Source organism: Camelus dromedarius, chromosome 36, assembly GCF_036321535.1.
Source record: "Camelus dromedarius isolate mCamDro1 chromosome 36, mCamDro1.pat, whole genome shotgun sequence".
NCBI classification, from domain to species: domain Eukaryota; kingdom Metazoa; phylum Chordata; class Mammalia; order Artiodactyla; family Camelidae; genus Camelus; species Camelus dromedarius.
This window is the reverse complement of record NC_087471.1, coordinates 4,876,967-5,129,029: the sequence shown is the minus strand read 5'-3', so window position 1 is coordinate 5,129,029 and position 252,063 is coordinate 4,876,967. Positions and strand designations below refer to the sequence as shown.

The following is a 252,063-nucleotide window of genomic DNA, read 5'->3' as shown; positions in this document are numbered from 1 at the left end:
TAAGGTTGTGGGCCAGCTGTCCCTCCAATTTGGGCCCTGTGTCCCAAGGGAGGTGGTGAGGGGAACACAGAGTGAGAGGATTCTGAGCATGAAGGGTCATGGCCTTCAAACTGTGTGCTGGGAAGCCTGGAAGCTCCAGGGAAGGATCTCAGGGCACCCTTTAAGGTGGCATCGAAGGGATGGCGAGGAAATCAGAGGGGGAGGCAGCTTCAACTCGATTGCTTATGGCCCACCTGTGTATAATTTCCTTTGGGGATAAAAGAAAGGGGTTCTGCAGTCCAAAAATGTTTGAAAATTGGTGATCTGCTCCAACACCCTCAGCCTACAAGTAGCCCAGAGGGCCAGCAAGTCACTAGTCACTTAGGACAGCCAGGACCAGGCAAGAGTGAGGCTGGACCAGGGGCTGCTCATCCTCCCCGTGTCTGCTGACACTACTCCAAGTCCATGTCCTTCTAAGTCTGGGCCAAGGCAAGCCATTATTACTGTCTTTATCATTGCTGTCAGCTGGGGCTAGGCGTTTTGACCTGACCCCAAGGCAGCAGGGACCTAAGGGGTTCTTTGGTGTTGGTAATAAAGAAGAGAGACAGTGAGGTGAGTGATGAGGGCTCTGACCCAGTCTGGGCTCCTCTAACAGCAAGTCAGAGAGAGACGGGGCACCCAGCATGTGCCAGGATATAAAGATGAATAAAGGCACAGTCCCCTCTCTTGCAAACCTCAGAGTCTATCAGGGGCACAGTGCAGACAGATGGAATGTAATCAGCATGGGTGATCACTGAGTAAAGTTCCGTGTCCTACAAGCAGTAGGCAGTCAAAATTTTGTTGAATGTGAGTGCTTGCTGTTCCTGGAAGGTTTTAGAGAAGAAGGAACACCTGTGTTGGGCCTTGAGGGATGATTAGAAGTTTGCCAGGTCAGGTGGAGAAAGGAGGGAAGGGCTGTCCAGGCAGAGGGGAGAGTCCTGCAAAGGCACAGAGGCAGGAAAGAGCTGTGGTGGGGTTCCTGCATGGCTGGAGGATGTTACTTGTGGGCATGGTGGGTGGGGGTGGCAGGAGGTGGGGCCAGAAAGACCAGCTCTCCATGGCCCTGCTTTTTGTGCTAGCTCCATCAAAGGGTTTGAAGCTGGGGAGTGGCAGGTTCAGATCTCTCTCCGTGAAGGAGTGGGCTGGATCAGCCCACCTCCAGGGCCCTCCCCGCTCCTGCATTCTGGACTGTTCTATTTGTGACTGTTGGAGGCGGTAGTTGGTGGGAGAGCTGGAAGCTGGGCTGGCTCTCTTCTCGGTCACACACAACAACCAAGTCTCAGTCCAGCTAACCAATGGCGTTTCCCCTTCCCTTTGGCATTTCTCCCCGGGGTGGGCAGAACCCACTGCGGGAACATGCTGCAGCCCTACCTGAAGGACAACAGTGGCAGCCATGGCTCCCCGACCAGCGGCATGCTCCACGGTGTCTTCTTCAGCTGCAACACGGAGTTCAACACGGGCCAGCCCCCGCAGGACTCCCCCTACGGCCGCTGGCGCTTCCAGATCCCTGCCCAGCGCCTTTTCAACCCCAGCACCAACCTCTACTTTGCGGACTTCTACTGTATGTACACGGCCTACCACTACGCCATCCTGGTGCTGGCCCCCAAGGGTTCCCTGGGGGACCGCTTCTGCCGTGACCGCCTGCCTCTCTTGGACATTGCCTGCAACAAGTTCCTGACCTGCAGCGTGGAGGATGGGGAGCTGGTCTTCCGCCACGCCCAGGACCTCATCCTGGAGATCATTTACACTGAGCCCGTCGACCTGTCCCTGGGCACTCTGGGGGAGATCAGCGGGCACCAGCTTATGAGCCTGTCCACTGCTGACGCCAAGAAGGACCCCAGCTGCAAAACCTGCAACATCAGTGTGGGCCGCTAGGGACTCCTAGGGGGCCAGGGGGCTAGGGAGAGATGGCAGACAGGGTGGCGATGGGTGGCACAGGTTCAGGGAGCTGGCTTTCTCTCCCCTGCCCCTCTGCTCCCTCCACGCCATCCAGCTCCCTCTTCCCTTCCTCTCCCCAGGGCATTGGAGGCAACAGAGGGTGGTCCCCTTGGTTGGCATGGCCCACCCATGCCTGGTGGAGTTGGGAAAACTCCTTAGCCTCAGCAGGTTGGTGGGGCGGGGGGCGGGTGGATTTCTGGAGGCTTCCCCTTTCCTCTGGTTTCCCGGCCCTGCTGTTTCTTGCCTATCCCAGGCCTCCATCTCAGGAGACGGGCCCCCTAGAGCTCTCCCCGGGAAGCCTCTCCCTTCCAGGGCCTACGTGTAGCTTATCGGCCTCCAGAGATGAGCTGAGAGCTGTGGGCGTGTTCTTCCTTAGCCCCACCCACCCTGCTCAGGGCCAATCACAGAATGCCCCTCCCCGTGAGCTGGGCCTGGGGGGGGCATCGCACCCTTTCCCTCTATAAATAGTCTCCTGCACCTCTGTGACCCCGCATCCCCACCTCACCCCCTGCTCCTGGCCCCAAGGCATCCTCTTCCAGCATGGGGAGAGCTGTCCCTCCCCCTCTCCACCTGCCCTCTAGAAAAGAGCCCTCTTTTTCCCCGGCTACGGGGATTTCTCCTCCTGTCTGGAGATGGTATTAATCCCGGTGTACTTTCTCCCTTGCTCAGAGTGCTGGGGTCTGCAATGGCAGCCACTGGGGTCGAGGAGGGGGAAAGAGACCCCTGAGACCCGGAGGGACCCCTTCCTCAGCTGGGAGTGGATGCTAAGGGGACGCAGTGTGGGATCGGAACTGAGGGCGTTCCCGCAGAGCCCTGGCACCCCGCCTGGCTGCGCGCTTGCTCGCTCTCTCTGCCGCGGTGCCGCCGCCGCACTGTGCCTGTGTGTGACCTGGACTGTGGCTTCCCTGCCCCTCCCCACCTCGCACCCCGGCCCACTGGCACTCTCCGCTCCCCGTCGCCAAGCGAGCCTGTTGGCGGAGAGCCCCTTCTCTGGGGAGTTCTTGGTGAAGTCTTTCGTTGGCTACTCACCTATTTCCTACTTTTGTACAGGTCTTGGGAGTGGTGAGGGTGGACCCAGAGACTAGCAGGTGATGTGATGGAGAGAGGTGTCAACTAAGGCAGCCAGCTGTTTGGGGGGATGACAGAGGTGATGTCAGGTGGAGGAAAGCACCCCCTACAGTGACAGCCAGCTTTCTGTGATGAAAGACAGAAGAGGGCAGCAGGCCAACAAGGCCATATCTCAGTGAGGGGGCAGGTGGGACAGCCGGTCTCCTCTTCTGTAGCCACAGGGAATGGTGTGGTCAGCTGTCTCCGTGGCATGGATCAGGTCTGGGAGCCGTGGGAGATGCATGGAGGAGAGGACGTGGGCCCCAGGCCCTCTCCCCTCTGCCGAGAGGGTGGTCCTCTGCCCTCCCCTGGCCCCGTGTCTGCCTTGGGCTGGGGGCACACCCGCCTGTGCTGTGCTTGCGACGTGCATCAATAAACCACCTTGACCTGAGAGCCGTGCCTCTCCTTCGGCTCTGGGAGGGGTGGGTTGGGCAAGCTGGATAGTCACAGAGGAGCTTGAATGGGGATGCCCCTGGGGCCAGACACCTGGAATCGTCTCCAGGGGTGTCCCAGAGCTCGCTGTGGGAGGCAGGGCTCCGAAAGCAGAATCACATCTCCAGCTTGGAAGGGGTTTTGGAGGTCATTGGGCGCTATCCTGCACATTGCAGGTGGGGAAACTGAGGCGTCTTAGGGGAGAACCTGTAGCAATCTGGAGGCCTAACTGAGGTCCACAGGCCCCCCTGTTTGGAGCCCTTCTCAGTGCAGCAGCCTGCCACTGCCTCAGACCCAGATGCCACTGAATTCCCCTCCCCCAGATCCCCAGTGTCCCCTCACCAGCTGGGCTCCTTGTTTGCAGATCTGAGTCACCTCTGCATCTATTATTAAGGACTTATTAAAATGATCCTCTGCTGGAGTGGAAAAGCTCCAGAAAAATTAGAGTCACCTCCCTAACACTGCCTGACTCAGGGCCAAATGAACGTGTCATTCAAAGCTTGGGGCACAGCCTCCTTGCACTAGGAAGGAAAACTGAAGGGCAAACACCACTTCCTGAGGGCCTACTATGTGTCAGGCATCTGACCAGATGTTTTCACACACATCCAGTCCTTTAGGTCTTCACAATGGCTCTGTGCTGTGTTATTCCTATTTACCAGATGAAGAAACAGGCACAAAAAAGTTAAAAGGCTTGCCCGTATCTTACAGCTAGTAGGTCATGATTTGATCCAGAAGCTGGAATCTTCCCATTTGACTGCCCTGTCTCCCCTTGTGTATGCCAGGGACCACCTGGGACAGTGAGACATGGGCAAGGTGGGTCTCAGACGCAGTGGCCCTCGCAAGGGTCTTAGTCTCTACAGCACTTCTGGCTGATCATGGCTGTGCCTAGTTCCCAAGTAACACCAGAGGGGGCTGTGGAGTCACAAATGCCAAGGAGGCTTATTTTAAAGGAGTGGTGGGGAATATCAGGAGTCCAGGATTCCAAGGATGGGGAGTGACCTACAGGGTCTTTCCTTCCACCTCTGGTCAAGGCCACCCAACCCCATCACCAGCCGAGGGGTTTTCAGGGTCTTCCAGAGGCACAGGCTTCAATTCTCCTTTTGTAAACCTTTCTGAATTTCTTAGGAGAGATTGCCTCCCAGGGGATAAGGAGCAAGTTGCCGCAGGGGTAATGGTGGGGCTGCATGTAGGTCTCCTCCAGAGAGGCTGCTCCTCTTTCCTCCCTCCAGATGGCTGCTCTCTGGCACTCAGCCCTGGGCTGCTCGAGGTGTCCATCAGGGCATCTGCCAAAGTATCCCCCAGGGTCCTTTCTGGCCTGTGTCCCTCTAATCTGACCAGATGGAAGGAGAGAGGTCTATGTATACATACACACCATAAACACACACACACACACGCACACACGCACACGTCGCCTCTCTGGCTTGGATACAGAAGACAGCCTTGGTGGCCACAGAGGACTTCAAGGTAAGGGACCACCTTGGACCGCAGCTGCTACTGTCCAGCAGAGAGGCCCGAGTTAGCCCTGCTCCAGTGAGATAGGGAGGGAAGATGAAGTGGTGGCCACCAAGGGGCACTTCCGGGTACAGGTGGGGTGTTCTGCTGTGCAGGCACAGACACACCCAACACACACATGTGGCCACACACACACACACACACAGAGTCTCCTCTGTCCAGATGTTCACCCATTCTCCCCTGCCCGTTCCTTTCCTTCTGGGCCAGCATCTTTCTTTTAATCCTGGATGGAAGAGACAGCTCCCTCCCCACAAGGAGGTGGGAGGGGAGGTGCCAGCTCTGAGGACCCTCACAGTTTCATCTGGCTTTGTGTCTTTTCTCCATGTTAGGAAAAGCGGTGGCCAGGGTCCCAAGGAAAGGGATGAGGAGGGACTGTTCCCCGAAATGGAGGGGGGCCTTCAGGAAGCTGAGCTGAGGTGATTGGCCATAAAACAGCTTGGCCACAGCATCTGGAGGAGATTGGAACCAGATGTTCCTGGGATGGGGGTGGGGAGGGAGTGAGGCTGGGAGGGGGCTGGAGCACAAGAAGCAGGCTGGTAAGGAGGAGGCTGCTTTGGGGACCTCATGACTCTTTAGGGAAACATCTGGCTGCCCTCTCCCTATCTCCCCCACCTCCCAAGTCAGGCACTACTATTTTTTTGCAAACTAGGGCAGCAAATCTTTTCACAGATTCTAGCATCAGCGTTGTATGTAGGGACAATCAAGAACAGGGTGTGACTTGGGAGGTGCCCAGAAAGGCTACCAGCGAGCCAGAAATATGTCCCCTGCGTCCTGGCAAGCCACACCCTGCTGTGGGTTAAGCATTGCCCTCTCTGGCAGGCAGAGTGCTGCACTAAACTCCTAACACACGGTTGGAAACTGGTGTGCCCAGAAGTTTCCTTCTAGCACAGCAAGGGCATATAGTCCAGGAACTGGAAAATTGTTCGGCAGAGGACCGGAAAGGAAGACCCATTTACGGAAAGCCTATTTGCCAGCAGATGATGTGACAGGCTCCCTCCAAAATGTATCTCTTCCTTTCTTGAAACCTTGTGCTTTCACCCCATGTATCTAGGTGAAGAAACCGAAGCTCAGAGCAGTTAAGTGACTCACCCAGGAGCACACAGCTACCAAGTGGGACAGCTTATGTTCAAAGCTGGCTATGTTTGCATTCAAGCTTATAACCTTCTCATAATTGAGAAGCCTGTGGGATTAGGAAGAAGGGGAGGCAAACGGAGAAGGGGGGAAAAAGATGCGACGGAACAGTATAGGGCATTCAACTTTCCTTCTATAATTGAGCCAACAGTTGGTCCTGGAAGCACCCAGGTGCCTCAGGAGCCTGGCCCCACCCTCTGGCTCTTGGAGACTAGACCCTGGCAGGAAGAGTTTCTGGGGAACGGTGACAGACTGGGGAGCAGAGCCCCAGGGAGGGGACAGCTGGCCAACATCAGAGGGTGAAGCAAAGGCAGAGCCAGGTCTCCTGACCGCCAGGCCAGGGCTAGTGTCCTGTCCTCCAAGGGCTAGAGAGGTGTGCCCAGAGGGAGGAGCCTGGAGCTCCGGGGTATGTGGTTATCCCAACTGGTTCCCAGGTTGGGACCGCAGTCTGGGGCAGGTCCATCCTAGCTCTTCTGCTGCCGGCCATGCACTCAGGACCCAGGGGATCTCAGGGACTTGGAGACAGTTGGAGCAGCAAGGGTGCCTTCCTCTAACATGGAATCCCCTCAGCCGGTGGGCAGCTGCGCTGGAGTTCATCTAAACTAGAAGCCTGAAGCAACTGGAGGTGAGGGAGGGCTGGGTCCAGAGAACACATTCATTGATTAAGTTCTGGAATGTGTATCAGTGGCCTGCAGCCAGCTCCTGAGCACCCTTCACCACCCAGAGACAGCCTCTGCGCATGGGCCCAGGGAAGACTGGGAGGGCCCACCAGCACAGCCCCTGCGTCGTTAGAGGGCCCGAGTCCATAGTGGTGATGGAGTCTTGGGATGGGCGCCCGGGGCAGCTGCATGGGTTGGGTCGGTCCCGAGTTGCCTCCAGCGGTGCTTTTGCTCTCCACAAAGACCCTGTCCTGGGTGGAGGCCCGGGTGCTCTCTCGGGCTGGAGCTCCGCAGTCTGGACAGGGCTATGATCCTGGCTCCCTTCGCGCATGTGGTTTGTGAACTGGGAGTGTGGTCCTCTGAGCATCAGAGGAATCTGGCGGGCTGGTGAGGAGAGCTGTGACCACTGACTACAAATTTTGTTGTGGAGCTGATGCCAAGCTGGCTGGCAAAGTGTCTGGGTAAAATGCCCAGGCAGCTCCAACGGTTTGGGGGCCTCTCCATTCTGCTCGTGGCCCTTCCGGCCTTTCTGTGCATGTGGGTCAGAGGAGGTAGAGACAGGGAGGGGTGGCCGTGACATCACAGCCTGTGATCTCACTGGCTCTTCTGCCATCACCCACTCCCTCACCTGCGGTCAGGACAGGAAGAGAGGGCTGCAGCCTGACCGGGGGAGCTGGCCCTGCATGCACATTAGATACCAGCCATGCGTTTGGTTTCCACTGCTGCTTTCTGCTTAAAGGACCAAAATGGGGTACACCATGCCATACTGCACCCTGGGGGTGGGTCCCCCCACATAGTTCAGACATCATCTAGCAAAAGGGAGGAGCTTGGGGCCAGTAAAAGACCTCCAGTCCCACTGTAGGGTCTCAGGGAGCCCCGGGGCTTGCAGTATGCCGCCTGGCTCATTCTGGAATCTGGGAGTGGTCAGCCCAGGCAGAGAATCTGGGTCCTCTCTGGCTTTCTTTCCCTGTGAGGTCCACATAAAGAAAGGGGAGAGAGAGGCTGCTTTGAAGGGAAGGAGCAGGGATGTGGTTTCTCTCCTCTTGGCCTCCGGAAGACAGGTCTATGCCTCACTGCTGGCTGCGGAGGGAGGAGAAATGTCAGGAAGGAGGGGGCCAGACAAGACACAGCCACGGGTCACCTTGGGAGAGAGGCCCAGAGCTGGAATGTTTGCTCAGTGGCTGCCGAGCGTCTGGCTCTTGTCTCCCTGGGGAGAGAAGGACCCGTGAGGCCAGCATCCGGGGTCTGCCCTTCTGGAAGGCAGGTACTGGGGGCCAGCTGGTGGATTCATTCCAGCTGAGGCTCGTGTTCTGTGGGCTCCCAGAGCCTGACACCCAGACCTAGAGACAGAAGACCCAGATGGACACTGGATGCACAGACACACACCGTCCCCTTTTACATACCTCCTCCTACCCCACCAAACAGAATGTCCCACCCCTTTGTTGTGTGTGTGGGGGGGCTAGGAGCAGTGTGTGTATGTGCTGCGCCTGCAGGCTGAAGTGTGCAAGGCGCCTGTATTTGTGTGTGCCGGAGTGTGAAATCACACCCTCAGGGGCTCTGGAACTGAAGGAAGGAAGGGCAGCCAGGGAGGCCAGGTGCCCTGGCTGTGAGCCGGCTCCAGACAGTGCAAGCCTGCACATCTGGAATGCGATGCCTCCCCACCCCGGGCCCCCACGTCCCAGAGAGAGCATCTGGCACAGGATACTGGCTGTAACACTTTCGGTTTATTTGCTGGGGTGCCCTGGTGTGGCCGACCAGCCACTGGGCCTGAGAGAAGCCCTGTCTTGTTGCCCCACCCCCTCCCCTGCATCTTCCCACTGTGGCTCCTGTGGGACATGTGCAGAAACTCACACCCCAGGGAACAGGGGGAAGTGGGGGATTAAAATAAAACCAAATCGAGGTTGGAGAAGGGGTGGGAAATGTACATTACAATGAAGCTATGCCACCGGCTGTACACAATATAGTGTGTAGAGATGGGCAGGGAAGGGGGCGGGTCCTGCTGACAGACCCTCACCCACCGGGCCGGGCCCCCAGAGAGGAATGGCCACTTCAAGTGTCTCAGGGAAAGCTCTGGCTCCCTGGCCCTGGTCCCTCACTCCGGTGGGGGCGAGGGAGGAAGGGACCGTGGAGAAGTGGCTTATGTAGGAGTCCAGTCCCCTGCCTCTTGAGGACAGCCTCACCCAGACCATCAGCCCACAGGTCCTGGCACTGGGGACGAGGACGGGGTGTCCGCCTTCTGCCCGCCCCCTGCTGTCCGGCTCAGGTGACCAGGGGCAGCAGGCCTGCCAGCCCCACCCGTGTGGGGGCTGTGGTCACTTTCTGCTGTGCAGAGTGTCCTGGAACTTGGTGCTTGTGTACCGCAGGTGGAAGCCTTTTTTGGTGATGGTGTCATCCGAGTGGAATTTCACCAGGACAGAATCTCCCGCCGAATACACCTCCTCGGGAGGCTGACAGAGGAAAGGGGTGGGCGTGAGGCTGAGGACGAGGGGCTGGGACTGCTGTCTTCCCTCCCCACGTTCCTCTGCTGCAAGGAAGGCGGGCGGCTCCCGACTTCCACCAGATTCCCCCAGCACCTTGAAGCAGGAAGAGGACTGTTTGCTAGCAGGAGTTTAAGGGGGCGCCTGGAGGAGGGGAGATAGCAGTGGGTAGAAGAGCTTGTCTTAAGTCAGAGTCACACTTCCATTCCACACCCAGCGCAACTACTAACTAGTTAGCTGTGAAGTCTTAGGCAAGGCACTGCCCCTCTCTGTGCCTGACTTCCCTCAACAGCAAACAGAAAAAAATGCCATCTGCTCCCCAAGCCTAGAAGGGCTAGTGAGGGGAAACGAAAAAGAGGATGGCTGTGAAAGGCTTTGCAAAGGGAACGATTTCTCCAAGTGGCTGCCGTCTTGCTGTCCTGGCCAACTCTTGGAGAAGACAGGACAGCTGGGTCCCCCAGACCGGGACTTGGCTATTCCCCTCCTGCCCTCTGCTGATGCCGGCCAAGGTCAGCTCTCGGTGATGCCCCTTGCTAGGCTCCTGCAAGCCCCTCCTTACCTCTGTGTGCAGGCCCTCAGAGTGAGAGCCGCCCGCAGAGCATCAGCACACAGAGGCCCTGGCCCTTGAGGCATGGAAAGGATCATTTCCGAGAACCTTGGGGACATTTCCAGCCACCATGCCAGGAAGCCCTGACGGAACTGGGTTCCTTCCCCAGGTCCCCTCCTGCTGGCTCCAGGCTGGTGGAAGTCTCTGGAAGAAGCCACCTGGGGACGCCTGATTTGGTGTGTGACTCATTCGAGTGTGTCGGATCAAGGGAGTTACAAAGGGCAAAGTGGGGAGGGCACGCTAGCTTGGTGGCCAGGGGATTCGGAGCAGCTACGTGTTCCGCTTCCCCATCTCTCCCCCCTGTCCCAGCCCTGCCCAGACCTTGCCAGTTGACAAAGGCTGGAACTCTGCTCCTAAGGGGAGATTCCACCAGCCAACACTGGGTCCAGCAGCTGCTGCAGCTCTTGGAAAGTTTAACCCTTCCTGCTGCCCCTGAGCATGGCCATGAGAAAGGCAGGGGATCAAGGAAGTGATGGGAAGGAGTACATGTCTGAGTGTGCGTATGAATGCAAGTACATGTGCAAAAGTCTGTGTGTGTGTGTGTGTGTGTGTGTGTGTGTGTGGAATGGGGAGGGGAGGATGGCATTGTCTGAAAGTGGAAAGGATTAAAAAAAAAACAAAAGAAAAAAACAAAACAAGCCACAAGCTCTGCCCAGGAGGAAAATAAATCCATCTCTGTGGTTTTCCTGTGGCCTTAGTTAAAATCCCATTAAGCAGACTTTTGCCCACTGCCTCTGAAAGTGCCATTTTATGGACCAAGCAGTGATGCTCCGTGTCTGCTTGGACAGCAGCACCAATATGCTTTGGGACCAGCTGGCCTTTAGCCAAGAAGAGAAGCTGGCAGTGGAAGAGATGAGGGTATTGTTACGGCTCTGCCAGGATGACTGTCTAGCTCAGCCCTGGTGCCTGGATCTTGCCCCAACCTCTGCCCTCATTCCGGGCCCTGGGAGCTGCCTTTGGAACGGAGCAAGGGAAAGAGGCGGCAGAGGGAACGCCATCCTCCTCCCTAGATGCAAACTACCTTGGAGACAGAATCATACTGGTGCTGAGCAGGCTTGGGTCAGGGCAGGGCCTGTGCCCGAGGCTGCAGGAACGTCTGCGTTAGCTGGGTCTCTGGCTCCTGCAAAGCGCCAGGCAGGCAGGTGCTGCCACCCACGCCAGAGCCCCACGCCCTCAGAGGCTCAGCTGCGTCGCCTCGGCGCTGGGTCTGCACTGGGGCGGGGCGGGGCGGGGCGGGGCAGGGGCGGGGGCGGGGCCTCACCCCCGAGCCGCAGTAGCGCCCCAGCCTGGGGGCGGCGCTGTCGTAGCCGTCGAACAGCTCCATGTAGTCGTAGCCGCAGTCGGTCTCCTCCTCCACCTCGAAGGTCTGGAACACCAGCTCGACGCCGTAGCCTTCCTCGGCCACGATGACCCACTCGCAGTCCACCCCTCCGGGGTAGTTGTTGTCACCAAACTGGGCGTGGGAGTAAAGGTCCTTGGTCTTCACCTCTGCCTGCACCTGGCCTCCGCACTCTGTTGGGGGCGGGGGGACACACAAGATCGGCCACCACCCCTCCCCAAGCAGGGCTGCGGCCCAGACACTGTGTCTCACGACGTGCAGTCTTCCTGGCTGGATGGAGGCCCTGGCTCAGGCCACATGGCTAGTGATAGGTGGCTTTGAACCCAGCCCAGGACTCGGCCTGGAACAAGTGCTCTGTTGCTCTCCGCCTGGAGAGATGCCCACAGAGGCCCAGGGACGCGGCAGGGTGGAAGGCCACTCTGAGCGGAGGCGCTGGGGAGAGTGCACTTGTCCAAAGAGGACATTGCTAATTCGCTTCAGCTGATGGCTGTCACAGAAGAACGTGGCCCTTGAGTCACCAGAGCTCCCATTCTTAAGAGAGAAGATGTACATCTGGACTTTAGGCGAAAACTCCTAAGTTTAAAACGCTGGCTCACGTCTTTAAAAAACACAGCGTGGGCCAAACATAGCAGGTCTGAATGCCAAATGGAGTTCCGGGCCTCCAGTTTGTGACCCTGTGCTGGGAGAGGCAAACGAGAACAGGCAGGGCAGGGCCATCCATGTCCACCTCCTCCCGATGCCCTCTGGCCTCCAGGATGCTGGGTGGGGAATGGGTGGGTGGGGCCCGGGTCAGGGACTGAGCTGAAAGGGAGGAGGGGAGGCTGTGGAACCATCAGTTCTGGGCGCTCCCGAACAGGTAGCTTAAGACCCACGAGAAGACTGCAAACCCCCCTCTGACCCTCCTGGCCTGGCGTCCCAGGCCTCGCAGGACTGGGCTCCAGGCTTCCTCCGTGGCCACATATTCCCACTTCACTGCTAGACTCACATAGGAAATGACCTGCAGTCACCTATGTGCACCCAGAGCTGTCCTGGGATCGCGGCTGTGCTGGGCTCCCCCCACTCCCCACCTAGAGTGACCCATCAGCTCTCACCCACAGAGAGGCCCTTATCGTGTTTTGTCTCCTGCTGCAATTATCTCTGTCCATGTCCTGTCTCACTCCCGGGCTGTGGCTTCCCGGGTGGGCCGGGTGAAGGTCTCGTGCGTGATTCATGGCCTGTGCCCCTCTGCGTCTTCTGCACAGGGCTGGGGCTCAGGAAAAGGTCGTTGAGTCAACGACCAAATCAAAGCAGAAGAAATGTCTCAAGGACTGAGAGGTCTGTCTGCTTTGTTCACTTTGTGACCCCCACTTAGAATGCTGCCTTATACATTCCACGTGTTAACAGGTGTCTGTAGAATGAATGATGGAGTGAATTTGGGGGGCTGGAACGTGGGTGGGCTACTGCACAGTCAAGTGTCCTACCACTGGGGACTCCAGGGGACTCCCTCCCCACCCCTGGGTTCCCCACCTCCGGTTGTTACTGCCCTGTTTTCTGACCTTCCCAACTCTAATCAGAACCTCCCCTCCCTCGCCCAGGAGGCTTACTCTCTGCCCCCCTGGCCTTGCCTTCAGGACACACTGTCTCTGCACTGAGTCATGGGCTTGGCCTGCCTGTCTTCACCAGCTCTTTGTAAAACCCTCACCCCAAACCCAGGGCCTGCCTTTGAGATCAGGATTAGCAGAAGCCTCAGGACAAATGACAGCCCAAGGGTACCGGCCGCCCAGCGCCCTGGCCTCTCGGGGGGCTCACCTGTGGAGTGGGACGCCTGGAAGCCCTTCCTCTGCACGGAATTGTCCGAGTAGAAGCGCAGGAACATGCGGCTGCCTGTGGCCAGGACGGGCTCGGGCTTCTTGCTCCCGCAGAAGCGGCCCAGGACGGGGGCCTTGGCGTCACGCCCATCATACACCTCCAGGTGGTCGTAGGCACACTCAGGCTGGGACTCAATGTCCATCTCCGTGAAGGTCTGGAGGGTGTGAGGGACGAAAGCGCATTAGGAAACTGGCTGAAGGGCGGGAGGGGTGGGCAACAAACCTAGGTCTCCGGACCCCAGTTCATGGACACCAGGGAGTGATCGCTGCTGGTGGATGGGAAGGATGGAGGACCTAGGACTGGGGCGATGGCAGGTACACCCACACTGTATTTTGGGAAAGGGCCTTTGTCCAGACCAGACTTGGGGTTCTCACAGGGATGGCAGCCCTATGGGCTCAGCCAGGCCACGGGCCTGCAACCGGCATCGCTCCAGGCAGTGCTCTGGGTGACATGGGGCTTTGGAGCTGACGGGAAATAGGTGGTGGCCAGAAGGCATGGAGGAGCAGGGGTGCCCAGGCAGGCTGGGGAGTGGGCACCTTACCAGCTTGACCCGGTGCCCGGGGGTGCTAGAGATGGCCCAGGTACACTCCTTCTTGCTGGGGTATTTGTCAGGCCAGTTGGGGCTGGTGATGGTGCCGCTGGTGGAAGTCACCTTGTGGTCACAGCCGGCTGTGGGGGGGGGTGGTGAGTGAGGGGAAGGGGATCAGCAGGAACCCTATGTGCCACTGGTCCCTGTGAAGAAAGGAAGGAAGCCCTTCCCTCCTGCCCTCCTCCTCTCTCGCTTCTCTGTCCTCCTCTTAGAAATGGACTGAAGGCTGACATTACTTCTTTTCCATTCAGTCACTCAGCCTAGTGAAAAGCAGCTGCTCGGTTCCAAGCTGGACTCCACCCGGCAGCATCCATGCCAGCAGCCCCCACAGGTGCCCCGAGTGCACGGCTGGGCCTTTAAGGCCATCTGGCCACATCACCTCTGCCCTCAATGCTGGCATCCTCTAAGCTCCTGTCATGCCTCCACACTCACAGAAGACTTTGGCACCTGACTCAGTTCTCTCCACCCGACTCCTGCCACCATCCTAGGTGACGTCAACGAACACACAGATGGCCCATCCACACCCTGACCTTCTCAGCTCTGTGGGTTCTTACTGCCCTGCTCCCGAGGCTTTGCCATCACCCTCCATTTCTTGATGCTACAAACGCATCCCGCTCTCAGTGGCCACCTCCCGTCCTTCCAGGGCTCTCAGGCCCTCCTGTTGCTTTAACGCTTCGCAACTTTAGAGAGACCTCCACAGCCTCAGTCCTTCTGGTGTCTCCCAATACTTCCTCCTGAGCTGACTTAACGTGCTTCTCTATCAGCTGGACCACGTGGCCGATCACCCCAACTGCCTATCAACAGCCATGCTTGGGCTGCACCATCTTGAAAAACCCTAACTGTGATCTCCAGGTTGGCTGGGCCCCATCACTTGGTAATCTTTGGATTTGTCCTTCACTGGCTCCATCTCTCCCCTCCTCAGCCGTGGCTCCAAACCTTCAGCCCTCTCCTCAACACCCAGCCCTGCTCCGAGCAGACCACCTCACCTCCTGCCTCCTTGAGAAAAGCAGGGCCCTCCAATATAAGCGACTTCAACATCCCACTCCCTACCTGCAAACTCACCTTCCCTCCTGCTGCATCTCGGAGAAGGTGCCCTCCTCTCTGGCAGGAATGGACTTTCCTTCTGTGAGCTGGAGCTCGTGCTGCCCACCATCTGGGGACCCTCCTACCACACACACAGCCCCCCTCTCTCTGTCAGATCTGCCAGCCCATGAACCTTCTGACGCTCTGCCCATCCTAAAACAACGCACGCTCCCCTCCAGCTGCTGCCCATCTGGGCTCCTTTCCTTCAAGGAAACTTGCTATCACCACGTTCTCACTACTCATGGCTCCTCGATCCACTGCCACCTGCCCTCTGCCTTGGAGAAGCGTGGCCTCGCAAACTCCAGTTTAAAAGCTGATGCTCCTGATCCATGATCATCCAATCTGAGGAAAAGCCAGTGCACTGCTGGGCTGGGGAGGAGAAAAGGGTGGGTGGGGTGTGGGCCGCACATTGCTCACAGGATGAATGCATATCCGCCAGGGCCCAGAGAGGGGCAGTGCCCTTGCAGGCTGCCCAGCAGCCCGGGTGGAGGCAGGTGGGGCTCCTGGCCTCTATACTGGAGCTATGAGCTGCTTCCATTATCCATCCACAGCCCCCCATCTCCGCACTCACTGGCCCCCCATTTCTACACCGGTCTTCCACGCCCTCTGATGTCTCCTTCCATGCCCACTTCTCTCCCTAGCTGGACTGCAGTCTTCTTGGGACCAGAGGGATCCTCTCTTGAATCCCCTACAGAATTTTGCACAGTGCTACACCCTCCACGGGCGGTCAGGAAATACTGACTGATTTGTAAGTAGCCTATCACTGGAGTGTGGAACCACCGGTGCTTCTAGAATGAATCAGAGCTACAGAGAGGCCCTCCTCCCAAGAAGTGTACACCTTCCGCTGGCTAGCTTGTCGATGCCGAAGCTGAGGGTTCTTTAGCAAAATCCTCTTTTTCAGAGAGAGTGTACAAAGCTACAATGCAGTTCAGACATCAGAAGGTCTCCTCTAGCTAAAGGATGTGGGGGCTCCGTAAGTCAGGAACTCTATTTGGGGAGTGGGAGTGATGGGTTGGAAGCCCCTGAGTGTCTATTGGGTGCTTCAACTCTGTTTATTATAGTCGGCAGTTTATCTGTCAGGATCTGGGTCGTCCACCCAGTAATGGAGAGAAGACGCATTTGCCAGGCACTGTGCTAAGTGCTCAAAGCATGGGCTCTAATGTTTAGGACCATCTCATGGGTGAGGAAGCTGAAGCTCAGAGAGGTGAAGTGACTCACCCAGCGGCACACAGACACTCAGTGTCAGAGGCGAGTCTGCATCGTGCTGCTGGGATAGTAGGCTCCCAGCAAGCATGCAATTAACGCCTTGGAGCAGGCCAGCATTGCATTGTGTCCAAAGAGGTATCTGATGATGTGCACCATGACACAGAGCTGTTTTCAGGGACCTGCAGGGCTTCCATGTCAGGGAGGCAGTGACCCTGGGTCCCAGGGGATCTGAGGTGTGATGGATAATGGTAGCATACGTGACTGCGCTTGCTATGAGCCAGACGCTGCTCGGAGCACGTCGCAGCACCCTGTACCCTTGAGGCGGGGCTGTTATCATCTATGCATCACTCACGGCAAACCCAGGCACGTAGAGAGGAAGTCAGCTGCTCAAGGGCACTCTGCTGGCTAAGTGACATGGCTGGGCCACGTGGTCTGGCTGCAGGATCTGTGCTCTTAGCCACTGTCCCATCTCAACCTCCCTGACAGAGGGAGGTGGGTACAAAAGGAGACTTGGATGTGGATTTTAAGGGGCATAATTACCAGAACAGCCTAAAAGGGGAGCCTGGGGGAAGCCATGAGCCCCTCCTCCCCTGATACACACAAGACCGGAAGTGTGTGTGGCTTGCATATTGCTGGGGGGGGGTCGCAGGGCGGGGGTCCATGTACCAGGCAGGAGGCAAAACAAGGTGACCTCAGAGGTCACTCAGCTTCTTGAATCCAAATAGAGGCCAAAGGAGACGGCATCTCTGACCCCGCTCCCCGTCCCAGCCCTGCAGGCTGCACGCGTGGGCAGGGGCGGTGCTGGAAGGGCTCCGGAGCTGCTTACCTTCCTTGCAATCGTGTTTGTTGTCGTGGAGGACGAAGCCACTGCGGCACTGACACTCGTAGCTGCCGAAGGTGTTGATGCAGTCTTGCTGGCAGCTGCCGTTATCCTTGGAGCACTCGTCTTTGTCTGCAGGGGGAGCAAGCAAGGGCAGACGGGTCTGTGCAGGGCTGAGGGCGGCGTCACCCCAGGGCAAGTGGGAGGCCTGGCCGGGCGTCCTCCCCTGGGGAGGCAGGGTGGGGAGCAGAGGCCGAGGCGATGATGGGGGTCCCGGGCACAAGCAGAGCCAACTGAGGGGGGCCCAGCTGTGGGGAGAGAAATTCCAAGTGGACGGAGGAAGGGCTGGGGTCCAGAGCTGACTGGCATGGGAACCATTACCTGCTTACTGGACAGAAGGACAAGTGGAAAAACAGACACACGGACAAGCAGACTGCAAGAGAAAGGAGCAGGACGCAGGGGTCCCTCTTTTACTTCACAACAGGAAATGTCACAGACACCATCAAAATGGGAGGGGGCGGGGGGCAGGGAGGGCCCCCTGTCCACGTGAGGGGGACGGGGTGAGGAGAGCACCAGTTCTGTCCGGCCAGGGGGAGGCGGCCAGCATGGCAGAGCGGAGGTGGGGGTGGGCGGCAGCAGAGCCCCATCCCATTCTGTCCAAGGTGAGGTTCCTGAGTAACAAAGGGTCCTGAGGCCAGGCAGGCCTCACTGGGGGGTCCGGTTTCTTTTCTGCACTCGGAATTTGAGCTGCTGGGGGCGTCTCCGGGGGGGCTGCAGAGCTGGCCTTTTTTCTGAAATGAGAGAGAGAGAAGGAGAAAAGGGACCAAGGGGTGGGGGTGGAGGGCGGGGGGGCCAGGGAGGGAGAGCAGTGAAAACCAGGCCCGGCTCTGGCTCCGAGGCGGGTCCCCGGGCAGGGCGGGAAGGCAGCGGGACACACATGCAGGATGGCCATGTCCGGCGGTGCAGCCAGGTCACGGAGGGGCAGCAGGTGGGAGGAGGCGCAGCAACAGGGAAGGACGGGGAGGAAGCCTGCAGCGGGGAGAAGGCTGGGGGTGGGAAGAGGCCGCACACTGGGGAGGGAGATGCAGTCTCTGGCAGAGGGGAGCAGTCCGTTGGAACGGGGTGGGGGAACTCATCCAGAGCTCAGCTCCCTCCTGGCGCTGCAGCTACAGAGTGTGTTACACACAGACACACTCACTACACTCACCAACACACCTACAGACACAGTGTCCCTCACCAGGTACTGTCATCCCGACTTGGCAGCACAGAAGCCGACCCACGGTTACACACGCACACACTTGCGCAGGACACATGTCAGCCCCTCACACACAGACACCACCCGTGAGCCATCTGTGTACCCACGTACACAGACAGGCATGGCTTGCTCACTCCCCAGGTGTGTGCAGAAGCGTGCACAGGGACGGACGCACAGGCCCAGCGGCATGTGCGGGCACTCAGGGCCCCGCGCACAGGTGCCAACGGAGACGCGGACGGATGCAGAGGTCGGGGGCTCAGGAGTGCTCACATGTGCAGCTGCTCCCGGTCAGGTGACTCTGCACACGCACTTTCCAGTGAACGCAGAAACAAGTGCACTGACACAGAGGGACACCTGGTCACAGGCGTGGGTACCTCACACACATACTCTCCAGTCTCTCCGTGGTCATTCTGGGGACTGTGTGCCTGGCATGGACACAGGCATTCGGGGAAGGGGAGTGGAAAATGGACACCCAGAATTCCAGAGATGAACCCTGCTGGCCAGGCGGGGACTGTGACAACGGGGGCTCTGTTCCTGGTCTCGCTCAGGAGAGGGGCCTGCGGGCTGGAGCACTGGCTCCCAGAGGGCCCTGCTTCTCTGATCCACTCTCAGGTGAGCCAGACCCCTTGGGGCCCATGGAAACCCAAGGTTAAGATGTGGAGTCCTTACATACTTCCTCGGGGCTCCTTTTTAGTTATAGAGCGTCACAGGGGACCCTGTGGAAGCTGCCTTCGCACGAGCCCTGTGAGAAAGTGGGGCTGAGGAGCACCCTGCGAGTCATCTTGGGGGGTTCACCGAGGGACTCACTGGTGACTATGCTAGCAGCTTCAGCAGTCCCCGCTCATGGACTGAACAAAGATTTCCCTGAAATGCTTTGACCCCACGCCTTCCTCATATTTGGGCTCCAAATACCAAGTACAGTGCCTGGCACAATGTAGGGGTAAAAGAAATACTTGCCCAATGAATGAGTGAGTGGGTGAGTGAGTGGCTGAGTGCAGGAGTGAGAGCAGTAACCCTGAGGAAGTGCCCGGGGCGGGGCTCTGGCCTGGTGGGGTGGGGGCAGCCTCTCCTGGGAGCCAGGGGAGCAGGTTGCAGGAGGGGCAGGAGCAGAGGGTGGACACGGGCCCAGACAAGGAGATGGCACTCACCCTCCAGTGCCAAATGCCCCGGAAGGTGGCTGGGGTCACACTGAAGGTCTTCAGGCTCTCTCTTCTTCTTGCCTTAGGGTCTCCTCGCTGGGTGTCCCAAAAGTCCAAATAGCCCCCCTCCTGGGGGGCCAGAGTCAGATGCCCCGGGCCCTGAGGGCTGAGCCTTGACGCCCACAGGTGAGGGTCCTCTGCAGGTTTCTTGTGCGAAGGGGCAGTGCATGTGTGTGCATGTGCAGATGTGCACGTGTGTGTGTGCGCGTGCGTCTGTGTGGGGCTGAGGGTGGGGTGGGCACAGTGTCAGGGCAGGGCGGTGACCATGGGTGGAGAGCCCTGGGCTCTAGGCCTGACAGACGTAGTCATCCCCTCCGCCCCCCAAGACTGGAGCAACAGAAGGGCAGGAAGAGACAAGAGTAAGCAGGTAATGGTTTCCCCAGGGGGCCAAGCCCACCCCTGAGGTGTTACAGCCCCTCAGCCCTCTGGTGAGCACCTCACAGGAGTTCCAGGTGGGCCCAGGGAAGAGGAGAATTCGCATTGCAAGGGGAGGGTCTCAGCCAGCAGTGGGGCAGGGGCTGTGGGGCACTGTAAGCAGAGCGGGGTGGCTGGCAGTGCCAAGCAGGGAACCAGTGCACAGGTGCAGTGCGTGGCATCCAGTGGGGCAGGCAGGGGTGCAGGGTGGCCACATGGGGGCTTGAGGATGCAGGACCCTGGGCAAAGGAGGGGAGAAGGCCGGCAGCATGGACCCGGCCGTGGGCTTCCGGCCTTCCTGCTGCCCAGGCCTGGCCCGCCGGGCATGCTGGGGATGAGGACCCCTTGGCTGCTCCCCAACAAAGCTGCCTGCTCCAGCCAGCCCACCAGCCTCCTGCTCTCCGCTCTCCCCCACACTCGATTCCTTAGAGCTCCCGCCCTGCACTGCCTGCACCTCGGGGTCCTACTGCCTCCAGAAGACCACCAGCCCCCTCGCAGCCTGGCCCCAGGGTGGAGGACTGCGGAATTACTAAAGCAGCGGCGGTGTCTCCAGGGAGCCCTGCAGGTCTAGCCTGGAGAGGCTGGGCAGGGGGCTCTCCCATTTAGGCTGCCCGAAGATGGGGCCATCAAAGGGACTTGACCCCAAGCCTGACGTGGGGCGGCTCTCAATAGATGTATGCTAGTTGCATCTGAAGCCCCTACCGTGGGCCAGGAGGAGCGGGAAGGCTGTGGGATTGAGGGAAGGGAGGCTCCTCAACTTTCCTGAAGGCCCTGGCATAACCCCATTTGGCGTGTGCTGGGTCTGATTAAAGATCCAGCTCCTGCCAGATAGTCCGCCCCACAGTCCAACGCAAACAGCCTCCTCCCCTGCAAGCGTCCCAGGTCCTGGCCTCGCTGAACCCCCTGCTCCTGGGGCCTGCCCTCTCTCGGGCCTTGGCTTGTGGCTCCTGAGACCTGGAGCGCCCTGTCCCTTCCTTTCTGCAGGCCTGTGTCCTGCCCATCCTCAGGTGGGCTCCCACACAGCCCTAAGGGCTCAGAGAGAGTGGGGTTCAGGCGGGGAGGGGCTGGCCTGGTGGTCGAGGGCTGGTGAGGGGAACCGGGGACAGACCCTGCCGCCTGGCACCAGGGGGGCTGGGAAGTGCAGGGGTGCAGCGGCAGGAAGAAGGGGAGGTGGGTCCCGGAGCTGGGGAGTCCGGGTTACCTGAGAAGAAATGGGCCTTGAAGCCCTTTTTGGAGACCGTGTTGTCGGATTTGAACTCCACACGCATGTTGTTGTACTGGGAGGTGATGACCTCGGGCTTCTCGGAGCCGCAGAACTTGCCGTGCAGCTTGGAGTCGGCCGTGAGTCCGCTGCGCACCTCCACGAAGTCATACTTGCACACCTGCAGGGCAGTGCAGCTCCAGGCCCACCTCCTCCAGGAAGCCTCTCCTGACCACTGCTACCCGGGGAGGCTCCCTGTTCTGTGGGTCCTTTCGCCTTTACTTACCTGCTTTGCCACACCTAACAATTCAGAAGGGTGCCACCCCTGCCCCATTGGGTCCTCTTGTGCTGCCCCCAGCCCTTCCTCCCTCCACAGGCTTCTAGACTCCCCGTCCTTCATTCCCATCTGCCACGTGCTCCCCGGTCTTCAAGGCCCTCCTCTGAGCCTCCCTGGCTTCCCTGAACCCCCCTCCGCCACCTCCCCACTCCTGGAGTATTTCAGAGGGCAGGAAGCAGGCACCGAGCAGAGCACCCACACCTCAGACCTCCCTGCATCTCCTCAGCCCCAGGCGGGTGGGCACTTACATCGTTGCCCTCGGTCTCGAAGAAGTCAAACTGCAGGGAGATGCGGTACTGGGTGGGGGCCACCAGCTGCCAGATGCAGTTTTTGTTCGGAGGGTACTCCTTGGGCCAGCCCGGGCTGGTGATGGAGCCGTTGAGCTTGGTGAGGAAGCCGCCACAGGCCGCTGGAGGGACAAGGGAGGCAGCGTCACCCACCACAAGTCCCCCACCACGAATCTGGAGAAGGGCACGGGACGTGGGCTGTGGTGCGTCAAAGAGGAGGCATGGGTCTGTGGGTTCCCCCAGCCCGGGGGCTTGTGGCTGATCTCTCTGGGGTAGAAGGTAGAAGGGGAGGAGGCAGGGTGGTGGGGGGTGTCATCAGAGTACGAGGAGCTGAGGAGTTGCGTGGCCACTTCTATCTTCTGTGCGAGAGAAAAGGCCAGGCATCTGCTTAGAGGGAAGAAGGGGAGAGAGGGGCTCCAGAAAGGCAGTGCCAGATGGCAGGGAGGACCAGGAGGAGGGTGGGGAGGCAGAGAGGACTGCGAGAAGGGCAGGGAGGAGCAGGAGGAGGGTGGGGAGGACTGAGGGGGAGGCAGAGGGGACTGGGAGGGGGGTAGGGAGGACCAGAAGGAGGGTGGGGAGGACTGAGGGGGAGGCAGAGGGGACTGGGAGGGGGGCAGAGAGGACCAGGAGACACAGAGAAGGAGCTGCTCAGAGGTGAGTGGAGAGAAGCCGGGCACCAGATCAGGCTGAGCTGGAGTCGGTTAGCCAGAGAGTATTTCACTAGCCTCCTGGGAACCTCTGTGGGAGGCTGAGACTCAGTGGCTGTCCGAGAACAGTGGTTTCCAAATTGTAGATCTTGACCTTCTGGTGGGTGATGGAATCAATTAAGGTCAGCATTTTGAAAGAAGAAGAATGAAAACAAAGCCAAACCAAACGAGTACCTCATACCTGGTCACAGCGTGTTCTGAAGGACTGAGACACACCATGTACCCGTTATCCATGGGCAGGGACAAAAGTGCCTGGGAACCCTAGTCTTTCCAGAAAGGGGTCTGTCCACGGGCACAAGAGGTCCGGGCTGCAGGGTGTGTGGGGGGGGCGAGTGGGCGGCCTGGGGGCACTCACCCTCGCAGCGGCGCTTGTCGGGGGCCAGCTCGTAGCCCGGGTCGCAGCTGCACTTGTAGCTGCCCAGGGTGTTCAGGCACCGCTGCTCACAGCCCCCGCGGTTGGGCCGAGAGCACTCGTCCACCTCTGCGGTTGGAAGGAAGGGGTGTCAGGGACTCCCTGTCCAGGGCCTGGTTCCTTCCTCCTGCCCTCTGCTTGAGAGCCAAGTCCAGGGCTCCTCAGGCTCCTGGGACCACCCCAGCCCCACTCCAGTGGGAGGAGGTTAGCTGCGAACCTCCCTTGTTCGCTCACCTCCAGGGCTGTGGGCCTCCCCCCCACCCCCGTCCAGCCCTCCATGGCTGCCCAGAATGCTACTCGGTCCCCAAGGGATCCTGCTTATGACAGCCCCAAAGGGACAGACGGTGCCCTGAAGGAAGGGACAGGAAGACTCCACAGAGCCTTCCTTCTGACCATGCTGGCTAGGCTGGCAGCCACCACCAGCCTCTGGTGCCTCTCATGCGGTCCCCTGGCTGAGTAGGGGACTTTCATCTCTCCTCATGCTTTCATCTCTCCTTAATCCCTACGTGGAACCTGTGATGGAGGGGCTGTTACTGTCCCTATCTTACTGACGAGGAAATGAGGCTGGGGCAGAATACCCTGCCCAGGATCACACTGACAAAAGGTCCACACTGCCTTGCCTCCGCCCTGAGCTCCCATGGCACTTCCTGCCTCTCTGCCTCACCAACACTTCTTCTGTACAAACTTAGACTTTAAGGAAACTCCAGAACTGTTACGTCAATTCATAGTTGAGCATCTACGGTGAGTCAGCTACTTGTACCTAAGTTTGGCATTTACTCAATGAGGTGTGGAGTTTTTCGGTGGGACCATAAATTCAAAGGCAAGGTGCCAAGGTCGACGCATCCCTCAGAGGGTCTGTGTCAAGTGAGTGAATGAGGAAGCGATGAAGCCGTGGCTGCACTATTCATAATGGCCAAGGTGTCCACCAAAGGATGAGGCTAAAGCAAATGCAGGCTATGCACACAGTGGCATGCTATTCAGCCTTAAGAAAGAAGGAAATTCCGCCATACGCAACAACGTGGATGTATCTTAAGAAAATTGTGTTAAGCAAAATAGGCCAATTATGGAAAGTCAAATTCTGCATGATTCCACTTACATGAAGTATCTAAAATAGCCAAATTCATAAAAATATAGTGTGGAATGGTGGGTACCAGGGGCTGAGGGAGGGAGAGATGGGGAGTTACTAATCACTGGGCATAAAGTTGCAGTCAGTCGAGGAGATCTGTACAACCTCGTGCCTGTGGTCGGCAATACTGGATGTACACCTCAGTGTGTTCCGAGGGTAGATCTCAGGCTAAGTGTTCCATCACCATCAAATAAAATTTAAAACATAAAAAGAAGGAATGAAGGGGGTGGTTTGGCCAGGGCGAGGTGGGGGAGCGGGGAAAGAGGCACCTTTGAAAAAGTTGACAGCGAAGCCAGCTTTGTTAATGGACCCGTCAGAGACGAACTTGAGCCAGAGGCGGCTGGACGTGCTCTTGATGTCGTCCGGCTTCTCGTAGCCGCAGTAGCGCCCGATGAGGGTGCTGCTCTCGCTGTGCCCGTCGCGCACCTCCAGGTAGTCGTAGGCACAGCTGTCGTGGCGCTCAATCTGGGGCGGGGGTGGGGGGCTCCGTCAGCGGGAGGAGCTCTGGCAGCCCAGACCCAAGCCCTGGAGCCCGCAGAGAGATGGGCTGTCCCCGGGGGTCTCTGACCCACCTCAAAGGACTGGAAGGTGAGGCCCACATGGAAGCCCTCGGACACCTGGATCCGCCAGATGCAGACTTTGCTGGGCCGGTAGTCGTCTGGGTAATTGGGCGACTGGATGTGGCCATTGTCTTTCTTCACATCTCCCCCGCAGATGGCTTTGGGGACATGGGGTGAGGTGGGAAAAAGAGGACATCAGTCAGAATGCTGTGCCCTGATCAAGAGTCCCTTTCCTCAGCCCTCCCCACTTCCCCCACAGCTGCCCAGTGCCCCTGGCCCCAGCCAATCCCGCTGGAATTTCTGCTTCCTCCCTCTTGGGCCCTTCGGGTGACAGGAGGGAGTGGTCCTAGGGTGTCCAGAGACCCCACCTCTGACGTCCCCCCTCCCCCTGCCTCGGTACCTTCATAGACGGCAAAGAAGCCCTTCCCGACCCAGTTGCTGCTGCTGCGGAATTCAACCCAGAGGCGGCTGTCGGTGGAGACGATGGGCTCGGGGAGTTTGCCCCCGCAGAAGCGGCCTGCACAGGCGGTGCGGACAGAGGGGCAGTGAGGCCCGAGCAAGTCCCTCTCCCTTCCTGCATCAGAGCTGCACCTCCAGGAAGCCCTTCTTTGGGGGACTCGGGGGCTCTGACCCTGGTCTGCACTTGACATACATTCCCAAGGCCACTGACCCCCAGTCCAAGGTCCAGCTTGGCCTTGAAGCGCCAGAGACCAGTCTAGAAGGTTTCATGCACTTGAGAAAAAAGATACGACTGTTTCTGGGAGGAAACGTGACTCCTCGCAATAACCAGCTGTACCTGCACTTCATTTACTTCTTAAAAAGAACATCACCATCGTTACTTATCTTTGCTGATTTGCTCTCCACGCAAGCAAGTAATAACTAAAAGCAAACACAGTGTTCTTTGTACATTACAAAATGTTTTCATTTGCTCAAATGCAGGGGATGCCACGGGACCCCAAATAAATCCCAGAATCCAGGGACAGGGTCAGAAAATGTCCCCTTTGAAACAAAACCCGACAAGAATCCACGTAAGTGGGTAAGGCTGGCCATCGGTAGAATTCTTTGTAATAAAGAATTGACTGGGGATGATTTGTGTGTTCCTAATAAGATGCGTGTTTCCCAACTTTCAGCAACGGACGGAGGGTGCTGCCCTAGGAATGTAAGTTATGAAAAAGAAACTGCAATCTTGGAAACGCTGACACTTCTGCAGCAGGAAGTGTCGTAGACAGCAGCTTTGAGTGACTAATAGGAAAAATTCCAATATCAGAAACTGGCGGGAGAAAAGAGATGGTTAGCAAGGATCTGTAGCCTGCTTCAGGCTCAGACTATGGGACAAAAGTTCTTTGTTTTTTTTTTTTTTTTTTTGGTGGGGGGTAGGTAATTAGGTTTATTTATTTTTTTAATGGAGTTACAGGGGACTGAACCCAGGACCTTGTGCATGCTAGGCACGAACTCTACCACTGAGCTATACCTTAACACCCCACCTCCCTTGACAAAAGTTCTAATGCTAATGAGTGGTCCTGGGCCACTTAGGATCATGTCTAGATTGGAGAAGAATTTAGCCCCTCAGGCCTGATGAACACCTCTCTTTGCTCTAACTCTATGTCCATTACAGCATCTTCTGTCTTGTGGTTCTGACCTCCCCCTCCATCTATCCCCCAACCAGACAAAGCATCCTGTGCAAACAAGTTTGGGCCACTGTGCCAGGTATGTAGCTCCCGGTCAGATCTTGCAGACAGAAAACAGAGCCCCTGAAACTGCCACGATGAGGAAAAGAGCCTGGAACCGTGGGGATGAGCCTGTTCAACTCCCTCTGTATACTCCCCAACCGGTACACTGAGAGCCCCCTTCCAAGGGAGGCCTGGAAGCCCGCACCGAGGACCCTGCAGTCCTGATCGGGAAAAGGACTTGCCCAAAGTCACACACTCAGTGATGGAGCCGGCAGCACTGACTACACCGGGAAGCCTGGTGTTCGTGCCAGGGTGCCGCCCGTGGCCAAGTGCAGGATGAAGGGAGTGTGATGTGAGTAGTTCTAAGAAGGAATCAGCTGTTGGAGGAGGCACAGGTGGGCTAGCCGTTACCTCGGAGGGGCGCTTTCCTCCAGAAGCCGTCTCGGACCTCCACGTAGTCGTACCAGCACAGACGGCTGCGATACAGGTCCATGGATGTGAAGTTCAGAATGATCTGGGGTAATGGGGGAGGAAGAAGGTTATGCTGTTGCCCATACCCCTCCGGCCTTGCCCACCAGCCCTATGACTGCTGCCTGCCTTGCAAGGTGGTTTGCCACGGATAATAAATAGTTAAGGGTTCCAAAAAGGAGCTCCTGGCCCAGATATGGCACCCCCCGCCGCCGCCGCCCCAGCCATCTGCCAGTTCTAGCCAGCATTCTTCCCAGATATCCTGAGCCAGGCCTCACTTAAAATGCACAGCCTCGATGAATGTTTGCGACCCCAGGGTCTCGTTTTACTGATCTCCTTGGTAAAGGGCCGTTGCTTAGGGTTAAACAAACCCAGCTCTCCCCATGGTCAACTTAAATAATATAAATTACAGCATCTGTAGAGGAGAGAGGTCTCCTTGGTGATAGGAAGGGCCCAGGGCAGCATGTGGGTCCTGGGGGGTCTGAATGGGAACGAAGGGTCCAGAGAGGAAAGGCAGAGGGAGGCAGGGCTGAGTCACCCATCATCACATATTTACTGAATGCTGATCCTGGGCAGGGTCGTGCTAACTGCTGAAGGGAGTACCAGGTCTGGATGCCTCCCGTGAATGATTTTAAGATATGTCCCTGTCAAGGGGCTTAGGAACTAGAAGAATAAGACGTAAGTATGAAAAGACTCCAATCACACAGGCCTAGGTTTGACTCTCACCTCTGCATTTCCTGCTGTGAGTCCCTGGGTAAATCACACAACCTCTCTGAACCTCAGCTATCTGGTGCATAAAATAAGGAAAGAGCATGTCACCCTGACACTGCACTCCATACGTACAGGTAGTGCCCTAAGCACTTCCCGTGCATGAACTCATTTTAGCCCCCAAACCCATCAAACGCTCACCCAATCTGGGAGGAACGTTTGACACCTTGCAAAGTACCAGTCTCCCCAGCTGGTGGGCATATTAGCAGGTAGAGGAGCAGACGTGCTAGGAGGGCAGCTGCTTCCTGAGTAGTTTCCAGAGTGAGCCCTGAAGCCCAGCAAGCAGGGACTCCAGACAACGGCCCCCCGCCTGCAAGCGGCGTGCAGCGGACACACGATGGCCCACCTGTTAGGTGCTAGCTGGGTGCCCTGCTGGAGTAGAAAGGGGCAAAGAGGGTCTGTCTCCCCCCTGGCTCACTGCAGAGCTAGAGGCCAACAGAGTGGAGGTCAGAATGAAAAGGACCCCACAGCGGGTGCTGGCGGTTGTGGTCTGCAGCCTGGGTCAATGCTGTGACTGGTCAAGGAAGAGCTTCTGGCTCACGGCCGCTCTCTGACACCGACCCTGTCAGAATGCTTGGTGATTTCAATAACCACCCACACGATCCTTCCCATTTCCTGGCTTCTCCGTTCCCTGACCTCTCCCACCCTCCCCCTGCCCCTTCTTGGCCACCCATCATGCCCTGGACCTTGTTATCATCCATCATCTTAAGTCCAAGGACCACGCTCTCCATCCACATGCCCCAGTCTTTCCCCGCTCACCCTCTCTGTACACAGAGCTCAACAGTCCTTTCCAATTCTCTACAACCTTCAAGCTACCAAGCCCGCGAATTTCCACTGCCTGCCACCACCATGTACTCACATCTCTCCTGACCTAGCTTGGAACTCACGGTCCACTCTTCATCTTTTCTTCTGATTCATACATGAGTTTAAATGTGTTTATAGTTGGGGGGTGGGTGCTTTCATTAACTGTAGCACCCTCAGCTGTAAGCAAGTGAGAGCACGTTTTGAAAAGTATGCTACGTTACTCTTGATGATTATTAATCAGGGAAGGAGGAGGAAGGGCGTTATTATTATCATAAAAATACAAGTCCTGGCATTTTGCAAAACTGAAGTTGAAAATCTATTCTAGCTCTTAAAGCCCGTGTCTTATTACACAATGTTTCATCTTTTTAGAAAATGACCAACTATGATCACAGAGGAAGTTTAATTCACTATGGGATCCTCAGTGTATGTCACGTAATAGTTGCTTACCAAATATCTCCTGAATAGAATTTTGCTTTTAGGAATTCATTCTACAGCTACACTTGCCCAAGTTGTATAAAGATGTAAGTTTCAGGGTATCTATTCTGGTAATCATGAAAGCTTGGAAAAACCGAGCATCCACCAAGAGACCTGCAGGGAATGATTAAATAATTAAATTAAGGGAAATCAAGATGATGGGATAAGTAGCTACAAAAATGACTAAGGGAGATCTATATGTGCTGACATGGAATGATGACCATAATTTATTGCTGTGAAAGGCAAGTTACAGAAGACCACACACATACACACACACGTGCATGCACGCATGCACACGCATACCTAGAAGGGTCTGGAGAGACCTAGCAAGCGTTACCAATGCTCAGGCTCCTCTGAGGAGTGGGATTTGGAAGACAACCAGGGGGAGAGCATTCCCTTTTTACCTTACGCATTTCCATATTGCTCAGAATTTTTACAACATGCATATGCTATCTTTCTATCTAACAAACAACAAAAATATCTTTTAAAGAGTGGCTGGATGGAGGAAGGAAAGCAGAGTGCTGAGAGAGGGCTCCCTTGTTCCTAAACTTGCACCCTTAACCCCCCTTAACTCCATGTAGCCTCCCTAGGCCTGCCAATCAATTCTGCTCAGCAGCTGTGCTCAAAACAGCAGCAACTTTCCCTTCCTCCTGGAAAACAACCCTGGCTCTGTCCAGAGAGGATGAATCCAGGCCCCTTGAAGAAGAAACCACGCCCACAGGGTCCACCCGAGACCTCCCAACGGGCAAGAGGAAGCAGAGGTCGCCTCACGCGGGAGGAAGAGACCTGTGCTGGCGGTCAGGGCATCCTACAGGGAGGCCCAGCCGTGGCTATACTGAGACCGGAGGTGTCTAATTAAGAGTTGTAACAACTTCTGTCGTGTGGAAGCAGCTGTGCTCTGGTGGCAGCGGCACTGCCCTTTGCCAAGGAAAACCCGGCCAGTTACGCCTCTTCCTGGCTGGTGACTCCCGCCCGTGGCTTGACTTTATGCCTGTGTTTTTGTCTGAAAAATGACCTTAACGACACCACTCGGGAAGTCGGGGGTCAATGAGATACGGGGTGTGGGGTCCCCAGGTGCGGCCTGTGTGGGAAGTATTCCATGCTTGTTGGGTGCTCTCAGGGAGGAGGTGGGAGAAGAAGTTGAGCCTCGGGGACCCACTATCTGGCTTCAGTCTGCATGATCTTAGGCTCATCATTTAACTCCTCTGGGCCTCCTCTTCCTTGTTTGTAAGATGGTGTTAGTACCTGCCTGATGGGACTTAGGGGAATTAAATTAATGCATGTAAAGTCGATAACATTGTCTGTCACTGGTGTCACACATACATGTCACTCATCCATACAACGGTGTCCGCCACTCATAAATGTTAATTTCATTCCTGGAGTTGAGTTTGCTCAGATGGTTTGATATTTGGTTCACATGATGGTCCAGACCAGAACCCAGGAGGCAGATGGGGCTGACCCGGGGAAGCTGACCAGCAGTTAACTCATTTACTAGATTGGGACCATAGCATGATAATAGCAGCTAACATTGCTCGAATCCCCACTATGTTCTAGGCAGGGCTCTGAGCGCTTTATGTACATTCACTTGTTTAATCCTCGTATCAACCCCACGAGGGAGGTACTATCACCAGGCCCATTTCACAGGTGGGTAAACAAAGGCACAGACAGAGTAAGCAGCTTCCCCAGGATCATACACCTCGGGAAGAGCACGGCTGGGAGCCACTCAGGCACTCTGGCTCTTAAACTTACGCCCTTAATCTCTGTTCCATGTGGCCCTCCTGGGCCTACCAATAATTTTGCCCAACAGCTGTGCCAAGGAGTGTCAACTTCCTCTCCATCCTCAAAGCCCCACGCCCTACAGAAGAAGGAATCAGGAGAGGGCCAAGCCCAGGCCTTGCAGAGGAGGGCGGGGAGGAGTCACCTCTGCCCAGCCTGGGGATGGGAGGTGGGGGTCAGGGAGGGCATTATAGAGGAAGCAGAATTTGGGTTGGACCTTGAAGAACAGGCAGATTATCAGAAGGCAGGGATGGGAATGAGAGTGGGACACTGCCAAATCCAAAAAACATGTTGAAGTTCTTATCTTCTTGGCTCCCCTGCAACATATGACTATGGTCTCCTAAAACCACTTCCCTGCTCATAAAGGAGTTGCCTTCATTGTTTGGGAAACATTGCAAATCCTCTTCAGGGCAGTTGCTAAGTACATGCGGTGTAAGGGCTTGGGGATCCTCAAAGAGGCCCTCCAAAGTGGCTGTTTCTCCTGTTTGACATCCCTCTGACTTGCATCATTGTGTAAGATAAGAGTGATGCATCACTTGCATTTCTGGCAATAAGCTGAGAACCGGAAGGCAAGTGAAAAACAATCTCTCAGCAGCCAAAAGAGATGTCAAAGTCCATCTGTTAACACGGGTGGATTTAAGGTTTACTGTTGAGAGAGTAGACTTTGGAGTCAGATAGTCCTCGAATTGAAGGCTGGCTCCACCGCTAGTCCCTCCGTAAACCTGGGCAGATCTGCTCACGCCCTTGGAGCATGAATTCCCTCTTCTCTCCAGCAGGGATAACAGTGCCTACGTCACAAAACTGTTATGAGGAATAATGAGATCATGCCTGTAAGATGCCTGATACTTTGGCACAAAATTGTTCAGTAACAAAGAGTGGCCGTTCCAATTTTATGACGCCATCCTCTTCTGACTCCCCAGGCTTTCAATGTTCCCTGTCCCCCAGGGTTCCATCTTTGGTTCAGTTACAGCTCTGTGATTTCATCCAGGACCGTGGGTGGGTTTTACTTTTTGGATTTCAACAACCACGCATTGGTCATACTCCTGCCAACGGAACAGGAAAGAAAGTGATGCTCTACCCTACTCTGTGCTCCTCGGGGCCAGGGACTGTCTCATGCACCTGTCCATCCCCAGGGCCGGGCCAGTGCCTGGGGCTTTAGAATACACAGAGTACTGAAATCGCAGACTTTTGAATCGTAATCCAGGTTCTACGAGATCTTGCGCAAGTCACTTAATTTTTCCAAGTTTGTTTTCTCACATGCAAAACGAGGCTAACAGTATAGCTCCCAGCCTATAATGTTGTGCTAACTAAGAGACATAACACATGAGGAATTTAACACACGCCTGGCCAGTCAAATGCCCGATAATCATTAGTTGTTGTTATTACTATTATTATCTGCAGTGTGATTTCCAAAGGCTGGAAACCCTCAGCAGAGGAGTGAAGGAATCCAGGGCAAGGTCACCACAAGACTGCAGAAAGGACTGCAGTTTTTAACTTAGATTCAGAACAAGAAGAACAAGGAAGGGGTGTGTTCACTTTTGAGGGAAGACGGTAGAAAGATAACCGGGATCACTCCACTCTCAGCAAAAGTCTGTTGTAAATGAGGATGAACTTCAAGGTACAAAAAAATAAAATGAGCGGAGTTGGGAAAGGACGCGGAAGCCCAAGAATATAGGAGAGGCAGTGAGTGCCTCTTTAAACTGGCTTTTGTCTCTAGGCTCAGAGATGACATCAGAGGACATTCAAATAACTTGCAGATGGGATCAGTGTCTGTAATCTTGAGAACTCGGAACAAAATCTTCCCCAGTTTTCAAAAGGGGCGTGTGTGTGCGCGTGCCTGTGCGTGTGTTGGGGGGGGTTTGGAGTGAATTCTGAGAACAGCAAACCACTGAGTTGAATGTCAATCCCCAATTAAACAGATGGTCTGTGACCATTTAGAAAAGAAACATTTGATTACTAGAAGGCAGTTTGGGTTCACTTGCAACAAGGCATGTCAGACGAATCTCACTTCCTGTTTAAAATGAGTTTTACCAACTGATGTAACAGTGGATTTGTATCCGTAAGGAAATCCAGGCACATATTCTGCATTTATTAACCACTTCCTGTGCCAGGGATATAAAGATGACAAAGGCCTGGTCTCCAAGGCAGCTCACATTCTGGTCAATAAGGTGGTGACCTGTGGCTGGCTGGTAATGACATTCAGTGTAGTCATAGCTGGTGGCATATCTCCACCCAAAGCCTGCGGATGACTGGGTCAACGTCAGTTCGGAGGGAGATCTTGGATCCGCTTTGAATCATGTCCTGTTCAATGTTTTGATCAAAGGCCAAGTTCAGAAGACCCAGAAGACATGCTTATCAAATGAGCTCATGACAGAGTGAGGATGGCTACCTGTTGGATGGTGGAATTCTGATTCAAAGTGATCTTGAGAGCTGTTGGAATGAGCAATGTGACCAGTAATAAAATCTAACCCAGCTCAAGGTTGCACTAGGACATTCAGTAACACGTTCCTATCAAGGGAAATAAAGCCTTAAAGCTGACTCTTCCGAGCAATAAAAATACGAAGGACATGGAAGGTCCAGAGGTGGGTGAGAGGTCCAGACTCCGCGTGGAAAGCCTGGGAATTGATCTGGGAAGTGTCTAGAAAATGCCTGGCATGTAGTAATTGCTATCCACGAGTTAGCCTTCATATGTAAAAGCTCCTCATCATCCTATAGGGTGAGTGGGTTTACGTTCCCCAGGTAGGTTCACTCACAGCCACGTGGACTAAGCCCTCCGAGGGGATGCTCAGTTACCTTCTCCCCAGGTGTGACTGAGATGCGCCATACACAGTGCATGTGGGCAGAGTAGCCGTTGGGGTACTCGGGGGAGGAGAAGTTGCCCGTGCTGTCTTGGAGGGTCTCTCCGCAGGCTGTCAAGGAAAGGAAATGACTGGGTTGCTGGCTGCAGGCACCCAACCCCCTTGCCCAAACTTTTGGCTTCCCCGCCCTGAGTCCTGGCATCTTTAGAGGGCAGGAGGATGGCTGAGGAGAGAAGGGAGTCTGTCCCTTTAAGATCCACCCTCTTCTCCTCTCCATTCTACCTGGTGCTGCAGGATGCCCTGTTGTCAAGGCTACATGGGTTCCAGAGTTGAGGTCAAGCTCCTTGAGGGGAGGGAGGATGTGGGGGGGCTCACTCCCTGAGAACTGCTCTGTGCTCCTCGTTTTCTGCTCCTACTGCCCCTCACTCTCACAGACCCTCAGAAGGTCTCGGCGTCTCCCCACCTGATCAGAGCCCCAGTTTGGGTCTGTAACTTGAACAGTGCCCCTCCCAGGGTGCCCCTCCCCTGACATCAGGCAGCCTTGGCCTTTGCTAAGTCTCACAGCTTCAACCTTCTTGGCCCCTGGGCCCTGCCCTCCACCCAGCCCTGGCCCGTCCCTCCCAGCCCTGACCTGGACACTTGTAGAGCTTGCGAGCCTGGGCAATGTCCCCCTTGCTGAGCCGGGTCCTCTGGCCGATGGGAGGCTTCACCCCGTTCACCTCGTACTTGGGAACAATGGTGTCCAGGAAGATGCCCCTGAGGAGAAGAAGCCCAGCCTGGGTGAGAGTCTGATGGGAGGAGGGCGGCTCGCCTGTGTGCGCCCAAGGTCACGACCCACCGGAGCCCAGACATTTCTCAGCAGGGTCAGGGACGGGTGGAGACATCTCACCCTGTCATTACACTGCCCACTGACTAGCAGCCACCCTGCTCCGTGGCAGCCACACCACAGGGCCTGGGGGAGTCCCAGGAACACTTTGGGAGGTCGGGGACATGGACCCAGGTGGCCCTGGGAACCCACTGGTGCTCTGGCTCAGTCTGGCCCAACTCCCAGCCCCAGAGAGCTGTGGACCCCTAGCCATTCACGCCTCCAGCCCCGCCTGGCCCTGCTTCTACGGCCTCCGGTGCTGATTCAGCCCCGACTACGCTTTTCCCAGGACTACCCAGGGCCAAAGCTTTGCCCGGCTGGCACAGGCTGCTCCTGATGGCACCAGGGGCAAGGCCAAAGGGCAGGTTCCACTGTGGCCAGACCAGACCCTGGGGACAGCTCCACCAGCTCCTGATCCATCAGTGTCTCCTGTCCCTCCGAGTTCCCCATGAGGCTACAGCCTGGATGTTTCCATCTGGGAGGAGCAGAATGAAGGGGAAGCAGGCACCTCCCCAGGGCCCCTGACTCACACCCAGCTGGGTGGACCTCAGCAGGGGGTGGGGTGGGATGTGGTGGGAAATGTACAGGGGGTGGTCTGTGGGGGTGGGGTGGGATGACCTCACCACCCTTCCTTGGTCTCGGTTTCCTCAGGTCTGGAGGCAGGAAGAGTGGGTCTAGAAGGAGCAACTGAAGAGAGGGGGAGGGCCAGTGTCTGGGAGAGCAGAGAGAGAGGATGAGGACAGAGCCAGGCATGGGAAAGGCCAGGGGAGCCTGAGGAGGAGGAGGGGCCATTTCCCACACTCTTCTAGGGAGAAGCTGGGATAGGGAAGGCTGGGCCATCACCTCTGGGGGTTCTGGCTGTGATTCTGGGAATCTCAGCCCAGGATAAGAGCAGGTGTATATGAGCTTGTGGGCTGGGGTGGGGGGGCTGGTCCAGGGCAGGAGCCAGACTTTGTGCAGATCAGCCAATTACAAAAGGGCAGACCCATTAGAAGAATGTGGCCCCTCTGGCTGACGTTTGAGGGAAAAGCACAGCTCCTTCAGGCTGACACACTTCTGGACCCACCGCACACCATGTGGCTGCAGAGCAGCTGGATTTCAGCCTCTGGGGCCAGATGTGCACAGTCCTAGGCAAAGGCCCTAGGCTCCCTGAGTCCCAGCCCTGCTATGGAGCCACTGAGGAAGAGGACAGCAGGGCAGACAGCAGCCACGGGTCCTCTGCTTGGGGGCCACAGCCACCCAGAGGCCTGCTCTGGTCCTCGCCGACTAGTCCAGCACAGCAGACTAGTGCAAAGCGGGAGACCTGCAGGGCCCATCTCTCACCTGGAGAACGTGTTCCGGGCATAGTGCATGATACTGTCAAAATCATAGGTCTCCCCCAAGGACTCCACCTCCTGGACCTCCATCTTCAGGAAGTTATACTCCTGCCCTGCAAGACCAGGAAAAGAGTGTGCGGGGTGGTGGGAGGGGGCAGACTGTGCAGGAGCCAGTGCTGCCTTTCCGAGGTGGGGAACAGGGTCCTTCCAGCACTTGAGAGGTGCCCCCCTGCCTGAGGGTCCGGGCAGCAGCGAAGGGAAGCCTGGGGGAGGAGTGGGTCTCTGGAAGTCTGTCCAGCAGAAGGGCAGGTGGGGATGAGGGCCTGCTGGAGGGAAGGCTCAAGGCAGGATGGGAAGGAGGCTCCCATTTCTAGAACCATGGAGAGATGAAAGCAGTGAAGAACGGAGGAGGCCTGGGGAGAGAGGGGGGAAGTAGGAAGGGAGGGAAGAAAGAGCAGAGCAAGGAGAAAGGAGATAGAAAACCCCCTTAGAGAACCGAAAAGGCAAAGAGCGGTGGGTAAAACTGAAGAGAGGCTGAGGTGGCGTGGGGGGTGGGCTGACCCCTCCCCAAGCCCCACCCCACAGGCCAGGGGGGTTCTGGCTGCTCCAGATGCCAGGACCTGGAGCTGTCCCGGTCCCCCAACTGACAACTGATTCGCAGTCCCTGAGCTGCTACTGGCCCGGAGGAGATGCCTCAGGGGTGGGGTCTGGACCCTGGGTAGGGGTGTTACTACCCAGCTGGTTGGGACAAAATGCTGAGTTGACCAAAGGTGACGGCTTGAGGGAGCAGCTCCCACCCTGACCAGGGGCCCTGGAGGGGGAGCTGCACAGCGAGCCCAGGCAGGTGGAGATGTATACCTGGCTGGATGTTCTCACGGACGATGGAGACATGGCGGTCTCGGTCGGGCCGTGTGTGCTCATGCCAGAAGCCGATGACATGACCCAGCTCATGGACCACGATGCCGAACTTGTCACAGTTCTTGCCGATGGAGATGGCCTGGGGGCCCCCACCGCGGCGGCCCACGTAGGAGCAGCACCTGGAGGGCGGGGCCAGCTCAGGGGGGCGGTCCCGAGCTGGGGGAGTGCATCCACTCAGGGGCCGGGCGTGGCTGCCAGGGGGGCCAGGGAGCAAGGGGTGGGAGAGGGACCCGAGCGCTGGATGCTGGGGTCTGAGCCACATCTGGAGCAGCTCCTGGGGAGATGCCCCATGGCAGGAGGGGACAGATGACATAGGGCTGTGCCCAGATGGGACAGCTGCCGTGCCCAGGACGGAACATGGGTTGGGGCGATGGCCGAGGGTGCAGCACCCAGGGGCCCCTGCTCACCCGCAGGGTCGATAGGTGAATACGATATAGCTGTCCTCATCAGTGCGCTCCAGGAAGGTGACACAGGTGTGCTTCTCCCAGTGCCTCATGGCCTGCCGGAAGACTGCCCTCTGGCTGCCTGCCAGGACAAAGGAGGCCAGGCTGTCACAGTGTCCAGGTGGGCCCACCTCCACCCACAGCTAAAGGTCAGCCACTCGGCAGACAGGCAGAAGTTACCACGCATGCATGAGGACAGGCTGCTCCCTGAGGCCCCTGACATTGTGCTCACCAGTGAAGTTTCCCCCAATGACAAAGGGGATGACCCCATCGGGCCACACCCGCTCTGGTCTGGATGTTGCTGCCCGCCGGCTCCGGGACCTGCCTCTCCGTCTCCCGTGGCTTTTCCTCTGAAGCTGCCCACTAGTGCTCTGGCAGCTGAGTGTGGAAGAGTTTCCTGAAATTGAAGGAGGAAGGCACTGGTAAGCGAGGGAACGAAGGGCCGGACAGGGGAAACGAGTTACAACCAATGCGCATGATTTCGGGATTTTGCCCACTCAATAAAACTTGTTTCTAACCCCAAATCAATACCTTCAGCTCTTTCAGGGTCACTTGCTGCCATGCACAGAGCAGTGAAAAATGTGAGTCACCCAACGTGTGTGATCCCAGCTGAGCTTGGACAAGGCGACAGGCTGCCTTCTTGTTTCAGCTCATGCTGTAAATGTGTCTTTTTCACGATCTATTTAGTGCCGCTTTTTTTTTGCATTTTTGTGCTTTTTGTTGGTGATTTCACTGTTGAAAATGATTTTCCCCTCACCCTGCTGCAGTGCTGAAGTGTTGTCTAGTGTTCCTACCTGCAAGAGGGCTGGGATGGACCCTATGGAGACGACACCTGTTAGATAAGCTTCGTTCAGGCACAAGTTACGGTGCTGTTGGCCATAAATTCAATGCTAACAAATCATAATACATTAAATAAGGTGTCTTTAAACAGAAACACACACAGGACAGGGTTACGTATTGATGAGTTGATGAAACGTTGTGACCAGAGGCTTGCAGGAACCTAACCTCGCATTTCTCCTAGGAGCAATGGTTCAGAATTGGCTAATTCAGTGTTGGCAGTGACTTTATGGAATAACTATAAGGTTATTCTGTAACTCTACTCATAGCCACCACAGACAGTGAGAATTGACAGTAAGTGAAAAAGAACTGCGGTGTACTCATTTCCCCAGCTTTGCAGGGGACCCGAGACTAGGAAACATTCCCTTCTCAGCTAATAAAGCTTCATACTTGTGGAGCATACAGAACTTGATGTTTTCCTTATGTATTCCCAAACGCACGTCCTCAGTTAACACAGTAGCTCTCTGGGTGGACTGGGTGAGTGTCACTATGTTTGACAGACGAGGAAACCAAGCCAAAAGATTGGCTCAAAGTCACATGGGGGGTTAGTGGCAGTCACAGATGATCCAACATCTCTATTCTGCTTTCCCCTTGTCCCATGTCTGCTAGTCACCACCAAGGTCAAATAAGCCTTGCTAGTTACCAGGTCACCAGGTCACCCTCTAATGCCAGCTGCTCTCTGGGGTAGTTTGACCTTTACTCCATGGGCTGCCCATGCCAGCATCCTCCCTCATGCTGGACAGGACAACTGTCTGGTCCCATCAGCATGTGTCCCAGGTGAGAATCCCCCCAACTTTGGCAATGGGAGAGCTACCTGTGGGCAGGACCACGTTTCAGAGCAGTGAGAAGGCTGGACAGAACTGGGCCAGCCCAGGCCCTAATTCCTCCCATTCCCTCACCCATTCTCAAGTGCCAGGCCAGGCTGTGAGGTGCTTGGACCCATCGCTGACCTTGAAGAGCTTTGAGTCCAGCTGGGGAGATAGACATAAACAATTGCAATGTGGTTTGACGATGGAGATGCTAATGGCGTAAGCCCAGAGTAAAGACAGAACAGCAAACAGAGGCACCGTCATGACTGGGAGATGACCAGGGAAGATCTCACATGAGAATCTCTTGAGATGGGCCTTGAAGGATGTGTAGAAGCTTGCAAAGTGCGAGCAGAAGGGGAAGCCAGGAGGGATGGTAGTGTTGAGTGAAGAGCCTTGGATTTGGAGTGAGAAGGCTGGATTCCTGTCCCAGGTCTGCCACTGACTAGCTTTATGATTTTGAGCAAGTCGCATTACCTCTGTGCATCTTAGCTTCTGTATAGGCAGTCCCTGACTTCTCATAGTTCGACTGCAGATTTTGGGGGGGGGGGTGGAGGAGGTAATTAGGTAGGTAGGTAGGTTTGTTTGTTTGTTTGTTTGTTTGTTTACCTATCTACGTGTTTATTTATTCAGAAGAGGTACTGGGGAATGAACCCAGGACTTTGTGCATGCTAAGCACACACTCTACCACTGAGCTATACCCTCTCCCCTCAACTGCCAATTTTTCCAACTTTATGATGGTATTAAAGTGATACACACTCAGTAGAAACCGCACGTTGAGTTTTGATCTTTTTGAGCTAGTGAGACGCAGTATGACCCTCTCTCAAGATGCTGGGCTGAGGTAGACAGTGGCAGCTTCCGGTCAGCCAGGCCATCACCGGGGTGAACAACTGGTACACTTACAACCATTGTGTACCCAGATGACTATTCTGTTTTTCACTTTCAGTACAGTATTTAATAAGTTGCATGAGAGATTCATCATTTTATTATAAAATAGGCTTTCTGTTAGGTGATTTTGCCCTAGAGTGGACTAATGTGAGTGCTCTGAGCACCTTTAAGGTAGGTTAGGCTGAGCTATGATGTTCAGTAGGTTAGGTATATCAGATGCATTTTTGACTTAAGATATTTTCAACTTACAATAGGTTTATCAGGTAATCAACCCCATCATAAGCTGAGGAAGAGCTGTATCAGTAAAGCAGGAGTTGTCCTGACCTATCTTTGAAGGTGGCTGGGGACAGTCAAGTTAGATAATGCTTTTGAAAGTACTTTGTAAACTGCATGCAAAAAGAATGTGCAGCTCCCAGGTACTTCTACACTTACTATTGCTCAGGGGAAGGGATAAAGGTATCCCAAGGGAAGACAGGCTCTTATGCTGGGTTCAAGCTCGTGGCCTCTGTCCTGGGAAGGCCTGGCTGGGAACAGGGAGGTTCCTTGTCCCTCCGATTCTGGGACAGAGGAGGGCCGGCCTGTACTGAATGTACCTGCAGCTTTGACGGAAGACCTGGGGGTTGCACACTGTCTGAGATCCGCAGCCTGGCGCACCTGGAAAGCCCTCAAGTCCTCCTCGTCCAGGGCGATGTCCCCAAGGAAGGCAGCTGGAGAGAGACAGTGGGGCGAGTTAGTCCCCCTACCCAGCACTGACAGCGCGACCCCGTGGGCACAGCATCTGGCCCCTACAGCAACTGACAAAGGAGAAGGGCAGTGGCGGACTTTGAGGCTCTCTGGGGAGACTCATGCTCATTTTTCAGGTGGAATCCCAGCAAAGCTGATGCCTAGCCCCCACTAGACTGTTAGGTCCTCAAAGACGCGGTCATGGCCTTTACTCCCACATTCCTTAGCAAACGTTTAGTAAGCATCTTACTGCGGGCCAGGTGCTACTCCAGGAATTAGCAAGAAAGGATAGGTCCTTGCTTCCAGGAAGCTGACCTTCAGCGATACACAGTTAAATGTGGAGGTCTCGAGAATTCCAGGAAGGGATGGGTGCTACCAGGAAAATAAAAGGGGGTGAGAGCATAGGGTGTCTACTTTGTGGGTCCATAGCCTTGGCATGGTGCTGAGCGTGTGACGTGCACTCAACAAATGCCATTTCAATTACATGGAGGAGAGGATCTGAATACAAACGGGAGCAGATTGGAGTGTTAGGGAAGCCAGGACACCTAAAGGGCTTGGAGGAAGATGCTTAACAGTCCTCATAGGATTCCTATTCTGAGTCTCAGGGTCTCCGCTCTAGAGGAAAAAGGGCCTGAGAGAAAACAGGCCGCCTAATAGGCCATTTTGACTTCTGGGGGGAGAAGTTTCTGGAGAGATGGGCTAAATAGTCTATCTGTTTTTTGAGAAATGGAGGAGGCCATAGAGCTGAGCGCTTTGGAAGGAGCTCAGATGCCCGCTTCATGCTGGGCTGCGGTGAGGGAGGTGGGAGGCTGAGCGGGGATTGGAGATGGAGCAGAGATCAGCCTCCCCGCAGCTCCACCCATGGCGACATCTGCTTCTCATCCCGAGTGCTGCACAGGCCTGGAGGGCAGCGTTACACAAATTGTTTTAACCTTGGGGCCTTGCACACAGGTTTCCCCTCCCCAGATGGCCCACCGGGTGGACACACAAACACACACACACACCTACTCATCACACACAGAATCGGACACATGGGTCACTGTTCCTGCAGACACACGGTGACATCCACACCCATGCCATCAAGCACGGAGCTCTGCAAAGTCCCAGCGACACCCCTGCACACACAAGCAGCACCCAAGCCGGAAGCCTCTTAGTAACATTTGTTCAAGTGAAGTTAACACGTCGATATTCTTCGGGCTGACAAACACACACTCCTCGCCAGATGTGACCTGGAGCGGGCTGGGCAGAATGTGGGAGTGACTTTAGCAGTTATCTAGGCCAACTTTCCATTTTACAGATGCGGAAAGTGAGGCCCAGAAGGGCAAGGATTTGACTGAGACCACGCGGCTAGTCACTACAGAGGCTGGATTTATGACTCAGGCCTCCTGATTCCCAGTCCAGTGCTCAACGCACTCGTTCATCAGCTGGTAAAACCCGTATTGAATATACACATACACAAAAATAGATTTGCACTCAGGTACACACATTCACAAAAAAATACACACCCCATCCCAGACAGTCCCCAAAAACACATGTGCAGGAGCTCCAACACACACAAACCCACTGCAGGTTCTAAACCCATTCAGTCGGCAACAGCAGCAGTAATGACACCTTAAGTAAATGTCTGCTGAAATTAACATGGTGCTTTCCAGTTGACAAAGTGCTTTCATATTAATGAATTCATGAACCCTGACCCACCAGGGACATGCCCATTAAGCGACATTCCAACCATGCACTTGCCTAGGAGTGCCCCATTACAAACTCTTTGAGAGACAACCTAGTGACTAGATTCAAGCCCACCTCCCTGACTTGAGAGATCAGAACACTTGGATGTGAGATGGGAAATGACTTGGCCAAGGTAACCAGCTGGTAAGTGGCCCAGAATTTCTTCCTCTACACGGGAAAGATTCTCTTACTGAAAACATCACCCGTGGTGGCCTTGGCTCAGCAGCTGATGGGACAGCAATACAGGGTGCTTCTTAGCTGACACGCAAGGGTGGCCTTAGTAAGGATATGGGATGAGAGGTACCCCCAGCGGGGGTGGTGGTGGGTCCCATGTGCCAATGTCCACACAGGCACTCATGTGCCACCTGAATGTTCCCACATTTCTGTTCACCTTGTACCTTCACACTGACAATGCACTCCAAGTTCACGCAGCCACACCCGCAGGCATCACTGTGTTCATATGTGGCTGGACGTTTATTTAGACTCATCTTTGGACAGAGCAGCAAAGAGCAAGGTCTTTGGAGTCAGGTAGACCTGTCTTTGAATCCCAGCTTACCTACTTCTGGCTGAAAAGGCATATAAACTTCTAAACCTCAATTTTCTCGTCCTTAAAAAAAGAGCTAATAAAAGACTGTCTCCTAGGATTACTGTGGGAAATAAGGCATGTAAATAAAGCATCTAGAACAGAGCCTGGAGCATAGTTAGCACCTACTAAATGGCCACTGTTAATATTATCCCAATAATAACCTGTAATCTCAAGTTCAGCTCTCTACTTCCAAGGGCGTTCTGTTTCACCCACCCTGGCCTCCGGGCCGAGTGAAGCCTCCAAGTGCTCAGATGCAGAGCCTCAGATTCCAAGCACAGAGGCCACAGAACTGTGCTGGCCTGCAGGACCAGGGCAGCGTGGAGGGCAGGGCCAGTGGAAGGCGGGACAGGCCCTGGGCTAGCCACGGAGCTCACTGCGGTGGGGATGTCATGACTGAAGAATGCGTGGGAACGGATTGGGGGTGAGGAGAAACAGGGTGGGCAGGAGAGCCCTCTGGCCAGGAGCTGGGCCTGAAGGTCCTGTCCATTTGGGATTCCCTCCCGGAAAGCTAGGGAATCTGGATGCTGGAGAGTCCAGGATGCCCCTCCTTACCCGGAAGGAAGCCCAGGGTCAGGGTCAGGGTCAGGATAGTAGTTATTTTCAATGCAGGATCAAAAGTGTTTGTTTTGTTTTCTGACTATAAACCAGCCAGAAATACTCATGGCTGCTCCATAGCCAAGCTCCCCAAGCAGGAGAGAAAAAGAATGAGCTGCACCCCATGTACCCATTTTTCAGGTCAGTCTCTTGACTCCAGAGTCTCCTCCCCTTTTGGGAGGAGGGAGAGGAACCTGGATGACGGGATGGAACCCCGACACCATATGTACCAGGGACATGCATTTCCCATCACATAGCTACAAGCCTCTCGCTGCGGGGGGACACACTTAAGCTCCTGGAGGTTTTTGCGTGTAGTCACAGGTACACATGTATGCCCTGGTGCACACTTGCTGGCACTCAGGTGTACCCACACGCACAGCTGAACAGACTCGCCCACAAAGCAGGAGCGTACCCACAAATGTGCAAGAGCACACCCTTGACTGCTTCCCTGCGAAAGCCCTAGTGTTTTCAAACACGAAGAACTGCAAGGGCGCACCCCATTTCACAGGCCACACCCCCGAAGGAGAAGGGCGCCTTTGGAAGCGGAGAGGGGAGAAAAAGAGAGAGGGAGAGAGAAATCAGCTGATGCCCCTGGATAGCCTTAGGATAGTCCTTAGTGGCCTGAGAAGTGATGCATTCCGCTCCCTCCCCCAATACCTCGTCCCCAAATCTCTGGAGAAACTAGAATCTTTGAGAGTTCCTTCTTCCGGGGGAGTCTCATTGGTCCCCCTCCCTCTGGAGCCCAGGAAGATTGGGAGACTTTTCCCCCTCCCTTGGGGCACCTAAAAGAGAAGGTGAGTCAGGGAGCAGGGTAGAGGTGGGTGGGTGACTCATTCAGAGTGTCTGGAGGGGGAGTGTGGTCTGGCAAGAGAAGGAATTACTTCTCAACTTCCAGAGCCTACAACCTACTCCTCTGAGGCCCCCTGAAGCCCAAACCTGGGCTCCAAAGCCCCTGGGATGAGGATGCTGACAAGGGCTGGTGAGCTACGGGCCCACTTCACCTCCTAAAAGCGGGCCTCTGAGCTGCTACCTGAGGCTGAAGTGAGGTCCTCACTGGCTCAGGAACAGTCTCTGTGAGCTTCTCTGCTGATGGGAGCACCTGTGTCCCAATTCCCATCGCCAAGGTCTCTCCCAGAGCCCTGAAGGTCACTATCAAGTCACCTGGGGCAGCCAAATGGAGTGGGGAATCTTGGGGAAGCATCCTCTTGGTGGTCTGGCATCCCCCATGTACAAGAAATCAGGGCTGACTTGCAATCTCCCTCGGGGGGGGGGGCTTGGTGGAACCAGCTCAGAGCCCACACAGGCCAGCTTGGCTTCCTGCCCATTGTTCTGCTCTTGCCCAGAAGATCTGAACCTCTGGGCGTCAAGGGTCTCCATTCTGTCCTTACTGCAACAGTAACCATAACTCTCGACAGTGACACCAAGAGGTGACCTCAAATGAAGAAGCCTGGCTCTCCTGAGAGATCACAGGTGAGCCAGGGTGTAATGGGGCTTTCATCCTTGGTCCTCTAGAGCCTGGGGACCTAAGGCCTGAGGGTGTCAGTGTGGGGTCTTACGGAGTCAGGACAGAGGGAGGCAGGGCTGTACCAGTCACACCCAGCAGAGAGGCCTGGTCTGACCTTGGCCTTGACAGGCTCTTGGGCCCTCTTCGCTACCCCCAGGCCTGGCCCAGCTCCCCACGAGCCTCGCTCACCCTCCTGGAGAACTTTCTCCAGAGTCTGTATTTGAAGTTCCAACTCAGCTAGCCCCACCCTAGCATGAAATCTGAAACTAGGGAATAGAGCCCTCAGCCTCCTGCTGCTCCAAAAATTGAAAATCGCTCCAATTTCCAACTAGCAGTGAAATACATAGATTGGCTTCCGACCTATCCTTTAAGGCCTTGCCCCAGCCTTCCTCCTGCACGAAGTCCTCCCAAGCCTGCTGTGATCGCTGCTTCTCTGCCACCACCACCACTAGGGCTGCAGAGGGCAGACAGGCTCCTTGAGACTTAAGGGAGCCTTCCCTCCAAGGTGGCACATAACATACCTTGGTTTGTGCAGTTGGCTACATCCGCATACGTTTTGTGCCCTTTCTGGACTGAGGGCAGGGAGAAGAACTTACAATTCTCCGTATCTCCCCAAACACCAAGCCCAGGGCCTGGCATCTCTAGGCACTCAGTAAATATAGATCAAGTGAATGAAGGACAGGGTCAGGGAGATACTCCCTTTTCCTGAAAACCTAGCCTATTCCCTCAAAAAAGAAAAAAAAAAATGAAGCGCGTGAGGCACAGAAAACGGGGTAGGCCACCAACATTTATTTAGTGCTTATTGAGTGTTAAGCTCTAATACGCATTTTATTTATGTTCTCACAACTCAATCCCTACCACCAACTCTACAGGGAAACGTATTAGCAGTTCCATTTTACAGGTGAGAAAAGCAATGTTCAGATACAGTAATTAACATTCCCAAGATGCTACGGCTAATGAGTGGTGGGTCCAGGATTGAGAGCTAGGACCGTCTCCCTCCAAAGCCCACGCTCTGTCCACTCAGGCTCATGTCCACCCCAAGCCCATGAGAAAGATGGCAGCTAACGTCCGGTTTCCTCACAACCCAGCAGGGGTGGAGGAGGAAGGGCTGGGGGGATTGGCTTCTCCTCCTCCCACTGGAAAGTCCCCCACTGCTGCAGTTTGCTGTGATCTAGCCACCCAAAGAGGGGTTCCTGGGTCAGGACCAGAGCAACCTGCCCCCAACCCCCTGTGCCCCCAACTCCAGGCACTGTGCCACTGTCCCTGGCTCTGGCTATTTGGAGACAGTCTGAAGTCAGAGGCAAGAACTTGAAGAAAGGTTCTGATATCTTATGCCCTGTGTGTTCTCATGTCCCAGGCAGCCAGTTCAGGGTCATCCAATCAGGCAAACGGCTGGAGTGCATGACCATCTGGTCACTCTAGGGGCAGGACCGCTCTGGGCCCAGTAGGAATGAAGGGGTTACACAGGGTCTTCAAGGACAAAGAACACACACACATATACACCCAGGGCCCTGACCTGGGCTAATTGGCCTCCAGGGTCTGTGGATGGAGAGAGCTGATACAGAGTATCTGAGTGCCCCTAGTTCTCCCTTTCCACCACATCTTGGCCTCGGTAGGGGCCTCTTCTAGCACACAAGGGCAGAAGTAAATCCCCCTCCTAGGCTGGCTTCTCTGACTTTGACAGCTGTCTCCGTGGTCTCAGAAAGCTGCTGCTGCTGGTGAGGAACATGCATCCCCAGGGAGCATGATCTCAGAGGATCCCTTGAAAAACTTTCTTCTTCCACTTGGGCTGGGTGGGGGCCTCAGCAGACCTGCTCTTTGGAGAGGTAGGCCTCCCTGAACCCAGCCAGACAGATGTGCAGACTCAGGGAAGCCCAGACAGAAAGGCTGGAAAACACCAGTGTGCTGGAGCCCAGGATGGGGGAGAAGGGAAAAGTGTGAGCGCACACACGCACACGCGCGCACACACACACACACACACACACACACACACACACACACACACACACGAGTTTGGCCCAAAAAGTTTCCAGTAGGAGGAAAAGCCTCCTTGGCCGCAGGTTTCGACCGGGACCGGGACCGGGACCGAGGAGGAATTCTCTGGGAAAGACCATAGGCAGTCACAGCAGCTCCCACTAACAGCGGCAAAACTTCAGTTCCTATAATTCCTCCAAACTTCCACTCCCTCTCTTCCTCTTTCTTTTGTTCCCCACTGCATTGCCAACCAGGCAGCTCCCGGCTTCCCACACCGGACTGTCCTCCCCCAACCCCGAACTCTCGGCAGCCCGCGCCTCCCTCCCGGCCGGGCCCGCCCGCCCGCGCCGGGCCCTGGCGCCCCGGGGCCGGCCGGCGGGGTAGGGGGCGCCTACCCGCCTTGCAGGGGTCTTTGTAATTGAGGGGCTCCGCGTCGTCCTCCTCCCCCAGGTCATAGGTGTAGTCGGCCAAATCGAGCGGCCGGCCCGGGCGCGCGAGCAGCAGCAGCAGCCAGAGCAGCAGCGGCAGCGGCGGGCGGGCCACGCCGGGCATGCTGGCGGGCGCGGCGGGCGCGGCGGCGGGCGCGGTGGCGGTGGCGGCGGCGGCGGCGGCGGCAGCGGCGGCGGCGGCGGGTCGCGCCCGGACGCGGGAGCGGGCGAGAGGGGAAGCGGAGGACTGGCGGCGAGGGGAGGGCGCTCCCGGCCGCCCGCTCTCCCCCCGCGCTCTCCCTACCTCTCCCCCTTCCCTCTCCGCGCCCTCCCTCCTTCCTGTCTCCCGCCCCCTCTCCGGCCCGGCTTCTCCGCTCTCCCTTCCCTTCTTTCCGTCTCTTTCCTTCTCTCCCTCCCTCCCTCTCCCCCTCGTTAGGGAAATGAGCTCGCTGGAGGGCGGGTTTTCGCCGGGAGCTCGGCCCCCCTCGGGGCCGGGACCGTGCTCGGCCGGGCCGGGACGCGCGCCAGCCGGAGGCGGGGAGGGCGCGGAGCCGGCCGGCCGGGAGGGGGCTCCGGCGGCGCGGGGCGCGCGACGGCGGGGCCGGGGAGGGGGGCGCCGGGCCCCGGGGGTTCCCGCCCGAGCCCCATCCCGGGCCGCGGGGCACGCCGTCGGGTCGATCGCGCCGCCTCCGCCTCGCTCGACCCCTTGGTCTCGGACCGCGTCTCGCAGACCCGCCTGCGTCTCCCTGTCCCCCTTTCTCGGACCCTCGCTCTCTCCCGCCTCTGTCCCTGTCCCTCTAGTTCTGTCCTGTCTCTCGCCGGCTCTGTCTCGCTGCCTCCCTCGGGAGACGCCACTGGAGGGCGCCTAAAGCCCGTGGATTGCTCCCCAGTCCCTCGCCCCCATCACCCTGGGACGGGGGAGAACAGGAAATAACCGCTTTGCGCCCTCAAGGCCCTACCCTACCCCTAGCTGGCCCCCACCAGGAGGACGACTGAGGGGAGGATAAAGGAGGTACACCCCTCGTTTTTCAGTCAGGCTGCTTTATTCTCTAGTGGTAGGAGCCCCCTGCCCCCTAGGCGCTGCTTCTCTGCCCACCTCTCCCCACAGCTCCCATTTCTCCAGGGCCAGTCCCAGTGGTGTCCGCAGGAGCGGCTTCCTGCCTGTCTCCGAAAGACCCATTGCTCTTGGATCTTTGCTGTCCCCTTGGGGCTTCCTGAGGCTCTGTGAAGCAAAGGAACACTGTTTATGTGAGAGAGAAGGACTGGGGGGCTGTCTGTGAACCTTCCCTCCCCTGAGCACTGGAGGTGACCCAGCCTCAGTGGATCCCCCAGTGCCTGGTCAGGTGACACAGCAAGATGGCCCAAACCGTTCTGGGCCAGTGCTGCTCCAGTGCCCTGGAGGTCATGCCTGCTCACCTGATAGGTGCTAGATGTAGTAGAGGGGCACCTCGCCACACAGGGTGCTCACAGTGCTGCCCAGGAAGGCCAGGTCCCTGGAGGATGCCAAGCCAGCATCATGACTCTCCTCCTGGCCCACCTTGGAGGTAGGCACTGAGGGCTTGGCCTGGAAAGAACACCTTATTGGAGCCTGGGAACTGAGTTTGTCTCACCTTGTTGTGGGACCTCAGGTATGCTAGGCAATCTCTCTGAGTAAAGGGGCTACGTTGGAGTCAGAAGCCCCCAGGGGGTGTATGGGCGCAGCTGAAGCCAGTGGCTTGGCTGTGGGGTAGGGTTGGGGAACAGGTGGGGACAGTTTGGTGCAGGGAGTCTAGGGAGGGCATTCACCTGGCAGTCCAGAAGGCGCAGCGCTTTACAGGTAACAAAGAGCCATCATCTCAAATGCTCCTCCCAGCAGCCCTAGAAGGGTGACAGCCCACTCCTTCTTACCCACACACCCACCTGAAAGTTCTGCAATTTTCTGGTGAGAGCCTCCAGACTTGGGATGCTCTGCGGAGCCATCTTCATGATGTAGCAGCAGGTTCCCGGGGCCGGCTTGTAGGCAATCAGGAGCTAGGCACGGGAACCCCAGAGCAGGTTCAGGAAGGTGCAGCCTAGCTCACTCCCAAACCCTGGTCCTTGGCCATCTCCCTCTAGGCTGGGCCCTGGAGAGAGTCATACTGCAATGTGGGGCTCAGGCACCCCCAGGGGAGGCAAAAGCACTGAGGGGTGGGGAGAGATGGATGTGTCTGTGTGGCACAGCTGGGTGAGTCTTGCCATTGGTCCCTCAGCCCTAGGATCACGCGGTCCAGGCATACCCACCCGCTGGTAGTCATACACCACGATGCCAGTGGGGCCAATGGAGAAGGTGGCAGTGGTTCCCGCACGCTCACTCAGGGCCAGACGTTGTTGCGCTTCCGGCCCAGCGATGCTCATCTCTAGGACCTGGGGGAGGGCATAGTGCTACCTGGCATTCCTCTTTCCGCACTCATCCCTTTGGTGCATGCCCACTCTCAGTCCTCTTTATTCAAATGCAATTCTTTCTTCCCTGGGAGCTCAGAGAGGCTGAGTAGAACCAAGTGCTGGAGGGAACGGGCTGTCCCACCATGGGGCTGGGGCCTGCGGCAAAAGCCCGGCCAGGTTTGACACCCTGATCCCCCCTCTGTCGTTCCACGAGGTGCCCCTTGCCTCCTCCCTTCATTCTCCTTGGGCAGTTTGCTATCTGTCCACCCTCTCCCAGGCCCGCTCACCATCTCGGTATGTTTCTGGCTCATGTGAAGACCCATGAGCAGGGCGCCTACAATCACCACGACAACAAGGACCACCACCACGACCACGATGAGAAGGCGTTTGATGTTCACAGGACAGCAGGGGATGCGGAGTCGGCCCCGAGGGACTGCTGAGTAGTCCTGACATGGTGGGGCAGGCAGAGAGACAGATGTGAGGTCATGAAGATGCCCCCTCTTCTCCCTGCATAACTTGGACACCTTCCGACACTCTCCCGGGGCTGAACAACCAATGCTACGGGCATGCAGAGGAGGGCTGAGAAGATCAGAGAAGGCTTCCTGGAGGAGGGGGCCTGGATTCCAACAAACTCATAGATGCATAGAAGTGAGCTCTAGCTTGGATAGACCCCAGAGAGCCTATTTCACTAGTCTCATCTCCTGCTGTTTCCTCCAGACCCCTGGTGCCCCAACCATGCCCAGTTCCTCTCTGCCCCCACACTGGCCCCAAATCCATGCATTCTGACCCTTCTTCCTGCAATGCATTCTTCCTTCTCAACCTGGTGAGCTCCTACTTGTTCTTCTGGAGCCAGCTCAGATGTTTATTTTCTCTGTGAATCTTCCTGTGACCTTCCAGGTAGTGGCTCCCTCCCCAGCGGTCTCTACAGGCCTTTCCTCTGACCTCTGTGGTGGCTCACAGCCTCGAATATGGGAATGATTGGCTGCTGACTCTGTCTCTCCTAGGGTCTCTGTCTTAGTGGTTGGTGTCCCTTTGCTAATGTAACCCAGTCCTAGGTTTGTTGAGTGAATTAATTTGGATAAGGAAACAGACCCAGAGAGATTGGAGAGGGCAGGATCCACCACACACACACACATACACTGCCACACTCAGGCACACTCACCGGCGGGCTCTCCATCAAGACCTCTTTGCTCCCCACATCCATCTTGTAGAAGACACCTTCCCCTCCTCATCTACAAGTGGGACTAGGGTCTTATATGTACCAGGATGGAGAGGGGACAGAGGTGAAAAACCCAGCGCCTGTCTGCCAGCCAAGCCCTTAACTTTGAAGCTTGTTTGTTCCTGACCCTCCAGAGCCAAGGACCCGATAACTTGACACGTGAGAGTCCTCTTGGACCCGTTGAAAGCAAAGCTGGATGAGCTGCGCAAACTGGCCCTTGGGCAATCTGCACCTCTCACCGTGGGTATCTTCCTGGCATGCCCACCTTCCTTGCTGGCACCTGCCCCTGCAGCCCTGTGGCTTTCCCTGTTCTTCTGCCAGGCTTAACCTCAGGCAGTCAAGGATCTGACCCACTCGGAAGTCCACATTTCCAACAGAATTTCCCCCAAGCAGAGAGTTGAGCTCCAGGAAGGCGAGTGAGGAGGCTGTGCCTGTGGAGCAGAGGGGCACTGCTAAAGGCACGGGGTGCTTTGGCATCAGTGTGAGGTTCACAAGGGGTCCGTAAAGTCTCTGGGAGCATCAGATTTTCACTTCAAGTACTTTACCTGCCTCACCTCCTCCCACACATCTCGTACCTAACCTCAGACATGCCCCCAGTCATTCTTTCCCAAATTCTGATAACTGTCCCCTCCGGTTATAAATTCTTCCTAACAGGCAGTTTTTCATTCTTTGCTATAGGTTTGTTTATAAGCTGAAGGCTTTTCTTCCCCCTGCTTTGACTTTTATTTGCATTTATTATACGCTGAATTTATTTCCAGACCATACGTTTTTTGTTTCTTCTGTTTCTTCTGGGACGTCTTTCTCTTCTGTGCAACTTCGGCTTTAGGAACAATCTGCTCGTTTTTCAGTGAGGATCATCTCAATGTGGCAGGGGAAGTCGTGTAGGGGTTAACCCGACCACAAGCTCTGTCAGGTTCTGTGCTGCATCTTGGGGACCTGTTCACCTGCATGTGCTTGATGGTCAGAGAATCTACATCTAAACCCTTCAGTTCAGCATGACTCTGCGTTTTTTAAAGTTGTTTTTTTAATCTTTTTTTTTTTTTTTCAAATGGAAATCCTGGGGATTGAACCCAGGACCTCCTGCCTGTTATGCAGGCGCTCGACCACTGAGATAATACCCGCCCCCATTCTCTGCATTATTAAGCATGTGCAGCAAAAATTCAGCACTCTTTTTGGGCCACCCCACTGTTTGGACTGGGTACACCTACCAGCCCACGATTGTAATGACAGAACAGCACACATTGCTTCTATAAAGTGACATTCTTCAGATACTTGGTGGCTTTTCTGATATGCAGACCCTTGATGGCCTGGGCAGTTTCACAAATGTTCTTAAAGTGAACATGAAGATTTGAGCTTCTTGATTTGGAGTTTTCGGCATCAAGTGACCAGCAAACCATTTCCAGAGATCACGCTGAAGGCTTTTGATGGCAGCTCCATGCCTGACACTTCTTCCTTCCTCCCAACAGCCTTGCACAGGACTGGGTGGCGTGACTGATGGGGTCCCAGTCTCCTCGTCCTTGAATCAGCCCACCTGATCAGTGCTGCCCCTCACCCAACCCCTCTACATTCTTCTTTGTATAGCCTCTGATCCTACATTTGCCCTGAGAATGCTACTCACCCAGATGTGAACCACTTTCTGGACCTTTCTCTTCTCCCCTCTTCCTCCTTCCTGCCTCCTTCCCCAAAGCCATCTCTGTTGCTTTGTTGTAGTAAACCACACCCACTAATGGCTGCATCCTTCCTCCTGAGCTCCCTCCACTGGCTGGGCCAGGTGGTCCCCACAGCACCTCCACCTCTAAACTTGCATGCATGTGTAAGTCAGGGCCCCTCACCAAGCTCCTCTCTTGGCTTCACCCTGTCCTCCCTGTCCTTGAACTCCAACAATTCACCCCAATTCCTGTCCCTTGCTGGGGCTCCCCCACACCTTGGCCCTGCCCTTCAGTCACGAGCTTGCCCCTACCTCTCCAGCTCTGGCAGGTCCCCCTGTCCCCACAAGGACCCCCCTCTCCAGCTGGAGAACCTTCAGCCTCCAGGTTGCACAACAGCATGGCATCTGAGCTGAGAGCCCCTGAGAAGCCCGGGGAAGGAGAGAGGGATGGAAGTGTTTGCTCCCAGCACCCACCCCCAAGTGTTTGCATCCTCACCCCCAACTGCTGCTTTAAATATTTGCCTAAGCCTCTAGCAGCAAGTGTCCTAGGAGGCGTGAAAGAGGGGAAGGGGGATCCAGGAAGAAGAGGGGAAGAAACATCCTCCTCTTAACTGTGTGCAGCTTCAGCTGTGTGCAGGTGCCAGATGCGGAAGGCAGCCCGCCTGCAGTGTCCACCCCTGCCTGTCCCCCGGGGCCCCCACTCCCGCCCCTGGTTGTCCTGGCAACACTGGGATTGATTGGCTGACTCACACATACTGGACCTGAGCCAGGTGGGCAGTGGGCCAGCGGGAGAACCAAGGAGAATGGCAAGCATCTTGGGGGGCCCTGTGGGCATCTGGGAGGGGGTGGTACATAGTCCAGCTGTGGAGCTCGTTCTGAGCAGGCGCTGTGCCTAGGGCTTGCCACCATCACTGGCTGCTAGGAAAGGGGTCTTTTTCTTGGAAAGAGGCCTCTGCTCCCTTGGGTTGTCAGTCTCCCCTGTAGGCTGTCCTTAGGCTGTAGTTCTTACAACTTTGTTTTTTCTTTCTTTCTTTTTTCTTTTTTTAACTCGTTTTTCACCTACTTGGAGGTTGGGGAAGGAAGGGTGCTCTCAAGTTTCCTAAAGGAAGTTCAGGTGCTTGCACTGACCTGGCAGAGGTCTTGGGAGTCTTGCCTTCCTTTTCAGGAAAGGGGAGAGGGACCTTTAGCTGGGCAGGCACCGCTGTCACCTCGCCCTTGGAGCCAATCCCCTGCTGCAGTCTTTTCTCTTTTTGGCCTTCCCTTAGGCCACTTCTCCCTCCTAAAAAGTGCACCCTCAATGCCTCTTCACTGCTCTGAATACCACCCACCCTAAAAGGCCAGGCAAGAGCCAGTGGCACCTCCTCTGTGCTCACGGCCTCAGCCCACAGTGTCCCTTCCTCCTCAGAGACCGCCCAGCTTCTCGGCTGCACTCTCACCTGTCACCTGATGAGAACAAGACTGCTGTTCCCATCAGCTATGTGGCTGTTTTTTGTTGCCTTTCTTCTGAACCAGGCTGCCGGCCCTGAGACCATGCTTTCCCGAGGCTTCACGCAGGGCAAGGTGCACGCATGCAGCCAACATGTGACTCTCTTCAATGATAAGTCTGTGTCCAAACATGAGGGGACTCCTGATGAGGGGTCAGTAGTTCATTCCTTCAGTACATGGAGGCCTCGGTGCTTCACTGGCCAGCTCTGGGGCCCTGAACGAGTCATTCTGCCTTTCTCGGCTTTAGTGTGTTCATCTGTGAAATGGGACTAATACGGCCTTTTCTGTCCCCCTCTCCAAGCTGTTGTGAGGATCCAATGACACCACGATGTGAAAGTCCAATCATCGTCAGTATCATCATCTATTTCGCCCTCCAGGGCACCTCCCCTCACTAGCTAAGACTAGGACCCACGTTCCCCTTTTCTGTCTGTCTCTGGGTTAAACCCCTCCGAGAACCCTGAGTGATGGCGAGCCCCATGGTAGCCACTCCTTCTGTGTGGGCCTCCCCTCTTCCCCCTTCCAGCCCCTCAGCTGCAGGGGATGGGCAAGATTCACTCTGCCCTTTGTGTGCTGGGCAAAGCCGTGCCAGGGACGGGTGGGGATGGTTGCCCAGCTGCCCCCGCCACCCTCCCCACCCCCACTGCTTGTCTTCCCGCAGGCTGGCATGGGGAGGGCAGCATGGGCAGCTGGACTGGCAGTGGCTAGTGAGCATCAAAGGGCAGGGGCATCCCTGGCTGAGAAAACATGGACTTAAGCTCAGACCAGAGAATCCCCTGCTGGCAGAGGCTGGGGACAGCTGGAGAAGCATCTTAAACCCAGTGATCTCAGTTTCCTGGATTGATGGAAAGAACACTACACTGGGAGCCCAGCCACCTGACTGTACCCATGAGCTCTTGCAACAGTCACACACACACACACACACTCACCTGTAAGTAACATAATATAGACGAGCAGTTCTTAAACTTTCCAGTTTCAGGACTCCTTAGCACTCTTAAAAAGTATTGAGGATCCCAAAGAGCTTTTGTTTCTGTGGGTTGTATCAATTAATACTATATTGATATTTACTGAGAATTTTTAAAATAATAAAATAATTTTTAGAATAGCAATAATAAACCCATTACATGTTATAACATACATAACATACGTTTTAAATGAAATTAACTATTTCACAAGGCAAAAAAAAATTCGGGAGGAGAGTGTCATTGTTTTCCATTTATTCAAATTTCTTTAATTTCATTGATTTAATTTATTATAAGATCCATCACGTAGCGAGCGCCTGAAAAATTCCAGGGTACTTCGGGGAGAGCATGAAAATGAAAAGGGCAAATAAGTTTTAACATTATTAGGGAAATTCTTTTGACTTCAGAAACTCCCTGGAAGGTTCTCGAGGACCCCCGGGCTCCCTGGACCAGACGTTGAAAATCTCTGCGTAGGACAGCTGCGAAGTTTGGAGTCAGGCTGAGGGGTTGAAATCCCTACTCTGTCACTTTCTTCTGGTACTTCCGGCCTCACTTTTCTTATCTGTAAAAGGGGGTTAACATGAAAGACCTCAAAAGGTTGAGGCGATTAAGTAGGTAGAGTACACAACACGTAGTAGATATGGTATCAAGCTTGGCTGCTTTCCTCTTGATTTGGGCCTCTGTTTCCTCTTTGATAAAAAAAGGGCTGGACTGGAACGGTCCAAGGCTCTTCCCAGCTCCAGCAGGCTGTGGTGGTGTAGTGAGGAATGTTCCGGAATTCCTCACATTCCCACTCCAACTCCAGGGACAACATTACCCCTTTCCGCTCACACAGACACAAAGGCACATTCTTTTATTAGCTCGTGGAGGCACGTGAACACATACACATGTCACCTCTGACATGCCCATGAACTCTGCCTAGAGGCCGCTGAGGGCCAAGACAAAGGCACAGGTACATAGAGGCTCGTGAACTCAGAGTGCAGAAATGCCTCCTCCAGGGAGTAAGCGCCCGTGCCCGTGCAGGGACAGGTGTGCACGCGTGCAGTCTTGTCGTGATAGGATGCACTTGTAGACCTCGCACGCTCGCAGGCACTCACGCACAGCCGCTCCGGGTGCCCGTCACACAAGCAGATGGCCCCAGAGCCCGCCCGCAGGGCACGCACGGCCAGGGCCAGGGCCGGAACCACTCCTTTCTGGGGCTACTCCCCGCCCGGGACTCCCCGCGCCGCCCTGCGCGCCCCCGCCGCCCGCCGCAGTCCGCGTGCTCCCCGGCCGGTCCGCCCTCGGCTCGCCCCGGGCTCCGCGCATCTCTCCGAGGCGGCTCGCGGGAGCGAGCAGGGGAGGGGACGGCGGCCGGCGCCCGAGGGCGGAGGAGTCCGCCGCTCTCCGCAGCGGCCGGCGGCCAGGCTCCGAGCTGCGGCAGCGGCTGGCGGTGGCCGGTGGCCGGGAGGTGCCAGCCCGCGGGGGTGGCCGAGAGCCGCGGGGCGGGGGCGGCGGCCGGTGACTTGAGAGGTTGCAGGCGGCATGGCGGGGCTGCGGGCCAGGCGGGGCTCGGGGCTCGGGCTGCTGGCGCTGTCCACGCTCGGCTTCTGCCTCATGCTGCAAGTCGGCGCCAAGAGGCCCCCCAAGACGCCCCCCTGCCCGCCCAGCTGCTCCTGCACCAGGGACACCGCCTTCTGCGTGGACTCCAAGGCAGTGCCCAGGAACCTGCCCTCCGAGGTCATCTCTCTGTGAGTGCTGAGCCCTGGTCTGGGGTGGGGGAGCTTTGGATGGGGAGGAAGGCAAAAATGGCTCTGGCAGTGGATGGGGAGAACCTCTGCTCCCCTACTACAAAGTGTGGGGTGCAGGAGGGCTCCAGGGAGTTCTCAGGACGGGAGATGAAAGGCATCCGCGGGGCAGGGAGTTCTGCAGTCATGCAAGCAAGGCAGCCATGGCTGGGGAAGCAGGTGGTACAGCCAAGAATGAATCACCAGCACCGGCAGCATCAACAAGACCTACTGTGTGCAGGGCTCTGGACTTAGGGGGAGGGGTTGTTTACATGAGCGGGGGCCCCTGCCTGTGATGTCACACCAAGGACAGAAGGCTTCTTGTGGGGGGAGGGTGGCAGCAGGGGGAGGGGTGGAAGCGAGATACACTCACACAGCGCCCTGGCACGGGCGGATGGCGGCCACTGGTCTTGCCAGCCACTCTGCACGGGGCCAGCCAGCCTGTCACTTGCAGCAACTGGCCTCGGGGACGAGAATGAGCTCTTTGGTCCTTGAGAGCAAGATGCCAATCTACAACCCCAATCCCAGTGCCCCATCCCTCAACGGAGCCAAGCACTCTGTGGATGTTTGAATGATGGAGAAGGTGTGGGTAATGGAACCTTCTTTTGACTGGGTGGCGGGTGAGCCTGGGGTCTTTGGTGCTCAGGGAGGCAGTAGGGGAGGATGACGAAGGAAGGCAGTGAGTTTCTGAGAAGGGAAAGACAGCCTCAGGTGTGGGAGGGGGGGACCCAAGTGAAATGGAGAATTCCCATGGCCAGTGCATACAGAAGCCATTGCCCTGTGCACCTCTCACGGCCCCAGCACAGTTCCGGCACACTTCCCACCGAACTGACTCAGGTGTCCCCTGCAGGACGCTGGTGAATGCTGCCTTCTCGGAGATCCAGGACGGAGCGTTTTCCCACCTGCCACTGCTGCAGTTCCTGTAAGGACAGGGCCTTGCTGATGGGCAGGGGCGGGCAGGGGAAGGGGGCAGATCCTGGACTGGGGAGGGGGAGAGGAGAGCGGTTGTAGGTAGTGTTTGGAGATTAAGAGGCAGGTGTCACTTACTTTCACTCCCATGGGCTAGCCACAAAGTGTGGGGCCGACTGGAGTCAGGAGGGGTGCAGGGAGCAGCAGCTGGGGAGAAGGAAGGTAGGGATTGCCTGCAAGAGCAAAGACGGGAGTATTTGGAGCCCAGTTAGAAGGGACCTGCCTCTTCTGGAGACCCAAAAGAATTGGGTGCCATAACTTGAGCTGGTGCCATAACTTGAGCTGGTGCCAGAGGGCGGACAATGCAGGGGAGACAGTTCATCTTAGAGACAAATGACCCTAGGTAGGGGTCAGGGTTTAAAGAAAGAGCTGGGGGCTGAAAGAGAGAGAAGATGGGAGGGTCTGGAGTTCTAAAAGGAGCTTTTATGTTTGAAGCCCCAGTCATAGGGGAGAGTATATGTCAGTTTCCTCACCTTGCCATCAGTCCGAGAGGGACTGGAGTGAGCTGGGGTGAGGGTGGGAGACAGAGAGGGGAGATGCAGAGGGGAAGGACCTAGCTCGACAGGGGAGCTCTTCCCCTGACTGTTCTTACCGTAGAACCAAATAGGGACCCTGGGAGCTTCTGGGACCAGAACAGGCTCCTGCCTGGACTTGCCACCCAGGCTGCTCTGGGGCCCTCCACTGGGGTCCTGAGGTTGGGAAGCAGAGCTTGGGGGTAAGGCAGCCAGCTGGGGGCTGGTGTGGCAGGTGTGCCCTTGGGGGCTCTAATCCACCTTTGTCTCTGCAGGTTACTCAACTCCAACAAGTTCACACTGATTGGAGACAATGCGTTCACAGGACTGTCGCACCTGCAGTATCTGTGCGTTGGGAGGAAAGGGGAATTGGGAACTGGAAGGCAGGAGGGAGCCCGGGCCTGCCTGGGCTGCGGGGGGAGGTGGAAGGGCAGGGGGAAAGCCCTTGAATACTCTGACTGGAGGACCTGAGCAGAGGGTCATTTCATCCATCCCTCTGCTTAAACCATCCTGCCTGGATGCCCTGTCACCACTTAATGTCCCCAGATTCAGAATGGAAGCCTGTCTTAGGGTCATGGGCTGGAATCTTGGTGGGACATAGGGAGAGAGCTGGTCAGGGGTCTGGGATCATGAATGGCAGCTAAGACAAGTTCTTGTCTTTCTCCAGCTTCATTGAGAACAATGACATCTGGGCACTATCCAAGTTCACCTTCAGAGGACTCAAGTCTTTGACACACCTGTGAGTACATCACACACATACACCGGACCAAAGCCTCCTATCTCCTTTGGCCTTTGGCCTTGGTCATGATCTTCAGGGGTCTCTCTTGCAGCTCACTGGCCAACAATAACCTGCAGACACTGCCTAGAGACATCTTTCGGCCTCTGGACATCCTGAGTGACTTGTAAGGCCTGAGTCTTACTTCTTTTGACAGTGCCACAGAGGGGTACATCCCTAGAAGGAGGGATGGGGAGCAGAACTGGGAAGATCATAAGGTCTTGACAGGCTGGGAGGGCTTGGGTTTGGGTTTGGGGCGGAAGGCCAAGAAGGCTAGGTTTAATCATAGATAGACTGGTTACCTTTCAAACCTACCAAAGATTCAAGTATTTTAAGGCATCTGTGGCCCTCTTTAAAATGCACACTGCATGTATATGTTTTTTAAATAGGTGCTTTTTTAATGTATGTTTGATTTGAATCTACGTTAAAGTCTGATAGCATAGCCACAGTCATTGATCAGTATTTCTACGAGAAAACAGAAGCCCTGGATTGTGGAAAGTTTGGAGGAACTGGGATGTGACCGATACCTGTGCAAGTTACAAGTACCAAAGACACCAGGTCAAGGAGGCAAGTAGGGGCTGAAACTCAGCCTCCACTCTGCTGGCCAAGCACTTGACTGTGGGGCTGCACCATCCCAAGGGAAACTTTTTTTTAATCGGTGCAAAGATGCCACATGAGCAGCCAGCAGCAGCCTTGATATCTACTTCTGAAAACCTTGAGGGCCTGGGTGGGCAGAGCAGCTGAGAACCTGTCCCTCTCTGTGTCCCCTCCATCACCCTCACCATCTAGGGACCTGCGGGGCAACTCGCTCAACTGTGACTGCAAGGTGAAGTGGCTGGTGGAGTGGCTGGCACACACCAACACCACGGTGGCGCCCATCTACTGCGCCAGCCCGCCCCGCTTCCAAGAGCACAAGGTGCAGGATCTGCCGCTACGGGAGTTCGACTGCATCACCACGGGTAGGAGGTGCCCCACCCCGGGCATCAGGCTGGGCCTCCCCAGGGAAGCTCCCCCAACACCCTGCCTCGCCAGCTGAGTAACCTTACCACCCAGAAAGTTCTTACTCTTCTCCCTCCACTTCCTCCCACCCCTCTCACCCCTGCAGATTTCGTGCTGTACCAGACCCTGTCCTTCCCAGCAGTGTCAGCCGAGCCCTTCCTTTACTCCAGCGACCTCTATGTGGCTCTGGCCCAGCCAGGAGCCAGCGCCTGCTCCATCCTCAAATGGGACTATGTTGAACGGCAGCTTCGAGACTATGATAGAATCCCAGGTACCTGCGCCCCGGCCTGGCTGTGGCGGCCCTGATTGGGTGGGGTGGGATGGGATTGGGCTCCGTTGAGTTCCTGTAGGTAGGAGGAGAGATGAGACCTGGTCTCTGACCATAAGAACGTTCTAGTCTTTGGGGGAAGGTTGATACATATGGATAACATCCATATAATACATTGGTACTAGGAGGGAGATGGAAACATGATGTTCTGGGAGCACAAAGGAGGGGCCTACTCTGAGAAATCAAGGAAGGCTTCCTGGTGGAGAGGATGCCTAAGCTGAGTCTTGAAGGATGAGGGAGAGGAAGGAGTGATGCCCAGGATCCTGGCTTAAGTGAGTGGTGCCAGTGAACTAAGGAAGAGATAGGAGTGGCTAGTGAGTTCAGTTTGGGATCCACTGAGCTTAAGCTGAATCTAGAAGGCTGAGGGAGACTTAGCTAGGAGAAGAAATGTGGGAAGGGTGTTCTGGCAGCGGGAACAGCATGAGCAAAGTCAAGAAGGCGTGAAACAGCTTACCATGTGAGTGCATGCACGTGTGAAGAATTACATGCATGCACATGATGGCAGCATAAGGTTCAAGGTGGAGAGTGGCAGACGAGACCCAAGAGGGATGAAGACCAGGCCACTGACAGGTACCGAACAGAGAGTGTGACCCAATCCAATGTGCATTTTGGAAAAGTTCCTCTGTGAGCAGCAGGAGAGTGCTAGGCCTTACGTAAGACGCCTGGGCACACCAGGAAGGGATCAGCTGGCGCCTGGGCTGGGGCAGCAGCAGTACGGATGGAGAAATAGAGTTAGAAGGGAGGGCTGAACTGACACAAGAGGAAACAAAAAATTTAAATTGCCCTGTATCTATGAAAGAACTTGAAATCATTACCTAAAAACCTCTCCTCCCAAAGAAGACTTCAGGGCCAGATGGTGAATTCCGTCAAACTTCTAAGGAAGAAATTACACCAACCTTACACAAGCTGTGTTAGAAAGCAGGAGGGAGGGCTGACAGGGCTTAGGGACTGGTCAGCAGTGAGAGAGGGAGAGGGGATCCGCTGTTGGGGATGGCTTCTATGTTTCTGGATGGGGCCATGAATTGAAATCAAGAACACAGTTTTAGGGGTAGATGTGGAGCTGGCCAGTGGAGGCTGAGGTGCTTGGGGCAGGTGGGCAAGGAGGGTCCGAGCTGCAGCTCAGAAGCTGGAGGAATTATAAGCATCGGGGCGGGCAGCCCAAGGCTGTGGAAGGGATTCAGGGCTGTGACTGTCAGAGCCTGAGGCTCAGCGTGGGCTTCCCTTGGGGAAGAGGTAGGTCACGGGGAGGAGGAGGGCGGTGAAGCAGTGCTGGCAAGCAGGAGAGGAGAGGCGAAGCCTGGGGACCCAGGACAGGTCAGGAGCGTGGCCCCACATGCTTCTGGTGCCTGCGAAGGGGCCAGAGCGATCTGGGTGCAATGCACATGTTCTCCTATGTAAAAACCTCATCAAAAGTGGAAGCTCTGGGGGAAAATGTGTTTTCACCTACAACGATCCACAAGCCTCTGTCTACCCAGGCTCCATCTGGCTGTGTTCAAAATTCTTCCTCCTTCCCGTGCCTAGCCATTTGCCAGTGGAGTAACTTTGGGCAAGTCACTTAGACTCCAAGCCTCCATTACTTTCTGCGTGAAATTGCAAAATAATAGGGTATCTTTCAGACTTACTCATTGAGGCAATATGTTCATACTTAGTACAGTGACAGCACACAATAAAAATTCAGTAATTGACATGATGGTTAGACCATCGGTCCATATCTAGGGACACCTATTTTATGCTCAGTGTCAGCTTGTATTTGAACCCTGGGGGCAAGGGCGCAGGGAGGGTGATGCTGAGATGGGGTGTTTGCTCTGAAACAGTCAGAAAGCATTGTGCGCCCAGTGGCTATTCAGCGGGGAGAGAATGCTGTAGCCAAAACCCTTAGTCCTGTCCCGGGGCTGGAGGGGACTGCTTCTCTTTTCTGAGGGCGTGGCAGGGGCTTGCGGGCCCCCTGACGCTGCTTCCCTCTGTCCTTGCAGCCCCCTCTGCGGTGCACTGCAAGCCGATGGTGGTGGACAGCCAGCTGTACGTGGTGGTGGCCCAGCTGTTTGGCGGCTCCTATGTTTACCACTGGGACCCCAACACCACGCGCTTCACCAAGCTGCAGGACATCGACCCGCAGCGCGTGCGCAAGCCCAACGACCTCGAGGCCTTCCGCATCGACGGTGACTGGTACTTTGCCGTGGCCGACAGCTCCAAGGCAGGCGCCACCAGCCTCTACCGCTGGCACCAGAACGGCTTCTACTCCCACCAGGCCCTGCACGCCTGGCACCGCGACACTGACCTAGAATTCATAGACGGCGAGGGCAAGCCGCGCCTGATTGTGTCCAGCAGCTCCCAGGCACCTGTCATCTATCAGTGGAGTCGCACCCAGAAGCAGTTTGTGGCCCAGGGCGAGGTGACCCAGGTGCCTGATGCCCAGGCTGTGAAACACTTCCGCGCCGGCCACGACAGCTACCTGTGCCTCAGCCGCTACATTGGGGACTCCAAGATCCTGCGCTGGGAGGGCACCCGCTTCTCCGAGGTGCAGGCTCTGCCCTCCCGGGGCTCGCTGGCCCTGCAGCCCTTCCTCGTGGGTGGCCGCCGCTACCTGGCGCTGGGCAGCGACTTCTCGTTCACGCAGATCTACCAGTGGGATGAGGGGCGGCAGAAGTTCGTGCGGTTCCAGGAGCTGGCCGTGCAGGCCCCTCGGGCCTTCTGCTACATGCCTGCTGGGGACGCCCAGCTGCTCCTGGCCCCCAGCTTCAAGGGACAGACGCTTGTGTACCGACACGTGGTGGTGGATCTCAGTGCCTAGGGGGCCTCTGGGTTCCTTGGGCAGCCACGGGAAGCTGGGTGGGAGTCTCCGGATGAACAGCACAGGTGCCCCCGTGAAGACCCACGTAGCCAACCCGCATACGTGCTCTCACGTGCACACACCCCCGGTGAGCACGGGCCGTGCCATGGACCGCAGCCCAGAGATGCCACTTCTCTTCGTTGTAATCAGCATGAAGACTTGTCTGCACACCAGGCGACCCAGCACCCGGTGCCCTCCCACACATGGACACCTGTTCTCCCCACATTCCATCCGCAGCCTCCCTTGCACTGCCGCCTTCCACAAGCTCTGGCCCCCAGGAGGGGAGCTGGGAGGGCAGAGGCTGAACTGCTCCCTCCTGTTCCTCAGCTTACCCTTCTGATCCTGTGGTCTTTCCTGTTGGTGCTCCAGGTGTCTGTTTACCTGCTCGTGCTCCGCATCGCAGCCCACAGCCACACCCTTCGTGTTGCCAGGTGCACTCACCCACACTACCTTCCTCTGCACGCACATGTGGACCCTGATGGACTCCTTCAGTTACACGCACACACACCTGTCTACACACCCATTTCCACGTGCACTCATGCAGATTCAGCACCGCCTAAAGGGGCTCCCCGCTCCATCACCTTGCCTGTCTTCCTGGAGGGGCACATAGTCCATGTCCTCCTCTGCTCACCCCTGCCATGCCCACCCTGCGGCTGATAAAGATGGGAATGGTGGTGCCAGCCTCTGGGCACCAGCTTGACCTCCTAGGGGCAAAGCCCCTCTGCTGGAAGCAATAAGAACAACAGCCCCAGCAAAGCCTGATTTCTTCCCAGTGCTGTCTCTGTTCTCGCTGGAGTTTCCCTCTCTGATCCTGAATCCGGCTCATTGGTGGACAGTGAGACCACCCAGATGAAAGCATTTCTGCTTTTCTTTCCTGCAGCTGCCCCAGCCTTGGACCAGACCCGGATTTAGCTCCGCTTTTGGGATATGGATCCAGTGCTGTGCTGGCTCCTTTGGGTGCATCCAAGCACTGGACAGGCCAGGGATGCTGCAGGCACCTGAGCCATCTGGACGGGTGCCTGGAGTGGAGCTGGGCTGGAGAGCATCTCGGAGGCCCTGAGACCCCTCCAAACCACAGAGGCACACCCCAGGAGCACGGCCTTGCAGTGCAAGCTGAATGCGGGAGAGGGGAGGGAGTGAGGGTCCTGTGGGAGCCAAGCTTCTGCTGCCCTCTGCTGTACGCTGGGAATAGATGGCTGAGATGCAAGGCTGGTGGGGAAGGCGTGGCGCAGGGAGGCTCTTCCCTGTGCCCAGACTGTATGAGGGCCTCTCGGTAGCAGGATGCTCAAGGGCACTTGGGGGCAATGCTCTGATTCACTTGCTTCAGATAAAAAGTTCCCACCCCACTGATGGGTCTCAGGTGTTCAAGGGTGACGGTCGGTGGCAACTGTTTCATTAAGAAACAGGGGACCAGCTTCAGCTTTCGGAACCCCTTTCTCCCTGCTCCCTTCCCTCTGCAGAGTGAGGGGGCACCCCAAGGTCAGCTGCTGCGGGGGTCAAAGTTCATAGTGGTGACACTCAGGTGCTGGGCAAGTGTGACTGGTCTCCACCAGCTGAGGCTGACTAATGGCCAAGTGTTCCTTCCTGGAGATCACAGTCTTGGGGCCCGCTGAGACTGGAGTCTTTCCCTCGGTCAGGTCAAGTCCAACCAACAGGACCAAGGACAAGCTCTGCAGGCCCTCTCCTCTCCATTCTCCTCTGCTGGGCAAACACGCAGCATCCTGGCCACCCTCCACCCTGGGTGTGAGATCTGAAGCAAGGGGACTGATTTCCTGAGCTGAGCTTCTACTTCTGTCAAGTAAATAATAAAACCTACTCTACCCGAGCCTGATTCTGCTGCTTACTAGCTGGCTGGTCTCAACCATGTTCCTTTGCCCATTTGTATCTCAGCTTCCTTGTCTGGAAAGTGTGGAGAATCATGCTACCTACCCGGCAGAGTTAGTGCGTGATTTGAATGCATTAGATCGGTTATAATGTATTAATGTATGTAGGGCCCTTAGAAGAATATGTCCTGCACAGAACTAAGATTTCTTTGGTGGTAGGACTAGAGACAAAGAGGTGGCTCAGAGAAGGCTGATCCTTGAGGAGACCTACTGCCTGTGGATTAGGGTTCCTTACCCATCTTCAGTCTCAGGGCCCTGGTACCCTGTGTCTTACCTGTAGCCTCAGATGCCCGCTCCTCACAGTGGGGAATCTGCTAGGTGCTGTGTCTCGGTTTCTGCCCCCTCCAAGCACATTCATGTGCTCTTGGCTTAGCAGGCACCTGTTGGGTCCCCCAGCCACACTGTCCTGGCAATGTCTATCCCGCTTTTTTCAAATGGGGAATGGGCCCTCATGCTGTGCCAGGGAGAGGTTGCCAGGGAAAGTGGGGTGAGTCTCCCAGACATGTTGGCAGTCTGTCACCCAGTAGAAAGATAAACATCACTCTGACTGCTGCTCCCCTAGGACGCCTCCCAGGGTCAGGAGACACTTCTCCCCCTGAGTGCCCAGCTTTCTGCACATGGAGAATGGAGCCCACTGTGTGCCTGTCTGGTCACCCGCCCCGGGTGGGTCATCTGTATGTCCAGAGAGCTGCTTAGCAACCCAGTGTAACCAGGTGACTGTGTCAACAGCTCAGGACCAAAGGGCATGAGAGGCAGAGTCCACTTGCTCTTTCAAAGCCGAGGAGGGTGAACCCTCCTCAGCTGCCAGCCTCACACCCTTCCATGCCGAGCCCTGACATCCTGTCCCTTAGATTTTCCAAGCACAGTCATCAGGACCAAGGGTCTCCATCTGAGAGACCGCCCCGGCTGGGTTGGTGTAGAGTGGGGACAGGAGAGCTCTTCTCCAGCGAATGGCCTCGAGAGAGGCGTGTGATGCTAAGGTCAGGTGCATGGCTCTGAAAGGCACCGAGGCGGGGGAGGCAGTTCTGCAGTAGGTTCCAAAGGACCCGAGGCTCGCATGCACACAGTCAGCCCAGGCACCCTTACTTCCAGAGGCATGGATGTCCCTTCCCCTTTCTGCAAGCCCCTGTTCCTCCTGAGCTGTCCCCCACTGGGTCAGTCACATCCTTCTTCTCCAAGGAGACAAGGATACTTTCACGCTCATTACAATGCCTGAGCCTAGAGACTGATGGTAGCTGGGACCTTCCTGGGGCGCTCCTGCCCTTGGTGGTTCTTGTTCCTCCAATCTGGGGTGGGAGCTGGGGCCAGTGTGAGGTGGTTGGGGGAGAGAGGGAGGCATGAGGGCCTCGGCGGAGTTTCCCCTGTGGGCCGGTTTCACTGCTGGCTCTCACATCCAGCAACACCAATAAAATTGATGGTAATAATTAGGAGTATATAATCACTGAGTGTTTATTTATTCCCAAGAAGCCCCCTTTCCCTGGCTCCCATCATTGGCTAGTCCATCCTTTTGCTAGATGGTGGGTGTTAATTGTGGCTCTAATAAAAAGTAATAACTGCCTGAGTTTCCCACCCCCACAGCTCTGAGCAGCTCTGTTATCACCCCCACCTCAGCCCTATGAGGCAGAGGGGAGGCTGCACAGAATGGGGGGATGGAGCGAGGCACCTAGTAGAACAGGTACAAAGAACGCGACCCCACGTGGAGAGTTGTAGAAGCAGCCAAGTTTGCCTTCTTCCAGATACACACCTCCTAAAGGAGCAACTCGGCTTTCCCGTCCCCTCTCGGGGCCACCCTCAGAAGACTGATCCAGCCAAGCGCTTATTTATCATCCAGCCACAAACACCATCAGGTGCCTTCGGGCAAGTTACTTCTCATGGTTGAGCCTACATCCTAAATGGTAAAAAACGATCTTTGTAATGATCAAGGCTCTGCGCTCAAAGATGCACTACAAGATGGCCATCGTTGATACTACTAAACCCTCAGGGATATTTGTGCTGTTGACTCACAGAAATAGGTGGAATTTCAATCCTCTGCGGAAGGAGGCATGGGGGGCTGGGTACTCCACCCAGAATCTCTCAAATCAGCCTGCCCAGGTACGTGGGCTCTGGAGAGGTAGCCCACGGAGACGGCAACTCCTGAGGCCCACTCTTCAAGGTGGGTGGGTGGGGGTGATGAGCCCCTCAGGTTCCCTCTCCTCCACCTCCTCCGGCTTTCCCTCTAGGCCACTTCAGCAGCTCTGAGGCACTTTACCGAGCTCCTGACCTAGTGTGATAAGACTCGGATTTGCTGGCGCTCAGCCAAGCCTCCTGGTTTGTGCCCGAGCCTCTCAGTGGGGGGCCTCCATCCATCTCAGGCTCATTCCCATTTTACAGAGGGGGAAAACAAGGCAAATGAGGGAAGCTAGCAAAGAGCTAGTTGCGAAACTCTGGACTTCAAATTTCCTTCCCCCCGCCCCACCTTTTTGTTTCCGCTTCCCACCTCCACGCGGAGGGCTACTCAACCTACCGGCCTCCTCCTCGAGTCCGAGGCGCATCGCCACTTTAAGGGACAGGCCTCTCGCCATCCTGACCTCGCCCCGCCCCCTCCGGGGCCGCAAGGCGCCTGCGCCGGGCGCCGGAGACCCGGGGTTGGGCAGAGCCCAGTTCCGTGCAACTTTCAAGTGAGTTGCAAACTCCGCCCCGAGGTTGGTGCTGGTGGCCCGGCGCGCTGGGACCGCGGGGACCCTCTCGAGCGCAGGCTGCGACCAGCCACCCCTGGGCCGAGACCCGCAGCGCCCGCGGCGAGGGCCGAACGCCTAGTTCCCTGCGGCAGGAAGTGCAGGTCGGGGCCGTAACGGCCTGAGCAGCGCGGCCGGGCGGAAGAGCGCGCCCGCCGGTGCCGGCTCCCTAGTCGGTTCCTGCCTGTCCGGGCCGCTGGTTTCCCCATTTTCAGGCTGGCTGCACTGCGGAGGTAGTGGACGACGGACACCGCCTTTCCAAGGGGCAGCCCAAGCGTCCCTCGGGTTCCCGCACCTCCACTGATAATCCCATCCCAGCCTGGGCGTGAGCGTCCCTCTGGGCGTCTTCCTGCGGCGGGGGTGGTCTCCCTTCGTTCCCGAGGCTGCAGGATGGTGTCCTGGATGATCTGTCGCCTGGTGGTGTGAGTATGGCCTCTCTCATACCCCTCTATCCCAGAGGGCCAGACTGTCCCTGGGGTGGAAGCTGGGAATGTCTGGTGGGAAAGTGGGCTTTCTGATCTCCGACACACCTTTCCCCTCCCCCAACACTCACCGCAAGGATTAACGGACCTGCGGTCCTGCGCAGGGTACCGGGCACCGCGTGCTTTCCCCCTACCCTCAAGCCTACTTGGCTGATGGCGACCCCTTGCAGTCACACACATTGCAGACAGGTGTGTTGGCCAGAGGACCACAGGCTGGCCAGCAGCCCCTTGGCAAATACAAGCTGTTGTGACACATTGTGGGTGGAGAATCCAGGTGCCTGCTTCTCAGCTGAGCAGTCAGTCACGTGACCCACCACCCCGGCCTCAGCCTCCCCACTCTGTCCTACTCGTCACCTTTCAGTACTCCAGCACCTGGCTTGAATATCCCTGTCTGCAGCCTGGCAGTGCCGGGCCTGGTGGCCCTGAGCCTGACTGCACGCCCATGGGAGGAAACAGCCTGGTGCTCACGGCTCAGAAGCCTGCCTCCTACCCACCTGGTGGAGTGGCTATGGGTGCTCTCGCTGCATCATGCACCCATGGGCCACTGGCGCAGGCCTGGACAGGCTTGGGATGTTTGTAAACAGCAGGGTGGGGAGGCAGCCTCCAGGGCACTGACTCAGGCACAGGTTGTGCAAGCCAAGCGGGAGGAACAGGGCAGGCACTGCCACCTTGAACCCAGGTGGGAGGCGGCCACCTGGCAGGGGCGCGGGGAGTGGTGCCCCTCACACTCCCCCTCTGCTTTGGGGGCTGCTCTTCAGGCTGGTGTTTGGGATGCTGTACCCAGCTTATGCTTCCTACAAGGCTGTGAAGACCAAGAACATTCGTGAATATGTGAGTGTTGGGGTGGGCAGGAGGCCTCCGCTCAGGTGGGGGGACAGCAGCCTTGGGGGGTGAGGTAGGATTTGGCCAGGTGGGGAGGATCTGAGCTGGCCTTCCCCTCCTCCAATGGTATGATCTAGTGGCGAATCCTGGAACAGAGTGGGTGTGGATGGAGGGTGGGCTGTTGGGGTGCCTTGCATGATCTTGTGGGTGAAGCCCGCTGGGGGTGGGTACGGGAATGAGTGGCAGCTGCTCTCTGAGGCCAGCCAGGTGCCAGGGGAATGCAGTGGGACTGGCTCTCTGGAATCTCTGGGCTGGGTCAGCCTGGAACAGAGGGGGTTGGCACTGCAGGCTCAGCTGCTGGCCTCTGACCTCCCTGCGTCCTGATCCCCCAGGTCCGGTGGATGATGTACTGGATCGTCTTTGCACTCTTCATGGCAGTGGAGACCTTCACGGACATCTTTATTTCCTGGTACGGGGGCAGGGCTTCTCTGGGCTGCAGGGAGGTGCTGGCCCTCCCCCGCCCGGCTCCCTGGCAAACCTCACCCCCTCTGTTCTGCCAGGTTCCCTTTCTACTACGAGATCAAGATGGCCTTCGTGCTGTGGCTGCTTTCGCCCTACACCAAGGGGGCCAGCCTGCTTTACCGCAAGTTTGTCCACCCGTCCTTGTCTCGCCATGAGAAGGTACCACGGCAGGTGGCAGAGCGGGAAGCATAGGGGTAGGTGGGAGGAAGCAGCCCTGGACTCAGGGTTCAGGACACTGGGGACACCTGGGCTCTCATCCCAGTCCCACTGCTGTTTAGCGATGGGACCTTGACAGAGCCTAAGCCTCCTCCTCTTCTGGGACAATCAGATGAGGGACACATGTGAATGATGTTTTGATGGTGGGGGAAGGCTGGAGCATGGCTGTTCACTGAGGTGTGAGAGCCGGTGAGGGGGTGGGGAGCCCTGTGCTTGTGTGGTTGCCAGGAAACTGTGCAGTGTTGGGGACAGGAGGCGTGGCACCCAGTGGTTTCTCTGGGTCCTCAGGGGAGTGACTCGGGCTGTCCACCTGAGCTTTCCTCCCCCCGTGTCCACAGGAGATCGACACCTACATCGTGCAGGCCAAGGAGCGCAGCTACGAGACGGTGCTCAGCTTTGGGAAGCGGGGCCTCAACATTGCCGCTTCGGCCGCTGTGCAGGCTGCCACCAAGGTGCCCTGGGCCCAGCCCTCCAGCAGCCCTGCCCCCACCCCCTGGGCCTTTTGGGTCCAGCTCTCTGTCAGGGAGCCTAGAGATAGCAGCTGTCCATGCCGGGGAACAGGAGTGAGAGGTGACAGGTGGGGTGCTGGCAGGAGCACGGAGCTGGAAGTTCAGACTTCCCTGGCTCTGACACTGACCGTGAGCTGCTGCTCCTGCTCTCTGGGCCCTTGTTGGCATGGGGGGGCTAGAAGGTTGCTTTCAGTACTGAGGCCTGTGCCCCAGGGACAGCCTGCAGGTCAGCCTCGATTCCCCGGGCCGCTGCCCTGGCTGAGGCCCCTCCCTCTAGGTGGCACAGCGGCTCCCCCTCCCTTGCAGAGTCAGGGTGCGCTGGCTGGAAGGCTGCGGAGCTTCTCCATGCAGGACCTGCGCTCCATCCCCGACGTCCCCGCCCCTACCTACCAGGATCCCCTCTACCTGGAGGACCAGGTACCCCGTCGCAGGCCACCCATCGGTGAGTCGGCAGAGGGACCCAGAGCTCTCTGGAGAGGGGTGGCTTCCTTCCTGCAAACTGTGACTTCCTCCAGGGCTAGAGGAAAGGCTGGCTCAACCCCAGGCCTTCAGACTATGTCAATGTCCAGCTTTTCCTCCTGGCCTCCTCTCCTCCTACAGGGTACCGGGCAGGGGGCCTGCGGGACAGCGATACCGAGGATGAGTGTTGGTCAGATACAGAAGCAGTCCCCCAGCCGCCAGCCCGGCCCCGAGAGAAGCCTCTGAGCCGCAGCCAGAGCCTGCGTGCGTTCAAGAGGAAGCCGCTGGTGCGGGAGGTCAGTGGCGAGGAAGACACAGGGAGGTGGGCTGCCTCGGCTGTCCCTTCAGCCCGCACCTCTCACAGTGTACCTGCTCTCTCTCCCCACCAGGGCACCTCACGCTCCCTGAAGGTTCGGACAAGGAAAAAGACCGCGCCCTCAGATGTGGACAGCTAGGGTCTGGGAGCCTGGCCCGGTCTTACCTCGTGCCCTGCAGGGTGTTGGGGACTGTTTGGAGGAGACCCCTGGCGGCACGTCTGTCCTGGCTGCACCAGCTGCCCGGGCGTGGCCTTCCTGGCTCTTGGCTGTCGGTGACGGGCCCAGGGGCAGGTGCTGCTGGGGCCCTGTGCGGGCTGCACCCATGATGTACCAAAGAAGGCTGGGCCCAGGGTTCTATTTATTGCCTTCCTCGCCCCTCTCCCTTCCCAGGTGTGGGACCAGAGCCCTCCCCAGACCCCTGAAAAGTGAAACCAAAAGCCCACCCCGCTGTGTTCATTCCTTCCTGTTCTTCAAAGTACTTGACAGCCTTCTCCAAGGCCGTGTGTGTGTCCTGTTGTATGGTTTGTGTTGGTGAATGAGGTCAGGTTTGTGGAAGTTTTGATAAATAATTGCATAAAAGTGTTCTGTTTCTCCTGGCTTGTGGTTCCAGGGCTCACAACACATATTATTAACCAGCCTGCCACAGGCCAGTCTGGGCCTAAGAACAGTGCTAAAAGGACAGACAGACTGCTAGAGGGGCCCAGTGTTCTGGGGAAGATAGCCACTGACAAGTAGTTGTGATGTGGCCAGAACTGTCACGGAAAGCTCTTTGGGGACCAGCCCTGAGAGGGGGCAGAGTCTAAGAAGACTGCAGTCAGGAGGAGGTGGGATTGGGCCTTGATGGGAAGTGGAAGCCAGTGAGAACAGAGGTGTGGAGGGGCCTCAGGCAGCACGATAATCCCATGGGGATTAGCTGGAGCTGGCACAGATTAGGGCTTCCTCCAAGGGCCTGCCGGGTCTCTAGGCAGCTCCGAGGACACCGAGTTCGGTAAACACTCAGGTTAGCAGCAGGAGCTTTGCACTTCTGCGGTGTGGCCGCGAGAGGGCAGCAGCTGCCAGGGCCTGGGCTGCCCCCAGCTTCCAGGTCAAGGAGGGCGGGGCTCAGAGGCTGTGCAGAGCCTTGCCCTGCAGGGGCCTGGCTGCTTGCTGGCTGGCTGGGAGGATGATGCAGAACTCTGGCCCGGCCTCCAATGGCCCTCCCTGCTGTTCGTGGTCATTGGTCCTCAGCCTGCACCATCCACGAATATACCCTGTTCTCCTGAGACCCAGGCTCTTTGCTGGCTCCACTCCATCCCCTACTAGTTCCTGGGGCAGCCAGTGCCCGGCTCTGCCCCATCCTGCCCCTCGATGCTGATCTCACCATAGTGTCCCAGGGCTGCTCCCCTCTCCCATCCCCATACCTGCTTTTCTTTGCCCTTTCGATTAAGCAAAGAGATGGGTGAGAGTGTCAGGTGGGGAGAGGGGAAATGGGGTGGCCACCCGGAGTGACCTGAGGAGTGTGGATTAACTCTTGGTGTGGGGATTATCTGGGTTTATTTGGGGGGAAGTACTTAATCTGCTGGGAGGCTTAGCTTCTCACATTTTGGTGTTCAGTGACTCCCTATCTTGGTGTTCCCTTGCAACATGGTACTACCTTATCTCTTCACTTATTCATTCAAAAAATCTTTACTGAGCATCTCCCAGGCATGTTTCGTGATACTGGGGATGCAAAATCTAGTGACAGCCAGCACTTAGAATGTGCTACTGGGGCTGCTCTGAGGCCCTGACATGTATTAATTTAATCCTCACAACAATGTCATGGGGTACATACTATTATAATCTCCATTTCACAAATGAGAAGACAGGCACGGAGAGGACAAGTAATTTGCCTGAGGTCACATAGCTAGCAAGTGGCAGAGTTGGGCTTGGAACCAGGCAGTCTGGTTCCAGAGTCTGTGTGCTTCACCACTGTGCAGAACTAGAGTAAATGAGGTGTGTCTTGCCGGGGAGGCAAGGAGAAGGAAATTAGCAGATATCAAACATTGATTGTGTGCCTGACCTTGTGTTGGGCATTTTAAAGAGATGATTTCCTTGAATCCTCCCGACAAGCCTGTCAGGTAGGAGTTACACCCATTTTACACATGGGAAAACTGAGACTCAGGTGGGGCAACCTGTTCACGATTGTGCTGCCTGTGGGCCAGGGCCCTGTCTCCTGATGCAAGTCTGCCCAGAAAGTGCCTCGGTAGGAATGGAATGGCAGGATCCACATCCCTAAAAGGAAAGAACAAAACAGGAGCCTATGATCAATGGGCAAAATGAAATAAAAACTCCAATTTGGCGCAGCTGGCGGAGGCCTGAAGGTGTGGGGTAATAAGGAAGCTCTCCTGGGAGCTGGGGCCTCACCTGTGTGCATTCCTCAGCTTGGGACTTACCAGTGAGTGGCAGGGTCACTTGGCCCCTAGGGTTGAATTGGAGATGGTCCCTGATGGCCACCTTAGCCCCAGCCTCCTGCTGGCCCGGCTGCCCCACAGTCCTGCCTTCGCCCTGCTGCTCCTATCTCTGTCTCCAGAACACATGGCTTTCCTTCCAGCATCAGTCCCCAGGCCCTTGCTCCACTGTACGAATCTCCTGTGCTCCCAGTGGTCTTCCTTCTAGGCCAGCATGGCCTTCCTTCGTGACCTGCTTTTTTCCAAGAAGCCTTCTCTGACTCACCAGTGTCTCCTGAGGCTCCTAATCTCTGGCCTGCTCACCCTGTCCTGGGCGCAAGATGCTGTGGGCTGTGTTCATGTGCCCGCTGCCCTCCGCTCCCTGCCCAACCAGCCTCCCCTACACCTCCCCTACCTACACCTGCATCCTTACACCCCAACTGCTCCATCAGTCTGGACTCTTCCGTGGTTCCACACTGTTCTCCTGACATGCTCTCTCCACCTGTCCCCACAATTCTGTCCTATTCCTATTTGCCCTTTGAACCCCTTTGAACTCGACATCACCTCCTCCAGGAAGCCCTCTGTAAGCCCTCCCCCTGCTCTCTTGGGGTTTACTGTTCATCCAGACCCTGCCATCTCTCTTCCTGCACAGACTTCCGTTTTTGCCTTGAACATGTCGTGTTTTTCCCCCTGCTGCATTATGACTTCATAATGAACAAATTTGCTCTTGTTCAATTCTGTATCCTGGACTGGAACAAATGGTGGTTTAGACACAGTGAAACATTGTCATCCATGGTGAAGGGCCACTTATTCTCACTTCTGAGCTCAAGCCTTGGCCCTCCTGTGACGCTCCCTCGCCTTTCCCAGGGTGGGGCTGGAAGCACCTTGTCACTGTTTGTTAACATACCCAATGCCAATCTTCCCCCCAGTTCCCAGCACAGGGCTTCAGTGAATGTTTGCTGGTAAAAGAACACACTCTAAGTGAGTAGAAGCTCCTTGAGGGCAGGCATGACCTTGTACTTTCATCTTTGTGCCCTGCATCCCCTTGTTGCCCATCACAGAGCCTTGAAAACGCCCAGTTTCTGTAACACACATTTGGCAAATGTCTGCTGCAGTTGTACGGGTTCCAAGACCTCCTGGGGCCAGAGGGGAAAGGGGCAAGGAGGACTCCAAGTTCTGAGGCATTTCTGGCCAAGCACACACGTGATCCTGAGACTGGGGCACTGGGTTCAGACTGGGCTTCCCTCAGAGCCTGTCCTGTTCCTCTGAGAATCATTGAGACGTCTGCCCAGCACTGTCTCCTTCTGCGTGGGGTTCCTGGCCCAGCCCTCACCTTCTCTGGCCTGGCCCCCAAGAGGAAGGTTAGGCTGTGCTCTGGCCTGCCCACGGCCCCCCACCTTCTCTCATCCACCAGTGTGCCCACTGCTTCCCCAGGCAGGATCAGGGCTGGGCCTCCGTTCCAACTAGACTGGAACACAGATGGACCAGGCTCCATCCCGGGCACTGGTGAGGAGCTACAGAGCCTAGGCCAGCGTCCTCGGAAGCACACACCTCTGCTTGGCCCGGGTACCAGCCCTGCTCAGTTTGTGCTCACTCTGGCCTCCCCATCCACCTTGCCTGCTTCTGAGGGTCGCCCCCATTGCCTCGAAGTTCCCAGGTGCAGGTGGCCCTTCATTCCTGGCTCTCCCTTCTCCCTCTTCCCCACAGCCCCACTGTCCCTTGGACCTTTCAGGTGGCTCCTCCATCTCCCAGTCTCTTCAGCCTCCCCTTGCCTTGGCCCACCTTCCCTGGGTCTGGCCTCCATGTGCAGCGGCCCCCCTGCCGCATTTGTAGCTGCTGCTCTGGGTGGCAGCAGCATAGATGGCCTTTTGTTTCAACACAGCCCCGTCCCGTGGTTGAGTTGGGGAGTCCTGGCTGGCACTGCCCCACCCTTGAGAGGGTTGAGGAGATGAGCACCCGGGCTCTGGCCCCTTATCCCCCGCCCAGCATCAGGGACTGGGATGCCCAGTAGCAGGGTAGGGGGAAGAAGCCCAGCGGGAGGATGCTGCCCTCCGCTCAGGAAATCCTGGGGGCCAGAGCTGGGTTGCTGGGCGGAAGGTCCTGAGCCTGGGGGCAGAATGAGGTGGCTCTCTCTACCGGGGTGGCTAGATTGCAGGGGAGGGAAGGTTGGGGGGAAGGAGGAGGGGCTCTGGGGAGGTGCGGACTGAGAAGAGGAATTAGGTCAGAGATGTGGGTGGGTGGGTGAGAGGGGAGGGGGCATCTGCCGCAGAGCTTCCTCCTGGCTCCAGAAGCATCTCCACACTTCCCTTCCTCTGCCCCTCCCCACAGGTCCTGGGAGAATTCTCCCTGGTATTCCCCCTCCCCCATGCCCCCGCCCCAGGCGTTGCCACAAGGGTGGGGGGTGGGGTGGGGGGAGGCCAGCCTCAGCTGTCTGAAGGATGGAGGGGCTGGGGAAGTAGGGCTAGGTGCCCAGACGGCCGCGTGTGTGGGAGGGGATGTCCTCAGATGCCCTCCACCCGGCAGTCCCCGCTCTGACGTGGGTGCCCCCCCTCTCCCCGCCCGGATTAGTGGCAGCTTGGCCTGACTCTCCGGGGCTCCTTCCCCCGCCCCCGCCTGCTGCCCTCCCCTGGGCAGGGGGCTGCTCCACCCGAGGGGCACTTGTGCTTGCCCAGGTAAGGGGCTCTGGGGACAGCGTGAGGGCAGCTGGTTCATGAGTGCTGCTGCGCGTGTCAGCGGGAACGTGTGTATCAGTGTGTGTGTGTCAGCGCTCTCGAGGGGTCGGTGCGGGGCCGGAGTGGGCCCACGCGAGCCTGGGGGTGCGGGTCAGCTCGCCTTTGTCCCCGGATCGGGCATTGTGGCCGCACGTTGTGTGGATTTCCCTCTGTGTTTGTGTCTTTGTGTATCTCCTCAGATCTGCTCTGTCCTCAGGCACAGAACAGCCAGCCACAAGGGCTCCGTGGGCCTGGGGCCCCGGCTGTAGAGCGTGATGGGGAGCTGGGTGAGGGTGGACAGGGACTCCCCCACCCCACCTCCCACGACCCCCTGTGCATTTCAGGAGCCTGTCCTGAGGGTCCTGGTTAAGTCCAAAAACTGTGATCTGACAAAGCAGACTTGGCAAATGGGGTGGGGGGAGGTGTCTGTCCCATTCCCCTGGGACAGTCCCTGTTCCCCCTTTGGAGATGACAGTGACAGGCCCTTGAGGCCCTGGACAGCCCAGGCTCCCACCCTGTCCTGCCCAGCCTCTTCTAGGCCTCAAGCCACAGGAATCTCCCCCCGGACTCTGCCACAAGCTTGGTTGCCAGAGGACACAGATGGGGGACCACAGGCACACCCCAGCCCCCATCCGCATCCCCGGAGCCAGCCTGGAGCTGGAGGCTGGGGCTTGGGGCTTCAGGACTGCAGTCCCTGTTAGACCCTCCAGGATCATTTCCCCTGGGAAACTCAGGTCCAGGCCACCCCTCGGGGGAGCTGGGGGAGGAAGGGAGTGTTAATAACTCAGTTGTGTAAACAACCCCTAGCAGCCTGCCCTGCCACAGAGCCAGCCTCTGGGGGAAGGCAAAGGGGCTGGGAGACTTGATGCCAACATGACCCCAGTCCTGCCGGTGCCAGACATTTCAGGCCTCCTCCCTCAGGACCCCTCCTCTTCTCAGCTGATGGAAGGATCCCTGCTTCCATTCAGTCTTTTGGGAGGAAGTTTCCCTCCTGGCCCTTCACGGCTTCCCTCTCCAGGGATGGCGGTGTGACCTGGGACAAGGCTAGAGGCATCTGAGACCTCATCCTTCCATGGAATGGGGCTGGGTGGGGTGGCCCTGCCTCTGTCTCAGACTGGGTGAAGGCAGGCCAAGGATGGCTTCCACAGGGAGGCAGGGGAATCTCAGGGTGGGAGGTGGGTGCCTGAGGGGAAGGGAAGCGCCCGTTGGGCGTGTGGGTTTCTGTGTGTGTCTGAATCTGTCTGTGTGTGTTTGAATCTGTCTGTTTGTGTCTGTGCTCTGGAACCACCCCCGCAGAGGAGCCAGGATGCTTCCTCGGGTGGAGGGTGCCCTGCTTTCCTATTTCCTCTCCTCCTCTCTACTCCCTCCCAGGAGCCACTCCCATGGGCTCCTCTCCAGTGCTGGGCCTGGAAACACCAGGAGCACAGGATGGGGTAGACCCCCAGAACACGGAGCTAGAGCAGGTGGTGGAGTACATCTGGTCCCACTTCCTTTTCGGACACTTGGTGAAACCGAGGCCCTCAGAGCAGGGACATTCTAGAGCCTACACCCTTCTAGAACTGCCAAGGCAGGACACTGCGCCCCAGGAAGGGGCTTAGGTCTGAAATAGTGAAGAGGAGCTTGACTAGATGAGGACCAGGCAGGGCAGACCTGGGCCAGCGGGATGTGCCCATGTGCCAGAGCTGAAGAGGACCAGGAGCTAGTGGTCCAGCAGGCACCGGGTGGCTGGCATGGGTCAGAGCACCCATCACTGACCCGTGAGAACCCGACTGCCCCTGCCAGCTCTGGCACTGCCCCCTCCCAGCCGCCCTGCCCTGGCACCCCAGGGGGCACCCCGCCCCATCGTGGCCTGGTCCGGCCCCTCCCGCCCTTTGCTCCAGTTCCCGGGCTTGGCACCTATAGTGGGGGTGCTGCCCGCCTGCCAGGCTCCGGGGCCGGGCCCACGGGAGGGTGGGGCAGCTGGGAAGCTGGCACGCTGCCCCGGGGGAGCCTCTCTCGGCAGGCGCCCGGGTGCCGCGGGGGGGAGGGGGGAACAAAGGGCTCATTCTCCCCGTGCGCAGCCGGTGGCATCGCCGGGGCGTTGGCGGAAGCCCCCGGGGCCCGGGAGGGGGCAGGCCCAGGCGGGGCCGCCAAATCACGGGCTCCTGTTTCCCGCAGGGTGCTGGAGGAGGAAACCGGCGGAGCAGCTTCCCCACTCTCAGTTGCGCGTCTGGCGATGGCGATCGGAGGTCCTGCTGCGCTCTCCGCCGGGCTCTCCCTCCATTAGCCGCGCTGCGCCGTGCTGCGCCCTCGCTGGTGCCTCTCTCCCGGGTAGCGGGATCGGCCCCCCTTCCAGGCACAACCCCCTCCCCCGGCCCCTCGGCCTTTCCCCCCAACTCGGCCATCTCCGACCCGGGGCGCGCGTTCCCCCCGGCCCGGCTCCCCCTCTCCCTCCGGGGACACCCGCTTCCTAGCCTCGGCCCGGCCCTCCCCGCGGCGCAGCACGGAGTCTCGGCGTCCCATGGCGCAACCCACGGCCTTGGCCCAGAAGCTGGTGCGGCCGATCCGCGCCGTGTGCCGCATCCTGCAGATCCCGGAGTCCGACCCCTCCAACCTGCGATCCTAGAGCGCCCCCGCCGCCTCGGGGGAAAGAGAGCGCGAGCGCGCTGAGCAGAGAGCGGGAGAACGAGTCCTCGCCCGCCGGCCGGGAGGCCCCGGAGCCGGCTCATGGGGAGAGGGCGCCCGGCGTCGGCCACCACGACCGCCGCCGCCCGCGCCGCGCCCGGCCCGTGAAGCCCAGGTAAGTGCCGAGAGGGGCGCCAGGCGTGCGTCTGCTGGGGACACCCGCGGCGGGGCATTTCTGAGCCAAGCCCGCGCCGCATGCAGGGAGCGAGTTCCCCTTGCTCCTCAGGGCAGGGCCACAGCTCTGAAAGTTAGGATGCCCGACGGGGCCGGACCGCGTCGGAGCTGCGGCCCCGAAAACCCCGAGCGCTCTCCGTCACAGCTCCCCGGGCCGCCTCGCCTCCTTCCTGGGGCTCCCCTCAGTGGGCCGAGGTGGCCGCGCCGGGAGTGCGCTGCGGCTCTGGTGCCACCTGTCATCCTGGTCCTCTGCACGCACGTTCAATTTTCCCTCCTTTGCCTCCCTCTGGGGCCCAGCCCGCTTTCCCCGCCTCCTTCGCTCCGCACCAGCCGGGCGTACAGTTACCGACGTCCACCGGCGGCCCCGGCACTGTGGCATCTTGACCCATCCCGGCTGAGGCCTCTTAACCCTGCTCTCCTGTGGTGGCTCACTCCTTCCCTTGGGGGCAGCGGTGGAGATCCCGGCCCTCAGCAGTTGTCCTTCGTTCTGCCTCAGAAGCCAAGGAACCGAAGAGCTCAGGGAAGAGGCAGACTCCTGGCTGCCCAGGAGTAGGGAGCGATTCCTGCCTGCAGCCCTGCCTTGCCGCCCTTCCCAGTGACTCCAGCTTGCTCTCCGTTCGCTTTCCACCCAAACAAGCCTGGCTGGGGCTGAAGGGTCGGGGGTGGGCCGGCAGTCTCCCCTAGAGCCACAGGACTGACTGCAGTGTGGGAACAGGCCTCTGAGACTGCCCATTTCCCAGCCCTATTTTACACAAGGACACACCGAGGCCCAAAGGAGTGACATGCCTTGCCCAAGGTCACACAGCAGGTGACTGGATCAGGGCCAGGATCCAGACGTCTTGTCTCCCAGTGCAGTGCCTTCCATGGAGCTCATCGTTTGGGTTCTTGCCCCCTGTGCTTCCCCGCGGCTCATGACCAGTTCCAGGCTCAGTAAGGCCAGGACATGTCATCTTAGAAATGGCAGAATCTGCTGAGGGGCTCTGGCCCAGGTGGGCTGTCAAATCCCAGGTGGGCTGTCAAGTCCCAGGCATTCTGGGGAAGGGGTGACCGACCCACACTGGAGCATCCCACCCATGCGGGTCCTTGGAGTCACATGTAGGCAGGCAGCATGGAGCCCAGTTGTAGGTTGGCACTTGCCTTACTGGTTTGAGGCGCCTTTGTGCTGCCAGGGCGGTGCCCACTCTGTGCCGGGTGGTAGGGTGCTTCGGGCATGTGCCTAAGAAGCCCATGCTTTGGTGGTTATGCTCCAGGGACCCACTCTGGGAGAGCCCCATGAGGGCAGGAGAGTGATGGAGAGTACGCCCAGCTTCCTGAAGGACGCCCCAGCCTGGGAGAAGACAGTCCCTGAGAACGGCATCGTGGGACAGGAGCCGGATACCCCGCCGCGAGATGGCCTGCACCCTGCGGCAATGTGCCTGGGAGAGCCCGCTCCCTTCTGGAGGGGTGTCCTGAGCACCCCAGGCTCCTGGCTTCCCACTGGCTTCCCCCAGAGCCCCAAGGACATGCTCCCACTGGTGGAGGGTGAAGTCCCCCGGAATGGGGAGAGAAAGGCTGGCTGGCTGGGCAGCAGGGAGGGGCTGCGCTGGAAGGAAGCAATGCTTACCCATCCACTGGCATTCTGCGGGTCTGCGTGCCCACCTCGCTATGACCCCCTGATTCCTGAGCATGGCAGTAGCCATCCCAAGAGTGACCCTGTGGCCTTCCGGCCCTTGCACTGCCCCTTCCTTCTAGAGACCAAGATCCTGGAGCGAGCTCCCTTCTGGGTGCCCACCTGCTTGCCACCCTACCTAGTGTCTAGCCTGCCCCCAGAGCATCCACGTGACTGGCCTCTGGACCCACACCCCTGGGTGTACTCCGGGGGCCAGCCCAAAGTGCCCTCTACCTTCAGCTTAGGCAGCAAGGTGAGTGTTGGAGCAGAGAGGGTACCTAGGGCTCAGGCTGGCTCATTGGTCCCCGAGCGACCCTGCCAGGACCAAAGCACTCTGCTCTTCCATTTTGATGGAAAGATAAGGCGGTACCTGGGCAAAGGAGGAGCCTGTCAGCTCACAGTCAACCCCAAGCAATTCCTCTTCTGAGCAAACCCATCTCATCAGGCCTCCCCTGCCTGTAGGCCCTTTCAGGAATTGACTCACCCATTGTCCACCCAGAACAAGGCCCTGGGAACAGGGGCCTCAGAATGTGTGGTCTGGTCCTGGGGGAGGGGCCGACAAAGCCTTCTATCCAGGAGTGGTGTGTGCAGGGGGCCCCAGGCCTGTACGTTCCCCACAAGTGTCCCTGGCGCCCAGGCATGCGATGTAGAATATTTTCAGTGCAGCATGGTACAGAGCATCGCACAGTCTGAATAGATTCTGCAGGCTCTTTGGCTGTGCCAGGTATCAACCCTTTAGCTGCTGGATGGTGGAGAGGTCTGAGAAACCCTGGGGAGAGATCGGGGGGTAGCCAGGGCTATGAGGGAGGCAGTTAGGGGACCAGTATGTGAGTTCTTCAGTATTTTCACAACCCTTAAGGCCACAAAGTTTCATACCTGCTGGTTGTCAGTTCAGCTCATCCTTTTAAGCTCTGAGAACCAAAGTCATCACTGGCTTAATCCCTTCTCCTCTCTTTAGGGCTTTCACCACAAGGATCCAAGCGTTCTCAGGCTGGCAAAAGAGCCACTGGCAACTGTGGAACCTGGGGTTTTGGGCTTAGCCCCTGGTGGGCATCTCCAAAGAACCGGGGAAGTGGAACACCCTTCAGTCCACCAGAGGGATGGAGAGACAGGAGTCAGCAGGCATCAGAATCTTTGTCCTCTTCTCCTGGGGCATCCAGACACTGTTCCCCGGACCCCCTGGCCCACTTGCTCCCCAGGCCTGGTTCATACTCTTGGCAATGTCTGGTCTGTACCAGGAGGTGGGAGCCTTGGGTACCAGCTGGGGCCGTCAGCCACATCAAAGTGCCCCTCTCCTGGGCCTCCTGCCACCCAGGTGGGCTGTTGCTCATCTCACCCACCCACTAGAGATGGAAGTCTTGGCCCTTGTGGGAAGTGCCAGGAGGGCCTGGAGGGGGACACCAGTGGGCCCAGTGAATCCAGCGAGGAAGCAAACAAGGCCCCTGGTCCCAGGGCCTGCCCACCCAGCCATCACACCAAGCTGAAGAGGACATGGCTCACACGACACTCTGAGCAGTTTGGGTGCCCAGATAGCTTCCCTGGGGAGGAGGAGAGCCCAGCCGCTCAGCTGCGGGCCCTCAAGAGAGCAGGCAGCCCGGAGGTCCAGGGAGCAGTGGGCAGCCCAGCTGCCAAGCGCGCATCCGGCCCTTTCCCAGGGCGGGGGGCCAGAGGTTGGCAGGACGTGCTGGACTCATCATTTGGGAACAAGGCAGAGACAGAACAGCATGATGACCACAGAGGTAAGGGGGCAGGGGAGGGGCCGCAGGGGGCCCTACTTGGGAGGGCACGGCCAGGGCGGGGGCTCTGCGGGGAGGTGAGGTCAGTAGGCCCTTTATGAGTAGATCACACCCAGCTGTCTGATTTCCCACTTGGATAGGATAGCTCTCTGGGAGTTCCTTAGCATCTACAGGCCAGAGCCTTCCAGCAAGTGGCTTCTATTGTCATCTGCCTCCTCCCAAGCCATGGTGTGTTGGTGGCAGTGTAATGACAGTGTTCAGAGCATGGACTCTGGAGTCAGAGTGCCTGAGTCCTGACTTTGCTGACTGGGTCTGTGTGACCCTGGGGCTAGTTACTTCACCTTTCTGGGCCTCGGTTTCTTCATCTATAAAATGGGGATAAGGACAGCCCTACCTCATACTGCTCAAGACATACCTCAAGACTGCCGCAAAGATTAGTGCTATCATTTGCGTAAAGTGCACCCAGTAAGCACTCAATGAACAGTCATCTTTGTGATTATTCGTGCCACGAATCTCTCGTCGGGGAGATTGCCTCTCCTGAAGGTCCCCTTGTCCTGTCTCAGGAGCAAACAACTACTCTCTAAGCAAGCCGGACCATGGAAACTCAGTTTGGACTCTGCTAGGACTTTGGGCACATCCTGGACCCCTCTGTCACACTGTGCCCCTCATGGAGAGTTCTGGCACTGCCAGCCCCAGCCTCAGTGATTCGGGATCACCTCGGTTTCTTGGCCTCCTGGACTGCCCAGCCTGGATCAGGACTCTCGCTGGCCTTGCCCAAGCACCCTGCACCTGGCATGGGTCTGTCCACGCTCTCCCGGGCCTCTGCCTGGGGCTGGGAAGCTGTTGGCCCCTCTGCCTTCTTGGGTTACAGCACCTGTGGCCTGTGTTGAAACTCTCCAGCCTTCTCACCTCCCGGCGCCCTCCATCCACGTCAGGATTGCCTCTTCACACTGCCAGGCAGCCAGCAGTATCACTGATCCCGAGGCAGCGCTATCCAAAGTCTGCACCAACTGGATCCTGCGTCCTAGCTGCCCCAACCTTAGGCCCAGCACGGCAGAGCCCTCCTCTCGGCCCATCAGCCCACATCAGGGAATTCACAGCCTCTTCACTCAGCCTTTTGATGAAGTTTCTGGCTGCCTGTTAGCTAGTTCCGAATCAGGCCTCATAGGCCTGGGCCTAGAGGGCGGGCTGGCTCTGCGTGGAGACGGGCTGGGTGCTAAGGCAGGGCCTGGGGTTCGCAGAAGCCCCCTGACCAGCTGCATTGTCCCCTCAGGACCGGGAGACGGCAGGGCCAGCCTCCAGGACCCAGGGCTTCCCGATACACCTTGCGCGGCTCCCCCAGTGGGCATCACTCAGTGTCAAAGCTGTGCCCAGGCAGCTGGTGAGGCGGGAGGGCTGGCCTGTCACTCCCAGCCTGTACCCAGGTGAGCCTGTTGCCCTGGAGGCCCCCAGCATCCTCCCACTGGGGCTCCCACCTCACCTTCCTCTGCCCTGCCTCCAGGTTGCCTCTGGGAGGGGAGCAGCAGCAGGAGGAAAACTCGGCAGCCAGCTCTGAGGAGGGAAGAGGGTCTGGCCCGGAGGCCGGGCTCAGCGTGGGCCTCGCCAAGCACCTGCTAAGTGCTTTGGGAGAGCGACTGTGCCGCCTGCTGCGGAGGGAGCGGGAGGCCCTGGCCTGGGCCCAGCGGGAAGGTGAGCAGGCCCCACCGGGTATTCAGGATCCCAGGAGGGCCAGGTCCTGTGGTCAGTGCTTTCACAGGGAGCGTGGGGCCTCCCTCCCACAGCACTGCTGGTCCTGCTGCCACCGCCACCTCGGGAGAGCTCCTGCCCTGCTTCGCCCTTTTTCCCAGCTCAGGCTCTGAGTCAACTTGTATTCTGGTTTCTGGCCTGGGCGGGTGATGTTGGGAAGGTGTAAAACCTGGTCTGGCTCGACTCTCTAAGAGCTTTGGGCTTGTTGGGGAAACAAGACTGAGTGCCAAGTGTCTGCAAGATCACCCAGAGGCGAGGGAGCTCCCTGCGGCTTTGCGCGGGAAGGAAGGCTTCCGGGCGGCAGGCTCATGGGCCCTGGGCCCTAGGAGGCTGGTAGGCTTGGGGCTGAGGTTGGAGACTGACAGGGCGAGGGGCGTTCAGATAGTCCCTTAGGCTCTAGGCTGCCCCTCCTGCGCCTCTTCCACGGGATGTTAGAAAACACGCACCTGTGATGCTGTCACTCCCTGAGTGGAGCCCATTGGTGGCTCCCTCTTGCCCCAGGAAGCCCATTCCCCTCCTCTTTCACAGCCAACCCCTGTCCACCCCACCCCTTCCCTCCACCCGGATTCCCAGCACACCGCATCACCTCTGCCCAGGCCTCTCTGCTCACCTGAGCTTGTCCGCCCCCTCAGGCCTTGGCATCCTCTGTTCCTTCTGTCTGGAATGCCCTTCCCCTCCCTTCCTACCTGGTGAATGAACACTTAGTCACCGCTCGGGGCGCATTTGGCCAGCTGTCCCCACCCGTCCCACTTTTGTACTCTGGCACCCACCCCGTGATGCCATGATCATTGCTGTGTTTATGAGTTCATCTCCCCCCTTGCGATGTGAGTGCTGGGAGGGTAAGCGCCGGGTCCTGACCAGTTCCGAATCCCCGGCCCGGAGCCCGGGATGGGACAAGGTGTTTGTCGAATGAGTAAGTGAACGTGTGCTCACTGGCCTCCTCCCTCCTGCCAACAAGGGCTTAGTCTGAGGCTGGGTGAGGGAGAGAGCAGCCTCCTACTAAGGTTTCCTCTTCTGAGACGCAGAGTCCTCCGAGGACACAGCGCCCGCGAGGGAGGGAGGTGGATGATGGGCTGTGTTGGGACTGGTGTGGCCTGGGAAGCCCTGAGGCAGGCACTGGGGAGGTGAGGCCTGCACTGCCCTGGGAGGGTTGGCGGGGTGTCTGTAAGGGGCCTGTCTCCCTTCTGGGGCAGCCTCTTGGTGGAAACTGCTCCTGTATGTCCATCCCTTCCTGGAGGCCTCCCCTATGAGGTCCTCAAAGTGGCCGGTGGCTTGAGGCCCCTCTGACCCGGTTCTCTCTCGTGGTCAGCAGGCCAGGAGCCAACGGGGGCAGAGGACAACCCGGGCATTCCACGCTGCTGCAGCCGCTGCCACCACGAACTCTTCAACACCCACTGGCGGTGCCCCCGCTGCAGCCGCAGGCTGTGTGTGGCCTGCGGCCGCATGGCGAGTGCTGGGAGGGCCAGGGAGAGAGCAGGTAGGAAAGGAACTGGGGGCCTCAGAAGGGCTGCTCCAAGGATTGTGGCCAATTCTTGGCAGCCTCTCCCCAAGGAATCCTCCCTCCCCACCCTCGGCCTCAGCCACCACTGCTCAGTGCCCCTTTGAGCAGGCCTTTCCCTCTTCCCGGATCAGAGGGCTGTGCCCACATCCTTGCTCACCCTTAAAAGAAGTCGAGTGCCTAGTCTCTGCCCCTCACTTTGCTCAGCTGGCACCTTTTTAAACCTTACAACATGGTAAGGTGGGTATTATTGCCTTCATCCTCCAGATGAGAAAAACTCAGAGAGGTTAAGTGACTTGTCCAAGGTCACACAGCTAGTAAGTATTGGGTCCAGGATTTAAGCTCAGGTCTTCGGATTCCAAGTCCTGCTCTTTTCACAGTTCTCAGCTTTCTCTCCCTTGGCTCAACTCAGCCACCTCCACACTTGAAATTTCCCAGTAGACACGGCCAAAAAAAGCTCCAGGGTCAGAAACCTTTGGGAACACCGTATTCTACAAGTTTATCTTGCAGCCTTGCAATGCACATTAAAGCCTCTGTGTTCTGCAAGCAAAAGATCTTATGTCACTACTGAACCCAAGTTTCCCAGAAAGCCCATGTTTTATAGATTGTCAAGGCCCCGGACTTGGATATCATGCCCTTGCCCTTCTTCCCTGACCTTAACCTGGGGTCACCTTGATTTCCTCACCCACAGCTTCCCCCTTCCTACCCTACAGGCTGTCAGGAACAGTCCATGGAGAAGTGTGCCCAGGAGGCTGGGCACAGTGCCTGTTCCCTGATGCTTACCCAGTTTGTCTCCAGCCAGGGTGAGCTCTCACAGAGGGGTGGGGCGTACAGAGGGCGGGCCCTGGGGGAGACCAGCTTCCTGTTTGGATGTCCCTCCACTGCCAGATCCCATGCTCTCCCAGTTGGTGAGGCCAAGCAGCACAGGGGTGGCCTCCTGCCTGCACTCACCAGCAAATTCTACCTCCCCTCTCCCCTTCACAGCTTTGGCAGAATTAAGCACTGCAGTGCACCAGGTCTGGGTCAAGTTTAACATCCGGGGGCACTGCCCCTGCCAAGCTGATGCCCGGGTGTGGACCCCTGGGGATGGGGGCCAGCAGGTAAGAAGCAGGGCCAGGCAGTGTGTCTGCAAATTACTGACCTTAGTAGGATTTGATCCTTTTTTTTTTCTTTGATGGGAATGAAGAGAGACATGGATGCTGGGTGAAATCAGGCTACTTCTCCTCTTCCCTTGGGGATGAGGATACAGGGCGTGAGCTCTAGCATCTGCTCCACCTCCCTGCCCAGCAGAAGTCATCACTCTCTGCCCGCCACCCTTTGTCCCCTCCCAGCTCAGCACTTCCACATCTGGCTCGAGCTGCTGGCTGGCGAGTCTGCCTCTCCCTCCCCAGCCACTGGCTCCTGCAGGCGGAGCATTGACCCACCTTCCCAGTATTCCCTGCACCTAACACAGAGCTAGTGCTCAGTGTGCATTTAGAAAGTGTCTACAAACTTCGTATTTTTATTGTAGAAGTCATTCATTCAAGAAATAGTTTATCAAGAGGGAGGGTACAGCTCAAAATGCTAGAGTGCATGCTTAGCATGCACAAGGTCCTGGGTTCAATCCCCAGTACCTCCTCTAAAAAATAAATAACTAAATGTAATTAACCTCCCTCACCGCCCCCCCCAAGAAATAGTGTATCAAATGACTTTTATGTGCCAGACACGGTGTGCATTCCCATTGCGGAAAATTTGGAAAATACAGACAAGATTAAGGAAGAAAACAGCAACAGCTTAAAATGCCACGGTTATTGTTTTGATGTTCTTCTTCCCAGTCATTTGCTTGTATATTTATTCCAGTCTCTTTTAAGTATACTTTAGATCTCACTGTATGTGTACGTCCATGGGCAACTTTTTTCCACCTAATGTTATATTGTGTGACATTTTGCTCCTTGTAAACACGATCTTAGGACTTAGAAGGGTCCACTGTTAATACCCGTGGGCTGAAGTTGATTGAGTTGCGTTTGCCATGTTTAAATCTCTGGTTTGTCTGGTGGGTGGCGGATGGGTCTAACAGAAGGAGCCGACGGTGGAAACTCCCCCAACTCCTCAGCCTTCCTGCAATGGAGATACCAACAGGACCAAGGACATCAAAGAGGGTGAGCAGCCCCTGCCCCTCGCTGAGGCCGCGCGCAGGGGAGGCTGGGCCAGTTGGAGCCCCCTGAGAGAGACTGGAATTGCTTTAGCCACACCCCGCCTGCCCCACAATCACTGTCACTCTTCTCAAGTCATTCTAGAAAAAATAAATCTAAATAAAATCTAGGGCAAGCCTCCTAACCCCTCTCCAGCCAGACCTCTGTTCTGAGCTCCTCCTATGGAGAGGTCCTGGAGATGCTGGCAGGAAGGCTGGTGGGAGGTGAGCGTACCCCAAGCAGAGCTGAGATGGGCAATGCCAGTGGGACAGAGCCAACTCAGCCAGGAGATGAGGGAAGAGCAGGTGGGCAATGGAGCCTCGAGAGAAAGGTGAAGCCCCTCACTAATCACTTTTCTCCCTGACAGAGACTCCAGACTCCACGGAGACCCCAGCAGAGGACCGTGCTGGCCGAGGGCCCCTGCCTTGTCCCTCTCTCTGTGAACTGCTGGCCTCCACTGCTGTCAAACTCTGCCTGGGGCATGAACGGATACACATGGCCTTCGCCCCTGTCACTCCGGCCCTGCCCAGCGTGAGCGAGGGCACGAAGGGAGGGCTGGGGGCCTGGGACTGAGGCTGGGCTGGCCTGCCCTGCAGGGTCCAGCATGTCCTGAGCACTCCTGCCCCTCCATCTCTCCCTCCCCGCAGGACGACCGCATCACCAACATCCTGGACAGCATCATCGCACAAGTCGTGGAGCGGAAGATCCAGGAGAAAGCCCTGGGGCCCGGGCTGCGGGCCGGGCCAGGCCTGCGCAAGGGCCTGGGCCTGCCCCTCTCACCGGTGCGGCCCCGGCTGCCTCCCCCTGGAGCTTTGCTCTGGCTGCAGGAGCCCAGGCCTCGGCGGGGCTTCCATCTCTTTCAGGAACACTGGAGGCAGGGCCAGGTGAGGCTCCTTGCCTCGGTGCTCCCAGCTCTCACGCCGTCGCCTACCCTCAGGGCCTTGATCCCCAGACCCAGGCAGACGGGGTCCCTCACTCAGAGGGAGCAACAGGGCTGACTCCACGCTGTTCTGGTTCCCCTACAACACGCCCCAGCCTGGCCATATTGGGCGCCCCATCCATTCTCCCCCGTCCCCCTTTTGCCCCCACTACAGCCCGTGTTGGTGTCAGGGATTCAGAGGACACTGCAAGGCCACCTGTGGGGGACGGAAGCTCTCGGGGCCCTTGGAGGCCAGGTGCAGGCACTGACTCCCCTCGGGCCTCCGCAGCCCGCAGGTCTGGGCAGCACGACATTCTGGGAGGGATTCTCCCGGCCTGAGGGTGAGTGTCCCTAACGTGGGGTAGAGGGAGCTGGGAGCCCGAGCTGAGGGGCAGCAGAGTCCCAGAGCGGCCCTGGGGGCGGCGTCCAGTACAGAAACCGGACTCTGCTGCTGCCAGAGAAGCAGGGGCCTCTGGGCCAAGGAGGTTCCTCCCTGGGCCAGTGGCCTTTCTGTCTCCTCCCCTAGTTCGTCCAAAGTCAGATGAGGGCTCCGTCCTCCTGCTGCACAGAGCTCTGGGGGACGAGGACACAAGCAGGTGTGTGGTACCGAGAACTGGCCGGGCCTCTCTTCCTCGCCTCCTTTGCTCCGTGATCCTCAGTGCTCCATGCTTGCCTCAGGGAGTTACCTTAGTTGTGGGGGGCTTTGACGGGGCCTCTGGTGCCTGGGTCGAGCCTGCTGGGCATGACCCCTCCCACACACACAGGGTGGAGAACCTGGCCGCCAGCCTGCCCCTCCCAGAGTACTGTGCCCACCATGGGAAACTCAACCTGGCTTCCTACCTCCCACCGGGCCCTGTCCTGCGTCCACTGGAGCCCCAGCTGTGGGCAGCCTATGGTGAGTGTCCACTCTGTTCCTGCCCAGTCCCTACCCTCTTCCTGTCATCTCCGTGTTCACGTGCATACGTGCCAAGGTCCGGGGGCCTGTTCCCAGCTGTCCTTTCTCTACCTCCATTCAGGTGTGAGCCCACACCGTGGGCACCTGGGGACCAAAAACCTCTGTGTGGAGGTGACTGACCTGGTCAGCGTCCTGGTATGTGCTGAAGCCCCACTGCCTGCCTGGCACCGGGCACAGAAAGGTGCGTCCTCGGCCGGAAGCAGGGGTGGGCACAAGCTGTGAAGGTGAGGTGCTGTCTCTGCAGGCCTTGGGCCCTCCTGAGCTGTCTTTCTCCCCCAGACTTCCTCTCAGGCCTGGATGGGGAGGGGCTCTGGTCTCCGGGCAGCCAGGTCAGCACCGTGTGGCATGTGTTCCGGGCACAGGACGCCCAGCGAATCCGCCGCTTTCTCCAGATGGTGAGGAGGGAGCTGGGAGCCCGCCCCTTCCCCTCCCAGCCCCAGAAGCTCTCCCTTTGTGTGTGCCCCGTGTGCTCGCCCCCCTGCCTCAGGTGAGCTGGACTCAACAGGTGCAGAGAAGGCAGAGTGGGCCCTTATGAGTGGCGTGTGGTAGGGTGAACAGGAAGGGTAGGGGCTGAAGTAGGACCCAATGATGAAATGAAGCAGGAGATGCTGCAGGCTGGGCTCTGTGCCAAGGGCCCTAGGTACACTATCTCTGTTAACTGTCACAACCAACCTATGTGGTAGGTACTGCTGCTTTCCCATTTCACAGATGAGAAAACTGAGGCTGAATGGTAAAGCTAGTCCCTGAGCTTGTGGCTGTTCCCAGCCTGGGTCATTACACTCCATGGGCTCTGGGTCTGCGTTGGCAGGCCAATGGGAAACCTGCCTGAAAATCCATCCTGTTGCTCTCCTCCTCTGCATCTTATGAGGAGGTGTCCTTTGAGATGCTAGCAAGTAAGCGCTGAGGGGGCAGTGTGTTAGGTGGAGGGAAGAAGGGACCAGGAGAGGGGGCAGGGGAGGAGAAGAGGAGGGGGTGAGCAACAGGCTCTGGCCAGCGGAGGGTGTGTCCCAGCGGTTCCAAAGTCCAGATGAGCTCTGACTGTCCTGGAGAAAAGATGCCACGAAGTGTCACTATGCTCAGCCACACGCACGCACGCACACACACACACAAACGTGCAGGTGTCCAAGTGGCTGTCCACCACCACCCTCCTGCCCCAAGGCGTGCACATCTGCAGACACATCGACGGATCACACAGCTCTGCAGACACACACACAGGTGCTGGAGCGCGCAGAGGGGAGCAGACCGAAGCACACCTTCCTACACAGGTGGCCTTGTCTGGTCTGGGTGTGGCCAGCTGTGGGCCGTCCCGTACGGCCAAACCCAGTGATTCACAGGGAGGGTCTGAGGGGCACATTCTCACTGGGTGGCCTGGGAAACACTGCTTCAGTTCCAGAATGTTCTTCCTCAGCACCTGCCTGGAGTTACCCTACCTGACTCACCAGCCTCCCCTCTCCCTGCGGTCCAGTCCTGGAGGCCTGAGCTCTAAGCCCAAGGGTAATTGCTGAGGTCCTAGCTGAAGAGGTGGATGTAGCCGGTGGCCAGCTGGAGGGTGATGCTGGCGTTCACCTCTACAGGTGTTCCCTGGGCCCTGGCCTCCATGAGTCCCCATCTGCCCAGGGAGCTCCTCACTCTGGTTGCTCTGGGGAAGTCCCCCCAAAGCTTGCCTGCTCCAGAGGACAGGCAAGTTCATCCAGCCACAGGGAGTCAGAAATTCCATGTGGCCTTACGTTTCCGGACTGAGGATCTTAGAAGACTGACAAATGCTTCGGATCCTCTCCCCAGGGACATACAGCTGCCTACTTATAATTTAGCACACAGTTCGGGATGTTCACAGGACTCCACAAGTTAAGAGCTCCTGGTGTCGACGCTTTATGAGTTGGGATTATGCAGGATGACTTTCTGGGCTTTGGAGAAAGGGGTACCTCTGAACGAGGGAGCAGAGGGCCCAGGGCCAGGGACAGAGAGGCATCTAGCCCAGGAAAAGCGGGGATTTAGACCCCTAGCTTCAGCCTTAATCCTTGCCTCTAAGCTCCTTCCAGCCAAATAGTTCTGCCAACTTGAGTGGCCCCAGGCCCTCACAACCCTGCCCCTTTCTCTCCAACCCCCATGTCCTCCCCGACCTGCCCTCCAAGGCTTGACTGCTCCAGGTTTTTCCTGTGCCTCTAGCCTCTGGGGAGTCCATGCGCCATCCTGCAGCCCTACCTGCGGCTTTCCCCTTACTCATTCCTCCTTCTTTTCTCTCAGGTGTGCCCTGCTGGGGCAGGAAACCTGGAGCCTGGCACCCCAGGCAGCTGCTACCTGGACGCAGGGCTGCGGCGGCGCCTGCGCGAGGAGTGGGGTGTGAGCTGCTGGACCCTGCTGCAGGCCCCTGGAGAGGCCGTGTTGGTGCCCGCGGGGGCTCCCCACCAGGTGCTTCCCCAGCTCGCAGGCGGGCGAGGACTTCGCAGAGAGCTCATGATATCAGAAGCATTCCCCAGCCTTTTACACACTCGTCCCTCTCAACTGCCTCCAGAGCCAGGCAGGGCAGGAAGTCACGCCTCCATTTAGGGAAAAGGAGAAGCTGAGTGGTCTTGAAATCATCAAGCCAACTGCCCTTTGTGTCCTCACTGGCGACTCTGCTGTCTCTGGCATCCCCTAGGCCTGGGTTTGGCCACACCCCTTGGGTTGTCTGGTGCTGGATCCAGGGCCTCTGCTCTCAGGCCTGAACGGGGGTCATTCTGGAAAGCAGACCTCAGGGATGAGACAGAGGGGCAGGGTATGTACGTCATCCCGAGTCTGCACTGACTCTCCTGCCCCCTCCCCCCTTCCCGGAGCAGGTGCAGGGCCTGGTAAGCACAGTGAGCATCACTCAGCACTTCCTGTCCCCGGAGACCTCTGCCCTCTCTGCTCAGCTCTGCCACCAGGGACCCAGCCTATCCCCTGACCACCGCCTGCTTTACGCCCAGGTGAGTGTGACACTGGCCAGGAGCCTGAGTGTGCTGCTCAAGGTCCCCTACTGCACAACTGGGCCCAGGAAGGTATTCTTGGCTGGGGGGAGCCCCAGGATGTGACTATAAACTCCTTGTCTTCTCTTTTTCTTCTAGATGGACTGGGCTGTGTTCCAAGCAGTGAAGGTGGCTGTGGGAACATTGCAGGAAGCAAAATAGAGGGAGCCCAGGTGTCTGGGTTAGGGGTGAGGGACAGGCGGACCAGTGCTCAGCTTCAGCAGAGACTGGCACTGGGGGACTTGGGGACTTTGGGTCAATTCCGCAAGCACCACTCTGGGCACAAGCAGGGCACCCCGTTCCCTGCCCCTGATCTGGGCCCTAACAAAAACAACCACAGTGCCACCAAATCTCACACCTGCCCTTTGCAGGCCGGCACCTGCTCCACTCCTGCGCCCCTCTCCATGGTACCAGCCCCACACTGGGGGTGACTGTCTCCCTCCAACCCCTGCCCCCACCCCGACCCAGGGGACAAACAGCCCTTCCTTGGGGACCTCGGGAATCATTCTGGCTTAAGTAACACCTGCTGCTGCTGCCTCTTCTGCTCTCTCACCTGTGCCCAAACTCTGCTTACACCACCCACATCCTCGAGCTCCTGGGGGGGGCCTTTGCACTGCAGGCATGCTGGACAAGGGGCTACCAACATCCTGCCCTCTGGCCAGAAAGCTGTGAAGTGTGGGGAGGGGGTGGCATCAGGACACTGCACAGGCTTGGCTGGAGGAGATGGTACAGGCGAGTCCCTGTCCCTGCTCCCTCTCTTGCCTCCCTCCTTTCTCAATTTCCATTAAAGGCTGTTGTTTTGTGAATGCTGCCAGTGTGGTTGGCCCTGCTCCTGCAGGCCACATGGACTGGGGAGGGAGGGGACACGTGGAAATGGAGCAGGGTGGGAAGGGGCTGAGGCTGTTGTAACAGGGACTTCAAATACTCCTGCCTGCTCTTCTTGGTAGAGGAGGGTGTGGGGGGGTGTTCCCTCCATCCCACTGAGGGGCAGATGGAGCCTTCCCCAGGGGGCTGCCCCTGAGGATGGTCCTGACAGCAACAGTGGGCCAGGCAGAGGCCTGGACCATAGCATCAAGGTGGCTTCCCTGTGTGGCACCACAGATCTGGGTGCCCCAACTCTCTCTGCAAACACCTGGCTTCCCCAGCTCTCCTGTGTGACCTGACCTGGAGCTCCGGCATCTGGCCCAGGAGCGCCCCTGCCCAGCCTTCTGCCCTCAGTGTCCTGTGGCCGGCCCCAAGCCGCCGGCCTGGGACTGACCTGCTGCCTGAGACAGCTGACAGCCCCGCCCCACCCCAGGGCCCTCTGGTGTGGCTCCACCCGCTCCCCTGCCCTTGTCCGTCTCAGCCCCAACATGCTCTGACTATTGTTAAACTTAATTGTTCCTGCGGTGGTTCGGGGAATTTTTTTTATGAAATAAAAATTTTTTATTAAAAACTTAATATACTTTCCGAACATTTAGAAAAAAGAAAAAAAAACCCTATAAACCCACCTCCAGTCCAACCACTATTAGTATTTTCATATATTTCCTTCTAGTATTTTCTCCAGGGAATCTGCTTTATACAGGGTTGAATTGGGGTGCTTCATACTGGGGTTCTTTTTTTACCACGGGATTCTGATCACTTCTGTGCTGCTATCTGACTTTTATTTTAAATGACTGCTTATATCCCCTTAAGCGGCTTTGCAGTGATTTACATAATCATCCCTCATTTTTTAAAAAATTAGGTTTTTCCATTGTTTGCAAAGGGAGATTATTTTAATTATTTCCCATGGGCTAGGGGACAAAAAGGAAAAATTAAGGAGCTGCTGCCCTTTAAGTGCCACTGGATTCTTTTAACTGATTTTATTTAACCCCATATCATGACTTAGGGGTAGGTATTATTTATTTCCATTTACAGAGAAGGAAACAGGCAGGCTAGGGATAAGTGAGTCACCCAAGGTCACCCAGCAATCTTTGTGGCAGAATTGGGACTTGAACCAATTTTCCTGACTCACTTACAAGACAGTCTTAGCGCTTAATGGACTTTACAGACGGGTTTGCTGTCCCCTCTGTCCTCCTCCTTCCCGTACAGACACTTCACAGCTGATCACATTCCAAGTGGCACAGAGCGACTCATCCTCACCTACACTTCACCTTGTATAGCCGTGTCCTGATGTCACCCCAGACCACAAATACGGGGTCCTTCCCGTGGGAAGGTGGGGTTGGACCAGGGACTGGGCTTCTTCCGACTCCAGTCTGCCCTGCTGCCTCCCCTTTCATGGCGGGTCCTAGCACCCTCGAGGGCATATTAGGTCTGGCTCCTAGCGAGCAGCAGGTGGACCAAATGTTCCAGGACTAGACCTGCAAATGCAGACAGTCCAGGTGGGGCTGATCCTGAGAGTCGGCTTGGGGCACGGGGTGGCACTCTTCCTCACGGAGGCTCAGACGGCTCACCTAGTCCAGCTCTGCCCCCTGGACCCCTGTTTCTCCCAGCTTCTCACTGTCCACCTTCTGTTCCAGCCCTGCTCACTGGCCGAGACAGCCCAGAGGCACAACCCTCAGGGCTGGCAGTGACCTCAGAGTGTGTCTATCTATCCAATGCCACTTTTTTTTTTCTTATCAAGTACATTTTTAAGACGTCTTATTTTATTAAGAAATGGTTTGAGGTCACAAAGATAGCACAGAATGTCCCCAGTTACCCTTCATCCAGCTTCCTCTCACGTGAACATCTTACACAACTTAAGAAATGGATATTGATATGCTATTAACTAAGCAACAGACTTGACTGGGGTTTCATCAGTTCTCCACTAATGTCCCTCTTCTGTTTCAGGATCTACCTAGCAAGCTTACAGCTGGCCTGGAGTGTAGAGGCGGCTCTCCCAAGGTCGCTCAGCAAGCTAGCGGCAGGGCACAGGCTGAAGCCAGACCTCCTCCTCCCTGTCCCTTGGGCTCCTGCCCTCCTCACCCTTCCTGCTTTGTCCAGGGCCAGGTGCTGCTCCATAAACAACTCCAGCCTCACCGACACCGCTGCCCCACCCTGCCTGCCCGGCCCATTTCTGAGGTTGCCTATACCACCTTCTTGCACACGTGCTCACATGCACATGCCCTGAAATGCCCGGCTCACCCACACCAGCCAGTGCTCTTCCCTCAGTGGGAGTGGAGGACTAGGAGCCAACCTGAAGGAGACCTGCCGTTGCTTCACGTTCTGGAAGTTTCTTTCTCAGCCCCCCTCCCTCAGCTTCTCCAGTTGTCTCAGGGCCTCTCCTGTCTCGGTCTGGCGTGTGCTCTCTGCTTCCCGGCGCCTGGAAGTCTATTTTCTGTTGTACCCCTCAGCCCTCCAAGAAGGCCCCGGTACACCCCCTCGAGGGCCCTCCACCTGTGGGGCCCTTTCACAGTTTACAGCTGGCTTTCAAGTTCCTCACATGCTCCTCATCACAGGGGTGATTAGGGCCACTTAGCAGGAGAGGCGTGCTTTCCCAGCGGTAATGGGGGGAGTGGAGCCGCGGTTTGCTGCAGCCTTTGCTCTTCCAGGCAGTTAGGCTGTCTGGTGTTTATCTTAGGCTGCCTCTGAGGCTCTCAGAGCCCTGCCCAGACATGACCTCACTCTCCCAAATCATCCCTGGGAGGCAGAAAGGAGTCTGGGACCAACGCTGTCCCCACTTCACAGATGGGAAAACCAAGAGCTAAACACACACACACACAGACACACACACACACACACACACACACAGATATACACACAGAGCAAATACGTTGACAAGTTGCTTGGCAGTCCTGCAGGCCTGACTCTCAGTCCTGTGATTTCAGTTGTCTGGAATGTGAGAGGTCTTGGATGGGGTGGGGGCAGCAGTGCTTACCAAGTGCCTCAAAAGACTGTGGGTCCACCGGGGATATCCCCCAGCCTGACATACGGCCCTGCCTCCAGGGAACCTGCAGCCGGGTGAGTGTGTGAGAAGGGCCTAAGGAGGCCCATCCTGTGGCTAGAGTTTGTGAGGGTGAGGTCTTCTAGTCCGTGGCGGCAGTGTAGGCACGCGCCATGAAAGTGGGCCTTTGTCTGGTAACAACAAGGGCTGTGGCCAGGAGGGCCCGACCTGGAGGGTTGGCGGGCTGCCTGGTGATGGTGACCCACGCTGGACAGTCCACAGAGCTCCTCTCATGACGTCTCACCTTCCCGACAGCCCTGGGATGGAAGAGCTGTTAGGAGCTCACTGTACCAGTGAGAAAACAGGCCCACGACTTATTCAGGGCACAGAGCCAGCCAAGGAATGGTGACTGGGCATCCAGCTCCAAGGCTAATGCTTTGGCTGCTCCATCAAGCCACTGTCCCCACCAAAAGGGATGTGCCCAAAGCCAGCAGGAGGAAAAGGGAAGTCTTAACTGAGGAGCTCCGACTTGGCTGCTTTCACAGTTTCTCTCCAGATGGTCCTGCCTTCCTACCCTGAGAGGAAGTTAAAGGAAGCTCTGAAGAGGAAAGGTCAGGCTGGGGGAAAAGAAGGAGTTTGCCAAATCAACCCACACCCCGCTCTCAATGGCCCAGGGCCCTGCTAACTGGGCAGGGGCGTCGGGGAGGACAAGTAAAGACACAGGAGCAGAACCCCGGCCCCTGCAGGGGAGAGAAATGCATGAGAAATGCGAGGGGAAGGTGGCTGGGACACTGCTAAAAGCTAGTCAGGCTGATCCCAGGCCCTCTCTCTGCCCCCAATCCCCATCTCCCATCGCCAGGCACACCTTGACCACCCCAGCTCTGCTCCTTCCCTTCTCTCAGCGCCTGGATCATCTCCTGCCCAAACCAGTCATTTAGCACTTGACTTAGAAGTCAGTTGACTTTCCATTATATGTCTATTCACCTCCCCAAATGGATCCTAATCTCCTCCAAGGCAAGAGCTCACGAGCCACGTGACAGTCAGTACATTCTTAGTAAAAAAAGGCTATTTGGGAAAAATAAAGGCTATTTCGTGCAATGCCGTGGTAAGTTCATGACAAAAGCTGGACAGTGGGTACAAGCCGCAACCCCGGTGACGTCATCGGGCTTGTGACGTCAGTGTCGCTGGCCGCCGTGGCGCTCCGCTGCCTGCGGGCAGGATGACGTCGCCGTCGGAACCCGGGCAGACAAGTGCGCCGAGGGAGGAATTAGCGAAGCTAGCGGCTGAAGACTCCGGGGAGAGGCGAAACCGATGGAGCAGCAGAAGCTGGGCGGGGTCCGCACTGCCGGGGCGGGGCGCCTGGCCCCCTTACGGATTGGTTCCGCCCCGCAGTGACCGACACGCACCAGCCAATCCGGGACAGCCTCGGAGACGCGCAGCCTATCAGCGGCCAGGGCTCGCCGAGCGCTTCCGCGTTCGCGAGCGTGCCCGCTCCAGTCCGCAGGGGGAGGGGGCGAGGCCGATGGGCCCGAGGGTCACCCACGTCCATCCCATCCGGCTCGGCCGGTCTGCGGGGACCGGCCCGCTGCTTCCCAGGGAGCCCGATGGCCTCGGAAGGACTGGCGGGGGCGCTGGCGGCCGTGCTGGGGGGCCGGGGGCTGCGCGTGCAGAGCTGTGACTCGGGGCCGGCGGGGGAGCCGGCGGCGCCCGTGCGGCTGCGGAAGAACGTTTGCTACGTGGTGCTGGCCTTGTTCCTCAACGAGCAGGTGAGCGTCCGCCCGTCGGGCCCACCGCCCGGGCCACCAGAGCACGCAGCCAGCCTCAGTGGGGACAGAGGACCTGCCGGCAATAGCCACCGCTTCTTGGTGTGTGGCTCTTCCCAGTTTTGCAAAGCACTCTCACACTTATATCTGAGCCTTGTGTGGTCCAGCCTGGAGATTGTCCCCATGTACAAAGGAGGAGGCCCAGGAGCCTGTTTGTCTCATTCCACTAGGCCTCGGTTCCTTGAGGGGAGGGCTGTCTTACTCCTTTTCCCCAGAATGTAGCACAGTGCCTGCCACCCCCGAGTCCCATGGGCAGTCACTGTGCAGCCTTTGCTTATACTCAGAACTTCTGACTCTCTGTGTGATGCTGCCCTTTTTCGTGCTGATCCCTGTACAAGTTGCTATAAAAACAGCTGGGGGTGTGGGCAGGGCCATAGGTGAGAGTTGTATGAGCTGAGGGTTGGGCATGTGTCTCAAAGCCTAGACCCCAATGTGAGGACCAGCCACAAGCTGTCAGTAAACCATAAGGAGAGGTGAGAAATACACAGTGACTTACATACACATGAGTCAGTGCAGGACACATGGCGACCCTCTCTGTGGAGCCTGATCCCTGAAGCAGCTCCCAGGAATCTTAGCCTCTTTCTGAAATGGAAGCTCGAATGCAAAGAGAGATGAGTTGCTGAGACAGCTGCAGTGCCCAGATACACAAGGGCCAGCCCCCTGGAGAGCTCAAAAATTTAAGGGTGTCTACCAGGAAGTGGATATTGAGGGACTGTATCTGAGATCTGATCTGGACCGAGGGCCAGTGAAGGCTGCTGTCTGTGCTGATCCTGTGGTGGGTGAGGATCTTCTTTCTCCCCACAGGATGAGGTGCTGCTGGTCCAGGAGGCTAAGAAAGAGTGCCGTGGGTCGTGGTACCTACCTGCAGGGAGGATGGAGCCTGGGGAGACTATCGTGGAGGCGCTGCAGCGGGAGGTGAAGGAGGAGGCTGGGCTGCACTGTGAGCCTCTGACGTTGCTGTCTGTGGAGGAGCGGGGCCCCTCCTGGATCCGCTTTGTGTTCCTTGCCCGTCCCACAGGTACGGCCCATCGGGTGGCATTGTGGGTAGAAGGCCATTGACATTTCCCCAGCTTATCCTTAGGTGAGATGAGCCCCTGATCTGGCTGGCACAAGCCTGGCATCCTGAGATTCCAGCCTGAGGGCTTGACTTGGGGCCTCCTCACTTGGGGTCAGAGCTAGATGCCTGGGTGGCCCTTTACTCTGCCAGGCCCAGCACTTTCTTCAACATAGACCCTTTCCTCCACCCTGTTCCCCACACCTCCCCCAGGTGGAATTCTTAAGACTACCAAGGAGGCAGATGCGGAGTCCCTGCAGGCTGGCTGGTACCCACGAACCTCGCTGCCCACCCCGCTGAGAGCCCATGACATTCTGCACCTGGTAGAGTTAGCCGCCCAGTACTGCCAGCAAGCCAGGCACCCTCTCATTCTGCCCCAAGAGCTTCCCTGCAGTCTGATCTGCCAGCGGCTCGTGGCCACGTTTACCAGTGTCCAGACGGTGTGGGTGTTGGTGGGCACAGGGGGGACGCCTCACTTGCCCATCACTGCTTGTGGCTTCACTCCCATGGAGCAGAGGGGTGGCATCAAGATGGCCGTCCTGCGGCTGCTGCAGGAGTGTCTGACCCTGCACCACCTGGCAGTGGAGACCAAGGGGTTGCTTGGACTGCAGCACATGGGCAAAGACCAAACAGATGGCATCTGCCTGAATGTGCTGGTGACCGTGGCTTTTCGGAATCCAGGTATCCAAAATGAGCCCCCGAAGGTTCGGGGTGAGAACTACTTTTGGTGGAAGGTGATGGAGGAAGACCTACAAAGCCAGCTTTTACACAGGCTTCAGGAATCATCGGTCATCCCAATCAACAGATAGGAGGCTGCCGTCAGCAGGCCAGGAGCTGGGTGTCTGTGCCTCCTCTGAGATGGGCAGGGGGTTGGCAGTCAGAGATCTTGTTGCGTTGGGAGCAGGGCAGTTCTCCTGGCTCCCAGGGGGACTTCCATCTCTCGTCGCCATGGAGCAGGTCTCTTCAGGCTACACCAAAAGGGACAGTGCCTTCAACCAAATAAGGCATCCAGAGCTCAAGGACCGAGTTGCCCTGAGGGCACAAGGAGGGCACGATGACTCCCTAAGGGGATGGGAGGACTTTCTGAACTTGAGGTGGCATCTGCTCTGCATTTTCTGTGCCTGCCTCAGTGAAGGCCTCATCGGGATCTTCAGGCGCTTACAGCGTGGAGGGGGCGCTGGGGGAGGTCATTCCAAGGGAGTGGGTCCCTGGCTGAGTAAATAGGTGTTGCTTACTTTGCCTTCCCACCTAAATGTCTCTGTGGGGAGGACGGGAGCAGGAAGGGGGGCTGCCTCAGTTTGAGAAGCTCCTCTCTTTATCTCACTGACACCACCCAGGCCTTCCCTGACAGCAAGCTGATACTATAGGTGACTGGCGGCTGGCTTCCTTGGTCCACTGCAGCCTCTCCTGCCTCCCAGGTGGGGTGTGACCACATCCCCTCCAAAGTTTGAGCGGTGAGATGGCCAGAAGCTTCGAGGTGGGGAGTGAGGGACCCCACCCCCACCGCCTCCCCGCCTCTCTGCCCAAGGCTTTCCACCTTGAGTGTCTCCATCCCTTCCCTGAGCCACTCTGCTGACCTGGGCTCCTGCCTCTGCCTTGATGCAACTCCAGCCCAAGCCAGACCAACATGTTTCTCCATTTCCCCTCAGCCCAGCTGGATCATGGCAGGAATCTTTTTAAAGAGAACTTTACTAAAATTTAAGGGAAAACCAAAGGAAATGAATGAAGAAAACATAATGTGCCATCACTGCTGGGCACTAGTCATTAACGTAGAGATTCGGTTCTGAGCAGGGAAATACTTGACTGGGCTTCCCTTCTGCGGTAGCTCCACTCTGACGCCGAAGGACCAGGATGTCCTCAAAGGCCCCCTCCCCTGCCTCTCCGGGCTGCCATCCTGGCTTTCTGGCCACTGGGGCTGTGGTAGGAATCCTCTTGTTCCCTCTAAAGACGATCGTCTTCTGAACAACGGAGTCAAAGCCTTTCATTTCGGTTCACTTCTCTCGGTGTCTGGGGGACCCACCGGTCCATATCCACCTTGAAGAACAGTGATCTTTGCTCCCACTACTTGGCCTACAGTGTTTTCAACCCTGGGTGCCCACTAGAATCGCCTGGAGAGCTTTAAAACCAACTCTGGGCCCACCCCCAGAGATACTGATTAACTGGTGGAGGCTGGGCCCAGGCCACTGGTATCTTAAAAAGCCACCAAGTGATTGTGACATTTCCAGGTGAGTGGCACTGATCAGCTCCCTCTCCCCACGCTGTCAGCTTGCCCTGCCCTGGAGTACTCTTGGTGACAACCCCCCCCCCCCGAGGATCTCCACACATGTATATTTAGGGACAAGAGTTTTAAAGTATCAGGCCCACTAACTGTTCACTAAAGCAGCCACACAGCTCACACCATAAACACTGAAGACGAGACATGCACACGGACACTCCAGGCGGCCCATTCCCTCACTGTGTCTCGGGGGCTGCCGGCTCTCGGCTGTAGGCGAGCTGAGCAGAAATAGTGCTGCTTGGCCGAGACAGGCTGGTTCCTGGTTCCTGGCAGGCGCCAGGGAACATCAGATTTGCACTGCCAGAGCCTGTCTCTGTTTACCGCCCCCCCCACACCTCCCCGCTCCACTCCCAAGCTGGGAAAAATGGGCCCGAATTAGCAGTGGAGTCCTGGGGAGAAGGACTCGACGGGTGGAGAAGAGCAGGGCAGCCGTGTCCACGCAACCACACCATTTATTGCCATGCTGACCGGGGCGACGCAGTGTGAGCACCCAAGCACATCGAGGAGGGGAGTGTGTGTGACCCGCGGACGCACGAATGTTTTCTGAATCCAGGAGTCCAGACCCAGCTGGCCCGCTGAGCTCCGCTCCCGTCCCCCACCGACGCCCACGTGTGCGCACACATGCAGGCACATGCCTGGTGTCCTCGGAGCAGCAGTGAAATCCTCCCCAGCTTGGAGGAATGCGGGAGAGGCAGAGGTCACTGAGTTTCCTCTGCTTTCATGTCACCTCTTGGCAACCTGCGGCCTGCTTCTAGAAGCGGCATGGGCAGGAAAAGGAAGCGAAAGGGGCTCTGGCTGCTCCTCCTTGCCCAGGAGCGAAGCCAGCGACTGCAGTTTGCTGAGGTAATGCCTGGCGCCGCCTGTGTTCCTGCAGGTCGAGACAGATTCGGGCCGGGTTGGGTGGCAGCCCTAGCCACAGAGGGCACGCAGGGAGAACGCCACCACGACCAGCTGCCTGCGCCCCAGCCCCTCCTCGCCAGGCCTTGGGGGCCTCTGGCCAGGTGGTCATCCTGGTCTCACCAGAGCTTCCTGCACCCCTGGGAGAGTATTCCATTGAGAACACAGCAGGCAGAAAGCTAAGGGCGAGGCCTGGCCTTTCCCAGTCTCTGAGCCCCTCTGCCCAGGTGTTGTGGACCTGCCGAGACGGGTTCAGAAGGCGCCAGAGAGAAACCAGCTGGAACTGGAGCCTGGCACCCAGCCCCCCAGCTCCCCAGGCCCTCTCCCGCCCTGGCTGCAGTTGCATCAAGCTTCTCATTAGCAGCTGCCCCCGCCTGGGCGCGGAGCATGCTTTGGGCATTTGCCACAAGGCGGCTGGGAATTTTGCAACAGTCTCCACGAGGGTCGAGCGGGAAGAGGGGGCTTCCCCTGCTGTCCTCTGCCCCTTCCCCAAGGGTTAAGCCAAGAAGGCAGGAGAAATGTCAAATCTCAGCAGCGTCTATGGTACCTGGTGTGACAGAGGCAAGGCCATGCCCCCATTCCTCTCGCCTGTGGCCCTGACCAGCTTTGAAGCCATTAGCGCACTGCCCCTCGTGCCCCTGGAATTGAGTCTCAGGCCTTGGCTCTGGCCGCAGATGGCCCATACAGATGGGTGACAAGCATAGAGCACATGAGGGTCAGGGTCTGGGTGCCCACCTGGCCATCACCCAGCTCCCCAGGGAAGACCTGAGGACACCATGCTGCCCAGGAAGCCATCTCTTTTGCTTCTTGGCTTCTGGTACCTCAGAGACCCATGCCTTTAAATCCCATCTGGTGTGGCCAATAGGCCAAGGTCTTCTTGAGTTAACCCAGGAGCAGAAGCCCAGGCCTCCGCATGGGCTGTGGTCCCTGGGATGTAGAGGAGACGGAGCCAAGCCTCCGCCCTGGGAGGAGGGTGGCGGCTCTTGAGCAGAGGTGTGGACAGGAGTGTCCCCTCCCGTCATGCTCCTGGCTCAGACATGCCCTTCCGGGGGTGTGGAGAGGCACAGGTGAGGACCACGTGGGGGGAACTTGACGAACGCGATGGCAGCCAGCTCCTTGCAGAATTCCTCAAGTACTACCACGCCCTGGAGGAGGGTCTGGTGGTCCAGCCTGGGGGAGACAGCACCAGGGTCACAGCATCAGGAATGTGCCCAGCGTGACATCCCATTACCCAGAGGCAGACACTTTCCAAGGAGGACCGGCCTCAGCAACGGGCCCCCCTCTGCCCTCGGCCTGGTGCCTCCCCAACCCGGAAACCCTGCCTTCCCACCCCAGGGCTCCTCCTTGGCCACCCACTTCCCTCGGTTACTTACTGCTCCCCGGGGACCTGGCCCATCAGCTGCCTGCGCACCAGGAGCAGTTTGCCTGGGAACTGGGGCACTCTCTGAATTCTCTGCATCAAGTCCCCAATCACCTAGAGCAGGAACAAGAAGGGACTGAGGGGAAGACCAGCGACACGGCCGCTGGGTCCCTGGCTCTGCCGCACCATGGGACAGGGGCAGAACCTGTGTATCCCCTGGCGCTGGCAAGGGTGCCCACTCCTGCAGCCCCCAGCCCCCCATTCGGTCCCCCTCCCTTCATGCCCCCTGCCCCAACTGGCACGCTTCCTCCAGCCCGGGCATCCTTACCCTGACGAGCACAGAGAACAGGCTCCTGCAGCCAGGGGCCAGGCTGATGTAGGGATCCAGGAGGTACTCGTGGATGAGAGGGTGGGGGAAGAGGGCGAGCCGGGACAGGACTGAGGTCACCTGCAGATTCAGGCTGTAAGGCTGTGGGGAGCAGGGTGGACAAGCTGAGGGCTGGCAGAGGTGGGTGAACATTTTCACACCCCCCCTGCAAGGCGCCTGGCCAGTGTGGATGTGTGGGAGACGTGTGGGAGACGCACGTGATGTGTGTGTCATGGATTCCCTGGGGCTGAGGGCCAGGACATGTTAGGGCGTGTGGGGCAGAGGCGAGACGGGGCTTCCCGCCTGGGGATAAGTAGGGGCTGAGGTGGGTTGTGAAGCTGGAAAACGGACCACTGGACCCCCATGGCTGGGCCCTGCTTTCCCGAAGGACTCCAGAAGCCCTCACCGTGTGGCTGGCATCCAGCCCTGTTGGCTACCTGGTCTAAAATCCGGGACATGCGGTCAAAGAGCATTTGGAGGAAGTGACCCTCGAAGAAAGGCCGTTCGGGCTCATGGGGGTCCAAGGGTGGGGGACCCAGTGGCCAGCCCCAGGGCGCGACTCGGGAGCTGCACTCCTGGAACTGAAACAGGCGGGGAGAGTTGAGGAAGCAGGCCGGGTGGTCAGGAGGCACCAGCAGACAGAGGGAGCTGCGCGGGCAGGCGGGGCTTGGACTCCTGGCCAGAGCTGGGAGCACCCCAGGCAGATCACAGATGCAGAGTGCATTAGCTCCGTGCTCTGAGTGGCGAGGTCTTACACTCACCAGTCCGTAAGCATCGTGGACGTACGTGTCGTATCCGGTCTCCTCCAGGAAAGCCGAGGTCTTGGCTTCCTCAGGAACAAGGCAGAGGAAGCTGAGAAACAGGACCCTAGGTGTGGAGGGGCCTCACCTGGGCCGCCCGGCTCCATCTCCAGCCCCCTGGGAACACCCCCTCCCAGGCTGCCCCCCATCAAGGGTGTGGCCAGAGATGGAACAAAACTCAGGTGGCCCAGACTTCCTGACCTGCCCCTACCTGTTGACGATCTCGGTCACCGCAGTTTTGCCATCGGGGTTGGTGGCAGGGGCAGGGGGAGGCTTTGTGGAGGGTTGAAAGCTGGAGTTGAGAAAGCCGTCTGTGAAGTAGGGGTCCTCCTCCAGATCCCTGTGCCAAGGCAGACAATCATGGCACCAGTAAACGGGGGAACCGGTGTGGGGTGCTGGGGGGCAGAGGAAGTTCCCGAGCAGCCTGAGGACTCCCAGAGACACCGAGTTTCACTCACAGGGTGTCCTCGTAGCTCTCGGGCTCAGGTGAGCCCCGGGCCACGTAAGGGCGGCCCTCCAGGTGACACAGGACCAGGCTGCGGACGATGTGCTCGTGGGGCTTCTGGAGCAGCTCCTCAAACAGCCGCAGTGTGGCGCTGCTGATCTGGGGCAAGAAGGGGTCAGCAGGACACCCCCTTCCCATCCTGGCTTCTTGGGGTGCCAGGGAACTGCTCACCCAGATGAGAAGAGTCCCCTCAGGGTGGGGGGGGTCACCTCCCCCGGCCAGGGGCTAAGGCGGCAGGTTTTGGGGGGAGCAGATGGGTGCTGGCCCAGGAACCGGAAGTCTGGCTGGTCCCGGTTCCGTTACTAATTTGATGTGTGGTATCGGGCAAGCCAGTGGGCTTCTCTGTGCCTTGGTTTCCATGTCTGAAAAATGGAACACCGGCCTCACCTACCCCACAGTGGCTGTCAGCCTCAAACAAGGCAAATGAATACAAAAAGAGTTTGCAAAATAAAAAATGCCATCACATGGGATCACAGAAAATTGCTGTGTGACAAAAGCAGTTTGGCTTCTAATCACCAGGTCACTGCTATTTTTTTTTTTTCTTTCCCCAGTAGGGGCTTGGGTTTGAATGCCTCCAAGGTAGAACCACCTGGAAAGCTAATGAAAAGGGGAAGGAGGGCTCAGGAAGTCCCCTGGGCAGGGCGTGGAGGGGAGCAAGGAGAGAGGAGGGCCCTCCCACCTCACCTCATCAGAGAGGTGGTCGCAGTGCCTGATGAGGTGGGCACACAGGGTGTGGGGGCTGTCCTCAGGGACTGCAGGCTGCTGGTCTGTGCCCAGGAGGAAGGCCACGGCCTCTCCCAGCAGCCCAGGGGAGCGAAGCTGGCGCAGCATAGCTGTGAGCAGGGCGGTGGCGGTCAGGACGCTCTGTTCAGACCTACCGGGAGAGCACACTGAGCCAGGCAGGGGAGAGACACTGGGAGCAGGGAGTGAAGGAGGAGGGTGGTGGCAGGCAGAACCCTTTCCTGGCTTCCTTACATCTTCGGCTGGTATTTCTCTGCTCACTCCCCATCCCTCCTGAGGTCCGGAGGCCAAGGGCAGGAGGCCTTTGTTAGCCCACGTGGCTCTGAGCCACCGATGTGTGTATAGGGGGGCCAGCATGGCAAACATCAATGATGGAGCCCATAGACTCCCGTGACTCTGGCCAAGGCGGTCCCTGGCCTCAGGCACAGGAAGGGGCCTGGTGGAGTGGGCGGTTTGCCCAGACCAGGCCACGCCCGAGGGAACTGGACATCACTTACACATGTAGGAGCTGGGGCTGCAGAATCTCCACGAATAACTTCTCAGCCACAGCCTTTGCCAAGGCATCCGAAACCACCTGGGTGCCAAAGAGCACGTCTTAAACACATACTTCTGTCAACGATTTTCCACTAAGACATAGCTGTGACCTTGCACAGTGCCTAACGCAACAGGCAGAGAGGGTCCCTGCTGATGCCAGGGCCCCGCCCAACTCCTCAGAGACCCCCTGGGTTCTCGAGGGAGCAGCGTGAAGTGGGGGACACCCTCAAGAGCCCTGTCGGTGCCCAACCCTGCTCACCGTGTGCGCCTCTGTGATGAGGTGGTCGCAGTAATCGAACCAGCCCAAAAAGGCAGCCAAGGCCTCCTTGCCAGGGAAGGAAGCCTCATCGGACGGGGCACTGGGTAACCTGAGGGCGAGTGAGGGAGGTCTGTGAGGCCCGCTTCAGGTACATCCTGGAAGCTGGGCCCTCCTGTCCTCTGCCCTGCAACCTCTGATGCTGGGGGTCAGTTCTACTGGGGGCTCTGAAGGCAGAAGCCAAAGTGATGCTTTCCTGGAGTGCAAGACGGTCCTGGGGCATTGGCTGTAACCTCAGGAAGAGGGTGGCCAGCAGGGGTCCCCATCCCCCCAGAAAACAAGAGGAGCCACCACCAGAAAGATGACAGGCAGGGCTTCTGGCCACTGAAGATGGGGCCCAGCCCTCCCTGGCCCAGCGCCTACCTCCAGCTAATGCCCTCTAAAGCAGCGATGTCTGCGGGGTCCAGGAAGGAGGGCAGGGACTGGTACAGCTGGCAAAGGTGCTCGACGACGGCCGGGCAACAAGGGCTGCTCTGCACCAGGTAGGTGGCGGCGGCCTGGGAAGCCACACTCACCAGGAGCAGCAGGTTCTCCTGGGCCTTCAGAGCCACCCGACCTTTCTAGGGGATGAGAATACAACTTCAGGGACAAGCAGCTGAACCCCCAAGCGCCCTCCCAGTCACTCACCCTCCCCGTCCCCACCCACCACGTCTCGGCAGCCAGCACCTTGCTCTTGCACAAGCCAATCAGGGAGGTGATCAGGTTGCTCTCCCCAATCCCCCCATTTGGTTCCTCAGTCTCAGCAGGTGGCTGGGTGCTCAAGACCCGGGCCCCACAGGGACCCCCGTCAGGAGCCTTGCTGTGGGGGTGATCCTTGTCCTTGACGCTGGCTGCCTCTTTGGGCAGGGTGGCGGCCTCTCTGGATGCCTTCTTCTTACTGACAGTCTTTTTACCCTGCAAGGGAGGTTGGCTGAGACCAGGCCATGGTGCAGACCATTCCCCATGATGGCCCTGGGGAGTACAGGACGTGCTGGCTGCCAGGGCCTCAGCGTTGAGCTGGAGGACCTCCCCGGTACCTGCTCCGTCCTACTTTCTCAGAAGGGCCACCGGGCTTGCCCTGGGGTCTGAGCCCTCCTGCTCCTGTTCCCCAGAGGCGCTCACTTCCAGGATGTACGTGAGCAGGGCTGGATCCTGCTGGATCTTGGAGCAGAGGACGGTGGTGAACTGCACCTCCTCCTTCTCTGTGAAGGATCCAGGAACTGTCCCACCAAGTCGGAGAAGTTTCTGGAAGGGGGGCAGGACAGAGACAGAGGGGAATGGAGTGGTAGGGAAGAGAGGGGAGAATGGGGTGGGGGGGAGAAAAAAAAACCATGCACGGCCATGGGTTCAGACTCAAACCTGCTGCACAGTGGGGGCAAAGGTCCTGATGGAGGAGCTGCTTAGTGGGGCTTTCTTAAGAGTCTCAAAGGGTGGAGTGTTTTTGAGAAGAAAGTTTTGGTGCCTTGAGACTGGCCCTAGAGCACCCCCTAGCTTTTCTGGAAAGCATGGCCCTCACCCCGAGACACCCCTTGGCTTCTGGGCCTCTCACCTGCACAGGCCTGTGGACGTTGAGGTAATGCAGGAGTGGGTGCTGCACCTGGGCCAGAACCTTGCTGAAGAACTGGAGCACCTGCTGCCGCATGCCTGGCGGGTACTGCGGGGTCGGGGACAGAGTGTCCAGCAGGCAGGCGGCGAGGCCACGCCCCCGCCTGCGCGCTCCTCCCCTCACTGCGCGGCGCAGCGCGCGGAGGGCGCCTTCTCCACAGGCCGCCTCCCCCACCCCGACCCCTCCCACGAAGCTGGCCTCCGCTGCGCTGCCAATCCCCCTTCCTGCTTTATTTTTCTCCATAACGTTGTCTTTATTGACCTTACTATATGTGGCCTCCTTTGATTATCCTGCCTCTCCCTGCTAGAATTTTTGTGTGTTTTAATCACTACCTGGTCCCCAGCTCCTAGGACACAGTCTGGCATGTGGCTGGGCCTCAGTACATCTTTGATGAATGAGAGCGGACTGAACGAAAGGGAGCAAGTCCTCAACCCGGAAGACAGAACCGCCACCCAAAGCAAATAAGCAAGGGCCAGAAGCCTCAGGGAGGTGGTGGGGCGCTCTGAGACAGCCTCAGTGTCCCTGCCCCCAGCTAGCCCCTGACTCCGCCAGCGTCGGGACTAGGAGGAGCACTGGTAGAAGGGCCTGGAACCCAGGGGCCCCGACTCAGGTGGAAGGTTCCAGAGGCACCCAGGGTCCTGCCCACCTCGGCCTTGCCCAGCGTGCACAGGGTCTCCAGGATCTTGTGCTGCAGCAGGTACTCCAGACAGGGCCCCGCCGCGCCCGCCGCCGCCTGCTGCCTCTCCTCGTACACCAGGATGTCCAGCATCTGCTTCAGCCTCCAGGGAATGTCCGTTTTCTTGGCCGGGGTGTTTTCATCTAACAAGATCCAGGAAACAAGGTGAGTGGGGTGCAGAGGGGCCCTCTGGCTTGATGGGGTCAAGCCCATGGGGCCTAAGTGGTGGGGCAGAGACGGAGGGCAACCTGGAGGAGGCCAGGCTAACCATTTCCTTTAAAGACCAGAGGAAATGGAATTTAACAGTTGATGCCTCTCTGGTTAAAAAGACAATAGAAGCAACAGGGATGGGCCTAGAGATTATCATACTGGGTTCTGTAAGACAGAGAAAGATAAGTATTATATGATATGTTTATATGTGGAATCTAAAAAAATGACACAAATGAACTTATTTACAAAACATAAATAGACTCACAGACATAGCAAACAAACTTATGGTTACCAAAGAGGAAAGGGGTTGGGAGGAATAACTTAGGAGTTTGTGATTAGCAAATACAAACTATTATGTATAAACTAGATAAACAACAAGGTCCTACTATATAGCACAGGGAACTATATTCAATATCTTGTAATAATCTATAATTAAAAATATGAAAAGGAATATATATATATGGATAACTTAATCACTATGCTATACACTAGAAACTAACACAGCATTGTAATTCAACTATACTTCGATACAAAAAAAAAAAAAAAAGTTAAAAAAAAAGACAAAAGACCTTCTAGGTGAGGCCCAGGAGATAGCCCTCTGATGGAGAATGTGTGCAAGCCCTAGCACTTTATCAGAGGAAAGCAGCATCCTTTTTTCTCTGAACTCTGGGGCCTGCAGAAGGGTATTTGCTGGGGCTGCAGGCCAGCTCTGCGCCTGAGTGAGAAGCTGAGGGCTCAGAGGGTCTCTGTCATATAATTTAGAAGCTGCCTTTGAGCATTTTCCTAACAGATAACCTCCTGGGGCCTTTTATGTCCCTTTGACACTCATGGAAGGCAAAGAAAAAAAAAATCCATGCACTACCATGGGATCAGACTCCAACCCACTGCATGGTGCCAAGGTCCTGATGGAGAAGCTGGTTAGTGGGGTTTTCTTAGTCAGAGTCTCAGAGAGTAGAAGAGTATTTTTATAAAGAAAGTTTTGGTACTTTGGGACTGGCCTTGGAGCACCCCCAGCTTTTCCTGAAAGCACAGACACTTGAGCAAGGCAGCTCACCTCACCCACCCCTGTACTTCTGGTCTAGGAGTCAGTCTGGAAATCAATGTGAAGTCCCAGGTGGACCTCAGGCAATTCTAGAACTTTTCCTAGTCTTCTGGTAGATGGGGACTCCCTGTCAAGAGATCTTCAATCTAAAAAGTGCAAACTCCCAGTTATAAAATAAGTCCTGGGGATGTCACATACAGTGTGGTGACTACAGTTAATAATACTGTACTGTGTATTTGAAAATTGCTGTCAGAGAAGATCTTAAAAATTCTCATCACAAAATAAAGATTACAGCTGTGTGTGGTGACAGATATTAACTAGACTTGTGGTGGTGATCATGTCACAATACATCCATATATTGAATCAATATGGTATACACCTGAAACTAAAATAATGTTGTATGCCCTTATATCTCAATTAAAAAAAAAAAGATCTTCAGTCTAAAGCAGTTGTTCTCAACTGGGGGTGATTATGCCAACAGGGATATTTGGCAATGTTTAGAGAGACATTTGTGGTTATCACGATGGGGAGGGGTTGCTACCGACATCCAGTGGGGAGAGGCCAGAACTGATGCTAAACATACAGTGTACCCCTGCAGCTCCCCACAACAAAGAACCATCCAGCCCAAATGTCATCAGCGCCAAGACTGAACAGAACGCTCAGATGGTCCCTCAGAGTGTATGAAGACCACTTTTTAATTTCTTATGTTGGCTCAGGCTGGAAATTAAGCCTTTGGGAAAGGTGTAGGCTGGAATCAAACCCCAGTCTGAACTCCAGAAGGTGGAATGGAAGGCATGCAGGAAAGGTTACCAGGCAACCAGTAGGCCTCCACCAATCCCAGAATACTGACCACAAAGCAACCAATGAGATTCTGTCCCCTCAGTGAGTGATCCTGATGGGCCCAGATGACCCAAGGCTTCGGCTCTCAGTGTCAGTGGGGAGAAGGACCAGGCACATTACATGCCTTGGTTTCTGTTCATTTCCTACCCTCTAAGCTGGCTTAGGGAAAAGAGGAAATTTATTCCATTTCTTTAATCAGTACGCCCTAGGCACAGGCACTTGGGGGCTGAAGGCCTGGACACTCTGTCCAGCTAGGGGCTGGGGGCAAGTGGCGCTCAACCTCTGTCTTGCAGAGTCAGGCCAGTGAGACCCCAGTCTCCATGGCCCACTCCTACCTCACAAGCTCCTCTCCCAGAAGGTCAGGGTGGGGCAGCCTCCACTCTGAACTCCCGGGCAATGGATGTCACCTTCCCCAGGACATCTGCAGCTCTGTGCTGCAGGGTAACCCCACTCACACCTTCCTCCCTGCTCCCTCCAGGGATCCCGGGCCGAGGGAGAGCAGGTCCCACCTGTGCTTTCGATGTAGTAGTTCGTGATGCCCTTCCAGTGCTCCACGAAGGCCTCCAGCAGGTCAATGCTGGGCTCCCGCTGCAGAGAGAGCAGACACAACCTCACTCATCAGAACGGACCCGCCCCCGTCTACTAAGTGTTGGGTGGGAGCTGGGCCTTGGGGAGCCTCCCATGGCGGCTGTGATCCTGGGTTCTCAAAAGGAATAGTAACACATTTTCTCCAGGACACTTGCACGTTGTCTTCGTAGCTGCCAGCAATCTCCTGGCCCCTCTCCCCAGACCCCCCTCCCTCCTGCAAAGGCTGTGCTCCTGCAACATGTCATAACTCTATACTCCGTCCCAGAGCGGCTGAGACTGTTGATGGGGGAAACAGACACAGAAACAGATCGTTTCCATACAACATGGTTATGCTACAACAGAGGCACATAGGGCAGAACACTCCCAGAGCAGTAAAATCAAAATGATGCAGACAGAAAAAGTGACAAAGATTTCAGCTCCCCCTCAGTCTGAGAGTCTGAAAATCTGTGTTGAAGGCCATGACAGCTCAGTTCGGCCAGATGGATAACGTCAGCAGGATATTAAGAAAGCACTTTCCTTACAATGTGCATCTTCTGTCCAAGCCTGCAGTTCGTGCACCCCTAGTGCCTCTTAGCTCTGCTCCTATCCACGTCTCTTCTGGCTCCTTCTATGTCCCAGGCCCCAGGAAATTCTCATCGGCTGTGAATAATTCCCAAACCTCCCCTCTTTCCATTTCCATGCCCTGGCTGGAACCAACCTTGAACTGGTAATCACCACTTTCCCTGAAAACTTCTCCAAAAAAGGCATTTCTTCTCTTTTCTTGCAGAGTGAATGGTTGCAGGAGAAAAACACATAATCCAATAGTCCCTACCCACAGTGCTCATTCCTACCTCTCTCCTCTTTTCACCCAGGGGGTCCCATATCCCCCTACACTCATCTCTGTCCTACCAGTCTTCAGTGAGGTCTGGCTCAGAGCCACCACCTCCATAAGGCCGTCCAGGGTCCCTGGACGCATCTGTCTGTAACTTCGCGTTTTACTGCACCACAGAATGGAGGGTCTCCTCCTTACATAATTCACTCAATAAGCACGTGCTGAGTGCCTACGGTGTACAAAACACCATGCTGGATGCTAGAAGCCACACAAGGATGTCTAAGGCCCAGTGCCCCAGAAACGTGCCGTGAAGGGGAAGAGAATATAAAACTGCGCTGACTAGCTCAACCACAAGAAGCAGTGTGAGAACGCAGGGGAGGTAGAGAGTGACCTCTGGGCTAAGAAGGGTTACTCCTAAGGAGCCGGAACAGAGAGGCTTTACTGAGGTCATGCCGGAACTAAAACCTGATGAGCTGGGTCCGATTTCAACAATTAGAGATGTAGGAGAGACATTTCCTGCAGAAGGACCTTTGCAAAGTATGTCTGGGGCAAGGATGGATTGACGAGTATGTGAGGCCTTGAACGCCAAGCCAAGAAGTCTTTGCTTTTTTGTTGTTTTTTTGCAGACATTCTGACAGGTCAGTGACATCTTCTAAGCCGTGTCAGAAAGAGTCATCATGGGGTTGTATGTAGGAGACAGAACAGAATGAATGACAAGAAGAGGAAGCAATAACACTGAATCAGAGGCCCTCATATACTTGCCCTGCTTTGGCTGCCCAGGCAATTTTGTCTTCTTTCAAAGTTAGCTGTGGGGGCCACGACCCTTCTTGGAGTGGCACCTCCTACCAAACACACTGTCCATACAGAGTGACTGCATCTTATCACGTTCTACATGACACTGTAACTGCTGGGCGAGCAGTCATCTCTCCTAGGAGACCGTGAGCTCCCTGAGGGCCAGGGTTCTGTGTTTATATAATATAAACTCTGCCTGCCCCTAAAGGGCTCAGCACAGACTGCCTACTCATTGATATTTACCAAATATCTCAGCAAACTCCTTAAGTCCTTCCCATAGTTCCTTGTCTCTTGGAAAGCCCTTTCTCTGACCCTTGACCACACTTCAGTCATCTCACAAGTCAGTGATGGGATCTCATCTATCCTCAAAATGCATTGATAGTCTCCTAAAACCTTAAGCTGGGCTTACCCAAAAGAACACTCCAGGAAAAAAAGGAGAAACAGGAGAGTAAAGATTAGCCAAAACAGGCCATTGGAGTGAAGAAAGCAGGGGATAATGTTCACCTGAATCTATTATTAGCTACTATAACACCAGACCAAAGAAATTGTACCAAATGATTTATTTTTAAAGATACTGTTTTCAAGAATAACTGTCAAGACTGTTATTCTGTTTTGTCAGAAGAGGGCAGGAAGGAGCACTTTTCCTCCTTGACAAGGGGTCAAACAACTTGCCAGGGGTTTTAACCTGGTGATTCAGCCCAGGGAAGACTTACACCCAAGAGGTGGGGGTGGAAGGGAAAAGAGGGGTTCCCATCTCTCCTGGCAGTCACATGGGGCCAGCCAAATACGTTGTATACTGATTGGCCTAAGATCACCTGCCGAAAAAGATCTCCCTTGACCACCGAAACCTCCTCCAACCACTGACACAGAAATTCCCACGCTGGAAACATCTGAAATACACTTCTCAGGGCCAGGGTCCTGTCTGCCCTGCCTACCCACCTTGTGTATGGAGCTTTGTCTGGGAGTTGTGACGAAGTGCCAGGTTACTTTCTAAGAGGGCAGCTCTCTCGATGGGGGACAGGGAGGAGGGGACGAGAGATCATTTTGGAACTCCCTCCTGAAGCAGGATGGCCCGAGGCCCCTGACTTCAGCAAGAGCAGGGCTGGGGCAGCTGGAGGAGCGGAAGGAGCTTTTTCACTTTCTTCCCAAGTCTGCTTAAGGCTGAGGCTGTTCTCATTCATAATAAGCTCTGATGGAGGGTGTGTGTTGGGGAGGAAGGGGATGGAAGCCAAGGTTGTTTCTCTTGAGAACATTTGATACACTAAACTGATCAATTAGGAGGAGGGCTTATACTATGAGACAAAAGAATTAACTTTACTGGCAGGTTCTTGGCAGGGTTACTTTAACTGGAGGGCACCCCGCCTACCCTATCAAAACGGCACTTTTATCTTGCCGAATGAAGAGAGGAGCCGTGGGCGCCTCGGACCAGCCTTCAACGCCAACAGAAAATGGCAGAAACGCAAACTCCTCTTCCCCGCAGGCCGCCCCGGGCCCCACCGGGGCTGGCCTCTCCCAACTCAAGGTCAACCGGACTCGGACTGGCGTGGTGTTGAGATAACATTCTGGAAACTGCGCTCGTACCCTGCAGAAGGCTATTTCCTGGGCCAGGCGCTCCACACCCACCCTAGACTGTATCCGTAGCCTTCCTGGGGACTTGGCCAGTCCGGGCCTGCACGTCCCAAGTCCTGAGTAAGGTCCTGGAGTCGCCTCGGGGCTGGGAACCAGGGGAAGGGGCGGCTATTTTTTTAAGCCCAGGTGACCAGGAAGGGAGGAGCGTGGGGGAGCAGGAAGGCAAACAGGATGGGGGAGGGGACTGGGGGGGAATTTTGGGAAGAAACTATTGGGTGACGAGGGCGCACTCAGCCCAGAGGAGTTTGGGAACTGGGAGAGACTCGGGGAACCGGAAAAATAAACAGGAAGCAATCCGGGGAGGAAGGCTAGGGACTGGAGCGACCCGGAGGGGAGCTGGGAACAGGCGCGATCCGGAAAGAAGCAACCGGAAGCCGGGAGCGGGGCGCGGGGGTGGGAGGGACGCCGCGGCCCTGGTGGGGGTCCCTTCCCGAGGCCGCCCGCCCGCCCGCCGGCTCCTCCCCCGGCCCCGCGCCCGCCCTTCCGGCCCAGGCCCGACGCGCCCCGGTTCTCCCCCCCTCGCCCGGCCTCACCGCCCCCACGGCCTCCTGCAGCAGCGCCCCGAGCCGGCTCAGCATGACGGCGGCCCGGCTCCCGGCTCCCGGGCAGCGGCGGCGGCGGCGGCGGCGGAGCTCCCCAGCGCAGGCGGCGACCCGGAGGCGCGGCGAGGGAGGCGGGGCCCCGGCCGCCCCGCCCCGCAGCCCCCGCCCGGCCCTGCCCGGGGTCGGAGAGCGGACGCGGCCCGGCCTGATAGCGAGGGGTGGCCCTCCGGAGTCCCGGGCGTCCGCAGCGCGGGGGCAGGGTCAAGTCCAACGGGGTCCCTTGGGGAGCCAGGTGGCAGCGAGCGAGCGACCCTTAGAGAAGGGCGAGTGGGACCAGGCAGGATTTTCCCATGAGGAATGAGGGTTTATGGGTTTTGGAAGTCTCAATACTTCTCTCGTGGGACCCTCCCATCATATGATGTCAGAAATACATTTTTGAAAATACGACTGCCCTGTGCTCGGGAAGAATCTCTATTCCTGGGGGCGGGGGTTGGAGGTGGGAGATGGGGAATGGGCTTTGAACTGGCAGAGCCGGCTGCTCAAAGGCCCCCTCCCTAAGGCCCCAGCTTTGGACATTCTCAGAAGCCCTGCTCTGGCCGAGGGTTCTGCCCCCGACACCGGAGACCCACCTTCTGTTGTTTCCTTGGTGCGGCTAGAAGGGCAAACCGGGGCCAGTTGTGACTTCCCCCACCTCCCGCCCAGCACAGCAGCTACTGGTCACTTGTGGCTGTCCGGCCATGAAACGTACTAACTCTGAGATGTGCCGAAAACAGTACAAAGGAGAAAATGTAAAATAGTCACTAATGATATTTTACATGTTGAAATATAAGCTATTAGATAAGTTGAGTTAACGAAAGTATAACATAAAAATTTCACTTGTTGCTTGTTACCCTAAGTGGATGCAGTTCTGGTCCAGAGGTCCTGCAGAGGCAGCCACAACTCTTTGCTTTTATAGCTGCAACAGGGAAAGAGACAGAAGGTGGCTCTCCCGTGCTGGGGGGGCACACTGGGAAAATGACACCCAAGAATTACACAGGCAGAACCCTCACCCAGAGCAGGGCTTCTGGGAATGTCCAAAGCTAGGACCTTAGGGAGGGGACTTTCTAGCAGCCAGCTCTGCCGGTTCAAAGCCCATTCCCCATCTCCCACGTCCAGCTCCCAGGAGTGGAAAGAGATTCTTCCAGAGGACAGGGCAGTCATCTGTTCAGAATGTGTTTCTGCTGACCTCCGACACCATATGATGAGAGGGTGAGGCACTAGGGGTCCCACTAGGGAAATGGGGTAGCCCTTGTCCCAGAACTGAGGACCTGGAGCTGTGGGATCTTGGCTCAGCCTTTTGGGCCCCATTCACCAGTGGGACTGTGGCCCAGGAGGCAACGCCTGCCCACAGTAGCCCACGTGCCGTGGAGCGGAGCCTGCAGTCCAGACCCACCGGAAGGCCAAGGTTCGGCCGAGCCCAGGCTGAGCTAGTATTTGGATCTTAGTTCTCTGGCAGCTGCTTAGGAAAATAGATGTTTTTGACTGTTCATCTGCAATCAGACCCTGGTGAAGAGCCTGTGGGAAATGAGAGGAGGCTTTTAAGCCAAAAAGTATAAGAACGAAAGGAAGAAACAAATCTGTTCTGTGTATGGGGAAGCAGTCTAGTCCATCACTGTTTTCTGGGTCTCCTTCCTCATGGGTAAAGGAAGCAGGCTGGATGGACTAAATCTGCTTTTTTTCCCCCTCAATATGTTTCAAGGAACTGTAGGTATCAGGGAAGTGTATAAGGAATTCGTAATCTTTCATTTGGTTTAACTTTTTAAATTTTATTTTAAAAGCTCTAATAAAAGTCAGCGGACACACTTATATATGTGTTAGAGCCCACTGACGTATTTAAACTCCGCTGCCAGGTTAGCTGTTTGGGAGAAGATGTTTGAATAAACCTCTCCTCCTGTCAGCGTAATGAGGGTAGAAGTCTGTTGCAGAATGATCAGTTTGAAAGAGCAAGTCACTAAGTTCAGATTCAAAGAGATAGGACTTCGATGCTGCCGCTCAAGGGGAGGAATGTGAACAAACTTGTGTGTGTTTTTAAACCACCACAATTTTGTAACTACTTATCTGTGTGATTCAGGCTTTTCCCGATACTATGCAATTAAATGTGAGAGTAAATTAGATCCTGCACTGGGTGAAAAGGCAGCTATGATATACTTATATATAACCCCTGAGTTAAAATGTTTATATTCATCAAATAGCTTCTTTGTTCTCATTGATTGATTCCATAATAACTATAAAATTCAACTTATAAAGGCATTTTAATTACTAATAGTAAGCTCTAATTTAAAAAAAAAGGATTTGCTACTAAAAAGGTTTGGAAACCACTGGACTAAGTAATCACCAAGATTTTGTTCTGGGACAGACCTCCACTTTGATCCACTCTAAATTCTAAGGAACTTAAAGTCCTTTAGGACTTGGCTTCCAGTCTGCGCCCACCACAAACACTTCCCAGTGGATTCCTTACACTGGTGCTCAGCAACCTGGGGCTGCTGCACGGGGTGCAGTTCTCGTCCACGCTGTTTCCTTCATCCTGGAATGGGGTTAAGCCCTCCAAACCTTTGCTGAACACCTATCCTGGGTCTGTGTATGGAGACAATTCCTCTGTCTGCTGCCCCTGGAGAGGCAACTGTCTGTCCTGGGAAAGTCCCAGGTTAGCAGTCAAGAAACTGGATTGTGTGTTCCCAGTCTGCGCTCGTCAGTTGCACGTAACTTCAGGCTTCAGATGACGTATCTCTATTCCACGATTTTCTCATTCTCGAAAAGGATTAAACGGACTTGTGCCGTTGACCTCATAGGTCTGTTGAGAGGACCAAACAATGGGTGTAATGGAACTCCCACAGTTTAAAATAATCGTTCCCACTTGAGCGATTCTTATCCACTTTGCTTTTGTTGCAGTGAGAGGGGCTAGAAACTCGTTCCGGGGCAGCAGACTTGACTTCAGGAGGCAGCTCCAGGCTTGGGTTCACATGCAGTGCCCCCTCTGACGTACCTCTTCACGCGCCCAAACCAAGGTTCTGTTCAGGCCAGGTGAGCGGGCCCCACCAGCACCCACATCTAAAGTCCTTCTGATCTTTGCATCCAGTTGTCACCCCCTCCACCCACATCAGCACCATGCGTACTCCCCCTGGGAGGTCCTGCCGAGTCAGCTGAGACTACCTTACTCTGCTCCCTCAGCCCCCACTTGACCCTCGCTCCTGCTAGAGTTCATCCATCATGTCTCCAGCCCTTAGTTTTCCCTGCCTGATCCTGGACAGTTAGCTCACCGCCCACGCGTACACTGTTGACCTTTCCTGAGTGTTTGGCTTCTCCATTGAACCGTGAGTGTCACAAGCCCAGAAGGCTACAATCATGTCCACTGTTGATGACCCTGACTGCCAACGGGAAGCCTTTAGGGCCTCAGGGGAGGACAGAGCCTTTTCCTCCTAGCTGGCTCTTTATCAGGCTCCAGAGTCTGAGTCTCTGGCCCCTCATCCATGCTGCCATCACACAGCCCCTGAAGGAGCGGGAGGAGGCACACAGGACCTGCTAGAGGACCCCCCCACCAGCTTTTCTGTCCCAGGGTCGAGGGAGGGTAAAATGTGGGCCATCTCTCTCCATCCTCTAACTCTGCGGATCTGGTGGCTCATAAAGAACAAATAGATTTGGGGCCCCAATGCAACCTTTTAATTCCAAGCAGAGTCCCCCTCCCCAAGCATGATCACACACACACACACAGTGGAAAGGGATGGCGGGGTCTGGGCAGGAACAAAACCCAGACCCGGGCAAAAAATATATATATAATTATATACACATATGTATTTGGAGAGAAGAAAAGCTGGGAGCGTGATTAAGGTGGGGTGTAGAGTTAGGTGAGGAAAGCAGCTGGGGGTGCCCCAATAAATTACATTCTTTAGAGAGCATGGTGGGGGATGCACGGTGGGGGGCGGGGGTGGGACCTGGTAGCCAGGACTCTCAAGCCTGGCCTCTTGGTCCCATTCAAGGGAGCCCGAAGGCTTGGGTTCTGCCCCAGACCTGGGTGCTAGAAAGTAGCATTCTACCTGACTTTGCCTGGAGGCTGATGGTGGCCTGGGGGTCTGTATAGGCAACATCTCCACTCTAAGCCAAGGCTTCTGGGGAAGCCACAGGGCTGGAGCAAGAGCTTTGAAGCTTGGGGGTCGCAAAGAGCAGACAGGGCGAGCTGGAGGGCCAGGTGGCCTCCCTGCTGGAGGCTGAGCGCTGCTCCTGCTGGAGTCAGAGAGGCAGGAGGCTCAGGTGCAGGGCAACCTGTCCAAGGTGAGCTGCAGAGGAATGCTTGGATGCACACAGGGTCCTGGGGCTCTCTCTGCCTGCCTAGCTGCTTCCCACCCTCACCCGCATCCTCCTAGGTCCAAGGGTTCTCCCCACCCATTGGTCAGGACAGCAGCCAGGCCTGACTACCAAGTGCCATGTTCCTTTCTCATCACTCTCTTTTGGGGACCTTCCTGTGGGGGTAGGGAACAGGGAGAAGGTGCAAACATTAACTCTGTGTGTGCTGGAGTCCAGACTGGGTTTGTCCAGTGCAGTGAGGACCAGGGATGAGAGAGGTGAGAGCCCCCTGCTGGCTTATAATGGGGAAGGAAGTCCATGTCCCACAACCCCAACACTGCACAGGTCCTGCTTCCCCTTGACCTGGGCAGTGGAGCCAACCCCACCTCTGCCCCACTTCCATGCTCCCCGAGAGACGATGCTTTGGGATCCAGTGATCCCAGCTCCAGAGCTCAGAAGCAGGAGGGCCAAGGGTCAGTCATGGAGCAGGTGGGGGCCATCAGAAGAGAGAGGCCTTTTTCTTGAGCTCGTTTCGCTTCCACAGAGCCAGCTTGCCAAACTCTTCGGGAGACATGGAAAATACCCTCGAGAAGTCCTCAGCCGACAGGTGCCTCTGTAAGGGGCACGCAGAGACCCAGCTCAGAGACGAGGCACAGCCCAGGGTGGGGCCGAGGGACGAAGGGGTGGCCCTCCCCACCGATGGGGCAGCCCCTCCCTACCCAGCACATTCCCTCTGCTCACCTCAAGCCTCATCCGATCCACACCTGGAGGCAACTTGGTCCGCCCCCTGTTGGTCACCACCAGCATTTCGTAAGGATAGATCTGGGGTGGGCGGGGAGGGGCCAGCATTAGGTTCATAGAGGTCCTTGTGAACGTAACCCCCTCAACTCCCCGGCCCCCTTATCAGCCCACAGGGGCCATGGGGCTCATGCCATCTTGCCGTCCAACTCCCCCAACTTCCCTGCTGCCCCTCCCATCATCAACCAGGTGGACCCCTGAGTGCATTCACTTCCCTGGCTTCTCCCCAAGCTGGCCCGCCCCCAGGAGAGATGGTTCTATGCCCTGCCCACCCCATCCCCTGCCTCTGCCCCTGCCCCTCACCTTCTGCTCCAGCACACAGGGCAGGGAGTTCCCCCGGTCCATCCTCCCACTCTGGCCCTCTCCGTTCTGGGGAGACCAAAGCCGCAGTGAGCCAGAGTGGGGCAGCGAGACCTCCCCAGCCTTACCCTGGGCTTCTGCCATCCTCACCAGGCAACTCTGAGGCCCCACCCACCCTCCCCCAACACTGCCAGTCTCCCTTCTGTCCGTGGCTCTGGCGCTCCGTGTGTGTTCCCCTCCGGAAGGCACTCACCTGCAGGCCTGCGGGAGAGAAGAGTCATTGTTCAGAGGCAGCTCTGAGGTCAGCAGGCCTCCAGACTGCCAGCTCAGCCTCACTGACCTGCACCAACAGAGCCCTGCGCACAACGCACGTGGGCTGACCCAGAAGCCTGCCTGAGCCCCCCTCCCAGCATCAGGTCAGCCCTGCCTCTCACCTGGGCTTTCTGCCTCACTCCCAGACGGGCTGAAGTCCGTGGACTGTAGCTGGAGAGGACACAAAGGGATCAGAGGAAGCTGGCACATTCCACATCACCCCCCTTTACCGTAAGAGTCTGCCCGCGCCCCCAGGGTGCCCAGGTGGCGCAGTCCCTCACGGGCCCCCACATGCACACTCTCTCCGCACCGTCTACGGTCTCTGTTCCGGGACCTTACCCGGCTCAGGGTGGTCCTGCCGTAGGCTGGGAGGGAAGACGACTTAGACGTTCCTGCCTGCAAGGCTGGAAGAGAGCAGGAGGCCCAGATTCAGTCCCTTTGATCTGACAGTTACTCCTGAGAGTCATTCCCTGGGCTGCCCTGCCTGGGCCAGGGCGATGAAGGGAGGACTTGGGGGAACCCAGTGGGCCCTTCCAGCTCCTGCACGTTACCTTCAGCAGGTGACATTGTGCCGGCGGCTCTGAACTGCCTCTCTCTACTGCCTTCCCTCTCCCTAAACAAAAGTGCCCAAAACACATTTGGGCCAAACACCTGAGTATGCACACTGATAGTCAGCTAATGATAGGCAATGAGGCTCACCATCATAAAATGAACCTCTGGAATACAAAAATAAACCTATAGTTTAGTCAAAATCGGATTATTACAATTTTATTTTGAGCAGTGTTAATCATCAAACTTCAAATGCTGGACATTTTAAAACAGAAGCAACAGCTTTCCCCGCACTGTCAGCGGCTGGACGGCGCCAGCAGTCACCGGACTTCACCCTCTCGTGACCAAATGTCACTTTCCGTTTGACATTTAATAATATCGCTAAGCTTTCAAGCACTGCAGATTATAGTTCAAGAAAACTGGCTTTCAGTAAGAGGCTTTCTTAGAAAGAGTCTTAGTTTGGGCTGCTGTCAAAATTCCTTCATCTCCAGTTATTATAAATTACTGGCATTCAATAGCAGCATTTTTGTTTAAAGGGTTAGCCTGGACAGACTCAATCAGGAAAAACTGTTTTCTTCAAGCATTCTATTTTTTTTTTTTTTTTTTGATGGAGGTACTGGGGATTGAACTCAGGACCCGATGCATGCTAAGCACATGCTCCACCACCGAGCTATACCCTCCCCTCTCCCAAACATTCTCATAAAATATGTTATTTGGAGGTTTGCTGAGAACAAAATGTGTTTGGGACACCCTCTTTTTCTCCCTTAGTGCTTCTTATTTTTGTGTAGAAAACTGTCTGCTTTTATACCGTCATTCATGATGGAAGCACTTCACTTTTGTGGTAAGTATGTATTTCTTCTTTTCAAAAAATCTTTTCAAATCTTTTGTTAACACTTTTTTTTCTTGGTTTTCTTTTGGGGTGGGAGGGAGGTAATTACGTTTGTTTACTTAAATAAAAATTAGGTTTATTTACCCAGGACCTCGTGCATGCTGTGCACACACTACCACTGAGCCACACCCTCCCCACCCAAGTGATAAGTACACATTTCTGATAGAATTTCAACCTATAAAGCATATAAGGAGATTTTTCACTCCTAATTACTTCTAAAATGATTACTTATGTTTGAAAGTGACGATTTATTTCAATGTTAAGTCAAAATGATTTGCCTGTTCATCATTGATCAGGTTCAGATTGATCAGCTATGACCGTAACCTAGGCGATCATGCGGTCGTCGATCCCATAAAAGTTCAGGGGTGCCAACGGTGACGGCGACGCAGACATTTCGCTATGCAACTTTGCAAGGCCAAATGGAAGTTAAAGAGCCAATTCTGCCTGACAAGCAAATCCTAGTAGAACACAGACTGTCTCCAACCTTTTGGGCATCTGTCTGCCTCATTCTTCAGGCCTTCACTGCATACTCCATATTCTCTAAAAAGACCTGTCATAACTCTTCCCACCCACACTGAAATGCCATCCTGGTGAAATATCATTTTGGTGACTCTGTGGATGTCCCAGCCACATATGAACCTTACGGTTCTTTGAGTCCCCCACCCTAGTGGCCCTCACCTCCACTCCACAGCAGGCAACCCCTTCGAACGGCAAGCCTCTGGACCTTGTTGTCCACAACTGCTTCACCTTGACACTTGAAACCTGGGGGTACCCCTTTGTGGCCATAGCACCCTTCTCTGTTTGCAGCTTCCCCCCAGCCTCATTCCCAGCACACCCGCTGGTCAATCTCGTGGGGACCTCCAGCGTCTTGATCCCCCGCTTCCCCCTGACCTTCAATCCGTGGTCAGGTACATAGCACTCAGTATCCACCCAGGGCTCCCTTCTTGCCCACAGGCTATGGAAAGAAGTCCACCCCATGGAGGTTAGCATCACACAGACCCCTCAGCCTTGTACCAGTTCCCTTTGCCTGCAGAAGCTCTTCCAAACCTTCACCCCTTTCACCAAGCCTCCCCCTCCACGTGCTCATCAGACAGTCTCAGCTTCTAATGTGGCCTGCTCCCAGATCCAAGTCTCCAACTCTCTCAAGGCCAGCCTCCCACTTCCTGAGGCTGGGTCTCCTTCCCAACCTCCTCCCAGCCAACCCTCCAGGAGCTCGTAATGTGAGTGTTCGCCAAGGTACAGCCCTCTGCGCCCTGCCCTTCCCTCTCCTCTCTCTGCACAATCAGAATTCTTCTCACGGTCCCACCCCCAAACAGAAGCTGAAGACTCTGCCTGAGCCCTGACTCGTCCCTCAAGCTTCCGACTCAGTCAAACTCGGCTCCTACCCACATGCACTTAAAACCCAACACATCCCAAATCAGTCTCTTCATCTTCCTCCGAAACCTGCCTTTCTCATGATCTTAGCCCCAGGTTTGTTATCACCCAGCACCCGAGACAAAAATCCCAACCTGTCTCTCTCTCACCTCCCACATCCAAGCACCCACTAAATCCACTTGATTCTAGCTCCTACACAGATCTCCCTCGACTTACAATGGGGTCACATCCCGATAAACCCATCGTCAGTCAAAAACGGTTTACTGCACCGAACCTACTGAGCATCAGAGCTCAGCCCAGCCTATCTTCAACATGCTTGGAACACTCTACATGAGCCTACAGCTGGGCAGAATCACCTCTCACACAGCCGATTTTACAACAAAGCACTGAGTATCTCATGTGACGTATTAAACACTGTACTGAAAGTGAAAATAGAGTGGCAGTCTGGGTACAGAATGGTGTAAGCGTATCGGTTGATTCCCATCACGATGGTGTGGCTGATGGGAGCTGCGGCTCACTGCCCAGGCCCAGTAAGCATCCCAAGAGATGACTGTACCGCATATCCCTGGCCCAGGGAAAGGTCAAAATTCAAAACTGGATGCACAGTTTCTACTGAGTGCACATTGCTTTTGCACCATCATAAAATCAAAAAATCATATGTTGAATCATTGTAAGTCAGGGACTATTTCTATACAATGTCTGAATATTTCTCATTCCCTTTTCTCTGGACCTAGGTGTATTTTTAGCCCTTACCAGACTATTGCAAAGTGTGGTAGGCTGTTTCCAAAGATGGCCCACAACATTATCTCCCAGCCTGTGTGCCCTTGTGCAATTCCTCTCATCAAGCAGAATCTTTCCTCTCCCTTGAATCAGGGCGGCCCGGTGAGCTGCTCTGACCAGTAGGAGGCAGTAGAGGGATGCCCTGTGTCTTCCAAGGCCAGGCTGTTAGAGGCCCCGTAGATTCCAGTTTTGGGTTCTCAGATCTGCCTGTCCCCTCTCCAGCTGCCATGCTCTAAGGAAGCCCAGGTGAGCCTTGGTGATTAGTGGCATGGTACCAAAGCCCTGGCCACCGAACGGCACACTCTGTCCTGGGCAGTTCCAGGCTCCTGGAGGCCCTCTCTGCTGGCCAGGATGTTTGCTGCTCCTGGACTTTGCTCCCACACTGTCCCTGGGGTCTGCGGTGCCCTTCCCCCCACTCACTTTGTCTTGTCCTTCAAGACTTGGTTTAGCACCCCCAGCCCTTGAACCCCAGGCCCCATCACCATCCTCTCAAAGCACTCAAAGTGTGTCTCCCCTCTCACAGCATCCATGCTGTACTGAAGCCCCAGTTCCCATATCAGTTTCCCTGTGACCAGAAGCTACTGGAGGGCAAGACTGCAGTGTTTCATTCTTTATATCCCCGGGGCCCCGCACATGGCAGACACCCAATAAATGTTGGATAAATTAAACAAAGTTTGCTGATTCTGCTTTAGCTGGTACTACCCTTTGTCACCTAGTCCTGTTCCATGGCTGGTTCTCTTGCCCTAAGGAGAGGGTGAGCGCCTTGAGCCAGCCGTGGAATCTCCTACGCCTTTTATACCCCCAGTAGCCCAGTGCTGGGCATATGACACACAGACGCAGCAGACTATTCGATTCTGGCCTCAGGGCTTGGCCAGGCAATTCTGAGCCCCCTCGGTGGCACTCACCGGTATGAAAGGGTGTCCGATCAGGCAGAGAGCGGGTTTTCCTCCGGATAGGCAATGACTTTTCCATCTCTTCTTTCAAGATCATCTTTCCCAAGTTGGAAGTAACCTGGGGAGGGAGAACGGAAGATGGAGCCCAGGTTTCGATACTCATTTCTCAACTCCAAGAGGTTCAGGGTTGGGTCTGCCACAGGCAGGAGTGGGGACAGAGCTCCTGGGGGCTGGGTCATCTCTGGAGCCCAGGGAGCCTGTCCTTCTGGTCAGAAGCTCCAGCACATTGGGTCTGGCCACTCTCAAGAGCCAGGAGTCAGAGCTGCTAGGAGTAAGTCTGCCCCCGGGCCTCCCCATCCCAGGTCACTGTGTCCCACAAGCCCATGTCACCATCAGTGGCCGGTCCATGACTCCCTGCACCCTCCCTCCTCCTGGGGAGGCCTCTTCTCCCTTCTCCTCCTCCCATGAACTACTCAGCTGGCTGCAGCCTGGCACCGGCAGGGCCACCTTTTGGCCCTAATGGTAAGTGACATTCCCCCAAAGCAACATGGAGTCCTTGTGTCCCTTCAGGAGCAGCAGCCTGAAATCCTGGTAAAGAAGGGGAATTTGTCATGTGTTCTGACATGTCATGTGCTTTTCAGACCTGAACCCACGTGGATCAGAATGGAATTTTGTCCCCAGGGTGACCCCAGGAAGTGGATGGGGGTAGCTAGACACTACCTTACTGAGCTCCTCTCTCTGGCGCTCCCTGAGAGCCTTCATCTCATCCCCGGAGTCATCCTCCTCCTCCTCTTCCTCCTCCTCTGCCCCCCTCCTTTCGGCCTTCCGCTTCCTCCACTCCGTCTCTGGGAAACACGGGTAAAAGCGGGCATGTTAGCCAGTCAACCACTTGCTCAGCAAGCATCTGTCAGTGGCTACTTTGTGCACGTCCGGGGGCTGCACCTTGAAGGGAATGTTACAAATTATTACAATAAAATAAAAACCACGTGTTCTCGCCTTGCAGCAAAGCTATGTGGGCAACACAAGCTCACAGGACTTAAATTCACTGGCAACCAAGACCTGGTCTTGTTTCTCTTTCTCTTTCCAGAGCTCCCATCACAGAGCCTGGGACACAGTAGAAGTCTGGCCAATGTCTGTTGAAGGGGGGACATGATGAACAGAAAGCAAGGGAAAGACTAACAAGTAGGGCCACTTACACCAAGAGCAATGGGAATGCAGGAGATGGGGGAGCAGGAGGCTGGAGGGTTCGTGCAGGTGGTGGGGGTGGGGCGTGATGGGTTCCCCGGGCTTCAACAGGGCCTATGAGGTGGTGTCTGGGCCTCCCCCTCTCTTCTCCAGCAGCTTCTCCTACCCACAACGGCCAGTGACGGGGGGCATGGCCAGTAGTCCGTCTCGATCTTGGCTGGCTGGTTGGGGTCGGGAGGCTGGGCTGCCGGGAACTTGGATGACTCGATGATGAGGTCCTCGATGAGGTGCTTGCTCTGAGGGCTGCCGCCCGTGGGCTCTATGGGGGAGGTCAGGGTCAGCCTGGGCACACCTCGCCCTGGAGGCCACCACCCACCCCCAGCCCCCAACTCCCTCAGCTCTCCCCCTTTACATGTGTGAGATCGTGGACGTAAAAGCAACACACAAGGCCAAGCACACGTGGCTTTCCTGCTGTTGCAAACATCTCCTCCCCTCCCCCTCCCCGCCCTCAGCACAGCCTCTCAGCACAGCGGTGGGGGGGTGGCTCAGGTCAGTCAGGGGACCCCTCACCTCTCTGCCTGTAGATGGGTGGCTTCTTGTAGATGTTAGAATCTGGGTGGGTGGTCTCTGTGGAGAGGGAGCAAGAGTGGATGAGAAGGAAGATTTGTTGTGGTGGGGAGGCTGGGTCAGTGAAGAGAACGGAGACAAATGGATTGGGAGAAGGTAGGAAATTGATGGGCTCCTTCCAAGAGCCAAGACAGAAACGGAGATCCTGGAACTGTCCTTCAAAGATCGGGATTTTTAGCACTTTTCTGTTTGGGTGGGAGGGAAGATGTAGCGGGGCCCACCATCTCTAGGAACTCTGCTTGGGGTCCTGGTATCAGGGCATCTGGCCTGTTCTGTTGTGAGTGTATACCCCAGAGAGTGGGGGACTAAGAGTAAGGGGCTTGGGCTCCTGAAGGGAAGAAAAGGCCCCAGGGCAATGATGCGGCCTTGCTGGCAGTAAAACCTACCAGGATGGTGGAAATGGGGCAGGCTGGTCCGGGGGGTCCCAGTGGTTCTTGGGGCTGAAGCCTGAGAGATGGTTCCAGGGGACCGGCTGTCTGCCCACACCTGTAGAGCAAAAGTGCCATTCACTGCAGCTCCCAGTCCCCCCCTCCCCCCCTCCCCCATCTCTGTCCTCCCACCCTCAGAGCCCACACACCCCCAAACCCAGGGTACAGGAAGGCTGTCCAAGGACTCGACCTGCTGGTGATGCCTGACCCAGGAGAAAGGATTATATGAGAATCTGGGTCAGACACAGATGGACCAGAGCTAGCCAGTGTCAGGATGAGGCCCACTGATTCCATCACCCTCTGCGCAGTGGACGTGTTGTAGGGGCGGGGGTTGTGCCCTGTCAAGGCAGGGCTGGGCAAATGTCAGGTGCAGGGAGACTCACCTCAGGGGATGGAGGGGGAGATGTGGATTTGGGTGACAGCGAGCGCTGTGAATGGAGAGGAGGCTGGTCAGAGCCACAGGGGTAATGATTAAGCCCTCATCCCTAGGACCCCAGATGGGTCACTTCACCCTCCACCCAACTCTGCACTGCCCAGCCAGTTTCTGGGCACCTGATCTCTCTCAGTCCTTGCCAGCTCCCAGGGCTGGCGCCTCATCCTCTCTCTACCGGGCAGGGTCCTAAGCCTTTCCCTAGGACGCATGAAGAAGCCAAAGAAGCCACAGATCTGGGAGCAGAGTGCACATGCTCCTTAGTCCAGCTGAAGGTGGCTATGGCCCTGACCTCAGAGCCGGGCAGCGAGGGGAAGGCACAAGACCCACAACATCCAGGATGGAGTCGGGCCCCTCACTGGGCTCTGAAGTCTCCCCATGGCCTAGCCCCATCTCACGCTCAGCCACGATACTACCCCTTTCTCCAGAATGGTTTATTACAGAGTACCTGGCCTATGTTATCTCGTGCACTTGACTACCTGGTGAGGCAGACGGGTAGAGGTACCACTTCCATTTTACAGGAGGGGAAACTGAGACCACACTGCCACGCAGGTCACACTCAGCTAGGACTTCTGGCCTCCGAGTTCAGTGCTCCTGAGGGCTTTCCACAAATTTCCTGTCTGCCCCACTCCCATCTCTTTCCTACATGACCCACCTCTCCTGCTGCCGTTCAGACATGGCCTCCCATGCTCTCTACCTGGAGCTAGCCTTGGGCCTCCAGCCAGCTCTCCACGAATACTCAGTTCATCAGCTGACTAATTGATTTCTGTGCATAGTTTTTTTTTGTTTTGGAGTCTGGCCTCCAGGAAAGAAAGCATGAGAGGGATTCTGCATCCCACCCAGGGACAGCTAGGGGAGTCCTTCCCCCACGACCCGTCCAAGAGGACCCTCCCACCCTTACCTCCCGGCTTCTGGGCAGCTCCACGTGTTCCAAGAGAGAATAGGTAAAGTGGGGCTCGTAGATCATGAGGTCAGGCCTCTCGATGTCCAGAATGGCCTTGTCCTTGGGGATGGCAGCCAAGTCTTTGTAGGCCAGCACCTGGTTGTCCATCTTGGCCTGAAGGGAAAGGGTATGAATGGAACCGGGGTGCCAAATCCTCACCTACAATACGGGCCTTACAAGCCAGACTTGAAACTTCTTAGGAAGATAATGGGCATTTGTTTTAGATGTCAGCTCTTACAAGTTAATACTTCTCTTACTTTCATTTTAAGGGTTTAGAGAGTCACCTTAAGATGACAGTCCTTCACCTAGCACTTTAGATACGAGACAGGACAGGACCAGCAGAAGCAGGTGTGCAGAACCTTCTCTGGCTCTGGGGTTCTCTCTGCCTGCCAGCCCTGGCAGGACCATCATCAGGGAGGCTCAGAGTGAAGCTGTCCAGCGGTGAATGCGTCCCCTCCCCTTCCCTCCTCCCAGCCTGAGGGTGCTGGTGGCCGAGAGGTACTCACCGCGATGCTGGAGGGAGAGCCTGGAACACTGGAGCCTCGGGAGGAGCTGACGCTCCCAGGGGAGGTAAGTGGTTGCTGGGGAGAGCGAGAAGGCGGGCGGGTGGGAATGTGCGTGTGTGCCAGGGCCGGGCCAGAGGGAGGGGGCGGGGACAGGGGAGGACTTCCCTAGGCCTCTGGGGCCCCGGGGTGCGGCGCCGCGGGCAACCACCAGGTGGCACCCTCGACTCCCGACGTGACCCTCCGGGGGGAGCCTGGCCCCCACCGCGTGCCCCACCCCGGCACCCTACTGCCCAGGGTGGGTGCAGCCTTGCGCACCTTCTGCAGCCGTTCCATGCAGCAGGGAGCTGGCCGGTCGGATCACTCGCGGAGCCCTGTGCGCGAGGGGAGACGACAGGGCGTCAGGCTCTGCCGGGCTCCTGGGCGCTGTGCGCTCGGGGCCGCGAGAACAGAAAGGGCGCTCCCCCGGCCTGTAGCGTCCTCATCCCTCGGTGACTCTCCACGCTGCTGGCCGAGCGCAGAGCCTGGAAGGGGAGGGAGAACGTGCCAGCCGGGTCTGTCAGGCCCCGCGATCTCAGAGGGCGGGGGTGAGGGCAGCCCCCTATGGCCCCTCGTGGCTCCGGGGAGCGGGGATCAGGCTTTCCATTGACTCAGCCCCGGGGAAAGCGAGCTCGCGTGCAGGCCCACGGGATGGGAAAGTGGAATAGCTGCACTTGTTTTTGAGCCATTGTTCTCTGGCTGGAAAGGAAATGACGGCAGGGGTCAGCCGTTCCCGGGCAGCCTCCACATCCACGCTTCGTCACACCTGCCCTGCTGGGGCTGCGGGTCAGTTTCAGGCCCAGGTTCTCACTCCCCTCGGCCTCTGCCATGGCCTCTCCCTGGCTCTGTGCTGGTGCCCTCGCTCCCTTCCCTCTCCATCTGCTGTCTACGGTGCCACCCCTCTCTCATAGGGCAGGAAGTCTCACAGAGGTAGTAATAACACCAGGTGGCCACACGGGGAGGAGAGGACCGAGAGAAGCCATCTTGGTGGGAAGCGGTCAGGTCTGGGGGCTGCTGCTCTGCCCTGGATGGGTTCCAACCCCAGTGGAGAAGGGAGGGGCGGCAGGAGGGAGCCACATCCCCTCGTGCCTGTAACTGCATGGCAATCTCACTTGCAGGCATTCCGTAAAGCACCTTGGGGCTGAGGCCACATCCCAGCTCCTCACTGTCTTCTCAGAATGCCGTGCAGAGGCTACCCTCTGAAGTGCTACTTTGCTGCAAGTCAGCACCCCCTGGTCCAGCAGGAAGGCCTCCCCGCTGGCACCTGCTCCCTCCTTGTTCCTATAGGGAGTTGGGTCCTGTCTGCTGCAGTAGATTATGAGTTCCCTGGGGCCACAGCCCAGGTCTCCTTCCTCAGTAACTCCTTTAGCAATCCTCCCATCCTCCCTACACACCCCAGGACTGGACACGCAATAACCATTCAATCAATAAATGCCTGGCTGAGTTTCCAGTGTGATAGTGGCAGGGGGACAGTCTTTCCATCTGCTGGCAATAAGCCATAGAGTGAAGAGAGCTGATGGCTACAGAAGATACAAGGAAGAGGCAGCAATAATGTAGTGGTTAAGAGCATGGACTCTGGACTGGAGTGCCTGGGGGAGAACACAGACTCTGCTACTCAGAAGCTGTGTGACCACGGGCAAGTTACTTACCCTCTCTGTGCCCCACGTGTCTCATCTGTAAAATGGAAGATAGTCATAGTACCTGTGTCATAGGGTTGCTCTGATTATTAGGGAAGTTACAACATGTGAAGTGTTTAAAACATTATAAAGTGTATGTAGAGTGTTAAATATTATTATTTCGATCTCCCCAAGGACTGATGAACTAGTAGCCATTCATTGCCAGAGAGGGTCATGAAAGACCGAGGTCACTGGTGCTTCCAATCTCGTTACCTGTTACTTTGTATCCCGCCAGTTTTCTGCTCACTGTTTCTCCACCACCAAACCGCCTACTCGCCCCTCCAAGCAGCCCTCACGCCTGCTCTCCCGCTTTTGCGCATGCCCTTGCACTATGCTCGTCTCCCAGATCCCATCCATCCTTTAAGGGCCATCCTAAACCTTCCTGCTCTGGGGGGGGGGGGGTCTCTCCTATTATTCCAGTCCTCACTGATAAACTCTTCTCTGAATTCCAGTGGGACTTAAAAAGGGAACCCTGTAACTCAGCCCTTCATTATATGTTGCCTGACATGTTTTTTCATTATGATTGCTAACTTCTGGAGGGCAAAACCAATAATAATAGCTATCATTTTTTGAATGCTCATGCTGGGCACTTTGGTAAGCACTTTATGAGGATTGCTTTGTTTTAACTTCACACCCCCCCCAACATCTTTATAAGGTAGACCCATTTTACAGATGAGAAAACTGAGGCTCAGAGGTTAAAAACTTGTCCAGAGTCGTGGAGGTGAAAATGACTGGGTCTTCAGCACTAGTATGGTTCATAGTACCTACCTACTACCGTGTCAGGTTCACTGTGGACATAGACTAGCATTTGCCACATTTCTCAAGTCTTTTTGGAATTCTAGAGCCAAGGCTTCTCCAAGATGAGACTCTGGCCATCAGAGTCACACGAGGTATTTGGTGCCCATGGAAAGGCTCCATTCCAGAGCTTCAATCCTTCTCTTCTTTTCTTAACATTCATTTTTGTAACGCTTTTAACTAGGTGTCTGAGAACCACAATAAACATACTCAAAGAGTTGTTAGCTCTGTTTCATCCTCTTTCGTCTTTACTTTGGTAACACACATTGTCAAACTAGCTATGTACTTGGCTTAGCCCTAGAGGCACATATCCATCCATCCATTCATTCACCCACTCACCCATCTACCCACCCACCTACCCACCCATCCATCCACACACTCATAATACATCCACCCACCCAGTCATGTATTGTTTTACCCATCCATTCACCAAATACTTTCTGAGCACTTATTCTGCAATGACCACAGAGCAACACACTGTGGTTAAGTCTTACGGAGAACAGAAAGAAGAGTCAAAGAAGCTAAGCTGCCCCTCCAGAAATGAGGCCATGTATGTAGATAACACCCATGCAAAGAGGAAAATCACATGTGCCAGATAAGATAGTATAAGGAGCCATGAGAGGTCACGGGAAAGAGGGATCACTCCTGCTGGGGTGTCAAGAGGGGAAAATAAAAAAAGGTCTCTTAGAGGAGGAGATGTTTGAGGTAGACCTTGAAAGATGCCCAGTTTGAGAGCATGAACAAACTCAAAAAGCGATCCTTGAAAGGGACATCAGCATGAGTGAAAGTGGAGACTGGGGGAAGCACTGGGTCAGTCTGCGGACAGCAAATATGGCTGCATCGTGGGGCTCAGCCAGTGAGATAGGTTTGAGGCAGGAAGCTGGGGACCAGACTGGAGAGACCTTGAATTCAGATTAGGGAATTCTGATTGTAATTGGTGGGCAACTAGGGCTATGGAACGCTTAGAAAGTTTTTAAAACAAAGAACTGATGGATCCGAGCAGTGCTTTGGGAAAATGGATCTGGCTGCAGCCTTAGACATGGATGGGACAGATTTGTGAGGGTCTAGACTTGGGCACCGGGCTGAAGATGGAAAGGGTGTGAAGTGGGAGGAATCCTGGAGGCAGAATGTGCAAACCAGGACTTGATCTGGAGACTCTGCAGGGGAGGAGCAGGTTGCAATGACGGGAGAAGGGGAAGCAAAGAGTTCACTTTTTGCCAGGTTGAGGGTTAGGTGGGAGCAGTAGGTGAACAGGGGGCAGGTCAGAAATAGATCTGTGAGGCAGCTGAGCTAGAGGTGGTAGGCAGTCTGCACATGAGGTTGCCAGCGGAGAAAGAAGGTCAAAAACAGCTCCTGGGAAACACATAGGCACTGGAAGAAAAAAAGAGCTGGAGATAGCATGACAGGGGGTGGGGATGAGGAAGACTAGATGGCCAATTCCTTGAGGGGCTGAGAGTGTATCTAGTGACTCTGTATTTTCAGCAAAGGGCCTACTACAAAGTTAGCCTGCGATAAATATTGAGAGAAAGGATGGAGGGGGGAGGAGGGAGGGGCTGAGAAAGAACGTCCCGAAGCCAAGAGTCCATCGCCCAGAGAAGGCGAGACATGTGGAAAGGAGTGACAGTTGGCCAGTTTGGATGTCAAGGCCTGGTGGCCTCTGAGAACATTTGCAGAGCAAGAGTGAGGGCTCCTTGTCAGGGATGGGGGGCTGGGAGGGCTGGCCAGGTCACACAGGCAGGGGAAGGTGCACATCTAAGAAGTGTGACATAGGGCAGGAGGTTGGCTAGGAGAGTAACTCTGGAGGAGGTGAGCTGGGCTGAAGGTTTTTCAGGAAAGTGGAGACTTGAACACATTTGTAGGCAGTGCAGAGGGAAGAGGAGAGAGAAACTGTGGCTGCAGGACATGGGGGAGGGAGCAAGATCCCAGCAGGGGAGAGCGATGGCATCCAGGCCCAAGTGAAGGACTGCCTTTGGGAGGAAAGCACCAGCTTCCCTGAAAAGAGAGGAAAGGGGAAGGTGGGAACTGCAATCCAGGGGATATTAGAGGTGGCTGATGGCAATCGGGGGCTTCAGGTTTCCCAGGTAAAGTGAGAGCTAAGGTCATCTGCAGCCCTCACAGGTGGGTTAGGCCGAGGCAGAAGAGAGCAGAAAGGTTTGGGAGGGTCTCGGTGGGGACTGTGGATGGCTGAGCAGGCCAGAGAGAACTGAGAGCTTCCACGTGTTCTGGAGCCTCGGGCTGAACCTGGGGGTGGCCCAGGCTCCCTCCCCTTGAACACAAGCTACCAGTGGGTTTCGAGTGGGGCAGTGACCGCCTATCAGAGTGGTCACTGCCCAGGGAGAGAGGGGAGGGGTCTACGGTCACGCACTGAGTTCTACACTCACACGAGCACAAACACTGTCCCAAGGGCGCAGCCACACGGTTCAGAAAAATGACGTCTCTGCTCTGTCCCATGTCCCACCCCCACACCCCGCCTTCTTCTCCACAGCCTCCTGCCCATCCCCTGGGCTGGGTCTCCTCGCCTTCTGCCCTGAGCCACATTCCTTCAGGAACCTGCACACCAGCGCTTGATGTGTTACAAAGCAAGCTCAGAAAATTCTTCACGTGTTACCCTTCCAGGGACAATAATTTGCATTTTAATTTGGGGCTAACGTTAAGGAGTGAAGATGTGAAATTTTAAGCCAGCAGGGAAAATGTTTTGGGGTGCAGTAGAGGGTGTGTGTGTGTGTGTGTGTGTGTGTGTGTGTGTGTGTGTGTGTGTGTGTGTGTGTGTCACGCCCGCGACCGTTTACTCCGCCCACGCGTAGCCCCGCCTCCAAAGCGCATTTCCGCGCAGGTCCGCACCGGCTCTCCCCGCCCTCACCGCGCGTGCTCCCGCCCCCACCCCCTCTCCCATTGGAGCACGCCCATGGTCTTTGCACTTGCGCTCCCGGGTCCCGGCCACCTCCCGTGGACAGACCCAGAGGGCAGGCTGCAGCAGGAAGGGAGGGCGCAATGGGAGGAAAGGGAAAGGGCCCAGGTGGCGGAAGGGCCATCTCAGCTGCCTCGCGGTTCCTCGTCCTTCCATCTCCGCCCCACCCTCCCCCAGCTGTGCAGTCGCGCCTTATCTGAGCCCCCAGCCCGGCCCCGCCTCACACCGCCCGCCCCGTCTCTATGGCAACTAGAGCCGCTCAGCCCGGGCCGGGCCGGGTGATAAGGCCCGCCCCCCATCCTCGCGGGCGCCCGCTCCAGGTAGGGGCTGAGCCCGCTGTCGCTCCCTGGACTTGTGGAAATGAAGGCTCCACCAGTAGAACCACAGCCCGGGGTCCTCTAGTCCAGCTTCCCCTCCTGTTCTAAGCCAATCACCACTTGCTCTGACCAGGGACTTTCACCCATCCTCTCTGGCTTCACACAAGCCCACATCTTCTCTATTTAGAACTGGGGCAAATGTAGCTGAGAAATTGACTTGCCAAAGAGGCACCCCCTCAACCAAGTACAAGCCACGCTGGAATTCCTACCCAGGCATGTCTCAGGTCAAAGCCAATGAATGCTTTTTTCAATGGGTCCCCAAAGACCCAACTTCAATCTGAACTTGGGGTCCCGTATGCTAACCTTATGCAGTGGAGCCACCAGAATCCTACTTGCTGGCCTGTGGACAAGGAGCAGAGAGACTGGAGGATTAGGGCTCTGTGCCCCAGGGCAGGGTCAAGCTAGGCTGGAGGCTGACGGTGCAGATGGTAAATGAGTTACGAAATGGGTGAGCTGTCCCCGTGGGCTGGGGTCAGGTGGGCAGGGGTTCTGCCGCTCTCCGTTTTCTCCAGTTTCATTCACCGTGTGCTTGCCGGCCTCAACCCCTCAGGATCTCTCCAAGCTTCCTCCAGATCCCTCCTTGCTCCTTCTGCTTTCCATTCCCTTTTTCTTTCCTTTCTTCATCTTTCTTCCCTTGGCTCTGTTTCCCTTTCACCCTCTCCCCCTCCCAGCCCCACCCCCGCAGTTACTGTGGCAACAACTCAATGCCAGAAATAAAGGCAGGATCCAGCTAGGTCACCAGTTCCCAAAACAGCATCCCAGGGTGGAGAGGGGAAGGGCGGGAGGGAGCAGACCCGCCCAACAGGGGAGGCCCCAGGCGTACTCTGAGGGTGGGGTCTACGTGTGCAAGGGGAGGGGGCACCCACGATTGCCCAAAAAATTGCCCTGCTCCTGGCCAGTGGTTCATCTGAACGTCCCTCACCTCTGCCAAGCCTGCGCCTTTTCTAAAGCTGGTGAAGCACCCACTCCCTCCTCTTCTCTCATTTTTTCCTGCTCCGCTCGCCCCCATTTTTTTTAACGTTTTTTATTGATTTATAATCATTTTACAATGTTGTGTCAAATTCCAGTGTAGAGCACAATTTTCCAGTTATACATGAACATATATATATTCATTGTCACATTTTTTTCTCTGTGAGCTACCATAAGATCTTGTATATATTTCCCTGTGCTATACAGTATAATCTTGTTTATCTATTCTACATTTTGAAATACCAGTCTATCCCTTCCCATCCCCCGCCCCCCACTCGCCCCCGTTTTTAAGCCCTGTTCTATCTGCTAGGTCTAGGGTTGGCATTCCTCTAATGTCAACACTGAACAGCGCCCTCTCACACTCTGGTGAAGCATCAGGCAGGGGCAGGTGGGCCCAGAACCTGGGTCCGGGGTTGGGAACCCACTTACTCAAGGCTCTGCTCCCCCTTTGCTTCTGATGACAGCAGAACCTACCGGGCCAGGCGCCCCCGATCCTCCCTTCCTCCTCCACACAAATATGCATCTAGTCTTCTGGTTTCTCTTAGATCTTGGGTTTTTTACCCTCTCTCTGCACGCCACCCCGCCCCCGCCGCCGCAAGAGGCCCCTCTTTCTGTGTCCTGGCCCCCACCAGCCCCTCAGACTTTCTTGGTCCTTAGCTTGTTCCTGGCCTCTATTTATAGCTGGTCCTTTTGGCAGGTTGTGGTGTCACTTGTACAAGCTGGACTGATAGGGCTCAGCGAGATGCACAGAGACTGCCTCCCAAACTCAGCTTTCTGAGCCTTGGGGGCATCCCTAGTCTGGTCTTTACACACACACATGGGCTCTGAAAGAGGAACTCCTCAGACCTGCACCCCCAGGTGGACAGCCTGGTGCAGGTGTTAGGCACTTGGCCCTGGCAAGGCCGGCAGCACCGAGGCAAGACACACCCGTGGGCACAGGCCCTTCACCCACAGAGGCAGAAGAGCCTCCGCTGAAACACAGTTGCAGAACGCATGCATCCTGCTTGCAAGATCACGCCCGCACTCTCCCAGCCAGGCCCCCACAAGCTGACACACAGTGCCTCTGACACCCACTCACACCACCCACCGATCCTCCCCTTGGCTCCCGTTCTCCACGCTCACAGCCACCCGCACCACGTGCTACACCCCCTCCCCAAGCTGTGCACGTGGACGGCAATGCACCAGAACCCCCGTTTACCCATCCCGTGGGGGCGTCCCGTGCCCCCTCCCTTCCCAAAGTGAGACCGCCTGCCTTCTTGTAGACCAGTCCCCACTCCCCTGACTCTTGCACCCTGGCAATACAGTCCTCTGGGAAGGAAACACCTGGTGCATCTGCCCGGGAAAGGGTTCTTGGCCTGCTAGGCCAAGGGTGGGGGAGAGCCAGCAAGGGGGCCTGCGTGTCTGCTCAGCCCCCAGCCCCTTCAGGCCCTTCAACGGCCTGCACAAGGAGAGCACCGCGGTCAGACCTGCAGCCACGCCCTGCCGCCCAGCCTCATTCTGCATCTGGCCAGCTAGGAGCTAGAAGGGGGCTCTTCACGTCCCTACCCGCAAGAAGCACACCCCACACCAACAGCATTCAGGCTTCTGAGTGAACTGCTCCCCCCTCAAGAGCATCTGTGGCGTGGTGGCAATCCCCCCCCACCGGGTCATTCAGCAAAGAAGGAACAGATCCCCACCTAGTCCGGCACCCCACCCCCACCGCCCCATCAGCGCAGCTAGGTGGAGGGGCACTGAGTGGCAGCATGGAACACCCCAGCCCCTCTTCCCCAAATCAGAAGGGGGTTGGATCAGATCAAACCCAGCTAGGGCCAGCCGCCCAGACCCATTCTCCCACTGAACGAGGGGCCACAGCTGACCCCTCCCCAGGGGGTCCCTGCCACCCGCTAGAGCCTCGCTCCCAGGCAGGTGTTGTGGCCAAAGTGCCCACAGAGGGGAAGAGAGGCGGGAGACCCCGCCACCTACCTCTTCCCAGACAGTGTGGCCCAGATGGTGAGGCCCCGCGGCGGGGACAGGGGCGGACGCAGATCCCGGGGCTGCGGCTTTCCCTCAGAGCCCAGGTAACCGGCGGCTCTTCCAGGAACCCAGCGTGCTTTCCCGGAGCACAAATAACAGGAAAAAAGCCGGCTTGCGGTGGGTGGGCGGGGAGCCGGCGAAGGAGGGGACCTACCCTTCTGGGCGCCCACCCCCTCGCCCCCACGCCGCTTCTCCGCAAGCCTGGCGCTCGATGCCCGGGCCGATCCCCGGGCGGGCGTGTGCGCTGGTGGGCAGTCCCGGCGGGCGGCGGGCGGGCCGCCGGCTCCCCCCGCCCCCCCCACCTCCCGCTGATAGCGTGTGGCCGCCGGCCCGAGGGTGTGTGTTTGTGTCTGCTCTTCCACCTCGCTCGCCGCAGCTCAATCCATTTCAAACAAGAGGAGCATTAACCGGGCATCATGACGAAGCAGAATCGGAAGCGGACTCGGCGGCGAGCCGCTGGCCTTTTCCCCTTTCCCACGCCCACCCCCACCCTTGCAACACTCCCGCTCACACACACTGCCCCTGGAGCCTCCTAGACGAGCAGAGTTTGAGTAAGAGGGGAGGGGTCTCCACTGATAACAGAGGGGTGACGACAGCTGGTTTCTCCAAGCACCTGCATCTCCCACTCATCACCTAACAGCAGGCCCAGAGGCCTCTGGGGTCCCTGCCTCCCCGGGGTGCTAAAGCGCATAGGTGGCCAGGGGCAGGGGTGTGGGCTGGATGCCAGGATTGGTTAGCCAAGGATTAACCCTCTCCAGGGGAGCGATGAAGGAGAGGATTCAAAAAAATCAAGTCCTCAGCCCAACAGACTGGGCTGGCCTTTCAGTAACTCGAACCCCTGGGAACTGCAACAGAGCACAGGCCTGTCGAGTGAGAAGGACCCCATCTCTCTCCCAGGGCAGCGTCTTCAAAAGAGAACTTCTTGCTAGGTGATGCCCAGGTCCCAGCACAGAACCATGGGGATGTGCCTTCCCAGTCTCTAGGAAAACCTCCACCCCTCCAGGTACCTGTCATTGACCTTTTGGTTCCCTCTGGGCTCAGAGCAGAGCCTGATTCACTTGTGCCCCCCGGGGGCAGGGGAGGGAGCCCAGCCAGCTGACCCTGGCCGTGACCCTGGCCTCCTCTCCACCTCCGCCAGACTTGCCTACCTAGGCAGCCCTTGCTGTTGCCCTGGTAACCGCTGCCCACAGCCGGTCAGCTGATGGTATCAGCTGTCGTTGGGAAAATCTAGAATCTGGGGAGGGGGCTCTGGGGTATCTGAATGGAAAAATCACAGGGGGAGGGTCTTGAGGGGACAAGTGAGAGTGTGTCCTGGGACCTCTTTCTCAAAGAGAAAAGGAGAGAAGGGGACAGGGAGGGACAGGAAGGGAGGGATGTGTCTGGGTTAATGGAGAACAGAGAAGAGTGACTCCTGAAGGATGGGCTCCAGAGAGAGAGGAGAAATGAAGAAGGCAGGTGGCTGAGTGGCTGGGGAAGAGGGGAAAGGATCCCGGCTTAGCTGCTGGATGTGTGGTGGAGGCCCTGTGGAAAGGTACTAGAAAGCCTGAAGGTGGAGGAGAAACAGGCTCCACTGATCCATGAGAAAAAGGCCAGGAGGTGATGCAGGAGAGGGTGCGTGTTTGATGTGGCCAGAGGGGCCAGAGTCTTGGTGGAGGGGGCAAGACAACCAGCTGGGCCTCTCAGCTTTCTGTCCCTTCAGCTTCACCCTTGCTGCCCTGGCCCCACCCGAGTCCTGCGCAGCCTCCCTCCCCAACTCTAGGAGACGAAGTGCCAGGTAGCCCTTCAGAATTCCTGATTTTTCCCAAGACTTCAGTTCCTTTCCTGCTTTCACACGCCCCCCCCTTGCCCCTCCACAGACCCTATCGTAGATTTGCCTTCCGGTGCAAGGGTCCCCAGAGGTAGGGCTGGAATGAGTGAGCTGTTGCTGAGGACAGTATTCAGAGGCCTGGAATGAGGTGGCTCAGGAGGAATGGGTGGGAGTTGCTGGGCAGGGAGGAGGGGAGCATTCTCAGGGAAAAGAGCACACAGGATGGAGTGAGGGGGGAAGCCAAGAGGAAAGGGCAGTGGCGGGGAGGGGAAGGTTCTCCCGTACCTTCAAGGACTTGGGGTGTGGGGCAGGAGCACGGCCACTTCCTCAGTGACATACACCTCCATCCCTCGGCGCATCTCCTCTCCGCCTCCCGTTGCCAAGACAACCTGCGGCTCAGCTGAGGAGGCAGCAGCGGCAGGGAGGGGGGAGGAGGCGGCTGTGGCTCCTACTGCCTCTTCTTCAGTGATGGAGGGAGGGGGCCTCAGTGCTGGGGTGGGGGTGGGGGAGATTCGGGAGCCAGGGGCCCCCCACTGAGCCCCACCACCCTCCCCTTTCCTCTCTTTCCATAAGCCTCTGGGATTGTCTCTGAGAGTAGCCTCAGGAGAACCCTAATTCAGGGTGAGATAGCAGGTCGGTCTTGGGGAGTGAGGCAGCACTGGGCCATGGCCCCCATTCCAGAAAGCTCAGTGTGGAGTTGGGAGGAGTGATAGGAACAAGGGAGGGATGGCTTATGTTGGAGGGTCAGAGAGGCGTCTGGCAGGAAGCAGAGGTCTTGGGCATGGCTGGACCCAGAAGTCTCCCTGCCCCCGCCTCTGCTGTCTCTGAGCCCCTCCTCCCAGCCCCAAACCCTCTCATTCCCCTGATCTAGAGGAAGGTCAGAGCCTGGGACCGTGCTCTTTTGATCCCATAAGGCCCATTCCCACTGCCCCTCACTCCGTAGGAATGTTTCTCCACGGGCGGGCGAACACCTTGGGCAGAAGAGTCTCCCTTAGCTGGCTGGCCCCAGAACCAGGGCAACCGCAGAGTTAGGGCTCCCTCTGTCGACCTGAGGCTTGGTGGCTGTCAAGGTCATTCTGTGCTGAGCGATCCTGAGATATATGTATGTGTGTGTGTGTGTGTGTGTGTTGGGGGGGGGGTTGGGAGGGCACAGCCAGGCCAGAATACCCTTCCCTCACCTCCCAGGCTCTGTCCCCATCTGCCTCACCTGATGGGGAGACTTGCTCTGTCTCCAGCCCCAGCCTCCTGGGAAGGCCCCAGACTTTTCAAGGCCAGCTGAACGGCCGAGTCTTCCCCCACTGCTTGCCTGCCTCCCCATCAGGCTGGGAGGAGAGAGTAGGCAGGATCTTCCCCCCAAAAGCAGGCAATGCTGAGCAGCAGGAGTGTGCGAGCCTCAGCCCAAGGGCGGGCGTCCTGGACGCCGCTCAGTCCTGCTCCGCAGCTGCTAGTAGGAAGAGCGTACCTTTAGGCTCAGGAGTGTCTTGAGGCCTTAAGGATAAGCATTTGCATCCACAACAGGGGGCTGAGGCTTCTGCCCCTCTCAGGCCGGTGGTCCCAGGCCCAGGATACCTAGTTCTTGGCTCCTTTCCCCAGCAAGGTCACGGGTGCCAGATGCCCCGACTGGACACCAGCCCTGCCGCCTGCCCCCCTCCCCAAGGCCTGGGCAGTAGGTTTCTCTGTCCTCTCTCTGTCTCACTCCAGTGCCCCTTGCCCCGCCCCGTGCACTGACCTGCCGGAGAGGAGGTCTAAACATTAACTCCTGGAGAGGCTGGCTAGGGCACCTGGGCACCTAAGAAGGGACAGTGACAGAGAACTGGGCCAGCAGAACAAAAGAAGGGACAAGGGCCTTCAAGTGAGCCTTTCTAATCAGAGTTTGGACACCATATCCCCTCACTCTGAGCACTGGACTTTCTGTCTCCCCGATGCCAGAGCCTCAGCCCCCAGCAGCTGCACCAAACCAGCCTCTCCCCCAAACCCTGACCCCACAACTGCACCTGGTCACTCCCCTTCTCCAAACCCCTCACTGTTTCCTCCCTGTCACAGCCTAGAGACCAAACTCTCCAAAATGTGACCCAATCCTTTCCTGCCACTTCTCAACACAAACTTTCAGTTCTAGCCAAACCTATCAACTGCTCACCTTCCCCCAGAACAAACCTCATTATTTTCCTGCCTCAAAGCCCTTCTTCTCATGCTGCTTTCATTCTCAATATTCCCCCCTTTCTGGGTCTTCTCTGCTAACGGAAATCCTGCTCCTTCTTCAAGATCACACAAATCTCAGCTCCCTGACCCAGTACCCTCACCCCAGGTACATCCTGGAACCCACCGTGTCTGGTAGAAGAGTGGAGAACATCCCAGTTGAGGTATTAAAGACAGGCGAGAATCTGGACTGTGATGCTCACTGCTGCCACTATGGGTGAGTTAACATCTCTGAGTCTAAGCTGCCACACATGACAGGGGAATAATCTCAGCCCCTAAATGAGGGGTGCCATGTGAGCACACCTGAGTGCTGCCTGGCACATCCTCGGAGCTTGGTACGCATCACTGTCCTTATTTCCAATAGTTCTTAACTCCCCTTTCATTCTTTGGGGATGTACCAAATGCTGCTTTGCTGTCTTAGGGGTAAAAGATTTCTGAAAGTCCACAAAAGACCTGCCTTTTAATGAGTTTCTCCCTTCAGTTAAATTTCAAGTGTCTTGAGAGCTTGTTAGGGGATGACACACTATCGTGTCCATCTTTTTTATTAACTGAAGTGCTAGCAGAGTGGTCATATGTTGTAAGGAATATATAAATATTTGGACTAACTGTTTAGGTCTCCCCGCTGCCCAAATCCACCTAAGGCTGGACTAGGGCAGGATTCTGGCTTCTCATTCTGCCTCCAACTTAAGGGACTGCATGGTGCTAGGCCAATGGCCAGTGACTTCTTTCTGGGCCTTCAGTTGGTGTATTGCCTCATTATATACTTACTCTGTATAATGTACCATGCCGGGTAGGATGGGAGAGGCAAAGACTGACTAGTTCTACACCTGAGGCACTTGCTGTCCAGCAGAACCATGACAGGAGCATCAACAAGTTCTGGACAAGCCATGATATGTGCCCCAAGGCAAGAGCAGGTCAGTGGCTGGAGGGACTGGGGCAGCGGAGAGGGCCACTGCCCCCGGGAGAGTGAGGAGTGGATGTGGAGCCGATGGCTGCATTCTGGAGAAGGGCATGCTAGGCGGTGGGCATCTCAGTGAGCAAAGACGGGCACAGTGTGCCTGTGGGTGGTAAGGGGTGCAGTTTTGCCAGCGTTTTGAAGGGGAGCCGGAGGGATAGGGCTGGGAGGGGGGCCTGGGCAGGGCTGGGCAGGGTCTTGAAAGCCATGCTAAGGAGTCTGCTAGTGATGGCATGACGTGGGCAGAGCTGTGGTTTATGGTAAGGTGAGCTGAACAAACCGTGATGTCCTGGAGTGTGTGTGTGTGTGTGTGTGTGTGTGTGTGTGTGTGTGTGTGTGTGTGTGATCAGAAGGCAGAGAGACCACTGGAAAGCTACTGCAGTCACTGGGACAGATCCCAGTGAGGTCTGGCCATGGTGCAGGGCTCCAGATTTGGAGGAGAAAGCAGTTGTTTATAAAGGGGATGGTAGTTGAGATGCAGGTTTGCTCAGAGAGACAGGAAGAACAGAGAGAGAAGAGAATGGCAGAAATCTCAGGGCATGTTTCTGTGGAGAGGAGCCAGGAAACAGAAGGAAGAACACTCCTAGGGCAGGTGAGAAGGGTAAGAGTTTCAGGGACAAGTGGTCTTCCAAGGTGCCCAGGGATGTGAGGCTGAGGATGGGTGACTGGGAAGTCACCGCCAGCGGAGCCCGAGGGACAGGGTTGAACAGAGTGACATAAGTAGGAGCCACTCGCTTGGACATGAGTGGGCTTTCCCCGTGCGCGTCCTGCTTCGGCTCCCCTCTGCCTCATCTGGCTGTTTGGAGGACAGGACAAAGCAGGGGTGATCAGTATGCAGGCTGTTCTTAGCTGGAGTTTTTGGGAATGCTGAACAGGCACAGGATTTGAGGCATGCCACCGCCCTCCACCTGTCACACTGTCCCTGAGACGGATGCGTTCATCTTCCCCCACGTCTTCCTGCGCTGTGTCCATCCCCATCTGCACACCTGCTTAGAGCCTTGGGGCACCCAGAAGCAAGCAGGGTTGCTGTAGCCAGCTGCCGGCTGTCTGAGGTCCCCTGGGAAGCCTCCTTCCCACCACAGGCACAGACAGATCCTTTAAATCACCCCTGAGGCCCCATTATTAGAGACCCATCCCTTTGCCTTCTTCCTTTCAGCACCTTGAAACCATCACCAGGTAGGAGGGAATGAGCTGGACAGACTTCCCCAGAGCACAAGAGGCCCCCTGAGTGTGGAGCCTGGACTCGGCAGAGGCACGAAAAGCTGGGGTGAGACAGCTCGGAGGTCCACACCGGGGACTCAAGGCCACAGGCGGGCATCAGACCGGCCAGGCTCAGGCTGGCTCAGGCTAGGACGCTCTCTGAGACAGCACAGGCCTCCAAGGCTGCCTTCCTCCCTCACCCTTCCCCATGCTCTGTCCCTCCCTGCCAGGTCTCACCTCAAAAAGCAAGAAAGGAAACAGTGAGGGCTTTCTGGAGCCGGCCCCCAGAGGCCTGTCTGTGCTGGGGAGGTCAAAGAGAGGGTGGGAGGGGCCGGAGAAAGGCAGAGAAGAAAGCAGAGGCGAGACAAAGGGCCCCGTCCACCTTTGAAGCTGTCTCTAACCCCAGCCAGGGAGGGGTGGGGGTGGGCCTGAGAGCCCGGCTAGGGGGAGGCGGTCTAGAGTTTTAAAGAATGTCTCAAATTCCTGCGGAAATCAGAGGGATTGTAAGAGCACCCCCTCGCCAACTACCTCCTTCCCAGCCCCCTCCCCCGGCCCCCAAGTCCAGTCCTCCACACCTGGGGGCCCCAACCCTTTATCCTCAGGTAATTGCTGGGCGTGGCCTGTGCCTCGAAAATCCCATTGAACTCGCCAGTTATCAGCTGTGGCTCCAGACCACCCTCCCTACACACCCCCCAGAAAACGGCCCCCAGCACGTTTCCCGCAGTCTTCGCCGGGATTAAGACCCTTTGTGACTGGGCCGGGGGGAGACGAAAAAGCAACCTGATGAAAAGCAATTATGACAAGCTGGAGGGAGAATGGCCCGCGGCCCGGAGCCCTCCCTCTTGGCCGTGCAGTCTAAACTGCCCGGAACTGGGGGTGTCAGGCTGGGGTCCAGTCCTCACCCAGGGAGCGGTGAGTGACCCCGCACCTCCATCAGCTTGGACAACGCCTCGCTCACCCCCCTTTTGGACTAGACCAGCCCCCTCTCCCCGTTCTTTTCTTATTTGTGGGCCGCTGTTGGGAGAAGTGGGGAGAAGGGGTGTCTTTCTTCCCCTTTCTTCTCTCTCCAGAATCCCTCTCCCCAACATTTTCTCAGAAAGGCGAGGGAGGGGAAACTGAGGCCGGGCGTCCATCCGCAGAAGGGAGGGCTCAGTGAGGCGTTCACCGCGAAAAGCAGAGGAGGGGGCGCTGCCGGGAAGGGCCTCCCCCTGAACAAGATGAAAAGCCACGGCAAAGGAGGAAAGAGGCGGGTTTTATGGCCTCTTAGTTCCACTCCCTAAATGCACACCTGGAGGCGTCTGGAAAGCCCACCAGAGGCGCTCTGGGCGGGGAAGGGGGGCCGAGGACCGCCCCTCGCCCTGCCCGCCCCCACCGCCACCCCCAGGACGCCGCCTCTAATCGCGACCACCGCACCCCCCCCCACCAAGGTGCGGCCCCCGCCCCGCCCCCCGCGGGGACCTGGGCGCTGGGGACACACTCTCGCCCTCCCTCCGCTTCCGCCCGGCCTCCTCTCCTCCCCCACCCGACCTCCTCACCGGAAAAAAGCAATCTGGCTCCCGGCGAGGAGGCTGCAGCGCCCGCGGCCGCCCGGCCCGGCCGCGGAGGCTCGGGCCGGCCCCGGGACTGGGGCTCCTGCGCCCCCGCAGGTAGCACGGGACGCGCGGTGCCGCCAGGAAACCCGAGCCCGCGGAGGAGGGGCGCGCCCCGGGCCGCCAGCCGCCCGCGGGGAGCGGAGGTGCGGGGCCTGCCCGGCCACCCCTTCCCGGCTTCCCCTGCCCCGTGCCCTCTTTCCCCTGCCCTCCGGAGACGTGCGGGCCCGGCCTGGCCTCCACCTGCCGCGTCACGGCCCGGCCTGCCCGCTGGCCTCCTCTCCAAGGAGCAAGTTTGTCCCCAGTTCAGTTACGCAGTTGGACTGCCCCCCACCTTCAGATAACCTGTTTGCTGGAAAATGGTTTTATTCTGGGGCTGGGAGTTGGGGGTAGGGGTGCAGGCCTGGGTAGTGGGATGGGAAAAATGGCCAGCCCTCTTGTTTTTTTTCTCTCTCTTTTTTTCTGAAACCCAAACAAAAGTCCCTTCCTACATTCTGGCCAGGAGGGATTTGGAGGCTGGGGGCAGACTGAGGGAGGCATGGGGAGGGCATTTGAGGAAGAGCCACCTCCAGACCATGTCTGCAAAGCCTTGAACCTGCTGACTTTCCCACTTGGCTCAGGGGGCCTGATCCCAGGGTCCTCAACGTCCCCTCCCGGAGGGCCTGCCCCGTGATCCAGGGGGCTCCTCCAGTGCAGGCTCCGGGTAGTGGCAGTCCTGCTCCTTTCCAGGGAGGGGGACTCTGATGCTCGGTGGTCCTCAGCATCCTCCTTGGGGGCTCTGGCCTCCCCTGCCTCCACCCCAGCCCAGTCTTTGGATTAGGAAGGGGAGGGGATGGGAAGGCCGCCCCCGGGGTCCCTGACTACGTCAGGGGCTGTGGCCTCCGAGTGCGCTTGGTCCGGCGGGTGGGAGCTGAGCCCACAAACTCGAACTGCTTCTGCCTGTCGGCATGGTTGGGAAAGGGCAGCTGGCCCTGGTAGAGGCGCTTGATGAAGTGGGCCTCTCGCTGGTTCTGGCGGCTGCGGGAGGCCTGGCGGGGCCGGCCCTGCCGCGTGAAGGCCATGAACCAGCCCTCGTGCCGGGCGTTCTGGAAGGCCGTGTAGTTGTTCTCCAGGACGATCTCTGTGAACACGCAGTCTTTGCTCTTCCCACTGGGCTGCGGGGAGAGGAAGGAGAGGAGGGCTATGTCTGCCTACCCTGGCTGGCTTGTCTGCCTCATGGGCCTATGTGGTAGGGCCGAGGAGGGAGCGTCAGGGGCTGTGAGCCCAAGGATTTCTGCCCGGCGAGGTGGGCGCCTTGGTCGGAGACACGAAGGTGGGAGGAAGGAACAAGCTTTGTTGGAGTCAGATCAGAACTGAAATAAACCTTGTCATCGGAAGTTATACACCTTGAGCGAGGTATTTAGCCAGGCTGAGCCTCAGTTTACCCAGATGTGGCAGAACGATCAAGATCACTCTGCAGTTCAGTGCCTACCCAGCGGATGCTCGTGCTCGAGGACGTTCTGAGTGAATGGCGTTGCTGGGTTGGGGGAAAGGAGGCAATAGTCTGATGGAAAGAAGGGGCAAATGTTTGTAGAACATGGCCCATCTGGCTCTATAGATAACTTTGACACTGTGCCCATTTTGCAGATGAGAAGCCTGCGGCTTGACAAAAATAAGCACATGTTCGGTGAGAACAGCCAGAATCAGAAGCCAGGATTGGCCGATGCCAAAGGAAATGGAACTCTCCATGCCCGACAGCTCTGGCCCCGTTGTAGCTAGTGTAACTAGTGGTTACCCTAGGAGGTGGTGACACGAGTAGGGAATTAACAAGCGTCTTGCTGCTTGGAGCTTATGGACCCCACTGACCTTGGGGGAGCTTCTGGCCTTGTATGAAGGCCCAACTCTCAACCCTGACCGGCCCTCAACACAAGGGCTATGACCTGATGTAGGTGCTGAAATTCTTACTCATTTATGTTGGGAAAAATACCCTATCAGAGCCACAGATACTTATGGATTAGCCAGTGTCCTCAGGGGGCTTCTAGCCCCCCAAGGACTCATTTAAATGGAGTGACTGGAGAGAGGCTGAGTGGTGGGGTGAGAGCAGAGGAAACCACGGTTCTGGGTCGGGCCCAGCAGAGGGCAGTGGAAAGCTCTTGGGGCCCTGCGTCCCCCACCCCGGGAAGATGCATTCATTCCTTCCTCCCCGGCCTCCGGCCTCCGGGCCTCACCTTCCCGATGAGCTTGCCCCTCTTGTTCATGCAGATGTATTTCTCACTCTCAGCCCCCTTGATGCGCACCCGGCTTCCGAACGTGTCAGTCTCCACTATGAGCTTGGCTATGGGGGAGGGGGACAAAGACCTCCGTCCATCGGGGCTGCCAGCCCAGGGGTGCGGCAGAGCTCCCCCACCAGCATGACCCCTGAATTCAGCGGAGGGGGGGCATTGGGAGACCCTGGGGGGCCCTTCCCCTAGAGGCTTCTCCCTGATCTCTCACTGCGGTCTCCACCCTGACACATGTGGGGACAACGGGCCAGGCGAGGCCAGGCAGGGGTGCGGGTGGCCTCCGGGGAGGGCTGGGTCTCACCAAACTTGTTGCCGTCTTCAGCGGTGGCGGAGATTCGACGCCCGGTGACCTGCACGTGCTTGCCGCTGGTCCGGCTGTAGAGCTGGTACTCGCGGATCTGCCGCCGGCTCAGCTGGTCGGTCATGGCCCCCTGGTCCCTCACGTACTGGTTAAAATTAGGAGACGGGTGATTCTCCCCCTTTGCGGTTACCAAGGGAAAAATAGTGTCAATTTGCTTTGGGTGACACCACCGCAGGTCCATCCAGGGGAGGGGTGCAGAGGCAAGTGTGGTGGGGGCGGGTCATTTGCCCTGCGAAATAGAGGTGCATCTGGCCATGACCTTCCGAGGCCAGTGGGTGAGCCAGTCATCATGACCTCTTGGACCTCATCTGCCATGGAGCAGAGGACTGGTAGCTTCCCAGGCCCGGAGGACACCTGGTTATACAGCTCAGGCTTGGCATCATGACTCTGGGAGCTGGAAGTACGCTCAGGGTGCTGGTACTCGGTCCCTCTGGTCTATAGAGGAGGTGCACAGGGCCACACAGCTCATTAGTGACCGATTTCCCCCCACCTCCTGTCCTGCCTCTAGGATCAGAGCTTGTCCTCTCTCCAAAACTCCAGGGGCTTGGCTCTGTAAGCCAGGTTGACCAGACGTCTCCATAGTCCTTCACACTGGCCTTGAAGGAGACCATGCTGAACACATGCACACACACGTATGCACACACACACTCAAGTACACGTGCACACACGTATGTGCACATGTAGCCGCTGGTCTGTTAGTCATTTGAAACCATTGTGGGGGCTCTAAGACCCTCCTAATTAGGCTCTTTTACGGCCACTGTAAGCATTTCTTTATAGCACTAACCGAGGATTCCTGAGCACAGGCCCATCTCCCCTACCACTCCTCCTGGGTGCTCAGGGCCCTCAGAGAAGCCAGTCACCCTTTCCAGGGTTCCTCCCTCCTCTAGGCATAAGTTGCCTCCTTAGTGGAGGGAGGTGGAGGCATTACCGGTGGTGGCCCAGTGGCTCTCCTGTGAGGTCATCTGCCTGTGCCACCACCTGATGCTCTCCTGGGAGAGGAGAGGGGCTGTTTCCCTCTGAGCACCGTTCAAAGCCAGAACAGGGACTTCTCTGGGCCTGGTCTCTCCTTCCATCTGCAGCGCTGAGTGGGAGAGAAACAGACAACTTCCTGCCCTCTCTCCCCAGCAAGGTGCAGAGCGGGATGACATTTCCCAGCTGCTGGTGACAGCCTCAGCTCTCGCACTAAAACGTTTCTCTCTCCACCTGGATCCTGCTGGTCTATGCTGGGACAGCCTTCCCCTGCCCCAAATCCCCGAAGTCCACCCTCATCCCGGGCCCGAGCGCAACCATCTGGACAGAGCCAGACCCAGACCAGCATCTGTCAGGGGCCCCTCTCTCCTCGAGGGTGGGGTGGGAAGTATCAGCTTTGAGGAAGGAGGAGGTGAGAGGGCAGCCTCAGGCTGACAGTGTAACCTGCTCGGGGTTAACCCTTCATGTGTGTCACTGTTCGTTTCCCACCCCGGTTCGCCCATGCGCCAGCCCGTGAGAGCAGTGTCTGTGGACTCACTGTCCACCCCACACCCCACCCTGGGAAAACCCGAGGCCGGCATTTGGGGTGGGGGACCTGCCTCCCTGCCAGGGGGTGGGGTCTGGCTGGCCCAGGACCCTGGATGGGGTCCGGCCCGTCCCCAGCCCCGGAGCCTCCTGGCCCAGGTTCAGGCCCTCCGCCCCTCTTGGCGGGCAGCCTTCTTCTGGCTGTCTGTTCCAGGTCAGGAGCCGAGAGGGCCCCCCCAAAGCCTCCTCCTCTCCTTGTCCCCTTCAAGCCCTGCACAAAAGCAGCCCCACGCCCCCCCACAGCCCACAGCCCACAAGTCGCTCTCCCCGCGGGACCTTGCCTGTCCCTTTCATGTCCCCGCTGCGGGGGCACCTCCCCTTCCACTGCCGCAGACAGCTGCTTGTCAGACGGCCCCTCAAGCATGGCTGTGGTCCGGCCTGCCGGCCCCCCCTCCGAGGGGGGGTGAGGGGGCACTTCAAGGGGAAAAGGACAGCTTTGCCACCTTCCCTGAGAGTCCTGAATGGGGCCTCAGCCAGGCCATAAACGCCCCGGCCAGCCGCACCATTGTGCTAATTCCCCTTCCAGAACAGGTTGGGCCCACCCCCAGCCCCCTCCCAGCCGGGCTGGGGGCTTTCTTCTTGCGCTCCCTGGATGTGTGAAGCAAAAGGCCTGGAACGGGGGCTAGAGCAAAAGGGGGAAGGAAAAGGGGGGGCTGTCTCTCTCTCTCTCTCCCACCCCCCCACTGCTTCAAAGGCAGCCCCTTTCCCTCTCGCAGAGAAAAGGCATTTACCTTCAAAAAAAGTCCCCACTGGATATGAAGAGAAGCGGGCCTCTGGCCTGGGAAAGCCAAGCGATCTCTCCCCAGAGCGGTTCTGGACCACTGCATTTTAATAGCTGCACTTTTATGAAGGACCACAAAAAGGGACCGAGCTCGCACAGGGGGCTGAGGCTGGGGGGGAGGTGTGCATGGGGGAGGCTCACTTGGGGTGGGGGGGTGTGGAGAGGCAAACCCTGAATCTTGTCCCATACAAACCTCTCTGGGCTTGACCTCATTGCCCGGAAGGTAAGGAGTCGCCCAGCCTGGCTGGGCCTTCTGACTGCCCACACGACTCCCCAGGACAGTGACCCGCAAGACATCCATGTTGGTGGGAGTGGGGTGGTGGGTGGAACACACAGGTGGCTTTGCCTGGAAACCTGTCCTTTCTGAAACTTGTGAGGACAAGCCTCACCTGAGCCATCACTTCCACCCTCTTCCGACCACTCCTGGGCTCCATCCCTCAGGCCCGGCTGCCCCTGCACTTAACCTTGTGAGGAACCCAGTGTGGAGGGATGGAGGAAGAAGCAGAGACCTCAGGGGAACTCGGGAAGGCGGAAAGAAAAACCTCCATCAGACCCCACATCTGCCATAGTCCCTTCTCCTGCCCCATCCCACCCTCCACAAACCTCAGAGTCTTCTGGACCTGGAGAGAGGCCAGGATCTGCCTCTGTCCACCAAAGGGAGACTGCCCCCCCCCCCACCATTGGTTGGGTGGGAGAGATGGGGAAAAGATAGTGGGGAGCCCCCACCTACCTGAGTTTGACAGCAGAGAATCAGCAGCTGCAGGCACCTGTGTGGGAGACAAGGCAGACCCGGGTGTGGGTGCCAGCAGCCGGCCCAGGGGCCCACCAGGCGCCCACCCCCACCCCGACTCTTGCCCCACCCTGCCTATCCGGATGGGAGTCCCGGGAAGGTGAGGTCTGCCCTGAGGCTGGAAATGGCAATAAGACTGCAGTCCGAGAGGCAGCGCACTTACAGAGTGACGCTGGGCAGCAGGCGGGCGGCTCCCATCGCCGGAGAGATTTCTTGGGGCCGTCGCCCTCCTGCCCCCAAAGTCAGGAGCAGATGTGGGCAGTCCCCGGGGGCAGAGTCCCAGAGAAGCCAAGGTCTCTTCAAGCCACAGGTTTTCAGTGGGGAGAGGAGCAGAGAGAGGGGAGGAGGAGGAGGAGAGAGAAGAGAGGGGAGGAGGATGAGGGGGAGGAGGGCGTAATTGGGAGACTGAGGTGTGAGGGGTCCACCTTCCTGGCCAGTGAGACTGCAAAGCAGCCGCTGGCTGGCGGGGGCTGCCAGCCTCTCGCTGGGCTACCCAAGCGCAGAGGATGGAGCTGCTGGAGCCTTCTGGACCAGGAGGCTGGCCTTGCGTTATTCCTGACCCTCACAGACCCCAACAGCCAGGCCCCTCCTCCCCTCTCAGGGCCAGCTTCTCCTGCCCCACCTCCCCAAGGGTGAGCTGCAGGTGTCAGTCCAGGCCTGGGGTCGCTGGGTCTGGCTCGGGGTTGGAAACTCCCAGAAGCAGCCTTAAAAGGAGGAGCCTCCCTCCAGGGGGCAGGAGGTGGGCTTGGCCAGGAGCGGTTGCTTCCACTGTCTTGGGCACCCCTGCTCCCCCTATCTGCTGTCTGGCCAGCACTGGGAAGGAGGGGTTAAGGTTGTCTTGACTGGCAGCAAATAGTTGGTGCCACAGTTTGCGGGTGGGGAAGGAAGGTGCGGGTGGGGAAGGAAGGTGCGGGTGGGGAAGGAAGTTGCAGCTGGGGCTGTGGATGGACCTCAAGGAGTCTCGAAAACTGGCCAGAGACAGAAACAGGAGAGCGGGTGCCCTGGCACAAGCCGCCTCCCTCTGGGCCTTGGCGGTTTCCTCTGAGAGATGGGCACGGTAATGCCTCGGATGTTGGAGGACCAAGTGAGACAGCTGCTGTTGAGCAGAAGTCAACAGTATATGTCCTGGGCCCCGCTCGCCATCCCGTCAAGGCAGCAGCCATCCTTGAGCCTCTCAGGGCTGGGAGGAGCTCGGGGCCTTCTCCCCGTGTCCCCCAGCAGCTGTCTGGGATGAAGCGCCTGGCAGCCTCTTTGTATGACCTCCGGTGCCACCCTGCTCTGTACCACCAGGTATCACCCCCATCCTGCAGATGAGGACACTGAGGTGCAGTGGTGGGTTGTTTGCTGAGGACCCACCCAGCTCGTGAATGGTGCAGCCGGGTTTCCAAAGTCCACGCTCTTTCTCTCTAGCACGGATTCTTTCTACAGCACAACACCTGCCCGCCCGAGATATCCCAATGTCCCAGGTCCTGGGAGCTGGTGACCAGGGACTCTGCACTGTTCCTTCCCTGCAGAAGGCAGCTGATGGTGCCCGCAGAAGGGGGCTCGTGCTTAGGGGGGCTGAGGGAAGCTCACACCTCAGCTCTGGGCTCCCGGGAGGTCTCCGTGCCCCCAGGATGGGAAGAAAAGGGGAAATGCTGGATGTGGATTTATTTACCTAAAGGGACGAGTGGGAGGGCAAAACTCTCACCTCCAGGCCTCCTTCTCACCTTCCTGAGCTGGATCAATCCACAAAGCTGTCTGCCACCCCTCCCCACATGCAGACAGGCAGGGACACCTCCCGCCCTGTCCAGCTCTGCACTTGGGCCCCAGCTCCGCCCCAGGTGCCCTGCTGGGGGGACTCAGGGGTGCGCTGAGCCAGAGCTGGCCTGGGGAGCCCGGTGGAGGCCCCCGCCCCACGGGTGTCCAGGGTTGGAATCAATCAGAAAGAAGGTCAAAACTGGAAGGGATCTTAGAGATTCTTGATGTGGTCCAGGCTCCTCATTCACCAGTGAGGCCCGAAGAGGGTCTCACAGCTGATTAGCAGCACAGCTGGCTGGGACAAGGTACCGGGTGCCCAGACTCCGAGCCCAGGGCTCATTGTTCTCCAAACAAACCCCAGCCATCCCGCCTCTCTGCTTTTGCCCAGGCCGATCTTCCTGACCATTTCTGTTTTCCACATTGCTACCACCATTTGGGGCCCAATTTAAACTTTGCCTCTTCCGTAGGAGCGTCCCCGAATCTACCTGTCCACCGTGATGGGTGCCAGCTCCATCTCTGTTCTCTGGGAAGCCTCATGCCCACATCCTCACCAGCTCCCAGCTCCCTCGAGAGGGTATTAAAGGCTGTCTCCTCCTGATCTCAGTCCCAAGGAGTCATAGGGAAGAGCAGAGAGGCATGGAGGGACTAGCTCAGGCTTGGGGTTCGGGGTGGAGGGGTTAGCTGGGGGACGGAAGCCAGTGAGGAGAGGCAGGTGGGGGAGTTTCACCTGGACCCAAGGTCTCTGAGCCCGAGAGCCTGGTTCCTATCAGCGGGGGGAGGGCCTGCTGCCACTGGCCAGCCCCCAGCCCAGCCTGGGTCTCCATGGTAACAGATGCCCGCAGTCAAGCTTGGCCTTGGGGCTCAGCCAGGGGCTGGTGCCAGGGGGCTCTGGGGTACAGCTGGGCAGCCTGTTTCATGGGTGCAGCGTCTTCCACTCTTCATCCCTTCCCCTTCTGCACCTGCAGGCCTGGTCTTTGACCTCGTTTGCCCCTTTACCCCCCTGGGAAGGCCCCAGGTGGGGAGTGTTCCAGGTCAGGACTCTGGATTTTGTCCTCATTCCCTGGTCCCGGCCCTTGCCGGCTGTGTGACCTGAAGCAAGTCCCTTTGCCTCTCTGGTCTCACCTTCCTAAGTTATAAAAAGGGAATGGGAGACTGCTGATGCTGTCAAAACTGGCATCACGTCAACTGAGATGAAGGACACTTCCTGAAAAGCGTCAAGCTCCACAAGAAAGAGAGAGGGGCAGGGGCACTCTGATGAGGTCCATCCTCGGTTTTCCTAAATTTTGACTTTCTCCCCTGAGGAGAGGAGCTGGGAGAGGGGAGAAGGGTAGGGTTCATTAACATTTATGGGGGGTGGCAGGAGGTGACAAGGGAAGTGAGAAGTAGCCTGGGCCAAGGTGATTAATCCCACCCCCTAGTGCCAAGTTCAACATCCCCCAACTGGGGCGTCTCACGCCTGCTCCTAACAGCCTGGCTTGTGCAGACACACAGCCCACCTGCGGGGGGACCTGCCACTTGTCACCACCTGCTTTGACCCCAGCCCACCCTTTTCCTGTTGACAAACAGAAGGGCTGGAGAAGGGTGAAGGACACTGTAACAGTGCAGACAGACGCCCCCCATCTTTGCTATTTGAGCCCCACCTCCTGCCGGCACGTGGAAATCAAATGGTCAGCGGTTTAGCTGTTGAGTGCCCTCTGTGCAGGCCCACAGCTGAGCCAGAGAACTGGGTGCTTGCCTGGGGCTGGTGGAGGGGAGAAGCACCTTCGCGGACACTGGCTTTGCTATAACCGCTCCGGAGCTGCCCATGCTGGGCTCCAGTTATACGGTGGACTCTGTTCTAACTCCCACTCTGCTCTCAGTGTCCTAGCGCTCCGGCTGCGGCCCACACCTCCCTCTCCCCGCCAAGAGTGGTTAAAAACAAGTGCTTGGGCTGGACTCCCTGGCTGTGTGACCTTCTTGGCTGTGTGCCCTTGGGGGCACATTGCTTAACCTCTCTGTGCCTCACTTTCCACATCTGAGAAATGGGGCCAATAATATCCACCTCAAGGCACGGTTGTGAGGATGAAAGGAGTGAGTCCATGGGAGGCACTTAGAGCGGTGCCCAGCTCCCAGTGTTATTACTGTGATCGTATCAGCCTTCTTTCCCTCCAAACCTCCAAGCTTGTTCTGCCTCAGGCCCTTTGCACCCTCTTTTCCTGCTCCTAGGAATGTCCTTCTGTCAGCTCCATGTGTAACCACCACCCTCAGGGGATCTTCTCAGATCTAATGAAACAGCACTTCCCCGCCCTGGAAATTAGCCGGTTTTACTTCCTCCAAAGCACTGGACGGTAACTGACAATACGGCGTTGGCTCTTGTGTTTCCACTAGGCTGCAGGCGACACGAAGAGGGGACTTGCCCTGCCTTGCCTACGCTGTATTGCTGTGGCATGAAGCCACAGCTTCATGGTGAATACCAGCTGCCTGCCTGGAGCCAGATCTGAACTGATGTCCCGTGTCACTCTGGGTGACTGAGGCCAGCAGCTTGTTCTCCTTTGTCAGAGGGTGGGACCAAGCCCGCATCTGTCTCAGGGGGTGTAGGGAACAGGAGCAAAAATGCCAGCCCTGCCCTCCCTGCACCCCATTTTGGCATCAAGGAAAGCTGGACTGGGGTGGAGGGTGGGGCAGGGGGGACTCAAGCCTGGCATTTGGCATTCAGGGACCTCCAACCTTCTGGGACCCACTCGCTGGGTCCTGGGGGAGAGGGTAAGGTCAATTCTGCACTGGCCCACTCCAGGCCTGGCCAGTCGGGGTGCTGGGGAGTCTCAGGGGGAAGCCCAGCAGAGGCCCTGCCAGCAAACTCAAGAGGGGGGCCATCTGTGTGTCACCGAGGGCGAACCCAGCCTCAAAATGGCTCTGCAGGCTGGGAGGGGGCAGGAGGCCAGAGCCACACAATGGGTCCTTCACCCTCCTTCCCATCCTCTGTTGGCTTTACCCCAACAATTTATCGAACCCTGTTCTGGTGGCTCTGACTGTTACCCTGGGGGAACGCTAGTCTGGGGCCTGAGCGTGCTCACTGGCTCACCTCCTGGACGAGACCTTTGACAGCCCCCATCAAGCCTGCCTTGTCTCCCCACTGGGGAGGTTTCCTTGAAGGTGCAGGCCTCTGGGCTCCTGCCCAGCCCAGACCTTCACACCAGAGAGGTCCCTGTGGGTAGCTCGCCCTGGAAAACGCGCACCCCTGGGACAGCAGGACTAGGCTGGGGCCTGGAGACGCAGAGCCTCAGGCTGGCCCCTTCCTGGTAGGGGCCGCCCTTCAGTTCTGTATGTGGAAAACCAGGCCCTGCCAGGAGTGTGGGGGCAGGAAGACCCACACCAGCTCTGGCTCCCTCCCTCAGGCCAGAGGGCAGAAGGTTGAAGCTGGTCAGGGGGCTGAGACACTTGGGTCTTTCCCCAAAGCTGGCAGGGGGATGGTGCCAAGAAAAGAGGGAGAGAAAGCAGAACACAGCGGGCTGGGGCACCCGGTCGGGGAGTGCTGGCACACGGCTGTCCTCTGCCGGGCACATGGGCTCACTGCAGCCGGCAAGAACAGGTCCTGGGGAGAGACCGCTGCAGAGGTCCTAGCAAAGCAAACTTTATTGTGGCCCTCAGGTCGGGGCTTTCCCCGCCCCCCCCCCCCCCCGGTCCTGCTGAAACCAAGAGTTGGGGTGAGGTGCTCCTGTGTTTCCTCGAAACACGTCCATCACAGACTCAGCATGGAGGTCTCGCGGGCTCGCTCTCGGTCACTAAGGCCAGGCCACTCCTGGCTCCTCATTTCTTGGATCCTGGCTTTTTAGGTTTGATTGTGGTTTTGGCCTATGAGAGAAGGGTGGGCTCCAGTGTCCCGTCCCCTCCCCATCCTCAGAGTCGACACCCTCCCCCAGGGGGGCCAGCCCCTTCTTGTCAGTACTCACCTTGCCCAGAGGGCTCCTGTCTTTAAGACTGTATCTGGAACAGGGTGGGGTTGGGCGAGGAGTGGCGGTGTGGGAGGGAAAGAGAGCACTCAGCTCCATGCCAGTAGCCCCCCGCCCTCCTGGTGCCCACCCTGGAGAACTGGGCCCGGGAAGCAGGGGGCTGGGACCTGGAGAGGTGGCAGCTGCCAAATTCGCCTGGCCACCTGTCACCTGCCGGGGACCACTCTGACTCTCTTTTTAAACAAGATGTTTTTTCTTCCTCAGCTTCCATCTGCTTTCCTTTATTTGTGTGTGAAACACAAATGTTTCTTTCTCATTATAAAAGTAATGTTAACCACATTGCACAAAATACAGCAAACTAGAAACGAGGATAAATTACCTATAACTTCCTTTACCTCCTACCAGTATTAACATTTTGGTGTGTTTCCTTTCAGGACCTTTTTGTTTGTTTGTTCTAAAAACGTGAAATAAAATGAAAATCACTTATTATCCTGCTCTTTGAATTCTGTAAACACTTCCCAGGCGGCTGTACCCTTCATGGCATATGCCTCATTCCATTGAGAAGCTGTGACATAGTTTAAGGAACTATTATATTGACGGGCATTTAGAACGCTTCCATTTTTCACTATTATTTGAGTCATGCAGTGGTAAGTTTCCTAGTGCATATGATTTCAGATGAGATTCTTTGCAAGGAACTACCAGAAGCAGAATTAAGTCAGAAGATAAGGACTGTGGAATGCTTTTCAAAAAGGCCATGCCAACCAACGGTGGTAGCACACCTGTGCACCTGTGTCCCTGGGTACCACACACCACGGCATCATTCTCTTTGGAGCGCTATATACCTCAGCTAAAAGATTTTGGCTAAGTAAACAGATGGAAAGAGTTACCTCGCTGCCTCCTCTTCTTTTTCCACCTTTTTTTTCTGGAAACCAAACGCAAGCATTATTGGGAGATCGGGTGAGGCCCAGCGTCAGAGTGGACTCCTACCAGGCACCTGGCAGGGCTTGCCCCGGGCCTCAGCGCCCTCAACTCTCAACTCCCCCCAGGTCCCTGAGGAGCCTCTGGGGGGCCCCCTCCCTCACCTTGGCAGCGCTTGTCTGCTTCTGGGGCGCCAGCCTCTTGACTTGTTTGACCCGGGTCTCCTTCTCTAGGGACGAGTCTATATCATCATCATCGTCATCGTCATCATCTTCCTCCTCCTCTTCCTCCTCCTCCTCCTCCTCCTCCAGGCCCTCTTCCTCTTCCTCCTCCTCCCAGGGTAGGTCTGAAGTGTCAGCGATGGCGTGAGAGGAGCGGGGCATCGGAGCCACAGGGTCTCGGCCCTCCTCCCGCAGAGATCTACCTGTCCTGGGGGATCCCAGCTCGGAAGTGGGAAGTGTTCACCTGCCCACCTGGTTTCCTCTCTGGCCTCCCTGAAAGGTCAGGGCCGAGGAGTGGATGGAGGGGCGGGGGTGTGGGGGTGGTGAGCTGCAGCTCTGGCCGGGCAGGAGGGGGACTCACGCCGGGAAGGAGCGGGTGAGGGAGGAGGGAGAGGGTGAACCAGCAGCTAAGGAATCCACACCTGCCCCCGCGGGAAGTGGAGCCTGTCAGGGTTTGGGGCAGGCGAGAATCCCGATGCAAGAGGCATCACCGGACAGAGAAGAGGGCAGTTAAAGGAACATCAAGGGTCAACAGCTCAGCGATTTGCTAGCGTCCCTGTTACCGCTGCCACCAGGCATCATGTTGAGCGCTTTTACCAAATATGCCATTTATCCCCCACAGCTGAAGCTGAAACCAGTGTACCCCAACCCTCGTGGCACAGCTGGGGGGCTGCGGCCCCCAGAGGACGTGGCGAGAGGCACAGGAGATCCGGGGCTAGGCCCCGTACCCGTGGCCTTCCAGTCCAGGCTGCTGGCGATTCTGCCCCCTTGGGGATCTTCCCTAATAATTCAAGAACCCTTCAAGGGTTTGGGAAGCTGTAACGTCCTCGACCCTGTGCTGGGCCCTGTACCCTCAGATGTTTCTCAGGCCCAAGCTCGGACTTACCGTAACATTCCTGGCCACTGAGGAACACGGGTCCAGAGCCAGCCCGGAGGTGGAAGGTGACTGGAGGAGAGAGCTCCAACCCCGCCAGGACGACCTGCAGGGGGAGGGGGGGGGGCCGCTCAGGCCTGGCCCCCGGCGGGGGCTGCCCTCCCGCAGAAATATTCAGTTTATCCCCTGTCCTCAACCACACAGGCTTCCCGGCTTCCCTGGACCTGTCTGCACTCTCAGCCCCTCTGGGCCTTCCTCCCGACGTGGCCTCTGTCAGAGAAAACGGATCTGAGAAGCTCATTCTTGCCAAGACTGCAGACAGGCTTCCAGGCTGAGGGGCGGCTGTTGCACAGAGAGGCCCGACAGCTCTGGACCAAACTGTGTCCCCCCTCCCCCCCCAATTCTTATGGTGAAGTCCCAACTCCCAGTGTGATGGTATCGAGGACGGGGCCTTTGGGAGGCAAGGAGGGTCAGATGAGGTCCGGAGGGTGGGGCACTCGTGATGGGATTAGTGCCCTTGGCAGACCAGACCACACCACGCTCTCTCTCTAGGCCGTGTGTGGACACACGTGGAAGGGAGCCATCTGTAAGCCAGGAGGAGGTCCAGTGGCCCCCTGATCTCAGACTTCCAGCCTCCAGAACTGTGACAAAATAAACACCTGTTGTTTAAATCACTCCCTTCGTGGTGTTTTGTTACGGCAGCCCAAGCCAGCAAAGGCTCTGATCCAAGGAGGAGAGCAGATGCAAAGTTGTATTACAGCCCTACCACTGTCCTACAAGTAATGTGGAAACACACACAGGAATACAGGTTTGAAATACACTGAAGTGCCAGCCATCATTTTCAGTGGGTGGTGCAGTGTTTGTAGTCCTTATACTCTTCCAAACTTCGCAAATTTTCTAGGGTAACAATGATGACACTCCTTTCTTAAGTTCCTACCACGTGCCAGGCCCCATGCAAAGTATCTTACCTGCTTTGTCTCATTTAAATCTTCACAAGAAGCCCACAGAGGAGGGGCTATTCCTTTGCAGAAGAGGAGAGTGAGGCTGGGAAATTAATTTAGAGTTTTGGTTCAGACAGGAAGTAAGTTAGCAAAAATTGGAACTCTGCAGCCACAAGCACCTAGGGACGCTGGATAAATGCAATCCAATGTTTTTGCTGCCTGCCTGACTAGTAAGACAGAAAGGAGAGACCCCAGGGGTCAGAGTGAAGAGCAGCTCGTGCAGGGACTGAGGCTGCAGGAGCGGGAGGGGGGGCGTCCTTGAAAACAGTGAGGGCTGTAACACTCAGGTTGTAACACTTAAGCACAAGGCCTTGGGCTTAAGAGGGGAGCCATGACAGAGCCCACCGTATGGAGGCTGAGGCCCTCAAAGGACTACATGTCAGTACAAAGCCCCAGAGTGCGGGGTGAGGAGAGGGGACTGAAGGACCCCAAACCATCCAAGTAGGAATGACCCACCATCAAAGGAGGGAAAGGAAGACACGTGGATGGGGTCACAGAGTCTCCTGTCTTCCACGGCCGTTCCTCTCACTCACACCAAGTCTGGATTTACTCGGTGGGAACTGCCAAGCCAAGAGCTCTGTATAAAATCCCAGGCGTGGGACATCCCTGGGGCAAGTGGCAGACGCAAACACAAAGCCGCTCTCTTGGGACACCCCAAAGCCTTTCCAAGCGGAATTCTTTCAGAAAACAGAACCAAACCAGAAGACGAGCTCACCACCTAAAATGACAGAACGCACGAGAAACCGCCCTGCTGGCGGCAGCAGAAAGAAGCCGGGGCAGCCCAGTACAGCTGAGAAGCCGAGGTAAGGAAATCACAGCCTGAACAATGTGCCGTGAGTTTGACGAAAACCAAAAATATAAAAAGTAGGAATCAGAACTGTAAGAACAAGATACTACAAAAAATCAAAAGAACCACAGGCAGCTTCTAGATGTCAAAAACATAAGCATTGAAATAAACTGAACAGATGGTTAAAAAGCAGGATGGAACCAGCTGAAGCAAGAAATCAGTAAACTGGGGAAGCGCTGGGAAGAAACCACCCCGCACGCAGCACAGAGAGAGATGAACAAAATATGAGGGAGGAGCTGGACCTGGAGGACAGACCAGAGGGTCCAACATGCGTCCAACCAGAGTTAGGGACTGCGGAGAGTGGAGTCAGCGTTCCAAGTGGTAACAACCAAGAATTCTCCAGAAATGATCCCAAAACACAGATCCTCATATTCAGGAAACGAAGCCCTGGACAGATGAAATCCGCAGCTGAATATGCCATGGTGAGATGGCAGTCAGCTAGCACAAAGCGGATCTAAAACTCAACTGGAGAGGACAGATTTCCAAAAAAAAAAAAGGATCAATAACCAGAGAGACTGAGGATTTCAACAGTGACACTAGGAACCAGAAGAACAGAAATAGTATCACCAATGTTTTGAGGGAAATAACCTCTTACCTTTGCTTAAAAGGATCTTTCTGGCATCTGTATATAGTATAGACCAGAGGCTGGGAAACTTCTTCTGTAAAGGGACAGCCAAGGAGTGAGGGTAAAATAAAGATGTTTCTGAGCAAAGCCCAAGTAAGTTTACTACTCCCAGACCTACTAGAGGATGTTTCCAAAAGATGGCAGTTAAACTGAGAAGGAAGAAGTGGTTGCAAAAAGCAGTGGTGAGAAAACAAATTAGTCAACAAAGGCCTAAATAAGCATTCCTGTAAAAAAAATAGGACTATGTTAAGTGGGTTTAAAACAAGTTGAAGCTAAAATGCTACATGATAACAACATGTAAGTTAAGAAGAAGGTAATTAGAACCCCTTGGTTCAGGAGGAATGAAACGTTAATTTTAGGCTTTGATCATGCATGACTGTTAAAAAAATTAAGGAGAACCGATAAAGATTAGAATGAGATTCTGCAGCTTCCAAACCAGTGCAAGAGAAAAGAGGAGAATATGAAAATGAATATATGTACGTATATGCATGACTGGGACATTGTGCTGTAGACCAGAAACGGACACAACATTGTAAACTGACTATACTTCAATTGAAAAAAAAGTACTAAACAAAACAAAACAAAAAAACCAGCAGAGTAGATAAGCTGCATACTTGTTACTCTGGTCCATTTAAGAAATATTAAAATAATAAAAAACAAAATATGATTATGAAAATGAAAAGGCAAGCCACGCACTAGGAGAAAGGATTTGAAATATTTTTGATAAAGAATGTATATCCAAAAACTATTAAAAAAAACTCCTACAAGTCAATAAGAATAACTCAGTTTAAAAATGGGCAAGGCATCTAAACAGGCATTTTGCAGAAGAAGATACACAAAAGACCAAAACCCAAATAAGAAGATGGTCAACATCACCAGCCATCAAGGAAAAATAGAAACCAAAATGGGATGCCACCCTGCATATATTAGAATGGCTAAAATTAAGACTGACAATGCCAAGTGCTGGTGAGGATGTGGAGCAACTGGAATTCTCCAACATTGCTGTTAGAAATGCAGAATGGTGCAGCAATTTGGAAGACAGTTTAGCGGTTCGGTATGAAGTTTAACGTATACTTATTCCATGATCCAGCAGTACCGCTCCTAGGTATTTACCCAAGAGAAATGAAAACCTGTCTATACAAATACACTTAAACATTCATAGCAGCTTTATTGATAACAGTCCAAAACTGGGAACTACCCAAAATGTCCATATGTCCATAAATAGGTGAATTAACAAATTTTATATTATATATGTGTACATGTATTATATATAAGATAAATGTTATATTATATAATTATGCAATATATTTATATATAATATACACTATATGTATTATATGTATCATAGAGTGGCATATTACCCAGCTATAAGAAAGGAGCATGTTAGTGTTTCACCAACAACATAGATAAATCTCAACAGCATTATGCTAAGTGAAAAAAGCCAGCCCAGGAGAGTATGTATTTTATGATTCCATTTAAATGAATTTACAGCAACGGCTAAACTCTGGTGACAGAAAGTAGGTCAGTGGTTACCAGAGGCAGTGGTGGGTGGAAGGCATTAACTGCAAAGACGCATGAGGAAATTTGGCGGGGGTGGTGGTGGTGATGGAAATCCTCTACCTTGATTTTGGTGGTTTGCCCAGTTATATACAGTTGTCAGATTCCTCAAGTGTACACCTAACACTGGTGAATCTCAACCGTATACAGCTGATAAAAAACTGACCCAAAGAACCAGAAACATCTGAGTACATCTAAAACTATTAGTCACAATAGTTTAGCAATCAAACCAGCCCCACACAGTTCGTCCACTTACTTACTCACTCATTCAGTAGACATTGGGTTCCTACAACATGCAGACACTAGGATACACGCACTATGGATAATGCAGAAAACCAGGCGAAATCCTCGCTCTCTTGGAGTTATATTCTGACTTGGGGGACAGACAATGGGCAGATGAAAACCAATGTCAGTGATGGATCCCATGGGGGGAAAGTGCGATTGGGGGTTGGGCAGAGAGACGGGATGCTGTTTGTAGCCAGGAAAGACCAATGAGATGAGGTCTGAACAAACACCAGATTGAAGGGGGAGGTGGGCAAGGGTGTCCCTGGCACAGGGAACAGTAAGCGTAAAGATCCCACGGAGGGGGAATGTTTGGAACTCGCGGTGTAGAATCAAGGAAGCCAGCGTGGTTCTAGCAGGGTTAGGGTCGGGGGAGCAGCAAAGGTTGAGATCTGGGAAGCTGTTGAGGGCCAGAACACAAAGAATCTTGAATCTCACTTTAAATGAACTAGGAAGCCACTGATCTAAATGTTCTAGCAGAGAATCAACAGGATTTGACCTTTGCTTAAAAGGATCTTTCTGGCAGCTGTATATAGCATAGACCAGAGGTTGGGGAACTTCTTCTGTAAAGGGACAGATGGTAAATATTTCAGGCTTTTAAAACATATGGTTTCTGTGGAGACGACTCAACTGTGCTGTTATGGAGTGAAAGCAGCCATGGGTAATATGTAAATGAAGGAGTGTGGCTGTGTTTCAGTAAAACTTTATTCACAAAAACAGGCAGTGGTCTGGACTTAATCCAGTAGTTTGTCACCCCCTGGAATCGACTAGAGGGGACCAAGGATGAAGGCCGGTAGACCAGTTAGGAGGCCCTGCAATGAGAGTGAGCAAGAGGTGATGGTCACCTGGACCAGGACGCAGCAGGGCGGTGGTGAGATGCGGTCAGACTGGGGTGTGTTGTGGAGGTAGAGTGAAGAGGGGGGTCAGATACAGGGTGTTAGAGAAAGTTTTTTGTCCTGGACTAATTGGAGGGTTAGAGTTATTATACTGGAGATCCTAGCCAGTGTTAACAGGATTAGAAAAAACAAACCACAAAAACTGCCATTATTCACGAAGATTTGCATAGAAAATTCAAGATAAATTATTAGATGTGAGAAATTTCTGGATCCACAAGCAGTATGTAAATCATCAACAGTGTCTGGTCCCCAGCAGTAAACAGGTGAAAATGTGATTGGAAGAGAGGTTATTTAACGTGTCACACAGCTAGTAAAGAGTGGACAAGGCTGGAAACGGGCCTCCCTGCCTCCTGAGTCCAGGCCTTTAGTCATGGCCTCTGCGCCTCTCTAGCACAGCTGCACTTCCGCAGGACGCAGGCACCCCACCTAGGGTCCATCCCCACCCAGAGGGTGAGGCCTGAGCGGGGCCTCCTAGGGCTTGGGCCAGGGTTTCCTAGAGCCGCAGGGAAAGGCTCACCATGGGGAGGACAGAGGCCCGAAGGGAGGCAAGGATGATGGGCTTCCTCTTCCTGTCTTCATGGCTTCCTGGAGGCAGGATCTCCACCAGGTTCATCTCCTCTTTGGCTTTCTCCCCCAGGCAAATCTGAGAGCGGACGAAAGCAGATAGGGTTGAAAACCTCATCACCCCGAGGGCAGAGGAGGGAAACCCTGCTCCACCTGTGGAACGGCGCAGTCCCACCTGCTCCTCTGTACCTGCCTAACTCCCTCCCGGCTCCAACCTTCCTCCCCTCCTGGTGGGGGTGCGGGGTGCGGGGGGACACCCACCGTGCTCAGCAAAAGCTTACAGTCCTGCTTCCCCTCCTTCTGGGCTTTGAAGGTCCACGTGGGTTTCTCCTGGTTTAGCTCACAGCCTGCGAAGGTAGACGGCGTGCGGGAGGGCAGGCTCCAGGGAGGCGTCCCCTCTCTCCCTCCAGCCCTAGCCCTCGGGGTGACGCACCCCCAGGACCCCGGGTGCTCTGAGAACAGCCTGGGGCCTCACTCACCCCAGAGAAAGGCTGGTGCCGCCCTTTCGGAGGTGCTGCTCGTGCGGCTGCGATTCATGATGCGGGGCGGGGGCCGAGCAGCTGCGGAGAGGGGCGCATTACAACCCCCGGCCGGCACAGCCGCCCACACCCGAGCTGGGGGCCCCCACGGGGAGAACTCCGCGGACGGGGATGCTCAGAGCGCCCCAAACAGAAGGGGAGGCCGCGAGGGGCCCGGCTGCCCTGCAGGCCCTCCACGCACCCTGGGCTGCGGCGCTGGGCAGCCGCGCGGAAGGCGGGCGGTGCCGGGTCCCAGGTCCGCTCGGCCCGGAGCCCGGCCGTCTCGCAGCCCCTCCTCCATCTCACCGTCCCTGCTTCGCGGGCGCGGCTCACGCCATCCGCTCCTCCTCGGATCTCTCGGGCTCCCTCACTCCAGCCTCATCCCGGCCTCACCTGAGGACCGGCCGCCCACAAGAGGGCCGTTATGAAGCCTGGGAAGGGGTTAACGGGAGGGGTCTAATGAGCCCCATTCGGTTCTTCTGCTCTCCTCCTCGCTGCGCCTCAGGCGCACCTGGACGGCTTGTCGACCCACACAGCGCTAGGCCCCACCTCCACCGTTTTCTACTGGGGAGGTCTGGCTGAGGCCAGAATTTGCATTTGTAACCGGTTCCCAGGTGAGGTGGATGCTGCCGGTCCACGATCACGCCGTGAGAACCGTGTCCTGACCAATGGGGACCCACTGAGGCCTGCTGCGGGAGCCCGCCAGCTGGAGGTGCTTTGCTACCAGGCAGGAAGCAGCAGCATTATTGCCCCCTCGTGCTCATTGCCTTTCCGCGTGTCTTTCCTCCCCTGCCAAATATTTGATGAAGCCAAATATTTTTCTTTCTTTTATGGCTCACGCTTTTTATATTTTAAGAAATCTTTTCTCAACTCAAGGTTGTGAAACTCCGAAGTTTCCTTCTAGAAGTCTTGCAGTTTTAGCTTTTACTTTTACTTCTGTGATCCATTTGAAGTTAACTTTTGTGCATGATGTTAGATAAAGGTCAAGGTTCATTTTTCCCCCTAAGTGGACATCTAATTCCTCTAGCACCCTTTTTGGGAAAGATTATTCTTTCTCTATCGAATTACCTTGGCACTTCTGTCAAAAATCAATTAACCATATATGTTGGTCTAATTCTGGATTTTATTCTGTCCCATTGGTCTATCTGCCTACCCTCATACCAATGCCACACTGTCCTGAATGCTGTAGCATTATAGTAAATCTTGAAATCAGGTAGTTGAGTTCTCCAACTCTGTACTTCTATTTCAAAACTGTTCTGGGTCTTCCAGATTCTTTGCATTTTCATATAAATTTTAGAATCAGCCTGTCAGTTTCTACAAAAACAAACAAACAAGCAAAAAAACCTGGGAATTTTACTGGGATCTTGTTGAATGCATAGTTCAATTTGGGGAAAATTGCCATCCCAATTTTGAGTCCTCCAATCCATGAACATGTTTTAATTTCTTCATTTATTTGGATCTTTAATTTTCCTCAGTAATGTTTTATAGATTTTTGTTTTCAGATCTGGCACACATCTTGTTAAACTTATTCCTATGTATTTCATGTTTTCGGATGCTACAGCAAATAGTATATATGTTAAAATTTCATCTTGTAATAGTTTACTTTTGGTATACAGACATCCAGCTGGCTTTCGTATATTGACTTTGTATTCTGATTTTGCAAAATTCATTAGTTCCAGTAGCTTTTTTGTACCCCAGATCATGACATCTGTGAATAAAGACAGTTTTATTTCTTCCTTTTTGACCTATGCGCCTTTTATTCATATACTTATTTATTTTCTTGCCTATTTGCTGTAGTTAGGACCTCAGGTACAAAGCGGAATAGAAGTGGTAAGAGTGGGCATTCTTTCTTGTTTTCTATCTTAGGGGAGACATTCAGTCTCTCAGCTTCAGGTATGCTGCTGGTGGTAGGGTGTTCATAGACGTCTTTTTAACAGGTTAACAGTGTTTCTCATTCTAGCTTGCTGACAATTTTTATCATGAATGGGTACTGAATTTTGTCATGTGCCTTTTCTTTATCCATTGAGACAATCAGCTTTTCCACATTCGTTTATATGGTGAATTACTGAGTCTTTGAATGTTTTAAACCAACTTGCATTTCTAGGTCAATCCCATTTGGTCATGAAGTATTATGCTTTTTCATATACTCGTGGACTTGATTTGTTTATATTTTGTTAGGTATTTTTGCGTTCACGTTCATGAGGGAGGTCAGTCTGAAGGTGTTTTCCCATTCTTCTTTAATGCCTTCGTCTGGTTTTGGTTATCAGGGAATGCTTGTTTTATAAAATGATTGGGACGTCTTCCCTCTTTTTCTGTTTTCTTACTTTTTGTGCAATTCCAGGTGCTCTGTTTGCAAGAGCAGGGAAGTCTCCTTGGATAAGAGTTCCATCCAGGCTCACCAAATGCCCCGCCCTCTCCTCCATAGTGTCCCACGATTCCTCCGCCTTGAGTCACTTGGAGCCCTATTCTGGATCCTGGGAATCATATTACAATGCGCTTTCCTTGACCCTCACAAAGTCCGCTGATTGCACCCCTCACCCCCAATATTTCTCAACTCTCTCTTCACAGCCCTTGTCTTGGTTCAAATTCTTATTACTCACTAGTTGGTGAGTTAAAGATTGGTCACTAGCTTGCTTTGAACCTTAATGGCTTTTGGGATCAAATCCCAACCTCTTGTGCCCCACCCTTCATCCAGACACGTTCAGCACTGCCCTCTCCCTCCGGTCACTGCTGTTTTTGCAACTCCTGGAAAGGTACAGGATGTTTCATGCCTCAGTGTTTTTTCATTGCCTTCCTGTGACTTGCTCGTTCCTGGAGGCCCCTCCTCCTTACTCCCAGAGCAAACTCAGAGCGCAGTGACCACCCTTTCCAGCCTGTTCACCCACTCCACTGAGTTCTTCCCGGCCAAGGACCAGGTCTTGGAACAGTGTCCCTGTGACCACCTCCGCGGATACCTCCGCCGGGCACACGGCCCAACTCTGGCCTTCCCCCAGAAGAACGCTCCAGCGACCACGGAGCACTCAGGCTAGACGCAGTACGGAGGCCCGCGGGAGCAGGAAGGCGCCCTGCCCGCGCCTGCGCAGAGCTGGGGGGCGGGGCGAGCGGCGCGGAGAGGGCGTGCCTGCGCCTCGGGGGCGGGCCGCCGTGCGCAGACGCGGCGGGGAGCGAGGAGCGCGCCGGGCCACCTCCGGCGCGTGGAGGCTTCTCGGGCGAGTGGTGCCGGGTTGGGGTTGAATGCTTTCTTCCCGCGGTCTGGGGGCTGTTGTCAGCGGCTTTTGCTCTTTTCCTTTCGGTAGGGGCCTGTGGCATCGAGCTGTTAACCAGCTCAAGCAGGCAGCCGGGGGCGCTCTCTGCGAGGGCTTCCCCCGAATGGGGTCCAGCTGCTCTCCAGCTCCCTCCTTTGCAGCCTCTCCCACGCCCCAGATGCACATTCTTTTCATTCGTTACGACCTTTCTCGTCTGGTCCCGGCTTTGGTTGCTGGGACGGGGAAGGAGTGGGGTTAGGAATACCTCAGATAAGCCGGTGAGTACGCCGTAAGACTTAGGGCCGGGGCTAGTAGGGGGAGACTTCAGAGAGGGAGTGGGGCTCTACTTTGGGCCTTGAAAAGTGGGCATGAAAGTTTAGACTAAGAGAGGGAAAAGGCACGAGGTAGGGTGTGGAGGCAGAATTCGCAGTGGCAGGGATCTAGACGAATGGAAGGGTTCTCCTGCAGCGTTTGTAGTAGCTTGCTTAGTAGTTTATGACTTGGTTTGCTTTGTAACCCGTCCCAGACTGCAAGGTGTTAAAGGTGGGGAATTGGTTTTCCGAAAAATACAAACGATAATGGCCTGTTATATTCTTAAACTGAAAAGTAGTTTTATCCCCACTGATTTCCCAGTTGAACTAATTCAGCCTTGGGAGGATGCTTTAACTTCATTGCAGCGTCATCTGTCTAAGGGCCAAAGAGGGGTGGCTTGGGATATTGAGGGTACTGCTCTCACCTTCGCCCACCCTGTCACTACTGTCGCACGCTGAAGAGCTTTACCTAAGGTCACATCTATTGTCCAGTTAATGTTTTTATTCTGAGTTTGGTTGCCCCAGGTGTGTGTGGACTTGCTCAATTCGTTATCCAATAGCAGGGGTTAGGAGATAACTCATGAGTCACTCTTCATTCCTTTGTAACCCAGTAATGGGATGGATGGTTTGGGACACACAGATGATGCTGTTACACTTATGTTTACTATGAGTTGTCTGTCTTCATGATTATCAAACAGAATTTAAAGTATCACTGTATATGGTGTTTGTATAAGAACTGTTCACCACACTGGAGTCAGTTGGCACTTCCTATACAGAAGAGTGGCAATGAATCTGCCTTGCCAATAATGTTTTTTGGTTTTCTTTTGAGTTTCCTTTTCTGTTGCTGACCCTCCAAAAGGTATCTGGCTTATAGTGGGTTCTGATGAATGAACAGACAGCAGCCAGGCAGTCCTGAGAACCATAAGGGTTTTCTGAGGAAGGGGGTAATATTCCAAGCTTGATTTCATTCCCCATTCCGATCATCTGATGTCCCACTGTCTGGCAGCTGATTTGTTTAGTGACCCACTGATCCTGAAATACACCAAAGCGGCTGACTAGAGAATTCCAGAGTATCAAAGAAACCCAAGATAGATGGAATGGACCCAGGAGACATGCTACAGATGCAAAGATCCTCTCAGACATTATCTAGCACCTAACTGGCTGTTGTGTTATGGCTGGCGAGTACTTTTTAAAAATCAAGTCTACTTTAAAAATATTTAAAGAACTAGGAGTTTTAAATAGTTACAGTCATACACATTTTTTTCAGGCCTTATCAGTTACGGCTTTTGCAGGTTCCCTGTGATTCTCTTTGCTTTTCTTTTCTCCTTTGGCAATTGGGTAGCTTCACATGGCAACTTAGGTTTGTAGATCTAGCCAAAGATCTTGGATGGAGGGAGGGTGGGCTGGTGGTAGACGGGATATAGAGAGGTTGTGGCTTTAGAATCAATTTGTCTTACCCGTAACACGACCATCGATATTTTGAGAAGTCTGTTTCCACACTTGGTTGAAAATTCATAAGGTAGTAGAACACTTTCCGACTTGGGGAGAAGAAAACAAGTTCTTAAATTCATATTTGGAGAATATGAAATTATCATTTCTTAATAGCTTATCACCTGTCATTAGAAAATTGATACTTGGCTGAAAATCCATATTTCTTAAAATCTAAAAACCTAAAATTGGATCGTGGGTCAAATCCCTTCTTCCTTTGTCTGGTTTATACTATAGGGGGATAGATAACCCTATTTGCTGGCAAAGCCAATGAAACAAATACATAATACGGTGGAATAATCTGCAGTGAAGGATCCAGGTGTTTTGTCAGTGTTCAGGTACAGCTGGTGTCAGGGGACACTGCCCAGAGACACTTGACGTGACGCCCAGGATAGCCTAGAGGTAATAAACTCATGCTTCAACTGAATAAAACCTCCACAAGATTTCTTGGGGAAACTCAGAGTTTAAAGATAGCTTTCACATTTATTATGCTGAATCATGTGAAATTGATCAGGAAAAAGGGCTATTTTTGGGGTGTCCTTCTTAAAACTGTCAATTATGAAAGGAGCTGCTTCACTGTTTAAAATGTTTGATGTGGCTGGGGAAGACTAACTCTGGGCACTGTCACGACTGGACTGCTGAGGGCTGCACCGAGACGACACCATCTCTGGTGAGCTCCTTGCCTCTGAAACTGTTTTTGTGGAAGGAAAGGTGGGGGGTGTTGAGAGTTTTGCTCATCAATCAACATCTCAGGATAGTTGAGGTAGAGGGGGTTCTTCTTCAAGTACCTGTGAGAAAGTTATTTGTCTTATTTACCACAGAACTAGAGTTCCAGGTCACTGGAGCATGTGGCTGGAGTGTTTTGCATTATTAATGAAGCCTGACCAGTTTCTGTTTCTACTAGGCTTAGAGACAGACTTGGCGAAGATGAATCAATTCTGTTTGCCTTCTAGCTATTAGAATACACTTTTTTTTTTTTTGCCCTTCAAAATAACTTTGGCCCAGAGATGGAAACAGCAGAGAAAGGTGGCAGTACATCCAGCGGACGAGAGTGGCCCTCCAGAGCCCGTGATGACTAAGTCTGTATTAAGGTGCAGGTAGGTATCTGTACCTTCATACTTAAAAAAATTTTTTTCTTTCTTTTTTTTTTTTTTTAAAGGGGAGGAGGAGGTAATTAGGTTATTTGCTTTTTTAAATGGAGATACTGGGGACTGAACCCAGGCCCTCCCGCACGCTAGGCACGTGCTCTACCACTGAGCTACACCCTCCCCCTTGTACCTTAATACTTTTCAATGTTCTTGGCAACTAAATTGTTTTATACGGAGGTCCTACGTAGCACGGGGACGCGAAATAGTCCCTGTTAACTACTATGTTCTTCACTTGATAATTCTGCGAAGTATTTTAGGGGATAGCATTTATCCTTGGACTTGCCAGGGGTCTAATGAGTGAAGCCCAGCCCACATTAGAGGAGATGTCAGAACAGCAACAAAGCCGGGGTCTCTGCTGTTACTACTTCTCTGCTGGTTGCCGCGCCATTTGTTACCTGGAAGCCTGTGAAGAGGCAGAGTGGCTTCACTTCCGTGCTGGGGACACAGCCTAGTTTTTATATAGATATATACATCACTAAACCAGCTCTCTCTTTAAAAGACCTTGAGTCAGACTTAGCCCAGTGAGATGCGAGCTAATTTCACAAGGTTGAGGGGGTCCCTGTCACCCGCTGGCTCATAGGAACGCACGTTTCACACGTCTCCACGTGCTCAGTGAGGCGCGCCCCTGCGGACACACTGGACTGGACTGCTCGAACCAGGTCAGTAGAAACCACTTAAGTTTATTGGCGGTCACAATGCTTACACTGTATGCAGCAAACACCCTTACAAGTCTATCCGCAACCTGATCACGCAAGAAAGGATTCACCACACAGTCGCCAGAGGAGAAGGGGAAAAAAAAATTAACAGGCTTGTTTCTGGGGGTAGGAGAGAAAATAAAATAAAACCTAATTGATGAGTGTCCCATGGGCGAGAGCTGAACTAGAGATGCGCACAACTAGCAGCAACGATGTGGGAAAAGTACACGGCAGGCAGCTTTCCCCACTACTTTTCCTCTGTAGGTTAATTCTTTTTAATATTCAAAACATTTATTATGGTTTTCATTTTATAAAAATGTATATTTTTAAAGGGGCGGGAGGATGTTAAATACTTCATGCTAGGCAGACCTTGTTATTAAGAACCCCTCCACCGTCGTAACTTCCTCCAGTTCATACATTCACGAGTGCAGGGTACACATATAAATATCCACACGCACACACCCACGCACGCTGCCCCGGGGGCTGGGGAAGACGAAGAGTTCTTGGCCGCACGTGGCGGCCTCTGCTGGACTCATCCCAGCTGCTCGACGGGAGAGCAGCCGGCTCGGTTCCTTCTCTCTGGTCCCCGCCTTTACAGAGACCAAGCACCCTGGGTCACAGGGGTACATCTGACTTTTAAAAGCAAGAGGCATCTGTCTGAGGAGGAGGGGAAGCAAAGTGGGGAAAAGGATGAAGCTGAGATCACCAAACACTTTTGGCTGGAGCCGTCTGCCGCTGCAGGAGGCCAAGGGGCCTCGGGCAGCACCCACGGCTGCCGGGGCCGGGGTGGGCTGGTGCTCGCATGGCTTAGAGTTCCTAATAACAAGGATAATGCAGGACCAGGAAGTGGTAATTCGGGGGCCAAGGAAAGGGCAATAAGAAAAAATATACATTTGGAATTTTTACTTTTTTTTTTTTGCCTCTACACTGTGTCACTAAATATATCTCTGCACGTTCACACATCCTCGTCCAGTAAAGCTTCAGGCCACCAGAATACGCATTTTTTCCTCACTCGCATACACAATCCCTCACGTCAGCACTAGACTCTGTAAAAATTTTTCAGTCACACTTTGTTTTTAAACTTGAGTCAATATAAACCTTGTTCAAAATGTTATGAAAAAATGTACATGTTTATACAAGGCAGGTTGTGGCAGGACACTGGGGGTTCTCTTCTCCTTGGGCGGCCCCAAGGGGAGGGGGCTGGAGTCTCACACGCTTGTGTCTCTATCTCCTCCCACCGCCCTTCCCACCCAAGCCCCCCGGAACCAGCAGCGCCCTGCCCCTGTGAGTGCACGCACACCCCTACTCCCTGGGGAAGAAGCTAGGTGACCTCTGCTGTTTTCCCCACACCCCTGGAGGAGCGAGCCAGGATCAGCCAGGCCCTCTCCTTTGCAATTGTTCGCCCCTCTGGGCCAGACCACAGGGCCGCTGCTCTGTACAGGCAGAGTCCAAGGAGGTGTCAGCTCATCATGTCATTGCTATTCACGCCGTAAGTGGAATTCTTCATCGAGTCGTTGACTTCTCGACGGAATGCTGACAGGTTCTGGGTGAACCTGCAGAGAGGATGCGCGTGGGTTGGGGGAGCAGGGCGGAAGGGAAAGGCCTTTGCCTAAAATGTTTCTAGCTGGCAAGTGGCTCACGAGGCAGAGTGTGCGGACTGATGGGTGGTTTCTAAAGTTGGTTCATCTCAGTCTTAAGACTTTAAGGAAAAGTTGGGCCAGTTTTGTGCCCCCTCTGACCTGACAGCTTCATGGCAGGCCTCGCGATCCAGGGCTCTGAGGGCTGTCCTGGGCTCACAGCAGCACAAAAGGAATCTCACTGACAGAGGTGGGAAGTAGCCCTCACAAGGTGGGGGCTGGAAGGGAGTGTCACTGCCTCATTTCTTAATGCCAGGGGACCCGTGCTGTCTAGTTTGGTGGTGCTACTGAGCACCTGAATGGTGCCCAGTGCAACTGAGGAACTGAATCAGATTAAAAAAAAATTTTAAATTCAAAATTCCCCAGTCACATCTTAATTAACTTTAAATTAAAATGCCATATTTTAAATTAATTAAAATTAAAGAAAATTTAAAAATCCATTTAGCATCCAAATTAAGATGCCCTATTAAGTGTGAAACACACAGGACCTTGAAGACTTACTACAATAAAAAGGATGTTAAAATTCTAAATTAAAAAATACTGATTATAGTTGAGATGATAATACTTTGGATACGTGGCTTAAATAAAACATCGAAATGAATTTTGTTTGTTATTTTTTCCCCTCTTCAGGTGTGGCTACTGGGAAGTTTGCTGTCACCGACGGGGCCTGCTTCTCCGTCGGGCAGCGCTGCTTCAGACGGCCTCTAGAGGGCTTCTCAGGCATCTTCCTTATTTCAGTGATTCGAAAAACAACAACTGCCTAGGATTTTCTGGCAGGGCCCTCCACACTCACCTGTCTCTGTTTTTCGTAAGAAGATTTCGCTCAATGCCTTCCATCAGGTTTTCGAAACACAGGTGCATAGCCTGCTGCTTCTCTGGTGGCTGGCTGTTCACGATACTGTTCCTTAGGTCAGAAAAATACTGCGGGGCAAAGCGAGAGAAGGTGAGGAGAGAATACGGGGAAAGGCGAACCGGCCTCCCATCGGCTGCAGACGGAAGGGGTGTTCTCCCGGAAAAAACGGAGCGCTGAACCGGCACCAACACTGGGTACGTTTTTTCAAGTTCAAGCACCGGTAAGATGATACATTTTTATCTTACTTTAAAGTCAAGAATTTTAAATTTGTAAGCACCGTGAGGGCCATCGGCTCCAGATCCTCCTTCCTTAGCGATCTCTAAGCTAATTTCTGTTTGCTGATGGTAGGGCTGGAGCCAGGACTCAGGTCTCGGGTGCTCTGGTCTCCAGGTGCACCCTCTCCTTGTAACACTTCCTCATCCTTTACTTTTTGTCTGACCTGCCCCACCCAGGGGCTGACTTCTGACCATTAAGTGACTGTGGTGTTCAAAGCACGAATAGGACACGCTCAGAAATGGGCCATTCCCCCGTTTCACCATCGGGGGGTGGGGTGTCTCTGTGACCGCAGGGAGCTGGCTCTCTTACCTTCTCATTAAGTAGAATCAAGCCAAGCAGAGGGCGTGACATAGACCACTGGTTCCTGCAGTCTTCAAAGATGATGATGTTCAGCACCGTTGACAGCATCTGGAAATGGAGAACCTGAGGAGTGACCTCGTGTACGGCCACCCGGGAGGGAATCACAGACTCCAAACAGAGGAGTTTATCAGGCGCAGGGCCTTTTCTGTCCAGGGCGAGCCAAACAGGTATCTCTGGAAGCTTCCTTTTGACCTTGTATTACAAGGTAGGCTTTCTTGCCGAGATAACTCCTTTCCTGTTCTTTAAATTGGTTTGATAATTCTTTTAAAAACAGACCTTCCCAGTTAACCCCGATTTCTGTGGAGAATGGGACGGATCAAGTAAATGATTATAATATGCAAAATCGCCTTGCACTGTAGTTCCCAGGAACGATTCTCAGAAGAAAGAGCTTTATAATGTTTTTGGGACGTTCACTACTTCTTTAGAGAAAAATGTAGACAAAGATGGGATTGGCTGAAATACTATTTGCAAAAAATCTATTTTTCCTTATCTATTTTTACCTGGTGTATTTCTGCAGATCTTATTTTTGAAAAGATGCTGCATAGAAATAAAATGATGGCAAGTGTATGGTTTGAGCTCCCTCTGGCTGGTTATTTCCTTTGTCCTGCATTCTCGCTTCTGTTCTGCAGGTGGCAGTACAAATTTTACCGCTGGCTACCGCTAACTTGGCCTCCATTTACGGCAATGGGTGAACAAGGTCATTGTCATGGAAGGAGGACAGTGCTCAAGGGACAGGCCCAGGTTATGGGCACTGGTGTGACTCTCAGAAGAAAAATTCAGAACCTGATTTTTTTCAGATTTTCTACATCCATATCCAGTGATTACTCAGCAAACTCAAAATCCACGGCAATTTTAAGGCGTAAACTTTGCCTTGGCAGCATTAACCAGGTGAAACACTAGACTCATCACCTTGCTTGGCCTCCGCGCTCTCGTCGCAGAGCGGTTCTCCCATATGGGACACCCCACGCTGCCCCTGCCCCTCAGCTCCCTACCTGCTGGATCATCTCTGGATGCTGCTGCATGATATGCAGGAAGCGGTCACTCTCCTGGTTCAGGGGTGTCGTCCTCTTCTTGGTGCTGCGTGACAGCTGCTTGAAGAGGTATGTCACGATGTGGTCCAGGCAGGAGCAGCAGCCTGTGCACACCATGGTGTCTGGAAGAAAGAGGGGCAGGAGTGGAGCAGAGCAGGGACACTGAGCTGCTAACGGGGACTTGGGCAAACGCAGACTGCCCTTAGCTGAGACCCCACAGAGTCAGGCTGGAAACTGTGGCCGGTGCAGCCAGGGCCGCTGCTTGGGCCGCTGCTTGTTAACCTCTCGCCCTCATCATACAGCAAGGTCCACTTCTAAGTTTGAAAGTGAGCGTGTCATAATAGCTAATAATACAAGTAAGTAACATTGAAACTACTGACTCAGTGTAATGTGGATTTCTGTCTTCTGCTTCACAAAAGGTAACAAACCCCCTACAACACAGCGAGTGCTTTCATTGTGCCAGATACTGTGCTAAGGGCTTCGTTGGCCGCGGTGTCTGCTTTACCTTTCTGAGAGCTCCAGGAAGTGGGTGTTCTGCTCTGCAAACGAGTAAACCGAAGTTTGCGGAGGTTATGTGACTTGCCTCAAGATCACACTACTAGTAACTGGAAGGGCTGTGATCAGAATCCAGGTCTGAGATGTGAGCCTGTACCCCGAGCTACCTGGGCGACGTCACCCACCCAGCTGAATGCAGCCTATCCACATCTGCAGCCTGTGAGAGCGGCACCTCCGGGGAGTGTGCGGCGGGAAGATGCAGGCTCGTCTCTGCACCTTATAAAGGGGACCCCACAGCGCAGCGCGTGGGCAGAGCTGAGGCCAGAGAACCGCGGGATGGGCCCTTAAAAGAGTAAACCGTCCTGGTTCCGTCTATGCAGAGGCCCTTCTATTTTCAAGAAGCTGTAACACAGCCTTCCAAGGCAGGGCCTGATACCCTGGCTGGCCTGCTCTGGATACAGCTAGGCACCCTGCTGGCAGTAAACACGTTATCAGAGAAGTGGCACCGAACTGGGGATAACTCACCAGGGTAGACAGTCCAAGAGTCCTCTGTGCATTTGCACTATATTGCGATTGTTTTGCAGCTAACTTAATCTTCCTATTTATGTTTTGCTCAGCCTAATATAAAATGTATTTTATTCCCTGAACACACACACACCTGCGAGGGCTGCTGCAAGGCAGCTTGGTAACAAAATGGTTGGCAAGAACCAGGTGGAGTAGGATGAACAACCTCCTGGAGCCAGCTGTGTAAACCCTTCCACTGCCCGAAGGACAGAATCCAAACACCTGATCTGGCTTAAGGGCGCCCTTCATGGTCTCCAGATCTGCCCCACCTCTCCCTCCCTCCCCCCATCTTCACTTCACCCCTTTCCTTCTCTCCCGCCCGCCCGCCGGAGCGTGCCAGCTCCCGGACTTCCTGGCGCCTCCCTGCCCCCTGCGCTGCTGCTGGGAGGCGCCGTCCCCCACGCGTCTGGTAACGCCTGTTCAGCTCTTAGGTTTACACTTCACTACCAATTCTTCCGGCCAGCCTGGCAGGACCCCACCTCTTCAAAACCAGGAGTTTAGGTACATTCTTCGCGAGAGCTCCCACAGCACTTCGTCCCCGCCCCTACTGTTGTGTGGGAGCAGGTTAGTGCAGTTACACACTGTCTGTTTCATCTGCCAGATAAAAAGCCCCGAAAGGACAGGGACTCCGTGCTACTAACGGCTGTACCCTTAGCGCCGAGCACAGCGCCTAGTCTGAGGGAGGGCGTCAGGAAGGAGCTGCTGGACGAGAATGTGCCCAGGAGCTATGCACTCTGTTGTCAGGGCCAATTTCCCAGCGCAGGAATCCTTTTGGATTCCGGGGCAAGATTCTCCCTTTCTGTTTACCAACCTACCAGCCCACCCAGGTGCTTACCAAGTGCAGTAAGTCCTTCAGAAATGGAAGAGAGAATGTACATGATGACACGAGGTTCCAGGCTCGCAATAAAGTTCATGTGGTCCTGCGTCAGGACTTCCAGTAGTGAATAGTATGACTGGCTGAGCTTGGGGTAATCCTGTGAGAGAAAGGATGGAAGTCTACTCGGCTCTGTGTACCTCGGCATGCACAGAGCGAGAGCTCTCAAAAAACAAACAAAAGCAAAAAAGCTTAGCTCCCGTCAAACAGGAAGACAAAAGACCCAGGTGGAGCCAGCTTACAGTCCTCCAGGGAAACATTCAGTCACGGTCTCAGCAAAACAAAGCCTGACCTGACAAGGGGCTTGGAGCCTGTCAGCCGAAGCTCAGGGCTTACCAGGAGGTCACTGTGGGGAATAGAGAGGAGCAGCTTGATGAAGGTCTGTAGAGCATTGTCCAGGGCGTCGTCCCCATAGAGACGGAAGACTCCAAAATTGACGTAACTCCCGCTGAGAGCAGCCTTCAGCATGGAGAAGCAGATGGAGATGCCCTTGAGCTTCAGTGCGTAGACCTGATCCTTCGGGACCTCTCCTAGTGTCAGGATGCGATTGCCTGAGTAGACACACGAAGCACGTTTATTCAATCACGTACCAATTCCACCTCCTTGCTCCAAAGGCCCCGGGCCCCAGCTGGCCCTGGGACACAAGTGTGTGAGTGGCCCACGCTGCGTACAGCTGGCGACTGAGCCGGACCCCACTCCCAGGCTCTGCTCCTCTTAAGCACTCACCGTACATCGTTATCATCTTGCTGGTTTCTCTGAAGAGTAAGATGCCATTGGGGGAAGAGACATCAAACTGGAGTCGCTGGGACCTGGGCAGAGAGCACACAGAAGACACAGTCAGGTAGCTGCTGGGAGACTGGGCGCTTCAGGCGCTCGCCTGGTACTGCAGGGGACTCTTTTTGCACTAAGACATGCAGGCCACCTGTCCTAATGTGAAATGCCTGCGTTCACCTAAGATATTTACCCAGCGAAGCAGCTTGTATCTTGAAGACTTAACATACTAGATTTAAATTCTGCTGCATAAATTGAAAACGTTTAAAAGAAACAAAGAAAAATGAGGCGCTAGGTAAAATTACTCTCTTAAAATTCTCAGTCTGAGTAAAGTATAGCTCCTGCCAGTCACATCTTGGTGGTACCGACTCACAGCCCCTCAGACATTGCTCTGCACTTACCTTTACAGCCTCAGTGGCAACTGAGGGAGGGCTGCTGGCATCGCTCCCACTTTGTAAGGAGAGAAGGTGCCACGGGACTGGGAGTAACTATGGAGTCAGGCGGGGAGGGCAGACGAGGTAAAGGACCTGAGAGCTGGGGTCCTGACTGTCCCCTAGGCCAGAGCTCTACCTCCTCGGTTTGCTCTGCTGCTGAGCGGGCTTCACTGATCCCAGTGGCAAGGCCTCAAATCCAGAAGTCCCCCTGATTCTACCCTCCCCACACAGAACCCCCCAGGACCGAGCCCCACCACATGCCCTGAACCCACCCGTCGCCTGTGCGGTCCTTTGGCTCCCACCCCTGGCCGTACAGGCTCGTTCTCCAGTTCTCCACGGGGAGCTAGACTGACATCTTTAAATAATGTCACTGAGATCATTTTAACCCCTTGCTTGAAGTGCTGCAGCTTCCCACGCAGTAAGACGGCACGCCATTCTTTGCTGCCGGTGCACCAGGTCACCCCGATCTGGCCTCTGCCCCCGTCTGACTCATCGCCTACATGGCCCCTCATTCACCACGTGCCGGCCGGCGGCATTCTGCTGACTCAAGTCCCGGCAAGCTGACGCCCTCCGAGGACCTCTGCGCGTGTTCCGTCTGTTCAGGGCGCTCTTTCCTTCGTGTGCAGGGCTGCCGGAATCTGGTTACTTTGATCCCAGCTTAAATATTACCTTCTCTGACTCTTCTCTCCTTCACTTCCCCTGTATTTTATTGCCTTATTTTATTTTTTTTCATAGCACGTACCACTGTCTGAAATGGTCCTCCACGCCTGTTTTACTGTCTTTCATCCCCCCAGAATGTAACATTTAAGCAGGCAGAGGTTTTGTCTGGCACAGTAGCTATGGAAGTGCCAAGGCGGCAGAGTAGAGGTTCTTAAATATCTGTTTTATAAATGAGTAAGTCTTGACTATAAGCCGCATGGAAGGTTATAGCTTCAGTGAGTATCACCCACTTCTTCACTAAGGTAGTTTTAAAAATTATTATTTCTCTCAGGAGTCCCATGAGAGGCAAATGCAGATAAAATCTGTATGTTGGAAATCTTTCTCCTTTCTTATAAAATTAATCTTTACCAATCCAGCTGTAATCTGCCTGATAAATCCCTTTCTGAGGAGTGTTCTAACATGACCGTATCCGTCTCAATTGTCTCTATAAAATGTGAACTGTGGAATGTGATGGATATGGCACCATCACTAAATGTTAAATTTTATACATGTGGGCAGGGAAATCAGAATTTTGGTTGCCAAAGTCACTTCTCTTAAGAGTAGATATCTTGGGGTGCTGGGTATAGCTCAGTGGTAGAGTGTATGCCTAGCATGCACAAGGTCCTGGGTTCAATCCCCAGTACCTCTGTTAAAAAAACAAAAAGTAGATTTTTTAAAATGACTTATTTCCTGTAAGCAGCAGTGGCTTTGTGTAACTGGGGACAACCTGCTTTCAAACAAAAACACACACACATTATCTTTTAGTGGTTTTTAAATTTTGACACCAGTGATTCTTAGCATCTTCCACAATCTGCTGTGAACACTAGATGGAGAAAATTCTCTTAGGGATTTCTCAGGTAAGAGGGCAGCTGTGCCCTGTGAAGACCTTCCTGCTTACCTGTTATGAACCAGTTCAGCCATCAGCTTGAGCACAGGTGTGGTACAGGCTGGATCATGGTACCATAGCTCAATTGCCCGCTGGAGAATTGGCATGTAGGATGGATAGCTGTAAATGAAAAGCTAAGGAAGAATTCTGAATCCAGAAAGGTACAGAATTTAAAGTAATTTCTCAGCACTGGTCAAACAAACTGCCAAATGACAGTTCTCTAGTCTCCTGTCTCTTGCTGCTGATCCTGGAGTCTTTCTAACAGAAGATGCCGGTGACGGTGTCCTTTAACTGTCACTGGCATCTAACAACACACTGCAGTTTACACAACGCCTTTCTTCTGAAGAGCGCAGCGTGCTTCATATTGTTATTTATCCTCTTACCACCTCTGTGACATGATGTCAGAGTACCAGCTATTTCCTTTACATAACAATCTGAGACACAGCGGCACTCAGATTTGTGGTGACTTGTTCAAGATTGTGAAGTTAGTAAGGTTAGACTTTCTAATTCCTAGTAAAGCTGCCTTTTTTTCCCAGTAGATCAAAATGTCTCTCTTTTTTTAAAGTGTAGCAAAATTCACATGCAACAGTTCCACAGGCATTTCTAACTGGGACCACACTCATTCCCCCATCTCAATGACCAGAGCAGGCAGCGTTAGTCATCAGACCACCCCAGAGTGACGGCTTACAAGACATATGGCAGGCCTTTGGGGTCACTCTTCACTTTCTTTGCCTCTCAACTCGCCCCCCACCCTCCTCCCCGGGGACTCCATCACCCATTCACTCTCCAGTTAAGGTTTACTGTGGTCCACTCCTAGTTCAAGTTAGGTAGGATACATCCATTCAAACAGCATCATGAAGCTGGTCTTGGCATTGAAGGCAAAAGCTATCCCTCGCAGGTCTCTTACTAGGCCGACTAGAGTTCGCTGTAGGGGAAGGCAAACATATGTTAGAATAGAAGAAAAACCAACCCCGTAAGCACCTGACGGGGATTCCACGTCTGGAGTCAAACTCTTCTTCCCATTGTTCAACAAATGCCTCCCTCCCAAATACCCTGACTTGGTCTCTTTCATAGTAAAATGGAGTCTCTTCACTGGGAAAATGAGTTTTGGAAGCTTGTTATACCAAGACAAAGGGATGGTTCCTGGCCCATTACAGCCAAAACTGAGGCTGATAAAATCTTAAGACATTAATGTGATAAATCACATGTAAGAAATGGAAAAGGAAAAAAGCTTAATGAAGAAGCAAGGAAAAAAAAAAAAAAAAAAAAAAAAGCGAAACAGGACGCAGAAGCCACGGGAGAAGCGCCATCACATCTCATTACAAAGGCGCCAGCACCACAGGAACACCGTGCGGACCCTGCGAAGAGGAAGACAGGGGTCCACAAGGGACCTGCCCTTCGGCTGGGGTGTCTGGAAGGAGACTGATGTGTTGGATCTTGGAGCCATGAGATACTACACTGTCCTTTTACAGAAAAAGAGCCTGAGGCCCAGTGAGGTCAAGTAACTTGCTCAGAGTCGTGCTGGCAGGTAGCAAGAGGGCCAGGATTAGGACTCATAGGTCCAAGACTCCAAATCCAATGTTCACTTTCCCAACAGAACTTTTACTTGTGGGCCCTGAACAGCAATAAGGCTGCTGTTAAAAGCTAACAGTCATCAGTAGGCTCAAGGAGGGAGCAACCTGGGTGTCCTGACTCATTTGTCAAAAGCATCTGCACTTCCGCTAACAGCCTGCTTTAAGTAAACAGTTCTATTCCTAAACTGATACCGTAAGCTCAGTTCTCAAGTCTAAGACATGGGCAATCTGAAAGACTTGTTCTATGAGGCATGACAAAGATATGATGATGACTGAATTCATGGCCAAGGTGGTTCTTTCCATTAATTTTACTTGCTTTGTTATGGAACTAATGTGATGGGGGAAAGGGCTGACATTCACTAATACCCCTCAATTACCCACGATAGTGGCTGATACTCGGCCTAAGTTATTGGTAAGTTAACTTTAGCTTTGAGTGCTGCTCATCCCAGCCTCCAGCACACTGGAGTAAAGAGGAGAGAGCAGGACACGTGTTGCTTTCTGACTTCCCCGCTAATCTGGAGAGAGAAAACGAAGAGGCTTTCTGTAGGTGAAAGGAGAATTACAGAATCTTAGGTAAAGCCCGGCATTTTAGGGGGTAATCCCCCTGGCTATTTGGTGGCTCTAAAATTCAGTCTCAGTGTCATTATGAACGCTGCTGCAAAGAAGTCTTACAAGTATTAGAAGTCGGGTGTTTTCTGGATTTGGTACAGAGATCTATAGGTAAGGAGAGCAGGTGTGCGTGAAATAGAAAGATGAAGAAAGCAAAAACCAAGAAATGACAATAACCTTTAGTTATTGATTTCTGAGAGCCAGAAATCAGTAACTAAAGGTAATTTTAAAATTCCATATATATGGAAATGGACAAACTCTCCTAAATGACTCACGGGTCAAAGAAGAAATCATAATGGAAATTAGACAATACAAAGAACTGAACTGAATGATAATGAAAACGTTACATGTAAAAACTTGTGGATTCTGGAGACCAGTTTCACAACAATGTGAATATACTTCATGCTACTAAATTGTATAGTTAAAAATGGCTAAGACTGTAAATTTTATGTGTTTTTTACCCCAATTAAAAAAAAGCACTTGTAGAATAATACACCTAGAGGGAGATTTATAGTTTTAAATGATTATATGAGGAAAGAAGGGCCTAAAAGCTAAGAAGTGATATGAAGAGGACAACCCCAAGGAAAATGTGTGAAAATAAAGACTGAATAGAAACACTTGGAGGAAGAGAAGAAACAGAGCTAAAACAAAGCAAAGAGGAAAAAAAGAAAACAAAATTTTTGGAGGAGGCAAAGACTAATAAAATTAACAACTCTCTGGCAGGACTGATCTAGAAAAAAGAGAGAAGGCACTAAGAAGCAGTGTTAAAAATGAAAATGGGGCATAACTACACAACAGAGATTAAAAAAGCAATGAGAAAACATACAAAATTAACTTTATGCTCGCTCATTTGAAAATTTAGACAAAAAATCCTAAAGGCTATTTAAGAACACAGTTTTACATAAAAATAGTTTATAAATCTATACTAGTTCTTCTATTTCAAAATCCCTGAGTCCAAGAGACTAAATAAAAAACTAAGATCAGGGGAAAACCTATGAGTGAGCACTGTTTTCTGCACTGCTCTCCAGCCTCAGGGACTGCCCTCAGCCAGAAGCTGCCCAGTCACACTCACCTTTGCTTCTTGCTCGTTGAAACTATTAGTGCTAAACATCTGGGCCACAGCCTCAAACGCTGCCGTGAGTGGCAGCATGAACTGCTCATACTGATCTTCATCCTCTCCTGTAAGGAAAACAACCCAGGGTGTGACCCCAGTGTTAAAAAATGCAAGGTTGTGTGTGTGTGGAAAATAAGACGGTGTGAAAGGCAAGCAGACCCAAGGGTAATTCAGAGGGTCAAAAAATCATCACTGCGCAAATCATCAAGTCCAGGGATGTCCCAAGGGTTTAAAAATTGAGCTTCAATATTAGAGATTCTTGTGTGTATTTATTTTTCCTTAAGTGAGAAGTACGGTCAGTGGAGAAAGGACTGGGTCTGGGGTATGAGAACCAGGCGACACTCGACCTTAAATCAGGCCTTTCTTCTTTTTTTTTTTTCAGTAATCTTTCATAAACATAGAACATTTTATAACGTAATTTTAGCAGGATTAAATTTAAATAGCTAAAAATCATGATGCCATTGAGCTTCAGTTATAAGTCGACCCCAAAGTGCTCACATCACCCCCACAGCTAGAAAGGCGCGTAAGCCCTCCCGCTTCACAGCTGCTAGTGAAGTGGGGGCGGAAGGGCCATGGGCCAGACCAGATGCACTGAGGAGTCTCACTCTCAATCCCACTATTTTACAGACGAGAATTACGAACAGAATTTTAAAACTACTGCTCATCAGATGAAAACTTAAGATGCGTCCTGTTACTCTCTTCCAGTTACAGGGACCACGACAGCATGATCAGTTCTTGGTGAAATCAGGCTGTTATTTCAGATAGTTTTGTTACTTTTGAAACAACAGAAAAGACTTCCCCCCCTTCTTGTTTTCTATCCTCAAGTAAAAAATTCAGAACAACGCCAGATTCCTTTACAAGCCTCTAGGATTTACTGCAGTACCTAGATCCACCATGAGGAGACGCCCAAGTGCTGTGTAGAAGGTGGTTCGACACCGCATGTCTGTCAGGTTGGACTGATTGTTAATACCCAAAAATGCAAAGTGCTCGCTCTGAAAAAGAGAAAACAAGTTAAAAAGATAAAAACATGGGCCAGAGGCAGAATGCAAGCCACTACGTTTAGAACGACCGAGCCCTTTCAAGCGAATGGCTATATCATCATTCCTTAAGGGTATGAGGGGTATTTAAAATTAAAAAAAAAATTTAGTCATTGTCACCAACAGCTAATTTATCTTAGTACGAGAAACAGCAGGTGACATAACTCAGGTCCGTGGATCCCAGAGATCAGCTGTGACGACAGCAAGTGAAACCCGGCAGTGTGACGGGAGGCCGGGAACAGGCTCTGGAGTGAGGCTGGGCGGCACCAAGGAGCTCAACTTAAACGTCTCCTTTACACGTGGGGACGGCTGCGGAGCAGGGTCAGGAAGAGGGGCTAAAACCACTCACTGTGTGATTGTTCAGCATGAACTGTACCGCGCTCAGCTTCACGAGTTTCCTGACACTACTGTATGTGAAGACAAAGCAAGAGGGTCAAGGAAAGTATGCTGCAAACTAAGACTCTTTAATGCAGAATAAGAACTTTCTAGAATCGAGCAGTTTCTTTCGTTACTATGAAGTCCATACCCAGAGATCTTATTTTTCGTAACCATTTGTGTATGACACTGGAAATGGGGAAAAGAAATGTGTTCTCTTCTAAGCAGCATTTAACTGATCAATGAAAGCATACCCACAGCAAACTCCCATCTGCAAGAAAACAGACAAAACCCAGCAGTTCTCCCCAAGAATCAAGAACATCCTAGAGCAGCTTTTCTCAACGGGGCTTCTAAGAGAAAATTAGGCCCTAAGAGTCTGCCGAAGGCATCCACTGTGTGTGGTAAATTGGCTTCTCTCCTATGCACTTAGAATGGGACTAGCTATGTACAATCTTTGGGAGAAAGATTAAGAAAAAAGTCACCTAATTTTCAGAGTTTGCTTCTCTTGCAGAGCCCTGGTTGTGACAGGCTGTCTTAGAGCAATTCAGCCTCTACAGCAGACCTGGTCCACGGCGACAGGAAGCTCTGCCGCCACTTTCATTGCAAAGCTTGCAATCAGGCTGCTTCTGCGAACAGGATGACAGACAACCCAAATGGACTCTGCTACCACCTGTGTTAAAAGCTTGGCTACAGAGAGAGTGTATCTACCAGACAGACCCGCTGGGTGGTTTTACAGCTTAGAGACAGCCAGGAATAAATCTGCAGTGGGCTATCAGCTAATGAGCTGGCCCGTTTTTAGGGTCTGGAATCATTCCTGGGGTCTACGTGGGCATTGCCTTTGGCTCCTAGGACAATGGAAGATACTTAAGTACACATAAAGCTAAATGGAAGCTTTATGTGGAAACAGCAGGAGGCCATGATTTCTGAGGCCACGGCACTCTACAGGTCCTGTTTTGAAAAGGATATCCGATGGAGAGGTCATTGAGAAGCTGTAGTGTCTTGGACGTGATTGGCTCACAGCGGCCCCAGTACTTCAGGTTGGTGATGCTGGAGGACAAAAAGAAGAAAAAAAGCAAGAGACACTTTTGATATGCCTGGTTTCCTTGAGGGTTGGGAGAAGAAGAAAATCATCCATCAAGAATCACCACACATCTGCATCACCAATTCACAGACATCACAACCACGAAAAATGGGTATAAAATCTCTGTACTTACATTTGGTTGACTAGAAAAATTATCCTTCAGATAATCTTCACTACTTGGTTCCAAAGCTACACTGGCCCATACCCAGGCCCTTGGAATTCTGGGGCACTCCAGGGCTGATTTCTGCAGCAAGGGTAAGAGATTTCTGCGGCAGTGATAACATGCAGACGTATGCAATTCTGCACCTGCACCATCCACTGTCAGCTGCAGAATTCTAGTAGCCCTTGCTTCTGGATTCTTGGCTGGCAGAGTCCTTTAGACCCCCGTTGCTTTTTCATCTTAAATTATTAACCAGCTCATGGATATGAGTGTTTAGGATTGGGATGGTTGGAAGGAGGCAAAATGTCACAGTGCACACAGCCCTGGGTAATTTATTTGGCTCCTTGTGTGTGCTTTGATAAACTGAGCTCCTAAAAAGGGGAAAATGCAAACAAAGGGGCATAACTTTAAAAAAAGGAAAAAAAAAAGAAGAAGAAATAAAAAAGGGCCAATCAGGAGCTCCAACTTTGATGACAATTCAAACAACAGCACTAGATTTTGAAGATTCAAGACGCTCAAAGGGTGTGATGCTTTTCGAGAGGAGTAAGTAAGCCTGTTTTAAAGTAGGGCTCCTCTCCTCGGGGGCACACCTAGCGGAAATTGGCACCAGAAAGTGAATGCCCACTCTGGGCATCCTGAGCAGGGTGATCTGGCGAGAGGCTGAGCGCCAGCCACTGGGGAGGACGGCCTGTTTTTGCTAATGCTGCGACGGGGCTTCACCTGTGATTCCAGAGGCTGCAGGTGAGGTTCCGCGTGAACAAAATTAAATCCTTGCCTGTACAAGCCTGGAATGCTCTGGGGCCGGGCCATATCTCTAAGCACAGCTTGTCACACACTCAAATGCACAATTTTCTGACGCAAACGATCAATGCTGGAATACCAAGGCACTGGCAGCACAATGCCGAGATCACATCTTACAGTTGCAACAGGATTGCAAGGGACTCTTGCTGGTGGCAAGCCAAAACACTTACATTTTTCCTATGAAGACGCTTAGGACCATGGTCTCATCGTTCAAGCCCAGAACTTCGGAGAGTCGGCGGTACAGCTGGTAGGGCGTTTAGGGAAAAGAAAGAATGATTAGAAAAATAGTATCCCAGGAATACTTTTGTCCTCATTCAGGAGGTAAGACTTGAGAAGAAAACGGACAATAATGCTGAGGAGGTCTTATTGTGGCAATGAGCTGGCTTCTAAGTGCTACTGAACATGGGAGAGACGCCGAGCTGTCTCACCAGTCCCTCTTCGACCCTGAAGCTGAAAACAGTGCTGTCAAACCTTCTGCTGTTCCAAACATCAATTTATGTACAGAGGCTGAGAACTGTCAATGTGGAGGAGACCAACGGATGTTTTGATTGGCCATTTATCAAGCACATGAAGTACTAGAAAAATGGACCCAATTCTTTGATGAGTCTCTCAAAATTCTACTAAGAGAAATGATTTGGATCATCTGATAACATAAAATCTGGAGATTGTGCCTAAACTGTTATTAGCCAATTCTCTTAATCAGAAACTCCACAAGCAAAAGTGAGAATTAAATGGAGTCAACTAAGAGTCTGTTACCTTAGAGGACTTCTGCACCTGGTCCCCAATGTAGATCTTACGGAACTGCTCAAAAAAGCTCAGCATGGCCAGTTCCAGCTTCTCGTTCCCTGCCTGGGCCAGGCGGGAGTCCGTCAGGTTCATGAGCTGGAGCACCCTGGAGGAACAAGAGCAACGGTTCTCTCAGCAGCAGGGTATCCTGGGCGCTGCAGATCAGGCCCACCCTGAACAGTCACGTCTCCTCTCGTCACCCATTCCCCTGGAGAGGCATTCTCTGCAGGCTCTAAGCTCCACTGACGAAAACAAAATTCTCTATTTCTGCCCCACAGGAAGCAAAGGCGAGGCATGTGAATGACTAGTTAGATGTTTAAAACTTCCAGTCCCCTGTGACTGTGGACAGAAGCAGAATTCGTAATCACTTAAAAACAGGGGGAAAAACACTAGAACTAATGGTCATCCTTGAAACGTCTGTGAGACCCTGAGTAAAGCAGTTTATTTTCCGAGTCTTGGCTCGTCACCGATAAAATGAGGGAGATTGGACTAAACCAGTGGATCTCAGTCTTTTTTCTCATGGAGCCGTGCAAGGAAAGGAGACACGTGAAGGAGAATGTTCACAGGCAGGTAACACTTCCAGGAACCAAGAGCAGAAATGCCACCTGTGACTTCACCCCTCTTCCCCGAGCCTGTCCCCCCGAAAGAAGGCATACTGGAACGCAAGTGAGTGAATGCTGAATGATGTTATGACCAGTGAATCATCTGACATCTTGATAGTATGAAAACAGGTAACAAACTATTTGTGACATCATGAGCGAATCTGACTCAGTCTTTGTGCTGCAACACACAACTTGAGAACCAGTATACAAAACACTGTGTAAACTCCGTTTACATTACAACACACACAGAGCATCACACCAGGCTGCAGAAACAGAAAAGTGTTAGATTTTACTCCTATTAAATCTTTGCTCAGCTCTTCAAAAAAAAAGCCAGTGTGACGTGCGGTGGAGACCTGTCAGGCTTGAGGCACCTAAGGACAAATGGGCAGCTGACAAGTAGAGCGGGGGCTGAGAGGCAAACGGGGATTTTCAGAATAAGAATAAAAATTATGCACTGAAATGTCTGGGGACCAATAAATTCTAAGGCACGATGTAAAAATGTGTTTCTCTCCAAGGAGAGCATCTGAAAGTTGAGAACGCTTCAGGGTGCTGGTTCTCTGCAAGGTCACAAAACCATTTTCATCAAAATACTAGAACAGTATCTGCCCTTTCACTCACATTCTCACATGAGGGGTGCAGTGGGCTTTTCCAGAGGCCACAAGATGTGTGATTTCACAACAGACTGAATGCAGCAGCAGAGATGAGAGCCCAGCTGACTCCTGCTACGCCCGCCATTAAAACAAGGTCACTTTCTCACTAATTTCTTCTGAAAAAATAGTTTATTAAAAACAATACTGTATGTTGACATGGAATGGGCTTACTGTTATTTTTAAAAGAATTAATAAATATTTCAAAAACTTCTCAGTTTTACTCTCTAATACCTAAGTATTGCTAGATATACTCACGGACACAGGGGCTCTTCAAGGGCCTCAATACTTTTTATTCTGAAGGTAAAGAGTCCTGAAGAAAAGGTCTGCAAACCTCTGCAGTAGGGTATTTAAAAAACCCTGCCTTTTTTATACTTCTATGTTAAGGAAAGCTTCAGAAACCACTAAATGCTCATTTATAGGTTTTCAGTAAGATGAGAATAACACAGATACAAAATCACTTGAAACCCTGTAGGTGGAAAAGTGTACGGTAAGAGATCTGAAAGGCTGTAGAAACTCTGTAATTCCGTCTTTGGGGATATTCTCCTATTAGACGTCCTCGGGGGAGGCAGAAGCAGCCCACATTTCATTCACTTGGAGACAGTGCTCTTGAAAAGAACTAAAAGTTACTCTCCACCCTGCATTCTAATACTCCTAATTCTGTATCCGTCGTTTCCCTGCTGAGTTACTACAGATGGCTTTTCAGTAAGAACTGTAGGCAGAGTTCTTGCTGTACGTGTAAGAGGCTTGAAGCTGGACCTGAACAGTCCTCCACTGTCACGGGCAGTTAGCTTCATGAGGTGACGTTCTAAAAGTGGGGAGGAAAGCACTAACAGAAGCACGTCGAGTTCCGGTGGTCTCAGGACCCAAAGGGTGGGCGGGTCACAGCGGGGCGACAGGAAGCCTCTGTGGGAGCACTTACCGACACACAAGCTCGCCGTCCATAGCATCCTGCTCATCAGTGCTGGCAAAGGAGACTCGGCCACCAATCACTGCGCCGATGATGTAAACCAGCCACGTCAGCCTTCCTGCAGCAGGAAGGGGACCCATTAGTGTCACCTCCAGTGACAATTTCATGAAGAAATTCTTCACTGTGAGGTTCATTTCTTACTCTGAGCTTCCTTAATCTTGAGAACACTGAAAAAGCCATGAAGTCGGACTGTTTTCACAGAGTATAGCTACCACTCTGGTCTGGTAAGGCAGATGCCGGGGGGGAAATCTGTTAGATGAACAAGGTCCCCCTATCAGACAGGGTCACTATTTTCAGAGTGCAGTACTTGCTTACAGTTAAACGCTGCTAGTATGATTTCTGTTGCTCTTCCTGAGCTCCCAGCGGCATTTATTACTAACAAATATTCTTTTGTGTATATGGAGCTAACTGACGAGGGAAGAAGTCTTCTGGGGGGAAGGTGAAAGAGAGGTGGCAATGAGCGAAAGGGCGCTGACGGCACGTCCTTCCAGGCCCCGGCCACGGGCCACTCACCCTCCTGCACTGCAATGTCCATGGGGCTCGCGCTGGCACTCTGGAGCAGCTCCTGATAGGACTGGGCGGACTGGTCAAACAACTGCACGAGAAGCGCACACGTCTTCTCGTACTCACAGCGCCCGATTGTAGACAACTGGTCCAGCTGCTGCTGGACCAGACCTGTATCCTCCAGGGGATCTTCCAGTCCATCTCTGTTCCCAAGGGAAAAAGGGAAGGCGCTCTCTTAAAACATGCCTGCTGACTTCCCCATCGCAGCAGCCCTCCTTCATCTCCGCTTAGCCTCCACGTCCAATCGCACAGGCCCACATCCCAACACTACTTTTTACCAAGGAAGGAAGACGGAAACAGTTGGAGGGCTGACGTCTCACTCTAGCATCAGGCTCCCATAGGAATGTCCTGCTTGTGGGTGTCCAATCTTTCAATTCCTGGTCCCTAACACTTGTCTGCCCTGACCCTCTCAGTCCTACGCTTCTCACCCCTGCAAGCTCTCAGTTCTTAGCCTCTCATTTGTTGTGACTGCAGTAAACTTTGGGACTACAAGTATCCCTTCCCTTGCATGAAGGCATTGTGACCAGGTGTGTTTTGGAATTGAGAAATGCTCAGATTTGGGGGAGGGCCAACACGATGTTTCTACCATGTAACGTGAACCCTCGACGGGCTGTGGCACGTCAGATACACTACTTCTGTAGTGAAATGTATAAATATTGCGACTAGTCGTACTAAGTAGAACTTTCAAGAGCAACTATAAATGGTCTTGTATTAGCACACGTCAAATTCTGCCACCAAATGAGTTCTGTGCCAGACTTAGGAGGAACTTTAATGTTCGCATCTGAGACCTCAGAACCGCAGCTGTGGCACTGTGGATCTGTGCCAGGTCTTGCCCTACCTACTGGTTCCTAGACTTCGCAAATTGTTGTCATCTATAGCTTATAAACGTTTCTCTCATGATGAAAGAAAATTGGTGGCAAGGACAAACATACTGGCGTCCTCTGCATTTAGACACGAAGCACCTATGGTCAGAGAGACAGGCAAGTGAACAGCATGTTAAGGAGAAAGACTCTTCTTTCAGACCTGATGCTCCCATCAGCTGCTCTGCTGACAAGAAGTGTGAGAAAACGACCGTTATGCAGCCTTTGCTCCTGTGGGACTCGGATCAGGTCCGCTCCTGCCACGTGGGGGTCTGAGCCCCGGGAAGGCCGGCGCCGGCCGCCCAGCTCGCTCACCTCAGGATGATGTGCACAGACTCCAGGCGGGACGTGATGTAGGCTTTGGTGACCTCGGGCGTGTACGTCTCCAGCATGTGGGGCTCCGTGGCTTTCACGTAGGGCACAGAGGCCGCCAGCCGCTGCCACAGGCTCAGGAGATAGTGCACGCTGTTCGGGGCGAACTCCCAGTGCTGAGGAAACCAAGACAGGAGGCACAGTTCTCGATTTTGCACACAACACATCAGCCCCCCGACACTCAACACACAAGATAAAGACTTTTCTTAAAAAAAAAAAAAGATAAACTTTTACAGGCTTTCTGGTCTGTGTACAGCAACCAGTCTAACATGTTTATTGGTGTTTCAGGGGTTACGCATCAGATGAGGAGAGCTGTCCTGCGCTGGTCGTGCAGGCGCTCTCAAACGTCAGTGTGCATGGGAGTCTCGTGGAGAGGCTGCTGGAGACGAGGGTGCCAAGGCTCCAGCCTGGACCGAGCGAGCCAGAAATTACGGGGCAGGACCCACGCCCCTGCACTGCTCGTCACGCCCCTCAGACGGTTTTGAGGCAGGCCGTAAACCTGGCAGACCTCTGCCCTCCACGTGACGGAGAGGTCGCTGGCTCCCCTCACTCGTCCACGTGGCGCCCTGTCCCAAGCCTGCCTCTTTCGGGGGGACCGTGAGGGAATTCTCTCTGCTGCGAGTCTAAAAATTACTCCTGCAATTCCCTCACGCTCCTCTAAGCACACCCCGTGAACTTCTGTAACGAAAATGAGCGGGCTGCGACCGTAACTGCTCCGTGGGGCTGTCCTGTACTTCCCCCCACTTCTGCCAAGGGAGAAAACCCTTGCAAGGCTAAGAAACACCGGTGAGCAAGAGGGGAGGGTCCGACGTTTCGGGAGAAGGGACAAGCAACCCAAGACACACCTGCAGGCTGGTCACTGTGAAGTTAGCTATCAGTCGGATGACCTCGGGGTAGTTCTCCACCTTCACCAGCTCTCCCAGCTGATAGTTACTCTTCAGCCGGGCCAGCAGTCTGCAGAACTCGTGGTAATTGTTTGGGTCCGATAGACTCTGGGGACGGCACAGGGGGGAAAATAAAATGTCAAGTGGGACTCACGGTGCTTCCTCCCAAGTGACGCCCAGGACGGCACGAGGAGGGGGGAGCCTGCTTTAGCTTCTGAGCTGCAGGTCATCACTCGGAATGATACGTTTGTATAATGTTTAAAACCAATTTTTTAAAAAGTCACTTTTAAAAGGGATGGGCACATCAGTTATCTCATCTGTTCACAGAAACCACCCTGTGAGACAGGGGGGTTGTTATCCTCAATGGGAAGAGTCTGAAACAGCAGCCCAGAAGGACCACAGTACTGCCCGGAGCTGTAGAGTTGACTGATGGCAGAGAAGGGGCACGATCTAGGGTGTGACTGGGCTGTCTGCTTCCCACTGATCAAGGGAAAAGTAATGAAATTTTCATTTTCACATCTGTCAGGTTTATCATGACGCACAACTACACCATCGTGGCACAGTGATACAAATATTTCATACAATCTATCATCATGGCTACAATAAACTTCTTCCCGTATTAGTATATCGATGTGTTTTATTTCTTTATGTATTTCACTTGTTTATCAAAACGCTTTTGGTTTGTTTGTGTGTTACACCAGCACAGTTGTTTCCTGACATGTCCTGCTCCATTAGAGAAAAAGGGCAGATTTTGTTCTGTTCACCACTGTGTCCCTGCAACATGGTGGATGGCTCCACACATTCGTTGACTGAATAGATTAATTTTTAAAAAGAGGGACAGAACTGAGTATATTTAAAAATGAACTGCTTTGAAAATATTTCCTAGCATGGAGAAGTGACACTTAAAAAAAAGTAGGGACTGAAAAAGACAAAAAGGGCAACTGAGTTATGGACTGAACATGTGAATGAGAACTATCTCCCTCTCCCACCTGAATGCAGTCCTTTATACTTGGGTAAATACTGCATTTTCAAAAAATGGAAATGAAAATAAAAAACAAACTTGAGATTCTTAATTTCTCGGGGAAAAATGATGAGCCCTCACCTTCTTTCCCTTCTGAGTGATCCTGCATTCCTGAAGCGAAAGAACACAAGCTCCTCTTTGAGTGAACATTATAAACACAGACAAACACGCACAGACGCACTTAAATCTTCTGAAGGACAGACCGGACTGCGTTCTAGGATTTCTGCTGCATGTGACCGCTAGACTGACTTCCTTCTGAGTCATGACAGGGAGGCATGTACTCATCTCACACACACACACACACACACACACACACACACACACACACACACACACACACACACACACACACACACACACACACACTCTCTCTCTCTCTCTCTCTCAAAAGTCGTACCTGTGGATTTTCCAGTATTCGCTTAACACCATCCACAAGATGAGAGAGGAACTTGGCCCTCTCCGCGTTGTTGAACAGGGACCTTCTCACCGAGGCGATCTGTACTAGGCAGGAGAGTACCTGAGGAGGGCAGACGCAACACAGTGATCAGAAAGAGGCCCCCGCTGTGCCCGCTGTGCCCGCTGCCTCTTCCCCGGCCGCACACACTCTTTACACGGGCGCCTCTAGCTCTGCTCTTTCAACCCCTGCTACTACTGGAACGATGCAGAAAGATCAAGGAGGGCGCAGCTCAGGATGCCTGAAACAGCGTTATTAAGAGAAAAATAAAAAGACCATTAAATCCCAGTTGATCGCAACAACTAGTTAGATCCACAGTCTGGGAGTCCGTTCAGATATTATTCTTTGACCAGCCTACAGCTTCTTTGATTTGTGTTTAAGATACATAGTTAAAGGTAGAAAACACCAAGCAACTCATAGTTTAAATAATGCTTTAGATAGTTCTTTTTTTCCCATTTCATTAAGGCCTTTGGCTAACCGGTCTTTGTTACGTAGCGCTATCATGAAATGATCAAGTCAGATCTGACAGCGAAAGCACTTCCCCTTTCCCCACTGTGTACATATTCATATTCTCGGTTTGCCCCTCCAGACGGATCTATTTTCTGCCCTTCTCCACCCTACTCTGTTTCTGGAAGGCTGACCTCTGTTGACTAACAACAGCCAAGCTCCCTTGCCTTCTTCCTTCTAGTTGGCTTCAACCACTGGAAGTACCAGCAGGAGACTAAGTGCAGGAAGAAAAAGGTGCCCCCTCACCGCCCCCGGCTGGGCCGTGGCCGGCAGACCTCCTCTACCTTGGCTGGACAGCCCTCCCCTAGCCACAGCTTCAGCTCCAGGCTTCCTTCCCCTGCCCCTGAAGGTCCTCACTATTGCTAGCCCCACTCTGGGGGGTGTACATCACCACCCTTGTTGGAGTCCCTTAATTTTGCCGACCCCTTTACAGTGCTTTCATTACTTACCCCTCTTGAGTGTGCTATCTTTCCCTAAAGTAAACTGAATGATACAAACAACATGAATCCATGTTTCTGCCAGAGTGAAGGCCTATATTTATTTGGAAAAGTACTGCAATGACCAGGAAAACGGTCTACTGCAGAAACACTATGCAAAACACCCATTTACTTCACTGTGTTTTTTTGTATGTTCTGTACAACAGCAATTTACACTAACCATCTGCATACTAGACCAACATCATTTAGGACCGGCATGAATTTTTTGAGATCTGAGGAAGTTAATGATTGCTTTAAAGGAGAAGTGCAGCATTCCCAAGAGCTTTCAAATGTTATTCAGGGTAAGGATGCAGATCTGCCTTCCCAAAGCAGCGTCCATGGATCACTCACGTAACACGCCTGAGGGATTTTCAGACGGTTTCTTAGTCGTGACAGTCTTCAACTAGACAATGTAGGGTGAATTCCCCACACTCTATCCTACTGCAACCTGAGGCATAGTATAAAGTCAGATAAAAGGTGAGACCCAAAGAGCCTGACACCTGCAGCAACTTGTCATTAGACAGGAGCAGTTTAAAAGGAATTAAGACTGTACTGTGAGAACCTTTAGATGACAAAAAGCTTTATCTCCAAAGGCACTAACCCTAGTCCTTCTCTCTGTGCTTCTGTGGTTTTGTACAACAAAACGAACATAAAGCTCATTCAGCACTGCTACTTTCTAGAGACACAAACTACGGTCCTGACTTACCAGAGGTGAAAATGAAGGAGGGATGGAATGATACAGGTCAAAAAACAGCTGCAGAGTTGAAGAATCTAAGAACGCTGAAAGAAAAAGAGCACTTTATTGAGTACACTGCAATGAGCGTAAGCTGGCACTGCGTCTTCATCAGGGAGGTATCTTTCTGCTCTCCTATCTTACACAATGTTTATTGCCTTCGAAAGTGATAAGCTACTAGGGGCTTTTTGTTTTCTTCCTTTCTTTCCTTTCTTTTGCTTTTTTTAAAAACATGTTTATTACAAAGTTTATCTGTAATCAATTTCTTTAAAATTTTTTTTTTCTTTTTTCTTTGCAGGGGGAAGTAATTAGGTTTATTTATTTATTTGATTTTTCAGTGGGGTGCTGGGGTTTGAACACAGTACCTCATGCATGCTAGGCATGTGCTCAACCAGCTGAGCTATACCCGACTCCCCTCTCCTTTTTTTTTTTAAAGCATTAGTTTTTAACTTCTCTAAGAAACAGATTCATTCTTCTGATTCTCAAACAACTTAAGACAATCAGGACTCTGTTCACAGCAAGAATTTTTATTCTTAGGAACACAAAAACAAGCGTAAGCATAAGTTCTTTTATTTGATTTTGTTTTTAAAGCTGGAAATCCCCTCAAATGAGTAAGACATCAGAAATCTCTAGGTGATTAGTGCAAGGTCAAACGCACATCCACCGGGAACCCAGCAGTTAAGAGTTCTCCCAGGCTGGGGGGGTCTGTAAGACTCCTCCAACAGCCCCTCCCTGACCTTACTAAGGCCTGTCCTGACACTCTGAGTTTTCTCCAGAAGCAAGCAAGGGATCTGCCAGGGGTTCCCTAGACCACACCCCAGGCCCCCAGCAGAGTGGAGCAGCACGCCTGCTTCGGGGGGTGACTCTGTTACCTGATCTCCAGCTGGTGGGAATCTGTACCGTGCACAGGTCATCCGAGGACTCGTCAGTAGAGGTGCCGATGAAGTCAAAGTTCAGGCAGTTGTGAGTGAGCTTGAGCAGCTGCATGAGCAAGCCATGCTGGCTCTCATCATTCAAGTTTAGATTCTTTCCCGAAGCCTGTAAAAATGACCACGTAATGAGCCCAAACAATCACTCCTTTCTTCCAAGCTTGCTACCAGAAGGAGGGTAGCATTTCAACAGAGTCAAGTGATGTTCCTCTCCCAAAAGACGCTGTACTTCCATCACTTTAATGTCACTATGAAAATCCTAGCTCCTTATTACTATTAAAGCATATTTACTATAAAGAGACAAAGCTGGTATTTAAAGAAATCCCCCCTGGACGCTTATTCTTTACATGCTGAGGACATCACGGCCACAGGGAAACTGGAAGCAACATGGGCAGTATGGTTACTGTGCATGTGAGATTCCTGCTCTTCCCAGACAGGGCTGGGACTAAGCTCTGGGGGTAGTCCTAGGAAGTGTTACACCCCGCTGCACCTGCTGTATCTTCCTTCCGCTTTTTAACATTACCATTGCCAACATCAACAAAAATCTCTGAAACCAAAGTTAAGACAAATCGCCACTGAGTTTTATTTATTCATCAGCAGCGTACCTGCCAATAGCTCAACACTGGCCCAGAGCCATGGGGACCATCAGATTCTAATTCATACCAGCTGTGACCTCGGTGACTGGCTGGCTAATTGTTTCCGACAGCATCACTATCAGAGGAGGATTCAATCCTCAGTTTTCTCAAAGCTTATTCCTCCCGAGGGTACGACAGCTTTTGCGAGAAGCTTACCCAAACTGAGGACTTTGGGGGGTCCTGAAGTAAAACTAGGTGACTGAGGGAAAAGGCGGACACCGTTAACTGGGACAAAAGACAGAGCCAAACTTGCTTCTAGTACTAAAGCTGAGACACACTGGAAAATGAGAACAAGAAAGAACAAACCAAAAAACTCCTCAAATGAAGAAAAATCCAGAGGCCAACCCCCTTCAGCTTTCTATAGGGACAAAGCAACCAAACATTGTTACAAATATACAGAATTCATAGGTTAACATTTCCTTCTTAGTTCAAGGCTATCAATAAATGAAAAGAAATACCAACTTTCTACTTTAAAACAGGCAATTTCCTTATGTGATATTGTTTACCCCTTCAGGTTATGAAATGTAAATGGATGTTAAAAATTCAAAATCTACTTTTCCTTACAGATGTTGCTTGTTTATCTGCTGCCTGTAACTCAGCAGGGGACGGGGGAGCCAGCCTAGTTTTAGTACGCTAACAATGTAGTTTGAACCTGCTTTCAGAGCACTGAGAATCCAAACACCATAAAGCTAAGATGCTTTTACTCGACATAGGAAGATTTTATGTGGACATAAAAAAAGCAAACAACAAAATCTCACACTTTGTGGTAAACTAGTTCCTTTAAACTAGGAGATAAGTTCCTTTAAGCTAGGAGGTGGGTAAGTGTTCACTTACTGCTCTTTACCTAGGGGAACAGATGTGACACAGGGAAGTCACAATCCTCTCTCCAACGTCAGGTCAGTCTGGCAAGTTTCTCGGTATCTGACACAGGTATTATGTGAGAGATGCTGATGATTAAAGAGATACGTAAACTCTCACGGGGTCAGTGAACAGCTGACATCTAACAAGTTCCCACTTTTTCTCATTCTTTCAAAAGAAACTGTAGGACCCAACCTACAATCTCACCTGTTTTAGTAAATTGCAGGAAAGTGTGAAGATATCAAATAAGGATGAATCGCGGAAAGAAGAGGCTATTTTTCTGTGCTTGGTTAAAGGATGGGTGGTGTCTGCCTGTGCAGAAAAATAAACCAATGCAAGCTTTAGAATTAACTGAAAGGAAAGAAAAGTTCATGTAGACTTCAAATAAACTAGAAGGATTTTCAATAAAACCAACATAAACAACAAAATGCATTTTAAACATTTAAATTCCTACTAAATCATATTCAGTGAGAGGGTGCAAATGACAGTAAGCTGCTGATAGCTAAGCAGGATATCATGTCTCTACAGCACACAGAGGGCAGACAGGAGGGGTGAGTATCTCCACAGTAAAGTTTAATTCCCTCCGCACTTAGGGAGATGAAATGTAACGAATTGTTGGAAGATATTGCTAATAATTACTATGACGCTGTATTGTGGCTTAGTCTCAAAATCAGACAGTAGACAATTGGTAAACAATCCACTCAGGGCTGAAGTTACTACAAAATTCCCCAGTCATTAACCAACAACCATGAACTTGAGATAAATGACAACAGCCTGTAACACTCTCCTTCCCTAACATGTTTCAACATGTGTCTACACCACGGGTGGGAGCACTTCAGCACTTGTACTAGTCTCTCACTTACTCCTCTGTTGTCTTTTCAGTCACATTTTAAAGGTTCTTGTGGTCAAGAATTCAGTTTTTTACTTCTTTAGTATGCCCTCTGTTTCTGACACACAGGAGGCTCTCGATAAGTGCAATAAAGGAACTTCAACGTTGCCAAGAGCACTTTCAGTCCAACCACTTACTGAAAGCTTAAATCTCTTCTACATGCTGATCAGTTCATCCAGGAGGGAGCTCATTTTGCTTTTGGCACATTAAAGAAAAATGCAGCGAGATTTCTGATAGACAACTAAGTTAGGATCCCCCTAGAATTTTATTTCTAAATTCAAATAGGAATGGTAACAGAAATACGCTTTCTGACTTAAAATTTTACAAACAAGCAAAAAGAAAGAAAGAAAGAAAGAAAGAAAGAAAAAAAAGCCTAATAGAAAATTAAGCATGGCTTCCAATTTCAGCTTCAGTGTCATTGTGCTACCATAAATGTCTTGCATAATAAGGTATTGCTAGGTTAAATATCAGATGCCGTAGATACTCTGTTACACTGATCATAACACAGAGAATAATTACATGTTAAGTATATCACACACATTTCTTTTGTTTTCTTAGGAAAGGCAAATAAAAGTTTGAAAAGATTTTTTAAAAATACCAACATTGATGGATTTTGCAGAGACAGACTTCAAAGGGGAGACCGTTAGCCCCACCATCTCCGTGCTTAGTGAACTCGTGCTTTCTTACTACAGGGGTAATAGCGGTTAGATAGTAAGTTAGCTGTTCAGAGCACAGTCTGGAATAAGAATACACGGGTCTGAATTCACGAACTGATGTGTGGTAACTGACGCTGAAGGCAAATTACTGAGCCTCTATGCGCCTGTTTACTTATCTAGAAAACGGGATAACCTCGGTACCTACACGCAGCACTACCGTGAGGGTGAAACTAGTCAGAAGCGCAAGGTACTCTTATTTTGACAATTATCAACCACAATGAAGATCGCAAGTGACAGAACACAACAGAGGCTCTAGGCTTGAAGAGGCTATAAGCCTGTGCATTTAAAACAGTACCAACTTGGTTAAAAATTGTCAAGGTTAATAAAAACGTTTGCATCAGTATAAACAAGAGCAACAGGGATGCCAATGTAATTAGCAGCCGACACCTGAAGGGTGAGGGGTTACAACCAGTAGTGATGCTGGTCTGCTCAGTAACTGTAACATTTCAGCTGGATACAAAAGTGAATGACTAAAAACATCACAGCCAGAGCAAAAGAAAGCCACTGGTGTTTCCTCTGTAGTAACCTGTGCCATCAATGACTATTTAAAAAATTATCTGGTATTTAGCAGTGTTTCATGCATTCTGAAAAGATTATCAGCAAAATCCTTAATAACAGCACCCGGCAGTTGACTTTTGAATGATTATAAACGCATACTAATTTATACAGCAGAAAGGGTACACCAATGACGCTGGCTTCACGTTTGTCATCCCTTTTTGGGCTCATTGTCTTTCATCAGCAATTATTTCATTAAAGTTTTGACTTAGGACTGTTGCTCTCATCTCTAAATGAACATTAATACCACTGAGGGAAGCTGAGATGAGAGGGTAAGGTGTTCTGGAGACAGAAGGGGATCAGGACAGCAAGAGTGAGGTAGACTGCACTTACAGAGGAAAACTCAATGGAACTGTTTTGTTTCAAAAGGGCATTAATCACTTACCGCAAAAGCACACAACTGCCAAAAAAGATCATCCCACACACAGCAGAAAACACCAATACTAAGAAAAAATATGGCACTTACTTCAATGAGGAAGGCTGTAGCACTTACTTGATTAATTTCATTGGTTAGCTGAGACAGAATTGTGACGCCAATGATGCAGTATTCAACACTATCCTGGTTAAAAAAAAAAAAAAGGAAAGCAGAAAGAATTGGCCTGTGTAGCTTGATTTCAGCATTTGAAATGCAGTCATACTTTTGAAATGACAGAATCTTGTGCTGCTATTAAAACTGCCTAGACAAGGTAGCAGGAAATTGTAATTTAAAACTGTTGCTTTGCAGGACGTAAAATCTAACTGCCATAAAAGAAGACTGCTACATCTGACTGCGTCAAAATGGAAGCCTTTTGTATCTAAAAAATACCCATAAGCATTATAGCACACACACCACAGAAGGAGAAGCTGGCAAATCACATTCAAGGTAAGTGACAAATCAAAGTGTAAGGCGATTTACGAAGAGACTGTATACAAGAGAAAGGCAAAGAACCTGATTTAAAAAATACTTAAGACACAAATAGGAAGTTCACAGAAAAACAAAAGTAAGCAGTAAATCAGCATGTGAAAATTCGTTCCATCTCATCCATAACTCAAATGCTGAGATGCCAATTCTTTTTACCTATGAAATTAGAAAAATAAAAAAGCTGAACTCCCAGGGTGGAGGTGCAGGAGAACAGGCACTCTTTTAATTGTTGGAGGGAGCAATTTTTTTTCAGGGTAATTTGGAAATATGCTTATAAGCCAAAAATACACACATCCTTTTGATTGAATAATTCAAAGGCTAGGAATTCACCTTCCAAACACAGTTAACTCAAAGTATGACAAGATATATATATATCTTGTGTATACACACACATACACACGCGCACGCACACACACACACACACTAAGATATTCACTGAGGTATTTATTCAACAGTCAAAATACAGAAACTAACTAAATGCCCACCTGTAAGAAATTAGTTAAATGAATTATAGCATTTTAAATTGCAACAGTGTGCAAGCATCATAAAGAACAAAGTGGGGTTTGTGCTGACATGGAAACGTGTAAAGCCTAGATGGACCAAGAGTGGGAAAGACACAGAAGGGGATGTACCAAGTAATTCCATTTGCAGATCAACACAGAAGTCAGCACGTGCCGCTTCACCCGTTTCTATTACATCATGTACTTATATACAGACATCATACCTGCAAGAACCTTGTGACATCAGTGATTGCATTTCTGAAGACATAGTCATCCTTCTGACAGTCAAACCAGCCCAGCTTGGTGATCCTGGCATATAACTGAATAAGTGCTTGTGTCACGAAAGTAGCCAGCTTTGGCCGAGTGGCAAGGTAGTTGAGCACATAGTTCCCTATAAAACAAAAATCACCTACATCACGGAAGCTCCGCCAGGGAAGGGTGTCCATCTTTAAATGTGCTACATGTCCAGGAAATGGTGAGTTTGCCCTAAACTCCCTTGATTCTTCATACTACAGAGAAAGCGGACTTTGAATTTCAGATCTGTAGGCTTTCCAACTCAGAATTTTATACTTGTCCCAGTGAAGAATCTGAAGTGTGGCAACCCTGAATCAACCCCGAGGTGATTAAGTAACACGGCTGGCACAGGATTCAAAATCCCGAACAATGTTCGCCTGAGTTACTAGTGACAGTAAAGACTGAATGAAAACAACCTCCTGACAACGTAAGGGGTGACTGAGGCTTTACCTAGAAGCACTTACACTGGGTCCTCTTCACTTTTCTAAGCCCAAATTCTGGAAAGAACCTGGATTCTATTCTGTATGCTTAGCAATTTCAGAACATTATGAAACAAACAACATAAATTTAACTATTACTAGCACAACACTAAACAAACATTTCTTTAAGAGAGGAAAGGCAATTCTCTACTTACGAATATCTATTCGTTGTTCCAATGGTAGAGGGTTATTTGTGCGCGATACAAGCTTTGTAAGGCATGTAGCTGCCAGTAACTGGGAGTAAGATGACTGTGAAAAATGGAGAAGGGGAGAGAAAGGACTTAGAATTCAATTTTATCGAGTTAGTCAGTCATAAGGTTTTTAACTTGGAGATCTGTGCTCAGATTCAAGAAAAATGAATCAGTTTTGCTATCTTCGACCCTGGATTTTAAAGAGTCTATCACACTGAGGAAAAGTGAGCCCCACATAGCGTCTGTGCTCATTTAGCTGCTTTCAGTCACGGACAAGGGGCTGGAGAAAGTGAGTGTCTGATCAAACTCAATCTAACACAGGCATCTGTGTCACTCTGTGGGGGCAGAAGTCAGAGGGCACCTTTTCAGAAAGATATTAAGATCTTTAGAAGACAAATCTCTTCTTTCATTTAAATCAAGAAATCTCCCTCCAACAGCCTTGTTATAATGATATTTCAAAAGACTTCACCTCAAAATTTCCTATATTATGCCATTATATGTGACATTAGAAAGAGACAGAGAAAAAAAAAGAAGTATTAGCAGGAACCACCACATTATGCCATGTAGTTAACCCCCGAACTGTATCTCCCCATCAGCACAAATATCAGTCAGCCACAGCTTTGGGGAATGTATATGCTAGTTGTAAAGTAAATTCATAACAATTATTTATGAGAGAGAAAAATTACGCCGTAAGCAATGGAATAGCATTATCATATTCTTAAGTGTGGATTTTAATGAATGTTAACCTTACAGAGAATCAGAGCGTTCTATCTGATCATAATATTTAAGAAGGAGCCGTGTGCAAATTCCTCCATGGGGCTGCATTATATAATGCCATATAATAGGAACGGACTCAGAGCCATCAAAATAATTTAATCAACGGGCCAAAGGTAATTTTCACCCACAAAACTGAAAGCTGTTCAGACAGCAGGCTATCCACATGTATTACATCATACCATCAGTTTTACAAAGGAAGAATCCACTACAATTGTGTGCAGTACTGCACCAACCCTGTTTTATTCCAGCCCGTCGACTGTCAACATGAGGCACTGGAGTTAACAGTGCCATGGATGACACTCCAGTGGGAGTCAAATGAAAGCGAGCTGCGCATCTCCCATCGTACAGATGTAAGTGGATCAACCCTAAAACCAAGTGTTTGAAGAGAAATACAAAATACTACATGTGAAAACAGGACAGAGCACTGCGCAATCTCTGACCCCGACTCTGTAACCTTCTGACACTTGGGAGAAGAGTTACAGCTCCCTCAGCCATGAGGGGTATCATTTAGCCAACCACAATTTGTTCTAGTTATGCATGAATACTGTGCTACCACTAAGGCAAACTAAAAAATGAAGTCATCTAGAATCCTACACCCTCAACAAGCTAACTGCTTTCATCCTTTTCGCATTTCCTTCTCGTCTCCAGCAGCATGCCGGCTGCTAGTCTAGCCGGAAAGCTAACTCCCTCGATGCCCTTTCCTGATACCCTGGCTGGATCCTTACCCCTCCTAAGACCTCCATCTTGCCAAAAATATTAACTTAATCAAATCATGTCTCATTAAAAGCATGACTTTGATCACTGCCTGCCATTTTTAAGCTGGAAGAGGTTCTAATTCCATTTTAAAAACTATTAACTTCCTGTAATTTTCATTATCAAGATCATTTTCCCCCCTGTGCTTCTAAGACAATCAGAAGTAGCTGTGGTACAGGGGAGGGAAAAACAGAGAAGACTGGGGATCTTGAAAGGTGACATGGACTTCGTGGATAAGAAAGGTCATTTATATATAGCCCTGTCTTCTCTGTAAAGGATGTGAAGTGGTACTTCAGTGTGAAAAACAGAAAAGGAGTCCCAGATATTTGATTCAAGATGAAAAATTATGGGACAAAAAGATATGCTCAAGGAGGTTTTCCTGATGAGGGTGTAAGGCCTTTTTGCTTTTGCTAACCTGCAGGTATGGTGAGTTTCAAAACTGAAATGAAGAACGCAGAGGTACTTACAAATCAAGGAACAGGAGTTACCCCAATCCCCCCTCCAAACTTAGACCCAGAATATACTTTGCTAGACCCGCGACCCTCGGGATTTGTCAAACTTTACGTACACTTCCCCTCTCGAGGAGCAGCTGGCACTTGCTCAGGCAGTCGGGGCTGTTGGTGAACTCGACCAAGGCTTTCTCCGCCTGCAGCCGGGTGGTCGTGTCCGTTGTTTCATACAGCTGCTTGCACAGGTTCTCTAGTTGGGCCAGGCTCTGGGAAAGATCAGTCAAAAAAGAAATCAGCCTAGCCTATCATATACACAAGGCACTGTGCACAGAATGACTGAATAAAGAGAAATAGGAATCAATGAAGAGAGACTTGCTTCTCAGCTTGGAGGAGAATCTGGGTGACCTTTATCCAGTAACAACCATTTACAGCGATCTTTACTTGATGCTTTAGAAGACAAAGTGATAGAAAGCCTAAAATATCTATATGCTTTTCAGTCATTCCCTTAAAGATCAATCACAAATGATACATTTTTTCCCTTGCAAATATCCACCCTAAGCTTTTCCAAAAGGCTTTCAAATAAAAATTCAGAATTTACTTGTTCTGCCATCAATTTCAAAATTATGAATATCAGAGTCATCACTGTAAATTTAAGCACATAAACACACAACGTTAGCCGCACACAGGTCTTCATACAAGTTTAAACATTCTCTCTGCCTGGTAGTTATCTGCCTACAATTACGTGTACGCACAGAGACGGCCAACCTCTACAAGAAAGCTTTGGGATGCAAGTACGCACCTTCCTCCCTGGATCCCTCATGCCTGAAGTTCAGCAGACTCTCTTCTGTTGTACTTCAAACGCTCGCTTCGGTTCCAAATTTAAAGTGCAGGGTCAAAATAAATTCAACCCTAGCATGTGCTCACACAGAGATAAGACACAGGGAACGCCCCCAAACAAACCCTTCTCTCCAAATCTTGAACCAGTTCCAGGGAGGCAGGCAGGGGATGGGTGTGTGCTTTGGCCAAAAACACAAAAGGATGCAAATCCACTTCCACTTTTGTGGTGTTTAAAAGCAAAGAGGAAAGGAACTAGCAAGAACTCGTGTAACCATCACCTTTCACTGGCTGGAGAGGGAGGACTGCAAACATCTGTTAGTTTTTAAAGGAATGGTTTGGACTTTGACAAGAAATTCTGACCCCATTTTCTACAACAGCAAGCAAGATCTGGTTTAAACAGTTTGAGGGCTCTTACTATTAGAAACGACACTTCTGACAAGAACAAAAATAATAATAATTAAACAAACCAACCTGTGAAAATCGCCTTAAATATATTACACAGCCAGTCTGCCCAAGGCTTTTCATTATCACTTTATTTCATTATGCTGCGACTTAATAAATCACAGCTTTCCCACTAAGCAGGAAAGCCCTGAGGGCAGGACACCTATTTTACTCAATCTGATTAATACATTTCAAACATTAACCTAAAGGAAATAAGACAGACAAATACCGACACTCTAGGACGACCAGTCTCACTTCAGAGGGCCCTCCAAGAAGAAAAACCACCGCCTCCACCCCAAAACAACACACACAAACCGCCTTTCAAAACACCCTGGGGCTCCGACTAGGCTCCTGTTTAATCTGTTCCCCTCTGACTTCCTGGGGTCCTGCTTAATACCTTCTTCAGTTCAAAAGCAGAGAAAGCTGCCTGCAAAGCCAGATGTGAAGTAACCGAAGTGCTATAAGCAGTATCTGATTTTTTCACATAGCTTAAAAACACAAGGAATAGAAGACAAGGCTAATTAATTACACACACTCCATAAAACACATGTGAAAGTCAGTGTCACGCCTGCCAGTACTGGCCTAACACCCTACGGACAACGAATCAGTTTAATTATAAATCCCTACACTCCTAAGCAAGGGATTAAGTCTCCTTCACAAGGTTCTGTCTGAACCCAGCAGGCTGCTTTTGTTCCCCCTCCTATGAAATGATCAACTGAAAGGGAAACAAATTAAGTCAAAAATAGGAGACACCAATAGGAAGACACCCTAACTAAAACTGAAAGACAGCTGTAAAATCCAGCATGAGGTATCGGGGAGCAGCCTCATAACGCCCACGGCTACCACACGCTATGAGTTCTCCAATATCCTGAACAGACACTCCCTGAACAGTCATGCTACCGAAGGTGTAATGGCTCTCCTTAAAGTCTGATCAGTTCCAGCAGCTGCCCCAGTGCAACGCTTGTTTACGTTTATTACAACAACGCTGTTCACATGACGCTGACTAAACATCTGTCGGGGTAGCTCCTGACTGCTACAGACCGACATGCAGGTTACGGCGGGCTTTGTTGGTTGTTGTTTTGTTTTGATTTGCTTTAATTTCGCAGACAAAAACAACACTGCAGGGTAAGTCTGGTAATGAGTTCTTAGCTCAGGAAACAAGACAGCTTAAAAAACAAAAAAGTAATTTGACCATTTACACAGTCTGAAGAACTGTAGCTCTATTTCTTTGTTTCTAGAAGAACAAATGGGAAACAATTTTGTTTTCCCAAAAGATTAGTGGAAACAGCTAAAAACCACAGGGTTAAAACAGTCATTTTATTTGGGGTGCCCATACTACCCATAAGGAGAGGGGATGAAATATTTACATTTATGTGCTCTTGGATGCTAATGTTTTGAAAGCAAATCTAATAGATTACTTTGAATCACCTTTTTTGGGGGACCCAGAAAAATACAATTCATCCTACGATTACTTGATTAGCTATTAAAACTAGTTATTCCACATTCAGCAGCACTTCCCCCAGGCACCGTCCCGTCTACCACTCAACCAGTTCTTATTAAGGGTATCTATTACGTGAGGCCGGTTCAGCCACAGAGGAGCCTCCAGAGAAGAATGCCTGTTTTCTATTCCTGAGATTGCCAAATCTACAACCCACAGAGAAGCTTCCACCTGGTCCCACTGGAACACAAAAGCACGTTTGGGTGAAATACTTCACAAAACTGGAAGGCGATCTTCAACTAGCCAAGTTCTGCTTTAGTACAAGAAACTCAAGACCATCAAACCCCCAAACTTTGACCACACCGACCACCAACAGTAGTTACAATGAAGGTATTAAAAGGATGTATCTTTTTTAATATTTAGCAACATTACTTTATACAGTCTTTTAAGCCTGGATAGAGAAAATGCAGCTCAATTATTCTCACTGCAATATAAAGTGTAATCAGTTGAGACTACAGACCTGAGAACTTAATGATTTAGCCGAAGAGTTGCCTGTATATTAAAGGAAAATGAAGATCTTGTTCATACATTAGATGTTATACTGCTCCACAAAACAGAATACCTTAGAATTTATTTTAATTTGTAACATAATTGCTTTTTAAAAAAAGCCTAACCCTATATATACTTTTAAATTAGCCTCACTGCTTAAAAAAAAAAAAATCCACTTGGAGATTTCTAATCAGACATCAGGACACTCGCTTTTAGGAAGAATTTGATGACATGCCCAGTAATGCTTAGCAGTGAATCAGCACAACCCTTGGATAACTAGTCTGATCTGCAGGTTCTCTATACAGTAAATCCTTGGTCCGACGGCCACTGAAACCACCTGAAATGATCAGAAGCACCACCTTATTATGAAGTATACAATACAGGCTCAGTCCAGAGAAGTTCTCATGAGGAATACACAGTTAGAATTACCAATTTGGTAGCTGAATTTTCATGATTTGGATGCCTGAAACATAAAAAGAATTGCTGAAAAACCAACTTACTTTCCATCTGTTCATAAACTCCATTAATTTAGATCTTCCTTAGTTGGAATTTTTCTGTGTACTAGGAAAACAGTGTGTTGAGTAAATTAGAAAAGCATACTGAATCTGCCAGAAAATGAAAGATTTTAAAGACGGATAAGTAGGGCTAAATTATCTCTTGTAATTAGTAACATATTACTAATTAATAGTCGATCCTGTTTCCAATCAGAATTCATAAAACAAATTCATAAAACCAAAAAGGCAAAAGGCTACTCCAAAGGCAGAAGTTTCAGAAAGTATGTCTGTGTTTATTACTACTTTTATTTTGTTCTTTCCTACCAATAATGAATATTGATAGTTTAAATGGCCTGAAAAGAACGTTACACGCAAGGCTTCCCCTTGTTTATAAAGTGATGTATGTAGAAGGTATTCTTGTGGACCAAAGCCATTTTGGTTTTATGCATATATCAAAAGATCTCCAAGATGTTAACAACTGCAGTGGAGTCAGTGGGGGGAAAACTAGCTAGTTCTCTGAATGAGAATGTTTATATATGCAAACTTTATTTTTAAAAAGTATAAGAGAATATCTAAAAGGGCCAATAAGCAAGTGAAAGATGCTCAATCTCAATAATCAGGAAATGTAAATTCAACACAATGAGAACCTGGCCTGCTGGGTTCAAACATGGGTACCTATGACCCAGCTACTCCATTTCTATGTATATACCCAACAGAGATACGAGCTAAGTTCACCAAAACACTTGTACAAGGATGTTCATGACAGCACTAAATACAGTTCCCAAATGGAAAGAACAAATGTCCATCAACAGTAGTAAGGATAAATGTTTCATTTCTAAATCCGGGTGATGATTACAGAGGCACGTTCATTTTGAGAAAATCCACTGAGTTGTAAATATAATTTGTGTATTTTTCTAGACATATGTTGTACTTCAACGGGTAGCTTTAAACAAAGATGGATGAATGACACAGTTCTCCTAAATTCTTCAGGAAACAGATGAGAATTCTGATCTATTTCTTCCTGACTAATGGAAAAGAAGTTCATCAATAACCGACAATGACAAGTTAGATTCAGAATGCTTTAGTTTTTACACCAGTTCCTGCTTTTAGAACCGTAACTCCCATTGTTTGCTCAGGGCATCAATAAGGTAAGATTTTTGGATGCGTGTGAGGACATTCTATTTCTCAGAGTGCTCAGAGGGTGAGTAAAGCTTTTTGGCTGCAGATGCTGTGTAATGTCTACTGCCGTCAAACAAGATAAAATATGTACTTCCAGCAGGTGATAACGCCGCGCTGGAGTCTTGCATGCATTAGATAAGGACAGCAAGTCTGCTAACGTATGAGACTGCAAAATTCTACACTTAACTTCAAAATATGAATCAATTCTAACTTGTAATAAACACATATGATGTTTGCATCGTGGGTAATAAGCAGCCAAAGCACACATAAACAAATTACTTCATGAAGTCAGCAGCCAGATTCACTGTGCCGAGCTTACTGACTTGCAAATTTAACTCTTGCGTTTTCACTTAACACATCACTAGAAACTGGTTTTGGTTCCATTTCCTAGTCCCTAACTGTGCCAAGGAATGAAGGCTCCAGTGGAAGCTGAATGTTCTGAGCACACGTGTCAAACTGGCAGTCTCAAACTGGCCTGCGGACATTTTTGCTTTTTGTCTTACAGTGTGGATTTAAGTTTGATGTAGTTGCCAGTAATTCATAATATCTGGTTTTCCAGCTTCCCATGAAAAATTAGAAGATCTGATTACACTGGACCTGCATTTTCAAGTGTTGCTAATCAAATGCCAGGAAGAGCCAGTGCCTCCCAGGGGCAAGTGCCTGGCCCCTGTAGAAGGCTGTTTTCTCACCTGCTGTCATGCAATTTTGTCTCATATCAGTGGTTCACTCCAAGATGTCAAAGTTCAAAAGTAGTGAGCATACAGTATTATAATAGATTCTGATTTAACTTTGGGTACTAACTCTTTGCTAATTTGGTTAAAATAATCTTTTGAGTACAAGGGGGCTACATAAAACTCAGGCAGAGAAAAGAATCAGGTTGAGAGTTAAGCAACTTGGATACTGGTCTTAGTAGCTCTGTGACTCTGGGCAAATTTATTTCCTGGAGCTTCAGTTTTCTCAAGTGTGAAATAAGTGGATTTTATCATATTATTTAACAAAAATACTTCCAGCTTTAAAATTCTGCGCTTTTAATTACATAAGTGAGTAAGATTTAAAAGAAAGCAAATATTAAAATTAAAAAGATCATGAAAACAGGACAAATTTTTAAAAAGAGAATTAAACAAAAAATAAATCAGGTTAATACATCCCTCTAACTCAGTGACTTCGGCGACTTCACAGCAGGAACAAGAATCCTTTCGGAGCGGAGGTTCAGCACCGTGTAACAGTTAAGACCTCAGGTGTCAGGCACATCCTCACTTCCCTATTTGGAAGTGTGAGTAAGGTAACTCAAATCTTTCAAACTAGCTTTTCATTTCTTTTCAACAGAAATACCTATTTCACAAGGCTGGAAAAGTCAGTGAGGGAACACATGTAAACTGGCAGTCACTAAGTTTGTTACCAGCTATTGCAGATTGCGTTGGCTACTAAACATTGGAGAACAACAGCTTCTTAAGCACATGCATAAATGCATATAAAATCTGCACTGTCTTTTCTAAAAGGGTTATTAATGCCTTCCCCTGCTGGGCTAGGGGGTTTGGGGACAGGATGTACAATTCTTGTTCATGAGTCCCATATTTGCAATTTTACTTATTTGCTAAAATTTATTTGTAAACCCCCAAATCGAAATTCACAGCAATTTTTTGGTCATTTGTGGATATGCACAGAACAGTGAAAGTTTTGAGTGGCCTGACACACGTGTTCCAAGCTGAGGCTGAACAAGGCTTTCTTTTCTTGTTTCAGCTCTCACAACGTAAACAAATATAAGTGTCCTTTTCGTTGGTTATTCAATGCCATTTTTTTTGCAGTTCTACATTTTTTGAGGTGCTGATTTTGCTGTTTAAAATGGACCCAAGCATAGTGCTGAAGTGCTATCTGGTGTTTCTAAGATCAGGAAGGCTGTGTGAAAATACACGTTAGATAAGCTTCATTCGCGTGTATTAAAATAGGTGTCTTTAAACAGAAATACAAATAAAACAAGGTTATAGGCTGACTGATTGATGACATGTGACCAGACGTTGGCAGGAACCTAACTCTATGTACCCTGTAGGAGAAACGGTTCAGGATTCGCTAAATCAGTGTTCTAGGAGAATTTACAGAGAATAACTACCATAAATAATGAGGATTAGCCAGCACCACTGGGTGGTATCCAGTACATATTTCCCCACAAAAACAGAACTACATTGCCATTGTTACAGGCGTCTGTTCAAAAGTGAGTTATTTATCAACTTTCATAACTGTACCACTTAAATTCCTGCACAACTGACTCAAATGTCTGAATTGCCATTTATATTAATTATTTATGTACTGTGACTTTAGTAAATGATCAGGAATGGAAACACTATATGGAAAGGACAAGATCAGGCCTCAGTGTCTGACACACAGTAGGAGTTTCATTAAAATGTCTTGCATAAATGGATGTTTAACTCTTAAAAAGCTTCTGAAGGAGTTTGGGTTAAAACGGTAGACTGTCCACACATCTAATCTCGTTCCCTCTCCAAGTCCAAATAAAACAACACTAAAGGGATTGGAAAAAATCATAATCCCACAAGGACCATGACAGGAGGAGAGTGGACAATAGCAGCAAAATTTTGGAATACAGGAAAATCAGTGGTAACTGATTTAACTGACTCAAGAAAGCCAAACCCCTTGCCAGCAGTGAGAAAACCTGAAAACCAAGCTGAGTTCCACTCAGCATGCTCAGGTGTGAAGCTGAAGCGGGGTGAACAAAGCAAGGAAGAATGGGGTACGAGTATTTTTGAGAAGTTAGATTCCCAAACACCTTCCCTTACTCTGAATGACTGCCCCTTTCTCTGGACTGGGAGACACCAAGCCAGTTCAAAGAACATCTGAGGACACGGGCACCAGACAGCTAACAGGCTGACTGATTAAGCGGCCACGTGCACATAAAATGCTGCTGAGCCTCCCCGTGCTGGGTCTGTCCACCTAGAAATGCCAGCATCCGGACTGTACTCCCCAGGCAGGAGTTTGGAGGACCTTCCCTCGAGGATCTCATCAGCCACAAAGTAAACACCTAAAGCTACGCTGACAAGGGGCCACTCAACAAAGGCCACAGCTGGGCTAACCTATTATGAAGCCTCCAGTAGACGAGCCTCACTCCCGCACTGAGAGCTTCCAACCAGCTTCGTCGTCTCTTGATCTTGGTTATAAGGAAATCAAGTATTGCCAGAAATCTGAAGGAAGCGTTCAATGTGGAAGATACTGTTAAAAAACAAAACAAACCTAAAATGGGGTTGTTTATGGTCGGTCAAAAAACTGAGACTTAATTATAGTTTCGGCTCTCCCAGAAATGGAATCTTAAACCAGTCAGTCAGGAATTGTCTGATCAGCACTAGTTAAGTAATCTGCCTGACAGACCCCTGCATCCCCTAAAGGGAAGTGACTGCAATAACTAACTTGCTTTTTCGCTTAGTATGACTTCCTTGTTCCCGCTCCCTTCCCACCTGAAGTCCTTCACTTTGTATGGCTCCTTGGAGCTCCTTTCTATATGCTAGATTGGATGCTGCCTGATTGGAACCAATTTTTGCTCAGATAAACTCTTAAAATGTTTAATCTGCCTCAGTTTATCTTTTAATAGCAATAAAAACAAACACACAGTGGGGAGGGTATAGCTCAGTGGTAGAGTGCAATGTTCAGCACGAACAAGGTCCTGGGTTCAATCCCCGGTACCGCTACTAAAAAAATAATAAAAATAATAAATAAACTGAATTACCCATCCCCAATAAAACACACAAACAAACAAAAACCAACCTGCAAAAAACAAATTGTATAGGGAGAAGGAAACTTGAAAAAAAAAGAAAAGAGATGGGGTCGGGGGAGAAAAAATATTATTAAGCTTACCAAAGAGGTAAGAAAACATACTGCAACTGTGGAATAAGGAACATGATGCTCTGACAAACAAACATTCAACGAACATAAAACAGAGATCTCAGAAATTAAATGTATGACAGCAGAGGTGAAATATTCTATCAGAGGGTTGGAAAATACAGTTAAAGTCTCTCAGAAAGTAGAGCGAAAGGACTGAGATGGAAAATAAGAGAGCAAGGACAAAATCAGAGGCCCGGTTCTGGAGGTCCAACGTCTAATGAACAGGAGCTCATGAGAGAGAGAACTGAGACTAGGGAAGGAGAGGAAGCTATCAACAAAATAACTGAAGAAAACTTCCTGGAGCTGAAGGATATCAGCTGCCAGAAGGAAGGGTCCACCAGAGCGAGCCTGCATAATGCGTGAAAATCAAGCCACACCCAAGCACATCGCTGTGAAACCGAGAAGCCCGAGGACAAAGAGAAGATTCTACCCGCTGCAGGGCAGGTGGGGAAATGGCGGGATTTGGGAACGAAAACAAAAATAAAACCCAAGCCACATGACACACGAACGATCGGGAATCAGGCAGCTCTGGGCATCACGAAAGCAACAGCAGCAACAAGCAAAGAGAACGCCTGCAAGATCCTGAAGGGGGATGATCAATAGAGAGCGCTACAACCAGGTGAACAAGTAACCACGCGTGAGCGCTACATCCAGGTGAACAAGTAACCACGCGCGACTTCAGGCACACAAGGCCACAAGAACGTATCATCCACGCGACTGTGAAAGAACGTGCCTCACACCGACGAGAGTAATCCCACAGAGAGGTAAGCATGGAGCCTGGGAAATGGGAAGTCCAACCCAGGAGAGTGATGCCAAGGGAATCCGAGGAGGATGGTGAAGGGAGATCCTGGGATCACCTGTGCACTAGCCACGGAGAGCAACGAGGCCTTATTCAAGCCAAGTGGCGCAAGGGACAAGTCACGCTGAGGAAGCCATTACCAAGAGCCCTGCTGCCCCCAAGGACAGTATTCTTATGTTAAGAAGATTTCACCTAAATCCATGTTGCAGTTTAGTTCACAGAAAAGCCCTCAGCTGACAAAGAAACCACTCTCCATTAAACTTTGGGAAGTTTTTCTATAGAGCTGTGTAATCATTTTAAACTAACATCCGAAGGAGAAAGGCAGTTGTGCAACATAAAAGACAGCTTTGAAATGAATTCTGCATGGTATGGTCACTTGCAGCATTTAAAAGCTGTTATGGGCTTTACGTGCAACAATTTTGCACCCTATGATTTATAAATGGGGTTCCACTAAGAAAGAAAGGAAAAGAATACACTTGGTTTCTGCCACCTTCACTTCCTTCATAAAAAACGCTGTTTGTCTCTCAAATGCCTTTTATGGAACTTGATTCTGCCATGCTGACAGCACTAAAAGACCAAAACAATGTACTCTGCTATGAAAATGGCTGAGTAAGAGAGCAGATTATGACGGCCAAGCAGATCACCTTAAGAAAGGAAGCTGACACCCAGTTATCTGGGAACCCAAATTTGCAGTTTGAAACAATCACAACCATAAATAAACTTCTCTGCTATATTATCATTTCCTTAAAACCTCATTTTTAAAGTAGGTTTATGCAGGGGGAAAAATCCTATAATAGCTCAATACTCTCGTTAAGAGTGTTAAACCACATCTCTAATAATCTAAATTGGAATGGTACCATCCACTGGGATCATATTTTTTTCTTACAAATTCAATAATTTTTTTTTAACCACATAGCAAATATGGTCAAACAAGTGATTTCTAAAGGTCAGAAAGTGACAGCCTACAGGTTAAGTATTAAGTCAAAATGTGAGAGCGGTATCGCCTTCCACTTCATTTAGTCCTGGTTTCCAAGAGCTATTTGCTTTATTATTTAAGTTATACTATAGACAGATACTGCTAGGCCAGCGTGCATTTATTAATTTAATTTTGTTATTCATATCAATTTGGTATAAGATCCAAACTTTAGAGTATTGGGGGTATTTATGTACAATCACAACAGGATATTAAAAGTGCCATTAAATACATACAGAGCAAAGAAAGTGATCATACAGCTGCCAACTACCCGAGGCCACCGGTCAGCAAGCTTCATTACTATGTACTGCCATGACTAAATAAAAAGAATTTCAGGTTCACAATATACACTTGTTTTATTAATAGGCTAGCCAAATAAATGCAACTGGCCTGGTGAGTATTCAAGGAACTTCAGGAATCTTAGGGTTTCCCCTTCTCTTTTTATGTTACCAGTCATTATCATTTCCATGGCTGATAGGAACTGCAGTCACAAACAGAATCTAGTTTGCTTAAGAGAATGAAAAGACCAGCCACAGACTGGGAGAAAATCTTTGCAAAACATGTATCTGAGAAAATACTGGTACCCAAAATATACAAAGAACTCCCAAAACCCTACAGTAAAAAACCTAATTAAAATTTTGGCAAAATATCTGAGCAGACACCTCACCAAAGAAGACACACAGATGGCAAATAAGCGTATGAAAAGATGCTTAACATGGTATGTTATCAGGGAAATGCAAATTAAAACAACAGGGAGAGTCTATTACATACCTATTAGAATGGCTAAAAAACAACAACACTGAAAACACCAACTGCTGGTGAGGACGCAGAGCAACAGGAACCCTCACTGGTTGCTGATGGGAATGCAAAATGGTACAGCCACTTCGGATGACAGTTTGGCAGTTTCTTATGAAACTAAACATACTCTTACCATACCATCCAGCACTTGCGCTGTTTGGTTATTTACCCAAATGGGCTGAAAACTTACGTCTACACAAAAACCTGCTCATGAGTGTTCACAGCAAGTTTATTCAGAATTGCCAACACATGGAAGCAACCAAGATGTCCTTCAATAGGTGCAGGGAAAAACAGTGTACATCCAGAAAATGGGGTATTCTTCATTGCTTAAAAGAAATAAGCTATCAAGCTTCAAAAAGACATGGAGGAAACTTAAATGCATATTACTAAGTGAAAGAAGCCAATCTGAGAAGGCTACACACTGTATCGATTCTGACTATTCTGGAAAAGGCAAACTACAGACAGTAAAAAGAACAGTGGCTGCCAAGTTTGGGGAGGGGAGCAAGGGATGAAGAACAGGCAGAGTCCAGAGGATGTTTACGGCAGTGAAACTACTCTGTATGCTAGTGTCATAATGGATACATGCCATCATACATTTGTCCAAACCCACAGAACGTACAACACAGAGTATACTTTAGTTAACAATACTGTATCAATACTGGCTCATCAATTATAACATGCCACAGTAATGAAAGATGTTAGTAACAGCGGAAACTGTATGTGAGGATAAGGAGGTATATGGGAACTCTGTATTTTCCACTCAATTTTTCTGTAAACTTAAAACTGATCCAAAAAGTAAAATATATTAAAAAAAATATAGTCTCGTAAAAATAAATCTAATTTGTCAACTTAAAAAAAATCCTACTTTTCTTCCCCAAATTTTATTTTAATATTGTCCACAGTTCACTAACCAATGTTCTATAATAAAACATGCCATTTCACCTCCTACTTTTCACCTTGCTGGTCCACTTGACAGGGGAATAAAATGGTTAAAATCTCTAGTTTAATGCACAGTTATTATAACACTGTCAGTCATATTCAAAGATGGTCAAACTGACGGTGGTTCTCTTCAGGCCTAAATTAGGATCCACACTGTGTCTATCCGGTATAAAATATTATTCTGTTAGAGGATCTATACAGGAAGAATCTTCAAAAGATAGACTTACAAGGTTATTTTGAAGTCATGCTCGTATTTAAATAACTTACTGTTACTCTTCTAAGAAATCATTCCTCAACACCCAAAATATGTCTCTATGGGAAAGGGCAGCAAAATGTAAGCTGGTTTGCCTGTGGGTCTTCTATTTCATGTAGCATCTCTGGTTATCCCCTCCTGTCAAAAATTTTTAATACTATTCTGGCCACTGACAATCGAAAATATCATCTCTGTAAGTTTCTGCAGCTTAACCAGGCATTTTCTCCATTTCTTAAAAAAAGCAGAACACCCACTTCACCTGAAGAGCAGAGTTTACAGTAAATTTTAGCAGATTTGCTGCCACATATGCAACTAACAAAATATGCAACAACAACAAAAAAGTAGTGTGTGCACCGTAGAAATAGACTTCTTTTTGTTTTAGACCCATTCACCCCTCTGGACTCTGAAATATTTTAGGGTACGGCTGCAAATTAAGTTAAAAACAAACCTACCTGCCTAATACATTTGGTTTTTTTTTCCCCCCTAAGCTGATGTTGAGATGTCTCTATCAGCCTGATTTTTATCTGGTGATGTTTTCTTTCTGAGAGTTTGTACCTTTACTACATATGCTTAGGTATGATTTTTTAAAAATTGATCTTTTTTATATGCAAAGCACCTTTAACTTGTTCTAGAAAATTCTCAGCCAACATTCTTCAAATACTTGTCTCTCCTCCATTCTCTCTTTCTAGGTACGCTGAACAGTCTGTCAACGTGTCTCTTGACCTTTCACACTTCATGCTCTTCCTGACCTTGTTTCCCTATGCTGGATTCTGAACAATCTTTGCAGATTTTCCTCTTCCTCACTGTCTAATATGCTAACCTACTCACTGGGTTTAAAATTTCAAAGATTGTACTTTTAGATTATATTCTATTTGATTTTTTTTCAAACGTGCCTCATTATTTTTGATGGCGACTTTTTGCTCTTTTATTCCTTTAAAAATTCATTATTTTTTTAAGCATTTCATACATAGTTCAGTTAATTTTTAATTCTGCATCTGATGATATCCCAGTATCGGGAGTACCTGGGGTGTATATGTGGGGAGGGACAATGGAGTAACCTAAACCTCCTCAATCTCATTTATGGGGGCCTTTCCCATGTTGGGGACAATATAAACTCACAACTGACTGATAGGAAAATTCTGTGGAAATCCTGAATACCTACATTTCCCTGTTTCTACCAGTGGCCAGGGAGTGCTAACAACTCCAGTTGCTTTCCAAGGCCCTGGATTGATACTGAAGCTGCAGCTTTAGATGCCTACTTTTGCAGCAGGCACAAGTGTTCAGCTTTGGCATTTGACCCTAGAATGACTTTTGCTTCACTACTCACTCCCCACTCTCCAGCTAGAGTGGGTTCATTTAAATTAATTAATGGGGGTGGAGGACTTGGAGCTTTCCCTCATTTTTTGCAAGCTTCTCAATGCTTATTCAAATTCAATAGGATCCACTTATGGAACTCTGTCTTCCTACTCAGTTTTGCTACCAAGGGATTTCCCTTACTTTTGGGGGGTTAGATTAAATATGTATTTGAAAGGAATTATTTTAATGCTTTACTAAGCATTTCTCAGTGTTACCGAGAAGAATTTTCAAGTAATGTACTCTGCCATACTGCTAGAAACGTCAGAAGTCCTCTTTTCTTCAACTCTGTTGTTAAACTAGATTTTCCCCATTTTATAGCCACGCAGTTTTTCTATACCTACATGTAGGATCTTGCATTTATCCATATAAACTTATCCTGTCAGATTTGGAGAATTCTTCTAGTCTATTGAGATCTACTATCAAAGAACCCACCCCTTCACCTTGTGTGAGCAGCACATTAAACTTTACTCCAGCAGTTAATTGTTTACATGATCTTTTCTTTTACTACCCTTGAGATTAAAGGATAGGATATATATTAGTTATTTTGATTTTTGAGAGCAGGTTGGAATATATAACTCACAGGAGATATTTGATAAATGCATAAGGAATGCATGTCCTTATCTAAGATGCTGATAAAAATATTGTACGGATAAGCCCAAGGTCACAGCATCAGCACACTTGGGTACGGTCATTCAACTAGTTACTCAATGATTCAACAAATATTTGAGACTGCATTAAATTTTACATCTCAGTTGATCACCTAATGTCTATGAGGACATCCTGAAAGATTTTATCAAATGCTTTGCTGAAATCCAGGTATATTCTGTCTACACAGCATTTCCCTTTCCTCCTACCTAGCCTTACTGACTCACCCTAATCCTTCATGAAACCATTCTGAGTATTTGGATCATACTGATCTCTTTAGCACAACTTTGAACTCAGCAACGCACATTTTTAAACATTAAAATATCATATTATATTATATTCTGCCCATTGACTGTTTAATGAGTTTGTAACTTATCTTCCCATGTTATTTATCACAGTGTTAAACACAGAGCAAACTGTCAATAAATAAGTGTTTCATTATAGCAAAATGCCTTTTAAATGTGTGATATCTGGGGAGAAAATGAGAATTCTCATGTCTAGTCCCACCCTCACTGGAGGTAAAATGGGAGGAAAGAAATAGGATTTTGTATTTAGTTACCCTGAAGGGAAGGAAATAAAGGATGCTGTGTGGTTTAATAAAATTACCCACCCTTTAATGCTACCAAAGTCTGCTTTTATATGCTTACAATCTTATTTCTTCAAACAGTAGAGCAACAAACACTTATGAAGGAAATGTATTCAGTTACAGCAACCAAAGAAAGAAGGGGGCTATACATTTTGCAGATGATTTGAAGTAGAATATTTTGAAACATACTGTCAATCACTGAAGCACACTAACACTCCAGTCCTAAATATTTTATTCAATTGATGCCACCTAAAAGGAACTTCCATACATTATCAAGTACTTGATTCTTGACAAGCCTGGGAAAGCCACATCATGTGCCAATTCTTGAAAACACAAGAAGTTGTTTCATATCTTTCTCAAAAAAATAACAAAGACGAGAGGGGGAGGGTATAGCTCAAGTGGCAGAGTGCATGCTTAGCATGCATGAGGCACTGGGTTCAATCCCCAGTACCTCCTCCAAGAATAAATAAGTAAACCAAATTATCTACCCCCACCAAGACAAAAAGCAAAAAGCAAAAAACCAAACGACAAAACAAAACAAAGACAAGTGCTGAACCTAAACTAACAGCCAGTGAGCATCCACAAAATCTTCTGGGTCAGTGCTTCTCAAACTACGATTCACGGACCTCTGGTGGTCACCGAGAGGTCTGTGAAATCCAAGCTGGTTTCATCATAATACTGAGACATTATCTGCCTTTTGCCACTGTACTGACATTTGCACAATGGTGCACAAAGGCAATGCTGGATGAAACTGCTGGTGTCTTAGTACAAACCAACATAGTGGCATCAAAATGTACTAGCAGTCATTGTATTTTTCACTGCCACACACTTGTTTAAAAAAAAAAAAAAGACAGCTTCACTTAAGAACATCCTTGATGAAGGAAGCAGAAAAATTATTATTTTTATGAAATCTCAACCTTGAGGACTCTTGAAAATATTCCATGTGACAAATGGGAAGTACATAAAACATTTCTGCTGCGTGCCAATGGGTTTTCATGTAGCAGAGTAAGGAAAGCTCAGGTAAGGTTCCACAATGCAACCCATCTTCGTGAACCTACTACTTGTCAGAGAAGTATCCAAGAAGAATATCCATAATTATCTGAAAAAACTATTAAAACAGACCTCCCTTTTCCAACTACTAATCTTTGTGAGGCTGGATTTTTGTTCATACATTTCAACCAGAAAAATGTATGGTAACAGACTGAATGCAGAAGTACATATGAGAATCCAGCTGTATGCTACTAAGCAAGAAATTAAAGAGATATACCAAAAAAAATACAGAACAACACTACTTTACTAAATTTTTGTGTTTTGTCATGGGACATTTTTTCATAAAAGTGTTTATAACTCAAACAATTCAATAGCAAAAAACCCAAACAATCCGATTTAAAAATGGGCAGAGGACTTGAATAGACATTTTTTCCAAAGAAAACATACAGATGGCCAAAAGACACAAGAAAAAAATGCTCAACATCACTAATTACCAGTGAAATGAAAATAAAAACCACAATGAGATATCTATCACCTTACACCTGATAGAATGTCTTTTATCAAAAAGACAAAAAACAGCAATTGAGATTGTAGAGAGGATGAGGAGAAAGGGGAACCCTTGTGTACTGCTGATAAAGAATGTAAACTGGTACAACCACTATGGAAAACAGTAAGGAAGCTCCTTAAAAAATTAAAAACAGAACAACCATATGATCAGCAATTCCACTTCTGGGTGTTTATCTGAAGAAAACAAAAGCACTAACTGCCCCCTCCAAAAAAATGCACCTTCATGTTCACTTCAGCATTATTCACAAAATGTGAGACACACACACACACACACACAAGAATACTACTCAGCCATGAAAAAGAAAGGACTTGCTATTTGAGACAACATGGATGGACTTGGGGGCATTATCCTGGGTAAAATAAGTCAGACAGAGAAAGACAAATACCATATCATCTCACTTATATGTGGACTCTAAAACAGAGAGAGAAAGAAGGAAAAAAATACTAAGCTCATAGATACAGAGAATATACTGGTGAAAATGGGTGAAGGGAGTCAAAAGGCACAAACTTCCAGTCATCAAATAAATAAGTCAGGAGAATGTAACGTATGGCATGACAACTACAGTTAATAATAATGTATTGCCTATTTGGAAGTTGCTAACAGAGATCTTAAAAGTTCTCATCACAAGAAAAAAAAATTCTGTAGCTGGGTATGATGACAGATGTTAACTACACTTACTGTGGAGATCATTTTATGAGATACACAATACATGATTATATTGTACACTTGAAACTAATATATGTCAATTATACCTTAATAAACATTTAAAATGTTTATGAGTTATGATTAGTGTATAAATGAATTAAACACATATTCTAAAATGAAAAAAAATTTTCTAATTGGGTAAATGTTAGAGCTATAAATCACATAAACAGAAGCTCTTTGTAGTTCTCAGTATCAGTGTAAAAGGGTCCTGAGACCAAATGTTTGACAACTGCTCCTGCAGTTGATAAAAAATACCACTTTGAGAAGCCCTGTTCCACTTTACACAAGCGGGGCTTAGGAACTACCTAATTTATCTTATTTATCAAGAAATACTTAGGAGTACTATTCACTACATCTTCTCCAACACTGCAAGGTACAACCTAATTAATTATTCTAAGGTGAACACCAGTCAAGTCCAGAAACAGAAGTCTGCCACCCACCCCAGAAGCCCCACCCCAGTCACAGCACCTTCCTCCTCTTGCTGTGTGTAACCGTCACCCTGCTTTTACACTAACCACTCCCTCGCCATTTTCCTTTTACTGCGTGCTTCCCTAGGTACTCCGTGTGCTTCCCTAGACATGAGAGTTTAGTTTTGCCTGTTTAAAAAAAATTGGTGTCTTTTACTAGGAACAGACTTACCATATGACCCAGGAATCCCACTCCTGGGCATATATCCAGAAGGAATCCTACTTTGAAAAGACACCTGCACCCCAATGTTTACAGCAGCACTATTCACAATAGCTAAGACATGGAAACAGCCTAAATGTCCATCAACAGATGACTGGATAAAGAAGATGTGGTATATTTATACAATGGAATACTACTCAGCCATAAAAACTGACAACATAATGCCATTTGCAGCAACGTAGATGTTCCTGGAGAATGTCATTCTAAGTGAAGTAAGCCAGAAAGAGAAAGAAAAATACCATGTGAGATCACTCATATGTGGAATCTTAAAAACAAAAACCAAAACCATAAATACAAAACAGAAACAGACTCAAAGACATAGAATACAAACTTGTGGTTGCCAAGAGGGGGTGGGTGGGAAGGGAAAGACTAGGAGTTCAAAATTTGTAGATACTGACAGGCATATGTAGAATAGATAAACAAGATTATACTGTATAGCACAGGGAAATATATACAAGATCTTGTGGCAGCTCACAGCGAAAAAAATGCGACAATGAATATATGCATGTTCATGTATAACTGAAAAATTGTGCTCTACGCTGGAATTTGACAGAACATTGTAAAATGACTATAACTCAATAAAAAAATGTTTAAAAAAAATTTGGTGTCTTTTAGGTTCTTTTAATCCTTAGGGTTCTCCAGCATCCCTTTCACTCACGTGTAATGCATCTATTGAAGAACCCAGGCTGTTGCACCTCTGGCGTTCCCCAGGTTTGGGTTTTGCTGACTGCATATTCTTGGTGCAGTTCAGCATCTTCCTGATACTTGGTATTTCCTAAAAACCGACAGATGGATCCAGAGATTGGATTAGATTCAGGTTCTGCCCCGCTCTGGCAAGACTACAGGAGGCACATAAAGCCTGATTGTGTCCCTTGGTGATGTTAGGAGCCACTGTTGCTTACTGCCACTGTCAGAAGGGATTCTAAAACGGTGATACTTTAATTTCTGTAATTTCTTCTTCATGTATTATTTGGAATACATTTATAAAGTGATTCTACCCCTCATCTACTATTTGGTTATCTACTGGCTCAGTTCACTTAGAAAAGGCAGGGGTAATACTGGATTCTTTTCCTTTTACCAGTTTTCAAGATAATGAATTGGGTTTCCTTATCACCCTCTGAAGGTGACCAATGATTACTACTTTTAAAATACCACCAAGAATGAACGGATTTAAACGTATTTGATTAATTTCTCTGCCAAATTATCAGACAGCACATTTTGGCCATCAAAGGCTAGATTTAACTACAGATTGAGCCGTGTAAAGATCAGCTTCACACCTGAAAACGTCCACCTCCATAAGGAGAGACATTTTAGTGATGGGAAAGGCTGATAACTAATTAGTTCTCAAATCTAACACCAAATTCAGGATAGATTTAAAAATATGATTTTCTTAACACATGTGCTGAGTTAATAAGTTCAGGTAAAATTAAAAAGACTTGGAAATGTTTGCTAATTACATTAAAAAAAATTCTTCAATGACTTCTTGGTTTTCAGAGTAAAATTAAATGTCATTATCTTAGCTCATAAGGAATGTCATGACTTGGTCTCTCCAGCCTCATCTTCTGCCACTCTGTCACACTTACCTTCTAATCTTTTTGGACAGTATAAATTAAAAAAAAAAAAGGTCTGTTTTGATGATGCTGTTTTCCTGATACAATGTTAAAAATCATTCATAAATAGAGATAATTCATTTTACAATTATTTTATAAGAATCTGACTCAATTAACTTTGGCGTAAAAATATGACTCAATTGTTGGGAATAATTTCTCTAAAGCAAATTTTAAAATCTGAAAATAAGTTACTTGCTTGAAAATCATGAGCATGCTGTATAGGGAAAAACCTAAGTCTACTAACTTTTAATCCACAAAGAATATATTAGAGACAAAATAAAAATAAAAAGGGCTAAAAATGAAATTACTTCATTTTATTATCGATTTGAAATTTCCAAAAGGAGGAAGTATTTTTCAGGTTCCCAGTGAAAAAAAAATTATGTTTTCACCAAAATGAGATACGAGTAAGACTTTTCCAAAAAGATATTTTCACACTGCAGGGCAATTATCTTAAAAATGGTAAAGTATAGTAAGAAATTTAAAACGTCCATGCTCCTCATTAAGTACACACAAGACCTCAGCAATTTTAACAGTATTCCTCAATCTGGGATCCTCAGATATGGTCGTAGGGTTTCACAAGTTCTCTATGAGAACTTTAATGATGTGTTTTCCTTTCTATGATTGTTTTTAAAAATAATACAAGCATATTTTGGATCATCTGGCTAATTACCTTCGTATCAAGTACTGTGTCATGATGTTGGTGCTCACATACCCGTCTAGGGACACACTCATGACAAGAAGTTATATTTAACAGTTGAGGGCTAATAAAAAAGGAGCAGAGGTGGACTTAACATGTAAATAATGCATTCTACCAACTGAAGGCCAAGTTACAGTATAAATGAATGTCTCCCAGGCCTCTGCAGAAAAATGGAGGGAGAATTGGGTCATCACAGGGCACAAAATACTACTGGCATGCCGAACTCAAACAGAACTTACAGACACTTCTTCATGGGTGTGCGTTTCCTCCTAGGGTGATGAAAATGTCCGGAATTAGACAGTGCTGATGGTTGCACAACACTGTGAATATACTGGAAGCCAATGAATTATATACTTTAAAAACGGTGAATTTTATATTATGTGAATTTTACCTCAAAAGAAAGGAAAAAAAAAAGAACTTACAGCACGGGAGTCAGTATTAGATTATCATCACCAAGCATATTAAAGGTATGCTGCCATTTTAAATGTAATTGGTTTAAGGTTTGTTTTAAATTTGTAAAAATCATTTAGAGTTGCATAAGAGTGACAACCCTGTGAAATTTATGTCTAGTTTTATGTTTATTAATAATCTGTTACATTAAGACCAAAATATTCTAAATCAATACTGGGGAATCTGTGAGACAACATTTGCCCTTTTAAAAAGGACTATAATATTAAGAAAATTTTAGAAAAACTGTTACATAAGACTCACTACCCATACCTCACCTCTCTGAAGTATTAGTAATAAAAGTTTAGTAACAATAGGAACTTTATACAAATTTTCTATCTCCTTTATAAATTACCTTTCAAGCTTCTCATTTATCCATATAAAATCTCTACCTGCAAAAACTGAATATCAATTTGAACATAGAAGCTGCTCAACAAATACACACTGCTTTAAAAAGACGAAAAAAGATCCCAAGAATCAGGCCCTGAGAAGCAGAAATGCAGGTTTCTGAGTTGGTCCAGGGTACTTCCGTTTCTGCATAATCCTCTACAATTAACCAGAGTTACTAGTCAGCAACTTCCAGTGATTTTAGTGAGCCTTCTAGTAATTAAAATCAAACTCAAAAAAGGAATACCTTCCCTGTTCTGACAACCAAGAGGCTGTTTTAGATGGGGACCCTGCCGTGAAAGGAACAGTGACGGGACTAGGAAGGAGAGAGCTGAGAGCTACTTCAGAATGCTAAGGAACTGGACAAGCACAGCTTGAAAAGTGTACGCAGCCCAGCTCCTGTGGAGCCAGGCAGTTACAGGTCTTCCCAATTACATGACTACTAAGAGGTTTAATCCTGGTGGTAGAGAGATCAAAAGCACTTTGGCCCGATGCAACAAATCAAGATGTTTTAAAATGCAAATCAATAGTTTGATGACTCAAGTGTATTCTGGAAATACATTTAATAGGCCCAAATAAGATTCATTCATTCAACCAACACGAATTTGTGCATGTGCATGTTTCATAGTGGTAATTTATCATCTACAAATAATTATATATAGATGTTACTTGAAAATTTCTCTAGCCATATTGAAAATTCCAGAAGATAAGTAAGTTTGAAATTTTTTGAGCTCTTATTGTGCTAGGCATTTAAAAATATAGTACAATTTTGAAACTCAGATTTTTAAATTAAAAAAATACATTTTAATGCTATACTGAGTCCTATTTTACATATTTAAAAAATTGGAGGAAAATACAACAAAATGTTAACAGTGTTTATCTCTAAATTGTGGGACTACAGATGACCTAATTTTTTCTTCTTTATATATTTCTGGTTTTTTGTTTATTACCTTGAAATTGAAAATTTTAATTTTTTTCTCGGAAAATTATTCCTTTGTTTTTAAAGTATGATTTAAAAATTGAAATGTAGTTGATTTACAACACTGTGTTAGTTTCAGGTGTACAGCATAGTGATTCAGTATGTCTGCAGATCATATTCCATCACAAAGGTTATTGCAATATAATGCGTATAATTCCCTGTGCTATACAGTGTATCCCTGTTGCTTATCTATTTTATATACAGTAGTTTGTATCTGTTAGTCTCATATCCTTAATTGTCCCTCCCCGCTTTCCTCTCCCCTTTTGTAACCACAAGCTTGTTTTCTGTACCTGTGAGTCTGTTTCTGTTTTGCATATATATTCATTTGTATTATTTTTTAGATTCCATGTGTAAGTGATGTCACATAGTACTGTCTTTCTGTCTGACTTATTTCACTAAGCCTAGTATTCTCCGGATCCACCCATGTCACTGAAATGGCAGAATATCATTCTTTTTTTCATGGTTGGAAACTCACAGGTTTGATTAGTCACAGCCTGACTCTACCAAGAGAGCGACCCAAAGGTTGGCTACAGAGTAAGTTTTCTATTTTGCTGAGGCTGGAAGCAGTAGCAAGGCACTTCTGTAGGTAGCGAGTAGCCTAGTTAAACACTTGACTTCACCTCTTAACTCTCATTTCATCCTCACAATCACCCAATATGAAGTAGATATTGTCCCCCATTTTCAAATGAAAAAACAGAAACTTCTACCTACAGAGCAATGAGTGTTTCACACTGGCTACTAATAGAGTTACATGAATAAAAGACCTTTCCAGTTTGTGAACTGCCAAGTTTAACAAAGCAAAAAGAATTTTTAAACTTAACTTATAAGAGTCCTTCAATATGCAAATGTACACCATGAATTTCTAAGAGAGAAATACAATATGTAAGTTTCCCAACTTCTAAGACCACATAATCCTCTAATGTGTGTGAAACATGTGACAGGCCAATGAGCCATGAAATATTTAGGAAATGCTGCCATGGAGGACTCACAAAATTTCAAGATTCATGGAGGTTTGGGAATTAATCTTTTGAGATTATCACAGAACACATATAATTCCATCATCACAGTATTTTCGGTCAGGACAAGCTTCACTCATAACCATTCTCTGCAGAGCAGAATCCAGTGACCTGCCTGTTATAAGGACTGCACATTCTGAGACCCAAACCGCCTCTGTGAAACAAAGGTCAGAAATTCTTCTGCTATTTGATCTTGCGGGCATAAAGAGAGGTCTTGGCAGAAGAAATAATTACCAGAGATCCCTAAATGACTGCTAATCAGAGTCACCTGGGGGTGCTATTAAAAAAATCAAATGGCCACAATCAAGATTTTGATCCAGTAGTTGAGGTGGGGTTCTGGTGATTCTAACAAAGGTCAGGTTAGAGACAGATGGAAGGGGCTAGAGAGCTTGGCTTTCAGGAGGATAAAACAGAAGGGCAGATGCCTCCAGCCGTCACCTCAGAGGCAATCAAGCAGCACTAAGCCATGGCCCACGACCACAGGACTTGACAACCTCTGGAGCTTCTGTGTACAGTGCACGCTGCAGGCCTGTGTGACTGTAACAGTTCAGATCCGGGTCCACAACTTACTAAGTGTGTGAAACTGGGCAAGTTATTTAACCTCTCTGTGCCTGTTTCCTCACCTATAAAATGAAAATGACAACATACACCTCATGTGGTTGTGAGGTTTAAACTGATAATACACGCAGCTCCTGGCAAAGCGCCTGGGGCGCCGTGAGAGCTCAGCATACACGGCTGTTACAGTTATTCCTGGTCAGTGCTCGACGGGTGACGAGGAGTAAACCTATTAGGAGAAAAGGCCCTATGACACTATTTCAGGGGGAACTAGTCCATAAAAGTGTTTGGGAAAAGAAAGCCCCAAAAGACAGAAAAACTGGCAGCAACTAATAAACAAGAAAATGAAATAACAAAAATGAAGCAAACTGAGTCCCTGGGGTTTGCAGAAACTGGGGAGAGAAACACATGAGTTCCACTATCTGTATTTTGTGGGAAAATGGGAGCATTGGAAAGAGACCTACACTCGGAGCTTAATATTAGAGTTTTAGTCCTGGTTCACACTGATTGTGACTTTGAGCGAAAAGCTCAATTTGCAATTATTTTGCTCGCCCCAACGAAGCTGGAACCTTGATATAAAAATTAAAAGAGAGAGTGCATTTGAAAATACTTGGTAAGCGAAGTTCCTGCTTCCGGTCCCAGCAATATGGCACAGTAGTTACCGTCAAACCTTCCTGACACAAACATCTAGAGCTGCTATTTAAGTAAGACGAAAATGCTTTTAAATGCATGGCTGCATTAACTAAAGAGTAGGGGGAATCAACCAGGGCCAAAAACTGAGACAGAACTGAAAAGCAGAGAAGCAAGCAGGAAAGATAAGCATGTGACTGTCCTGGTGCAGATGGGGTGGGCTGGTTTCTGGTCTCGGTAATCTAGGGGCTTACATTTTGACATCTTTGGTCCTGCACTGGGTGGGAGCTGGAAATGAGTCCCCAAGGATGCTTGATTTCATACTAGTAAATAAAATATCTCAGAAAGAAGGGAGACTAAAAAAATAATGATACTAAAATGTAAGTTTAAAATCTGCCAACCGTATACGAAGACAATAAAGAAGCATGTCTATCTTAATCTGAACTCTGAGTAAAGGGAAAAAAATCTCCTAAGAATTTGTAACCAAGAACTGATTCAGAAACTAAGATACAAATTGACTTTGGGCCAATGATACTTCTGTGCTAGGTGGAATTAAATGCAAAACCTCTCCAGTAGAGGGCACCTCCAATCCAGACCACACAAGGTTTCCACAGACAAATCTCTTAGTTTATTTCATAATCTAAGACTTAAAACACATGAAGAGAGCAAGAATCAGCAGACCAACAGCAGAATTAAACCTCTAAGAAACTTTTATATGTCAGAGATGAGTACAGATGTTGACATAATCAAGACCTTAAGAGAACAAGACACTATGAAGAAAAGAACAGGCAGACTTGAATAAAGATGAAATAAAACTTAGGAAAATGGAAAATATAAGCCAATTATATCAAAAGCTTCAGCAGATGAGCTGAACAGCTGAATAATCACAGCTGAAGAATGAGTTAGTGAACTAAAAGAGAAATCTGTGGAAATTATACAGACTAGAAAACAAATAAAGACATGAAATATGAGTGGTTAAGACATACAGGAGACAGAACAAGAAGATACAACATATGTCTAAAAAGGTTTCCAGAAGGAAAGACAGAGAATGCAAAAGGCAATATTCAGAGAATTTTCCAGAACTGATGAAAACTCCAAATCCCCAGTTTCAGGAAATATGTATCAAACAGAATCAAAAAAAAAAAAAAAATCAACCCACCCTACTTTGCAGTAAAACAAAGAAGAGAAGACCTTAAATAGAGTGACCACATAATTTATTTTCCAAACTGGGACACTTTTTTCTGAGACAAATGTTAAGCCAGATGTGACCTTAAGGCAATAGGAGTGAAAAATTGGGACTGTTTCAGACTATGTGTCCCAGACGAGACATAGTAATTGTACTAAAGAAATGATAAGGAGACTGACAGCAGAATTCCCGGCAACAAAAGGTGGAAGACAACGGAATAACCTCTTCAATGGGTGAGAGAAAGTGACAATACTGTATTTCTATATCCAGCTACGCTATCTTTCAAAAGTGAGAGCTAAGAAAAAAATCACGGAGTAAATAAATTTAAAAAATTTTATGGAATAAGTATTTTAATAAATCATTTAAATCTCTAAAAATCTGGTTTGAATGCCTGCAAAGCAATCCATCATATGCTAGGGTTTGCTAATCTCTGTAGCCTCATCTCCCTTTGTTCACTAAGCTTCAACCAGGATGGTCTATTCCAGTTCTGTGAGGGGAGGTCTTTCTGACCTCAGGGACTTTAAACATGCCATTTCTTTTTGAATGGTACACTGTCCCCTTCCTTTCCTTAACATCTCCACCCAATAATAAAAATAAGAAATCACATTCTCAAAAGATACCAGTATTCTCTCTTTTCCTCATTATCACTTATCACAAATTGTAAACACATATTTATTGGTACAATTTCTGACCATCTATCTCTGAGCAAGCACCATGGCTATTTTCTTCTCTGCTTCACCTCTGACATTTAGCACAGTGTCTGATCCACAGAAATGAAATACACAATTAAAAAATTTTTTCTTGTCGAAACCTATTCTTGTCTAATGAAGCTTTCTTAAATGTTTTACTTGTAATTTTTCTTTAATTGTGCTAATTATCTAACAAATTTAAGATTTTAATGGTTGGAACAGTTAAAATTCTTACATTATCTCTAAAAAACAATAATATACAGTTAGATCTTCTCTAAAAAGAATATACAAACTTTAAAAAAATTTTATCATCACATTCTAAGATTCTTCTTAGTTTAAAAATTATGTGATTCTAAGCCCATTTCATTAACCTGGTAACAGTATTATTCTGATTACCATGGACATATAAGGTAATTATTGTATTCACAAGTGAAACATTCTAAATATTCAGTTGTGGGTAAACAAAAACAGTACACTTGTTGGGAAAATGTTAACTGGCTTTAAAATGCTTTCTTAATACAGTCACATAAATAAAATGTAGTATTAAATACGAAGCAAGCTTCTGTTGTACATCATTAAAACGGTTGTCTGTTGAAAAACAGGAGTCAGGGCAGTATTCCAATTTCAAACAAACCTTACATGTGACTGGGGAACTCATATACAGGTGTACTCAGATATAGCCCTGAATCCTTTGAATTAGAGGAATTTTCAAACTGTAGCACACCATCTATTAAACAGTAACCATGATAATGTCATAAAATCCAGCCAAAGGAGGAAGACATTTCAATTTGTGTTCTAAAACCTCAGAATGTCATGTACACTTGTAACCCTGGCAGTAAAGCAGTATAGTACATCACATGCCAAGTAATACTTTCTTGCCCTACAGAAATGCATCTTTGGTTCCCTAAAAGAAGTCACTGTGTATATTAAATGCACAGGACAGCCAACTCTCCTTGAATGCCCCCACTTTGTATGTTATTTCTTTATACTTTATATCACAGCTATCAAGAATGAACAGCCTATAATTTCTGAGCTTCCCTAAGATTTAATATTCTGAGATCTTAAGACAGCATCTCCTATGGCCTATTGGCTAGCAGTCCAACTACTGTTAATAAATGTTTAAAAGTTTGTTAGTAAGAATGAAAGAAGATTTAAGGCATAAAAGAGAACAGAGTTTTTTTACTGGTCTAAAAATTCAGAAGAAAGCTTCTCAGCTCTCCTTATCTCTTTTCCCATGAGAAAACCCTGAACACTGCATGTACTCCTTCAGAAGACTCAGTAAAAAAAAGCTCAAGAAACTCAAAACAGAACATTAAAAGAAATAAGATAAAGGTAATCACAAATACTTATTCTTGGAACCCTGAACTCTGATTCAGAGAAGAAGGAATTTAGAGTTCCAATTTATCCTCTGACAAAAAAAGTGAAAAAAGAATTTAAGTAAAAGTCTCTTAAGAAGTTTTGGCATACATGCCCTATACATGTTGGTGTTCTGATTCTCTGGAATTCTAAATCGCTTTTCCCCTTAACAGTTTTGTAAAAATATCAATTTGCCTTTGAAGTTTACACTATTATATGATTTATGAAAAATGTTTTCCAAGAACTGGTCGAGTCAGCAAATAAGGAAGACCAGGCAGATTGCGAAACAGAAGATTTAGAAGAATCCTCCAGTAGAAGAAACAGGAGTTTTAAAATAAGAAGTCTATTCTGGATATACCCCTTAAACACTAGTTACGATGGAGGATAAAGAAAAACTAATCTGGTTTTCCAAAAGTTAAAAATGGGATGGGGAGACAAAACAGACCAAGGGTGTAGATTTAGTTCAAGTTCAAGCAGATGTTAGTTTTCATTGCCTTAACAATAAAGGTATTCAAGAGGTACTGATGGCCAGAGTTGTCAACATTGTAAGGTTTACGCGAACTCCTTCAAACAGGACCTCTTTTTTGCATTACACGCATGCCAATTTCACTGCCGACTGTCAGAAGGGCATCACTCCTGCCGCCGGTAACACGATCTAAGGCTGTTTCAGCAAATAAACCAGAATAAAATATCAGAGATTCACTCAAGTTTTACAGTTGCTGTAAGACTTAAGAAATATGACAGGTGTATATTGTAAGCAGCTAACATTTTACGTACTTACAACATCTGAAGGCGACTGAATTGGACTTTCACTATGAAAAGGTAAGTTCCAACCCAAGTCGGTTAACAGGTAAACAAATGCCTACTGGATATCTCCACTCAAGTGTTTACCAGCACCTCAAAATCTGACTGACCTTGCAATCTTTTCCAACACCCTGTTTATTCAATCACTCTCAACTTAGCTGCCTAGAAATGTGGGGGCCTGCCTTCTCACTTTACACATTCAACTGTCAACGAAGCCCCACAGTACAGCCTCCTTCACATCAGTCTTCCATCCTCCATGCTCACAGCTAAATTACCTTAGTTCAAGTCCCAATTATTCCTTGCACAGACTACCGCCTCGTCTTCCACTTCATCCATGTCCAGTCAATGTTCTATACCATCACCACAGTGATGCGATTCTTCTGTCATTTCTACTTAAAAACCTTCAACTACACATCTACTTTCCAAACTCCTTATTAAGATGTTAACAGGCTCTTTAGGTTCTGGTCCCTTCTACCACTAGCCTCCTTTACCACCTTGCTCTTCTTTATCTCCTACACAGCCGCAGTATTTAATTGCTTTTACTTTCTTGGAATGTTCCATGAACATATATAGCTTTGCTTATGGTATTCTCTGTGCCCGGAATGCACTTATCAACCTGGAGGACACCACGTCTTTTTAGATGTCGCTTAAGCATTCCCACTTTAAGAAGCCTTTCCTGGCTCTCCAAGGGAGGACTGACACTCACGTCTCATTACGCTCTCTGCACACACGTATCACACTGCATGTATCACTCTGTAGTCCTACTGGTATATATTTCTGCCTATCCAAGTCCTTGGGCACTGACGCCACACGTCACCCGTTACATACCTCCTTATTTCCGAATACAAGAACATCACTGCAACACCCAAGTGCCGCTTTCTCAGTGTTGGCTGGGGTACTGGATTTCTTACTTCAGTAAAACGTTTATTTCTAGGGTAGATTATACTGACATGACTAATCAATCACCAAAAACTTACAAAACACATCAATTTATGTTAAAGAACAAAATAATGCATTCACTACAGTAATTACAAATTTTTTCTTTTGCCAAAGAGTAGGATGACTATTTTATATTTGACTGCCACTTCATTATTTAGAATCAGTTATGCCTACTCCCAAGAGTTGAATCACAAAAAAGTTTTTGCTGAGATGAAGGAAAGCCTTTAAATACAATCTTAAAATAGGCCACCTCAACCATTTTAATTTAGAATATTTCTGGGTTATTTTCAAAGCTAATGTTATAATTATGAAGAACTTTAAGGTCAATAATATTTTAAAATTAGTAGCTGAAGGGAAAACAGAATTGTTGGTATATCAAGACTTAGCTCCTGGAATAAGCAATCTTATGGCTTAATAACTTCTTCAATATTCTCCTTCTGTTCTTACCTGTAAAACAGTTACATACACATGGGAATTTTAGAAGGACTGTTTTTGCAAAGTGCTTTGGGGGAGAATACATTTAGGGTACTTTTTTAAAGTCCCTAAAACACTATTTACTATCAGTAAAATTCTAATTTCTTTTAAGAGTTGACTGTCCCCTCTCACTCCCCTGGTTAAGAGAACAAACACATCATAGGCTCATAGAATGGACAGTAAGTAATTTTAAATAAACTACTTAATATATCTACTTGCATTCACACACCCAGGAGAATGAGGATTTAGCTGATTTTTATAGGCACCCAGGAAAGCAATTCTATAAAACCTACGTTCTATTTCTGCACCCAACACCTTTGGTTCTGTGGCGTTTCTCTTATTCTAGAGCAGTGCTGTCCAACAGAAATTTCCATGATAGTGGAAAGATGTTATATCCGTATATGGTGGTCATGATGTGACTATCGGGCACCTGAAATGCGGTCAGCTGACTGAAGAACTTAATTTTTAACTTAATTTAAATCAATTTACTCTAAATTAAAATAGCATGTGGCATGAGGCTAGTGGTTACCATTTCGGACAGTGCAGCAGAAATGCCAGTCAACAAAATGTATCCAGTCTGATCTGGTTTCTGTCCAACTGGGCTTAGCTTAGAACCATACTGGGCTAGCCCTTCCTCCGCCCAGAAGTCAGGCAACAGATCTGAGGGGACATACCCTCAGGAGTCTGCAAACTTTTTCTGTAGAAGGCCGGACAGTAAATATTTTAGGCTCTGTGAGCCAGCAGGCTGTAACTATTCAGCTCTGCCACGGCTTCACAGAACAGTCGCAGACAGTGTGTAAACGGGCTCACGTGGCTGTGTTCCAATAAAACTCTTATTTATCAACACTGAAACTAGAATTTCATGTAATTAACATGTGTCATGGAATATTATTCTTTTAGATTTTTTCAACCATTTAAAAATGTAAAAACTTCTCAGTTTTCAGATCATACAAAAGCAAGCTGTGGGGCCAAACCACTAGCCTGGTTTGCAAACCTCTGAGACACAGGAAAGGTCAGCGAGCACAGAAAGAGGTACTCCACACTGTTAGTTATCAAGGAAACGCCCAATAAAACCACAGTGAGATACCACGAGAGCGGCAATAGTAGAGGCTGGTGAAGATACGGAGCCCTCGGAACTATTACACACTGCTGAGGAGGAAACAAGATGGCACAATCACTGGAAAATTGAGAGTTTCTTCAAAAAGTTAAACATATCATAGGACCCAGCTATTCTGCCATAAGTACTTAACTCAAGAGAAAAGAGTACTTACGCCCACACAAAGATTTCCATGTGAATATTTATAGTCCCTTTACTCACAGTGACTAAAAACTGGAAACAGCCCCAATACCAGTGCCGCCCTCCCCCCCACAAGGGGTGAATGATGAATAAAATGTGGTACACTCATACCATGGAACACTATTCAGCAATAAAAAGTGACCAGCTACTGATACTATGCAACAACCTGAATGAATCTCAAAAACCACTGCTGAGTGAAAGAAGTCAAAGACAAAAGAGTACCCAGTAAGTGCATTATATAAAATTCCAGGAAATACAAACTAACTTACAGTGACAGAAAGCAGATCAGGGGTGTCTGGGGCTGAGGGTTGAGGGAGGGGTAGCCTGCAGTTAGGAGGAAACATTCTGTATTTTGATTGTGGTGAAGGAGTCACTGGTATATACCTGTCAATTTGTATACTTTAAATGGATGCTATTTACTGTACAAAGATGATCTGATTCCACTGGCATCAGATTTACCCATACAATCTCTATGAACTGATATACTCACTTTCATAAGTGCTGTTTAAATCTGAGGAGATGAGTAAGGGGGGATAGCTAAGTTAGTCTCAAGTCTCACATAATCACTGCTGATGGGACCCGTAAAGCACATTAATATAACCCAACTTAAAGAGCTTTGAATGGACAGGTTTTAAGAATTCTGTGAACTGAAAACCTTTCCTGTTCACAACATTCTGATCTTCCTGTTTGGAACATGTATTTTAAGTTAGATTAAAATGCAGGATTCCAAGAATTAGTAAATAATCCTTTATATTAAAACAAGTTTTCATTTGTAACCCCTTTGGGATACTGTCCTTACTAAAACAAAACAAAACAAACAAACAACTCTGTTGTGCAGATTCAATTTGTTTAAAAACATTTTGTTATGGGTCTTATAAAGGCTTGAAGAAACCTGCTCAACTCTGGAACAACATTATCAACTCAAAATATTAAGACTAAAGAAAATAAGGTCCCATTTTCTAGTAAGTTTTATTCATTCTTTTAAAATACTAGACTAGTTTTTTGATAAGATCTTACAGGGACCTGTCAGATGGGTGAATGACAAATTAATGAAAAAAAAATCACCTTCTAACACAAAGTAAATAGCATTTTAAATAATTTGTCACTATATATTGGGCAAAATTGGGAAGGGTTGTTTTTTTCCGACTGAGTACAGATGTGTGAAATACACACATGAGTTCCCAGATTCTTTTCAGAGACTATTACAGGTTCCTAGAGTCAAATTAAGTTTCATGCTTGACTTTAGACAATGTCCTTTCGGAAGAGAGAAATAAAATCCTAAATTCAGGAATCAGTGGAGGTGACTTGGTTAAAAAAAATTGAGCTTTGAAATGATTTGCCAAACACATGCTTTCAAAACTCTGCAAACAATTCTAAACAGAATTGGAAAAACTCATTTTAAAAACTGCTTTTCCTATTTCTGGCCTTAAATACACCCCCTTTTAACCAAATCATAAGGCATATGTCCAGCATGACTCTCAGTTCTTTCTGAGACTATAACCCTTCATATATTGTAATTTCTTATCATCCAAAATAGCAAAGAGATGAGCCTTTGTGTCCAACATACATTCATATACTTAAAAATCAAAAGGCCACCACAGCTACAGGATTGCAACTTCCTGATGTAGTACAAAGGATATTTTATTAATCTAATTGTTTTCAGACATATTTACAGGAGAGCATTTTGAGTTTTTCATCTAATTTTTCTCTAAGAGAGGCTTAAACCTAGGGACTTTTATGTGAGAATTATTTTTCAGTCTACAAGCATCAATATCTGACTAATAATGTAAACTTCTTGTGCCACAGAAAATGTTTTGGGGGGAGGGTAACAGCTCAGTGGTAAAGCGTGCATTTGGCATGCACGAGATCCTGGGTTCAATCCCCAGCACCTCCATTAAAAAGAGAAAAGAAAAGAAGAGAAAAGAAAACATCTTTCACTGCTTGTTGTCTAAGAGAGCTCTTCACTTATTATTGCGGTGATAGCAGAGCTCAATCTGTGAGAAGAGCTACGGGCTATCAGTTCCTAAAAAAACCCCCAAAACTGGGAGTTAAGAAATTGGGAGGTGGGGTAGAGGAAGGTGTATTTAAGAGAGATGAAGTGGAAATATTAGTATGAGCATAAATATTTCAGGAAAATTTACAGTAAGGTCCATATGAATCGAGAACATGGTGTTTATCTGGGAGAGAATGGCAAGGCTGACAATTGGAAATCCCAGCCAGAATGTTAACAGTGTAAGGGATTAACAGATCACCTAATCGAGGTTCAAGGAGACTAAATGAGTTGCCCAATTAAATGACTTAGCATGGTGCCTGGAACATAACAGATGTTCCATAAATGTTGGTACCTCTCTGTCGCTACCCCCAACCAAGGTCCCACACCAGTAAGTTGTACAATAACCACCACACAATCATCACATAAATTTTCTAACAGTTCTCCTGTCCTCCAGAGACACCAGGTCCTTTCCTCTGCCTATTTCAAGGAACAGTGTATTACTATTACCTCTATAATACCGAGCTTTTAGAGTTACTGTGAGCATTAGAGATTGTGTAAAATGGCAAGCAGCTAGAAGTCCAATAAATGCTAGCATGAGGTTTCCATTGTGCCTTCTCTCAAACACGTCCTTCCCATTTATGGTAGCAGCAGTGTTTGTGTGTGTGTGTGTGTGTGTGGGTGTATCTTTGTGTGCATGCACATGAACTTATATGAAGGGAATGAAGAGTCAGGGATGCAAATATTAGACATACTTGAGACTCAATTTTTGATAATTCCCCTCCTTTCCCCAAGATCCTGATATGACCTCATTCCATTGAGAATTCCCTGCCATTGTGAGTCACTACAAATGTCAGGCGTGAGCTCAGATGTATTGGAATGGGGAAAAAAAGGTAATGGGAGCAACAGCACCTTCATTCAGGGACATGTTGACAAAAACAATGTCTCATCACAAATTCACAACTCAACCCAGGCTCGTCATCATCTCTCCAATTAACACGCAAGGCCCCTGAAAATAGGATGTCGCATCTTGTATGTGTCTAAGAACAGGATATTAGATGCTTAATAATCATTAATTGTTTTTAATCATCCTCAAAAATTCAATATTTTAAAATTCAGCCTGCATGTAACTGTCCAAGAACACATACTGTCATAATGAACTAGCTTTTCACGTAAGTCAAAAGAGAAAGACTGGTAAATCAGTTTCTAAAGAAAATGCGGTAAACATTTCATCTAAGAAGGAATATAACTTTAAACTCTAGTTCTGAAGTTCATGAATGGCCTGAAACTGTAGGCAAATTTTTATGTAGGTATATATTTCCTCCCTAGAGAGCACACAGCTTCCGTTACACTTAAAAAAAAAAAATTAAATAAATAAAAAAAAAACACCCCAAAACAAACCAACTCCCGCAAATGCTGAAGAACCACTGCTCTATACTGCTCCTCCCCCCTGGCTTTAAAGTTCAAGCTCTCATGGACGCGCCCTGCTCAGCTGGGTTTCTACAAGGACATTTAAAAATCAAACGGCAGGCTAGTAGTCATCCTTAGGAGGAAGGATGTTATTGACGGGGGGGGGGGGGGGGGGGGGGGGCGCATCAGAAGGGCTTCTGAGGCTCTGAAAGTATTGTGGATTTGGGTGCTGGTTACAAAAGAGTGCTCGCCTTGTGAAAATTCATCAAGCTGAACAGCTATGATTTTTGTATCTAAGGGTATATTTCAATAAGAGGTTTAAAAAAAAAACAGTAACAAGATGGGTCACTTATACTCAGCAGACATCATTACATAATGTAGAAAAGAAGCTCTTAAAAATCATATACCAGGACATCAAATATACTTCAATTAAAAAAAATTATGAACTAGTAAAGGTCCATATAGTGAAGAGCTGAAACCTGCAGACAACAGCCAGTGAGGCACTGCGGCCCCCAGTCCAACAGCCGGCAAGTAACCAACCAAGGCCTCCCAACAGATGAGCCTGGAGACAGGCTCTCCATCCTCAGTCAAGCCTTGAGACTGACTGCAGCCCCAGCTGACAGTTTGCGGGCAAACAGAGACCCTGAACCAGAACCCTCTAGTTAAGCCACTCCCAGATCCCTGACTCTGAGAAAATCTATGAGATAATATATGTTTGGTGTTTAAAATAAAAATGATGCAATGTCTGAATACTATCTTCCTTACATATTTTGAGTGAGCAGAGTAGCCTCGGTTAGCTGTACCTACGGAGACATTAGCTTATCAGTTTAAATTGGCAACTTTCCCTTCTTGGAAGGTTGTGGTACAATATTGCTTTCGAAACCCAACCAAGAAAAAAGAAAATACAGCTGGTGGTTATGAACATCAATTTCTGGACCAAATGGAAGTAAATTTATCTGTAAGACACAGAACAGGGGTCTTCTTATGCTCTTTTCTCCTACCTCCATCTAAAGCAGAGATTCCATTACAGTAATATATTTTGTTTTATTGAATGAGTGTTAATGATACCACATGCATATACACAACCTTAATTTTTCTGAAGGCTTTTCTCACAAGAGGAAGTAAACTAAATCAGAATTATCAAGTACCTATAAATACGTTATTTTAAAATACAGACGTAGTATTTGTAGCAGTCCACAGAAGAGGTAGATGGGGTGAGGGGATGTAGCCATCCCAGTATCATCTGACACAAGTGTAGCATGTTTTGAAATCAGTGTCTTAGTTCTTGTATCTGTTTGTACTTCTGAAGCCTGCCTGAGGAGCACATCAGAATCTGACACTTCAGCAGTCTGGCTCCAGTATCTTTCTCAGCTCCGAGTCCTCTGCAGTGCCCAGCACAGCAGCAAAGGGCCTTGTCCACACTAAGCCTTACTGTATTCGCTTAACAGAAAAAAAGTTACAGAACTGGGTTTTTTTTTCCCATTTAAAATTCTCAAAAGTTGTACAGAATTCTCTTTGCAAAATGAACCACCTATAGGTCTTCTTCTCATGTTTCCTTGCATATTTTTAAAAGTTAAATTTGACAACTATCTTTTGCTATAATCAGGATAAACTTCTGCATTCTGTTAAAATTTAACCTACCAGTTTTAATGATTCTTTGACTCCCTAGAATTACACTGGTGGTCAATATTTAAACAAATATCACTATCTGAAAACAGTATTTTCTGTTATTACATCGTCATAATGCAGAGCCCAGTAAATAGTACTTTAAGAATCTCTGTAAGGCCCAGCATAACATAATAAATCCAACAAAAACCCAGAATTATCCTTCATTTATGTTACTATTTATATTAATAATTTTAACTTAATAGTTACATATACTTATATATTAAGCAATCTACTTAATATATAATGATAGTATATATTTTCCTTTTCCTCTCAAGATCGTGAATACCAGCTAGCACTATTAAAGCTAACATCTGATCCTTCTTAATTTTTTTTCATTACCACTGTACACTAAGAGTCATCTTCATTTCTTTGCAATAACTAGCCAGTAAGTGAAAATACTGAATCCTCATTATCTTCATCTAACTTTAGATTAAAAAAAAAAAAAGAAGGAGGAGCATTCATTTTATGAAGATAAATACAAATGAGTTTTTTTTTTTTCACCGTCAATCACTGCCTCCATGGTGGGCGTTAGATAAGGTCACCTAAGACCAAGAATTAGACACTCATCACAACAAGGAGTTTCTTACAAGCCTCTCTTTGAAAAAGGCTTGTCTATGATACCCACAGAGCTAAAAGACAAGCCAAATATTATAATTTTTCCATTACTACCGATTTGTGACTTCCATTAAACACTTATCAGAAGAGATGCTCAGGACTCCAGCTGGAGAATCATATGACGCTTAGTGTCAATAGAAAAAAAACTGCTCACCCTGGTGGTTCAGAAAAGTATGAGATACATAATGACTCAACTATTTAGTACTACATATGAAACTTTCAAATAACCACTGTCTTGAATCTGTGATAAGACTCCTTTTTTTTAATAGACCCCTTTTTAAACTTCATGTTCCAGAAGTGTTTTCAGAAAAGTATTCCCCCTCAACACACTCAGATTTGTCCTCAATCTATTCATTTATTCACTCATTCCACACAGGGGAGAGTTTATCTTTTCTTGGGGAGATTTTCTACTACAATAAAGTCTCCGAACATCCAATACTAAAAATACTTTAGTCTAACAAAGAAAAGCAATACACTCCATTCTATTTAAACAGAAAAAAAATTCTCTCACAAACTCACCCTGCTGTTATAAAGACCACTCATTTAGAGAGTAACACCCTACAACTCTCAAAAGTCAAACAAAATACTGGACTGGCATAATCCACTTTGCTTTTAAAAGTAAATAAATTCTTACTTTGGTAGATTTTTTTTTTTTTGGGTGGGAGAAATACATCACCTTTCTAAAAATAAGGCAGATCCTCCTCTGAGACAAAAATGCTATGAAGATTGCTTTCACCCACCATGACTTTCCTTTGGTGCGGAATGACAACCTTTTGGTTCAAAATGTGGAAGACATCACATTAAGAGATACTTCTCTGCAGGAGATAAAACAGATGTATATTCATAAAAGTACATGGGGACTTCCTCTGCCTTCCAAAGCATCATTCAGAAAGGCTATCTGTTCAAACTATGTTCTGGAATGCACATGGACACTATTTTTTTTCTCCTTCAGTAGATAAGAGCACGGGACCCAAAGTCAAAAGCCTCTGATCCACTTTACCTTACCCAAAGCAAATTTCATACCAGTTCTGTGCTTTGATTTGCTTCTTCAAAATGACAGAAGTAATTCTTGCCTATCTACTTTTTTAGGATGGAAGAATTGGAAAAAAAAAAAATCACATAAAAATCCTTCACGCTTCTTAGAAATGGCTGCTATAAAACTCAAGGTGCTACACCATTATTATTATTATTACCACCTTGTATCAAGTTTTACTGCTACTTCTGAATTAGGCCATGATACCGGCTTTAAAAAAAACAAATCTTGTGGTCTTCCATCTGTGGTTGCAATTTCTGATATAATTCTGTCCTGATAACTTGAACCTCACATTCCAAAGATTTACTGATTCCTGGCCTGAGAACTTTAGTCCCATCTCTCCCAAAGAAACTGACAGAAGTCACACCACTCCACCTTCCTGTGGACATAGGTAGGCATAAAGTTAGGAATAAGATTATCCTTTTTACTTGAGGAATGATACTATACAGTATGCGAAATTAGGCGACACTTTTTATCCTCTCTACTTCTTTACTTTCCACAACACAGAACCTGTGCTCTTACCTAGAATCATCCGAAGGTTTCTGACAACAGATTTGTGATTTACAATATCTATCATAAAAATATCAGATCTAAGGCACAGGGAGGAAAAACTTTCTCGAGTTTGCAAGGGAGAACCCTGACTCCTCCAGCTACTATGAGGTTTGCTGTGGGTTGTCCCTTCCGAGGGCCTGTGCCATGTCTTTTAAGAAAAGTGGCCTGGGCCCAAAGCACGCCCGGGTCTGCTCTTGGGCCCGATCGGGACCCTCCAGAGCAACGTCTGCACCCAATGATGCATCTTTCAGTTCAGACACACCCCCTCCACCCCGCGTTTCAGAGGAGGTGTGGGCACTCAACTCCTTCACTGTGGATAGGGGGACCGAAGGGAGGGCGGGCCCAGGCCTGAGCACCCATTTTGGAGGTTGGGGAGCTCGGCCCTGCAGGCTGTGTGCTCAGGAGTGCGGGAGTGAAGGGCGCAACCGTGGGAGGGGGAAGGAGGCCCGAGGGGGGTCCCTTGGATTCGGGGGCGCGAAGAGGAAGGCGGCGGGAAGGACTCGGTCGAGCGAGGTTTATCAGTGCGAGGTATTCTTTTTGTTATTCGTTTGGGGCTGGCGGGTGCAAGGGGGCAGCCCCCCCCTCAGGACAGAGTCGGCCAAGGGTCTCCCTCCCTCCTCCGTCTTGGGGGGCACTGAGGACTTGCGGGAGGCCTCCCTCCAGCCAGAGGACAGTCACTGATAAGCGACGTAGGCTGTGCCCGCCGGGGCGCGGATCCCCAAACCTCCAGCCCCGCGCGAGAGGCGTGGGACCGGGTGGGAGGGGATGGAGGAGGCCCCCGGCCCGGGAGGCGGGAAAGGCCCCAGAGCTCCGGGACGGGCGGCGGCTCCGGAGCCCCGAGTGGCGGCGCCGCGGGCCCGGCGAGCCCCGAGCCTGCCCGAGCCCCTTGGGCCGCGTGCGCCCCCGTTCCCCACTCTCCGCGGCCGCCCCCTCCCCCGCGGCTCCTCTCACCTGCACATGATCCGCCATTTTGCTCCATTCATGCTCCTCTCCGGCCCCCCTCCCCCCCAGCGCGCACCTCGGCCGGGCCGCCGCCGCCGCCGCCGTCGCCGCTGCGCCTGCGCGCTGGGGGATCGTCGCGCTGCGCTCGCGGCGTAGCGCCGCCCGGCTGCGCAGGCCCGGGCGGCCCGGGCCGCGGTTGGAGAATGCGCAGCGCCGTCGGGACGGCGTAAAGCCGCGGCAACGTCAGCGGCCCGGGGACGCGGGGGGCGGGTGGAGGAAGGAGCGGGCCGGGGGGCGCGAGGGGAGGGGGCCGGGGGAACAAAGCTTTGTTTACATGGTTTTTAAAGGGGCCGCGCTCGCTCCGATGGGCAGCGGAGATCCTGCAGCGGGAGTTGGCGCTGCCTTCGCTCCTCGCCTTGGTGAGGGCTCCTGGAGGGGCCGGGACCTGTCCCCACCCAGACCTCTGCACCTGGCGGATGCCTCGCTTCCCGAGTGTCTTCAGGACGTTCCCGGGACGCCCCCCGACCCCGCTGCCTCCGCGCCGCTGTAACACTACACTCCGGGGGGGCCTTCCGGTGCGCCACAGCCCCAACCCCCTTAGGACCACCTTAGGACGCCTGCATTATTCTTTCCACTGTCGGCGGCGGCCGAATTTGTGTCTTTCTGGCTTTCTGCTCCAGTGGACAACAGCCATTGCTTTCTGATCCTGGGTTTTACCAGCAACCCAAATAGTGATCCCCTTGTTTTCATTTCTCTCCCTTTCTCCGCAATAAAGGTTCATGCAAATAGCCTCCAGATAGTGGTGATGATGGAAACATGCAGAAGGCACAGTTCAGATCTCCCTCAGCAGCTTGGCTTAACTAGTCGTCTAGGCTGCCTCCTTTAGAGGGGTCAGAAGCTGGGAAAGGTGGTGGTGGGGAGAGAGAAAGGGGTTTTAGGACCCCCGGGCTCTGGGTCAGATCAGGTAAGGCCCTGCCTGCTGAGGCCAGTCCCAGTCCTTCCCACCAGGAATTGTCTGTGTTAGATAATGCTGGTTCCTGTTTTCCACTGGATTCCACTCTGGCTTCCAGTCAAGGCCCCCTGATTAGATTTTAGCTGGATGCTGAGAGTATTGGTTGTTTGAAGTCTGTATTGACTAGGGGCACCACATGCGATGGAAATGATGATAGTAGTGAATAATACACACTTTCTGTTGTGTATGGAGCAAACTGTGCTCAGCATTCATTTCTACCTTCATCCTCGGAGTGTGTCTTCCTGATTTGCTGAGGTGGGGCACCGAAAAACTACATTACCCAGACTTCCTTGCAGCTAGGGTTCTGTATGCAAGTTAGGCTCTGCCAATTAGATTCTCTCAGAGAAGACTTTGGAGTCAGAGCTTTAGACTGTAGCTTCTGGCAAGCCTAGCCCCTGATATGTGGGATTTTTCTGTTTCTGTTTTCCAACAACCTTTCGGTATCCAGATGTTAGCTCCCTGAGGGGAGAGAGCAGGGGTGGTGGGTCAGGTGCTTCCTTGGTATCTTCGTGGAGTGACAATGCAGTGGCAGCCTTCCAATTCCCTGCTTGCCTTTAGGGTAGAAATAACAGACCCCAAGCCACCCCCCACCAACAGCCCTCCCCCATATCTATTTCTCTCCCTCTGTCTCACCCAGCTCAGTAAACAATACCATCATTCACTCAGTTGTGCAAACTAAACACCCAGGAGTTACCTTGATTCCTTGTGTCTTAACAGTCCCCCGTATCCAATCCACCTGCAAGTCCTATTAAATCTCTATCCAGTAGATGCCCAAATCTGGCGCCTCTTCATCACCACTGCTAACCCTGGTCCAGGCCACCATCCCATTTCTCCTGGGCTCTGATAATAGATTCCCAGCGTGTTTCCTTACTTCCTGTCTTGCCCCTTGATAATCCATGTTCCATATAGTGGCAGAACATCCTTTTAAAATCATAGATCAGATTGTTCATGCCCCTGCTTCAGAATCCTCAAGTGGCCTCCCGTTACGTTTAGAATACCTTCCAAATCTTTGCTAAGCCTAAGAGGCTGTGTGATCTGACCTCATCTCTCCTGTGTCCGCTCCAGCTCACAATGCTCTGGCCATTCTGCCCTTCTTGCAGTTTCTCACCGCCAGCTGTTCCTGCCTCGGGGTCTTTGAAGGAACGTCCGCCTGGAATGTTTTCCCCTCAGATCTTTAAGTGGCTGGTTCCCTCTTACCTTCGATGTCTTAGTTCAGTTGTTATCTCCTCAGAGAGGCTTTTCTCATGGCTCTATTGAAAGTTGTCTCCTGACCCCATCACTGTCATACTTGCATCACTGGTCACTGTCAGTCCCAAACTATTTAGTTGCATATTTATTGTTTTCATTGTCTGAGTCTCCAACTAGAAAGGAACCACACTGAAAACAGATTCTATATGTCTTATTTATGCTCCGTTTCTTCTACCTCTGCACAGAGTAGATGCTCAAAAGAATAATTTTTGAGTTAATTAATTTCCTCCTATCTCAGTCTAATTTTCTGGTACATTGGGGCTCGTTTGAGAACATAAAGCATTTGAAGTATTGTGCCAATGTTAAGTAACGTAATTATTATGTTATTATGTTACATTATAAGCCCTTCATCTCAGAGTATTGGGTTCTCTCTTAGTACTGGGAGAAGTGATACACTTAGTGGAGAAAGTGTGAGGTCTAAGAATAAAACCCAAGAGACTGGGGTTGTCTTTCCTCCCCTGCAGTCCGGAACCACTGTAGTGGGAGGAGGCAGGGATGGGATCTTTCATGAATCCCTGCTAACTTATTTCTGTGCTCAGTCCTCCATCCTTCCTAGGCCCACAGCAGCTCCTGGCCCGTTTTATACCTTCTTTCCTATTATGTGCCCAGAGCTACCCCTTGGGTAGCTGCCCCCACCTATCCATCATATGGGAGTTACCTAGTCTCCAGGCCGGCCCAAGGAATCAGTCACTTCTGTTCCTTCCTTTCTTACCTCCAAAGACAAACTCAGAAGCCCTTTTGTGTTAAGGATTTAGTTGCTAATCACTGATGAGAAGACTAACAAAAAGTTGCAAATTTCCTGGAGCTGTGGTCTCCGGATCTGTATGGTTCCTGACTCTGGCTGAGACAGACCATTGTGAAAGAAAGGATCCTGGTGGCTTATACTGAGGTGCAAATGAGATGTGGGGCATCCCTTTCCAATAAAAGCAAAGAGAAGCCCAGGGGCACCCCTACCCCCATTTCTGCCCCAGTGTAAACCACTGGGACCCCTTCCTTTATGATGCTTTCTCTTCCCATCAGTGGTGCCTGGGTGACCCAAGGGCCTCAGGTTCTCTGCCCGTCTGCTGTGTTTTAGAGCTGTGCTTTCTAGGTCCCTGCTCACAGGGTTTGCCTGTGGCCAGACAGAAGGTAGTAGGGTTAGTACTTCCATCGAGGGGTTCCCACAAGTCCTGCCAGGAAAAGTGGGTGTTGCTCTGAGTTCACTCCTGCTGCAGGCGATAGCCATGGGCAAAGAACTTCTCCAGCTACCACAGGCAAAGGATGGCATGGGGGTGTCTGAAGCACTGGGGCTCAGGCCTCCAGGTTTAAATAGTTTCTGAGTAATCTGTCAAGCTCGAGTGCCCCCTTGTGGTTCTGAGTGGAATGTGTCCAGTTTACCTTAAGGAAAAGCATGAGTGGGCGGGTGGGGGGCGGGTGGGGGGCGGGGGGACATCCTCTATTGTCTTGCTACTCAAAGTCAGGTCTGGTCGCCCCAGGGTGACGTCAGCATCTCAGGTCTGGCTGCAGCCCTGCTGCATTAGAATCTGCACTGTTAACAAGATCTGCACACTGAAGTTTGAAAGGCACCCCCCCCCCCCCCAGGATGACCTTACAAGCCCTTCTCTTCCCACTCCATAAGGAGATGAAGCTGTCGGCCACAGACCATGCAGCTCCCAGGTAACGCTGCCTCCCCTACAGGACTAGAGAGATGGAATAGGCCACCCGTTTCCATGCTCCTAACCACTTCCCAAGGAGCCTTTTTCCCCTACACCAGCATCCTTGGTTCCCCCTTGGTCTCTGGATCCACCAGTTCAAATCCAGGTAGCAGGGCTGAGTGGGTGAGCTTTCCGTGCCTCAGCCCTCTCCTCCCAGAGCTGTAGCATTCATCTTTTAGAGCTGTTTTGGTGCATGTCCAGCAGAAGGCCTGAGCGGGGCACTGCTCTGCTCTCCTTTCCAAGGCAACCGAACCCCTGTGGGAGAGGAAACAGCTCCCTCACATAAGCATGCATTACGGGGTTACCCCAAGAGTGCTGATCTAATTCTCTGGTTCCCCCAACATTTCTGTGCCATGCCTCCATCAAATTGCTTCTCTAAACCATCTGGCTCTAGATTAAATATTCTTTGGGGAGTTTAGAGTTCCCCAAAGCAATGTCTCTTCTTGCATGGAGTCCGGATTCCACTTAGAAGGCAGCAATAAAAAGATCATTGAATTAAAGACCAGGCGTCCTGGTACTTCCTCCTCTGCCCCTGTGACCTCAGGAGAGTTGCAAACAGGTGTGTTCATACCTGCCCTTCCTTCTTCCAGGGATGGATAATGTGGCTGGAGATAGTGTATGCCTGGAGTTTTGGTCACTATGAAGCACTTTTGATAACTATTCAAGCCTTTTTCTTTCTTTCTTTTTTTTAAATAGAACAGATTGTTGTTGTAACATAGGAAGATAATCTCCCGATGGAACTCAAGTGCCTTTATAACTCTCACAAAGGCTGGAAAGAAGGTGAACTCTGATGCTTGAGATGAGCTCAGGGAGCATAGTGTGCTTCAGCGTGGGGACGTACATGCCTCTAGAACCTCAAGGAGGTGGTGTAGGTGTGTGTCATGGTGGTGGGCAGGGAGTGGCTCCCGCAGAGCGAAGCAGTAGCAGCGGAGTGTGTGAAAGCAGTGAGGCTCACGTGTCCAGTGGGCTGGGTGTGTGCGCTCAGCTCCTACTGAGTTGAGAGACTTGGGTTCCTGTTTGGTGGCCCTTAGACCTTCATGAGCCTGTCTCCTCATTAAAAATTTTTTTTTCTGTTTAATTGAAGCATAGTCAATTTACAATATTGGTGTACAGCACACTGATTCAGTTATACATATGTATATTCCTTTCCATCTTCTTTTTCGTTATAGGCCATTACAGGGTAGTGAATATAGTTCCCTGTGCTCTACAGTAGGACCTTCTTGTTTATCTATTTTATATGTAGTAGTTAGTGTCTGCAAATCCCCAACTCCCAATTTATCCCTCCCCCCTGGTAACCTTGAGTTTGTTTTCTATGTCTGTGAGTCTGTTTCTGTTAGTCTCCTCGTTTTCATTTGTTTTGGGCTTTTTTGGTGGGGGTGGGGGTGGGGGGGTAATTAGGTTTATTAATTTATTTATTTTGGCGGAGGGACTGGGGATTGAACCCAGGACCCCGTGCATGCTAAGCCAGCGCTCTGCCACTGAGCTACACCCTCCCCCCGACCTCCTCGTTTTTCAAATGATGGAGTTGGACTGCTTGATTTCTAAGTTCTCTGCTTGCTCCGTCATGCTGAGCATCCAGCTTGAGCGTGGGGGCCTCTGGCTACCGGTTTTACTGTCGAGTTTTGTTCCTGGGCCTCTGTTCTTGTGGGTCAGCCACTCTGTGTGGGTGACTCCCCGCGCCGGCCCCTGTCCCTAAGCTGTTGCTCACTGAAGCACTGGCGTTTGGCTTTTTGGAAGTTCTCTCTCACTCACTGAAAATGCAGGAAGCTTGAACGTGAAACTCACTCATCAAAAAGAAACACACACACACACACACACACACACAGAGCGCAAGAAACCACAGGGCCTATCGGCCTGTCGTCATTGAGCAGACTAGAATAGTGCAGAAAACTCTAGGCAGAGAGGAAATGAACTTGAGAGAAGGGGGAACACAGGGCAGAGAGGAGAGAAAGAAGGCGGGAGTGGAAGGAGCGGGCTGAGGCGCAGGGGCACGGGATGGTGGGAAGATGGGGGACGCGGCGGTGAAGCAGGGCTTCCTGTACCTTCAGCAGCAGCAGACTTTTGGAAAGGTAGGGAGAGCTCGGCTGGGTGGGGGCCAGGCCGAGGGGCTGGGGAGCCGCTAGAAACTCCTGGGGAGGAGAGGAGGTCCCAGGATGTTCCACAACCCTCATGGGATGGTGGGGACGTGCTGTCTGCCGCATTAGGCCCAGAGCACAAGCTGGGGAGGGTTCTTTCCTTGACAACCGCTCCCCTCCCAGCCTGGGCGGCAGACTGCCCTGCTGACAGCTGCTCCCCCAGGAGGGACGGGTACAGGAGGGCTCCCCTCTGTTTCTCGCCTTTCTTGCGCTGTGGTGACTCCTCTCAGGGCCACCTGGGAGGGAATGGAACATCGGAAGCAATGATTTGGGATTGAGGTAGAGGTTCCTTCCTCCTTTCCTGCCCCCTCCTCTGCCCCAGGTGCATGTGGCTGGTGTTGAGCTCGAGTTGGGGTCTCTGGGAGCCAGGGCCCCAGCATGTCCAACTTCCTTCTCCTTCCCT

The 252,063-nt window shown here is 52.0% G+C and overlaps 14 protein-coding genes, 1 long non-coding RNA gene and 1 pseudogene across 28 annotated transcripts in view; 8 read left to right on the top strand and 8 right to left on the bottom strand.

Annotated features, from left to right (window-relative positions):
• Positions 1-3,456, top strand: part of PHYHIP (phytanoyl-CoA 2-hydroxylase interacting protein) — an 11,253-nt gene extending 7,797 nt beyond the window's left edge. For both annotated transcript variants that reach the window (XM_010996109.3, XM_010996100.3), the window contains exon 5: positions 1,359-3,456. In XM_010996109.3, coding sequence (XP_010994411.1) covers positions 1,359-1,893 — 535 coding nt within the window. In that variant the 3' untranslated portion in view covers positions 1,894-3,456. The remainder of the gene's footprint in view (positions 1-1,358) is intronic.
• A 5,043-nt stretch (positions 3,457-8,499) lies between these two features.
• BMP1 (bone morphogenetic protein 1) lies at positions 8,500-46,793 on the bottom strand. Of its 3 annotated transcripts, XM_031442056.2 has the most exons (20): positions 46,597-46,793; positions 39,689-39,802; positions 36,797-36,961; positions 36,529-36,646; positions 36,062-36,240; positions 35,211-35,316; positions 33,654-33,778; positions 33,018-33,133; positions 26,346-26,448; positions 24,665-24,781; positions 24,277-24,422; positions 23,974-24,169; positions 22,522-22,647; positions 21,421-21,581; positions 20,836-21,016; positions 16,773-16,898; positions 13,610-13,737; positions 13,009-13,222; positions 11,143-11,393; positions 8,500-9,244 (listed from the first exon to the last, which is right to left on the bottom strand). In XM_031442056.2, the coding sequence occupies exons 1-20, from the start codon at positions 46,751-46,753 to the stop codon at positions 9,110-9,112; spliced, it is 2,964 nt and encodes a 987-aa protein (XP_031297916.2). In that variant the 5' UTR covers positions 46,754-46,793; the 3' UTR covers positions 8,500-9,109. The 3 variants fall into 3 exon arrangements, with proteins under 3 accessions (XP_031297916.2, XP_064338533.1, XP_064338534.1); XM_064482463.1 differs by lacking the exons at positions 39,689-39,802; positions 46,597-46,793 and having other exon boundaries at positions 36,062-36,277; positions 36,797-36,925; XM_064482464.1 differs by lacking the exons at positions 8,500-9,244; positions 11,143-11,393; positions 13,009-13,222; positions 13,610-13,737; positions 16,773-16,898 and adding an exon at positions 17,394-17,557 and having other exon boundaries at positions 46,597-46,766.
• An 860-nt stretch (positions 46,794-47,653) lies between these two features.
• Positions 47,654-50,303, bottom strand: SFTPC (surfactant protein C). The gene is made up of 6 exons (XM_010996116.2): positions 50,192-50,303; positions 49,317-49,475; positions 48,889-49,011; positions 48,529-48,639; positions 48,046-48,193; positions 47,654-47,851 (listed from the first exon to the last, which is right to left on the bottom strand). Exons 1-5 carry the CDS (start codon positions 50,231-50,233, stop codon positions 48,056-48,058), a joined length of 573 nt encoding a protein of 190 aa, XP_010994418.1. The 5' UTR covers positions 50,234-50,303; the 3' UTR covers positions 47,654-47,851; positions 48,046-48,055.
• A 667-nt stretch (positions 50,304-50,970) lies between these two features.
• LOC105103084 (large ribosomal subunit protein uL22-like) lies at positions 50,971-51,710 on the bottom strand (annotated as a pseudogene).
• Positions 51,711-55,672: 3,962 nt separating this feature from the next.
• On the top strand, positions 55,673-64,342 carry LGI3 (leucine rich repeat LGI family member 3). 2 transcript variants are annotated; one of them, XM_031442243.2, is made up of 9 exons: positions 55,983-56,070; positions 56,561-56,691; positions 56,957-57,028; positions 57,863-57,934; positions 58,255-58,326; positions 58,418-58,489; positions 59,152-59,321; positions 59,468-59,632; positions 61,663-64,342. In XM_031442243.2, the coding sequence occupies exons 2-9, from the start codon at positions 56,678-56,680 to the stop codon at positions 62,478-62,480; spliced, it is 1,455 nt and encodes a 484-aa protein (XP_031298103.2). In that variant the 5' UTR covers positions 55,983-56,070; positions 56,561-56,677; the 3' UTR covers positions 62,481-64,342. The 2 variants fall into 2 exon arrangements, with proteins under 2 accessions (XP_010994429.3, XP_031298103.2); XM_010996127.3 differs by lacking the exon at positions 56,561-56,691 and having other exon boundaries at positions 55,673-56,070.
• A 2,671-nt stretch (positions 64,343-67,013) lies between these two features.
• Positions 67,014-71,025, top strand: REEP4 (receptor accessory protein 4). Of its 2 annotated transcripts, XM_064482462.1 has the most exons (9): positions 67,014-67,220; positions 67,332-67,538; positions 68,357-68,429; positions 68,813-68,889; positions 68,981-69,101; positions 69,497-69,610; positions 69,974-70,109; positions 70,268-70,422; positions 70,516-71,025. In XM_064482462.1, the coding sequence occupies exons 2-9, from the start codon at positions 67,507-67,509 to the stop codon at positions 70,579-70,581; spliced, it is 774 nt and encodes a 257-aa protein (XP_064338532.1). In that variant the 5' UTR covers positions 67,014-67,220; positions 67,332-67,506; the 3' UTR covers positions 70,582-71,025. The 2 variants fall into 2 exon arrangements, with proteins under 2 accessions (XP_064338532.1, XP_031298104.2); XM_031442244.2 differs by lacking the exon at positions 68,357-68,429 and having other exon boundaries at positions 67,015-67,538; positions 70,516-70,744.
• A 6,459-nt stretch (positions 71,026-77,484) lies between these two features.
• Positions 77,485-92,860, top strand: HR (HR lysine demethylase and nuclear receptor corepressor). 4 transcript variants are annotated; one of them, XM_031442250.2, is made up of 19 exons: positions 77,485-78,338; positions 79,648-80,298; positions 81,004-81,784; positions 83,055-83,205; positions 83,283-83,470; positions 84,837-85,004; positions 85,739-85,828; positions 86,010-86,125; positions 87,082-87,163; positions 87,564-87,727; positions 87,844-88,080; positions 88,291-88,456; positions 88,642-88,711; positions 88,880-89,010; positions 89,132-89,251; positions 89,350-89,465; positions 91,315-91,479; positions 91,887-92,015; positions 92,154-92,860. In XM_031442250.2, exons 2-19 carry the CDS (start codon positions 79,687-79,689, stop codon positions 92,214-92,216), a joined length of 3,549 nt encoding a protein of 1,182 aa, XP_031298110.2. In that variant the 5' UTR covers positions 77,485-78,338; positions 79,648-79,686; the 3' UTR covers positions 92,217-92,860. The 4 variants fall into 4 exon arrangements, with proteins under 4 accessions (XP_031298110.2, XP_031298111.2, XP_010994461.3 ...); XM_031442251.2 differs by having other exon boundaries at positions 78,199-78,338; positions 84,840-85,004; XM_010996159.3 differs by lacking the exon at positions 77,485-78,338 and having other exon boundaries at positions 78,427-80,298; positions 84,840-85,004.
• Positions 78,060-78,164, top strand: HRURF (HR upstream open reading frame). Its single transcript, XM_064482461.1, has one exon. The coding sequence runs from the start codon at positions 78,060-78,062 to the stop codon at positions 78,162-78,164; it is 105 nt and encodes a 34-aa protein (XP_064338531.1).
• Positions 92,861-97,370: 4,510 nt separating the features above from the next.
• On the top strand, positions 97,371-100,756 carry NUDT18 (nudix hydrolase 18). Its single transcript, XM_010996171.3, has 3 exons — positions 97,371-97,661; positions 98,523-98,736; positions 98,986-100,756. The coding sequence occupies exons 1-3, from the start codon at positions 97,500-97,502 to the stop codon at positions 99,579-99,581; spliced, it is 972 nt and encodes a 323-aa protein (XP_010994473.1). The 5' UTR covers positions 97,371-97,499; the 3' UTR covers positions 99,582-100,756.
• A 725-nt stretch (positions 100,757-101,481) lies between these two features.
• Positions 101,482-115,387, bottom strand: FHIP2B (FHF complex subunit HOOK interacting protein 2B). The gene is made up of 17 exons (XM_031442252.2): positions 115,274-115,387; positions 111,430-111,508; positions 108,799-108,971; positions 108,096-108,200; positions 107,669-107,791; positions 107,234-107,461; positions 106,931-107,127; positions 106,511-106,619; positions 106,215-106,291; positions 105,661-105,850; positions 104,930-105,075; positions 104,683-104,811; positions 104,433-104,523; positions 104,109-104,252; positions 103,633-103,773; positions 103,318-103,418; positions 101,482-103,114 (listed from the first exon to the last, which is right to left on the bottom strand). Exons 1-17 carry the CDS (start codon positions 115,316-115,318, stop codon positions 102,976-102,978), a joined length of 2,217 nt encoding a protein of 738 aa, XP_031298112.2. The 5' UTR covers positions 115,319-115,387; the 3' UTR covers positions 101,482-102,975.
• A 3,568-nt stretch (positions 115,388-118,955) lies between these two features.
• On the bottom strand, positions 118,956-141,880 carry DMTN (dematin actin binding protein). Its single transcript, XM_010996192.3, has 17 exons — positions 141,657-141,880; positions 140,480-140,594; positions 129,929-130,134; positions 129,614-129,688; positions 129,066-129,221; positions 128,118-128,162; positions 127,693-127,792; positions 127,250-127,306; positions 126,846-126,998; positions 126,215-126,339; positions 125,507-125,612; positions 121,349-121,413; positions 121,132-121,180; positions 120,951-120,958; positions 120,701-120,766; positions 120,341-120,421; positions 118,956-120,212 (listed from the first exon to the last, which is right to left on the bottom strand). The coding sequence occupies exons 3-17, from the start codon at positions 129,944-129,946 to the stop codon at positions 120,099-120,101; spliced, it is 1,218 nt and encodes a 405-aa protein (XP_010994494.1). The 5' UTR covers positions 129,947-130,134; positions 140,480-140,594; positions 141,657-141,880; the 3' UTR covers positions 118,956-120,098.
• A 5,114-nt stretch (positions 141,881-146,994) lies between these two features.
• FGF17 (fibroblast growth factor 17) lies at positions 146,995-152,079 on the bottom strand. Of its 2 annotated transcripts, none has more exons than XM_010996270.3 (5): positions 152,045-152,079; positions 151,822-151,858; positions 148,697-148,874; positions 148,342-148,448; positions 146,995-147,288 (listed from the first exon to the last, which is right to left on the bottom strand). In XM_010996270.3, the coding sequence occupies exons 1-5, from the start codon at positions 152,077-152,079 to the stop codon at positions 146,995-146,997; spliced, it is 651 nt and encodes a 216-aa protein (XP_010994572.1). The 2 variants fall into 2 exon arrangements, with proteins under 2 accessions (XP_010994572.1, XP_031297923.1); XM_031442063.2 differs by having other exon boundaries at positions 148,697-148,841.
• Positions 152,080-157,233: 5,154 nt separating this feature from the next.
• NPM2 (nucleophosmin/nucleoplasmin 2) lies at positions 157,234-166,066 on the bottom strand. 3 transcript variants are annotated; one of them, XM_010996282.3, is made up of 8 exons: positions 165,815-166,066; positions 165,597-165,682; positions 165,289-165,414; positions 159,576-159,669; positions 158,633-158,814; positions 158,438-158,472; positions 157,551-157,584; positions 157,241-157,452 (listed from the first exon to the last, which is right to left on the bottom strand). In XM_010996282.3, the coding sequence occupies exons 1-8, from the start codon at positions 165,870-165,872 to the stop codon at positions 157,408-157,410; spliced, it is 660 nt and encodes a 219-aa protein (XP_010994584.1). In that variant the 5' UTR covers positions 165,873-166,066; the 3' UTR covers positions 157,241-157,407. The 3 variants fall into 3 exon arrangements, with proteins under 3 accessions (XP_031298128.1, XP_064338530.1, XP_010994584.1); XM_031442268.2 differs by lacking the exon at positions 158,438-158,472 and having other exon boundaries at positions 157,234-157,452; XM_064482460.1 differs by lacking the exons at positions 157,551-157,584; positions 158,438-158,472 and having other exon boundaries at positions 157,237-157,452.
• A 6,639-nt stretch (positions 166,067-172,705) lies between these two features.
• Positions 172,706-207,485, bottom strand: XPO7 (exportin 7). 3 transcript variants are annotated; one of them, XM_064482457.1, is made up of 28 exons: positions 206,973-207,485; positions 206,293-206,439; positions 204,159-204,252; positions 203,455-203,621; positions 202,296-202,388; positions 199,877-199,981; positions 198,120-198,285; positions 197,221-197,294; positions 195,475-195,594; positions 194,018-194,164; positions 193,116-193,288; positions 191,890-192,083; positions 191,329-191,434; positions 189,128-189,263; positions 188,542-188,615; positions 187,296-187,376; positions 186,304-186,367; positions 185,801-185,909; positions 184,876-184,982; positions 182,457-182,545; positions 181,633-181,740; positions 179,557-179,639; positions 179,167-179,381; positions 178,792-178,930; positions 176,859-177,019; positions 175,816-175,914; positions 175,171-175,298; positions 172,706-174,293 (listed from the first exon to the last, which is right to left on the bottom strand). In XM_064482457.1, exons 1-28 carry the CDS (start codon positions 206,991-206,993, stop codon positions 174,200-174,202), a joined length of 3,294 nt encoding a protein of 1,097 aa, XP_064338527.1. In that variant the 5' UTR covers positions 206,994-207,485; the 3' UTR covers positions 172,706-174,199. The 3 variants fall into 3 exon arrangements, with proteins under 3 accessions (XP_064338527.1, XP_064338528.1, XP_064338529.1); XM_064482458.1 differs by having other exon boundaries at positions 202,323-202,388; positions 206,973-207,484; XM_064482459.1 differs by lacking the exon at positions 199,877-199,981 and having other exon boundaries at positions 202,323-202,388; positions 206,973-207,484.
• Positions 207,486-244,918: 37,433 nt separating this feature from the next.
• LOC135320050 (uncharacterized) lies at positions 244,919-246,366 on the top strand. Its single transcript, XR_010379191.1, has 2 exons — positions 244,919-245,157; positions 245,919-246,366. It is a non-coding gene; the product is annotated as an uncharacterized LOC135320050 (long non-coding RNA).
• A 4,691-nt stretch (positions 246,367-251,057) lies between these two features.
• Positions 251,058-252,063, top strand: part of DOK2 (docking protein 2) — a 4,775-nt gene continuing 3,769 nt past the window's right edge. Inside the window, exon 1 of the mRNA XM_010996309.3 lies at positions 251,058-251,594. Within this exon, the coding sequence (XP_010994611.2) occupies positions 251,532-251,594 (63 nt within the window). The 5' untranslated portion in view covers positions 251,058-251,531. The remainder of the gene's footprint in view (positions 251,595-252,063) is intronic.

Excerpts from the sequence above, each read along its gene's own strand:
- LGI3 (XM_010996127.3), top strand. The coding sequence starts at position 55,865 with ATGGCGGGGCTGCGGGCCAGGCGGGGCTCGGGGCTCGGGCTGCTGGCG. Across the intron at positions 57,029-57,862 it reads CTGCCACTGCTGCAGTTCCT|GTTACTCAACTCCAACAAGT; the intron begins GTAAGGACAGGG and ends TTGTCTCTGCAG. Across the intron at positions 57,935-58,254 it reads CTGTCGCACCTGCAGTATCT|CTTCATTGAGAACAATGACA; the intron begins GTGCGTTGGGAG and ends GTCTTTCTCCAG.
- NPM2 (XM_010996282.3), bottom strand. The coding sequence starts at position 165,872 with ATGAATCGCAGCCGCACGAGCAGCACCTCCGAAAGGGCGGCACCAGCC. Across the intron at positions 165,683-165,814 it reads GGCACCAGCCTTTCTCTGGG|GCTGTGAGCTAAACCAGGAG; the intron begins GTGAGTGAGGCC and ends CTACCTTCGCAG. Across the intron at positions 157,453-157,550 it reads ACAGGAGCCCTCTGGGCAAG|GCCAAAACCACAATCAAACC; the intron begins GTGAGTACTGAC and ends CTTCTCTCATAG.
- FHIP2B (XM_031442252.2), bottom strand. The coding sequence starts at position 115,318 with ATGCTGAGCCGGCTCGGGGCGCTGCTGCAGGAGGCCGTGGGGGCG. Across the intron at positions 108,201-108,798 it reads GCACGCTGGGCAAGGCCGAG|TACCCGCCAGGCATGCGGCA; the intron begins GTGGGCAGGACC and ends CCGACCCCGCAG. Across the intron at positions 105,076-105,660 it reads GCGACCACCTCTCTGATGAG|ATCAGCAGCGCCACACTGCG; the intron begins GTGAGGTGGGAG and ends TTCTTGCCCCAG.
- XPO7 (XM_064482457.1), bottom strand. The coding sequence starts at position 206,993 with ATGAGGGATCCAGGGAGGAAG. Across the intron at positions 202,389-203,454 it reads ATGTCACAAGGTTCTTGCAG|GATAGTGTTGAATACTGCAT; the intron begins GTATGATGTCTG and ends TTTTTTAACCAG. Across the intron at positions 194,165-195,474 it reads GAATACTGGAAAATCCACAG|AGTCTATCGGACCCAAACAA; the intron begins GTACGACTTTTG and ends TGCCGTCCCCAG.
- REEP4 (XM_064482462.1), top strand. The coding sequence starts at position 67,507 with ATGGTGTCCTGGATGATCTGTCGCCTGGTGGT. Across the intron at positions 68,430-68,812 it reads CCAAGAACATTCGTGAATAT|GTCCGGTGGATGATGTACTG; the intron begins GTGAGTGTTGGG and ends CTGATCCCCCAG. Across the intron at positions 68,890-68,980 it reads ACGGACATCTTTATTTCCTG|GTTCCCTTTCTACTACGAGA; the intron begins GTACGGGGGCAG and ends CTGTTCTGCCAG.
- DMTN (XM_010996192.3), bottom strand. Across the intron at positions 128,163-129,065 it reads AGCTGCCCAGAAGCCGGGAG|CGCTCGCTGTCACCCAAATC; the intron begins GTAAGGGTGGGA and ends CTCCATTCACAG. Across the intron at positions 126,340-126,845 it reads CCCGTCACTGGCCGTTGTGG|AGACGGAGTGGAGGAAGCGG; the intron begins GTAGGAGAAGCT and ends CGTGTTTCCCAG.
- HR (XM_010996151.3), top strand. The coding sequence starts at position 79,639 with ATGCTCCAGGGACCCACTCTGGGAGAGCCCCATGAGGGCAGGAGAGTG. Across the intron at positions 81,785-83,054 it reads ACAGCATGATGACCACAGAG|GACCGGGAGACGGCAGGGCC; the intron begins GTAAGGGGGCAG and ends TTGTCCCCTCAG. Across the intron at positions 89,252-89,349 it reads CTGGCACCGGGCACAGAAAG|ACTTCCTCTCAGGCCTGGAT; the intron begins GTGCGTCCTCGG and ends TTTCTCCCCCAG.
- BMP1 (XM_031442056.2), bottom strand. The coding sequence starts at position 46,753 with ATGCCCGGCGTGGCCCGCCCGCCGCTGCCGCTGCTGCTCTGGCTGCTG. Across the intron at positions 36,241-36,528 it reads TTCACCTATCGACCCTGCGG|GTGCTGCTCCTACGTGGGCC; the intron begins GTGAGCAGGGGC and ends CCCGCCCTCCAG. Across the intron at positions 21,017-21,420 it reads TCGAGACCGAGGGCAACGAT|GTGTGCAAGTATGACTTCGT; the intron begins GTAAGTGCCCAC and ends ACTGCCCTGCAG.
- FGF17 (XM_010996270.3), bottom strand. The coding sequence starts at position 152,079 with ATGGGAGCCGCCCGCCTGCTGCCCAGCGTCACTCT. Across the intron at positions 151,859-152,044 it reads CTGCTGCCCAGCGTCACTCT|GTGCCTGCAGCTGCTGATTC; the intron begins GTAAGTGCGCTG and ends TCTCCCACACAG. Across the intron at positions 148,449-148,696 it reads TGAAGACGGCAACAAGTTTG|CCAAGCTCATAGTGGAGACT; the intron begins GTGAGACCCAGC and ends CCTCCCCCATAG.
- HRURF (XM_064482461.1), top strand. The coding sequence starts at position 78,060 with ATGGCGCAACCCACGGCCTTGGCCCAGAAGCTGGTGCGGCCGATCCGC.
- NUDT18 (XM_010996171.3), top strand. The coding sequence starts at position 97,500 with ATGGCCTCGGAAGGACTGGCGGGGGCGCTGGCGGCCGTGCTGGGGGGC. Across the intron at positions 97,662-98,522 it reads CCTTGTTCCTCAACGAGCAG|GATGAGGTGCTGCTGGTCCA; the intron begins GTGAGCGTCCGC and ends TTCTCCCCACAG. Across the intron at positions 98,737-98,985 it reads GTTCCTTGCCCGTCCCACAG|GTGGAATTCTTAAGACTACC; the intron begins GTACGGCCCATC and ends CACCTCCCCCAG.
- SFTPC (XM_010996116.2), bottom strand. The coding sequence starts at position 50,233 with ATGGATGTGGGGAGCAAAGAGGTCTTGATGGAGAGCCCGCCG. Across the intron at positions 49,476-50,191 it reads TCTTGATGGAGAGCCCGCCG|GACTACTCAGCAGTCCCTCG; the intron begins GTGAGTGTGCCT and ends CCACCATGTCAG. Across the intron at positions 48,194-48,528 it reads GAAAATTGCAGAACTTTCAG|GCCAAGCCCTCAGTGCCTAC; the intron begins GTGGGTGTGTGG and ends TGTTCTTTCCAG.